The sequence below is a fragment of the Neovison vison genome, chromosome 6 (genome assembly GCF_020171115.1).
Source record: "Neovison vison isolate M4711 chromosome 6, ASM_NN_V1, whole genome shotgun sequence".
NCBI classification, from domain to species: domain Eukaryota; kingdom Metazoa; phylum Chordata; class Mammalia; order Carnivora; family Mustelidae; genus Neogale; species Neogale vison.
In genome coordinates, this window is record NC_058096.1 from 123028112 (window position 1) to 123316469 (window position 288358).

At 42.5% G+C, this 288358-nt stretch overlaps 1 protein-coding gene across 2 annotated transcripts; it reads left to right on the forward strand.

The window, feature by feature from the left end:
* The first annotated feature begins 220 nt into the window (after positions 1–220).
* On the forward strand, positions 221–162804 carry POLQ (DNA polymerase theta). 2 transcript variants are annotated; one of them, XM_044252248.1, is made up of 30 exons: positions 221–494; positions 954–1133; positions 3074–3204; positions 4632–4788; positions 6409–6517; positions 9327–9546; positions 12228–12375; positions 14942–15088; positions 18433–18645; positions 22413–22555; positions 24240–24444; positions 24759–24901; positions 73773–73966; positions 75269–75393; positions 76674–76917; positions 99625–102695; positions 113428–113571; positions 114534–114730; positions 123348–123588; positions 128403–128596; positions 132573–132710; positions 134172–134346; positions 136759–136873; positions 137682–137803; positions 144302–144486; positions 147186–147297; positions 152576–152700; positions 159132–159285; positions 161265–161380; positions 161841–162804. In XM_044252248.1, exons 1-30 carry the CDS (start codon positions 314–316, stop codon positions 161952–161954), a joined length of 7743 nt encoding a protein of 2580 aa, XP_044108183.1. In that variant the 5' UTR covers positions 221–313; the 3' UTR covers positions 161955–162804. The 2 variants fall into 2 exon arrangements, with proteins under 2 accessions (XP_044108183.1, XP_044108184.1); XM_044252249.1 differs by lacking the exons at positions 221–494; positions 113428–113571 and having other exon boundaries at positions 999–1133.
* Positions 162805–288358: the final 125554 nt, after the last annotated feature.

Sequence of the window (288358 nt, forward strand, 5' to 3'; positions counted from 1 at the left end):
ATGCATACAGAGTCGTTCCCTCCGTCCTCAACCCTTTATCTAGGTGCGGCTCGTTTTCTCTAACGCTAACCTCCAAATGTGGTCGAAGGTTGGAGGTCGAAGACACCGGTGGAGCCGCTCTTTCCCCACGATTCTATGATTCTCGGGTTACTCTCACCACTGAAAACTCTATGGTTCCGGGGCGGGCTGGGAGGCCAGAGTTTGAAGGCCGAGGCGGGAAGATGGTGGCTGCACCTGTCACCAGGCACGGTTTCTCCGGAGCGGGAGGACGCTGGCACTGTGGCTTTCCCTGAATCGCAGAGAAGAATTCGCGATGAATCTTCCGCGCTGGAGTGGGAAACGGCGGCGTTCAGCATCAAGCTCGGACTCCTTCTCGGGAAGTGGCGGGGACGGCAGTGACAGCCTCCTGCTTCACTCGGGGCCCGTGTTGAGTCCTCCCCCGGGCCTGGGATGCTGCTTGAAGGACCGCGGCCGCCCGCCGGCCGCAGCTGCAGGTACTCCCAGGCACTCGGGGGTCCGCGGGCGAGGTGGGCGGCCCAGTGTGGGGAGGTGTAGTTTCAGCACAGAGTGTGTGTGTTTGCACAGCCCACTGAACTTCTACTCCCCTTCTCAGTCTGTGACTCTGGCCTAGCGTGGCAGGTCACTTTCTGTTAGGTCATGGACGTGCGGATTGGGCGACAGCCTGGTAGTAATATTCAACTGGTTTGTGAGTCTTTCGACCTTTGCAGAAACAACTTTCTAGTTGGCCAAATCTAATCACCTATCGGAGGCTCACGCCTCATAGTGCCCAGTACGCCATACAGAGCCTTGTACTGGAAGTGCTTTATGTTTGCATATGCTTTATATAGCCTCAGTGCAACACAAGAACTCCAAAACACAGTGGAAGTCTACCGAAGTCATATGTTAGAATTAGGTTCAACTACTAATTTTTTTTTTTTTTTTTTTCCTGAAAGGGGAATGCAAGCAGACAATTCCTGACGATCAAATAGACAAGTTGCTGTTGGCAAACTGGGGACTTCCTGTAGCGGTTCTGGAGAAATATCACAGTTTGGGTGTAAAAAAGATGTTTGAATGGCAGGCAGAGTGCCTTTTGCTGGGACAAGTCCTGGAAGGAAAGAATTTAGTCTATTCAGGTATTCAAATTTGTGCACATTAATTTCTGTACTACTTTATGACATGAATATGAAGGATACCGCTGAGGTAGTTATGAAGTAGTTTAAAAGGTAGTAGTTATGGGGTAGTTAAAAACTGAATGAAACAGTGATTTATAACTAGAGAAAGCCTTAAAATATGAAAAGTGGAGTCTCATCATATGCATATTTAAGTTATGCCAATGCCATTATGGTGAGGGTGGGGAGCAAAAAAGAAGACAGTTTAAAGAGAACTATTCTGCTTGGTTTTCCTCTCAACAAACATGTTCCAGGATGAAAGTGCAAGGGAAGTGTACATCTGTTCTTCCCCTGGTTGATCTCAGTTGCTTTACAGTGTGTGACCATTATACATTACATATTTATAAATTGACCATCTTGTACGGGGATGTATACACAAAACCATATGTAATTTACCAAGTAGAAGACTTACATAGGCTTTCAGGGGCAACTCTGACATTCATACTTTTTAACATTTTTACTCACTGACTTTAGACCTTATCATTTGATAAGATGTGCTTTCTTTGTGTCAGTTTTTTTGAAGTTGTGAGTCATCCAGAGTTTTCATTATGTCTTCGGCAGATAGTTCTTACTACTACTAATAAATTCAGGCTGTAGAGTCAGATTGGTTGGGTTTGAAAACTGTTACAGTTAATGCCTATGATAATTAATAGCTTATTAATAGAAAACATGAGAGAATGCTTAGAAGAGTTGTTGGCATATAGAAAGTACACCATAACTGGTAGTAGTGGTAGAATGGCCTGACCATTTCAACTCCTTAAACCAAAACTCGAGTGTCATTCATATTTCTGGTCACCAGCTTATATCAGTTAATCACTGTGTCCAGTGTGCATCTCAAATACCTTTTTCTTTTTTTTTTTTTTAAGATTTATTTATTTAAGAGAGAGAGAGAGAAAGAGAGAGAGCGCACACACATGAGAGCGTGAGTGTGCAGGGAGGGGCAGAAAGGGGAGAGGAGGAGAGAACAAGACTCCTCCCTGAGTGTGGAGCCAGACAGAGCCTCAGGCTCATGCCCCAAGATCATGCCCTGAGTGGAAATCTAGAGTCAAATACCCCACCGACTGAGCCACCCAAATGTTTTAATTCTGAGTACTCTTTCTTTTTAGGTACACTACCTAGTTCACTATCCTCTTTCTTGTAGACTATGCTCATCTTCTAGGTTATGCAATAGCCTTATAACTAGTTTATATTTTTTCTCAGGTTTTGTTCTGCTCTGCTCGCAAAGTGATCTTTATAAAGTACAAATATGATCTTAACATACTTTTTCCTAGAACTCACTAGTCACTCTATACTGCTTTCAGGATAAATTCTAAATTCCTTACATGGTGGGATTATAAAATTATTTTTCATGTGACTTGTTCATATCTCTTCTCTAACTCTTTCTGGTTTTATTTCAGGCTTACTAAATTACCATCCTTTGAACTTAGCAGGCTTAGCCTTTGCACATGCTGTTTCTTTTGCTTGGCATTCCTTTCCTCTTCCCTTCTCTTCTCCCAAGTTGTATTTCCTTTCCATAAACTTCATTATAGCTCTTCTCTCTCAACTTCTATCATGGTTTTTACCACAATATATTAAACTTGTTTATCTCCTTCCTCAAAGCAGGGCTTTTAATCATTCAGTATTTAAAGGAAAGGATCATTAGATACAAGCTAGGGACTCAGTATTTATCATTTATTGTTCATAAAAGGATTTGTTTAAGAATTCTCTGTTTTCAGTGTGAGGCTCTCTAGAGCACTGGTTTGAAGTCAGGGACATTTAAGTGAATAAAGTTTTCAGTTGCTAGTAGGGGCCTTAATGATAGGTTAGTCTAAGGCTCTGTAGTTACTGAATTTGGTTTAAAACACTTATTAATACACTATGTCAAATATTCTTTTTGTAATAACCTGTGGAATAACATGTTTTAGCTCCTACTAGTGCTGGGAAGACTCTTGTTGCTGAATTACTTATGTTGAAACGAGTTTTGGAAATGCGGAAGAAAGCTTTGTTTATTTTGCCCTTTGTCTCTGTGGCTAAAGAGAAGAAATACTATCTTCAGGTAATGTTCTTATACTAAGAACATTATTGTAATAAGATCTATTACTGGCAGCTGTGTTAACAAAAAAGTTTCTCTCGTTGCATCCCAAAGTAGCTTTAAAAGTTGGCCATTGATGAAGATAAACTTTTAAATTATTTATATAAAAGGAGAAAGGGTCATTAAATCAAAAGAGTAACTGAAAGTTGTGTTAAAATTTATAAACTTTTCTTTAGGAAGTAAACAGAATATTTCAATTAGCATATAAACATATAAATTAAAAAACAGCATTTTAACTGAATAGCAGGATTAGAATGAAGCATGGAAAGGAAAGAGTGTTTAAGGATGCATATCCTATCTTGAGGGCCATTTGGGAGTAGTTGGGGGAAGAAGATCCAGACCCATTGGTGCTTAGATAAAACTTCAGGCCTGTGGTTTGTTCTTCTGCAAAAATGAATAATAACATTTTTCATTAGTATGATACTCCCTGGTTTTTAAGGCATTTTTACAACTACAGTGTTGCATTAAATAAAATACATTTACTGTTGTGATTTCTGCAGTGAAAAAATGTGTTGGAATGGCAAGACTATTAAACTGGTAGTCCAAAAAAGCTGGGTTCTAGTCCCAGTTTTGCCATTAACTATGTCTTCAGGCCAGGCACATAATCTCCTGGACCTTAGTATTTTCATTGGTAAAAAGGACTTTAACCCTAATATTATGGGTTAACTCAATAACGCTCAGAAACATTTTACTGAATGAACAGCTCTAAAGTTCTATGGTTCTATAAATCTTTTTAACAGTTATTTCAGAGGCCAAATAGCCAACAAAGCTGGTCCTACATGGTAACATCCTCTCAACTTAGACCAAAGTAACAAAATGATGAAAGGATCCTTTTTATTGAGAAGGTATGTTAGTTACAAGTAAAACTACAAAAAAAAAAAAAAAAAAAATTAACATCAAGGTCCCACTGCATTTGACTTTTGAAAACTTCTATTGTATAAAAGATTGTGGGATAATAAGAATAATTTTTTCATGAAGTATAAATTTGTTCGTTAAAGTGTTACATTTGTGTTTAAAAACAGAGCTAGTTTCTTACGTGTTTATTAGATTAAAAATTGAGTGCTTTAGTTTTTTTTTCCAGTTTTCATTTCTATAACTCTTGGAAGTGCTTTATAAATGTAATCGTTAAAATGGCATACTTCTATTTGACTCTGTCTTAACAGAAAATCTCTGTTCTGTGTTTTGTCAGTTCTAAACTTCATATTTTTCTCATGTGATTCTAAAAACAAAAACAAAACAAAACAAAAACCAGTGTGTCCTGGCCAGGAACAATCAACAGTAATCTAGTAAATATCTTTTGATACTTATGTCTGTATTCTGGGATAGAACCAATCTATAATTCATGAATTTCAAGTATTTTTACTTGTATTATTCCTTTTTGCTCAATTTAGAGTCTGTTTCAGGAAGTAGGCATAAATGTGGATGGTTATATGGGCAGTGCCTCTCCGACACGGAATTTCTCTTCTTTGGATATTGCTGTCTGCACAATTGAGAGAGCCAATGGTCTGATCAATCGCCTCATAGAGGAAAATAAGATGGATCTTTTAGGTAAGAAAAGTAGGAAATAAGCAAATATTTTCTGCTGCTATTTTTTGAAGGAATGGAATGGCTGTTATGATTTCTATAGGTCCCATTTTTTTCTTATTGAGAATTGGCATCTGTAATGTTAGGAACTCTGTGTTAAAAAAAAAAAAAAAAGTTTTATGTCCTGCTTGCTGCTATTGACTATTTCCCTGTATGTTTGCACTTTACAAAACACAGAGGAATATCCTTGAGCCCTCAAGTCATTTCTCATTGCTTCTTTTCTGCCTAAACTTTACTGGGAATAGAACGAAGCATGCTGGAGCTGGTTCTGCCATATCTGCAGTTAGTGTGTATTCATTATCATATTCTGGTGCAAGATAGCTGGATTTGGTCTTTACTTGGAGGTTACCATTTAGGCCAGAAGTGGTATGAAGCTATAGAAACTGACATTTGTTCCTTTGGAACTCTGTGAAGGCTTTCTACCTTAATGCTTTTTTTTTTTTTTTAAACCACTTAGGAAAGTCTATGTAGAGGTAGCACAGGAATAGAATAGTTGTAGCATCAGCAAAAGCAGCAAGAATATCAGTTAGCTACTCATTGAGATCCTGATGAACTTAAATGGTAAAACTGGGTAGAGTGGGAGTGCGGAATGAAATCAAAACTTAATAAGACATGGCTCTGCTCTATGAAGCTTAGAGAGAGAAATCAAATTCATCAGTTTGTATCAGAATTGTCTTAACACTTGTGACCCCATTGGATTTCAAATATCTCAAAGATTGCAATAGAATCTTATAAAATGTGATATCCAATATACCTAACACAGTGCCTGGCACAGATTGTTTTTGAATGACTGAGTGAATAAACTCAAATAACTTTTCAGATAGCTTACTGATGAGGAAAAGGAGTATCATATGCCATTAGGAAATGGGTTTGAAAGATCTTAATTTAGGTGGGGAGGGTTAGTTGGGGGCGGAGGGATACCGGTGCCTGTGAAAACCATAATCTTACGGCTATGTTTAAAGAAGGCATTGGTTGGTACTAAATTTTCAGTACTTCTTGAGCATTATTCCAAGTGCATAGACTGGTTTGATTCTCCAAGTAGTGGAGAAGAGGATTCTGGTATACAGACATATTTATGTTTTGTAGTGGGGTGATTCACGAGCCTATTATCATCAAACAGAAACATCCTTAAATAATTTCTTTCTTCTTGATCTGATTTTGTTATTCTAAGCAGCTTTCTAACATCAGTATGGTTGGTTGCCCTGGTTGTTTTACCCCGTAGAAAAGTCAATATACTGAATAACTATGGTAGGTGTATTTGATATCTCATTGTACATATATTTATACAATCTTGCCAATATAGAAGTATCTGAGTAATGAGAGGCAGTTTCCTCTGAGTTAGCTAATCCTTGATTTTTAGATCCAAAATACAGTATAGTTGGACCACTTAAGATGTCTGAAATGTCTTGAGAAAGGATTGTCCATTATGTGAAATTTGATTTTTGTTTTATGGTTAGAAATTTGTATCACCTGCAATATATTGTAGTAATGACAGCTACTTACTATAGAAGATGCTGAGTCTTTTAAAATTTTTATTGAAATTGTTAAATTTTGTGAAACTTAGTATCTGGACAATCTCTTTAGGAATGGTGGTTGTGGATGAATTGCATATGCTGGGAGACTCTCACCGAGGGTATCTGCTGGAACTTTTACTCACTAAGATTTGCTATATTACTCACAAGTCAGCATCTTGGTGAGTACCTGAAATAATGGAGTTCCTGAGATTCTAAGCAGTGCTAAGGAATTGTTTGCAAAAGTGCGTAGTAAGTATGAATTAAATAAATTAAAGAAGGGCAATAATACCTATTTAGAACAAACTCAGGTACAGCAGATCATTTTTGTTCCAAAAGAAGTACTTAAGATTGAGAGTGATTTTAGATGATTTTTATAACATTTTAACATTTTGGGTTGTTCATTTTTATGATAAAATTTTTAAAAATCCAGTTTTTGTATTTGCCAGTTATACATCATTCTATTTAAGCAATCAAGACTAATTTTGAAAAATAGCATTTCTTTATCCCCTCCCTCCCAGAGACAACTACTTTCAACTCTAACAGCTTTTAAAACAATTATTTACAATGCTATTTCTAAATGTAGCCACTGTGTTTTTAGTTTTACACATTATGTACTACTTATTATGAAAGATGAAGACCTAGCTCTTCTTTAAAATCTTTACTCACCCAACCCAGTCTCCTCCTACTTGACCCCACAGTCTCTTTTTGTCCTTTCATAATCTTCCCATTCTCCAAATACTGTTATATCATAATTTTTATCAGATCAATATTTAATGTTAGACTGTTATGGCTATATAAATGCCTTTGCCAACTGAAGCATGTGGTATATTATGATTACTTTTATCTTCAAAATAACTTTTGAGAAATTTAATATCTGAAATTAATATCTTTTTTGTTTGATGGTTTGGTTTGCTATGTCCTTTTCACTGATTGATCCCCAGCCTCTTTCCCATTTACATAAATCTCCATCCAGTATATTTCAACACATTTGCTATTCTACCAAATTCATCTTCTTGAAGTTTCTCCAAAAGACTTCTGAGTTATTCCAATCTGGATAGGTGGGTAAACTATATATGTGCTGCATAGTACTTATTTTAGGATCTTTCTTTATCATTCATTCCTATTGCTTTACACTTGGGTCAGTGTCCCCCTTTTTTGGATAACATTTTTTCTTCTTGATTTACTTCCTCATTTTGATGGGGACATCTTCCAGGAATTCTACTTTATTTTAGTGCACAGTCTATTCATGATTTTTTTTTTGAAAGTTTGCATATCTGAAAATGCCTTATGGTTATTTCGTAGATTGCCCAGGTATAGAAGTCAAGATTTTATGATGCTTATCCTTTATCCTTTGTATAAAAATTTTTAATTCACTCTGGGAGATTTTAGGGTCTCCTTTTCTTCCTCAGTGTTGTGAAATTTCACACCGATGTGTCTTGGTGTTTCATTTTTGTTCATTGTGTTGGGTGCACAATAGATTTCTTTCAATCTAGGAGCTCTTATATTTCAGTTTAGGGAGATTTAACACCTCTTTTTCAGTATATGAGAAAACATGGAGTTAATTGTTTATATACCAGATCAGTACAATCTGAGGGGTTTGAAGTGGGGGGGGTGGGAGATTGGGGTACCAGGTGGTGGGTATTATAGAGGGCACGGCTTGCATGGAGCACTGGGTGTGGTGAAAAAATAATGAATAATGTTTTTCTGAAAATAAATAAATTGGAGAAAAAAAAAAAGAATATAAGACTAATGCAAGTAACAAATTTGACCAAATGGATGTATGTAGAAGAATTACCAAATAAAAGCAGAATGTATGTTCTTTTCAGTGTGCATGGTAAAACTTCACTATATCCTGAGCCATAAAACAATACATTTTAAAGGATTTAAGTATTTTATTTTATTTAATTAATTTATTTATTTTTAAAAAATATATTCTCTGACAAATGGAATTACACTAAAAAATAAGTGTAGGAGAGGCATAACTAGAACATGTCCCCTGGAAATTGGGACATACATTTTTACCCATTTGGGGGTCAAAAAATAATCACAGTAGAAATTGGAAGATAGTTTGATTTGAAAGTACATCTTCTAACAAAACTTGTGAAATGCAGCTGAAGTTTAAAGGGGGAGCTGATGTATAAAATGCATGTATTACTGAAGAAGACTGAAAAATTAATGTATTATTCATCTCAAGAACTTAGAGTAGTAAAATAATGCCACAGAAAGTAGAAGGAAAGAAATAATAAAGACAAGAGCAAAAATTAATGAAAGAGGGAAGTCATTATCCAGAACATTCAAGTAATTCAACAAATCAAGAAGAGAAAACCCAATATATCAATGGGCAAACACCTCCAATGGGCACTTTTTAAAAATTAACATATATTATTAGCCCCAGGGGTACAGGTCTGTGAATCGCCAGGTTTACACACTTTACAGCACATATTCTCCCCAATGTCCATAAACCCACCACCCTCTCCCTCCCTCCTTCCCCCCCCAACCCTCAGTTTATTTTGTGAGATTAAGCGTCTCTTATCGTTTGTCTCCCTCCCGATCCCATCTTGTTTCATTTATTCTTTTCCTACCCTCAATAGGCATTTATAAGATGGTATCCAGATGGTCCATAATCATGAAATGATACTTAATCTCATTAGTAATCAAGGCAATATAAGCTACTTCTTCAAAGAGATATTATGACACACTCTCCAAAATAGCTAACATTAAAAAGATGGACAATACTAAGTGGTGACAAGATGTGGAACAATGAAACACATATGGATCATGGAGATACTTTAGTATAGTCTCTTTGGAAAACAGTTCGACATCAATAAAACTGAAGATGATCTATAACCCAGTAATTTTACTTGTAGGTATATATCTTAAAAATGTATGGGTGTATGTACCCAAGGACATGACCAAGAATATGTTAGCAGCACTATTTGAAACTAATACTATGTATCTTTGAACATCATTTTCATTTGTATTCGACAGCCAGGCAAATTTAGCCAGTCCTCTATCTAATGCCGTGCAGATTGTTGGCATGAGTGCTACTCTTCCTAATTTGGAGATTGTAGCTTCCTGGTTGAATGCTGAACTCTACCACACCAACTTTCGTCCTGTACCACTGTTAGAGTCAGTAAAAATTGGAAATTCTATATATGACTCTTCAATGAAGCTTGTGAGGGAATTTCAGCCCAGTCTACAAGTAAAGGTAAGTCAGTATTTTTACATCACTATTCCCAGTACTTTGTGTTTGATTGCATTTTCTAGGAGTTCACATTTTTTTGAGTTATATAAATTAGGGGTTGCAATGCAGTTGAATATGCTTTACATATCCATTAGAAGGATTATTAATGCCAAGCTAATGGTTTCATCTTAAATAATTGGTAGTGATGGTGAGAGAAGAAATTCAGTTGTGCCTTCAATTTATTTATTTATTTTTAAAGGTTTTATTTATTTATTTGACAGAGAGAAAGAGAGAGAAAGAGAGCACAAGCAGGGGGAGAGGCAGGCAGAGGCAGAGGGAGAAGAAGGTTGCCCACTGAGTAGGAAGCTGGAAATGGGGGTTGATCCCAAGACCCTGGGATCATGACCTGAGCAGAAGGCAGATGCTTAACCAACAGAGCCACACAGATGCCCAGTTGTGCCTTCAATTTATATGATTATCTTTTCCAATAAGTATAATAGAAGATAATATAAATAATAAAAAAATACTTAATTTTGTAGATTGTTCTTTTTAACTGGGAGAAGATTTTCTTATGGCTTAGTTTACACTAAGCACTAATGTGGAAAATTTACTTTTGTTAAGTAGTAGACATAATATATAGTGAAAGAGAAAAAACATTTTTGGAGTCAGACCTACCTCTGATACATAATAGAGATACTTGATATTGTGGATACTAGTTGAATCACAAAACCTCTCTGAATATACTATCTTATCTGTACATTGGGGTGTAATACTTATATTAGGAGTGAAGGATGGTGTTAAAAAATTGGCATCTAGGAAGTGCTTAATAAATTATAAATTCCCTCACACACCCATAAACACTTAAGAAATTTTAGTTCACAGTATTTTTTTAAGTCTGATTCTTCAAACCTGAGGTTAAAAAACTGACTCATCATCTGTGGAGTGGGACATTTCTTTCTGTGTAGAGCTGTGCCTCTGAATACGGAAACAGCTGGAGTTGGAAATAGGAATAAGTTCATGTGTTTCAGTCCTGTCCTAGATAGGCATTTGTAGCCTTTATATGTCTGGCATGGAATCTTATTCCAGTTGGTTTGCTCTGTACCCCAAATTTTACCAGACTGTGCCTTAGTTACCTCAGCAAATATGTAAGCGCATTCATTTACTCTCCTGTTAATCTGTTTCTATTGCTATGTCTTTGCCTTCACCCTGTTTGAATCACTTTAAACTCATACCTGGATTATTGAAATAGTCTGCTAATTGAGCTCTCTGCTTCCTACCTTTTCCCTTTTAGTCTATATTTAAATCGGGAGCTAATGATCTATTTAACATGAACATCAGATCACATTACCATTATGTTCCTAGTTTTGAAGTGGTTCCTTGTTTCCTTTAGAATGAAAGCCAGCCTCTTTTTGGTAGTCTGATAAGACATTACATGATCTGTTCCCACCCACTTAGTGCTTTGACCTTACCTACTACTTTCTTATTCCCTCTACAGCCTCTTTGCTATTCTAAAATATGCCAAGAATCTTTCACCTGAGGTTCTTTCTTTATGGAATGCTTTCCCTCTAAGCATTAGTATGGTTTACTCTTTTACCTTTGGACGTTTACTCAAAGTCACTTTCTTAGACCTTCCCTGGCCACCTTATCTAAATTACAGCATCCTCCCCTTCCTGGTCCCTATTTTCCATTTTCTTTTTCTTTTTATCACTTTTCAAAATTCTGTGTTTTACTTATCTTGTTTTTGTTATTATCTGTCCCTTCCTACTGGCATAGTAACACTTTGAGGGCAGAGCTTTTTTTCTACTTTATTCTTTATCCCCAGTGCCTAGGACAATATCTGGTACATAGTAAATGTTTGTTCATTGAGCGAATGGATGGACGAATTAATTAATTCAGTTAAACACCCCTTCCAGTTCTGAGAACTCAATGGGCTACCACATGGGATTTACATATGCTTTATTCTGCCTGAAATTTTTCCACTGACCACCAGTTACCCTTATTGAAATAACACCTCCCCTCCTTCATATATCAGCTAGATAATTTTTCCAGAGAAAACTCTTTGATTTTTTTGTCAAATGTATGTCAAATATGAGGCTTCATAACATCCTAAAATGCTTTTATAGTACATCTAGTAATTGTATTTTACATTTATTTGTTTTGTACTTTAATACCTTTCGCCAACGAACCCTAACCACCTTAAAGACAGGATCTTGACTTTCTTTTGCTTACCATGATATCCCCATTGGCTGAGGGTTCGAAGTCAATAAATACTAGATAAATTAATCAACATATTTCCTTTCACCTTGCATTATAAGGAAGTGTATTTCTTTTTTTCTCTTCTTGTTTTTTCTTTGTTATTGACTTTGTAATTGGTTTTTGTTATGCCTTTCAATAGAAGAAATCTTTTTTTTTTTTTATAAAGATTTTATTTATTTGTTTGACAGAGAGAGAGATCACAAGTAGGCAGAGAGGCAGGCAGAAGAGACGGGGAAGCGGGCTCCCTGCTGAGCAGAAAGCCTGATACAGGGCTTGATCCCAGGACCCTGAGATCATGACCTGAGCTGAAGGTAGAGGCTTAACCCACTGAGCCACCCAGGTGGCCCCAGTAGAAGAAATCTTGAAGCAAAATGAGTGAGTGACTTTAAACTGATATGAAAATGTTTTGAAAGGACCATTAGAGTGACTTATTTCTCTTTCTTCCTTAGGGAGATGAGGACCATGTTGTTAGTTTATGTTATGAGACCATTTGTGATAACCATTCAGTATTGCTTTTCTGTCCATCAAAGAAATGGTGTGAGAAGTTGGCAGATAGCATTGCCCGTGAGTTTTATAATCTACACCATCAAGCTAAGGGTAAGTTACTGATGGAAATGGAAGCTTCTATGCTCAGTACACTTGCTTGAAAGTAATGTAATGAGTATATAAATAAAGCATGGCTCTTTTTGATCATTGTACCACCTGCCCACTGGACACTCCTTTACAAAACAATGCTTTTGTGACTAATCCTCTCCTTATCCTCACGATAGACAACGTATACACACACTCAGGCTAACCTTAAGATTTTTAAAATACTGGATTTATACAGGCACATACTAAGATTCTTCATCTAGGATCCATGAGCTTTGAAATATTGATCTTTGAAACCCTAAATTATATCTGGAACATCATATACACACATTTTTCTGGAGAAATCAGACATATCTTTTTTTATATTTCCAAAGCCTAAAAAAGAATCACACACATATGCATATGTATATATACATATAAACACATATATTTTAAAATCAGCTTTATTGGGGTGCCTGGGTGGCTCAGTCTATTAAGCGTCTGCCTTTGGCTCAGGTCATGGTCCCAGCGTCCTGGGATCAAGTCCTGCATGGGGCTCCCTGCTCAGTGGTGAGCCTGCTTCTCTCTCTTCCTCTGCTGCTTCTTCTGCTTTTGCTCTCTCACACATGCTCTCTCTCTCAAAATAAAATAAAATAAAATAAAATCTTAAAAAAATAAATAAAATCACCTTTATTGAGGTATAATTTATATATAATAAAATGTACCCATTTGAAGTTTATAATTTAATGAATTTTAACAAATGTATACACTTGTTTAACCCCCACCAGTAATGAACCTACAGAACATTCCTATCACCCATTTAAAATGTAATCTTTGCTCTTTAGCTATCAATCTCCTCTCTATTCTGAGCCCCAGGCAAGTGACCTGCTTTTTGTTACTCTAGATTAGTTGTGCCATTCCCAAGAATTTCGTATAAATAGAATCATATATGATGTATGTGTGTTGTATGTTTGGCTTCTTTCAGCATGGTATTTTTAAGATTTTCCAGATTGTTATGTTTATCTATTTGTTTTCTATTGCTGAGTAGTGATTAATGTATGTCTATAACCATTAGTATATATTTTACTGATTCTAGGATGAACACTGTTCCCTCACTACTTTTGCTAGCCTGTGGTCCTTTGGGGTCCCTACACAGATGAGTTTAGGGAAGACAGAAACCAACCAGTTCTGGTCACAGAATATTAGGATATTTTATGATTTCATTGGAATCCTGAGGATAGGTGATGGATACCTCAAGCTTAGCTCCAATAAGAAAGCTTTGCTTGAAGTTTTATTTGATAGGCTCCAGCCCAACATTATAATATCTCTTTTATTTCCCTCCTAATTGATGTTTTCTATACTGTGCCATTTATATTCCTTATGTTGTACCATAATTACTTAAATTCCTTTGATAATCAGAAACATTATTATTATCTTCTTTGCTTGAGATTCTGTTACTTTGATTTACAGCAAGGTTTCCGAAATCCTAGTGCTTGGACTGGAGTCTGAGCTATAATGAAATTTTCACCAGAAAAATAAGGATACGACTGCGTTTTTTTGTAAAGCTGAAGTTTAAATTCTAAAATTACCCTACTAATTTTTTTTAATGTTAAAATGACTTTTCTATTGAAATAAAGGTATTGATCAATGGTAGTTTTTAAAAATTTTAAATTGTGCTTAGTATAATATAACAATAACAACCCCTGTGGGTCCTTAAAAAATTTTTTTAAGGAAGGTTTACCTAAAATATTTTAAAGAATATATATGTTAAAATTTTATCAGAGGCTTACTAGTTCAGAAATCCAAGAGTTTGGGAAATTCTTTTTTTTTTTTCAAAGATTTTATTTATTTATTTGACACACACAGAGAGAAATCACAAGTAGGCAGAGAGGCAGACTGAGAGAGAGGGGGAAGCAGGCTCTCTGCTCAGAAGAGAGCCTGATGTGGGACTCGATCCCAGGACCCTGTGATCATGACCTGAGCCGAAGGCAGAGGCTTAACCCACTGAGCCACCCAGGCTTCCAAGTTTGGGAAATTCTTTAAAGAAACATAGCTCCTGCATCTAAGAAAGTTGATGTCTTACTAGGGGAGCAATTTACAGAGAGACAAAGACAGAAGGTAATGGGTGGCTAACTATCACATGGGTGGCAAAGAGGCTAGAAAAATTGTCACATAGAAATAGGCTCCTAGGTGCTTCTGACACTGCTGGTTTGTGGGACAAACTTTGAGCAAGCATTTTGATTTTTAGGCTATGAATGGTAGTATCTGTAATCCTTTCCTTCCTCAGCTGGGTCCTTTGATCACCTCTTGTGGGCTTGGTCTTACCCTAACACAGTGCTTCCTAAACTTTGGTGCACATTAGAATCAACTGGGGAAATTTTAAAATTTCTATGTTCAGGTTGCATCCTGTTGCATCACAATGTGTAGGAATCAAAGTCAGGCAAAAGTATTTTTAAAAGATGGCTTGCTAATTATTATGTATAGTAGTTTTAGAAACATTGTCCTAATATTTAGCTCTGTCATGACTTAGGCAGATAGCACTTAAAGAGGTCCAGCAAGAAATGAACAGTGTTGATGTTTTTTTCTGTGACAGGATTGGTAAGATCATCTGAACTTCCACCAGTGATACTGGAACAAAAGGGTCTCCTAGAAGTGATGGATCAGTTAAAACGTTCACCTTCAGGACTGGACTCTGTATTACAAAAAACTGTACCATGGGGAGTAGCATTTCATCATGCAGGTATCCATATTTATAATCTGTTATTAAGAAGTCCCCCTAAAAATCTTCATAATTTCTTCATTTTTTATTTCTGTGCATTTGATTTCTTGTAAAACCATGCCACTTTTAGATTTCATTTTAAGAAGTGTGTGATTAAACAAGAATAAAACATATTTAGTATACTTATCTATTGTGTGTGTCTATATATAGACACACACACACACACACATACACACACCAGATAAAGGCAATTTTTATACCATTGGGGAAGTGAATTCTAAAATTGTTACCTTTCTACACTTTGTTTCCTTAAAATTCAGGTTAGACAGGTACTTGCTGCCCTAATTTTATGCTACTCTGAATGTTTCCTCTTATCTCACAGGGGATTGAAATACTCTTATAAATAAATTAAAAATCAAATCAAAATCAAATTAATTTTAGACATTATCATATTGTGTTTGGAGAGGGCTAGAAGTACTTAAAAATATTCTGATTGTCAAAATTGCCAGGATTATGCAGTCACTAAATTAAATAACTTCTTTCAGGGAGTGATCTGTCTGTGACATATGTGCTAAGGATATGGTTAAGAACATATAGTTTCTTCTGGGTCCAGAAGAAGGAAACTGTCTTGCACAATACACAAAAATAAATTCAAAATTCATGAAAGACTAAATGTGAGACAGAATGCCATCAGAATCCTAGAGACCTCTTTGACCTGTACTAGACATTTCTCTGGAGGCAAGGGAAACAAAAGGAAAAATGAATTATTGGGACTTCATCAAGATAAAGAGCTTCTGTACAGTGAAGGAAACAATCAACAAAACTAGAAAGCAACCTTTAGAATGGGAGAAGATACTTGCAAAAGACATATCTCTTTTTTTTTTAAAAGATTTTTTATTTTTTTATTTGACAGAGAGATCACAAGTAGGCAGAGAAGCAGGCAGAGAGAGAGGAAGGGAAGCAGGCTCCCTGCTGAGCAGAGAGCTGGATGCGGGGCTCCATCTCAGGACCCTGAGATCATGACCAGAGCCGAAGGCAGAGGCTTAACCCACTGAGCCACCCAGGCGCCCTGTCGTATCTCTTTTTTTAAAAAAAAAGATTTTATTTATTTATTTGACAGAGAGATAGAACACACAGAATGGCAGGCAGAGGGAGAGGTAGAAGCAGGATCTCCACTGAGCAGGACGCCCCGTGTGGGGCTCAATCCCAGGAACCTGGGTTCATGACTTGAGCCGAAGGCAGCTGCTTAACCAACTGAGCCACCCAGGTGCCCACAAATGACATCTGTTAAAGGATTAGTATCCAAAATCTAAAGAATTTATCCAACTCAACACCCAAAAAAACAAATAATCTAGTTAAGAAATGGGCAGAAGACATGACCAGATATTTTTCCCAAGAAGACATCCAGATGGCTATCAGACACATGAAAAGCTGCTCAACATCACTCATCATCAGGGAAGTACAAATCAAAACTACAGTGAGATACCTATCCGAGTGGCTAAAATTAACAGCACAAGGAAACAACAGATGTTGGCAAGGATTCAGAGAAAGGGGAATGCAAACTATTGATGGGAATGCAAACTGGTACAGCCCTTCTGGAAAACAGTATGGAAGTTCCTAAAAAACTTAAAAATGGAAGTGCCCTGTGACCCAGCAATTGCACTACCAGGTATTTACCTAAGGGATGCAAAATACAGATTTGAATGGGTACATGCACGCTGATGTTTATGGCAGCATTATCAACAAATAACCAAACTATGGAGAGAGCCCAAATGTCCATCAACTGATGAATAGATAAAGAAGGTGCGGTATGTATATACACACACACGTGTGCACGCACACGTACATATATGTATACATGTGTACATATACATATATACGTATGTACACACAATGAAATGTTACTCAGCCATCAAAAAGAATGAAATCTTGCCAGTTACAATGACATGGAAGAAGCTAGATTATATTATGCTAAGCAAAAATAAGGCAGTCAGAGAAAGACAAATACTGTATGGTTTCATTCATATGTGAAATTTAAAAGATAAAACAGATCAACATAGGGCAAGGGGAAAAAAACGAGGGAGGAAAACCATAAGAGACTCTTAGCTATAGAGAACAAACTGAGGGTTGAGACAGAGTTGGGTAGGGGTGGGCTAGATGGGTAATGGGTATTAAGTAGGTATTATAGTGAGCACTAAGTGTAGTATGTGGGTGATGAATCACTAAATTCTACTCCTGAAACCAATATTACACTCTATGTTAATTAGAATTTAAATAAAAATTTGAAAAGAAAAGTATAGTTTTCTAAAATTTTGAATTTAACATTTTCAATTTATTTAAATTTTTATTATGCATACATGAATACATTTTGAAATATATGTATATATGTATATGCATACAAACATATAGAAGAATATTTTTATTGTATATAGCTTATGATGCATACCAATAAAGTGACCCATCACCTAAATTACAAACTCGGTCCTTTTTTTTTTTTTTTTTTTTCCAATTTATTTATTTTCAGAAAAACAGTATTCATTATTTTTTCACCACACCCAGTGCTCCATGCAAGCTGTGCCCTCTATAATACCCACCACCTGGTACCCCAACCTCCCACCCCCCCGCCACTTCAAACCCCTCAGACTGTTTTTCAGAGTCCATAGTCTCTCATGGTTCATCTCCCCTTCCAATTTACCCAAAAGCACATACCCTCCCCAATGTCCATAACCTTCCCCCCTTCTCCCAACCCCCCTCCCCCCAGCAACCCACAGTTTGTTTCGTGAGATTAAGAGTCACTTATGGTTTGATTTTTTAAATAAAATTTAAAAGTAAGCCAGGTAAGTATATATTCTTTACGTTGTTTTTCATTTACTCGTGTATTTATTTTTCAGCACTTTTTTATGCTTAAATGTGATACATAAGCCATATCTCTACTCTCAGTGACTTCATTGTCTAGAACAAGAGTCAACAAATTACAGTCTGCTGGTCAAATCCAGCAGATTTTTGTAGATAAAGTTGTATTGGAACACAATCATGCCTGTTTGTTCTGTGGCTGCTATCATGTGACAGTGGTAGGGTTGAGTAGTTGCAATAGAGACCATCTGTCCTGCAAAGCCTAAAATGCTTACAGAAAAAGTTTGCCAACCCATGGTCTAGGAGATGAGATAAAAGTATTCTAGGGGTGGCAGATTATACTCTTAAAAAGTTAGACCATGGTGACTTCTTTGTTTATAGTCAGAACAATAGCTTGAAAAAAATCTTTAGAGGCTTGTAGTAGATTCCCAGATATATTTGTAAGTGATCAAGTATGATATTTCTGTTATATTCATTAGTAAATATATGTTATTATAACTTCCTTTTGTTAGGTCTTACTTTTGAGGAGAGGGATATCATTGAAGGAGCCTTCCGTCAAGGTCAGATTCGGGTTTTGGCAGCAACTTCTACTCTTTCATCTGGAGTGAATCTACCAGCACGTCGTGTAATTATTCGGACTCCTATTTTCAGTGGTCAACCTCTAGATATTCTTACTTATAAGCAGATGGTTGGTCGTGCTGGCAGGAAAGGGGTAGACACAGTAGGTAAGTGAGTTTGAATTTAATTGTGACAGCATTGCTGAAGGACTGTGTCAGTAGCATTGCTGAGGGACTGTGTCAGTCTGCTTGAAATTTGACTAGTTCCTGGCAACTCATTTCCTATCATGCTGCATTTGTTATCCAAAGCACTAATGTCATGTTTTGCTTTACTTAATATATAATGAATATAAGTTATAATTTTCATATATCAACCATTGATTTTCTACTAATGTAAAATTAAAATTTTCTTTACCTTATATACAGTAAAATGATTCAATATTCTAGTCAAAATGACTTATCACACTAACTAAAAGATGATTTTTAATTTTCAGTATATTCTACTGCTAATGAAGTAAGTAATTTTCATGGGTTTTAGTTCTGCTTGGTCTAAGACTTCAAATAAGGATGCTGAGAGTTGGGAAATACTCTCAGAGTTTGGGAATAGAAATGTTTTCTCTCTAAATTTGTGCTGATTCTGAAAATAACTTTTTTAGTTTCTTGTGTCAAAAAGTAATGATAACCTTACCACAAACCAAACAGAAGTTTTGTCTTAAGCAATGGGGTAAAGGTTTGTTTAATTAAATATCAAGATAGCAGCAAATACTATTTCTAACGTGGTACATTATTTTGGGTGTGGCAAGATTGTTATAAGCCTTATAACATTAAAGAACTTTCAGAGGAACATTCTCTGTCATTCCTTATTTTCTAGGATGTAGTTTATTGACTCCCGTATTATACCATTTGTCAAACAGACAAACAGTTCTGTGGCTGCTAAAGAGAAAATAGGGTATCTAGGAGAAAAGGAAGAGTCTTAATGGGAAAATAAGTGGGATATTCTGGGTACAAAAAGCTGGATAGTATCTGAGGAAGTGACTTTTAGAGTAATTTGACTTTGTCATCACATCATCATTTCAACCATCAGGAAGGATGTAAAGGAAGTAAAGGAAGTAAAGGACACAGCCTACCCCTTAAGGGCACTTCCCAGGAGTTGCACGAAATATTTCTCCTCACATACAATCAGGGAGAACTTATCACACAGTTACTTTCCCCAACTGCAAGGGAGGCCATATGCCCAACTAACATATAGAGATTTTATTAAAGGAAAAACGAGGGGCACCTGGATGGCTTAGTTGGTTTGGCAACTGCCTTCAGCTCAGGTCATGATCCCAGAGTTCTGAGATAGAGTCCTCCATCGGGCTCCTGGCTCAGCAGGGAGCCTGCTTCTCCCTCTGACCCTCTCCCGTCTCATGCTGTTTCTCCCTCTCTCTCTCTTTCTCTCTCTCTCTCAAATAAATAAATAAATAAAACCTAAAAAAAAAAAAAAAAGGTAAAAACAAAAGAGCAGCTGTCTGTTTCAGCCCTAGTAACAAATGATTCATCTACCTGTAATCCCTTCAGGGTCATTGGGCTGCCTCTCTTTTAAAACCTAAAAATTCTAACAATTAAAAAAAATCTTCCAACTCATTGGATTTCCCCAATTAGAGACATCAGAGAAGTTTATCCTGCTTCTGTCTCTTCCTTTATGTGTAAAATATGCAGGTTACATGTGTTTAAAGAAGGCTGGAGAAAGACACTAAAACATTTTCTATTCCTACTTGCTTCCCCCTGTTCTTTCCTCAATTGATTTCTTAGTAGACTTGCAACTCTGGAGAGTGAAGTGTAAGTTCATCTTACACAGCTGCTTTTCTTTTAGGGTTAGAGGGCCTTTAAGGTAATACAGAAGATAAGGAGGTTTTGTTTGCCTTCCTACATTAGCTTGTACTTCTCTTTCTCATGGGGAGGAATAATTGGAAGATTGGTGCCCTGGCCAAATTATCAAGCCTTAAATTAGGCAACATTTAACAAAACTAAAATACACCACAATAACTTTGCTTTTGAGGCCTTGGAAACTTCTGAGATTTTGACTTTGTATAATACTCCATTTCAGGATGCCATATAGCTTGCTCACAGCTTCCAAATGGGGGAGTGTCTGAATTGTGTTTCATATCAATTACAAAGATATGCATACTTGTGATGCTTTTTGGTTTGTGTAGCATCTTTGTAACTTCTTGGCATTTTATAAATGATCTTAATGTCTCCTAGACAGTTAATGGTGTTTTGTTTAGATGATACTTGAATCTTTCTGTGGAATTCCTGGAACCGTCCCATATAAGATGTTGGTGCTTTGTGCAAAAATAGTGATTTGTAAGTTAATAGTAATAATTGATTCTAATTGACTTCTCTATTGTGTTATGGATACAACCTCTTCAGATGGATGGGCGCAGGAACCTGAACTGTATATATTGCCATTAATTTGGACATTTTCATAAATCTTGCTTCATCTTGAAAAAGGGTTGTCCATTTTGTTGAATCAGAACCTGAAAGTGGTTTGTATAGCCCAAAGTGACATTTTTACTTTGCTGCTAATGCTAGTTGATACCTTTTGTAGGTAATTTTTTTGTCTTATGCTGGACTATTTTGTAGTGCTTGCAAGAGCCTTGTGATACATTTTATTCACCTGTTTTTTTTTTTTATTGTTGTTTGTCTGATGGCACCTATCTTTTTGTAATTTTATCTGGGATAAATAGTCAACAAGTTTATAGTCCCTTATCTTTATTTTGTCTTTGTTCTCAATTTGGCAGTCAGTCTTAGGAAAGCAGCATTTTCTTTCTGCCTAGAATGGTTATTATACTCCACCACAATGCCGCTTTTGGCTTTCTCTAATGCAAGTGACCTTCCTTTTGCCCCTTGAACATCTTACTTACTTGTATCTTTTCCCCTACTATTGGATACATTTCTGAAAAAAAATTATGGTTTTCTCTAGTTGTAATTGCTTTAATAGTATTTATGTTTGTATAAGTTGAATATTTGTACATGTTTATAATGTACAAGTGCTATCACATATTTTTATTCCTTTGATTGTCACAATAACCTAAAGTGTTTAGATTAGTGAATGTTATGATTTCTAGGTTTCTGTAAATATTTTTGAATTCATATTGTCATATATAACGAATAGCAATTTGCATTTGCAGTTTTTTTCATTTCCAAAATACTTCTATTATTATTATTATATACTTAATTAACAAGAACTGACAAATGACAGATTAATAGGACAGAAGGCCTACATATTTTATTTGATATTAGTATTTTCATTTTTTGCATACACAGAGGCTTTTATAGAAAAACAGTGAAGATCCAAAGAAGCAGTTAGATGTTAGGGTCTTTTTACCCTTTTAACAAAAGGTGATAGAATTGAGAAGTGACAAGGCAAAGGAAAAGGGATTAGGGCTTTTAGGGGTGGTAAATTGTAGGAAAGTAAATATATACTGGAAACTAATGGAAGTTATAGATTTTTAAAATTTAAATTCAATTAGCCAACAAAGAGTACATCATTAGTTTCAGATGTAATGTTTAACACTTCATCAGTTAAGGATTATTTAGAAAGGATTATGGAGACCCTCCTTGGTGCTCACTTTCTGTTCAGTGGTAAGTGATAAGAGGAACACCTTTACAAAGAGAAATTTTTATCTTGGTTCTAGACAAGCAGGGTGATGGCAAGGAGCTCTTTCTGTTTCCTAAGTGCCTTCAGGTCAAAATAATCCTTATGGCACTTTGGCATATTTGAATTCCCTTCAAAGTTCAGAAAATGAAAGCATCAGCAATAATTCTATGACCATAATAATGGCTATCATCTATTAACTTCTTTTTAAACAAGACAACTGAAATTCTCTTTGACAGGTATCTTAAGGAAATACGTTGCAATATATAATAAATGTATGGTTTTTTGGTTATAGGTGAGAGTATCTTAGTTTGTAAGAACTCTGAAAAATCAAAAGGCATAGCTCTACTTCAGGGATCTCTAAAACCTGTTCGTAGCTGTTTGCAAAGACAAGAAGGAGAAGAAGTAACTGCAAGCATGATAAGAGCTATTCTGGAGGTAATAACGAGTTCACTAAATTACCGTTTGCTCTTTTGTGCTTATAATATGATGGTAGAACTTAAATATGTGAAGAAAAATCTTAGCTTTGTGTTTCTTTATGAGTTCATAGTTTCCCTAAGTTGGAATCTCTTGTATTTAAGTTATTTCCTGGAGTTTAATATAGCTAGTACTATATCAGTATATTTCAAAACAGTGGGTTAAGACCCAAATATCAGATGATTCTTTTTATTTTTTAGGTTTACTTTATTGTCTATGATCTGAGCCAAAATCAAGAGCTTGACACTTAACCAATTGAGCCACCCAGGTGCCCCTATTTTCAGAATATTTAAAAAGATGACAGAAACGGACTGTAGTTCTTCCATCCAGATAATACCTATAACATTAAAATAAAATCAAATTAGGGTGCCTGGATGGCTCAGTCAGTTAAATAGCTGCCTCTGGCTTAGGTCATAATCTCAGGGTATGAGATCCAATCCTGCATGAGGTTCCCTGCCCATTGAGATGACTGCTTCTCCCTCTCCCTCTGCCTGTTGCTTCCTCTGGGGTGACTGCTTCTCCCTCTCCCTCTGCCTGTTGTTTCCTCTGGGGTGACTGCTTCTCTCTCTCCCTCTGCCTGCTGCTTCCTCTGCTTGTGCTCTCTCACTCTCTCTGCCAAATAAATAAATAAATAAATCTTTTTAAAAAATTAAAAAAAAATTACAAATAGACATGCTTAGAAATTTCAAACAACATGGAAAGATCTAAAGTGAAAAATAAAACTTTCTCCTTTACAATCTCAAAGGTAACCAGCCTCCTTATTTTAAGTGTTTTGTGTCCTCCAGAGAAGTTTTCTGTTTATATACCAGCATGCCTTGCTCTGGGCTTCATTGCTGGTACTGGGGGTACTGATACCTGTGCTCATACTTTCTTCCCCCCACTCCCCTTTAGCTCTCCATCTGAAAAAAAAAAAAAAAAAAAAAGGAAAGTAATACCATGGGGTTATTAAGGATATAGAAAGTAGGCATTCTCATATACCGCTGAAACTCTTTTGGGAGGGCTACTTGGACATACCTACTAAGATTAAAAAACAGGCAAGCCCCAGAAAAAAACATATAGCCATTTAGCCAGTAGATTCACAATTAAGAGTTTTATCTAGGGAGGTATATGTGAAATTACATCAGCTTAAATATACAGCAATATTTATTATAGCATTATTGGTATTAAGAAAAAACTGGAAATAATCAAAATAACCAAAATTAATACTAAATAAATCTTAGTAAAACTATGTTTTATAGTCATTAAAAAGTGTAGGATAGCTCTGTTTAGGATGATTTGGTATGTTTCAATATGTATTAAATGGAAGAAGGCAAGGGAAAAATTAGTACATGTAATTAATTTGTGTATTTAATATAGTTGTAGGAAGATAATTTCCATAAGGCACAACTAACTTCACTTTTTCTGTACCCATTCCCATCCTCTTCTTTCTGAGCGGGAAATATTCAATACTAGCATTAAAAATTCTAAGGAAATTTTTGATGTTGTTAGTAGGTGTTACCTACATGTACAATGAGTAATAATGGAAGAATCAGAGTCTGCATTAAAATGCTGAGAATATTTTAAGAGAACAAAATCACTTCTTTTATACCATGAGGGCCTGCATGTCTTATTGAAAAGTTACAAAAAATTTCAAACCTCTTAACAGATAATAGTCGGTGGAGTGGCAAATACATCACAAGAAATGCAGACTTATGCTTCTTGCACATTTTTGGCTGCAAGTATGAAAGAAGGGAAGTTGGGAATTCAGAAGAACCAAGATTCTGTTCAACTTGGAGCAATTGAGGCCTGTGTAAATTGGCTACTGGAAAATGAATTCATCCAAACTACTGAAGCTAGTGATGGAACAGAAGGTAAATGTGACTTCTTAGTTGCAGTTGACTCACTTTTTCATCTTTAGTGACTTAAGACTGTTGAGTAAAAGGAAATTGACTTTTCAAACAGTATAAAAGGAAACTGGTTTTTCAAGTGGTATATGAATCAGTTTTAGTAAGTCAGTGTTGCATTTAGCAACATCAGACAATTAACATAGAATCTGCTCATAAATATACATGCATTGGGCAAAATTGATCAGATACTAAAAGGTTAATTACAGAATACAGAGAAACAGTGTTTTATTTTATTTTTAACATTGGTTCATAATTTCCCTATTTTCACTCCCAACCAGGACAGGTGTATCATCCAACACATCTTGGTTCAGCAACTCTTTCTTCTTCACTTTCTCCAATTGATACTTTAGATATTTTTGCTGACCTCCAAAGAGCAATGAAGGGCTTTGTTTTAGAGAACGATCTGCATATTGTTTACCTGGTAAGTTCTGTTTTCTTCACTATTGTGTTTGTGAAAATGGGGAGAAAATGCTTATATAGAATCCTGAGCACTAAAGATACCCTAAGGGAACATCTTGTTTGTTTTTTATTTTAACTGGGGTAGTAGTGGTGGGATAGAGGATAGGTAAGAAGAAAATTGTTTTAAAATAAGCTAAATGTTACAGTAGCCTTTTAATTTATTTGCCTATTTATCAATTTTCTCTAACCTTTCAAAAAGTATTTGAGGTGCTTTATACTAAAGGACAATTGAGATAACAGGAAGTTGAAGATAAGATCATAATGTAAAACTCAAGCTAATTAATGTAAAAACACATGAATATATAAAACTCACTGGTGAAGGTAAATTTCTAGTGAAATGCAGATTTCTGAATATAATGATATTATGTAAATCACTTCTAACTACAAAAGCTAAAGAGAGACATATTAAAAATAACTATACCTAAGAGTTCTGTAGGAAGACTCTGAACTCACTTTCTCCATGGAACCCACAATATTATACCTATTAATAGGCTAATTCCTCTTGAAGAAATGTGGGCTGACTGAACAGCTACAAAATGACAAAAGACAGAATAGACAGAGAACAACAAGAGAGACAGAGAGATATGGTAATAAAGGGAACCGTGCCCCCCAGTGCTGCAGTGTAGAGGGATAGTATTGAGGGACCTGGAACAGATCCCTCTGTCCTTGTGCACAGAAAATGCATGGTTTAAAAGAGTCACTAGCATATAAAGGAGACAATACTAGAACTCTGCCAAGTGGTGGAGGAAGTGTGGGAAAGCTCTTCAGGTCAGAGAGACTAGGGATCAAATGGTTTATATTCTCCTTGGAAGCCAGGACTGGAGCAATATCCAGACACCATGGCGGGCATGTCTGGTTACCTCAGTGAACTTGTGACTTCAGTGAGTCCAGGGCCCACAGAACCACCCCAGTCCTAGAAGCACTGGCATGCAGAAGAAAAGCCACAGTTTAGAGGGGCTAGGGAATTGCATGAATGCTCCCTTCTCTTCCACCTTGAGGGTCCAGACCAGAGTAGGGTTTGTCCACTGTAAGGGGCAGGTTTGGGTGCCATAATTGGAGGGTTCTGACTCCACAACTGGTGGGTCAGATCATCAGAGAGACTTTGTGACTCCAGTAAGCCCAGGGTTCTGAAGGCCACAGCAGTTCCATTTGCACTGGGGGACAGAAGAAATGCTACATTTTAGAAGGGCTGAGGAACTGTGGGAGCATATTCTTCCCCTCCACCTTATAACTCAGACTGGAACAGGGTCTGGCTCACCATGAACTTGCAACCTCAGTGAGTCCAGGGTCCACAAGCCCATACCAGCTGTCTTGTGGTTCTGGAGCACAGAAGAAAAGTTGCAGTTTTGTATTGTTGTTTTTACTTTTATTTTTTTAATTTTTACTTTTTTTTCCCCTAACTTTAAAAAGTTTGTCTTGTTTTATTTTAAATCTTCCTTTTGGTTTTTTTCTTTTTTAATTTATTTTTTCTTTAATTTTTCTCTGTAAAAAGTCAAAATTTAAAAGAGTAACTAGCATATATATCCACAGCTCCAACTAACCAACAAAGTCATCAAGCATACACAGTCTGTATAGAGGTTACCATACACAGGACAATTCCTTCAACTTTAGGAGAAGTAGAAAGCCATTTCGTCTAAACCATAGAAACAGACGCAGAAAGTCAAGCAAAATGAGAAGATAGAAGTATATGCTTCAAAAGAAAGAGCAAGAAACAAACCTCAGTAAAAGAATTTAATGAAACAGAGATAAGCAATATGTTTGATAAAGATTTTAAAGTAACAATTGTAAAAATACTCACTAGGCTGGAGAAAAGAATGAAAGAATTTAGTGAGAACTTCAATAAAGTGATAGAAAAATATTGAATGAATCAGAACTGAAGAAAGCAATTACTGAAATAAAAAAAACGCACTAGAGGGAATCAACAGTAGATTAGAGGATGCAGAAGAAAATATCAGTGATCTGGAAGACAGGGTAATAGCACACAAGTTGAACAACAAAAAGAGAAGATTTTTTTAAAAGGAGGATAGATGAAGAAATCTTTTGAACAAAAGCAAGCAATTTCTTCTGATAGGGGTCTCAGAAGAAAAAGAAAGAAATGTTTAGAATACTTACTTGAAGAAATAATAACTGAAAAACCTTCCTAACCTAAGGAGGGAAATAGACGTCCAGGTCCCAGAGATTTCCAAACAAGATGAACTCAAGGAGGTCCACACTGTAGCACATACTAATTAAAATATCAAGAGTTAAAGATAAAGAGAGAATCCTAAAAGTTGCAATAGAGTAACAAAGTTACCTCTACGGGAAAACCTATAAGACTACCTGTTGATTTTTCAGCAGAAGCTTTGCAAGCCAGAAGGAAGTGGCATGATATATTCAAAGTACTGAAAGGAGGGATGCCTGGGTGGCTCAGTTGGTTGAGTGGCTGCCTTCGGCTCAGGTCATGATCCTGGTGTCCTGGGATCGAGTCCCACATTGGGCTCCTTGCTCAGCAGGAAGCCTGCTTCTCCCGCTGCCTCTGCCTGCCACACTGACTGCCTGTGCTCACTCTCTCTGACCAAAAAAAAAAAAAAAAGGTACTGAAAGGAAAATCTCACAACCTAGCATATTACACCTGGTAAGATTATCATTCAGATTTGAAGGAGACATAAAGAGTTTCCCAGACAAATAAGAGGTAAAGGAGTTTATCAAAACTAAAGTAGCCTTACAAGAAATAATAAAAGGACTTCTTTAGATGGAAAAGAAATTGGCCATATTTAGATAAGAAAAATATGAATAAAGAGATGTAAAATATAACATATACTATGACATGTACATAAAATGTGGAGAAGGGAGTAGAAAGAGAAGAAGAAAAAAAAAACATGGCCATCAGATTAATATGGACTATTTACTTAGTGTATTATATATGAACATTATGGTAGCCACAAACCCAAAACCTGTGATAGATACACAAAAAATAATGAGAGAGAAAACCAAACAAAACATTATAGATGTTCGTCACTCACAAAGAAAGCAAGAGAAGAACAACAAAGAAGAATCACAAAAACAACTGGAAAACCAATTTTATATATTAAGTACAATTTTCTTAAATGAAGTATATACCTATCAATAATTACTTTAAATGTAAATGGCCTAAAATAATAAATATAAATGGCTTAAATTCTCCAATCAAAAGACATAGAATGGTAGAATGGATTAAACAAAACAAAACAAAACAAGACCAATCTATGTGCTCCTTAAAAGAAACTTACCTCAAACCTAAAGATGCATATAGACTGAAAGTTAAGGGATGGAAAAACATTCGCCATGCAAGTGGGGGTGAGGGGAAGACCAGTGAACCCATACTTATATCCGACAAAATAGACCTTAAAACAAAGACTAATAAGACAAAGAAAGGCATTACATAATGATAAAGGGATCAATCTAACAAGAGGATATAACAATAGTAAATATTTTATTTTCTCTAACTGTATCATAACAATACAGTGTGTGATACATATAGCATAAAATATTTGTTAATCAACTGTTTCTGTTATTGGTAAGGCTTGCTGTCAACAGTAGGCTATGAACAGTTAAGTTTTGGGGGAGTCAGAAGTTATATACAGATTTTCAGCTATACGAGCAGTTGGCACTCCAACCCCATATTGCTTAAGTATCATCTATACTCCATGATCCATGGACTGCAGAATGGATACTCTGTTAGCAGGCAGGAAGACAAATGTCTAGTATAGCCTGTCAGAGCTCATGAGTGATCAGGTGCCTTATCTGCAGTAATTGGAAAGGAGTCTTTTTTTCTGAGTAGGTCTCAACATTGGGTTTAAAATAGTAAGTCATGTTGTGAACAGATTTGCTGTAATCTAGGCTTGCATTTAAAGAGCATGGACAGTAGATTTAGCATAATTCTTAAAGGGCTTAGGATTTTTGGAGTGGTAAATGAGCATTGACGTCAACTTCAAGTCTCCAGTTGCATAATCCCCTAATTAAGAATCATCCTGCTTGACTTCTTTCAGCATAAGGAATAGCATGGTGGACATTAGGAGAAGGAAGGGAAAAATGAAGGGGAGAAATCAGAGTGGGGAGATGAACCATGAGAGACTGTGGACTCTGAGAAACAAACTGAAGGGAGAAGGGTGGAGGGAAATGGGTTGGCCCAGTGATGGGTATTAAGGAGGGTATGTATTGCATGGAGCAATGGTTGTTACATGTAAATAACGAATCTTGGAACACTACATCAAAACTAATGACATACTGTATGGTGACTAACATAACATAATAAAGAATTTAAAAAAAAAAAAGAGTCATCCTGTACTTTGAAATTTTGAAGCCAGGTATTGAGTTCTTTCTAGCTGTGAAACTCCTAAATGGCTTCTACTAGAAAGCTATTTTGTCTACATTGAAAATCTGTTGTTCGGTATATCCACATTTATTAATGATTTTAGCTAGATCTTCTGGGTAACTTGCTGCAGCTTACATCAGCACTTGCTGCTTCACCTTGCACTTTTATGTTATATTTAAACGTGTTCCCTTAAACCTCACGAACCAACATCTGCTAGCTTCCAAGTTCTCTTGGGTAGCTTCCTCACTTCTCTCAGCCTTCATAGAACAGGAGAGTTAGAGACTTGCCCTGGATTAGGCTTTGGCTTAAGGGAGTGTTGTAGCTGTTTTGATCTTCTATCCAGAGCACTGAAACTTTCTCCACATCAGCAATAAGGCTGTTTCACTTTCTTTTCATTTGTGTGTTTAGTGGAGTAGTTCTTTTAATTTAAAGGTTCAGGCACTTTTCCTTTGCTGTCACAGCTGGGCTAACAGAAGAGGACTATCTTTTGGCCTGTCACAGCTTTTGACATGCCTTTTTCTCCTCCTCCTCCTCTTTTTAAGATTTCATTCATTTTATTTGAGAGAGAGAGAGAGAGAGAGAGAGAGAGAGAAAGCAGGAGCAGGAGGGAGAGGGAAAAGCAGACTCCCCAGTGAACAGGGAGCCCAGTGTTGGACTCAGTCCCAGGACCCTGAGATCATGACCTGAGCTGAAGACAGATGCTTAACTGACTGAGCCACACAGGTGTCCCTTGACATGCCTTCTTCCCTAAACTTATTGATTTCTAGCTTTTGATTTAAGAGATGTGGGACTCTTCCTTTCATTTGAACACATGGAGGCCATTAAAGGGTTATTAACTGGCCTAATTTAAATATCATTGTGTCTCAAGGAATAGGGAAACCCTAGGAGATGGAGAGAGAGAGGATAACAGCTGGTCAGTGGAGTAGTCAGATGACACATATTATTTATCAAGTTCACCATTTTATATGGGTGTTGTTAATGATACCTTAAGACAGTTACAGTAGTAACATCAAAGATCACTGAGCATAGATCACCATAACAAATATAATAATGAAAAAATTTGAAAATTTGAAATACTGTGAGAATTACCAAATGTGATCCAGAGACATGAAGTGAGCCAATGCTGTTGGAAAAATGGTGCCAATAAACTTGCTCAAAGCAAGCCTGTCACAAAACTTTAATCTGTAAAAAAGACAATATCTGTGAAGCACAATAAAGTGAAGCACATAAAATAAGATATTCCTGTACCTTTTTTTGTTTTATAAATATTAGCAAGCACATACGTATATTCTTAATCTACCTTCTTTTTATACAGAAGATAGTATCCTATATACCTTTTTTGTACCATCTTTTTTTCTTAACAATATATCTTGGAAATGGCTCCATATCAGTTCATGGAGATTTTTAATTCTTTTAAAAAATATCTGTATAACTCCACTGTTATACAGTGGATACCAGTATTCAATCGATTGAATACCAGTATTCAATCAATTGAATACCAGTATTCAATCAATTCTCTGTTGATGGACATTTGGATTGTTTTCAGTATCTTGTTATGGCAAGTGATGCTACAGCGAATAACTTTGGTGCATATATTGTTTAGTTTTGATGGGGGTGTATCTTTAGGAAAGACCCCCTAAAGTACAATTGCTGGATAAATTAAAAAGGCATATATAATTTTGGTTTTGCACAATTGCCATCTTTAAGATTTCTATCATTTCCCAATTTAACAGCACTATATGAGAGTATTTTTTCCACAACCTGATGAGTATATCATCAAGCTTTATACTTTTTAGTATAGTTTTAATTATATTTTAAAATATGAATGAAATGGAACATTTTTTCCATTTGTTAAAGGACAGTATGCTTCCCCCTCCATGAGTTGTCCATGTCTTTTGTTCATTTTTCTTTTGTGTTTTGATCTTTTTCTTAAGTTTTAAAGGTTATTTTATATATTCAGAAGAGTAGTGCTTCGTGGTATGAGTTGTAAGTATTTTTATCCTAGTTTTTTATGTAGCTTTGACTATTTATTGTGTATTTTACCTCATTTTTAAAAAGATTTTATTTATTTGACAGAGAGAGAGCGAGCAAGCGAGCGGTGTCACAAGTAGGCAGAGATGCAGGCAGAGAGAGAGGGGAAAGTAGGCTTCCTGCCGAACAGAGAGCCTGATGCGGGGCTCAGTCCCAGGACCCTAAGATCATGACCTGGGCCAAAGGCAGAGGGTTAACCCACTGAGCCACCCAGGCACCCTTACCTCATATTTTTTAAAATGTAGTTGAATATGTGAGCTTTTGTATCAGTGAGAATTGCTTTTCTTTCTCTAAGATTATAAAGGCATTCTCTCACATTTCTTCAGGTAATTGAGTATGGTTCCCTTCTTTTGAATTATGTTCCTTTTGGAATTTATTCTAGTATAGTAGTCGCTCCTTATCAGTGGGGAATACATTCCAAGACCACCAGTGGTTGACTGACATTCAGTACCGAACCCTGTTCATATTTTGTTTTTTCCTATACCTATACCTATGATAAAGTTTAATTTATAAATTAGACATAGTAAGAGATTAACAACAATAGAACAATTATAACATAATAAGCTTTATGAATGTGATCTTTCTCTCAAAATATGTTATTTACTGTATTCACCCTTCTTGTGATGATGTAAGATGATTAATTGCCTATGGAATGAGATGAAGTTAGGTGAATGCTATAGGCATTGTGATTTATTATGAAGCTACTACTGACCTTCTGATATTTCATTATCATCTTGACCATGGTTAACTGTGGATAACTAAAACCATGGAAAGTGATGTAAAGCATGTAAGAGTTCTTAAGTTCTTTATATTGCAGAATAATATTCTGCTATATGGGTGTACTGCATGTCTTCATCAGTTAATAGACATTTCGTATATTTTTGATTTTTGGCTATTATAAGTAATGCTGCTGTGAACATTCATGTACAAGTTTTTACATGGATATATGTTTCACATTCTCTTGGGTATATCCCTAGGGGTAGAATTGCTGGATTATATGGTAACTTTATTTTTAACATTTTGAGAGTTTCCAAATTCCTCAAAAGCATCTGGATAATACTACATTTCCACCACCAGTGTACATGGGTTCCTATTCTTCACATCTTCAATGCTTGTTTTTATTTCTCTTTTCGAATATATCCTGATGAGTATGTGGTGCTCCTTCATTATAGTTTGGACTTGCATTTCCTTAATGGGTATGATGTTGAGCATCTTTTCCTGTGTTTATTGATCATATGAATATCTTAGAAAAATATTCAGATCCTCTGCCATTTTAAAATCTTTTTTATTATTGAGATAAGTATTTTTTATATATCATGGATACAGTCTTTTTTCAGATATAAGATTTGGAAATATTTTCTTCCCTTCTGTGGGTTGTCTTTTCATGTTCTTGATAATGATTTTTGAAGCACAGAAGTTGTGAATTTTGGTCAGTTCATCAACTTTTTTTTCTTTTGGTGTTATATCTGGAAATATACTATGTAACTCAGTGTCACAAGGATGCACTCCTTTTTTCTTCTGAGTTTTACAGTTTTATCTTACATTGACACATATGATCCACTTGGACTGTTGTGACTGATGTATGATGAGAATCTAACTTCATTCCTTTGCATATGCATATCCAGGTATCCCTGCTCCATTTGCTGCAAGTCCACTAATTCTCTTGTCATCCTTGTAAAAAATCAATTGACTGTGAATATGAGTGTTTACTGCTGGACTTTCAATTCTATTTCATTGATCTGTATTTATCCTTATGTTTATACTGTGCTTTTTTGATCACTGTAGCATGGTAGTAAGTTTTGGAATCAGGAAATATGAGCCCTTTAATTTTGTATTCTTGGGGGGCACCTGGGTGGCTCAGTGGGTTAAGCCTCTGTCTTCGGCTCGGGTCATGGTCCCAGGGTCCTGGGATCGAGCCCCGCATGGGGTTCTCTGCTCAGCGGGGAGCCTGCTTCTCCCTGTCTCTCTGCCTACTTGTGATCTCTCTCTATGGCAAGTAAATTTTGTATTCTTGGAAAAAAGTTTTATCCATTCTGGGTCACTAGCATTTCCTTATAAATTTTAGGATCATCTTGCCTATTTCTACAAAGAAACCAGCTTAATTTTGAGGGATTGTGCAGAATTGGTAGGTCAAATTGGGAAATATTACTATCTTAACAATATTAAGTCTTCCAGTCCTTGCAGATAGGCTTTCTCTTTGATTTATTTAGGACTTTCAAAAATTTTGTTTTCATAGTACAGGTTTTGTATTTTTTGGTTAAGCTTATTGCTAAGCATTTTATTCTTTTACATGCTATCATAAATGGAACTTATTTCTTGATCACATTTACAGTTTGTTTATTAAATTATACAGAAAAACATTTTTCTATATTGATCTTGTATCCTGTAACCTATTAAACTTGCTCATTAATTTTAATAGTATTTTTGTGCATTCCTTAGGATTTTCTATATACAAGATCATGCTATCTGCAAATAGAGATAGTTTTGCTTCTTCCTTTCCAGTCTGGATGTCTTTTATTTATTTTTCTTTCTCCTAATTTACTTGGTTAGAATCTCCAGTAAAATACGGAATAGGAGTAGCAACAGTAGCAACAGTAGAAACTCTCAAAATGTTAAAAATAAAGTTACCATATAATCCAGCAATTCTACCCCTAGGGATATACCCAAGAGAATGTGAAACATATATCCATGTAAAAACTTGTACATGAATGTTCACAGCAGCATTACTTATAATAGCCAAAAATCTTGTTCCTTATCTTGGGGCAAAAGTACTCAGTTTTTCACCATTAGTCTTGGTGTTACTTATGGGTTTTTTGCAGGTCTTTTATCAGGTTGAGGAAGTTCCTTTCTATTACCAGTTTGTTGAGTGATTTTATCATGAGAGGTTGTTAGATTTTGTCAAGTGTTTTTGCTGCATCTGTTGAGAGCATCATGTGGTTTTGTCCATTTTATTGATATAGTGTATTAATTGATTTTCAGATATTAATCTTAGATTTTCTGGGCTAATCCCATTTGGTTATTTATATAATACTCTTTATTTGTTCCTAGATTTGGTTTGCTAATGTTTTACTAAGGATTGTTTTACCTATATTTATTAGATATACTGTCTGTAGTTCTCTTTTCTCATGACGACTTTGTGTGGTTTTGAGGAAGGATTTGTGAAAGATTGCTGTTTTTTCTAATTTAAACATTTGATAGATTTCACCAGTCAAGCTATTTGGGCCTGCACTTTTCTTTGGAGTAAATTTATTACTAATTCATTTTCTTTACTTCTAATAGATCTGTTCATATCTTGTTTTTTCCTGAATCACTTTTGGAAGTTTGTATGTTTCCAGGAATTTGTTCATCTCATCTGTTGGTATTCAGTTCACATTATTTCCTTATAACCCCCACCCCCAATACTTTTATTTCCCCTCTTTTCATTCACTAGTGGTGTCCCTTCTTTCATTTCTGAATTTAGTAATTTAAGTCTTCTCTCTTCATTTCCGGACCAGTCTAGCTAAAGACTTTTCAATTTTGTTGCTCTTTTTAAAGCACTGTTAAAAGTGTTTAAACAAGAAGGCCATTTGACTGAGGTGATGCCCTGGTAGTTTACATAAGCAAACCAAAACAGTACACTCTAATCCAAGAAATTTAAACTTGAGAAAAACTAATCACAAACAGCTAATGAGGTTTCCCCAAAGAAGGCAAGTGCTTAAGTTCTAACCAATCAAATATTTGCTTTGCTTTGCTTCACTTCAGTATTTTCTCTATAAAAACTTTGCTCTTGGGGTGCCTGGGTGGCTCAGTGGGTTAAAGCCTCTGCCTCCGGCTCGGGTCATGATCCCAGGGTCCTGGGATCAAGCCCCGCATCAGGCTCTCTGCTCAGCGGGGAGCCTGCTTCCTCCTCTCTCTCTGCCTGCCTCTCTGCCTACTTGTGATCTCTGTCTGTCAAATAAATAAATAAAATCTTTAAAAAAAAAACAACTTTGCTCTTCTCTCCTGTTAGTAGAGGGCTTCTGACCAATGACCCATGTTTTGGCACTGTCCAATTCAAATTAATGTATGCTCAAATAAACTCTTGCTAAATTTTATGTGCTTCAGTTTGCCTTTTACCAGAACGAATTTCTTTTACTTGATTTTTCTTTATTTTTTTTTTAACTTTCTACTTCATTGGTTTCTGCTCTTTATTATTGTGTTCCTTCTTCCTTTGGTTTTACTTTGTCCTTCTACTTGCAGGTGTCTTAATGTGGAAGATTAGGTATTGATTTGAAACCTTATTTTTTTTTTTCAAGATTTTATTTATTTGACAGACACAAGTAGGCAGAGAGGCAGGCAGAGAGAGGAGGAAGGAGGCTCCCCGCTGAGCAGACAGCCCTTTGTGGGGCTCGATCCCAGGACCCTGGGATCATGACCCAAGCCGAAGGCAGATACCTGAACCCATTGAGCCACCCAGATGCCCCGAGACCTTATTTTTTTAATATAGACATTTATAGCTATACATTTTCCTGAAGATAATACTTTCTCTGCATCCTGTAATAAATTTTGTATATAATGTTTTCATTTGCTATATTCACTCATTTCAAGGTATTTTGCAATTTCTGTTATGATTTTTCCCTAGCCCATTGTTATTTAATAGTTTCTTAATTCTCACATTATAAATTCCAAATTTTTTTGTCATTTATTTCTAATTTCATTCTGTTGTCAGGAAACACGTGTAATTTTATTTTATTTATTTTTTTAAATTTATTTTTTGTTTATTTTCAGCATAACAGTATTCATTATTTTTGCACCACACCCAGTGCTCCATGCAATCCGTGCCCTCTATAATACCCACCACCTGGTACCCCGACCTCCCACCCCTGCCCCTTCAAAAGCCTCAGATTGTTTTTCAGAGTCCATAGTCTCTCATGGTTTACCTCCCCTTCCAATTTCCCCAAACTCCCCTCTATCTCCCCATGTCCTCCATGCTGTTTGTTATATCAGCCACAGCAACATCTTATTTTATTTTTTAATTTTTAATTTTTTAAAAGACTGATTTTTTTTTAAAGATTTTATTTAATTATTTGACAGAGAGAGATACAGTGAAAGAGGGGACACAGGCAGAGGGAGTGGGAGAGGGAGAAGCAGGCTTCCTGCCGAGCAGGGAGCCTGATGCAGGGCTCAGTCCCCAGGACCCTGGAGTCATGACCTGAGCTGGGCAGGTACTTAATGACTGAGCCACCCCTGTTGTCTAATTTTAATAGAGACACAGACACACCCCCACACACATATATAAGTGTATATTAAGTGTATATTAAGTATATATTAAGTAATCTCTATACCAAATCGGCTTGAACCTACAACCTTGAGATCAAGAGTCACACATTTCATTGATGAGCCAGCCAGGTACCCTTATACTTTTATATACTGAAGCTTGTTTTATTGCCTGAATATGACAATATGCCAGAGAATGTTCTGTGTGTTCAGGAAGAATGTGCACTCTTCTTGGATGGAGTTCTATAGATGTCTGTTACGTCTAGTTGATTTAGAATGTTGTCTTAGAAGACTAAGTTCTGCTTGGTTGTCTTATCTGTTTTTGAAAGTTAGGGTATTTAAATCTTCAACTATTATTTTTGAATTGTCTGTTTTTCTCTTCATTTCTTTCAAGTTTTATTCATGTATTTTGGCATCCTGTATATATTTATAGCTGATTATATATACTTGATGGATTGATCCTTTTATCATTATAGAAGATTCCTCATATTTCTATTAACATTTTTTAACATTCTGTTTATGTGATATTAGTATGGCCACTCTGTGTTTATTATGGTTGTAGTTTGCATGATACTTTCCCTTTTCCATTCCTTCTACTTTTGACCTATTTATATTTTTGTATCTATATTGTGTCTCTTACAGAAAACATAGTTGGATTCTGTTTTTTTATGTAGTCTGTTAATCTACCTTTGGTTATTTAACCCTTTCATATTTGAAGTTATTAGTAACACAAAGTAACATCTGTGTTTTGTCTTTTTATTTTCTATATCTCTTATGTCCTTTTTGTTCTCCTGTACTTTTCTATTTTTTTTTACCAATTTCTTTTGAATTAAGGGAATATTTCTTAATATAGCATTTTAATGTATTTAAGTAATTTTTCTCTATTTTTTGGTTATTCCCAGTTGTTACTCAAGGGGTTACAATACAACTTAAAATTTATACTAACTTAATTCCAGTGAGATATAGAATCATAATTCTTATATAGCACTACTCTTTTTGTGTGCTATTACTGTTATACATGCACACCTGTAGGTGTCACATACTTAATAGTATATTGTTATTATTTATGTAATTTTATGTGTTTAAAGAAGGTAAGAAGAGAGAAAAATGTATATTTGTAGAGTTTGTTACATTAAAATTCTTGATATTTGTGTTTTTCTTTATTTGGCTCCTTGGATTTTGGTTACTATCTCTTGTCATTTCCTTGCTCCAATACAGTTTTGCTCTGTTAACTCTAAAAAGAGCAAAGAGAACATTTATTTAAGTAAAAAATGAATTCATTAAGGAATGGCAGAGGAATTACAGTTTGTTTTTTTTGCATGGTCTCTATTGATATTTCTTTGTATTTGCACATTCTTCTGCCCACCTGCATCTAATGCTGAGCTCTATAGTGATTTCTTAAGTTATTATACTCTTCACCTTCAGGATTTCCATTTTTTAAAAAATCACTTCTTTCCTTTTATTTTTATCCTCTACTTGATGAGACCTTGTCATCATACCTTCCTTTACTTCATTTAACATGTTTTTCTTTTGTTCTTTGACCATATTTGTCTGCTTTGAAGTCTGACATTCTCAACATCTGGAGCCTCTCAAAGGTGTTTCTTTTGTGCTTTTTCCCTTGTGACACACTTTCCCATTTCTTTGTATGTCTCATATTTTTTATTTTTGTTTTTGAACCCTGGGTATTTTAGATAATACAGTGGTTATGAATATTGATTCCTCCTTTCCTTCTCTCCTTTTTCTCTTCTCTTGATTCTTTCTTGGAAATGAGAAAATACTTAAGATTGTACTTAGCTTCAGAATGTTGAGATTAATAAGTCTGATTAAAGTTCTTTGAGTCTGTAGAATCCAGTTTGTACGCTCAGTAGTCTATTTTCTTTTTTTTTAAGATATTATTTATTTATTTGACAGACAGAGATCACAAGTAGGCAGAGAGTGAGAGAGAGGAGGAAGCAGGCTCCCTGCTGAGCAGAGAGCCCAATGCGGGGCTCAATCCCAGCACCCTGCTCTCATGACCTGAGCCAAAGGCAGAGGCTTTAACCCACTGAGCCACCCAGGCGCCCTAAGCTGGCTTTATCTTTACATGCAGCCAGACAGATGAATAGTGGTAGTTTTCATTAGTACATTTAATTTTCTTTTGAGTTGATTATCAAAATAGCAGTGCTTCTCCATTCCTGTAACATATTCAGTGCAGCTAATGCGTAAGATTATTTCTTTAGTATTAATGAATAAGACTTCTGGGCTCAGGACTTCTGAGCATCTGTTGAGGGTTAGATGTATTAGCTATTGTGCCAACATATAACAAACTAAATTCTATCCTCCCTTTCTTGACTCTTTCTCTAGATTTGAACTTGTTTTGTGGCATCTGGAAGGATAACATGTTGTGAAATAGAAATTAAAAAGACAGGGTGAGACAAAGCCTGTCTTCGTATATGGTCAGGAAGGGGATCCAAGTGACTTTGTCAGGACTGATCTCTTCCTCACTTTTATTTTTCTCTGTGGATCTCTTATTTTCCTGTAGATGTGAAAGAGAGATAAATCCTGATAACCTTACTTGGGTTCCTGGATCCAGCCATGCCTGAAGCCATAATAGCCTTTAACTTTGAAGTTATGTGAGCCAATGAATTCCCTTTTATTATTCAAGTTAATAGAAGTTGAATTTAATTTCTCTTGGTTGCAACCAAAAGAGTTTTGAATAAAAAAATTAAAAGCATGAAAGGTATATTGAAGTTCTCTGAAACTTTTGTAAATTGTTTGGACAATTACTCTCTTAGGATAAAAGCATCTCTAATCTTAAAAATATGACCTTGGTTAGAATAAAGGAGATGTATGATACCTTAACCCCAGTCACCAACTTGATTGTATCCCTTACCTAGTTGAAACCCTTCCTCCTCAGACCCAGTCTTTCTTCTTATAGCAGGGAAGAGATGCTAGCAATATTTGATTCAAATTCTTTTGTCTCAGTGACTCAGATTTTAAGCCCTTCCTCCCTTAGCTCTAAATCTAAAAACCCTTAGATGGTAGACTTTGACTCAGTTGCATCACACATCCAGTTTTGAGGCGAGGGAGGCAGAGTAATATGATCTATTAGGATCAAACATTTAAATCTGGGGAGACATTGTTTAGTTATATTTAGGTAGTGATTTTTATTTTTTTTCTTTAATCATTTGCTTACTTGTGCATAAAATATCACTTGTAAAAAAGGGAGCATTTTCACTGAATGAATGAGATGTTCATGTGAGTAAGTGTTGACCCCAATGCCAAAATTTAATAAATTTATGTCCATATTATCATTTGCATGTTGCAGTCTCTTGGGGTGGATAGAGCTAGAGTCATCTCACCTGTTCATTTAAGAGAACTGAAGCTCAGGATAGATTAGGAAGTTAGTCAGTACATTTAAGGAGAACCAAGCAGAAGAGCAAAAGTAATTTAATATATACTCCTTTTATGTCTACTTTTTTGGGGAAAGGGGTTAACATCTTATGGGTAAGAATAAAGTATTAAAATATAAATGCTGGGGTGCCTAGGTGGCTCAGTTTGTTAACTGTTCGATTCTTGGCTTTGGCTCAGGTTATGATCTCATGGGTTGTGGGATAGAGCACTGTGTTAAGCTCCCCACTCAGCAGAGAGTCCTGCTTGAAGATTCTCTCTGCCCTTCCCCCAACTCTTGTGCTCACTCAAACTCTTTCTTTCTTTAAAATAAATACATAAATCTTTAAATAAAGCAAAATAAAATATAAATATTAAAAACAGTTTATAGTCCATAATTTGTAGTCTGTTACCAAAAGCAAAATTTAAAAATGTAAATTAGGCTTCTCCTACTTTTTTTTTCTACTTTCCTTAACTTTTCTAAATTCCACTTTAATCCTTGTGGAATGAGCAAGAGTCAATAGACCAAAAGTATTTATTCAGCCCTTCTCCTTCTTTTTTTTTTTTTTCAATTTATTTATTTTCAGAAAAACATTATTCATTATTTTTTCACCACACCCAGTGCTCCATGCAAGCCGTGCCCTCTATAATACCCACCACCTGGTACCCCAACCTCCCACCCCCCCGCCACTTCAAACCCCTCAGACTGTTTTTCAGAGTCCATAGTCTCTCATGGTTCACCTCCCCTTCCAATTTTCCCAAATTCCCTACTCCTCTCTAACGCCCCTTGTCCTCCATGCTATTTGTTATGCTCCACAAATAAGTGAAACCATATGATAATTGACTCTCTCTGCTTGACTTATTTCACTCAGCATAATCTCTTCCAGTCCCGTCCATGTTGCTACAAAAGTTGGGTATTCATCGTTTCTGATGGAGGCATAATACTCCATAGTGTATATGGACCACATCTTCCTTATCCATTCATCCATTGAAGGGCATCTTGGTTCTTTCCATAGTTTGGCGACTGTGGCCATTGCTGCTATAAACATTGGGGTACAGAAGGCCCTTCTTTTCACGACATCTGTGTCTTTGGGGTAAATACCCAGGAGTGCAATTGCAGGGTCATAGGGAAGCTCTTCTTTAGATTAAAAAGTTCTTAAAAACAAAAGTCTTACATAGTTTCTTTGTTCACCCACAGTGATTAACTCAGAGGCTCACACAGAACAAGAAATAATTGCAGAATGAATGTAAAAATGAATAAGTGAATAAGTGAATGAATGAATAAGTGATTGAACAAGTAAGTGAAGGAAAAAGGCCATGGTCTATCCTGATTTTCTTACTTTAATGGGCTGTGAGTATTAGAAAAACATATGCAGCCATGAGAGCAAAGCAATCTCTTCATGTATTTTCTTTTTAGAGTTGCATTTTGCTATATAACTAATACTTTCCTTTGAAGAAAACTACTGTGGCACTTTCATTATCACTGCATATCTAACCACCCTTAAACATAGTGGTTTAAAACAATGATCATTTATTATTCTTTCCCTATTCTGTGGGTTGACTGGACTCTTCTGGGTTATTCTTCTGCTCCATATGGTGTTGATTGGAGCCAGCGTGATCACGATGTTCTACTGGCCAGGGATTTTCAAGGTGGTTTACACACATAGCTGGCATTTGATGTTGGCCTACCTATTCAGGCTATGAACTGGAATATCTTAGTTTTTTTTTTCCATGTAGTCTCTCATGTGGCTTGGGCTTCTCTGTGACAGAATAGTCCCAAGAATTTTCCAAAGGTGTGATAACAGAAATCTGCAGATCTCCTTAGCCTGAGCCTGGGAAGTGACTTAGGCACTTCTACTATATTCCACTGGTCAAATTAAGTCACAAGGCAAGCCCAGTTTCAGAGAAGAGGAAATGGACTTTATTTCCCAATTTGTAGAGTGACAATTTGCAGCCATCTTTCACCTACAGTGGCATATCTTTAAGAAAAAGAATCATTTAGTGAATGCATACATATCTGAATGAATAAATGAAAGAAACAGCTTGTCTGCATTCTAATCTTGGCTCCATCATTACCTAATGTTTGATCTGGTCGAGTGATTTAAGCTTTTTGATCCTCAGTTTTCTGAACTGTGAGTTGGGTTTTTTGAGGATTAAATGAGGTCCAGTAGATAAAGCACTAAGCCTAGATACTCAGGTCTGTAGTATTTATTCATGGAATTGTTAACTGTTGTTGTTGTTATTGTTATTATTTTCACTGTTATTGTTAAAATATAAAAGCCAACTATATTTTAATTACAGATAGGCATGTGATACTTCCCAGTGTGTACTTTGGTGTAATAATGTTTGGCCTGGAGAACTTCTGATACTGAGTGATTGAGCCTTACCATTTATGTAATTAAATAATTTGTTACCCTCAGTGCTATAGGCTTCACACTGACACAAAACATCAGAATCATTAGTAGGTCATTGTGATCTTTCAGATCCCCAGGAATAGGTAAAACTCTGATAGCTTTGATTTCAAGCATTGATTTGGGTTATTCACTTCTAATAATAAGAGTAAATTAAATATAATTTCAATAAATAATATAAGAGTAAATTAAATATAATTCCATCTGGAGGGCAAATGGTGTGAAAAAACAAACACATCTGTGTACCTTTAAGTTGTTAGAAGCGTCCATGTAATTTGACAAAAATTACGTCATGGATAGAGCTGCAAAATGATACTGGTCAGGAAGCAAGCATTAAAGCACATGATAAATGTGCAATTTATTGTACCATTATATTAATCTCCCTGTGCATAAGGGCTGAAGTTAGTTGATATCCATAGCAGAAAAGAAACAATGATTAAAATGGAGCTCTTCCCACCCAAATCTGTTCCTCTTGCAGTTTTAGAGATGTCTGTATAAATTGCTCAAGCCAAAAACAGAGCCCCTCTCTGTCTTAACCCTAGTCTTACCCAGTCCAAAAGCTGGTAATTTAAGGTTTATCTTCAAATGTATATTCCAATTTGACTACTTCTTTCCATTTTTCACTTTTAATCCTAATCCCAAACTCATCATATCTAACGTAGATTATAATGATAGCTCCTGATACATCCTACTTCCACTTTTGCCTCCCTCCTTTTCCTTCTGTGCACAGCCACCTGAAAGTTCTTTAAAACCTTCCAGGGGTGCCTTGGTGGCACAGTCTGTTAAGCCTCTGATTCTGGGTTTCAGCTCAAGTCCTGATCTTAGGGTTGTAAGATCAAGCCCTGCTTTGGACTCAGCATGGAGTCCAAATGCCCAAATGTCCAAATGGAGTCCCTATGCCCCTCCCCCCATGCACGCATTCTCTCTCTCTAAAATAAATCTTAAAAGCAAAAAACAAAACAAAACTTCCAGTAGCTTTTTCCATTAGTCTTAGGATAGAATTCAAATTTGCCCTCTTGTCTAACTTGTTCTCTGATCTCATCTCCCATTAGTCTCCCTTTTGCTATGTGGGCTCCAGATAGAGCTGCCCTGTTTTTGCACTTCTAATACACCAAGCTAAAGTTTGTATTTGCCAAAACACTTTGATACTTTGTTGTTTCCTCTGTCTGAAATTCTTTGTGTTCAGGTTATCCCCTGGCAGCCTCCTTCTTATCTTTGAGGTCTCAGCTTGGAGAAACTTTCCTGGACCTTCCTTGATGTGGAAGCTAAATTAGTACCCTCCCCCTAATCACAAAATCACTTCTATAGCCTCCTTGCATTTACCATGTTATGCAATTATTTTGGCCATTTATTTGTTTATCATTTGTTTCCTTTTTAAAATCATCAGAGCACCTATTCACTACTATAGACACAGCATCTAGAAGGTGTCTGGGTATATAGTAGGTGTTCAGTAGATATTAGTTGACTATTTCCAGGTGCCTAAGAAGGCAGAAATGATCACTAGCTTCATGAAATATATCCTTCTTTAGTCAATTTTACTTATATACTTATTTTTTTAAAAGTGTTACGGCTTTTTAGATGAGAATATGTGAAAGTAAATTGGTGTTCTCAGGTATTTTATTTAAATTCACATCCCTATTTTCATTGATTGATCTTCCTTCCTGCTGATTTTAGTGATTGTTCTGCTGATAGCCTAGACAACGTGTAGGAATAGTATAAAGGCTATCATATTCAGGTTCAGGGCTGTCATATTTTATTGATGTTGGGTATGTAGATGATACTTAATAGAAAATGAAAAGCTCTATAGTTTCTTCTCTTTTCAAAATTTGCTTTCGGTGAATCAGAGCAAGAGATCAGAAAGATTTTTTTTTAATAATTTTTTATTTTTTTAAATAAACATATATTTTTTATCCCCAGGGGTACAGGTCTGTGAATCACCAGGTTTACACACTTCACAGCACTCACATAGCACATACCCTCCCCAATGTCCATAACCCCACCCCCCTTCTCGCCACCCCCCTCCCCCAAGCAACCCTCAGTTTGTTTTGTGAGATTAAGAGTCACTTATGGTTTGTCTCCCTCCCAATCCCATCTTGTTTCATTTATTCTTCTCCTACCCCCTTAACCCCCCATGTTGCATCTCCACTTCCTCATATCAGGGAGATCATATGATATTTGTCTTTCTCTGCTTGACTTATTTTGCTAAGCATGATACCCTCTAGTTCCATCCACGTCGTCGCAAATGGCAATATTTCATTTCTTTTGATGGCTGCATAGTATTCCATTGTGTATATATACCACATCTTTATCCATTCTTTATCTGTTGATAGACATCTAGGTTCTTTCCAATGGCTATTGTAGACATTGCTGCTATAAACATTTGGGTGCATGTGCCCCTTTGGATCACTACGTTTGTATCTTTAGGGTAAATTCCCAGTAGTGCAATTGCTGGGTCATAGGGCAGTTCTATTTTCAACATTTTGAGGAACCTCCATGCTGTTTTCCAGAGTGGTTGCACCAGCTTGCGTTCCCACCAACAGTGTAGGAGGGTTCCCCTTTCTCCGCATCCTCGCCAGCATCTGTCATTTCCTGACTTGTTAATTTTAGCCATTCTGACTGGTGTGAGGTGGTATCTCATTGTGGTTTTGATTTGTATTTCCCTGATGCCGAGTGATATGGAGCACTTTTTCATGTGTCTGTTGGCCATCTGGATGTCTTCTTTACAGAAATGTCTGTTCATGTCCTCTGCCCATTTCTTTTTCTTTTTTTTTTTTTAAAGATTTTATTTATTTATTTGACAGAGACAGATCACAAGTAGGCAGAGAGGCAGGCAGAGAGAGAGAGAGAGAGGAGGAAGCAGGCTCCCTGCTGAGCAGAGAGCCCGATGCGGGACTCGATCCCAGGACCCTGAGATCATGACCTGAGCCGAAGGCAGCGGCTTAACCCACTGAGCCACCCAGGCACCCCTCTGCCCATTTCTTGATTGGATTATTTGTTCTTTGGGTTTGAGTTTGCTAAGATCAGAAAGATTTTTAAATAAATCTATTAAACTAATAATATGAGAACTGAAAAATGGGCCATTCTATAGTTTTCTTACTAACTTTGAAATGGTGTTTCATTATTCACAAATGATCTTTCTGAATATTTTGATGCCCTTTGTGAAAATAGGTTTTGAAATAGTGCTTACATATTCAGTTTGGGGGTCTTTCAAAAGTGAACAATTTTTGTTTCAACATTAATGAGTGCTCATTACAACAATTTAAAATACATTTCTAGATGTTGTACTTCTTTTATTTTTTTTTTCAATTTATTTATTTTCAGAAAAACAGTATTCATTATTTTTTCACCACACCCAGTGCTCCATGCAAGCTGTGCCCTCTATAATACCCACCACCTGGTACCCCAACCTCCCACCCCCCGCCACTTCAAACCCCTCAGATTGTTTTTCAGAGTCCATAGTCTCTCATGGTTCATCTCCCCTTCCAATTTACCCAAAAGCACATACCCTCCCCAATGTCCATAACCCTACCCCCCTTCTCCCAACCCCCCTCCCCCCAGCAACCCACAGTTTGTTTCGTGAGATTAAGAGTCACTTATGGTTTCTCTCCCTCCCTATCCCATCTTGTTTCATGGATTCTTCTCCTACCCACTTAAGCCCCCATGTTGCATCACCACTCCCTCATATCAGGGAGATCATATGATAGTTGTCTTTCTCCGCTTGACTTATTTCGCTAAGCATGATACGCTCTAGTTCCATCCATGTTGTCGCAAATGGCAAGATTTCGTTTCTTTTGATGGCTGCATAGTATTCCATTGTGTATATATACCACATCTTCTTGATCCATTCATCTGTTGATGGACATCTAGGTTCTTTCCATAGTTTGGCTATTGTGGACATTGCTGCTATAAACATTCGGGTGCACGTGCCCCTTTGGATCACTACGTTTGTATCTTTAGGGTAAATTCCCAGTAGTGCAATTGCTGGGTCATAGGGCAGTTCTATTTTCAACATTTTGAGGAATCTCCATGCTGTTTTCCAGAGTGGTTGCACCAGCTTGCATTCCCACCAACAGTGTAGGAGGGTTCCCCTTTCTCCGCATCCTCGCCAGCATCTGTCATTTCCTGACTTGTTGATTTTAGCCATTCTGACTGGTGTGAGGTGATATCTCATTGTGGTTTTGATTTGTATTTCCCTCATGCCGAGTGATATGGAGCACTTTTTCATGTGTCTGTTGGCCATCTGGATGTCTTCTTTGCAGAAACGTCTGTTCATGTCCTCTGCCCATTTCTTGATTGGATTATTTGTTCTTTGGGTGTTGAGTTTGTTAAGTTCTTTATAGATTTTGGACACTAGTCCTTTATCTGATATGTTGTTTGCAAATATCTTCTCCCATTCTGTCAGTTGTCTTTTGGTTTTGTTAACTGTTTCCTTTGCTGTGCAAAAGCTTTTGATTTTGATGAAATCCCAAAAGTTCATTTTTGCCCTTGCTTCCCTTGCCTTTGGCGATGTTCCTAGGAAGATGTTGCTGCGGCTGAGGTCGAAGAGGTTGCTGCCTGTGTTCTCCTCAAGGATTTTGATGGATTCCTTTCTCACATTGAGGTCCTTAATCCATTTTGAATCTATTTTTGTGTGTGGTGTAAGGAAATGGTCCAATTTCATTTTTCTGCACGTGGCTGTCCAATTTTCCCAACACCATTTATTGAAGAGGCTGTCTTTTTTCCATTGGACATTCTTTCCTGCTTTGTCGAAGATTAGTTGACCATAGAGTTGAGGGTCTATTTCTGGGCTCTCTATTCTATTCCATTGGTCTATGTGTCTGTTTTTGTGCCAGTACCATGCTGTCTTGATGATGACAGCTTTGTAATAAAGCTTGAAGTCCGGAATTGTGATGCCACCAACTTTGGCTTTGTTTTTCAATATCCCTTTGGCTATTCGAGGTCTTTTCTGGTTCCATATAAATTTTAAAATTATTTGTTCCATTTCTTTGAAGAAGATGGATGGTACTTTGATAGGAATTGCATTAAATGTATAGATTGCTCTAGGTAACATAGACATTTTCACAATATTTATTCTTCCAATCCAGGAGCATGGAACATTTTTCCATTTCTTTGTGTCTTCCTCAATTTCTTTCATGAGTACTTTATAGTTTTCTGAGTATAGATTCTTAGCCTCTTTGGTTAGGTTTATTCCTAGGTATCTTATGGTTTGGGGTGCAATTGTAAATGGGATTGACTCCTTAATTTCTCTTTCTTCTGTCTTGTTGTTGGTGTAGAGAAATGCAACTGATTTCTGTGCATTGATCTTATATCCTGACACTTTACTGAATTCCTGTATAAGTTCTAGCAGTTTTGGAGTGGAATCTTTTGGGTTTTCCACATAGAGTATCATATCATCCGCGAAGAGTGATAATTTGACTTCTTCTTTGCCGATTTGGATGCCTTTAATTTCCTTTTGTTGTCTGATTGCTGAGGCTAGGACTTCTAGTACTATGTTGAATAGCAGTGGTGATAATGGACATCCCTGCCGTGTTCCTGACCTTAGTGGAAAAGCTTTCAGTTTTTCTCCATTGAGAATGATATTTGCAGTGGGTTTTTCATAGATGGCTTTGATGATATTGAGGTATGTGCCCTCTATCCCTACACTTTGAAGGGTTTTGATCAGGAAGGGATGCTGTACTTTGTCAAATGCTTTTTCAGCATCTATTGAGAGTATCATATGGTTCTTGTTCTTTCTTTTATTGATGTGTTGTATCACATTGACTGATTTGCGGATGTTGAACCAACCTTGCAGCCCTGGGATAAATCCCACTTGGTCGTGGTGAATAATCCTTTTAATGTACTGTTGAATCCTATTGGCTAGTATTTTGGTGAGAATTTTTGCATCTGTGTTCATCAAGGATATTGGTCTATAGCTCTCTTTTTTGATGGGATCCTTGTCTGGTTTTGGGATCAAGGTGATGCTGGCCTCATAAAATGAGTTTGGGAGTTTTCCTTCCATTTCTATTTTTTGGAACAGTTTCAGGAGAATAGGAATTAGTTCTTCTTTAAATGTTTGGTAGAATACCCCCGGGAAGCCATCTGGCCCTGGGCTTTTGTTTGTTTGGAGATTTTTAATGACTGTTTCAATCTCCTTACTGGTTATGGGTCTGTTCAGGCTTTCTATTTCTTCCTGGTTCAATTTTGGTAGTTTATATGTTTCTAGGAATGCATCCATTTCTTCCAGATTGTCAAATTTGTTGGCGTAGAGTTGCTCATAGTATGTTCTTATAACAGTTTGTATTTCTTTGGTGTTAGTTGTGATCTCTCCTCTTTCATTCATGATTTTATTTATTTGGGTCCTTTCTCTTTTCTTTTTGATAAGTCTGGCCAGGGGTTTATCAATTTTATTAATTCTTTCAAAGAACCAGCTCCTACTTTCGTTGATTTGTTCTACTGTTTTTTTGGTTTCTATTTCATTGATTTCTGCTCTGATCTTTATGATTTCTCTTCTCCTGCTGGGCTTAGGGTTTCTTTCTTGTTCTTTCTCCAGCTCCTTTAGGTGTAGGGTTAGGTTGTGTACCTGAGACCTTTCTTGTTTCTTGAGAAAAGCTTGTACTGCTATATATTTTCCTCTAAGGACTGCCTTTGTTGTGTCCCACAGATTTTGAACCGTTGTATTTTCATTATCATTTGTTTCCATGATTTTTTTCAATTCTTCTTTAATTTCCCGGTTGACCCATTCATTCTTTAGAAGGATGCTGTTTAGTCTCCATGTATTTGTGTTCTTTCCAAACTTCCTCTTGTGGTTGAGTTCTAGCTTCAGAGCATTGTGGTCTGAAAATATGCAGGGAATGATCCCAATCTTTTGATACCGGTTAAGTCCTGATTTAGGACCGAGGATGTGATCTATTCTGGAGAATGTTCCATGTGCACTAGAGAAGAATGTGTATTCTGTTGCTTTGGGATGAAATGTTCTGAATATATCTGTGATGTCCATCTCATCCAGTGTATCATTTAAGGCCTTTATTTCCCTGTTGATCTTTTGCTTGGATGATCCGTCCATTTCAGTGAGGGGAGTGTTAAAGTCCCCTACTATTATTGTATTATTGTTGATGTGTTTCTTTGATTTTGTTATTAATTGGTTTATATAGTTTGCTGCGCCCACGTTGGGGGCATAGATATTTAAAATTGTTAGATCTTCTTGTTGGACAGACCCTTTGAGTATGATATAGTGTCCTTCCTCATCTCTTATTATAGTCTTTGGCTTAAAATCTAATTGATCTGATATAAGGATTGCCACTCCTGCTTTTTTCTGATGTCCATTAGCATGGTAAATTCTTTTCCACCCCCTCACTTTAAGTCTGGAGGTGTCTTCGGGTTTAAAATGAGTTTCTTGGAGGCAACATATAGATGGGTTTTGTTTTTTTATCCATTCTGATACCCTGTGTCTTTTGATTGGGGCATTTAGCCCATTAACATTCAGGGTAACTATTGAGAGATATGATTTTAGTGCCATTGTATTGCCTGTAAGGTGACTGTTACTGTATATTGTCTCTGTTCCTTTCTGATCTACCACTTGTAGGCTCTCTCTTTGCTTAGAGGACCCCTTTCAGCATTTCCTGTAGAGCTGGTTTGGTGTTTGCAAATTCTTTCAGTTTTTGTTTGTCCTGGAAGCTTTTAATCTCTCCTTCTATTTTCAATGATAGCCTAGCTGGATATAGTATTCTTGGCTGCATGTTTTTCTCGTTTAGTGCTCTGAAAATGTCATGCCAGCTCTTTCTGGCCTGCCAGGTCTCTGTGGATAAGTCAGCTGCCAATCTAATACTTTTACCATTGTATGTTACAGACTTCTTTTCCCGGGCTGCTTTCAAGATTTTCTCTTTGTCACTAAGGCTTGTAAGTTTTACTATTAGGTGACGGGGTGTGGGCCTATTCTTATTGATTTTGAGGGGCGTTCTCTGAACCTCCTGAATTTTGATGCTCGTTCCCTTTGCCATATTGGGGAAATTCTCCCCAATAATTCTCTCCAGTATACCTTCTGCTCCCCTCTCTCTTTCTTCTTCTTCTGGAATCCCAATTATTCTAATGTTGTTTCGTCTTATGGTGTCACTTATCTCTCGAATTCTCCCCTCATGGTCCAGTAGCTGTTTGTCCCTCTTTTGCTCAGCTTCTTTATTCTCTGTCATTTGGTCTTCTATATCGCTAATTCTTTCTTCTGCCTCATTTATCCTAGCAGTGAGAGCCTCCATTTTTGATTGAACTTCATTAATAGCCTTTTTGATTTCAACTTGGTTAGATTTTAGTTCTTTTATTTCTCCAGAAAGGGCTTTTATATCTCTGGAGAGGGTTTCTCTAATATCTTCCATGCCTTTTTCAAGCCCGGCTATAACCTTGAGAATTGTCATTTTGAACTCTAGATCTGACATATTACCAATGTCTGTATTGATTAGGTCCCTAGCCTTCGGTACTGCCTCTTGTTCTTTTTTTTGTTGTGAATTTTTCCGCCTTGTCATTTTGTCCAGCTAAGAGTATATGAGGGAGCAAGTAAAATACTAAAAGGGTGGCAACAATCCCAGGAAAATATGCTTTAACCAAATCAGAAGAGATCCCAAATCATGTGGGGGGATTTCTCGCCCCTCACGATTGGGTGAGGGATCTCCTCTGATTGGGATCTCCTTTGATTGCGATCTCCCAATCTCTTCTGATTGGGATCTCCCAATCTCTTCTGTTTGGGATCTCTTCTGATTTGGGGATAAAAAGAGGTTCAAAAAGAAAGAAAGAAAAAAAGAAAAAAAGAATTAAAAAAAAGAGATTGAATTAAAAATTCAATCAAGAATTTAAAAAAGAGTTAAGAAAAAAAAAGATTGAAGAGATTAGGATCTCTTCTGATTTGGGGATAAAAAGAGGTTCAAACAGAAAGAAAGAAAAAAAAAGAATTAAAAAAAAAGAAAATGAATAAAGAAAAGTATAAAAAAGCAAAATATATATATTAGATAATCTAGTTAAAAAACGTTAAAAAAGAAAAGGGTAAAATTATTAAAAATTTTAGCAGAAGAAGAGAAAAAAAATGAAAAAGAAAAAAAAATAAATTAACTGCAAGACTAAAAAATCACCGGCAGAAAGCCATGAGTTCCGTGGTTTGTTTTCTCCTCCTCTGGAATTCTGCTGCTCTCTCCTTGGTATTGAAACTGCACTCCTTGGTAGGTGAACTTGGGTCTTGCCTGGATTTCTTGTTGATCTTCTGGGGGAGGGGCCTGGTGTAGTGATTCTCAAGTGTCTTTGCCCCAGGCGGAATTACACCGCCCTTACCAGGGGCCGGGGCTGAGTGATCTGCTCGGCTTTGCTTTCAGGAGCTTTTGTTCCCTGAGCGCTTTCCGTAGAGTTCCGGAGGACGGGAATACAAATGGCGGCCTCCTGGTCTCCGGCCTGGAGGAGCCGAGAGCCCAGGGCCCCGCTCCCCTGTGCGCCCTCAGCGAACTGCTCCTGGTAACTCGCGTCTGCCTAACCTCTGGCCGGCTCCGAGCTCACCAAGCTTGCAACCGGTTCAAGGCAACTCCGAGCTGCGAGCTTACTGTCGGCTCTGTCTCTGCAGCCGGCTTTCCCGTTCCAATAACCGCAAGCTCTGCGACACTCAGACAACCCCGATCCTTCTGTGACCCCGCGGGACCTGAGGTCACGCCGACCCCGTGTGGGCTTCGCCCCGGTTTAGCCTCCGGAGCGATGTCCCTCAGCGGAACAGACTTTTAAAAGTCCTGATTTTGTGCTCCGTTGCTCCGCCGCTTGCCGGGAGCCGGCCCCTCCCCCCTGGGGTCTCTCTTCCCGTCGCTTTGGATTCACTTCTCCGCCAGTCCTACCTTTCAGAAAGTGGTTGCTTTTCTGTTTCTAGAATTGCTGTTCTTCTTCTCTTCGATCTGCCGATGGATTTGCAGGTGTTTGCAATCTTTAGATAAGCTCTCTAGCTGATCTCCTGCTAGCTGAGGTAGTCTCAGCCTGCTACTTCTCCGCCATCTTGACTCCTCCCCCCCTAGATGTTGTACTTCTTCATAGGTCAAATTGAGGTACATTTCATGTGTTCAATAGTCTTGTCACAATTTGGTGGCAAAGTTAGAGCAAGCATTTTTATAACTCACTGTTTCTATAATTTTTATTTTAAAATACACAGGATTTGGGGGGAAATTTGCTTGAAACACTACCATATTATTTAATCAAAGATGTATTAAACATATCTGGTAGGATTAAAGCTGAATTCTCTTGATTCTTTCAGCTTATTTTGGTCAAGTTATTGAGATAAAGTAACTGTATAACACTGAGTGCCTGACAGATGCATTAATTCAAGTTTTCACATGCTAGCACCTTATTAGCTCATTTCTCAGAAAAGAAAACACATTTTTAAACAGTTGAAATAACTTGTTCAAGATTATGTAACCAATATAGCCGAGTCAGAATTTAATTCAAGTTCTGCCTAGATCCAAAAATTTTTTATTATGCCGCACCATTAAATTGTCTTCCTTAGGGTTGGGATCACCTTATATGTTCTTCGTGATCATTTGCAAGATTAGTGATGAAAACTAGAGGGCACAGGAAGGAAATTTAATGTTAGGCTATTAAGCTCAAAGACAAATTAATGGGAAAATTCCTAATTTGGGATACTATTACTAACTTGGGATACTTGGGCAGCCCTGGAATTTCACAGCAGGATACCTTCAAGAAGATTTACCTCTTCTTCTCTCCCCGCTGCTCTTTCACCTTCTCCTCCTCCTCCTTCTTTTTTCAGTATAGTTGACACACAATGTTACATTAGTTTCTGGTATACAACATAGTGATTCACCACTCTGTTGAACCACAAGTGTAAGTACCATCTGTCACCTACCACTTTTATTCCAACCTCATTTTGCAGATGACAATGTTGAAGCACTGATAGCCAGTCTTATAGCTACGTGTTTTGCAACACTGTCTCTTTTTATTTCATAATAGCTTGTTGGGATGGATGATAAAATCCCCATTTTACTCTAGTTAATACCAGAATTTAAAAAGGCTAAATAACTTACTCTTTCAATGGGTGAATTGGGAGTCCAGCTTAAATACGTTTAACACCAAGCTGTGGTGGTTCCTACTATCCCTCAAGGATCACTTGAGGGATAGTAATCTTTTAGGAAGGAGATATGGGGGAGGGGACTTGAAGGTCCATGGAAAGATCACAAGAATGCTACCAAACTTTTGACTTAGTATTGCCAGTGATTCTTTTCCAAGCGCTGACTCCTTAGAAACTACCTTATTACATGCTCTGCTCATACCAGATACCCAGGATTTTATCCTGTGCCTGATTTTAAGATCCTGTTCTTTTGGTTGTTGTTGATTGTGGCTGTTGTAAAACATATTTTAGGCTATTTGCAGAAAGATGAGTAAATTAATTTTTTGTTGACTTTTTATTTAAATTGAACAGATATGTGATACAATAGATTATTTGTTTTTCTCTGTCTGGCTTATTTTACTTAACATAATGCCCTCAAATTCCATCCATGTTGTTGCAAATAGCAGGATTCCCTTTTTTCTCATAGCTGAATAATATTGTATTACACATATATACTACATCTTCTTTATCCAATCATACATTGACATACATTTAGATTCTTTCCATATTTTGGCTATTGTGAATAACGCTGCAGTGGACACTGGAGTACAGTTATTTCTTTGAGATGTAGTCTTCATTTACTTTAGGGATATACCTAGGGAAAAAAATATACTCAGAAGTGGGATTATTGGATTTTATGGTAGTTCTATTTTTCATTTTTTTGGAGGAGAATCTCCATACCGTTTTCCGTAATGGCTGCAATAGTTTACATTCCAAGCCTTACACAAGAGTTCCCCCTTCTCCACATCTGTACCAATACTCTCTTTTTGATGACTGCCACTCTAACAGGTGTGAGGTGGTTCTGATTTGCATTTCCCTGATAATTAGTTGTGTTAAGTACCTTTGGATGTACCTCTTCATTATTTTCATATCATCTTTTGAAAACTCTTGGTCTTCTGCCTAATTTTTTTAAATCGGATTTGTTACTTGTCTTTTCCTTTTTTTGCTATTGGATAATGTGTATTCTTTATATATTTTTGGATATTAACCCCTTATCAGATATATGATTTACAAATATTTTCTCCTGTTCCGTAGGTTGCCTTTTCATTTCGTTGACAGTTTCCTTCACTGTGCAAAAGCTTTTTAGTTTGATGTAATCCCACTTGTTTATTTTTGCTTTTGTTGCTTTTGCTTTTGATGTCAAATTTAAAAAAATTATCACCAAGACCAATGTAAAGGAGCTTGCCTTCTATATTGTCCTCTAGTTTTATGGTTTAGGTCATAAATTTAAGCTGTAACCCATTTTGAGTAGACTTTTGTGTATGATATAAGATAGGGGTCCAACTAATCTTGAATCTGGAAGTAATCAAGTGGCTTATCAAAAAGGAAGCTGAAGAACAAGTTGTGTTAGCTTTCTAAAAATTTAGCCACTTGAATGATATGTTGGAATTATTCTGTTTCTTTTCCCCCTCTAAGATTTATTTATTAGTGGAAAGAGGGGCAGAGGGGGAGGGAGAGATAAACTTAAGGAAACTTCATGCTGAGTGCAGAGCTTGACATGAGGCTTGATTCCACAAACCTGAGATCGATCACAACCTGAGCCCTGAGCCACAATCAAGAGTCGACGCTTAACCAACGGCACCACCAAGGTGCCCCCATTCCTATCTTTAATTTCCTTTACTTTTTAAAAAAATTGTGCTTGCGATTCTTTCATTCTCTTAGCAATAATTTTATGCTTCTATCACTTTCGGTATCTGTGGCCTCCTTGTGTCCCCCATCTATCAGTGGGCTTTGGATGCCTCCAGGGCTCTACTTCTTTGGATCTGACCCTGACCTGCCTTTTTTGTTATCTCTGGTGTTTCAAACTTCTGGTTTTTACTGTACCTTGTCCTCCCATGTAAAAATAGCTATTTAGAACAAACCATTTCAGCCTACTTACACTATAGTGTCAGCTTATGCTGAAGAAGGTCTATAGTAGAACAAATACAAAATCACTCTACCTTGAATTGAGTAGAGTCAATAAAATAGTGAACTTATAACAAATACCGGTATTAACAACTTTGCATTGGTGACTTTGAGAGGTAAATAAAACCAGTTGATTTAGCTCTCATTTTGTTCTGTTTCTATTGAAAATGCCTTAATGGTTTTGACTGGCACTAACATAGTCCTCTACATATGGACATTTCTCAAAGAGAGTCATAGAATGCATATTTGTACTCGAGGTAGGAATGATGCCCTTGAAATTGATGCTCAAGAAATACCATATTGGAGAGACTGAATTATAAGTTCCACTAGTTTTATTTGGAAATAAAGATTCTGTAGAAAATAATAAGGATGATAAAGGTGATGATGAAAGTGAAAATCATAATGATGGTGGATATAATCATAGTGCCACTGTGCAGAACACTTTCCATTTCTTACTTAGTTCTTGAAATAATTCCATTCAGTAAGTTCTATTATTACTCTTATTATAAGATGAGAAAGTAAGACAGTTTAAGATACTTATTTACCATCAGAAAGTAAGTGGTACGATGAGATTATATTCTAAGTGTTTACGGAGATTGCTTTTTTTTTCTTTTTAGATCAGTTTAAGGTTCACAGCAAAACATAGAGGGAAGTGCAGAGATTTCTTATATACCCTCCGCTACCTTACATGTATAGCTTCCTCTCTTACTAATAACCCCCACCAGAGTGATACATTTGTTACAATTGATGAATCTACATTGACATTTCATGCTTACCTAAAGCCTGTAGTTTACATTAAGATCCACTCTTGCTGTTGTATATTTTGTGGGTTTTAACAAATGTATAATGACATATATCCACCATTATAGTATCATACAGAGTATTTTCACTGCCTTAAAAATGCTCTGTGCTTGGTCTGTTCATCCCTCTTCTGTCCCCAAACCCCTGGCAACTATTGATCTTTTTACTGTTTCCATAGTTTTGCCTTTTCCAGAATGTTATATAGTTGGAATCATATAAGATTTCCTTCTTCCATGTAATAGTATGCACTTACGTTTCCTTCATGTCTTTCCATGGTTTGATTAGATAATTTCTTATTAATACTGAATAATAGTCCTTTGTCTGGGTGCACCACAGTTTATTTATCCATTCACTTACTGAAGTACTTCTTGATTGCTCCTGAGTTTTGCCATTATCAGTAAAGCTACCATAAATAGCTGGTGCATGTTTTTATGTAGACTTAAGTTTTCAACTCTTAGGGTATATACCAAAGGGCATGATTTTTGGATTATATGGTAAGAGTATATTTATATATTCTTATATATAAATATATATATGGAAGTATGTGAGTATGTATATGTGTGTGTGTGTGTATATATATATATATATATATATATATCCTTATATATAAGTAACCACCAAAATATTTTCCAAGCTGGCTGTGTCTTTTACATTCTCACCAGCAGTAAGTGAGAATTTCTGTGCTCCACATCATCACCAGTATTTGGTGCTGTCAGTGTTCCACATTTCTGGTTAGTCTAACAGGTGTGTAGTAATCTTATGGTTATTTTATTTATTTTTAAAATTTTATTATTTATTTATTTATTTATTCCAATTTATTTATTTTCAGAAAAACATTATTCATTATTTTTTCACCACACCCAGTGCTCCATGCAAGCCGTGCCCTCTATAATACCCACCACCTGGTACCCCAACCTCCCACCCTCCCGCCACTTCAGATCCCTCAGATTGTTTTTCAGAGTTCATAGTCCCTCATGGTTCACCTCCCCTTCCAATTTACCCAAATTCCCTACTCCTCTCTAACGCCCCTTGTCCTCCATGCTATTTGTTATGCTCCACAAATAAGTGAAACCATATGATAATTTATTTTAGAACAGAACTATTTTAGAACAGAAACTAAAATAACCTGTTATACAATTAGTCACAAATACAGTCCTCGAGTTTTTTTTGCCCATACACATGAGTATTGTCTAAATAAATAAAATAAATTTATTTTAATTTGCAATTTCCTGATGACATATGTGGAACATCTTTTCATATACTATTTTCCATCTGTTCATCTTTTTTGGTGAGGTGTCAAGGTCTTTAGCCCATTTTTAAATTATACTGTTTTTTTAAAATAGTTGAGTTTTAAGAATTCTTGGTATATTTTAGATACCAATCCTTTACATATATCTTTTCAAATATTTTCTCCCTGTCTGTGGCTTGTCTTATTGTATTAACTATTGTCTTTTACAGAGCATAAATATTTCATTTTAATGAAGTCCAGTTTGTCAGTTCTTTCTCTCATGGATCATGACTTGGGTATTATATAAAAGTCATTGCCATACCCAAGATCATCTAGGTTTTCCACTATGTTATCTACAAGGAGTTTTATTGTTTTACATTTCACATTAGGTCAGTAATCCATTTTCAGTTAATTTTTGTGAAGGGTGTAAGATCTATGTCCAGATTCGTTTTTTAAATATGTGATGCCCAGTTAATGCACCATTTGTTGAAAAGACTTTCTTTTCTCCCTTGTACTACTTTTGCTTTTTTGTTGAGATCAATTGACTATATTTATGTGGGTTTGTTTCTGAGCTTTTGATTCTGGTCCATTGATCTATTTGTTTATTCTTTCATTAATACTACACTGTGTCTTCCATCTATTTGTGTCTTCTTCAATTTCTTTCATGAGTGTTCTGTAGTTCCTCGAGTACAGATCCTTTACCTCTTTGGTTAGGTTTATTCCCAGGTATCTTATGGTTCTTGGTGCTATAGTAAATGGAATCGATTCTCTAATTTCCCTTTCTGTATTTTCATTGTTAGTGTATAAGAAAGCCACTGATTTCTGCACATTGACTTTGTATCCTGCCACGTTGCTGAATTGCTGTATGGGTTCTAGTAGTTTGGGGGTGGAGTCTTTTGGGTTTTCCATATAAAGAATCATGTCATCTGCGAAGAGAGAGAGTTTGACTTCTTCATTACCAATTTGGATACCTTTTATTTCTCTCTGTTGTCTGATTGCTGTTGCTAGGACTTCTAATACTATGTTGAACAAGAGTGGTGAAAGTGGGCATCCTTGTCTTGTTCCTGATCTCAACGGGAAGGCTGCAAGCTTTTTCCCATTGAGGATGATATTTGCTGTGGGTCTTTCATAGATAGATTTGATGAGGTTCAGGAATGTTCCCTCTATCCCTATACTTTGAAGAGTTTTAATCAGGAACGGATGCTGGATTTTGTCAAATGCTTTTTCTGCATCAATTGAGAGGACCATGTGGTTCTTCTCTCTTCTCATATTAATTTGTTGTATCACATTGATTGATTTGCGAATGTTGAACCATCCTGGTAGCCCAGGGATGAATCCCACCTGATCACGGTGGATAATCTTTTTAATGTGCTGTTGGATCCTGTTGGCTAGGATCTTGTTGAGAATCTTAGCATCCCTATCATCAGTGATATTGGTCTGAAATTCTCCTTTTTGGTAGCGTCCTTGCCTGGTTTGGGGATCAGGGTAATGCTGGCTTCATAGAAAGAGTCTGAAGTTTTCCTTCTGCTTCAATTTTTTGAAACAGCTTCAGGAGAACAGGTGTTATTTCTTCTTGGAAGGTTTGGTAGAATTCCCCAGGGAATCCATCAGGTCCTGGGCTCTTGTTTTTTGGAGGTTTTTGATCACTGATTCAATCTCGTTACTAGATATCGGTCTATTCAGGTTGTCAATTTCTTCCTGGTTCAATTTTGGTAGTTTATATTTTTCCAGGAATGCATTCATTTCATCTAGGTTGCTAAGTTTATTGGCATATAACTGTTCGTAATAACTTCTGATGATTGTTTCTACTTCCTTGGTGTTAGTTGTGATCTCTCCCTTTTCATTCATAATTTTATGAATTTGGGCTTTCTCTCCTTTCTTTTGGATTAGTGTAGCCAGTGGCTTATCGATCTTATTGATTCTTTCAAAAAACCAGCTTCGAGTTTCATTGATACGTTCTACTGTATCTCTGGTTTCTACCTCATTGTTCTCAGCTCTAATCTTGATGATTTCCCTTCTTATGTGTGGAGTTGGTTTGATTTGTTATTGATCCTCAATGTTTATAGCAGCAATGGCCACAGTCGCCAAACTATGGAAAGAACCAAGATGCCCTTCAACGGATGAATGGATAAGGAAGATGTGGTCCATATACACTATGGAGTATTATGCCTCCATCAGAAAGGATGAATACCCAACTTTTGTAGCAACATGGACGGGACTGGAAGAGATTATGCTGAGTGAAATAAGTCAAGCAGAGAGAGTCAATCATCATATGGTTTCACTTATTTGTGGAGCATAAAAAATAGCATGGAGGACAAGGGGCGTTAGAGAGGAGTAGGGAATTTGGGAAAATTGGAAGGGGAGGTGAACCATGAGAGACTATGGACTCTGAAAAACAATCTGAGGGGTTTGAAGTGGTGGGGGGGTGAGAGGTTGGGGTACCAGGTGGTGGGTATTATAGAGGGCACAGCTTGCATGGAGCACTGGGTGTGGTGAAAAAATAACGAATAATGTTTTTCTGAAAATAAATAAATTGGAAAAAAAAGAGGAAAAGAAAAAAAAATACTACACTGTGTCTGTTACTATTGCTTTACAGTAAATCTTAAAATTGGATGATATCAGTCCTCCAACTTTGTTATTCTCTTTCAATATTGTATTGGCTATCCTGTGTCTTTTGCCTCTTCATTTAAAGTTTAGAATCAGTTTGCCAATATCCACAAAATAACTTACTGAGATTTTGCTTGGTATTGCAATGAACAATGAAATTGCAATGAAATTAATTTGGGAAGAACTGACACCTTGACAATATTTTCTTCCTATCCATGAACATGGACAGTCTCTCCATTTCTTTAGTTTTTCTTTGATTTCTTTTATCGAAGTTTTATAGTCTTCCTCATAGATCTTATACCTTATGCCATAGATCTTATACCTTATACCAATTTGTACCTGAGTTTTTCATTTTTTGTGTGCTAATATAATTGGTATTGTATTTTTAATTTCAAATTCCACTTGTTCATTGCTGAGATATAGAGCAATAACTGGGCGCCTGGGTGGCTCAATGGGTTAAGGCCTCTGCCTTCAGCTCAGATCATGATCCCAGGGTCCTGGGATCAAGTCCCGCATTGGGCTTTCTGCTAAGCAGGGAACCTGCTTCTCTGTCTCTCTCTGCCTGCCTCTCTGCCTACTTGTGATCTCTCTCTCTGTCAAATAAATAAATAAATAAATAAAAAGAAAAGCATTAACTTCTATATATTAACTTTGTATGCTGCTACTTTGCTATTATCAGTTATTAGCTTTCAGAGTCTTTTTGTTCAGGTTTTCAGATTTTCTTTATTTTTTTTTTTTTTTTTTTTCTCCCAATTTATTTATTTTCAGAAAAACAGTATTCATTATTTTTTCACCACACCCAGTGCTCCATGCAAGCTGTGCCCTCTATAATACCCACCACCTGGTACCCCAACCTCCCACCCCCCCGCCACTTCAAACCCCTCAGACTGTTTTTCAGAGTCCATCGTCTCTCATGGTTCACCTCCCCTTCCAATTTACCCAAATTCCCTACTACTCTCTAATGCCCCTTGTCCTCCATGCTATTGGTTATGCTCCACAAATGAGTGAAACCATATGATAATTGACTCTCTCTGCTTGACTGATTTCACTCAGCATAATCTCTTCCAGTCCCGTCCATGTTGCTACAAAAGTTGGATATTCGTCCTTTCTGATGGAGGCATAATACTCCATAGTGTATATGGACCACATCTTCCTTATCCATTCATCCGTTGAAGGGCATCTTGGTTCTTTCCATAGTTTGGCGACTGTGGCCATTGCTGCTATAAACATTGGGGTACAGATGGCCCTTCTTTTCACGACATCTGTATCTTTGGGGTAAATACCCAGGAGTGCAATTGCAGGGTCGTAGGGAAGCTCTATTTTTAATTTCTTGAGGAATCTCCACACTGTTCTCCAAAGAGGCTGCACCAACTTGCATTCCCACCAACAGTGTAAGAGGGTTCCCCTTTCTCCACATCCTCTCCAACACATGTTGTTTCCTGTTTTGTTAATTTTGGCCATTCTAACTGGTGTAAGGTGATATCTCAATGTGGTTTTAATTTGAATCTCCCTGAGGGCTAATGATGATGAGCATTTTTTCATGTGTCTGATAGCCATTTGTATTTCTTGATTGGAGAAGTGTCTGTTCATATCTTCTGCCCATTTTTTGATGTGTTTGTCTGTTTCGTGTGGGTTGAGTTTGAGGAGTTCATTATAGATCCTGGATATCAACCTTTTGTCTGTACTGTCATTTGCAAATATCTTCTCCCATTCCGTGGGTTGCCTCTTTGTTTTGTTGACTGTTTCCTTTGCTGTGCAGAAGCTTTTGATTTTGATGAAGTCCCAGAAGTCTATTTTCGCTTTTGTTTCCTTTGACTTTGGAGACGTATCTTGAAAGAAGTTGCTGTGGCTGATATCGAAGAGATTACTGCCTATGTTCTCCTCTAAGATTCTGATAGATTCCTGTCTCACGTTGAGGTCTTTTATCCATTTTGAGTTGATCTTTGTGTACGGTGTAAGAGAATGGTCGAGTTTCATTCTTCTACATATAGCTGTCCAGTTTTCCCAGCACCATTTATTGAAGAGACTCTCTTTTTTCCACTGTATATTTTTTCCTGTTTTGTCGAAGATTAATTGACCATAGAGTTGAGGGTCCATATCAGGGCTCTCTACTCTGTTCCACTGGTCTATGTGTCTGTTTTTATGCCAGTACCATGCTGTCTTGGTGATCACAGCTTTGTAATAAAGCTTGAAATCAGGTAAGGTGATGCCGCCAGCTTTATTTTTGTTTTTCAACGTTTCCTTAGCGATTCGGGGTCTCTTCTGATTCCATACAAATTTTTGGATTATTTGCTCCAGCTCTTTGAAGAATGCCGGTGGAATTTTGATCGGAATGGCATTAAAAGTATAGATTGCTCTAGGGAGTATAGACATTTTAACGATGTTTATTCTTCCGATCCAAGAGCATGGAATGGTCTTCCATCTTTTTGTGTCTTCTTCAATTTCTTTCATGAGTGTTCTATAGTTCCTCAAGTATAGATCCTTTACCTCTTTAGTTAGGTTTATTCCCAGGTATCTTATGGTTCTTGGTGCTATAGTAAATGGAATCGATTCTCTAATTTCCCTTTCTGTATTTTCCTTGTTAGTGTATAAGAAAGCCACTGATTTCTGCACATTGACTTTGTATCCTGCCACGCTGCTGAATTGCTGTATGAGTTCTAGTAGTTTGGGGGTGGAGTCTTTTGGGTTTTCCATATAAAGAATCATGTCATCTGCGAAGAGAGAGAGTTTGACTTCTTCATTACCAATTTGGATACCTTTTATTTCTCTCTGTTGTCTGATTGCTGTTGCTAGGACTTCTAATACTATGTTGAACAAGAGTGGTGAAAGTGGGCATCCTTGTCTTGTTCCTGATCTCAACGGGAAGGCTGCAAGCTTTTTCCCATTGAGGATGATATTTGCTGTGGGTCTTTCATAGATAGATTTGATGAGGTTCAGGAATGTTCCCTCTATCCCTATACTTTGAAGCGTTTTAATCAGGAACGGATGTTGGATTTTGTCAAATGCTTTTTCTGCATCAATTGAGAGGACCATGTGGTTCTTCTCTCTTCTCCTATTAATTTGTTGTATCACATTGATTGATTTACGAATGTTGAACCATCCTTGTAGCCCAGGGATGAATCCCACCTGATCATGGTGGATAATCTTTTTAATGTGTTGTTGGATCCTGTTGGCTAGGATCTTGTTGAGAATCTTAGCATCCATATTCATCAGTGATATTGGTCTGAAATTCTCCTTTTTGGTAGGGTCCTTGCCTGGTTTGGGGATCAGGGTAATGCTGGCTTCATAGAAAGAGTCTGGAAGTTTTCCTTCTGCTTCAATTTTTTGAAACAGCTTCAGGAGAATAGGTGTTATTTCTTCTTGGAAGGTTTGGTAGAATTCCCCAGGGAATCCGTCAGGTCCTGGGCTCTTGTTTTTTGGGAGATTTTTGATCACTGCTTCAATCTCGTTATTAGATATCGGTCTATTCAGGTTGTCGATTTCTTCCTGGTTCAATTTTGGTAGTTTATATTTTTCCAGGAATGCATCCATTTCATCAAGGTTGCTAAGCTTATTGGCATATAACTGTTCGTAGTAACTTCTGATGATTGTTTCTACTTCCTTGGTGTTAGTTGTGATCTCTCCCCTTTCATTCATAATTTTATGAATTTGGGATTTCTCTCTTTTCTTTTGGATTAGTGTAGCCAGTGGCTTATCGATCTTATTGATTCTTTCAAAAAACCAGCTTCTAGTTTCATTGATACGTTCTACTGTATCTCTGGTTTCTCCCTCATTGATCTCAGCTCTAATCTTGATGATTTCCCTTCTTATATGTGGAGTTGGTTTGATTTGTTGTTGATCCTCCAGTTCTTTAAGGTGTAGAGACAGCTGGTGTGTTCTGGATTTTTCAATTTTTTTGAGCAAGGCTTGGATGGCTATATATTTTCCCCTTAGGACCGCCTTTGCTGTATCCCATAGGTTTTGGACCGAAGTGTCTTCATTCTCATTGGTTTCCATGAATTGTTTCAGTTCTTCTTTGATCTCCTGGTTGATCCAAGCATTCTTAAGCAAGGTGGTCTTTAGCTTCCAGGTGTTTGAGTTCCTTCGGAACTTTTCCTTGTGATTGAGCTCCAGTTTCAAAGCATTGTGATCTGAGAATATGCAGGGAATAATCTCAGTCTTTTGGTATCGGCTGAGTCCTGATTTGTGACCCAGTATGTGGTCTATTCTGGAGAAGGTTCCGTGTGCACTTGAGAAGAATGAGTATTCTGCTGTTTTAGGGTGGAATGTTCTGTATATATCTATGAGGTCCATCTGGTCCAATGTGTCGTTCAATGCTCTTGTTTCTTTATTGATTTTCTGCTTCGATGATCTGTCTAATTCTGAAAGAGGCGTGTTAAGATCACCTACGATTAGTGTATTCATATCAATATGACTCTTTATCTTGATTAACAGTTTTCTTAAGTAATTGGCTGCTCCCATATTGGGAGCATAGATATTTACAATTGTTAGATCATCTTGGTGGATAGTCCCTTTAAGGATTATGTAGTGTCCTTCTGTATCTCTGACTACGGTCTTTAGTTTGAAGTCTAATTTATCTGATATGAGAATCGCTACCCCAGCCTTCTTTTGAGTCCCATTGGCATGAAAGATGCTTCTCCACCCCTTCACTTTCAGTCTGCGTGTATCTTTAGGTTCAAAATGGGTCTCTTGTAGACAGCATATGGATGGGTCCTGTCGTTTTATCCAATCTGCAACCCTGTGCCGTTTTATGGGTGCATTGAGGCCATTCACATTGAGAGTGATTATTGATAGATACGTTTTTATTGACATCGAGTTACCTTTGAAGTCTTTCTTTCTGTAGACTGTCTCTATATTTCTGTTCAATGCTATTCTTGGGATTTTTCCTCTTTTATAGAACCCCCCTTAATATTTCCTGCAGTATCGGCTTGGTGGTTGCATAGTCTTTTAAGTCTTGCCGGTCTTGGAAACTCTTTATCTCTCCATCCATTTTGAATGTCAGTCTTGCTGGATAAAGTATTCTTGGCTGCATGTTCTTCTCATTTAGTGCCCTGAATATATCTTGCCAGCCTCTTCTGGCTTGCCAGGTCTCTGTGGACAGGTCTGACGTTATTCTGATGGGCTTCCCTCTGTAAGTAAGGAGCCTCTTTGCCCTGGCAGCTTTCAAGAGATTATACCTACAATTATAATTTCTCAATTTGACTATCAGGTGTCGTGATGTTTTTTTGGAGTGTATAATCTTGGGTGGAGACCGTTCAGCCTCTAGTACATGAACGCTGGCTTCATTCGCGAGATTCGGAAAGTTTTCATGAAGGACTTGTTCCACGACATCTTCTAGACTTCTTTCTTTCTCCTCCCCTTCAGGAATTCCAATAATTCTGACGTTGGAACGCTTCATGGCATCACTTATTTCCCTAATTCTGCTTTCGTGGGATCTAAGCTGTTTGTTCCAGGCTTCCTCCTGATCCTTTCTCTCTATCTGTTTGTCTTCCAGATCACTAATTCTATCTTCTGTCTCAGTTACCCTAGCTTTGAGAGAGTTTAGATTGGATTGGAACTCATTGAGAGCATTGTGGACCTCCTCCCTGGTAGCTTTAAGCTCCGCCCTAACATTGTGAACATCCTGTCTGGTCGCTTTCAGTTCGGCCCTAATCAATTCTGTTTGGTCATCCATGGCTTTCTCCAACCTAGCTATTGCCTGGATAATTGTTAGCCTGAATTCTCTTTCCGACATATTGTCTATGTTGATAGCCGTTAGCTCTGTTGCGGAAGGTCCATCCTCTGTATTTTTCTTCTGTTGGGCATTCCTCCTCCTAGTCATTTTGGTGGGAGAAGACTGAACAGATGTAGCTGGATGTATCAACTCTGGTGCAGTCAAGGTGCACCCTGGAACACTTCCTGATCTCCGTCTCAGAAGCCTCAGTCTGGGTGCAGAAGCTGAATAAATTCCCCCTTGGATGCTGGCAGTGCAGGTTCCAAGTTAAAGACCCTGGGGGCGCAGGATCTTTTGCTCGTCCCCAAAGCCAAGGCAGTGGCGGCTGTCTGGGAGCTCCTGACCGCCAGAGAGGTTCCAAGCAGCGATTGCACACTGAGATTTTGCCGCTGGCCGGGGCTGGGAGTGCCCGGCTTGCGCGCACCTCTTTTCAGAGGCGGCTGTGGGTCGGGCGCGCATCTGGGGCACTGAGAACGGGGCGCTGGTCCGTAAGCCGCAGGCTGGGCTTTTGCGCGCCTCTGTCCGGGGAAGAGTTTCGCGGGCCCGAGGCTTAGACTTTGAAACAATGGCCCGGGTCAAGAAGCGCCCCAGGGCCTTAGAAACCCAGGAGAGCTGGAGCGACGTGCACGCGCATCTCAAGCTTTGTGGTAGGGCTAGCGCGCGTTCTGCAGACCGGCTCCCATCCCCTCACAGGAGCCGGAACCCCGCGCTCTGGGGCACGCTGGCGGCTTAGGGACCAGGAGCCGGTTTCTCCGCCGCACTCTCTCTGCCTCATCGCCGGGGAGGCCGTCTGGGACCGGGGACTCAAGCCCCTGTCCCTAGCCGCCCCGATTCCCACAGTTTGCCCCCGCGATCCTTTGCTCTTTTGGAGTGCTTTCAACCAGTCTCCGAGTTAATGCTGGTCCCCAGACGCAGGGCACTCTCGCTCGTATCGGGGTATTACTTTTGCACCGGTCGCCTCTGGTGGCTCCCTCCCCCTTTTGTTTATCTTCCGATATCAGTCCGCTGTTCCCATTCCGCTTTACCTGCTCACTGGCGTCTTCTGCCCCTGTAGAGATCCAGACGTGTATAATTCTGATCTCAGGCTGATTTCATGGGTGATCAGAGTTCTTTGGTAGGTAATCAGCTCACTTTGGGGTACCAGCTGAAAAGACGCCTCTTCCTAGTACCCCGCCATCTTGTCCCCCCCCCTCAGATTTTCTTTATAAATGATCATGTCATCTGCAAACAAAGATAGTTTTAATTCTTCCTTCCCAGTCTATTTATCTTTATGTCCTTTTTGTGTTTTAACATTTTAGTTATAACTTATAGGACAATGTTGAAAAGGAGTCGTGAATGAGACATCCTTGCCTCGTACCTGATCTTAGTTGGAAAACTTCGAATTTCTCACCATTAAGTATGATGTTAGCTGTAGGATTTTAAAGACCTTCTTTATCAAGTTGGGGAAGTTCCTCTCTATTCCTAGTTTACTGAAGGTTTTTATCATGAATGTGTTTTGGATTGTGTGAAATGCTTTTTCTTCATCTGTGGATATGATTGTGTGATTTTTCTTTTTTTAGCTTACTGATACAATAGATTATATTAATTGATTTTTGAGTATTGAATCATTCTTGTCAGAGCTTGTTCTTCTGGCCACCCTGTAATAAGGTTCTGTTGAGCTTATATAAGAGACAATCTACTTTGTAGGAGACTAGTCTATCCTAAATAGAAAGACTTTATCATGATTATGCCTAAAACACCTGATGTTCTTGATGTTGAAAATTTAGAATCTCAGCACACAGCATGTAGATCTCTAGACCTTGACCTTTTGGGTTATTTCAACATAATGTGCCTCATTTTCTTTCTAGCCATAGTACTGAGAGTCATAAAAAATATTTTGGAGGAGAGCCTTACAATATTTTTACCTACATATAGTCAAAATAAGATAGGAAGTGGTGCCTGGGTGACTTAGTCAGGTAAGCATCTGCCTTTGGTGCAGGTCATGGTCCCAGAGTTCTGCGATCAAGCCCTGCATTGGGCTCCCTGATCTGTGGGGAATCTGCTTCTCCCTCTCCCTTCTCCCCACTTGCTCTCTCTTTCTCTCAAAAAAAAAATAAATAAATAAAAATCTTGAAAAAAAAAGTAAGATATGAATATTAGCATATGTCCATCCTTTCTTCCTTCCTTCCCTTCTTTCTTTTTAAAAAGATTTATTAGGGCACTGGGTGACTCAATTGGTTGGGCAACTGCCATTGGCTCAGGTCATGATCCTGGGTTCTGGGATTGAGCCCCGCATCTGGCTCCTTGCTCAGCGGGGAGCCTGCTGCTCCCTCTCCCTCTGCCTGATACTCTATCTGCTTATGCTCTCTCTGTCAAATAATTAAAATCTTTTAAAAAATAATAAAACAATAAAAGGATTTATTAATTTATTTATTTGAGAGAGAACAAGAGAGAGAGCACAAGCAGGTAGGTGAGGGGCAGAGGGTGAGGGAGAAGCAGGCTTCCAGCTGAGCAGGGAGCCCAATGAAAGTTTCAATCCCAGGAACCCAGAACCATGATCTGAGCCAAGGCAGATACTTAAGCAACTGAGCCACCCAGGTATACCTCTTTTTCTCTTTCTTTCTTATCTGTCTCTATCTATCTACCCCCTAATATATACTTCTTTATGTATAGTATAATATGTACTTAGTTTGCCAGGTTTTAATGTTTGCATTCATGTACAACTAATGAACAATATTTTTATTTTGTATCAGGATAATTTAGAATTTTTCTTTTTAGTGATTTTGAAAGTAAAGTATGTAGATTAACATCCAGTTTATAAGTGAACTTCATGGTACGTGTATTGAGTACAAACTTTATTCTTGGTTTCAGTTTGCTTCTGTACACCTATTTTTCTTTTGCTTCTTCCTTGTTTATTTTGTTCTATTTTTGGATCTTTTAAGTTGCTTTAAAAACCTTTTATGATAAAACACAATGTAAATAAATGATAAAATATATTTGCATTATCATCCAGTATTTACTTCATATTATTATTTATGAACTATTGAGAGATACATTTAATACTTTAGCTTGAAAATAGTCACTTGCCCCAAGTAAAACAAAACAATGTTCATTGCATATAAATTTGTTTCTAGCCACAGGGATTGTAAAATGGAGAGGTAAGAATGGAGCTGGCTTTTCATTTTTAAAATAATTTACAAGGCTATAAACTCTGTGGTATATTAATTTTCCTAAACCTGTTAATAGATTATTTAAAATTAAATTTATTTTCATCTTTAAATATTTTGAAGAGGTGGATACAATGTCTGGAAACATTTGTCAGAAAAAACTTTTAGTTTTCCTTACAGATCTAGTAGGCAGCAATGTATAAATACTAAATGTATCATAATTTAGGAAGAGAGCAAAAGGCTATTTTCTGTTTCAATTGGAAGTTATGAAGAGTTGGATTTTTCCCTGAGAAGCTAATTATTTGCTGAGATTACTATGGTAGCAGATTTTACAAGAAGTTCAAGATCTCTGTAAATAGTTATAAAAAAAAACTTATGCTGAGTGAAATAAGTCAAGCAGAGAGAGTCAATTATCATATGGTTTCACTTATTTGTGGAGCATAACAAATAGCATGGAGGACAAGGGGTGTTAGAGAGGAGTAGGGAATTTGGGTAAATTGGAAGGGGAGGTGAACTATGAGAGACTATGGACTCTGAAAAACAATCTGAGGGGTTTGAAGTGGCAGGGCAGGGTGGAGGTTGGGGTACCAGGTGGTGGGTATTATAGAGGGCACGGCTTGCATGGAGCACTGGGTGTGGTGAAAAAATAATGAATACTGTTTTTCTGAAAATAAATAAATGGAAAAGAAAAAAAAAACTATAGATGTCATTTAAATGTAACACTGAAACCATATAAGCCAGTTCATTTTTTAAAATGGCTGATTGCATAAATGATTAACTATGAAGAATTGTTTAATAAAAAAAAAAAAAGTTAGATAGTCCTAGGGCACCTGGATGGCTCAGTCAGGGGAGTGACTGGCTCTTGATTTCGGCTCAGGTCAAGATCTTGGTGTTCTGAGATGGAGCTCTACATTGGGCTCCGGCCTCAGCAGGGAGTCTGCTTGAGGTTCTCTCTCCTTCTCTATCCCTACTTCCTATCCTCTCTTTTTCTCTCTAAAATAAATAAATCTTTAAAGAAGAAAAATTTATACAGTCCTATGAAGTAATAATTGAAATTGTTCTGATTTTCTAGTTCCTGGGATGAAAAGTCAGTAACATTTTATAATTTTCCAATTGGCATATCAAATTCATAGTCTTTCAGAAGATGATCTTTATTTGTAAGGTACTAAAAGTTAGAGTAATGATCATCCATAAGGCAAAGTATGTATCTTTAAATACTATCTTTGGGAATATGCCATCGTATCATATGTGTTTTCATGAGGTACTTATGTTTTTCCTTGAGTATATATCCTGTAATGGACATTTCTATTTCTTGCCTCTGTGACCAGCATCTATTTTCTCTTTAGGTAAGAGAACCAGTTTTTTTGTTTGTTTCTTTGTTTTCAGGAGACAACAACTCCTCCCTTCCAATCAGTCTGTATAGTTTGGGTGTCAGTCTGTATAGTTTGGAAGGGCCTGAGTCTGCCTTGTGACTCTAAAGAGCATAAAAACTCAGATTGGACTAAGGAAAAAACTGATTTGCCATGGTAAGGATGAATATATGATCCAAACCAGGTCATGATGAGGGAACATCAGTCTTGGCACATTTTGGTGGAACTTCTAGGAAGATGTGGTTTCTCTCCACTAGGGTTGCTAAGCTAAAAGGTTGTAAGTGGGAAGTTTCTGTTGTTCATATTTGCCACAGTACGGGAGAGCTTCCCTGAGAACATTATGGTATCAGAAAAATGGAAATGGAAAGAGAGTGTTCTGTTTATCTTTTGTATCCTCTGGATCCAGCTATACCTATAGCTAGATGTACCTCTGATTGCTTAGCCACTTGAGCCACTCTTTTACCTCATTTTGCTTGAGCTAGTTTGAATTACGGTGTTGTCACTTGGCAAGAAAGCTGGAAGGTTTAGGTGGACCACTGTACTGTGGCTTATAGTAAATGATTTAATAATAAGATACAGTTTTACTAAGGTGAAGCCTATGTATCTTAATGGAGATTATTGAGGCAATTATCCTGGCAATTCAAAAAAATCTTTTTAATTACTTACCTGTTTTCCACTGAATTATTTGTATTTTTAAAGTTTTAAATAGCAGAACAATTTAGCCTTGATTAATATTAATCTTCAATGGACAAAAGGAAAAGGACAGCAAGATAAAGCATAAAGAGCACAAGGTTAAGAGTGATAAAATGAATTCTGCTCAGCAGGGAATATTCAAAAAGAATTGGGAAGAGTTCTAATAGGCAATTGGCATAAGACACAGAAGTCTGGGTCAGCAGACATTCCAAGCCTACTTTGGTGTGCTTTTCATTCCTCTCCATTCCCCCTAATATACTTTTACATCTTGATGATGTCCCAATGATTTTTTTAAATCATTAGCATGATTTCCTATACTTTTGTTTGTTTGTTTTAGAACACTTTTAGTCTCCTTTTGTGCATTTAATAATTGTGCATTTAATTTAGATGTGCATTTAATAATTATTTAGAGCTAGAATTCTTTATCACCCCACTCTTGGCTATACAGAATTTATGTAATTTGGGAGTTGCCTATTATTATGTCTTCTAGGACTGTGGAAACCATGTAAGGATCTCAGTGATATCTTTGACCTAGAGAAGCGAGAACTACTTGGATGCATCTGGGAACATTTTCCAGCCCTAAGTAAACAGTGCTATAACAATGTCAATCTTGTATGACAAGATCCTTAGATGTCTGAAAAGAGATATCAGAAGCTTACTTCTTTTGCCTGTCTTGGCAATTGACCCTATTGTGCTTTTTTTTTTTTTTAAGATTTTATTTATTTATTTGACAGAGATCACAAGTAGGCAGAGAGGGAGGCAGAGAGAGAGAGGAGGAAGCAGGCTCCCTGCGGAGCAGAGAGCCCGATGTGGGGCTTTATCCCAGGACCCTGGGATCATGACCTGAGCCGAAGGCAGAGACTTTAACCCACTGAGCCACCCAGGCGCCCAACCCTATTGTGCCTTTTATGAGATGTGTTTTATATATACCTTTATATATATGTACACATACACACATATAGATATATTTATATAGAGATACACATATGGGTGTTTATATATTGGTATATACATATAAACTGGTGTGTGTATATAATGGTATAGGTACATAAATAAAATATTTTATATATAAAGGTATATCTATGCATATGTGTTTATATGTATAAACATACCCTTTTATAGCTTTTTATATGTATAAACATTTTTGTGTGCTACTCCTTTGGATAGGGTTTATTATATGACTTTGCCTGCCTTTATATAATAATACAAAGTATCTTCAGTACTAAATGTGTCTTTCTTTTGTCTATTTGTCTATTGCCTACTGACCACTTAGAGGTCAAACCTACTGAGCAGTGCCCATTAGTTGTAACAGATTCTATTCTTGTTTTTTTCACTTCCTTGCCTATATGACCTTGGGTGAGGCACTTTACTTACCTAGGTATTTGCCACAAAGATATTTTCAACTCTCAATATTTTATTCTCTCAGAATTTTTTAGTTCATTCTAATATTAACACCAGAAATATTTTGGGCTGAAAAATGTGGGTAAAAACTGAGTAATTAATCTACCATTCTGTGGATTTACAAGTAAATACACATTCCAGTGGATCAGAGCCCGTTCTGCAACATTTTGTTTACTTTTGATAGAAGTTTGCCCTTCATATACCTGCCACCTTGAATTCTCTTACCTTGTTAATCTCCCAGTTTGAACAGTAACATGTTCTTTTAATGTTGCCACTTGTTATAGAGATAGACCAGTTCCTGACAATAACTTGTACAGACTGGTGACATGTTTGAAAATAACATAGCATTTCTTAGAAGAGTGCTGTCTTTTGATTGCATCATTGATTTTTTTCCTTCTGCCATTCTCTTTCTTACCAAGTATACTATGAACTTCTTAATCAATAAGTATCAGGGATATATGAGAAACCTAGCATTCCTCGGGGAATATTATTTGTGTTGTTTCTCTCTAAAAACACAATGGAAAAAGAGGCTCTGTGATTTCCATTAAGTCTTTCAGACAGTTAAAATACTAAATTTTAGCACAATTATATGTTCTAGCTGTAAAACAACCACTTGATAATCTTAACATTAATTAATAATCTAAATATTAAAATAAAGAAGAGACACTTTCAAAATTAGTATCACTAAATTGGCATCATAAATTAGTAATTATGCCTTTGAGGTTATGAATGATACATATTTAAGGACAATTAATGAACAAAATCTTTTTGTGTATCCTCTGCAGGAGTTAGTATTAGCTAAAATAATCCAGTTCACTGTAGCAGGAACCTTACCTTTGTCAACATTTGCCTTATACTTAGAATGCTAAGGCTAAATGGGACCTGGTCCAATTTCCGTGTTTTATATATGATGAAACTTAGGGGTAAATGACTTGACTAACGTGAAGTAGTGTTGGAGGTAAGATAATTTCATGGATCTTGTAGTAACCATTTATTTATTAAAAAGTAACTCATCAACAGTGTAGGAGGGTTCCCCTTTCTCCGAATCCTGGCCAGCATCTGTCATTACCTGATTTGTTAATTTTAGCCATTCTGACTGGTGTGAGGTGGTATCTCATTGTGGTTTTGATTTGTATTTCCCTGATGCCGAGTAATACGGAGCAGTTTTTCATGTGTCTGTTGGCCATCTGGATGTCTTCTTTGCAGAAATGTCTGTTCATGTCTTCTGCCCATTTCTTGATTGGATTATTTGTTCTTTGGGTTTTAACCCACTGAGCCACCCAGGTGCCCCAGTAGTCTATTTTCTTTTGGTTATGAATTGTTTGTGGATAAATGAAATTTCCGTATAAGCAGATGTTGTCACATTTAAAAATTTCTCCAAATGCTAAGGCCTTTGTTTTTAATATAAAGTTTATATTTATAGTTTTATTTCTTTTGTAATGCAATAATTTAGCTAATGAATCATGCTTCTTCCCTTTAGGTTACGCCTATGTTTGAGGATTGGACTACTATTGATTGGTATCGGTTTTTCTGTTTATGGGAGAAATTGCCAACTTCTATGAAACGGGTGGCAGAGCTGGTGGGAATTGAAGAAGGGTTCTTGGCTCGCTGTGTGAAAGGAAAAGTTGTAGCCAGAACTGAGAGACAGCATCGCCAGATGGCCATCCATAAAAGGTAAATACCAAGAAGCCTTGACTGTCCAGTATTTAATACAGTTTTAGATATATAGTAGTTGTTGAGTTTATTATAGTCACTTTCATTATTATTAAAATAAAAGTTTTAGGGGTGCCTGGGTGGCTCAGTCAGTAAGTTTCTGCCTTTGGCTCAGGTCATGATCCCAGGGTCCCGGGATGGAGCCCCATATCAGGCTTTCTGCTCAGTGGGGAGTCTGATTCCCCTTCTTCCCCTTCCTCTCCCCCGGTTTGTGCTCTCTCTCATGCACTGTCTCTCAAATAAATAAAATATTTTAAAAAAAGGAAATAAGATCAAAGTTTTGGATGAATAAATTGTCATTTTCTTGTGTTCACTGAATTTATCAATATTTTGGATTCTCCTTTAACATTTGTTTAGAATCCATTATAGATGACCTTTTAAAGTAAAATCTTTAAGGGACTCCTGGGTGTCTCAGTCACTTAGGTGTCTGTCTTCAGCTTAGGTCATTGTCCCAGAATTCTGGGATCATGCCCCACATCTGACTCTGCTCAGTGGGTAGCCTGCTTCTCTCTCTCTCTGTGCCTGCTGCTTCCCCTGCTTGTGCTCTCTTTCTCTCTCTCACTCTGTCAAAATAAATAGAAACAAAATCTTAAAAAAATAAAGTAGAACATTTATTTTATTTACTTAAAGATGTGAATTAGAACTGACAACTTAGAGCAGTTTCATTTGAGGATATGCTCTGTATCATAAATGATTGATTGTTACCACGAAAGAGTGAATTAAAAGATTAAGATGGGGAAATTGAATCATTTACCTTCTTTGAAATATAATAAAATTATTTTTCTTAATGGTAGTCTCTAGTAAATTATTTACTGCATAAGTGTAAATTTTGTAAGGATTTATATACTTGGATTATTTGTGGTACTATTGTCATTCAAGTCATTACTGGTTTTTATTTTCAAATTCTGTCATTTTTTTGATATATGAATAGGTGGTCATATCAAATATTCTTTTAAATTTTTTGTGCCATTCTATTTCTTGAACCAAGTCTTATTTCTTGAAATCAGTTAGCAGTATTAAAATATGGAGATCTTTTTATTATGTAAATATTAGTTCCTTGCTATGCTATAGTACTAATGTATGTCAGAATTTATTCGATAAACGTTGAGCTCAGTCTTTGTCCACTAATCCTATATCCTATTAGGAATCTTCTCAGAGTGTATAAATCCTCTCTTGCCTTTTTGCTTCTTTCTTGTTTCTTAGCATATGTTGTATCTTCATTGTAGACCTCTCTTACCATACTTATGGTGATTCACTTTGCAGGTTTTTTACCAGTCTTGTGCTATTAGATTTAATCAGTGAAGTTCCCTTAAAGGAAATTAACCAGAAATACGGATGCAGTCGTGGACAGATTCAATCTTTACAACAGTCAGCTGCTGTTTATGCAGGTCAGTTAAACAAGGGTTTCCACATTTATTTGAGACTCTGTGGTTTGAGGTCAAATTAAGATTACTTTTTTTTTTCAAATTCCATTTTATTTTAGGCTTCTCTAAAAGTGAGGGGATCATGGGAAGCTGTAATTGTCATCATAATGCCTAAAACTATGTGGCATCCCTGGGTTTAGTTATCCTGCTCCAGAGGATTGGCAGCTAGTGGAGTCGTTGGACCTTTGTCCCCTTCTGTTGCTTAGCAACTGCTGACCATCCTCCTTTCTGGTTTTTTTTTTTTTTTTTTTTTCCGTTTTCCCTGTTACAAGAAGAAATAGACACAAAGTTGTCAACAGTTTCCCTTTTGTCACCAAGTTACTGGTTAATACTTGTTATTGACTAGGAGGATGGCAAATGGAGAGGGATTTCTGGATTTCTCTTGGACTGTTCTAAATATCTCTTCTCTAAGAAAGGACTGGTCTCTCCTTAATAAATCTAAACTCCTATCTCTAAGCAAGGCAAACAGGGAAGTTCTGGGTCTGATTTTGCCAAGAAATCCTTACAGGCCTTTAGGAAGGAAACCGTGGGCTGCTGGAAAAGTATGTGGTGTATATGTATAAAAGGTTTCATTGTGAAAGTGTGTACATATGTGAGCATACTGAGGGAAAGGTGGGAGGAGAAGGTCATAAAAAGGGAGAGATTCTTCAACTCATTGGCATGAAAGATCTCAAATTGCCTGTGGGGCTAATGTTTTCATAGGGAAGTGATTTTCTTAATGACTTGGCATTGGCTTTTCTGGCTTCTGTATTTCATGGGGAATAGCTATTGAGCTGGACAGCCTTTCCTTGATGAAAATATCAATGGGAGCTTCACTTTTTGTACTCCTCTCAGCACTTGAATATTTAAATCAGCTCTATTTTTCTGTAGTTGAAAAGCGTCCCTCATCTATTTTTAAGACTTCTCTCTTCCTTAAAAAGAAAGTAAGGAAGAAAGAATGAGAGGAATGAGAAGTGGGGGCTTTTTGTTTGTTTTGTGTTAACATGCTCTACCTCAGTTGTTTCAAATATAAAGTTCATGATTAAGAATAAATGAGATGACATTTAATGTGTTTAGCTCATCTTTTGACCAGTTAGTTAGGTTTTTAACATGTGTCTACTATCCTGTTACTTACACTTTTTGACTCTTAAACTTTACAATTCTGCACGTAAACAAACAACACAACAAAACAAAAGTAAATCTAAATAAATAGAGAATTATCTATAAAGAATTTTAATTCAATAAATATTCTATGATTATTCTAGGTATGATTACAGTATTTTCCAAGCGCCTAGGCTGGCACAACATGGAACTACTACTTTCTCAATTTCAGAAGCGTCTTACATTTGGCATCCAGAGGGAGTTATGTGACCTGGTCCGGGTGTCCTTACTTAATGCACAGAGAGCCAGGTTCCTCTATGCTTCTGGTTTTCTTACTGTGGCAGATCTTGCCAGAGCAAATATTGCAGAGGTGGAGACTGTTCTGAAAAATGCTGTTCCCTTTAAGAGGTAAGAAATTCCCCCGAGTAGTTATTAAATGAAAGATCATTTTGTAAATAATAGATAGAAAATGTGCTAAAATATTTTTTGTTAGATAGTATCATGACGTACATGGTGTCAGTGGAAGAAAATGAAACTGCTTTTTCTCCCTTCAAATTACTGTCATTTTTTGTGTGTATGTATATTTTTAAAATTGAAGTATAGGTGACCCACAATATTTTATTAGTTACAGCTATACAGTATAGTGATTATGCTCCACTGCTCCACTCAGCACAAGTGTAGCTACTATCTTTCACCCAAAAATGCTATTGAATACCATTGACAATATTCCCCATACTGTACATTTTGTCCCTGTGACTTAATCATTCAATAACTGAAAGCCTCTCTCACTCCCCTTCACTCATTTTATCTATTGTCCCACCCCACCCCTCTGGCAACCAGCAGTGTGTTCTATGTATTTATGGGCCTATTTTGCTTTTAGTTTGTTTTGTTTTTTAGATTCTACATCTAAGCGAAATCCTATGGTATTTGTCTTTCTCAGTCTGACTTACTTCACTTCATAATACTCTCTAGGTTTATCCATGTTGTCCAAAATGGCAAGATCTCATATTTTTTATGGTGGAGTAATATTTCATCATCATAGGAATCATTGATAGATATCATAGACAGATTGATCGATGGATCTTTATATGTTTGTTATCCATCATACATCTATGTATGGTATATATACCATATATATATATATATATATATATATATACATATATATATTATATATGGACACTTGGGTTTTTCCTGTATCTTGGCTGTTGCAAATAATGCTGCAATAAACATTGAGGTGCATACATTTTTTCAAATTAGTGTTTTTGTTTTCTTTAGGTCAATATCCAGTAGTGGGATTACTGGATTGTATGGTATTTTTATTTTAATTAAGAAAAGAAAACCATGCTGTTTTCCATAGTGGCTGGTCCAATTTACATTCCCACCAACAGTGCACAGGGGTTCCTTTTTCTCCACATCTTCACCAACATTTGTTTATTTCTTGTCTTTTTGATTCTAGATGTTCTGAAATGTGTAAAGTGATATCTCATTGTGGTTTTGGTTTGATTTCCTCGATTAGTGATGTCAAGTAACTTTTCCTGTGTCTATTTGCTCTCTATATGTCTTCTTTGGAAAAAATGTCTATTTAGGTCCTCTGTCCATTTTAATTTTTATTATTTATTTATTTATTTTAAAAAATATTTTTAATTTATTTACTTTGACAGAGAGAGATCACAAGTAGACAGAGAGGCAGTCAGAGAGACAGGTGGGGAAGCAGGCTCCCACTGAGCAGGGAGCCCCTTGCGGGGCTCGATCCCAGGACTCTGAGATCATGACCTGAGCTGAAGGTAGAGGCTTTAACCCACTGAGCCATCCAGGCGTCCCCTCTCTGTCCATTTTTAAAAAGATTATTTGTTTTTTTGGTGTTGAGTCATATAAATTCTTTATACTGTTAACCCATTATTGGATATATCATTTGTGGACGTCTTCACCCATTCAATAGGTTACCTTTCCATTTTGTTGAGTCTTTCACTCACTGCGTAAAAGCTTTTTATTTTGGTATAGTCCCAAAAGTTTATTTTTGTTTTTGTTTCTCTTGTGAGAGGCGACATATGTAAAAAAATGTTGCTAAGGCCAATGTTAAAGAAATTACTACCTACATTTTCTTCTAGAAGTTTTATGGTTTTGGGTCTTTAATCCATTTTGAATTTATTTTTATATGGTGTAAGAAGTGATTCATTCTTTTGCACGGAGGTGTCTAATTTCCCCTGCATCATTTATTCATGAGACTGTCATTTCCCATTGCATATTCTTACCTCTTTTGTCATAGATTAATTGACTATATGAGCATGGGTTTATTTTGGGCTCTGTATTCTGTTTCGTTGATTTATATGTCTGTTTTTGTGTCAGTACCATACTATTTTCATTACTACAGCTTTGTAGTTTATCTTGAAATCTAGGATTGTGATACTTCCAGCTTTGTTCTTTCTCAAGATTGCTTTGGGTATTTAGGGTGCTTTGTGGTTTCCTTCAAATTTTAGTAGTATTTACTCTAGTTTTGTGAAAAATGCTATTGATATTTTTTTTTCAATTTATTTATTTTCAGAAAAACATTATTCATTATTTTTTCACCACACCCAGTGCTCCATGCAAGCCATGCCCTCTATAATACCCACCACCTGGTACCCCAACCTCCCACCCCCCCGCCACTTCAAACCCCTCAGATTGTTTTTCAGAGTCCATAGTCTCTCATGGTTCACCTCCCCTTCCAATTTACCCAAATTCCCTACTCCTCTCTAACACCCCTTGTCCTCCATGCTATTTGTTATGCTCCACAAATAAGTGAAACCATATGATAATTGCTATTGTTATTTTGATAGGGATTGCATTGAATCTATAGAGTGTTTGGGTAGTATGGACATTTTAATCAATATTAATTTTTCCAATCCATGATCATGGTAATATCTTTCCATTTGTTTTTGCTGTCTTCAATTTCTTTGATCTGTGTTTTATAGTTTTTGCGTACAAGTTTTTTGGTACAATTATAAATGGTATTGTTTTCCTTATTTCTGTTTCTACTACATTGTTATTAGTATAAAAATGCAACTTTTTTGGTCTTAATTTTGTATTTAACTTTACTGAATTTATTCTAATAACTTTTTGGTGGATCTTTAGGGTTTTCTATGTATAGTAGCATATCACCTACAAATGGTGATAGTTTTACTTCTTCCTTGAGAGTTTAGATGTCTTGTATTCCTTTTTTGGTCTCATTGCTCTGGCTAGGCTTTCTGGCACTGTACTGAATAAAAGTAGGGAGAGCAGACACTCCTGTCTTTTTCCTGATCTCAGCTGAAAATCTCTCAGTTTTTCACCATTGAATATGTTAGCTGTGGATTTTTCACATGTGGCCTATATTATGTTGAGGTATGTTCTCTTTAAACTTACTTTGTTAAGAGTTTTTATCATGAACTCATGCTGAATTTTATCAAATGGTTCTTTTGTGTCTATTGAGATAATCATATTTGTCCTTTGTTGATTTGGCATATCATGTTGATTGATTTGTGAATATTGAATTAACCTTGCTTCCCCAGAGTAAATCCCATTCAGTCATGGTCGATGATCCTTTTAATGTATTGTTGAATGGTGTTTGTTAATATTTTGTTGAGGATTTTTGCATCTATATTTATCAGGAACATTGGCCTGTAAGTTTCTTTCTTTCTTTCTTTCTTTTTTTTTTTTTTAACGTCATTAGTTTTGGTATCAGGGTAATGCTGGCTTTGTAGAATGTATTTGGAAGTTTTCCTTTCACTTCTATTTTCTGGAATAGTTTGAGGAGAATAGGTATTAACTCTTTTTTAAATGTTTGGTAGAACTCATCTGTGAAGTCATTTGGTCGGGGACTTCTGTTTGCTCGAGTTTGATTCCAATTCAATTTCATTACTAGTAATTGATATATTCAGCTGCTGTGCTTCTTTCTGATTCAGTTTGGGAAGATTGTGCGTTTCTAAGAATTTATCCATTTCTTCTAGTTTGTCCGATTTGTTGACAAATAATTTTTTGTAATATTCTTTTATAATTCTTTGTACTTCCGTGTTGGTTATTAATTTCCCTCTTTCATATCTGATCTTATTTGTGTCCTCTTTTTCCTTGATGAGTCTGGCTAAAGGTTTATCAGTTTTGTCTTTTCGAAGAACCAGCCCTTTTATCTTTATTAGTGTTTTTTAAGTCTCTATTTCATTTATTTCCATTCTGATCTTAATTTCCTTCCTTCTACTAACATTTACCTTATTTGCTCTCCTTTTTCTAATTCTTTCAGGTGTACATTTAGATTGTTTATTTGAGATATTTCTTGTTTCTGGAGGTCAGCCTGTATCGCTATGAATTTCTCTCTTAGAATTGTTTTCATTTTGTTCCAGAGGTTCTGGATTGTTGTCTTTTTATTTTCATTTGTCTTCATGTATCTTTTGATTTCCTTTGATTTCTTCAGTGGCCCATTGAGTGTTTAGTAGTATGCTGTTTAGTCTCCACGTGTTTTTTTTTTTTCAGTTTTTTTTTCTTGTGATTGATTTCTAGTTTTATACTGTTATGGTTAGAAGAGATGCTGATATGATTTTAATCTTAAATTTACTGGGACTTGTTTTATGGTCTAATGTGTGATCTGTCCTGGAGAATGCTCCACATGCATTTGAACTGAATGTGTGTTCTTTTGTTCTGTATGGGAGGCTCTACATGTATCTGTTAAGTACATCTGGTCTAATGTGTTATTCAAAGTCACTATTTCCTTCTTTTTCTGTCTGCATGGTCTATCCATTGATGTAAATGGGGTGTTATAGACCTGTACTGTTATTGTATTACTGTCAATTTCTCTTATATATGCCTGTTAATATTTGCTTTATGTATTTGGATGCTCTAATATTGGGTGCATAGATATTTACAAATGTTATATCTTCTTTTTGGATTAACCTTTTTATCATTATATAATGCCCTTCTTTGTGTCTTTTTATAGTCTTTGTTTGAAGCTATTTTGTCTAGTATGAGTATTGCTACCCTGGCTTTTTTTTCCCCTCCTGTTTTTATTTGCATTGCCTGTCTTTCCATGCTTTCACTTTTGGTCTCTGTATTTTTATAGATCTGAAGTGAGTCTTTTTTACGCAGCCTACAACTGGGATTTTGTTGTTGTTGTTTGTGTGCTTGTTTTAAGTAGTCTTCACACCCAGTGTGAAGTCCAGTGCAGAACTTGAACTCACAACCCTAAAATCAAGACCTAAACTGAGATCAAGAGTCAGATGCCTAACTGACTGAGCCACCCAGGTGCTCCATGGGTCTTGGTTTTTTTTTTTTTTTTCCAATTTATTTATTTTCAGAAAAACAGTATTCATTATTTTTTCACCACACCTAGTGCTCCATGCAAACCGTGCCCTCTATAATACCCACCACCTGGTACCCCAACCTCCCACCCCTCCGCCACTTCAAACCCCTCAGATTGTTTTTCAGAGTCCATAGTCTCTCGTGATTCACCTCCCTTCCAATTTACCCCAACTCCCTTCTCCTCTCTAACACCCCTTGTCCTCCATGCTATTTGTTATGCTCCACAAATAAGTGAAACCATATGATGATTGACTCTCTCTGCTTGACTTATTTCACTCAGCATAATCTCTTCCAGTCCCGTCCATGTTGCTACAAAAGTTGGGTATTCATCCTTTCTGATGGAGGCATAATACTCCATAGTGTATATGGACCACATCTTCCTTATCCATTCATCCGTTGAAGGGCATCTTGGTTCTTTCCATAGTTTGGCGACCGTGGCCATTGCTGCTATAAACATTGGGGTACAGATGGCCCTTCTTTTCACGACATCTGTGTCTTTGGGGTAAATACCCAGGAGTGCAATTGCAGGGTCATAGGGAAGCTCTATTTTTAATTTCTTGAGGAATCTCCACACTGTTCTCCAAAGAGGCTACACCAACTTGCATTCTCACCAACAGTGTAAGAGGGTTCCCCTTTCTCCACATCCTCTCCAACACATGTTGTTTCCTGTTCTGTTAATTTTGGCCATTCTAACTGGTGTAAGGTGATATCTCAATGTGGTTTTAATTTGAGTCTGCCTGAGGGCTAATGATGATGAACATTTTTTCATGTGTCTGATAGCCATTTGTATGTCTTGATTGGAGAAGTGTCTGTTCATATCTTCTGCCCATTTTTTGATGTGTTTGCCTGTTTCATGTGTGTTGAGTTTGAGGAGTTCATTATAGATCCTGGATATCAACCTTTTGTCTGTACTGTCATTTACAAATATCAGAAGTTATTATCAACAGTTATATGCCAATAAGCTTAGCAACCTAGATGAAATGGATGCATTCCTGGAAAAATATAAACTACCAACATTGAACCAGGAAGAAATCGACAACTGAATAGACCGATATCTAGTAACGAGATTGAATCAGTGATCAAAAACCTCCCAAAAAACAAGAGCCCAGGACCTGACGGATTCCCTGGGGAATTCTACCAAACCTTCCAAGAAGAAATAACACCTGTTCTCCTGAAGCTGTTTCAAAAAATTGAAGCAGAAGGAAAACTTCAGACTCTTTCTATGAAGCCAGCATTACCCTGATCCCCAAACCAGGCGAAGACCCTACCAAAAAGGAGAATTTTAGACCAATATCACTGATGAATAGGGATGCTAAGATTCTCAACAAGATCCTAGCCAACAGGATCCAACAGCACATTAAAAAGATTATCCACCATGATCAGGTGGGATTCATCCCTGGGCTACCAGGATGGTTCAACATTCGCAAATCAATCAATGTGATACAACAAATTAATATGAGAAGAGAGAAGAACCACATGGTCCTCTCAATTGATGCAGAAAAAGCATTTGACAAAATCCAGCATCCGTTCCTGATTAAAACTCTTCAAAGTATAGGGATAGAGGGAACATTCCTGAACCTCATCAAATCTATCTATGAAAGACCCACAGCAAATATCATCCTCAATGGGAAAAAGCTTGCAGCCTTCCCGTTGAGATCAGGAACAAGACAAGGATGCCCACTTTCACCACTCTTGTTCAACATAGTATTAGAAGTCCTAGCAACAGCAATCAGACAACAAAGGGAAGTAAAAGGTATCCAAATTGGTAATGAAGAAGTCAAACTCTCTCTCTTCGCAGATGACATGATTCTTTATATGGAAAACCCAAAAGACTCCACCCCCAAACTACTAGAACCCATACAGCAATTCAGCAACGTGGCAGGATACAAAGTCAATGTGCAGAAATCAGTGGCTTTCTTATACACTAACAATGAAAATACAGAAAGGGAAATTAGAGAATCGATTCCATTTACTATAGCACCAAGAACCATAAGATACCTGGGAATAAACCTAACCAAAGAGGTAAAGGATCTGTACTCGAGGAACTACAGAACACACATGAAAGAAATTGAAGAAGACACAAATAGATGGAAGACCATTCCATGCTCTTGGATTGGAAGAATAAACATTGTTAAAATGTCTATACTGCCTAGAGCAATCTATACTTTTAATGCCATTCCGATCAAAATTCCATCGGCATTCTTCAAAGAGCTGGAGCAAATAATCCTAAAATTTGTATGGAATCAGAAGAGACCCCAAATCACTAAGGAAATGTTGAAAAACAAAAATAAAGCTGGCGGCATCACCTTACCTGATTTCAAACTTTATTACAAAGCTGTGGTCACCAAGACAGCATGGTACTGGCATAAAAACAGACACATAGACCAGTGGAACAGAGTAGAGAGCCCAGATATGGACCCTCAACTCTATGGTCAATTAATCTTCGACAAAACAGGAAAAAAGATACAGTGGAAAAAAGACAGTCTCTTCAATAAATGGTGCTGGGAAAACTGGACAGCTATATGGAGAAGAATGAAACTCGACCATTCTCTTACACCGTACACAAAGATAAACTCAAAATGGATAAAAGACCTCAACGTGAGACAGGAATCCATCAGAATGCTAGAGGAGAACATAGGCAGTAATCTCTTCAATATCAGCCACAGCAACTTCTTTCAAGATATGTCTCCAAAGGCAAAGGAAACAAAAGCGAAAATAAACTTTTGGGACTTCATCAAAATCAAAAGCTTCTGCACAGCAAAGGAAACAGTCAAAAAAACAAAGAGGCAACCCATGGAATGGAAGAAGATATTTGTTTGTTGATATTTTATTGGAATTGGATTGAAATGAAACTTAGAATCAACATCTTTATATTGTTTTGTCAACCTATCCAAGGATAGGTAACATCTTTGATTTTGATCTAGTTTTGTGATTTTCAAGTTTTCAAACATTTCCTCAAGAAAGTTTTTAGAAGTTTTAGGTTTTGCTCACACAGGTTTTATACATTTCTTGTTAAGGTTGTTACTAAATCTTTAGTGTTATTTTAATTGGTGGCTTTCTTCTATGATGTCTTCTACATAGTTATTATCTGAGTATGTGAAGACTTTTTGTATATTTTTTATCCTATTTTTAGAATTCTTTTATTGTTTGAATTATTTTTATCATTGATTCTCTAGAATATTCCAGGTGTATTATTGTATCATGGCAAATAGCTATTTTACTTCTTCCTTAAGAATTCACGTGCTTGGGGGAGACAAACCATAAGAGACTCTTAATCTCACAAAACAAACTGTGAGTTGCCGGGGGTGGGGTGGGTTATGGACATTGGGGAAGATATGTACTATGGTGAGTGTTGTGAAATGTGTAAACCTGGCAATTCACAGACCTGTAGCTCTGGGGCTAATAATACATTATGTGTTAATTAAAAAAATTTAAAAATTAAGAAAAATAAACTGAAACATAAAAAAATCACATGCTTTTAATTGTTTTCTCTTAATTGCATTAGCTAATACCTCTAATATGTAGTAGTATTAGGGATGGTGGTAATAGTGGGCATTTTTGCTTTGTTTGGGATCTTAGAGGAAATGCCTCTGGTGTTACTTTAGGAGAGTATTGTCTTCAGGACTATGATGTGTGTGTATATATTTAGGTTTATATGTATGTATTATCATTTTAAGAAAATGTCTATTAAATGAAATTTCCTTGAGTACTTCTGTCATGATTGGGTATTGAATTTTGTCAAAGGATTTTTTAGTATCTATGGAGATATTGATAGGGTTTTTCTCCTGTTTCACCTATTAGCACAGTACATTATATTAATAGATTTCCTAACACTGAATCAATCATATGTTCCAAAATAAATTTAATTTGGTCATCTTATTTTATTACATGATATTGGTTTCTGTTTGCTAATGTTTAAAATAGTTACTTTTGCATTGTTATTTATAAATAATATTGGTCTATATTTTTCTTGCATTGTGTGTTTTTTTTGCACTATCTTTTTTTTTCCAATTTATTTATTTTTAGAAAAACAGTATTCATTATTTTTTCACCACACCCAGTGCTCCATGCAAGCCGTGCCCTCTATAATACCCACCACCTGGTACCCCAACCCCCCCCGCCACTTCAAACCCCTCAGATTGTTTTTTTTTTTTCCCAATTTATTTATTTTCAGAAAAACAGTATTCATTATTTTTTCACCACACCCAGTGCTCCATGCAAGCCGTGCCCTCTATAATACCCACCACCTGGTACCCCAACCCCCCCCGCCACTTCAAACCCCTCAGATTGTTTTTTTTTTTCCCCAATTTATTTATTTTCAGAAAAACAGTATTCATTATTTTTTCACCACACCCAGTGCTCCATGCAAGCTGTGCCCTCTATAATACCCACCACCTGGTACCCCAACCTCCCACCCCTCCGCCACTTCAAACCCCTCAGATTGTTTTTCAGAGTCCATAGTCTCTCATGGTTCACCTCCCCTTCCAATTTTCCCAAATTCCCTACTCCTCTCTAACGCCCCTTGTCCTCCATGCTATTTGTTATGCTCCACAAATAAGTGAAACCATATGATGATTGACTCTCTCTGCTTGACTTATTTCACTCAGCATAATCTCTTCCAGTCCCGTCCATGTTGCTACAAAAGTTGGGTATTCATCCTTTCTGATGGAGGCATAATACTCCATAGTGTATATGGACCACATCTTCCTTATCCATTCATCCGTTGAAGGGCATCTTGGTTCTTTCCATAGTTTGGCGACCGTGGCCATTGCTGCTATAAACATTGGGGTACAGATGGCCCTTCTTTTCACAACATCTGTGTCTTTGGGGTAAATACCCAGTAGTGCAATTGCAGGGTCGTAGGGAAGCTCTATTTTTAATTTCTTGAGGAATCTCCACACTGTTCTCCAAAGAGGCTGCACCAACTTGCATTTTTGCACTATCTTTATTCACGTTTTGGTATCAGACTTTCTTCATAGAAAAGAATTATTTTTTTTAATGTTTTTAGTGCTTTGCAGTAATTTATAGAGTCTTGAGACCAGTACAAGGTTTGATATGTTTTCTGTATGAAACTATCTTGGATGGTTAGTTTTCGATCATTTTGTCTGTTTCATTTTTTCAGAAGTTAATCTCTCTAAGCTTTCTATCTCTAGGGTCAATTTTAGTAACCTGTATTTCCCTTGGAAATTATCGTTGCATCTGGATTTTCAAATATATTTTAATAGAGACTTATTTGTAAGTTAGTTTCTTAGGAATTTTAAGTATTTTTTCTTTTTCAATAGTTATTCCTTCTTTGTAATTTTCTGTTTTATGAATTTCTACTTTATGATTTTTCTTAATGAGATTAGCTGGTGGCTTATCTACTTTTGAAATTCTTTAAAAAGCCAGGATTTTGTTTTATTAGGTCTTTTTTTAATGTTAATGATATATTTTATTTAAGCCAATAAATCCAAAATATTGGCATTTCAACTTGTAATCAATACAAAAATTCAATGAGATATTTTATAGTCCTTTTTATACTTAGAAGAAATGGATGTATTTGAAACTTGCAATACCTATCGATTCAGAAGCTCTACCTTAGATTAGAAAAAAGGATATGTATTTAGATTTAATGTAACATATGGTTGAGAAAGTAGATTCACAGAGTCAAATATTTCCAAATAACCTAAAGTTTGACCAAAAATCGAATAGAGCATAAAAATAATTTGTCTTTAAAGTTTGTTTTTATAAAACCTAGTTTTTTAGAATAATTTAGCTTTAAAGCAAACTGTACCAGTTTCAAAATTATATCCATGTTATAATTATATCCACCAACTCATGTCAACTCTCTATTACTAAATTTGAGTTCTAATGAGCACTACATAAATTTGAAAGAATCTTTAAATTTATCAGTATCAACAAAATGTTCTATGAAAATGTTATAGTTTCTGCAGCTCCCTGTTATAAAATACTATCAGTTATAATTAAAGTCTTTTTCATATAGAGTCATATTAGGAAAAAATGTGTAAAATTACTATTGATCTATATTATGAAAAGTTTAAATTTTAATATAAACTCTTGCACTGCATAGCTAAGTAACAAACTTTTCCTCCCTTGTATCTTTAAATTCAATCTTTTATGTGCAGTGGAATATTGGAGAGAAAAAATAAACAACATGACAGTGTTTTTTTGACAAATTTTTTTTTGATTCTTGAATATTTGGCAACCATTCCTTTTTTTTTTAATTAACATATAATGTATTATTAGCCCCAGGGGTACAGGTCTGTGAATTATTAGGCTTACACACTTCAGAGCACTCATTGTAGCACATACGCTCCCTAATGTCCAAAATCCAACCACCCTCTCCCTACCCCCCTCCACCTGGCAACCCTCAGTTTTTTTTGTGAGATTAAGTCTCTTATGGTTTGTCTCCCTCCCAATCCCATCTTGTTTCATTTTTTCCTTCCCTACCTCCCAAGACCCCCACTTTGCCTCTTAAATTCCTCATCTCAGGGAGATCATATGATAGTTGTCTTTCTCCAATTGACTTATTTTGCTCAGCATAATACCCTCTAGTTCCATCCATGTGGTTGCAAATGTCAAGATTTCATTTTTTTTTTTAAGATTTTATTTATTTATTTGACAGAGAGAGATCACAAGTAGGTAGAGAGGCAGGCAGAGAGAGAGGAAGGGAAGCCGGCTCCCTGCCGAGCAGAGAGCCCGATGCGGGACTCGATCCCAGGACCCTGAGATCACAACCTGAGCCGAAGGCAGCGGCTTAACACACTGAGCCACCCAGGCGCCCCAAGATTTCAATTTTTTGATGGCTGCATGGTATTCCTCTGTGTGTATGTGTGTGTGTGTGTGTGTGTATACCACCTCTTCTTTATCTGTTCATCTGTTGATGGACATCTAGGTTCTTTCCATAGTTTGGCTATTGTAGACATTGCTGCTATAAGCATTCAGGTGCATGTGCCCCTTCAGATCACTACATTTGTATCCTTAGGGTAAATACCCAGTAGTGCGATTGCTGGTTCGTAGAGTAGCTCTATTATCAACTTTTGGAGTAACCTCCATGCTGTTTTCAAGAGGAGCTGCACCAGTTTGCATTCCCACCAATAGTGTAAGAGGTTTCCCATTTCTCTGCATCCACACCAACATCTGTCATTTCCTGACTTGTTAATTTTAGCCATTCTGACTGCTATCTCATTGTGGTTTTGGTTTGCATTTCCCTCATGCTGAATGATGTTGAGAACTTTTTCATGTGTCTTTTGGCCATCTAGATGTCTTCTTTACAGAAATGTCTGTTCATGACCTCTGCCCATTTCTTGATTGGATTATTTGTTCTTTGGGTGTTGAGTTTGCTAAGTTCTTTATAGATTTTGGATACTAGCCCTTTATCTGATATGTCATTTGCAAATATCTTCTCCCATTCTGTCGGTTGTCTTTTGGTTCTGTTGACTGTTTTTTTTTGCTATGCCAAAGCTTTTGATCTTGATGAAGTCCCAGTAATTCATTTTCGCCCTTGCTTCCCTTGGCTTTGGCAATGTTTCTAGGAAGAAGTTGCTGAGGTCGTAGAGGTTGCTGCCTGTGTTCTCAAGGATTTTGATGAATTCTTTTCTCACATTGAGGTCTTTTATCCATTTTGAGTCTAATTTTGTGTGTGGTGTAAGGAAATGGTCCATTTTCATTTTTCTGCATGTGGCTGTCCAGTTTTCCCAACACCATTTGTTGAAGAGACTGTCTTTTTTCCATTAGACGTTCTTTCCTGCTTTGTCAAAAATTAGTTGACCATAGAGTTGAGGGCCTATTTCTGGGCTCTCTACTCTGTTTCATTGATGTATATGTATTTTTGTGCCAGTACCATACTGTTTTGATGATGACAGCTTTATAATAGAGCTTGAATTCTGGAATTGTGATGCCACCAACTTTGGCTTTCTTTTTCAACATTCCTCTGGCTATTTGAGGTCTTTTCTGATTCCATATAAATTTTAGGATTATTTGTTCCATTTCTTTGAAAAAAAATGATGGTATTTTGATAGGGATTGCATTAAATGTGTAGATTGCTTTAGGTACCATAGGCATTTTCACAGTATTTGTTCTTCCAATCCATGAGCATGGAACGTTTTTCCATTTCTTTGGGTCTTCCTCAATTTTTTTCATGAGTACTTTATAGTTTTCTGAGTATAGATTCTTTGCCTCTTTGGTTAGGTTTATTCCTAGGTATCTTATGATTTGGGGTACTATTGTAAGTGGAATTGACTCCTTAATTTTTCTCCCCTTCTTCTATCTTGCTGATGGTGTATAGAAACCTAACTGATTTCTGTGCATTGATTTTATATCCTGACACTTTACTGAATTCCTGTACAAGTTCTAGCATATTTCGGGTGGAGTCTTTTGGGTTTTCCACATAAAGTATTATATCAGCTGCAAAGAGTGATAGCTTGACTTCTTTGCTGATTTGGATACCTTTAATTTCTTTTTGTTGTCTGATTGCTGAGAGTAGGACTTCTAGTACTGTGTTGCATAGCAGTGGTGATAATGGACATCCCTGCTGTGTTCCTGACCTTAGCAGAAAAGCTCTCAGTTTTTCTCCATTGAGAATGATATTCACAGTGGGTTTTTCATAGATGGCTTTGATGATATTGAGGTATGTACCCTCTATCCCTACTCTTTGAAGAGTATTGATCAAGAAAGGATGCTGTACTTTGTCAAATGCTTTTTCAACATCTCTTGAGAGTATCATATGGTTCTTCTTCTTTGTTTTATCAATGCATTGTATCACATTGATTGATTTGCTGATGTTGAACCAACCTTGCAGCCCTGGAATAAATCCCACTTGGTCATGGTGAATAATTTTTTTAATGTACTGTTGGATCCTATTGGCTAGTATTTTGGTGAGAATTTTTGCAGCTGTGTTCATCAAGGATATTGTTCTGTAATTCTCTTTTTTGATGGAATCTTTGGTTTTGCGATCAAGGTAATGCTGGCCTCCTAAAGTGAGTTTGGAAGTTTTCCTTCCATTTCTATTTTTTTTTGGAACAGTTTCAGGAGAATAGGTATTAATTCTTCTTTAAATGTTTGCTAGAATTCCCCTGGGAAGGGATCTGGCCCTGGGCTCTTGTTTTTTTGGGAGATTTTGGATGATTGCTTCAATCTCCTGACTGGTTATGGGTCTGTTCAGGTTTTCTATTTCTTCCTGGGTCAGTTGTGGTAGTACATATATGTCCCTAGGAATGCATCCATTTCTTCCAGATTCTCAAGTTTGCTGGCGTATAGTTGCTCATAATATGTTCTTATAATTGTTTGTATTTCTTATAATTGTTTGTATTTCTTTGGTGTTGGTTGTGATCTCTCCTCTTTCCTTAATGATTTTATTATTTGGGTCCTTTCTCTTTTCTTTTTGATAAGTCTGGCCAGGGGTTTATGAACCTTATTAATTATTTCAAAGAACCAGCTCCCAGTTTCATTGATTTGTTCTACTGGTTTTGTTTTTTGTTTTTTGTTTTTTGTTTGTGTGTGTGTGTGTGTGTTTGTTTGTTTGTTTGTTTTTGGTTTCTGTTTCATTGATTTCTTTTTTTTAAATTTTTTTCCAATTTATTTATTTTCAGAAAAACAGTATTCATTATTTTTTCACCACACCCAGTGCTCCATGCAAGCCCTCTATAATACCCACCACCTGGTACCCCAACCTCCCACCCCCCCGCCACTGCTCTGATCTTTATTTTTTCTCTTCTCCTGCTGGGTTTAGACTTTCTTTGTTGTTCTTTCTCCAGCTCCTTTAGGGGTAGGGTTAGGTTGTGTATTTAAGACCTTGTTTCTTGAGAAAGGCTTGTATCACTATATATTTCCCTCTCAGGACTGTCTTTGCTGTGTCCCACAGATTTTGAACCGTTGTGTTTTCATTATCATTTGTTTCCATGAATTTTTTCAGTTCTTCTTTAATTTCCTGGTTGATCCATTCATTCTTTAGTAGGATGCTCTTTAGCCTCCATATATTTGTGTTCTTTCCATCTTTCCTCTTGTGATTGAGTTTTAGCTTCAGAGCGTTGTGGTCTGAAAATATGCAGGGAATGATCCTTTGGTACCGACTGAGACCTGATTTGTAACCTAGGATATGATCTATTCTGGAGAATGTTCCATGTATGCTAGAGAAGAATGTGTATTCTGTTGCATTGGGATGGAAGGTTCGGAATATATCTGTGATGTCCATCTGGTCCAGTGTGTCATAGAAGGCCTTTATTTCCTTGTTGATCTTGGATAATCTGTCCATTTCAGTGAGGGGGTGTTAAAGTCCCCTACTGTTATCGTATTATTGTCGATGTGTTTCTTTGATTTTGTTATTAATTGGTTTATATAGTTGGCTGCTCCTATGTTAGGACATAGATATCTAAAATTGTTAGATCTTGTAGGGAGACACTTTAAGTATGATATGGTGTCCTTCCTCATATCTTATTATAGTCTTTGGCTTAAAATCTAATTTATCCTGGGGCACCTGGGTGGCTCAGTGGGTTAAGGGTCTCAGTGGGTCTCAGGGTCCTGGGATTGAGCCCAGCATCGGGCTCTCTGCTCGGTGGGGAACCTGTTTCTCCCTCTCTCTCTACCTGCCTCTCTGCCTTCTTGTGATCTCTCTGTGTCAAATAAATGAATAAAATCTTTTTTAAAAAATCTAATTTTTCTGGTGTAGGAATTGTCACCCCAGCTTTCTTTTGATGTCAATTAGCATGGACTTTAAATCTGGAGGTGTCTTTGGGTCTGAAATGAGTTTCTTGTAGACAGCATATTGATGGGTTTTGGGTTTTTTTTTATCCATTCTGATACCCTGTGTCTTTTGATTGGGGTGTTTAGCCCATTTACATTCAGGGTAACTATTGACAGATTTGAATTTAGTGCCACTCTATTGCCTGTAAGGTGACTGTTACTGTCTATTGTCTCTGTTCCTTTCTGGTCTACTACTTTTAGGTTCTCTCTTTGTTTAGAGGACCCTTTCAATATTTCCTGTAGGGCTGCTTTGGTGTTTACAAATTCTTTTATATTTTGTTTTTCCTGGAAGCGTTTTATCTCTCCTTCTAAAATGATAGCCTAGCTGGATATAGTATTCTTGGCTGCACGTTTTCTCGTTTAGTGCTCTGCATATATCATTCCAGTTCTTTCTGGCCTGCCAGGTCTCTGTGGATAAGTCTGCTGCTAATCTAATATTTTTACTATTGTATGTTACAGACTTCTTGTCCCAGGCTGCTTTCACAATTTTCTCTTTGTCCCTAAGACTTGTAAGTTTTTACTATTAGATGATGAGGTTGGACTTATTTTTATTGATTTTGAGGGGGGTTCTCTCTGCCTTTTGGATTCTGATGCCTGATCCCTTTGCCATATTAGGGAAATTCTCTACACTAGTTTGCTCCAATATGCCTTCTGTTCCCCTCTCTCTTTCTTCTTCTTCTGGAATCCCAATTATTCTAACGTTGTTTCATCAGATGGTATCACTTATGTCTTAAATTCTCCCCTCGTGGTCCAGTAGTTCTTTGTCTCTCTTTTGCTCAGCTTCTTTATTCTCCATCATTTGATCTTCTATATCACTAATTCTCTCTTCTGCCTCATTTATCCTAGCAGCAACAACCTCCATTTTTTATTGCACTTTATTAATAGCTTTTTTGATTTTCACTTGGTTTGATTTTAGTTCTTTTATTTCTCTAGAAAGGGCCTTTATTTCTCCAGACAAGGTTTCTCCAATATCTTCCATGCCTTTTTCAAACCCAGCTAGCACCTTGAGAATCATCATTCTGACCTCTAGATCTGACATATTACCAATGTCTGTATTGATTAGGTCCCTAGTCTTCAGTACTGCCTCCTGTTCTTTTTTTTTTTATTTTTTGGTACGGTTATCCGTCTTGTCATTTTATCTGGATAAGAATATATGAAAGAGAGAATAAAATTCTATAAGGGCGGCAAAGACCCCAGAAAAATGTACACTAACCAAATCAGAAGAGACCCCAAATTGGGGGGAAAAGAAAGGAGGTAAAAGGAAGTTTAAAAAGGATTTTAAAAAGTTTTTAAAAATAGGGACGCCTGGGTGGCTCAGTTGGTTGGACGACTGCCTTTGGCTCAGGTCATGATCCCGGAGTCCCGGGATCGAGTCCCACATCAGGCTCCCAGCTCCATGGGGAGTCTGCTTCTCCCTCTGACCTTCTCCTCGCTCATGCTCTCTCTCACTGTCTCTCTCTCAAATAAATAAATAAAATCTTTAAAAAAAAGTTTTTAAAAATATATATATATTAGACTGGTGAATAGAACTGAGCCACCGACTTGATTGTGGGTGTATTTTGGACTCTTAGAAGAAATTACCTCCCATAATATTAAAGAAGGACTTATATATTTATATACAAAAATAAGGGTAAACACAATGAAGGGACGGAATATGAAAATTTTTAAAAAATTCTAAAAACGTAATTGATAAGTTGGTTGGAAAAAGAAAGAAAAAGAAAATGGAGAGAAATTTGCTCAGCCTGGAGACTAGAACAAAGCCCTGTGCTAGATTTAGGGTATATTTTGATCTATTAGAAGAAATTGTATCCTAAAATTTTTTTAGAAGAAACAACCCTATATGTATACAAAAAATAAAGTTAGATAAAATAAAGGATAAATATGACTATAATAATGAAATTTAAAAAGATTTTCTTTTTTAGAAAGGTATTATTAAGATAAACTAGTTAAGAAACGTTAAAAGAGGAAAGAGTAAAAGCTGAAAAATTAAAAAAAGAAAAAAATAAACTAATTTGCTTTGCAAGACTAAAGAATCATGGAGAAAAAGCCATGAATTCCATGCTTTGCTTTCCCCTCCTCTGGAATTCTGCTCTTATCCTTGATCAGTGAGCTTGGTCTTGGCTGGATGTTCTTGCTGATCTTCTGTGGGGGAGGGGCCTGTTGTAGTGATTCTCAAATGTCTTTGCCCAAGGCGGAATTGCGCCACCCTTGCCAGGGGCTAGGCTAAATAATCTGCTCAGGTTCGCTCTCTGGAGCTTTTGTCCCCTGAACGCTTTCCGTAGAGCTCTGGAGGACGGGAATGAAAATGGCGGCCTCCCAGTTTCTGGCTTAGAGGAGCCGAGAGCTCGGGGCCCCATTCCTCAGTGTGCCCTCAGAGAAAAGCACTCAATCACTCCCATCTCCCTGGTCCCCAGCTGCACTCAGGCTCATCTGGCCTGTGACTGAGCATTTCTGTCTCCCGCACACAGCCCTGTTTGAAGTCTCCAAACCCAACAGATTCTTGTTGCTCTGCTCTTCTGGCAGATGAAGGTGGGTTTCCCCGGATCTGCCACTTGTGGGGTTCCGACTCAAAAAGCAGTGGCCTGATTGTGCCACAGATCACAGTTTAAAGTAATCCTGAGCTGAAAGCTCACTCTTTGACTCCATCCTTGTAGTTGGCTTTCCCACTCTGTTACCTGTGAGCTCTGCTACACTCAGACACCAATATATGCAGACCCCATGGAACTTGAAACCACACTGTCCCTGTGAGGTTTCCACCCCCACTTAGCTTCTGGAGCGATGTCCCTCAGTGGAGCAGACTTTTAAAAGTTCGAATTTTGTGCTCTGTTGCTTGCTGGGAGACCACCTCTTCCCCTGCATTCTATCTTCCTGTCACCTCAGATTTACTCCTCTGCACATCCTACCTTTCAGAAAGTGGTCGATTTTCTGTTTCTAGAATTGCTGTTCTTCTTCTCTTCGATCTCTTAGGTTTGTAGATGTTTGGAATGGTTTGATAACTAGTTAGCTGAACTCCTGCGACCTGGTGTCACTCAGTCTGCTACTACTCCACCATCTTGGTTCCTCTGGCCTATTGGGGATATTTTTTAAAAATATACCTTATTAATTTCTTCTTTTAATATTACATTTCATTCTTCCTGCTTCTTTTTTATTTTGTTGTAGTTTTTCTAGTATTTTGTTGAACTAGGAATTTGTTGACTTATGTTTTTACTGATAAATACTGTTTTTAGTGTAGTACTATGAATTCAGTACTGTGAATTTTCCTGTGGTCTCTATTTTAAGTATACTTCACAGGCAGTGTGATATATAGAGGTTTTCATTTTATTTGTTAGAAATTATGTAATTTTCACGTTTTCCCTCTCTTGCCCAGGTGGAAGTGCTTTCTGTTTATTTAATTTTGTTAAGTGACTTCTAGTCTTACTGCACTGAAATCTAATAGTGTTGTTTGTAACACATATACTTTATGGAAATCACTGATGTTTTCTTTGTGACCTAATACATGACTAATACAAACTAAATGTGTTTTCTATTATAAAGGTAAAATGTTTGAGGTATATTCATAAAGTCTGCTTTACTGGTTATGTTCATTAGGTCTTCTTTATTTTTATTTATTCCCCTCCTCAACATTTCATCTGTCTTTTAATAAGAATGGTTTACTGAAGTCCTCTAATTGTTAATATATTTCTCTCTGTCTCTTTGTATCTCTTGTCTTTGCTTCATTAAAGTATTGCTTGTTGGGGCGCCTGGGTGGCTCAGTAAGTTAAAGCCTGTGCCTTTGGCTCAGGTCATGATCCCAGGGTCCTGGGATCGAGCCCCACATTGGACTCTCTGCTCAGCAGGGAGCCTGCTTCCTCCTTTCTCTCTCTGCCTGCCTCTCTGCCTACTTGTGATCTCTGCCTGTCAAATAAATAAATAAAATCTTTCTAAAAAAAGTATTGCTTGTTATTTGATGTGTACTTATTCATAGTACATATAACTGATTGTCATGTTATCTTTATTATGATTGGTGTTTTTAGCAGTAAATTTTACCCTTTTTTGTTTAATGCAGTCTGTCCCTCACTGCTTTCTTCTTGCTTCCGTTTGTCTAGAAATTTTTTTGCCCAACCCTTTAGTTTTAGTCTTTTAGAATCAATTTGTTTTAGATAAACCTTTTATGTACCGCACTGAGATGTAATTACCTTTCACTTTCTGATCCAAATTGAAATCTTTCTTTTAATAGATTATTTATCCCTCTTCACATTTTTTTTAAATTTATTTTCAGCATAACAGTATTCATTATTTTTTCACCACACCCAGTGCTCCATGCAAGCCGTGCCCTCTATAATACCCACCACCTGGTACCCCAACCTCCCACCCCCCCTGCCACTTCAAACCCCTCAGATTGTTTTTTAGAGTCCATAGTCTCTCATGGTTCACCTCCCCTTCCAATTTCCCCCAACTCCCTTCTCCTCTAACTCCCTATGTCCTCCATGGTATTTGTTATGCTCCACAAATAAGTGAAACCATATGATAATTGACTCTCTCTGCTTGACTTATTTCACTCAGCATAATCTCTTCCAGTCCCGTCCATGTTGCTACAAATGTTGGGTATTCGTCCTTTCTGATGGAGGCATAATACTCCATAGTGTATATGGACCACATCTTCCTTATCTGTTCGTCCATTGAAGGGCATCTTGGTTCTTCCCAGTTTGGCGACTGTGGCCATTGCTGCTATAAACATTGGGGTACAGATGGCCCTTCTTTTCACTACATCTGTATCTTTGGGGTAAATACCCAGGAATGCAAAACACACACAAAACAGACAATCATATCAAAAAATGGGCAGAAGATATGAACAGAGACTTCTCCAATGAAGACATACAAATGGCTATCAGACACATGAAAAAATGTTCATCATCACTATCCATTTGAGGTCTTTTATCCATTTTGAGTTGATCTTTTATCCATTTGAGGTCTTTTATCCATTTTGAGTTGATCTTTGTGTACGGTGTAAGAGAATGGTCGAGTTTCATTCTTCTCCATATAGCTGTCCAGTTTTCCCAGCACCATTTATTGAAGAGACTGTCTTTTTTCCTGTTTTGTCAAAGATTAATTGACCATAGAGTTGAGGGTCCATATCAGGGCTCTCTACTCTGTTCCACTGGTCTATGTGTCTGTTTTTATGCCAGTACCATGCTGTCTTGGTGATCACAGCTTTGTAATAAAGCTTGAAATCAGGTAAGGTGATGCCGCCAGCTTTATTTTTGTTTTTCAACATTTCCTTAGCGATTCGGGGTCTCTTCTGATTCCATACAAATTTTAGGATTATTTGCTCCAGCTCTTTGAAGAATGCCGGTGGAATTTTGATCGGAATGGCATTAAAAGTATAGATTGCTCTAGGCAGTATAGACATTTTAACAATGTTTATTCTTCTGATCCAAGAGCATGGAATGGTCTTCCATCTTTTTGTGTCTTCTTCAATTTCTTTCATGAGTGTTCTATAGTTCCTCAAGTATAGATCCTTTACCTCTGCACAGCAAAGGAAACAGTCAAAAAAACAAAGAGGCAACCCACGGTATGGGAGAAGATATTTGCAAATGACAGTACAGACAAAAGGTTGATATCCAGGATCTATAATGAACTCCTCAAACTCAACCCACACGAAACAGACAAACACATCAAAAAATGGGCAGAAGATATGAACAGACACTTCTCCAATCAAGAAATACAAATGGCTATCAGACACATGAAAAAATGCTCATCATCATTAGCCCTCAGGGAGATTCAAATTAAAACCACATTGAGATATCACCTTACACCAGTTAGAATGGCCAAAATTAACAAAACAGGAAACAACATGTGTTGGAGAGGATGTGGAGAAAGGGGAACCCTCTTACACTGTTGGTGGGAATGCAAGTTGGTGCAGCCTCTTTGGAGAACAGTGTGGAGATTCCTCAAGAAATTAAAAATAGAGCTTCCCTACGACCCTGCAATTGCACTCCTGGGTATTTACCCCAAAGACACAGATGTCGTGAAAAGAAGGGCCATCTGTACCCCAATGTTTATAGCAGCAATGGCCACGGTCGCCAAACTATGGAAAGAACCAAGATGCCCTTCAACGGATGAATGGATAAGGAAGATGTGGTCCATATACACTATGGAGTATTATGCCTCCATCAGAAAGGACGAATATCCAACTTTTGTAGCAACATGGATGGGACTGGAAGAGATTATGCTGAGTGAAATAAGTCAAGCAGAGAGAGTCAATTATCATATGGTTTCACTCATTTGTGGGACATAACCAATAGCATGGAGGACAAGGGGCGTTAGAGAGTAGTAGGGAATTTGGGTAAATTGGAAGGGGAGGTGAACCATGAGAGACTATGGACTCTGAAAAACAGTCTGAGGGGTTTGAAGTGGCGGGGGTGTGGGAGGTTGGAGTACCAGGTGGTGGGTATTATAGAGGGCACAGCTTGCATGGAGCACTGGGTGTGGTGAAAAAATAATGAATACTGTTTTTCTGAAAATAAATAAATTGGGAAAAAAATTTATATGAAGAATTTGGGGTTCTGCTTCTTTGGATCTCTCAAATCCAGACTTTCTCCGATGGTTTTTTATCTCTTGCAGTTATTCTGAGCTCTTTTTCAAATTTTGCCTATCAGTAAACTCCAGGTTTCAGTTTCTCCTTTTGGTCACTATCCAGTTCCTTCAATTATTTTGTCCAGAGTTCATATTACATAGGATTTGTTTTTAATGAAAGTTTTATGACACTATTTTAAATGGTTTCTGTTTAATGGATCTTGGTGAGGCCTTCTCTAATAATACTATTTAAAAATTACAGAACCACCCATCTCCTGGTGATTTATTTTTGTACATCACTCTTACCAGTTGACATAGAATGTATTTTAATATTTGTTTGTTTTCTGATTTCCACAACAAGAATGTAAGCTCTAAAATAGTAGATATATTTCCCTCTTGTTCAGTGCAATTTCTTTAGTTCCTAGAACAGATTAGGTTAATGCTTAGTAAATATTTTGGTATGCATGAATGAATCAATACATTAATTTATTTCTTTTCCTGCATCCTTTATAGTGCCCGAAAGGCAATGGATGAGGAAGAGGAAGCAGTTGAAGAACGTCGGAATATGCGAACTATTTGGGTGACTGGCAGAAAAGGTTTAACTGAAAGGGAAGCAGCAGCCCTTATTGTGGAAGAAGCCAAAATGATTCTGCAGCAGGACTTAGTTGAAATGGGAGTGCAATGGAATTCATACTTCCTTTTAAATTCTGATACACACTCATTGACCAGCAGTGAATCAGAAGTAAAGGAACAGAAATATATATCCCAAACTAAAAGATCTTGTGAAAGATTAACATCACAGAAAAAAAATAACTCAATGTTTAGTGATTCACCAAATACTGTGCAAGATTTAGAGAAAAGTGGAGAGCATACAAACTCCTTTTATGATAAGTTACAGAATGGAAATCAAGAACGCCAGGTACATTCCATTTCCAGAGCAAGAAAACGGGCTTCTTTGAATATAAGTAAAGAAAAGCTAAGAACCTCTCTGAATGAGGGAAGAGCACGCACTAAGAAAGTTGTTCAGACTCTCTTATTTGAGAAAACAAAAAAAGAAGCTCAGAGTTTCAATTCAAAAACAATGAGTACTGCCTCTGGATCTTGGAAACATAGTAAACTTGTAAAACAGTCTAAACACAGTAGCCCTAAAAAAGACACTGAGATTTGTAGAATTGATTTACAGGAACACACTATGTCTAATCCTATTTATTATGGGGATGAATTTACCTTAGATGAAAAGAATGTGGAATTTAGAAGTCCAGACCCTTTTGCTGAAAATGTGCCATTCTGTGCTGAGGGAAAATATAGCAAAGCATCATTCTCATTAGAAAGAGAACAAAGTTCAAAGAACAAAACAAGAACTAATAATATTCTTGTGGAACATTTTATCACACAATCCCAGAGTAAAAAAGTGACTTGTCAACCCACTAATATGATTAGTGAAAATGGAGGAGAATTTGCTGTTGTTGAGTCAGAAAAAATAAACACAGTCTTGGTGGTAGAAAACAATTCAAAAAACCAGAATGTTTATGTAAAACGTGACACCTACTCAGTTAACCAGTGCCCAGAAAAACAATCTGATAAACAGACGAACACTTATACCAAACAGAAAAAAATAATAGAGAGACAAATGCCCTGTGAGACAGGCAGTAGTTATATGAATAGAGACTCAAATGTTATTATCAAGTGTGGAATTATGAAGTTTAATAGTGAGGAAAATAAATCAAATGATTTTCAGGTATCAGGAGATAATATAAGCAGAACTGAGATACTCCCAACTCGAGAATCAGAAGGCCAGCATGAGAATTTTCCAAATACATCTAGAAAACAAGAAAAAACAGAAGCTTATGCTGCAAACAAAACAAAGAATAATTGTGTTTCTGACTTAGGTTTAGTTCCTTGTGAATTTGAAGATAGTTTCTACCTGGATACTCAGTCAGAGAAAATTATACAACAGATGGCAACTGAAAATGCCAAACCAGAAGCAAAGTATGCTAAGCTGGCAACAGGGAAGATGCAGAAATGCTTAGACAACCAGAGTTCCATACTCTCTTTTCAGAATGAGATTTGTATTACTTTTCCTGGTGAACAGCATTCTCCCAGAGTGACAAATAAAAATCATTTGGAACTTAAGCCTGCAGATAATATCAAACAAGGCACTGATTTGGATGGGATTGATATCCTGACTCCAGAAAGCTCAATTTTTCTTTCTCCAATACTCTTGAGGGAAAATGGCCCTTGTTTTAAAAGGAATGAACTTTCTGTCACTGACTCTCAATTAAATAGTTTTCTTCAAGGTTATCAAACACAAGAAGCTATGAAACCAGTTATACCTCTGGTTCCTCAAAAGAGAACTACCACTGGTATAGAAACAGAATGTCTGCCAGTTCCTGAAACAAGTTTGAATTTGAGTGATAGTTTACTGTTTGACAGTTTCAGTGAAGACTACCTAGTAAAAGAACAACCACCTGATATACAAGTGAAAGAACCCCTCTCTTCTGCTCTAACAGCAAACCATTTCAGTCATTCTTTGTGTCTGCAAGGAGAGGGCATGATAAGAAAATCAAATATGAATGAGAATCAAGACAATCAGCAACAGTACACTTGTTTCAGTGATGAGTCTATTATATTTTCAGAAGTAGATTCTGCTCAGATGGTTGAAGCTTTGGACAATGTAGAAATATGTCCTGTCCAAGAGAAACAGAATACTGCAGTATCTTTTAGAGCAATAGAACTAAGTGATCCAGTGACTGTAGGTAATGATTATCCACAAAGAGAAGTAATTGGAGGAGATAAAAATGAAAGGTCTCAAAAACCCAAATTAACTGAGACAGAGGAAAATAATGCATTCATATGGTCAGGGGCATCATTTGATTTAAGTCCAGGACTGCAGAAAATTTTAGACAAAGTAGCCAGTCCTCTAGAAAATGAAAAGCAAAAATTAACAACTATAAACTTGTCTAATTTGAAAGGAAAAAATACAGAGGTAAATGACAAACAAAAAGTAATTTCAAATTTGGAGCCAAATCAAGTGCAGGGAATCTCATTTGCCCCTAATATTGAAGTAAAAAGCAAGATTGGGACACTGGAGACCAATGCCCTTCATGCTGAAACCTCATCCCACTTGCCTTGTAAAGAGAACTATATAGTTGATGATAATGGACTCATTCCTCCTACACCCACTCCAGTATCTGCTTCTAAACTGGTATTTCCAAGTATTCTTGGAACATCTTCTGTAAAACTTCAGAAAACACATAGTGTTTTACACCTTGGTGAAAGTTATTCATCTTCAAATATTAAAAACCAAGATTTAAGTTCAGAGAGTAGAAATGGTTTAAAAGAGGACAGTCCTATTGGAGACACAACTTTTTCACTGCAGTTATCACAAGATGGATTGCAGTTAACTCCAGCCTCGTTCAGCCCAGGAAGTTTGGCCATAATTGATGTAGCAAGTGACCAAACTCTCTTTCGAACATTCATTAAGGAGTGGCAGAGCAAAAAGCGATTTTCCATCTCATTGGCTTGTGAAAAGATCAGTAGTTTGACATCGAAAAGTGCTGTTATTGGTGGTAGATTTAAGCAAGGTAAGAGTTTTTAAAATTTTTTTTTCATATTTTCATCTTTATATGTAAAATAGTGGTTTGGGATGGGCCTGAGCCTTTTCAGTTTTGGATATTAAATGTAATAAATTTATTCAGAGTTCAATTAAAGTTTCTTCTATGTGGGTTTACCTGTAGAACAGCTTTATTGTTGAGCGCAACTAGATTAATAATAGTTCCCATCTGGTATAAGAGATGGGTGACTCCAGGACATGGGTATGAGAGCCAAGCACTGAGAAAAAAGTTCAAGCTGGACTACTGAACTCATGTAGACCACCAAGGGACTACTCATTTACCTAGCACTGATCCACTGTTGTAGCTGTGGTCTAATCAGGAGTATGTCTGCCTCTTTCTTCATAAGCCACGGATCCCACCTAAAGAGCCTTCCTAGATCAAATCTCCACACTAGGTGGTCCAAAAGGAGTTCCAGACCAGTCTTTTCTCTCAGGACAAAGACATAGAAGCCAAGCTAATTGCTGCTGCAGGCACCACAGTTGTGGCTGGTTTGAGGGCCAGCACTTGATTATTGGGTGTATCAGGAATCCATCTCTCAAATGGTAGCTCTTTCTTCAATGCTAGTCTGGGCTTGGCCCTATGTCAGGCCATGGAGCTCTTCTGTTTGATTATTGACTTCCTTATCCTTTTCACTTTATGAGGCTTCACAGAGGTCCCCTATCTGTCACTTCTTCTTTAACTCCAGGCCATATCTGGTGCTAGAGTATGCTAAAATTTACCATTAAACATGGTGTTTCTTTTTTAAGGAAATCATATATATGTGTATGTGATTATTTATATATAATATATTAATATTAGAATATAAGTTTGTGAAAACTATGTATTTTGAACAAGGATCTCCTTTTTTGGTATTTTAATGACATAGCATCATGATTTTTATTAATCATCAGTGCTTATGAATTATTTTCTATTACTTTGTAATTTCCCTATTCACTTACATAATCACAAAAGTACGTAGAAAAAAGGCATTATATTTTTTTTTCCAATTTATTTATTTTCAGAAAAACAGTATTCATTATTTTTTCACCACACCCAGTGCTCCATGCAAGCTGTGCCCTCTATAATACCCACCACCTGGTACCCCAACCTCACACCCCCCCGCCACTTCAAACCCCTCAGACTGTTTTTCAGAGTCCATAGTCTCTCATGGTTCATCTCCCCTTCCAATTTACCCAAAAGCACATACCCTCCCCAATGTCCATAACCTTCCCCCCTTCTCCCAACCCCCCTCCCCCCAGCAACCCACAGTTTGTTTCGTGAGATTAAGAGTCACTTATGGTTTGTCTCCCTCCCTATCCCATCTTGTTTCATGGATTCTTCTCCTACCCACTTAAGCCCCCATGTTGCATCACCACTCCCTCATATCAGGGAGATCATATGATAGTTGTCTTTCTCCGCTTGACTTATTTCGCTAAGCATGATACGCTCTAGTTCCATCCACGTTGTCGCAAATGGCAAGATTTCGTTTCCTTTGATGGCTGCATAGTATTCCATTGTGTATATATACCACATCTTCTTGATCCATTCATCTGTTGATGGACATCTAGGTTCTTTCCATAGTTTGGCTATTGTGGACATTGCTGCTATAAACATTCGGGTGCACGTGCCCCTTTGGATCACTACGTTTGTATCTTTAGGGTAAATTCCCAGTAGTGCAATTGCTGGGTCATAGGGCAGTTCTATTTTCAACATTTTGAGGAATCTCCATGCTGTTTTCCAGAGTGGTTGCACCAGCTTGCATTCCCACCAACAGTGTAGGAGGGTTCCCCTTTCTCCGCATCCTCGCCAGCATCTGTCATTTCCTGACTTGTTGATTTTAGCCATTCTGACTGGTGTGAGGTGATATCTCATTGTGGTTTTGATTTGTATTTCCCTGATGCCGAGTGATATGGAGCACTTTTTCATGTGTCTGTTGGCCATCTGGATGTCTTCTTTGCAGAAACGTCTGTTCATGTCCTCTGCCCATTTCTTGATTGGATTATTTGTTCTTTGGGTGTTGAGTTTGTTAAGTTCTTTATAGATTTTGGACACTAGTCCTTTATCTGATATGTCGTTTGCAAATATCTTCTCCCATTCTGTCAGTTGTCTTTTGGTTTTGTTAACTGTTTCCTTTGCTGTGCAAAAGCTAAAAAGGCATTATATTTTAAACAATGTATATAACCTATATATTTCAGTACTTATGTCAAGTAGACTTGTACCTCCAACTGATGTTCATGAATTCTGTGCCAAAATGTTGATCCCGAAGGTCATAGAGCCCTTCCAGGTTTTAAGAGACTTGAACCTTTTCTTAGATAATGCCATTTATACATATCCCTGTCTTACTTCATGACAATAAGGATCTTGTATAATTGGTAATAGCTGTAGTCAGCTTGACAACCTTCTGTGGAAAGCAAAGGTTTGATAAGATTTCTTAAATCTGTATTTATGCATGAATTTGTTCATAAAAGTTTGAGTATTTGATCTTCAATTTATAGAGCGTGTATTTTGTTTTTTAATTTTTTTACTTGAGTATAGTTGACACATAATGATACATTAATTTCAGGTGTACAACATAGCAATTTGACAAATTTATACATTACATTGTGTTTACCAGGAGTATAGATACCATCTGTCCCCATACATTGCTATTACAGTATCATTGACTATATTTTTTATGCTGTGTCTTTTATTCCCATTACTTATTCATTACGTAAGCAGAAGCCCATATCTTCCACTCTTTTTCACCCATTTTGCCCAACCCCCTAACCTTCCCTACCCTCTAGCAACTATCAGTTATTCTCTGTATTTATAAGTCTGAGTCTGCTTTTTGTTTATTTGTGTGTGTGTGTGTTTAAAGATTTTATTTATTTATTTGACAGACAGAGATCACAAGTAGGCAGAGAGGCAGGCAGAGACAGGAAGGGAAGCAGGCTCCCTGTTGAGCAGAGAGCCGGATGTGGGACTCGATCCCAGAACCCTGGGATCATGAGCTGAGCCAAAGGCAGAGTCTTTAATCCACTGAGCCACCCAGCTGCCCCTATTTGTGTGTTTTTGTTTTAGATTCTACATATGAAGTGTAATCATATGGTATTTGTCTTTCTCAGTCTAAATTATTTCATTTAGCATAATATCCTCTAAGTCTATGTTGTCTTATATGGCAAGTTCTCATTTTTTTTTGTATATGTGTACCACATCTTCCTTATTCATTTGTCTATCAGTGGACACTTAGGTCATGGGCCACATGTGTTAATGACATGTTTTATGTACTTTTTGTGTTGACTAATACTTTCCATTTTTTATTCAACATACATAAAATTGAGCATATTCTCTATGCTGGGGTTAGCACTTAAATTAAAAAAATATGTGCCATTTATTTTCAAGGTATTAGGGATCTAATTACAAATAAGATAGATTGGTGTTTGACCTATATCTATGAAGTTGGAGATGCCTTATTTTACAAAAACTGTTGAATCTAGATACCAAATCATACCTGATTCTTCACCAAGAAGTAGATGCTTGTAGTGTTCAAATGGTCTTTATTTCTGTTTGAGTTACATCAATTCAAAATGCAGCTTTAAAAAAATTTAGTTAATAACCATTTTACTTATTATTATAGATCTGTTTTAGGAGATCTTTGTTAAATTTTTCATAGTGACAATTATCTTAACAGATGGGAAGCCTAGAAAGATCTTACACATACCTAAAAATGACCATCCAAATAATGCATATTTTAGAGATCTGGAAATTTTTCCAATCAAGTAGTTTTGTATTATTATCATTGTTTTTTTGTTTGTTTGTATGTTTTGTTTTTTAAAATTTATTTTATTTTTTTGATATATAATGTATTATTTGTTTCAGGGGTACAGGTCTGTGATTCACTAGTCTTACACAATTCACAGTGCTCACCATAGCCCATACCCTCTCCAGTGCCCATCACCAAGCCACCCCATCCCTCACACCCCCTTCACTACAGCAATTAGTTAGTTTCCTGAGATGAAGAGTCTCTTCGGTTTATCTTCCTCTCTGGTTTCATCTTGATTCATTTTCCCCTTTATTCCCCAATGATCCTTTGTCTTGTTTCTCAAATTCCACATATCAGTGAGATCATATGATAATTGTTTTTCCCTGATTGACTTATATTGCTTAGCGTAATACCTTTTAGTTCTAGCCATATCATTGCAAATGGCAAGATTTCATTTTTTGATGGCCGCATAATATTCCATTGTAGATACACATCACATCTTCTTTATCCATTCATCTGTTGATGGACATGTAGGCTCTTTCCATAGTTTGGCTATTGTGGACATTGCTGCTATAAACATTCAGGTGCATGTGCCCCTTCAGATCACTACATTTGTGTCTTTGGGGTAAATACCCAGTAGTGTATTTGCTGCATCATAGGGTAGCTCTATTTTCATCATTTTGAGGAACCTACATATTGTTTTTCAGAGTGGCTGCATTTCCACCAACAGTGTAGGAGAGTTCCCCTCTCTCCACATCCTCACCAACATCTGTCATTTCCTGACTTGTTAATTTTAGCCATTGTGACTGCTGTGAGGTGGTATCTCATTGTGCTTTTGGTTTGCATTTCCCTGATCCAAAGTGATGTGGAACACTTTTTCATGTGTTTTTTGGCCATCTGGATGTCTTCTTTGCAGAAATGTCTCTTCAAGTCGTCTGCCCATTTCTTGATTGGATTATTTGTTCTTTGGCTGTTGAGTTTGATGAGTTCTTTATAGATTTTGGATACTAGCCCTTTATCTGATATGTCATTTGCAAATATCTTCTCCCATTCTGTCAGCTGTCTTTTGGTTTTGTTGACTGTTTCTTTTGCTATGCAAAAGCTTTTGATCTTGATGAAGTCCCAATAGTTCATTTTGCCCTTGCTTCCCTTGAATTTGGCAATGTTTCTAGGAAGAAGTTGCTGGGGCTGAAGTCAAAGAGGTTGCTGCCTCTGTTCTCCTCAAGGATTTTGATTGACTCCTGTCTCACATTGAGGTCCTTCATCCATTTTGAGTCTATTTTTGTGTGTGTGGTGTTGGTTTCCCAACAACATTTGTATTTTTTTTTCCATTAGACATTCTTTTTTCCATTAGATATTCTTTCCTGCTTTGTCAAATATTAGTTGACCATAATGTTGAGGGTCTATTTCTGGGCTCTCTATTCTATTCCATTGATCTGTGTGTCTGTTTTGTGCCAGTACCATACTGTTTTGATGATGACAGCTTTATAATAGAGCTTGAATTCTGGAATTGTGATGCCACCAACTTTGGCTTTCTTTTTCAACATTCCTCTGGCTATTTGAGGTCTTTTCTGGTTCCATATAAATTTTAGGATTATTTGTTCCATCTCTTAGGAAAAAAAAATTGATGGTATTGTGTTAAATGTGTAGATTGCTTTAGGTACCATAGACATTTTCACAATATTTGTTCTTCCAATCCACGTGCATGGAACGTTTTTCCATTTCTTTGTGTCTTTCTCAATTTCTTTCATGAATACTTTATAGTTTTCTGAGTATAGATTCTTTGCCTCTTTGGTTAGGTTTATTCCTAGGTATCTTATGATTTTCGTTGCAATTGTAAATGGGATTGACTCCTTAATTTCTCTTTCTTCTGTCTTGCTGTTGGTCTATAGAAAGACAACAGATTTCTGTACTTTGCTTTTATATTTTGACACTTTACTGAATTCCTGTATGTGTTCTAGAAGTTTTGGAGTGTAGTTTTTTGGGTTATCCACATAAAGTATCATATCATCTGCAAAGAGTGAGTGTTTGACTTCTTCTTTGCTGATTCATATGTCTTTTACTTCTTTTAGTAGTCTGATTGCTGAGGCTAGGACGTCCAGTACTATACTGAACAGCAGTGGTGATAGTGGACATCCCTGCTATGTTTCTGACCTTAGGGGGGAAGCTCTCAGTTTTTCCCCATTGAGAATGATACTCACTGTGGGCTTTTCATATATGGCTTTTATGATATTGAGGCATGTTCCCTATATCCCTACACTGCATGTTCCCTATATCCCCCAGTTTTAATCCAGAAAGGATGCTGTACTTTGTCAAATACTTTTTCTGCATCTATTGAGAGTATTACATGGTCCTTGTTCTTTTATTTATGTATGTATCGCATTGATTGATTTGCAGATGTTGAACCAACCTTGCAATCCAGGAATAAATTACACTTGGTCATGGTGAATAATATTTTAATGTACTGTTGGATCCTGTTGGCTAGTATTTTGGTGAGAATTTGTGCATCCATGTTCATCAAGGATATTGGTCTGTAATTCTTTTTGATGGAGTCTTTGTCTGCTTTTGGGATCAAAGTAATGCTGGACTCATGAAATGGGGTTGGAAATTTTCCTTCCATTTCTATTTCTTGGAACTGTTTCAGGAGAATAGGTATCAATTATTCTTTAAATGTTTGGTAGAGATCCCCTGGGAGGGCATCTGGCCCTGGGTTCCTGTTTGTTGGGAGATTTTTGATTATTGCTTCAGTTTCCCTAGTGGTTATGGATCTGTTTGGGTTTTCTATTTCTTCCTGGTTCACAGGTTTGGTAGTTTATAAGTCTCTGGAAATGCATCCATTCCCTCCAGATTGTCTAATTCACTGGCATATAGTTGCTCATCCTATGTTCTTATAATTGTTTGTATTTCTTTGGTGTTTGTTGTGATCTCTCCTCTTTCATTCATGATTTTATGAATTTGGGTCCTTTCTCTTTTCTTTTTGATAAGTCTGGCCAGGGACTTATCAATCTTACTAATTCTTTGAAGGAACAAGCTCCTACTTTCATTGATCTGTTCTACTATTCTTTTGGTTTCTATTTCACTGATTTCTGCTCTTATCTTTATTATTTCTCTTCTCCTGCTGGGGTTAGGCTTTATTTGCTGTGTTTTCTCCAGCTCCTTTAGGTGTAGTGTTAGGTTGTTCTTATTTCTTGAGAAAGGCTTGTATTGCTATATACTTTCCTCTTAGGACTGCCTTTGCCGCATCCCAAAGATTTTGAATAGTTGTGTTATCATTTTCACTTTTTTTCCATGGATTTTTAAAATTCTTCTTTAACTTCCTGGTTGATCCATTCATTCTTTAGTAGGATTCTCTCTAGCTTCCATGTATTTGGTTCTTTCCAACTTTTCTCTTGTGATTGAGTTCTAGTTTCAAAGCAGTGAGCTCAAGAAATATGTAGGGAATGATCCTAATCTTTTGGTACCAATTGAGACCTGATTTGTAACCTAGGATGTGATCTATTCTGGAGAATGTTCCATGTGCACTAGAGAAGAATGTATATTCTGTTGCCTTGGGATGGAATGTTCTGAATATATCTGAAGTCCATCTGGTCCAGTGTGTCATTTAAAGCCTTTACTTCCTTGTTGATCTTTTGCTTAGATGATCTGTCTGTTTCAGTGAGGATGGTGTTAAAGTCCCTTATTATTGTATTATTATCAGTGTGTTTCTTTGATTTTGTTGTTTATTGGCTTATATAATTGGCTGCTCCCATGTTAGGGGCATAAATATTTAAAATTGTTAGATTGTTTTATTGGAAAGACCCTTTAAGTATGATATAGTGTCTTTTTTCATCTCTTATTATAGTCTTTGGTTTAAAATCTGTCTGATACAGGGGCTGCCACCCCACCTCTCTTTTCATGTCCGTTAGCATGGTAAATGGTTTTCTACCCCTTCACTTTAAATCTGGAGGTGTCTTTCAGTCTAAAAGGAGTCTCTGGAAGACAGCATAATGATGGGCCTTGTTTTTTATTTGTTTGTTTGTTTGTTTGTTTTTAATCCCATCTGATATCATGTGTCTTTAGATTAGGACATTTAGCCCATTTACATTTAGCTCTTGAAAGATGTGAATTTAGTGCCACTGTAAGTGGCATCTGTAAGATCACTTTTAGTCATCTGTAAGATGACTGTTACTCTATATTGTCTTTTCCTTTCTGGTCTATGTTACTTTCAGGCTCTCTCTTTGTTTAGAAGACCCCTTTCTGTAATTTCTCTAGGGCTGGTTTGGTGTTCTCAAGTTCTTGTTTATTTGTTTGTTTGTGTGTTTTTCCTAGAAGTTTTTGTCTCTCCTATTTTCAGTGACAGCTTAGCTGAATATAGTATTCTTGGCTGCACATTTTTCTTGTTTAGTGCTCTGAATATATCATGTCAGTCCATTCTGGCCTGCCAGGTTTCTGTGGATACGTTTGCTGCTAATCTAATGTTTCTACCATTGTAGCTTACAGACTTCTTGTCCTGAGCTGCTTTCAGGATTTTCTTTTGTCTCTGAGACTTAACATTAACATTAGATATTGGGGTGTTGACCTATTTTTATTGATTTTGAGAGGGGTTCTCTGTGCCTCCTGAATTTTGATGCCTGTTTCCTTCCCCAAATTAGGGAAGTTCTCTGCTATCATTTGCTCTAATGTACCTTCTGCCCCCTTCTCTGCATCTTCTTCTTCTGGGATCCCAATTATTCTAATATTGTTTTGTCTTATGGTATCACTAAGTCTTGAATTCTCCCCTCATTATCCAGTAATTATTTATCTCTCTTTTTCTGTTTCTTTATTCTCCATAATTTGTTATTCCTTTCTCTCTTCTACCTGATTTATCCTAGCAGTTACAACCTCCATATTTGATTGTACCTCATTAATAGCCTTTTTGATTTTGACTTGGTTAGATTTTAGTTTTTTTATTTTTCTGAAAAGGATTCTCTAGTACTGCCTTTCCTTTTTTCAAGCCCATCTAGCATATATATAATAATCATTATTAACTCTAGTTCTGATGTTTTACTAATGTCCTTAATCCCTGGCAGTTGGTACTGCCTCTTGTACTTTTTTTTTTTCTTTTAAGGCTAGTTATTCTGTTTTGTCATTTTGTCCAGAGAAGAATTGATGAATGAGAGAACAAAATGCTAAAAGGGTAACAAGGACTCCAGGAAAATATACACTAAACAAATCAATAGAGACCCAAAACCAGAGAGAAAAGGAAGGAGGAAAAAAAAAAAAAGGCAAGAAAGAAAGTATATGATTAGGCTAGTGAATAGAATAGAGGCACACACTAGATTTTGAGTGTATTTTGTTCTGTTAGAAGAAACTGCCTCCTAAAATTTTAAAGAAAAATGTATATTACAAAAATAAGGGTAAATACAAAGAAGGGATAGAATATGACTATAAAGATGAAAATTTGAAAAGATTTTTATAAAGGAATTAATAAGATGGTTGAAAAAAGAATGAAAAAACTTTTTTAAAAAGGAGAAAATGTGATCAGGTGGGAGAGTAGAATAAAGCCATTTGCTAGATTTAGGGTCTCTTTTGGTCTCTTAGAAAAAATTGTATCCCAAAACTTTAAAGAAAGAAAAGCATATATATATACAAAAAATAAGGTTAAATACAATGAAGGGATAGAATATGACTATAAAAATGACAAAAAGGATTTAGAAAAGGAATTGATTAGATGAAAAGATAATAAGATAAGCTGAAAATAAGGTAAGTTGAAAAAGGAAAAAAAATTTTTTTAAATAGAAAAATAAAAAATAATGGAAATTAAAAACATTAACTTTGAAAGACTAAAGAACTGTGGGAAAAAAAGTTTTAATTCTATGTGCTCTATTCCCCTAGTGCCAGAGCTTTGTGGTTTTCATTGATTGATTAACTTGGTCTTGGCTGGATGCTCTTGCTGATCTTCTGGGGGATGGGCCTGTTGCAGTGGTTCTCAAATGTCTTTGCCTGAGGCAGATGGAATTGCACCGCCTTTGACAGGGGCCAGGCTAAGTAATCTGCTTGGGTTCACTCTCGGTAGCTTTTGTTCCATGAATGTTTTCCATATGGCTTTGGTGAGAATGAAAATGGCAGCCTTCCAATCTCTGGCCCTGGAGGAGCTGAGAACTCAGGATCCCACTCCTCAATCAGCTCTCAGAGAAAAGCATTCAATCACTTCTCTCTCCCTGATCTCTGGCTGCACTCTACGCTCATTCAGCCTTTGACTGAGTGTTTCTATCTCTGGTTCTCTGACACATGACCCCTTTTGGAGTTTCCAAACTCAGATTCCTGTAGTGTTCTCTGGTGCTGCTCCTCTCTGGGGAGGAAAGGGAGTCTCTCCGGATCTGCCACTTATTGGGTCCTTGCTTGAAGAGTAGTGCCCCAGTTGTGCTGCAGATCATGGTTTATGACAACCCCAAGCTAAGAGGCCACTCCTCAGCTCCGTCTTTGTAGCTGGCTTCCCTGCTCTGATACTTAGGAGCTCTGCCACACTCAGTCACCCCTGGTCTTTTTGTGACCCAAAGGGTCCTGAGACCACACTGTCTCAGAGAGGTTGACCCTCCGCTTAGCCACTGGAATGATGTCCCTCAGCAGAACAGACATCTTAAAAAGTTCTGATTTTGGGCTCCACTGCTGTATCACTTGCCAGTAGCAAGCTGAAAGAGGCTCCCTCCCTGTGGTCTGTCTTCCCAAATATTGCCTCAGATTCACTTGTTGGCATATCCTACTCTCCAGAAAGTGGTCACTTTTCTGTTCATTGAACTGCTGCTATTCTTTTCTTCGATCTCCATTGAGTTTGTAGGTGTTTAGTATGGTTTGATAAATATCTATCTGAATTCCTGGGACCAGATGAAATTTAGGTCTCCTATTCTTCCACCATCTTTCTCTTCCCCCAATCACCTTTTTTTGTTTTTGTTTTTGTTTTTAACATTCAGTTTAATGGTTTTGTTTTGAGATTTTAAATTATTTCACTTTTGATTTACTTAGTTAGCTCACCTCAGGAAACCCCTATTAGAGATGATGGCATTCCTGTTAAAGGTTGTGATGACATCCTGGTTGTTGGTCTGGCAGTATGCTGGGGTGGAAGAGATGCTTATTATTTTTCATTGCAGAAGGAACAAAAGCATCCTGGTAAGTAGTCACTATTGGCTTAATCACCATATAATTTTAATATAACCTCTATTAGGATAATGACCTGTTTGTTGAGAATAACTTCCTAATACTTAACCAGAATTTATTTTTAGGCTTAAAAGTTTTTTTGGGTGAGTGACTATTGTGTACATTAGTTCATTTATTGACTAGAATGTATGTCTTAGGTACTACCTTTATTCCCTTTTACTTATCCCATGGGCTACTGATACTATCTTTTCTTCTTGAAGGCAGTGGAGACTTTGAGACTTCCTGGCCACCTTGAGGGTTTACTTTTGAAGATTGGATCATAACGATTTCTTTCCAGACTTTTTTTACATGTTATTGACTAGGTCTGGAACTTATCTAGAGACAGAGATGAGTTGAACATCTACAAATAGCTGAATCATACAACCTTTGTATATGTCTGTAAAATTGAGAGGATATGATTTTATTACAGTTGTTACATTACCTAGCTGATAGATTGGTTTTAGACAGGAGCAAAATTAATAAATCAACATTTTAAAAAATGCCGTGAAGAATGAAATATTTTTCAGTTGTTTTGAGGGAAAATGTGTTATGTTAAATAGATACTTGAACTTCTGTTTTTTAAATCTAATGTTATATGTTCGTACTAAATCTTTTAAAAAAGGATTTCATTTAAAATTCATTTCAAAATACCTTTTATGTTTTTAACTCCTTATTCTGAGAAGTGTAAATTTATTCCTAGAAATTTAAAAATTTCACCTAATTAAGTAGAGCATTATTAATTACATGGCAAAAGCTATAATATTTAAAATATGAAGCACTTAATCTTTGAAGCCATGTGACCTGAATAAGGTGATGCTGAATTATTGGTTCCATGGAGTTAGACCCTTAGGCTTTTCAGTCTTTTCATTAAAAATTGCTGCTTCAAATGAATGCATGTAATGTTTGTCTTAAGACTTTTTGTTTGTTTTCTAAAGAAATTAGTTCCAGTTTGGTCCCACCTTCTCTGGATCCAAGCCTGACTGTGAAAGAGAGAATGTGGTACCTTCTATCCTGCTTTCAAGAGGAATCTGATAAAGAACGTTCTGTTATCATATATGACTTCATTCAGAGCTATAAAATTCTTCTTCTATCTTGTGGTATCTCCCTGGAACAAAGTTATGAAGATCCTAAGGTTTCATGTCTTATTTAATTTTTATCATACTTAAAAAAATTTTTAATGCATTTGTTAATTCTTTTTTTTTCATTGTGTTAATTCTGAAATGACTTGGTATTTATTTAGCTCTAACAGTGAAGCTTAAATTTTTTAGAGTAGTCACTCTTTTATCTAGTAATCTCATTCACCAAGAACAGAATATGATACACCAACTACCTCTGTGTAGATAAAAACAGAGATTCCACAAATTTGAAGCACTAAAGTCCATACCTTTCCTCAGAGATGTAAAAAATTTTTTATTTTGGTTATGTTTGGTTTTCTCTCTCAGTAAATTAGAAATGAAATGAGAACTGTCAGATTCAAATATAGGATAGGAGGATGTTTCAAATATCAATGAAGACAGAGGCAGAAAATAGGAAAAATGTATAAACCTAAGACATCAAAAAGAATGGTAGTTAGGGCCATTTGGCATAAGACAAATTACCTTACTAGCTTCTGAGAACTTTGCTATTGTAATAACAAAGCATGTTAGACTTTTCATAATGATGATTCTGAGTTAAGGAAAGGGTAACTTATGTTATTGTAACATACACTTTACAGTTAAATAATTTTCATAAGACATTTATTTATAATCTTAACAGCTTTCAAAGGGTATTGTTTTTCCCCCTGTTGATACTGGATACATGAGGCATATGGAATATTAATTTTGAATTGATATATGATTACTTGGTTGTTATTAGCAATATAATCAATAATAGAATAAATTTTGGTTTCTTAGTTTCTTTAGCTTTTTGGGGGAAAGATTTCCAAAGGCAGTATCAGATAATCTGAAGATACTGTCCTTTTCTGTAGTTCAGGCTAGGCTTGGTTTACATGTGATAAATTGTGTAGTTTTTAAATTGGCCTTTCCTGAATATAAAAAGTTGTCACTTAATTTTGATGTTCCATACTACTCGGCCCTCAAAAAAAAAAAAATCTTGCCTTTGCAACGATGTGGATAGAGCAAGAGGATATAAATAAGTTAAATATAAATAAGCTGATCAAAGAAAGAGTTATTATATGATCTCACATGTGTAATTTAAGAAACAAAACAGAGGATCATAGAGAAAGAAAGGGAAAAGTAAAGCAATACAAAATCAGAGAGAGAGACAAACCATAAGATACTCTTAATCATAGGAAACAAACTAAGAATTTCTGGCGGGGGGTTATGGGGTAACTGCATGATAGACATTAAGGAGGGCATGTGATGTAATGAGCACTGGGTATTATATAACACCAATGAATCACTGAACTCTATCTCTGAAACTAATAATACAGTATATGTTAATTACTTGAATTTAAACAAAAAAACTCAAAAAATTTTTGATGTTCCAGAATCCAAAATGAGAATATGGGTCATACAAGTTTCCAAACTCTTCCCTCTAGAGAACAAACTGATGGTTACCAGCAGGGAGGGGATCTGGGATTGGGGAACAGGGTGGGTGGTGAGAAAGGCACCTGCACCGGGCAGGGAAGGGAAGTGTTGAATCACTGTATTGTACACCAGAACTAATACTGTATGGTATGTTGACTTATTGGAATTAAAATTTAAAAACTTAAAAAAAAAAACCCTACTATACCAAAAAAACAAAAGCAACAACAACAAAAACTATACCATCTCAGATTTATTATAGCACTTTTTGCATAAACTACTCGAAACGTTGCATAATTGGTTTTGTCAATTATAATAGTTTTGATGCAAGAAGATAAACTATTAATTTTAAAAATCTCACGTTTATAAGAAACATGTGTGAACTTTACATCAAACTACCTTATTCAATATTCTCTAAAAGGTTTCTGATCACCAATTTCTAACGTGGTGGTGGGGAGGTTCCCACACCTCCAACAATTCCCTGGGTACCAGCTGATTATCCTACAATTGAACTCAATTCTGACACTGCCTATTCAGGTTGTTACCTTTGCTTCTGACTCACCAGCTATAAATCAAAGTTTCCTACCACCCCCTCCTTGGGTTCAATTAATTTGCTAAAGGGGCTCACAGAAATCATGAAACCAGTTTATTCCTTAAATTACTGGTTTTTTGTTTTGTTTTGTTTTTTACAAAAGATATTAAAGGGTTTGGATCAATAGCCAGATGAAGAGGTAAATAGGAAGAGATATGTAAGAAGGGGCATGAAGCTTCTATAACCCTCTCTAAACACACCACTCTCCCTGCATTTCCATTTATTCACCAACCTGGAAGCTCTCCAAACCCTGCTTTTTGGGTTTTTATGGAGACTTCATATGTAGGCATGATTGATTAAATCATTGGCCATTGGTGCAGCCACTAGCTCCTCCCCCATCCTAAGAGTGTGGGACCAAAATTTCCAACCCCCCAATCACAGGGATGGTTCTTCTAGCAACAATCCCCATCCTTTGGTGACCTAGGGACATTCCAAAAGCCACCTAATTAACATAACAAAAGACACATTTTCTTCTTCGTTTTTTTTTTTTTTTTTTTTTTTTTTTTTTTTTTGAGGGTGTCTCTCATTTTAGCAGATTTCAGGGATTTTGGTTCTGTGCTAGAAATGAGGAGGAGGACCAAATACATATTTCTTATAAGTCACAATGTCATAGTCCACCCCTGGTCTTCAAACGATTGTTAGTTAAAAGAAGTTGGCACATTACTAGAACCCCATTTCAGTTATTAACTATCCAGTCCATCATCATATATGAAAATGTATCTCAGGTTTGTAGGCTTCCATTTGATCTTGCCAGGTTCCAAAAGTAAGAGGGGTGTCAGCAATATATGGCTTCACCTTTTCAGGCATCTAACATAATTGAGCTAAGAGACAATATAATCTCTTGCTTAGAGCTTCTTTTGAGGTGTTAATATTGGATTTTCTTCATTATATAATCTACTTACTTATTTCTTTACCCATAGCTACTATTTTTCCTTCTATGCTTTTAACCTTTGTGTTATAATTCTGAAGGGCCTGATGGGTCAGGATGTGCCTTCACCCCATCTGGCATGATTATAGTTTCTTACTTAGGAATCACTTTTTCTATCCCTTATACTTGTAGTCCTGGGCCTGTGACCCCTGCATCAGCTAAGAGGAAAAAAGTTGAGGTGATGTGAAGAAGAGTGTATACCAGCATCTTCCTCATCCTTACTTTCCCAGATCCAATCAGAGAACTATATCCAGTGGGGACACACCTTTAGCTCCATGTTCATGTTCATGTTGAATGGGAGCACAAACTCATGAAGACTTACCTATACACCAGCCTTGCTTCCTTTATCTCCCTCCATTTTAGCTGCCCATTCCAATTCTCTATCAAACTAGTACTGAGGATATCTCTTTGCCCCTCATTGAGCATTATGGGCTATCAAGTGTGTTCTTTGTCTGAAGAAATGTTGGTCAGCCATCAAAACTGGTGCAGTATCTTCTGTTCTGGTTCTTTTATAGCACTCATAACATTTGTATCTACACTCAGGAAAGCAAAGCATGGTCCAGAGTCAATGTCTGTTCCTATCTGGACCCATTTGTACCTCTCCAAGGGTACTAGCATTAGTATCACCTACCAGCTATATTCCTGGCCTTCCTTCTGGGGAATCTGCCGAATAACCATCTGCAGTCTCTGACTCTCTCGTTGACAGAATAGTTTGTTTTAGCCTTCTGTGCCTCAGAGGGTACAAGAGGAATATGTCTAGATTCAGCCCATTTCTGCATTACTGCAGCAAACCCTGTGCTCATTCCCCTCATTCATGGGCCTTCATTCATGGGCCCAGGTAACCATCTCAAAGGGGCATGCAGAGACATCTGCTTAATAATTCTAGTCACCTTCCAAACCTGGAAGGGAGTTCTTGTGAAGGGCATTAATGTGTCCTACTTTAATGCACCCCTTCAAATTTCCATAGGACTGTGTTCTGTAGGAGCATCCGTTTAGCAGGCTAGGTCTCCATTGTCATCCTGACTGACATTTTGGCCATGCTATCAGGCATTATTCATGAGCCAGTGGAAACCCAAATATAGGGCCTTTTCCCAGCTGTTCAATTCTTTCATCACTGCTAGGAAAATAGCATGCAATTCAGTACACCGAGATGATCTGTTTCTATCTTCTTTGAATAGGATGATGACTTTCCAAAACAGGGTATTGTCCATTCACTTTGGAACAAACCTAGCAGCTTTTTGTCAGTCATAAGCTGTTTATAGAGCACTGTCAGTGACAATAGAATCCAGCAGCAACTCCTCACACAATGCCAGAGTCAAGCCTAAGAGAAAAGAGTCTCTCTGCTCTTGAATATCTCTTCTTCGCATTCTCCAGGCAGCATGATCCTGTATAACGTGTTTCCATTTTATTATGGAACTCTACTGGGCGTTACCAACTCTGTTAGAGCATTTCTCAGATATTACCTGTGTTGGGTAGGTATTTCAGGTTTCAAGGTCATGGTATATCCATTAGTCATAAGAATAACTTTAATTAATAATAACAGATAGCAAGGCCGTAAATGCCCTTAAATGGAAATTCTCTTGTTTAAAGTCCCTGTAGTCATTGTTGGCACATGCGCCCAAGCTCTTGCCATTAGCCCCAGTCTCCAGGGCTATTGCACAAAGAATATGTCGCTACCAACACTCAAGCTTCATTCCACACTGTGTGGGCTCAGGCAAACTTACTGGTTTGCACAGAGCATTTAACATTGGTTGAAGGGTGGGACTTAACATGCCTTTTGTGTTTTACAGTACTAATTATGGGACATGTTCCTCTGTTACACATAATATCCATCCCTAAAATTCAATCAGGTAAAGACCCAACCACTTCATCTAAAGCCTATTCAAACATATCAATTCTCCTACAGAACTTTTCTTTCATTCTGCCAACTCTCACATTTCTAACTGTAACCTCCATTAGGACTTCATCAACGTGTTTTGGTTTTATAAAACTAGATAGGTTGAGGAAATGTTCCCCAGGCAGATGTAATACTATTACCATAAAATGTTCAGTTAAAGACAATATCACTTCTTTTTCTTTTTTGTGAAGATTTTATTTGGAGAGAAAGAGGGCACATGTGCTCACCTGAGGACCAGTGTGGGGAGGGGCAAAAGGAGAGGGAGAAGCAGACTCCCTGCTGAGCAGGGAGCCAGGACTTGATCCCAGGACCCCAGGATTATGATCTGAGCCAAAGGCAGATACTTAAATGGATACTTAAGCTATCCATGCACCCCAAGGAGATACAACTTCTTTATATAATACCTGCTTAAACATTCCAGTTTACATAATCCTATCAACCATTAAATTTTTGCAATTCTCTTATTCTACTGTAGCCCAAGCCAAGGCTTTATCAATGGGTTCTAGTACCAAGGTTCCTAGATCTCCCTCCAGGGAGTCCTGGGAACTTCTCTTTTCTACCACCTGATAGTTTTACCCACTGTTCTCTGAAAGGCTTTGGGTTCCCAGGGAGGGGTTGAGCCAAAGGGCCCCAGCTCTTTTATCAGTCTTTAACTTGATTAATCTGTGGGGCTCGATCCCAGGACCCTGAGATCATGACCTGAACTGAAGGCAGAGGCTTAACCCACTGAGCCACCCAGGTGCTCCTGTTTGGGGCCCTTTAATGGGGGTTGATTTAATCCACCCAACCTTTGGTGATACTTTATTAAAACCTCTTTTTTTAATCCATCAATACCCATTTTATTCATCACATTTCTTAATAACCATCTAAAAATTTCCATCCTGCTGGTGTGAGTCCTGAGACTCTTTCCTTTCTGTTTCCTCTTTCCCTTGCTCCTATCAATATTTGCTTCACATTCACCTTATTTCTTAACGTTTTAAAAATTTCCACATTGTTGGGAACTTTCTTGACCTCCCCCTGACTTTTCCCATTCTCTTGTCAATAAACGTAATGTTTTTATTACCATCTGTAAAGCCTATGAGAGGAAGCTGAGAAGGCAAATTTCAAGAGGCTTTCCAAACTGTCCTTCAGTTTTGCAACAATAAGGTTATATGGGGTACCTGTGTGAAATGGGCTGCCTTAAACCAGAGCATTTACTATGACCTGAGTAATGGTTAGATTTCAGCAGGTAAATATCTCAGTTATAAAGCAGTCCCATATGGGACTGCTTTGAAGCATGTGAAGCACATGAAGAATATCAATTGCTTAATCTGGGGTGTTCCAGTTGGCATTTATAAGAGAAGAGGGACAGTCCCCCTTTCAGTGTAAACGGACTTTATAATGGTTTTTATCCAATACACCAGACTAGCTGTTCTCATAGGAATAAACTCCCATGTGTCTGGATCACATACACTCAACTTGAATTGTACCATAGTGAGCTCTGGGTCCTACATCAACCCTCTGCTCTTCCATTCCGCAGCATCCCAAACCAAACACTCCTAAATTACTCTCATAATCCATTTTAGTGGTTCTCTGCATTACTGATGCAGAGTTGATGATACTGATCCACAAAATAAAACAACTCTATCATACTATACCTCCTGGTTTCGATAGTTTCTAGGTATTTCGCTCCCACGTTGATTACCTTACTGGTGACCAGAGGTCTTAGGGTTGTTTCATGTTGCCCCTGAATAGTTGACTTGAGGTTCAGACCAACTTAGATCAGAGTTTGTTCACCAATAATTCCCAGACCTATCACTTTCCTTTACTTTTATTTAGCTACCGCAGATAACAGTAACCAAGAGATTGTATGCTTAGTGTGCTTACTACTTTTCATGTACTTATATATCCAGTGAGCCAACTCTTCAGGAGTTAGGTCTGCCATTTCTAAATTGCATTAGTAAATTTTACCCTTAGTAACTGTAGTGTAGATACAGTTTCATACATGGGTCACTAGGTAGCCATCCAAGGATCAAAAAGCATCATCATCCCCCATCCTTTTATCCTTTCTTTTTATAAACCATGTGTTTCTGTGAGCCAGACCCTTCTAGTAAGACCCACTTCTCTGACACCAAGTAAAATTGTTCTGAGACCAATTCTGATGTGTTTGTAGGGTTTCTCCCATATCATCAAGACATGCTGGAAACACTAGCTGGGTTTCCTACAATTCAGCCCTGGTGATAGCATCAGATTCCACAGGTTAAGGGTCAGTGCCACAGTAGTGCCCGCTATTTTGAGGCCAGCTGCAAGCCCAAGTTAACACTTGTGCTTCTGACCAACTGACTATAGACTAGATATTCCAAGGATTCCCCTCCCTCCAAGGACATCTGACAGGGATGTCAGATGTAAGTTCTAAGTCCAGGTTCTTACCTCTATTTCTGACTGACTATAAATGAGAGGTTCTTGTGACCTCCTCCCCTTTCAGATTCAATTAATCAGATGGAGGGGAGCTTCCATGCTCAGGCTAAGCATACTACTCTTACCAGCACCTCTGTGTTCATCAGCCTCAAAGCTCTCCAAACCCTGTCATTTTGGGATTTTATGGAACCTTCATTACATAGGCACGTTTGATTAAATCATTGGTCATAGGTGATAATTCAACATCCAGGCACCTCCTAGCAGGTCAAGGGGTCAGGCTGAAAGTTCCAACCCTTCAATCACAGGATTGGTTCCTCTGGTAGCCAACTCCCATCCTTAGGTAACCTAGGGGCATTTCTAAAGTCATCTCATTAACATGACAAAAGATACCTTTATCTCACAATTTAGGAAGTTTCCAAGGTTTTAGAAGTTCTGTGATAGAAATGGGGACAAAGGCCAAATTTATATTTCTTATTACAATTCACAATATCACTCTTCTGTATCAAACTACATTCTTAAAGTACAGAAGAAGTAATTGAGTCATGTAATTGCCAGAATTATGAAAAGGGCTTAAGTTTCCTTATTCTAATTGAGTTTTGATCTGCTAGATCACCTAGTGTTAGAAACTACAGGAGATAAACCATAAGAGACTCTTAATCATAGGAAATAACGGGCTTGCTGGGGAGTGGGGAATGGGGTAACTGAGTGATGGATATTAAGGAAGTCACGTGGTGTAATGAGCACTGGTATTATATATATAAGACTGATGAATCACTGAACTCTACCTCTGAAACTAATAATATAGTGTATGTTAATTAACTGAATTTAAATTTTAAGAAAAGGAAATAAAAGTCACGTGCACACGCACACATGAAACTACAGGTCTTCTAATCTGGCAGGGAAGTTAAAATTAGCAGTCAAATGGTTTGTTGGATGGCCCTGTTGGCAGGCCCTCATCCTGAGGGCAAAGCCTAGAGGCTTTCTAAAATTTGGGGTATAAAGTTTTAATGGTATCACTTCTTATGATGTTGAAAGAACTTTTAAAAACCTAAAACTTATATAGGCCCATCTTTATTACAGTAGCTTAGCCAAAATCAGCCTTTTTGGAGAAGATTTCATCTATATTTTCAGAAATATGGCTTTAATTATCTGAGAGGCACTTGGATTTCAAGGCTATTTCAGAACCAGATCAGCAGGAGTGCTGCAATGGAAAAGTCATAAGTTTTCTTTTTTTTGAAAACTGCTCTCACTCGTACCAAAAATGAGTTCCTGTACAATTTACAGTTACACTTTTGTTCTCCTCTCCTGGGAATACCACTGAATTAGTATTAAGTGAAAAGGAGTGAGATTAGAAATGAGCATTTTCTCTTTTTAACTTAAGTGTGTACCAATGTCTTTGAACCCATTTAGGTGGCGTGCTGGTTACTAGATCCAGATTCTAAGGAGCCAACTCTTCACAGCATAGTTTCCAGTTTTCTTCCTCATGAGCTTCCCCTCCTGGAAGGGATAGAGACTGGACAAGGAATTCAGAGTCTGGGGCTGAATGTCAGCACTGAGCATTCTGGGAGATACAGAGCATCTGTAGAGTCCATTCTCACCTTCAATGCTATGAATCAACTCAATTCTTTGTTGAAGAAGGAAAACCTTCAAGGTAAAAACAACCTTTGCTGGCATTTTCATGCTGTTCCAGACTGGTGACAGTTCTGTGTTTAGCCACTTTTGATCACGGGTCTTTATCACTCTTTATCACACTTCTAACGCAAACTTTATTTTTGGGTTTTCTAGGATAGGGTCAACAAACTTTCTGTAGAGGCCCAGGCAGTCTTGATCATAAATATTCAACTCTGCCATAATAGCACAAAAGCAGCCATAGGCAATATGAAAGTAACTGTTCCGATAAAACTTTATTTATATAAACAGGCGTCTGGCCCTGGTTTGGCACTAGTTTGCAGACCTCAGACTCTATTGTAATGAAGAAAATTCATGGCATTTTATAATTTATTGCTAATTTTATATTTGAACTTTATCCAGCGATTTTTATTCACACTTAAAACTTAATCTGTTATGGAGAGAGAGCGCCGAATCCTAACCACTAGACCACCAGGGATTAATCTGTTATGGAATCTAAAAAGTGACGTATTTTCTTTTTAGAACTATAAATCATTATTTCTTTAGCAAAGAATATTCATGTGAATTTTTATGTCATGATAAATAGCATGGGCTTATTGTGCAGTCTCTTGGCCCAGAGTGAGTACCTTGACTTCAGAGAGCATATCGTATGCTTATGGTAGAAATGATGAAGTGGAACAAAGTTGACTTCATTGTGAGAAGATTTAAACTGTGATTTTATTGCCTGATTAATAATAAATACTAGAAATAACAGATTGATGAATTTTCACAGACCAGGTTAAATCTGGGCTGTATTACTTATTAGTGAGAGGCCTTGGGCAAGCTACTGACACTCTTTAAATCTATTTCTTATAATGTTATAGATATTAAATGAGAGAGAACTTAATTCAGTGTTTGCCAGATTGGGTGCTTATTACTGTGTTAGATGATGATGATGGTGATGATGATTTTTTACGACTAGTATAAGGTCTCCCTGCTGTTAGTAATGTTCTCCCCAGCATCACTGGGATAGAATAATATAAAGATCAAACTGACTTGTTTGTTCATAGGAGACTTGCTTAAGCAATGTTAATTAGCAGCTCTTGAACATACACCGAAATGTTTCAAACTCAGCTTCTCTAATGCAGGCAGGCCAAGGAGTTGGAGTATATGGTACATATGCCACAAGACTGCTTCTACATTCATGGGTGATAAAGCTGAACGAACGCAGCTCTCTTTCCCTCAGTCAGCTTTGCCCTTAGAATCTAACATTTGGAATACTGTTAAGCTGAAAAGAAATAAATAATTTAAAAAAAAAGAATCTAACATTTGGTGCTGGTGATATGGATTAATCTGTAACTTTTTATGAACATTTGTTGCCCATTAACAAAATTAAAAGCTTTCAATATCTTTGGGAGGGAACTTTTCCACTCTTAAAGACAATTTTTCATCTATAGGAAAAGGAAAGTATGGTTTTCCTTTCCAGAAAAGTATAAGAAACAATCTAGATTTGGTATTTTTAACTTTTACAATTTCAGTGTGCCTTGAAAGCTCTTTTTTTAATGCAAATAATCAAATAATCAAATCACTTTTTTCATTTTTTTTAAATGAAATGATTCTTATATAAAGATTATATTACTACTACCCTGAGACATTATTTCAAATCCTCTGCTCTTTAGTTTTTATTTAACCAATTATTATAATTATATTAGGTAATTTTACATTGCTTTTTCACTAATAATTTTTCATGTTGCTTTGGTTTATACATATGTAATAGCTGCCACTAACAGCTAAAAGAATTTGCTTAGTAATTCACCAACTAAAAAAATATATTTTTTTTAAACCACATAATTTACCAGCTATTGGACATTTAGGTTTTCTTCCCTTATTAACCTGAAATGGGTAATTCCTAGCTTTTCCTTTTCTTGGATTATCTCCTAAGTATAATTTTCCAAGTAGTAGAATCAATGAAACATTTGTATTGTCCATAACAACAATATCAAATTATTTTCCTGAAGGTCTCTACTTAATGGCATTCCAGCTGAAAGTAGGTATCTTTTCCCTTGTGTGTCTTCAGTTACTTATGAGGTCAAATAGTTTTTCAAGTTTCTTTGTATCTTTTGTATCATAAACAATCTATCTTTTGCCCATAGAGTCACTAAATGAATTCTTTATGTAATATATACTAATCTACTATCCATCATGCTAGACGAACACTTTCCTCACTCTGTTTTCTTTTCAATTTTATACTATATAACAGTTCAAAATTTTGAACTGATTATTAAATGCATTCTGGTACAGTGCAGAGTCTTTCTTATTCAGAGTCCATAGAATAGAAGCACATTGAGATAAAGTTTTTAGAGAGAATGTAAACAACTGTCAAATTTTTTTGAAAATGATTATTTCAGGATGTCCTTGAAGGATCTCTAGAATCTTCATCTTTTTCTTTTCTCATTTCTTGCCTGTTGGGTGGGTATGTTCTGGCAGCTGACTTCTCCCACTCTGAGCTGATTTTTGTTTGGGTGTGACTCAATTTTAATAACAGTGTGACTTTGCTCAATGTGACTTAGGACCAAATATCCTGTTCTCTTCACATGGCTCAGTTAGGTCCTTTCTAGAGTGGTTTGAACATAGATGATTTTCTAGAGAAGGAGTGAGTTGGTTTCTGTCTTTTTTAAAGTGGATCTCAACTATACAGATTTGTATTTGTCATAATCTTTCTTTCATGTACAGTATCATCATTGATCTCCTTATTTTTTTAAAATATGTAATATCTGTTAATTCACACTTTTAGTAATAGACATTTGTGTCTACCTATGTGGTCCTCCTTTCTTGCACATCCCAACTTTTATGTTTATCATTCCCTTATTTTTTATTTTAAATTTTGTTTATTTTTTAATTTAAAAAATTTAGTATATATATGCTAATAAATTTTAGCATATGTGTGTGTGTGTGTATTTGCTAAAATATATCCAAACAATATATTATTATGTATTATTAGTTTTGCTTGTTTCTGAGCTTTATAAAACACATATCACATTGGGACTAGCTCTTCTTACCCAGTATCATGTTAGTAAGATTCAGGCATGTTATTGTAAGAATCTATAATTTATTCATTTTCACTGCTGTGTCATATATCACTGGGTGAGTGTGCCAAAATTCATGTGTCCCTTTTCCTGTTGATGAATATTTGGGTTGTTTCTTTTTTTGTTTTATCTTGTTTTTGTTTTTTTGTTTTGCTATAACAAGTAGTTCTGTATACATATTCTTACACATATACATGTTTCCTAGTACATGTGGGCAAGAATTTCTTTTGAGTGTGGAATTGCTCTTTTGAGTGTGGAATTCTTATGAATTTCCATTCATAAGAATGGAAATATTCAACTTTATAAGATTATGTTAAATTGTTTTCCAAAATAGTCTATACCTTTATTTTCTAAACAACAATGTGAAAGAAATCTTGCTGATTAATATTGTCTCAACTTTGCCAATTCATCAGCTATAAATTGGCTGTAATTTTTCTTTCTTGTGCTTTATTTTTGGTAACAAAGTTATTCTAGTTTCATGGGATGAGTTGATAGATATAATCTCTTTTTTTCCTTTGGAGGAGGAGTTTATATATTGTAGAAATGCTGTGTTTGTTCCTTGAAATTTTGGTACCATTTATCTATAAATTGTTGCTTTGTGGAAATATTTTTAGCTAATACTTTGATTTCTTTAATAAGTGTAAGATTATTCAATTATATCTTTATGTTTTGGTAAACTCTATTTTTATTATATTATTGTTATATAATATATTTTTATTATCATAAACTATATTTTTAAGAATTATCCATTTCATCTAGATTTTCAAATTTATTGTCATTAAGCTATTGCTGATTTTTTAATACATCTATGCTTTATCTGTTACATTGCCTTTTTCTTTCACCATATTTATTGTTTAATCTTACTAGAAGTTTATTCAGTTTTTCAGTCTTTCCAAAGAATCAACTTTTGCCTTTGATTTTTAGTTCTGACTTTATTTTGCAGCCCCTTTTCTAAATTCATAAATATGACACTAAGCATATTAGTTTTCAAATCATTTTTTTCTTTTCTAATTGAGGTATTAAAGGCTATAAATTTCCCTCAAAGCTCTACTTGCATAATATCTTAAAAATTTTGACCTGTAATGTTTTCATTTTATCTTAAATACTTATTAACATTTTTTATTATGACACTTTTGACTCCTAAGTTATTTAGAAGATTGGTTTTCAATTTCAAATATTTGGAAATGTTTTATTTGTATTTTTTAATATTCAAACTTAATTGTGTTGTGGTTAAAAAGCATGGCTACTCTTTTGAGAAGTGTCAGCAGATAGAAAAATACTGTGATTCTTAGTTCAGGAATCTTTATTCTTTGGTAAGAGCATTGGGAAATAAAAAACCTCCATTTTTAGTTCTTTGTGTAAGCATGCATACCATGGAACCAGGAATATTAGAAATAATTTCAGGATGTTAACTCATTGTAGTCAGTTTAGCAAATAAGTTTGGTTCTCATGCTCTTATGAAGAATAGAAGCAGAAACATTATCTTGGGAGAAATGCAGTCTCTTATAGTCCAGACTAGTTACAAGATTGTGTTTTTCTGCTCTCCATATAGACAAGGGTAGTAGTCTAGTGCTGAAGTAGAAAAGTAGGAAATACTTTTATGCCTTTCTTTGTTGACCTGAGAGTGCTGCTCATGAGACTGGATCATGAAGAATAACTTGAGTAGCATCTCTGAATTTGCCTAGAAAAATTCCATCTGTGTTTAGGTGATGATGTTGATCTTGTCACTTTACTGGTGAATTAATGTTTTAGTTTTCTTTTTTTCTTCCAGATATTTTTTGTAAAGTGGAAATGCCCTCTCAGTACTGCTTGGCTTTGCTAGAACTAAATGGAATTGGCTTTAGTACCGCAGAATGTGAAAGTCAGAAACACGTAATGCAAGCCAAGCTGGATGCAATCGAGACTCAGGCCTATCAACTAGCTGGACACAGTTTTTCATTCACCAGTTCAGACGACATAGCTGAGGTTGTATCACGGGAATGGGGAATTTTAGAATTAAAAATTATGTATGTGTGTGTGTGTGTATTTCCTAAATGTGTTTGTGTAAACACCGAAGACACCAAAGAGCACAGTTCAAAAAAATTTTAGTTATCAGAGTGCTCTGGAGATAGAATATTCTAGCTTCTAATTTATAAGTTATATCTGTGTTTACGAGATAAGAAGTTAGTAAAGAAGTCTCCTAGAATGTATGCTTCATGAGATTTGCCTAGAACAGAGGAAGTACTCAGTAAATACTTGTTGAACAAATGATCCATAATGATTGTTACATAACAGTGTAGTTGTTTCTCCATGAAGTTAGTAATTTCATGAACTCTCACCCCTTCCATACCCTAAAATCCCTTTTTGGACAATAAAATTGGGCATTTTGCTCAGTTGTTACTGAAAAAGGAATTTGGGAATTGTTTGCTTTTTAAAATCTAAATAAGATTTTTATAAACTTCACATAAATTTGGACACACTTTATTCTTATTTTTATTTTCAGAGGTTGGAGTTCTGTTCTTTCCTTTGCCCACCACAGTCCACAAAGATTGGGTTGTTGTGGAAGGGTTACAAATATAGGGTGGGTGCTTATACTTGATAGCATTGAAGTTCAGGTGTATTGTTGATGAAATTCAGTAATGTAGCATGTTGTGAAGACCATAGACTTTCAAGCCAGACTTCCTGGGTTTGAATCCCATCTCCTCCACTTATTAACCCTGTAACCTGGAACAATACATCAACTCTTTGTATCTCAATTTCTACATCAGTAAACTGGGTTATGATAGGAATACCTCATAGAATTGTTGTGAGGAATAAATGATGAATATAAAACACTTAGAAAAATGCCCATCTCATAGTAAATGTTCAGTAAATGTTATACAGACTCATAAAAAATGCCCTTTTTATAAAGCCACAATGTTATATGTTTTTAAAAAATGAGGAATTTTGTTTTTCCAAATCACAGGGTACATTTGTATGGAATTCAGTAGTGCTGTTTTTTTGTTTGTTTTGTTTAATTTTTTCTTTTGAGTTCTTTAGCTTGGAGCTCCCCAACCAATACCTAACTGAATGCACATAAAATTACATAGGGACCTTATGAAAAACAGAGGATCTCTGGATTTCAGCACAAGTAGGCTTAGGACAAAGGCAGGAATTCGTCCCCTTGTGATTCAGATACTAATGCCATAGACCAAACTCTGGGCCAGAATAAAAGGCCTTTGATGTTATTGGCTTGTTCTTAGGCCTTCATTTTAAATGGAAGTTATATTTAAGGTAATCTAACAGTTTCACATATTGACTAGTTAATCCTTGGTAATTTTAAGGGGAATCTTTGAACTGGGCAGGATAGTTCTAATCATCTAGAGTTGAGCTGTCCAGTACAGGAACCACTAGCCACTTGTAGCTATTTAAATTTAAATTAATTGGTACACCTGGTGATGCAGTCAGTTAAGCCTCTGTCTTTGATTCAGGTCATGATACCAGGGTCCTGGGATGAGCCCCACATCAAGCTCCTTGCTTGGCAGGGTGTCTGACTCTGACTCTGCTCCCCCTGACTCTGCTGCTGACTCTGACTGCTCCCCATGACTCTGCTGCTCCCCATGCTTGTGCTCTGTCTCTCTCTAATAAAATAAACAAATAAAATCTTTTAAAATAAATAAATTTAACTTAATTAAAATTAATTTAAATATATCAGTTCAGTTCCTTAGTTACGTTAGCCACATTTTAAATGTTCAATAACCACATGTGGTAAGTGGCTACCATAATGGAGAGTGCAAATATAGAACAATTTCATTATTGCAAAAAGTTATTTTGGATGGCACTGGCCTAGAGTGGGGATTGGCAGACTATAGCATGTGGGCCAGATTTGTTCTGCCACCTGTTTTTATAAATAAAATTCATTGGAGCATAATCACACTTGTTCATTTACTTACTGTCTATGGCTCTTTTTGGTCTGTAGTGGCAAAGCTGAGAAGTTGTGACAGACAGTAAAACCTGCAAAGCTGAAAATATCTGTTATCTGGCCCTTTTGGGGAAAACTTTGCTGATCTCTGGTCTAGATGGAAGCATGAATTAGAGAAAAAGAAAAATGACTATTGAGTTAGAGGACTATGGGTTCTAATTCTTAATTTTTCTACATTATGGCCATGTAACTTGAAGCAAGTTTTTCCAACTGGTGTAAACTTTTCAGAAATGTCACAGAATTATTGTACATATGACATGAGATGACACATGTTAAAGCTCCCAGCATGATGGCTGACACATAGTAGGTGCTCAGTAAATATTAGTGCCTCTTACCCTCATCCAGTTCACCCCCCTCATTTCACAGATGTATTCATTGAGACCTGGAGAGGTAATTTATATGAAGTTTTCACAATTAATTCTGAAGGTTTCACCAAAAACAGAAATCTAAGATAAAGAGCTTATAAATATTAAGGTGAGATCTTTGAGTTGTCCTAATTATGGTAGGTCTCTCTTCCTGGATTGTTGATTTATTGTAACTTTAAAAATAATGTTTCTATTTCCTATTCAATTATTTGATTCTCTTTCTTTTCCTGACATTTATATACTCTTTGATATCTGTACTAGAGTTGCCTGATAAAATACAGGACATTCAGCTAAATTTGAATTTCAGATAAACAATGAACAATATTTTAATGTATAAGTATGCCCCATGCAGTTCAAAATTTGCATTACCACACAACCCTGATCCCTACACATGCAGCCCCATATAACACAATTTTGAGGAAAAATAGTTACTAACATCAATAGCAAGCCTCAGTATCATTCATACCTAAGACTCCAGTTATTCCTACTACTTAAAATTAGAACCAGATCTTTGTTTATATCATCACTGTTATTCTAGAGAATAACAAATACAGATACAGGTAACACAGGCCTATCTTTCCTTCTATCCCTTGTCCAACTTGTGGCCAATAAAGATTCTTATATAATGCAAATGTTCTTAATTTTTAGGATTACTAAGTGGGAAAATAATCCAAGGTTCACTAAAGCCCACTCAAGGCATATGAATGAATGAATGGAAGTAGTAGATAGTATTCTGAATCGCCTGAGCTTTAAACCCTATAAATTGAGCTAGTGATTTTAGGTGTACATGGAATATTCCTTCTGCTCCAGTACCTGGATCCTGGATGTCCTGTGTAGGCTTAGTTTCTTTAGTAGGTACTTATTAGCTCCCCTAGCTGTCATTATTGATTCCTACATTGGGTTGGCCACTTTCCCCTGACTTTTTGTGTCCAGGGTTTCATAGGGTCTAGCCTTACTGTGGTGGAAGCAGATGGCTTTTTTGATCCCTTTCTACCTCCGTGTTCTCTGATTTTTGTGATCATATAATAGCAACAAAGCCTCCCATGTTGGCCCTCACTGAGGCTTAAATGACTAAGCAACCATGTTGATTAGTTACCACATCAAAGAGTGTTTAGGAGAGTTCACAGTCTTCAGAGAAACCTAAAGTCTCAAGGTCAATAGCTTATCTATCACTTGTTCAGTGATAAATAAAACTCAGCCTGAGCCCTGCCCTCAACTCAGCATCCCCCCCCACCCCAGTAGCTCACCCCAAAACCCAAAGAGCAGGTCTGCCATACCCTTAGGCCCTAACCCTAACCCTTGGTTGGGTCTTCAGGCATCCGCCCCAGAGGCCTGGTCTTGGTTCCCTCCATATGGGGGGGAACTACACTGTATTACAGTGTATATATTTCTGTGTTCTTTACTGTTTAAAAGCCTCTAATCGATATTAATCTTATTGTGCCTAAATTAGGTTACAGATTGCCTACTTGACATACAAATTTTCATTGTCATTATTTATTAAATGTGGTAATTTATAAAAAGTTCTCCCAACCCATGTTGAATTGTATGGATCTTCTCAAATAACTTTTTTAAATGTTTTGTGAATGACAATGCTTGTGATTTGATTCTTGACTAAAGAAGCATTAATTTCTTGCAGGTTTTATTTTTGGAATTGAAGTTGCCACCAAATGGAGAAATAAAAAATCAAAGCAGCAAGAAAACTCTGGGTTCTACCAGAAGGGGGAATGACAATGGACGCAAGCTAAAGCTGGGAAAACAGTTCAGCACTAGTAAGGTGCTCTTTGGGGCAGTTGCAGGGTAGAATTTTATTTACTTTTAGCATTTAGCATTTTGACTTACTTTTAGAATGAAGATGAAGTCAAGACCCAGCATAGCTCATCATTTGAATGTATCCAGATAAAAACAAATTAGTTTGTGTTTTGGCTTTCTGCAAAAACTGCAGAGACATTCCATCATGGAAAATCTGGACCAAAATCTGATTTAGCAGTTGTGTCCTTCCTATCATTAAAGTGTTAATGGTGTATGAACTCAGACCCATAGTCACTATTTAGTTATTGACATCTGCTATTCTTGGACTTCAAGTATAATATAATTTGAATAGTACAGGAACATGAACAAAGATGTGAAAGAATTTAAAAAGAAAAGAAAGCCATTACAAATAAATATGTTTTTCAATTATAGGGCAAAATTTATATATATTTTTCAGTTATAGGGCAAAATTATAGGGCAAAAGTTAACATGAGTTTAAGAATCTAATCTACTAATTTCTGGGTTGGGCCGCTGCCTTCGGCTCGGGTCATGGTCTCGGGGTCCTGGGATCGAGTCCCGCATTGGGCTCTCTGCTCAGCAGGGAGCCTGCTTCCCTCTCTCTCTCTGCCTGCCTCTCCATCTACTTGTGATTTCTCTCTGTCAAATAAATAAATAAAATCTTTAAAAACAAAACAAAACAAAAAAACTTCTAAAAAAAATAAGAATCTAATCTACTAATTTCAAAGTGAAAGTGTAAATTACAATCCATGGAAACTGTATGCTGCAGGAGACAAGAGAGAAAGTGCTTATTGTTACATTTTTACTGAATGAATTTTCAGAAATAACTAGGGTAGAAAGTATCACCATAACAGTCAAGGAAAGAGCAGTCCAAGTTGCCATTTTGACCCTACTGTCATTAACTATGACTTACCTGACTTGGGAAGTTTCCACAGTTTCATTCTGTAACAGAACTTTTTGTTTTATCTACCCCTCTAACCTCACAAGTTCCTGTTTCTTCAGTTTACCCAAACTCTGTAGCATAGAAAGTTTAGTTTTAGAGAGGAATGTCTTCTGACTTCCTTGATATGGAAATGATCACAGTATTAGGGCAAAAGGGAAAAAAATGAGAAACTTCCAATCACATGAGAATAGAGGAAGAAAATATAGACAAAGGAAGGACGATACAGATTCTTGGGTGGTGTAAGACTGGGCAATTACAGTACCTTGCTAAGTTGACATTGATTTTTTTTTTTAAGGTAGATCTAAGTTGATATTATTTGGCATTAACATGTTTGCGTTTTACCATCTATAGTTACTATAGTTTTATCATTATGGTGATGCAAAAACCCAAACAGTAATTTTGAGTTGTAGATATAGGAGTTAACAAACTTAGTTTTGAGATTATATTATTTACCTAAGAGAGGGTCTAGTTTGCTATGGAATTTGGACAAGAATCTGATCTTACTTCATTATATTTCTTTGGCAGGATGTTTTAAATAAATTAAAGGAATTACATCCTTTACCAGGCTTGATATTAGAGTGGAGAAGAATCACAAATGCGATTACCAAAGTGGTCTTTCCTCTGCAGCGGGAAAAGCGTCTAAATCCTTTTCTTGGAATGGAAAGAATCTATCCTGTATCACAGTCACACACTGCTACAGGTAATGAGAAATCTTAAATATGGATAATATTCGATTTTGAAAGAAAACTTTTCTTATATAATATTTGCTTTGGTGAGCAAAGAATTCAAGTGTTGATCATTGGACTCTGTGAAGTTCCATAAACATTTATGAAACACGTCCTACATCCAGAATATAGATGGATACTATTTGTAGAGATGAGATTTAGTAAGATAGAGTTCCAGCTTTCAAGTACTGTATAGAGTAACTAGAATATCTGAGACTGTGCTTCAGATTAATATTTATTTGAGTCAGTCATCTAATTTCATTCCAAGCCCTCTCCTGAACCTCCCAAGAGTCTCTCTGATGAATCTAGGTAATGCTGGAGGGCATCTGTGTAATAGATTAGTGTCTTATTTTACTTAACCAGAAAACAGCTGTAGAATCTTTTGGGTATCTCATAGCACTTTTGGGATGGGTATGAGTAACCTAACCTAGTAAGGAAGAAAGCATTCTTGTGCTAGGCAGTGCAAAGCTAAGTATCTGCCAAATGCAGTTAGAAGAAAGGACAGCATTAATTCTCATCGGAGAGACTGTTTGGTGGTATAGAATGTGGGCTTTGATATCTGACTTTTACAAGGTTTGAATCTTTATTCAAGGTAGCTTTGTGCCTGAGTGTCCTCCTGTGTAAAACACAATAATAATAGTCTCACTTCACCAGGGCATGCTGAGGATTAAATAGGCTAATACATTTCAAGTGTTTAGAATAGAGCAGAGCACTTTGTGCGGGCTCCTTACCAGCTGTTGCTATTATTATGGAAGGAAGCACCAGGCGGGGTTGCTTCTTTCTGTGCTGTTTATTCCCTGTTCTAAACAAATTCTTTTCCTTCTTCCGTATTTAGCTAAACTCTTAGATCACCATAGCCATTTCTTGCCCTGTTGGTGTTTAAATTTCATTTTGAGATATATGCTAATGATATAAACTTATGTAAAATAAATCCTTGGTGAAAAACCAAAACCAGCCCAGAGTTCCTTTTTTTTAAAATAATTTTTCATTTTTTTTTTAACGTATAATGTGTTATTAGCCCCAGGGGTACAGGTCTGTAAAGCCCAGAGTTTCTAAAGGTGTTGCATTTATCTGTTGCTAATAAAGTAGAAAGAAAGTAATCAATTTTTTTTTCTGATTGTTTTTCACCATACTATGCCTACATTTAAAGAATATTTTGGAAATACAAGCTTACCTAAGCAAAGCATAGCCATTTCATTATTAGAATTCATCTCCATGATGCTACATTCATATTTTATAATTTATTTTTGTCATCTTATTTGTCTGCTAGTGTTAGTCTCATTAATTCAAAAAATGGACCTGAATATTGAATATTATTATAGAAAACAAGACAGTGTGCTGAGTCAGCAAGAGACTTGAATGCCTTCTGCTGTTGGCTAGTTTTATAACATCGAAGAGGGCATTTAATGGCAATAAGTATATTAATACCTACCATTCGTTGAGCACTAATTTTTCTTAAAAGCTAAATAACAAGGACATATATCAGGGGTTTGTTCAGAAAAAGAATATCTGAGGTACCTAAAATGTCTGACTCATCAAAAGAAACTGAAATTATATATACTAGCTGGTAGAGAGCCATTAAAATGAAGAGCATATCATAAAACAGAAGATTTTGCTATATATGTTTTGTAAAACTATAATAACAGAATCAATTACGCAGACTCTTTGAATACTGCTTATGTGTTTCAGAAAAATTCAACCATTAAACCAGCATTAAAACATACAGCGTTTTCTTTCCTAGAAAGTTCATTAATCTCTTGATTCTAGTCTCTAGCTTTGTCAGTGCTACCACTGGTTCTCTTGATGAGGATGGTCATGAAGGAAGGTGGCCAGGTGATGTCTGGCAAGTGATGTTCCAGTCATTAGTTCTCACTACTCCATCTTCTACAGATTAGCTGGCTTCTTGGGCACCGGATTATCCCTTTCCAGTAGCCAATTGCTCTTTTGCTTCACAGCCTCTGTCTGTGTCTTGTGCATTCCTGAGTTTTGAAGGTTCTGACAGTAATTTTTTCTAGGATCCATTTGATTAGTCTTTACTCATTAATACCCCTGCTAACATTCATATAGTACTGACAGCTGGTATTCATTTTAGCACAGAACTAGTTCAACCTATCAAATTACTTCTTATCATGGGCTTATTTTCTAGAGAGCTAGGTTAATGTAAAACATTCTATTGTAGTTGATGCATATATTCATTTTCATTGGGATTGGTCTTGTACTTATTTTATCATTGTTAGATGCATGAACATAATGGAAAATATTTAATTATAAATTTATTTTAGTTTAGCAGGGCGAAAATGCGTAATTCAGAAATGCAATTATTGTGAAAATAAATGTCAGATCCCCTCAAACCTCTCAATTTTCTGTCTTCACTCTGTTGATTTTAGGACGAATAACCTTTACAGAACCAAATATTCAGAATGTGCCAAGAGATTTTGAGATCAAAATGCCAACACTAGTAGGAGAGAGCCCACCTTCCCAAGCCCTACTTCCCATGAACAGGTAGATGCAATTTCTCTGTATTTGTGTTAATATACTTTTGTGAGTATGAAAGGCTCAAAACAAGGCTAGTGGATAAAATAATGAAGTTAGTTTAATTTTCTATTTTGGGCATACACATTTCTAGGTACTATCCATTTAAAATCCCGAGTCTGCCTATAAAGAAGCTAGTTGATGGTGAAAGACTGAAAACCTGGACCACTAATTAAATAATCAGCACAATGTGCTTTTCTAACTCATATGCTACAGAGAAGAGTTTAACTATGTCAAGAACCTCTCCCCCCTTCTACCCTCCCTAAATTCACATGATGGGAAGGAAAAGCATAGATAATTTATGTTAGATATGGCCAAAAAGATTTGTTGATTTGAGCTAAATGTCAATAATTTTTTCAGAAGCAGTTTGTGGCAAAAGCTGTTACAGAAATACATTATTTCATGTTTAAATGAATGTTTGCTAAAAAAGAAAATCTAGTATCTATGTTAAGCTTTAAAGTGAGTTTCAGGGGTGCCTGGGTTGCTCAGTGGGTTAAAGCCTCTGCCTTTGGCTCAGGTCATGATCCTGGGGTCCTAGGATCGAGCCCCGTATCAGGCTTTCTGCTCAGCGGGGAGCCTGCTTCTCCCTCTCTCTCTGCCTCCTTGTCATCTCTGTCTGTCGAATAAATAAATAAATAAATAAATCTTTAAAGTGAGTTTCAAATGATAAAGTTTTTAAGTTTCCTCAATGAAACTGTTGACTTCACTGAAAAATGAGACCTTTCTCATATATTTGAGACTGCTTCATGTCTAGCTGCTGATATTGTTTGCCTGACAGAGGAAGAGATAAAAAGAGCCGTGGCCTGAACTCTGGATACCAGGCACAGATGGAGGAGAGAGCCCCAGACAGAGGAATGCCATTTTCAGTAAGCATGCGGCATGCTTTTGTGCCTTTTCCAGGTAAGGTAGTAGATGGTTTTCTGAGCTTCTCATTGCTATGGAAATGGTTTTCAAAGCACTGATAAAGCCTGCATTATGAATAAGACTAAGAAATACACATTGGTCCCTCCATCTTTCCTCTCTTTGGTGTAGCCTGTTTTTCCCTTTGTGTAGCCAAGTTGTCAGTCAGTCATTGTCTTCATGATCTGCTGTGTGGAAAACTCCTGTGATGTATGCTTGTCAACAACAGTCTACTGAATGTTTTCCAAGGTGATTGTAAACTTTTTTGCAATGTCCAGCAGATTTCATTAATCCTTGTACTCTTTGACAGACCCTTGTACAGACTCTTCTGTACAGTATTTTATACTGTTAATTAATCCTCACTTACCTCAATTTCTGTCCACCCTTGATCTCTAAGGGCACAATTTTCTTGTTTCTCTGATGTGCTTTGCTATTTTGCTTCTCTCCTCTGCACACCACTGTTTCCTATTGCAGGGGTAACCCCCAAGGCTGTCCTTCTCTTGCCTGACCTCTTTAGTACTCTAGTCACAGGCCTTTCATGAAAGGTTGAACTCAATAAACTCTAGTCATGAGACATTTAGAAGTCAAGATCTAACTCCCAAATCATCCCTACTATTTGTATACATTCGATCCTTTATCTTTTGCCAGTTGGCAGGCTGGGTGAGTACAGTTAACCATCTGAATTGGTTTTATTTCTGTCATAAAATATTCTAAGGAGGAATTTAGGTCCATGACAGTGTCACCTGGTTGGTAATTTTCCGTTTTGCTTTTTAAGTGTGAACTATCAGCACTATATCATTATAACCATTTTTAAGTATTCAGTTCTTGGCATTAAGTACCCATCATGGTGGTTTGTGCATCCATCATCACCATCCATCCCCAGAACTTTTTCATCTTCCACAACTGAAACTCTCTATCTATTGAACAGTAACTCTCCCCCCATACTGTCAGCCCCCAGTCCCTGGCAGCTACCATTCTACTGTCTCTGTGAATTTGACTACTTGAGGTATCTCCTATAAGTGGATTATACAGTATTTGTCTTTTTTTGTGTCTGGTTTATTTCTCTTAGCATCATGTCTTCAAGATTCATCCGTGTTGTAGTATTTGTCAGAATTTCTGTTCTTTTTGGGTGCCTGGGTGGCTCAGTGGGTTAAGCCTCTATCTTCGGCTCAGGTCATGATCTCAGGGTTGTGGGACTGAGGCCTGCATCGGGCTCTCTGCTCAGTGCAGAGCCTATTTCCCCCTCTCTCTCTGCCTGCCTCTCTGCCCACTTGCGATCTCTCTCTCCTTCTGTCAAAAAAATAAATAAAATGTTTTAAAATGCGTTAGAGAGTAGTAGGGAATTTGGGTAAATTGGAAGGGGAGGTGAACCATGAGAGACTATGGACTCTGAAAAACAGTCTGAGGGGTTTGAAGTGGCGGGGGGGTGGGAGGTTGGGGTACCAGGTGGTGGGTATTATAGAGGGCACAGCTTGCATGGAGCACTGGGTGTGGTGAAAAAATAATGAATACTGTTTTTCTGAAAATAAATAAATTGGGAAAAAAAAAAAAATGTTTTAAAAAAAAGAATTCCTGTTCTATTTAAGGCTGAATAATATTTGATTATATGTATATATTTTATTTTGTTTATCTGTTCATTCATCAATTTATTCTTACCTAAACAATAAAACTGTATTTAACATGACAATATTTTATACTGCTTTTTAAAATTTTTTGTTTATTGAAATTTAATGTATATGGATTAAATCCAAAAATTTCTGTCATTTAGATGTAGTGTTTAGTCCATTGACATCTAAAGTAATCATTGGCATACAGTTGGTTTAATTCTACTGTCTTGTTATTTGTATTTTATTTATTCTATCTGTTCTTTATTTTTTAAAGCTTTAAGTGACTACTTTTATTGTTCTTTTTATTTCCTCTATTGTATTATTAACTATCTTAGATATTTCAGAATATACAATATGTATATATGTATTCTATCACATACTGTCTTCAAATAATCTTACACCACTTCATCTGTAAAGTTTTTTCCATTTCCCCCTTATATAATAGATTTAATTTCTATGACTTATAAACTCTGCCATAGTTATTATTTTTGCTTTTAAAAGTCTATTATCTTTCAAAGAAATCAAGAAATTAAAAAAGTGTCTTTTCTACCTGTCCACTTTTTACCATTTCTGGCACTTTTCGTTTCTTGGAGTAATTCAAGGAATCTTGAAGTACTTCTTCCAGAGTACTTCCTTTAAGGTTTCTTATAATGCAGTTCTACTGACAGTGATTTATCCCAGAATTCCCATGTCCCTATATTTCTTTATTTTATCCTCACTTTTGAAAGATAATTTTATGTGATGTAGATTTTTAGATTTACAGTCCTTCTCCTTCTGCACTTTAAATATATATTTCCACTAACTTCTGGTTTGTATTATTTCTATTGAGAAGTACACCATCATTTTTCTTGCTCCTCCAAGATAATATAACTAACTTCCCCTGGATACTTTTTAAATTTTTTTATTGAAAATCTTTGGGTAGTTTTTCATGCTTCGCTTCTAAGACTTTTGAGTTTGCTGGATATCCTAAGTTGGCTTAGTCTTTTTCTTAAATATATGTGCTTATATTTTTCAGTAAATTTGAAACTTTTTCTTTTTTTTTTTTCAACCATTATTTCTTGTAATTTTTAAATTTTTTATAGTCTCTTATTTTTTTAAAGATTTTATTGATTTATTTGAGAGAGAGAGAGAAGCAGAGGGAGAGGGAGAAGCAGGCTTCATACCAAACATTGAGCAGGGCTCAATCCCAGGATCCTGGGATCATGACCTGAGCCAAAGGCAGGTGCTTAACCAACTGAACCACCTAGGTACCCCTCTTATAATTTTTTTTTAAGATTTTATTTATTCATTTGACAGAGAGAGCAATCACAAGTAGACAGAGGGGTAGGCAGAGAAAGAGGGAGAAGCAGGCTCCCCGCCAGAGAGCCCGATGTGGGGCTTGATCCCAAGATCCTGAGATCATGACCCGAGCCAAAGGCAGAGGCCTAACCCACTGAGCCACCCAGGTGCCCCCCAACCTTGTAATTTTTTAAGAGATTTATTTATTTGAAAGAGAATAAGAGAGAGGTGTGTGCAAGCATGGGGGTGGGGCAGAGGGAGAGAATCATCAAGCAGACTTCCCAGCTGAGCACAAAGCCCCATGCAGGACTTGATCCATGACCTATGAGATCATGACCTTAGCTGAAACCAAGAGTCAGACACTTAAACAACTGAGCCACCCAGATGTCCCACTTGTAATATTTTTTGTTCATTTCTCTCTCCTCTTTCCTTTCTTGTTGCTCCAAATATACATATGTAATACCACTTGGTATTGCCCCACAGGTCACTAAAACTTTTTTCTTTTTTATTCTCCCTCCTTTTTTTTTTTAAAATCCTGTGCTACAATGTATACTTTCTATTGACTCTTAAATATGTTCATGGATTTGTCTTCTACAGTGTCTAATTGCTGTCACATCCTTCTAGTTAATTTTACATTTCAGATATTGCATTTTTAGCTTTAGAATTTTCATTTGATTTTTTGTCTGGTTTTTATTACCTTACAGAAATTCACCATTTATTACATCATTATATGCATGTTTCTTTAAATTCTGAACATTATCTATGGTAGCTACTTAAAATTCCACTATCTCTTAATTTTGGGGTCCTTTTTCTATTGATTAAATATTCTCCTGCTCAGAGTCACATTTTCCTGGATATTCTTATGTCTAGTTTTTTTTTTTAATTGTGTGCTGGACATTATGGTTGCTACATTATTGATTTGGGATTTTGTAGTCTTTAATAATAACTGTCATAATAAATGTCATTAATAACATTTTCCTCTGGCAGACAATTACTTTCACATTCAGCTTGATCATTTTGTGACTTTTAAAACTTTGTTAGCAAATGTTTAAAGTGGCTTTTTTTCTAGGGCCAGATTAGCCCCGATTGTAAGCTGTGGCCTTGTTGAGGTCTCTACTTGGTGCTCAACATGTTAACAAGGTCTGTCTACTTGGTCAGGTCACAGCTTGAACATCTCTCAACGTTCAAGAGATTGTTGTTCAAGTAGTTGCTCAGCTGACAACTATGTGATGGTGGCTGTTTCTTTGGTAGCAGTTATTTCTTTAGTATGGTTTTTTGGTCTGGTTTCCTGAACTTTTCGCTCCTTCAGTATTTGGTCAAATTACCATAAATTCTAGCCTCCTTGGTAGGCACAAACTCTAGCCTCTGCTTCCTCAGCTCAGATCATAGTGCTTTGTTTCATCTCTCCTTCACTGCAATGTGTTCTGGTAAATTCCACTTTTCAGAAATCTGAGACTATTGCGTGGCTCACCTTGTCCCCTATCTCCTCCCTGCTTCTTAGAGATTGTAGTCCTGCACTGTCTATTCTAACATCTGAGAACAGATTTGTCAGTTTTTCCTTATTTTATGGCAGGAAGGCCATAAAAATTGTGGTCATTTGTTTTAAATATTATATATTTTTAAATTGTTTATTCATTCACATAGTTTCAAAATCAAAATATATAAAAGGTATGTATTAAGAAGTTTGCTTCCTTTCATGTCCTAGCTATCCTATTGCCTATAGCTCTTCTAGATGACCTCCTATATGAGTTTCTTATATATTCTTGTAGTATTTTTTATGCAGTGTATGCAAATATGAATATGTAATATTTTCTCCTCCTATTCTTACACAAAAATAAAGATTCCAGATACACTGTTATGTGCCTTTTTTCATTTTATGTTTTTGTAGTAGAGAGTTTTGATTATCAGTAAATAAATTTGAACGTAAACCAGTTTAATCTCTGTGCAGGTCATCTGTGTAACAAACTGTGGGTTTGCTGAGTCACAGAGTGTAAACCTGATCAATTTTGATAGATATTGTTGAATTGCATTGTAATAGGGGGCAGTAACCATTTAGTTCCCAATAACAGTGTTTTTTTCTCTACCTTGCCACAGAATGTGCCACCTAATTTCTGGATTTTTGCAGTTTAAGTAGAGAAAAATTGTTTCTTGCTATAGTTTTAGTTCACATTTCTTTTATTGTGAATGAAGTTGAGCATTCTTTAGTATGTTTAAGGTTCTTTTGATTGTTTCTGTGAACTCTTCTTTATATTTTCTCTTGTTCTTGATTTGTAGCATGTCTTTTTTATAATATGGCAATGAATGTGTGGTCATATCTGTCACATTTTCCCTCCTGTTTTCTTAGCCACAATCTTTTTAATTTTATTTTTGCCATGTGTATCTAATCCAGTCATTTCCATTACATAGATAAACTCTGAATTCTCTAAGTAATCCTCCACATATCAACCCCTTGACTGTTTCCACTGAATTTTTTTCTTTTTTTAATTTTTAATTTTTTAAATTTAAACTTTATTTTATTTTTTCAGTGTTCCAAGATTCATTGTTTATGCATCACACCCAGTGCTCCATGCAAACGTGCCCTCGTTAACACCCACCACCAGGCTCACCCAACCCCTCCCCTCCCCCAAAACCCTCAGTTTGTTTCTCAGAGTCCACAGTCCACTGAATGTTTTTATTGTCAAAGCAGAGCACATGTTTCTCTCAGGCCCACTTAAAATGTACACACATTGCAAACCAGTTTCTTCATTCATTCAACAACTATTTAAGGAGTTATGAAGTACCAGAACTGTGCAAAGGTTTTTTGGTTTTTTTTTTTTTAATGTTTTATTTATTTATTTGAAGAGAGAGCACAAGTAGGCAGAACGGCAGGCAGAGGGAGAGGCTCCCTGCTGGTCAGGGAGGATGACACGGGGCTCAATCCCAGGATCCTGGGATCATGACCTGAGTTGAGGGCAGATGCTTAACTGACTGAGCCACCCAGGCAAATGTTTTGCATAGAATGCAAAAGAAAATTAAGTATCCCAAGCCTAATGGCTCTGTGCTATGTGGAAGAGGCACAAAAGGACCACTTTAGATTATGTGTCAGATGCTGCGGAAACACTGAGGAAAGCACTAGCATAGTGGTTTAAGGGGCAGAGGTCAGGTGTAACATATCACATATTCTTGAAAGCTGAACAGAAAAAAAATTAAGTTACAGAACTGAATTGCATCACATTAAGAGCAAGATTTTAACTTTTGGGCACATAATGTCTTTTTTTTTTTAATGTTCAGTTAGCCAACATATAGTACATTACTAGTTTTTGATGTAATGTTCAGTGATTTATTAGTTGCTTATAACACCCAGCTCTCATCACCACATGTGCCCTCCTTAATACCCATCACCCGGTTATCCCATCCCCCAGCCCCTCTCCTTCTGTAAACCTGCTTGTTTCGTGGAGTCCAGAGTCTTTTCTGGAAAAGTTTGTCTCCCTCTCTGATTTCCTCCCCTTCAGTTTTCCCTCCCTTCCCCTAATCTTATGGTTCTAAGTTAGAACTAAATTTTTGTCATCCTGCTCAACTGTATAAAATGTGGACTTATCTTTGTATCAGCTTTTCTAAAACATTTCTATTTCAGGTGGCTTAATATTAGCTGCTGATTACTCTCAACTTGAACTGAGGATCTTGGCTCATTTATCCCACGATCGTCGCCTCATTCAAGTATTAAACACTGGAGCTGATGTTTTCAGGAGTATTGCAGCTGAGTGGAAGATGATTGAGCCAGAGTCTGTTGGGGATGATCTGAGGCAACAAGCAAAGCAGGTGAACATGTTTAATGTATATGAGAATTTTAATGATTAAAAAAAAATTTTATTTTTTATTTTTTTTCCAATTTATTTATTTTCAGAAAAACAGTATTCATTATTTTTTCACCACACCCAGTGCTCCATGCAAGCTGTGCCCTCTATAATACCCACCACCTGGTACCCCAACCTCCCACCCCCCCCCCCGCCACTTCAAACCCCTCAGATTGTTTTTCAAAGTCCATAGTCTCTCATGGTTCACCTCCCCTTCCAATTTACCCAAAAGCACATACCCTCCCCAATGTCCATAACCCTACCCCCCTTCTCCCAACCCCCCTCCCCCCAGCAACCCACAGTTTGTTTCGTGAGATTAAGAGTCACTTATGGTTTGTCTCCCTCCCTATCCCATCTTGTTTCATGGATTCTTCTCCTACCCACTTAAGCCCCCATGTTGCATCACCACTTCCTCATATCGGGGAGATCAAATGATAGTTGTCTTTCTCCGCTTGACTTATTTCGCTAAGCATGATACGCTCTAGTTCCATCCTGCCTTGGTTATTTGCAGTTGAGGAATGATGATTTCTCCATCTGTGGATCTTTCAAACCATATTCAGCTGAGCTTGTCTCATGGTATTCATTATACTTTTCTTCATAGAGTCAGTAGAAAGAATCAGATAGATTTTGTCTGAGGCTACCTCACATAAGGAAAGCCATCCACATTAGTGGTAGATATCCTGGTGGTAGTAGTTGTTATTTATGTGTATGTTTGTGTATTTTAAAAAAATGTCTTTCTCATCTGTAAACATTTTCATCTTTTTATTTTTACAGGTGTTCTCTAAATGTTTATTGAAAAAAATCACTGAACTGTGGATTATAATTAATAACTGATAAGCTTTTTCGTTTTTTGAGGTCATTGGTTAGCTAATCCAGATGTCAAACTTTATACTTTGCTTGGACTATTCAAGTGGGTCCATCTTAGTTCCTACTCCTGGATGACTGTCATGCACAGAGAAAGTCAAAGGCCACATTTATACCATTTTCTGGCCTCTATTGACACTGATACTTCTTTCACCACTTGGCCTGTGGGAAATCTGATGCCATTTTTGAGAAAATAGGATTGCTGGCTGCGGCAAAAGACCATCACTCCCACCTTTAAGATCCTGCTGTGTTAGTTTTGCATTTATACTTCTAGTTACTCAGAGCTTTAAGTCTTCACTGGCTCATTAGATATGAAACCCTTCCTCTCACCATTGCCTGTTTAGCACCAGCATGTTTCTTCCATTCTTAGAAAACCAGCTTTGCCCTCTCTGTTTAATAATCTCTGGGTTCCAGCATTCAGCAAGAATCGAACCCTGGATAAAAGAGGTAATGTTCCAGTACTTAACCTTCATAATAAACCCATGAAATAGGTATAATTATTGTTCCCATTTTAAATAGGCATAAAGAGAAGCATCAAAAGTTAGTAATTTGCTTAAGATCATACAGCTATAAGTGGTGGAGTCAGGATGAGCTCAAAATGGCAGAACTTAGACATTCTGACTTTATCACCCAGAGACTCATCCACTGATGATATCTGCCTCTTTTTCATTTCATAAGTTCTTGCATGACTTAATAGTGTTTAGGCTCTGCACTATCTACTCGTTGGGTCTGGCTGAGATCTCAGCCAGTGCTATGTACTACCCAAGTTTAAAAAAAAAAAAAGAAAAGTCACAGTAAAATAAAATGTAGAAACACCTAAAAGGAAAAGATAAAAGGAGGAAAAAAAAATCTTTCTCAATGTATTAAAAAAGACAGGGAAAGGACAAAAACTTCTAGTTTTATCACATTAAAAGTAGCTTGGGACTCTGATAATCATCTTTTACAAGCTATCTTTTAAAATTATATTTAATGACATTTATATGAACTTGCTTTATGCTAGTTTTCTGATCACTTAAGAGGTAATAATTTAGTAATTTCACAATTCCATGATGCAGGTATTACTATCCTCATGGATGAAGAAATTGAGGTACAAGAATTTAGGTAACTTCTGCAAGATAATCTTATAAATTATGGAACTAGGATTTAAACCCAGACAATACTTATTATTAAATTTACAATTTCCTACTGACCTATTTTAACTATTTCTACTACTCCCAAAATTTCCTCAGGAATTTGTTTAGCCCAACTGAATTCTGCAGTTGTGGGATATTAAGAGGTGGTGAGGTGGGAAGCATATTTATTTCCAATGAAGTATTCCCTATTATCCAACCCTGAAGCCTTCTCTTCCTGCTCTGTCCTATGCAAGAGCCTGGAGAGGAATTTTTGTAATGCTTCTCTTTCCTGACTCCTGGGCACTTCTCTAAGCAGAAGTTAGTGTGCTATTATAGGAGTAGAAAGCTGCTCTGAAGACTACTGGATACATGACAAAGAGTCAGAACCAAATCTTCCCTTTTAAATCACTAGGATTAGTTTCTTAAAACACACACACATTCATATTTATTCACGTTCTTTTCTTCCTCCCCCAGCCTCAAAGTATTGTTAAAAGGCAGAAAAGAGAAAAGATGTTCACTGGATATCAGGTTCTATGAGTTTAACCTACCCAAAGCATATATAATCATTTCTTTGACACACTATGAAATAAAAAGCTTACCAAATTTCAATCCTGATCAACTTTTTATATTTGCAGCTTATGTAGTTATGATCTCTAATTTACTTACTGAGTGTGATGATCCTTTTCAGATTTGCTATGGAATCATTTATGGAATGGGTGCTAAATCTTTGGCAGAGCAGATGGGCATTAAAGAAAATGATGCTGCTTGCTATATTGATTCCTTCAAATCCAGATATACAGGTAAAGAAACATTAAATATTGTTTTCTTCTAGATACTAGTCAATTATCTTGCCATATTAATTGGAAAAATAGTGCTAAAAAATTTTCTGTTAACACTTCTATTACTGAGAAGTTTTCACCAGATATTGTTAATTAAATAACATAATCCTTATGATTATTTACTAAGATGGTCTTCTTTCATAAAAATAGGAACAAAAATGGGATTAAAAAAAAACCCAATTTTTGTATATGCTAGTTTGTCATTGTGAATATGCCATAAAATCTTGAAATTGTGCTATGCTTTAGGTTTAATAGCTTCAATTCGAAGCAATAAACCATTGATTAAATGTACCAGAAACTGTGAAAGAACAAGAGCAGTTTGAGTATTATTGTTTTAAATTATCTTGTCTTTTGGCAATTTATTGAGGTATAATTTACATAACAGTAAAATTTACCCTTTTTAGATGTATATTTGTATAAGTTTTGGCAAATGCACAGAGTCCTATAACCTGGATATGGAATCATGACCATATCATCCCAGAAAGTTACTTCAGTCCCCAACTTCATACCCTTTGTAATCAGCCCTGACCTCAGTCCCCAAAGAAAACTTTATTCACATATGACATGATCTTATACATAGAAAATCATTTGAATTCTATGAAACAACTATTAGAACAAATAACTACATTTAGAAATATCCCACTGTACAAGGGTTTTTTTTTTTTTAAGATTTTATTTATTTATTTGAGAGAGAGCACAAGCAGGGGTTGGGGGAGTGGAAGAGGGAGAGGGAAAAGCAGACTCCCTCCTCAGTGTAGAGCCTGATGCAGAGTTGGATCCCAGGATCCTGAGATCATGACCTGATCCAAAGTCAGCCGTTTAGCCCACTGAGCCACCCAGGTGCCCCATCCCCATAAAAGTTAATTTGTAAAAATCATTTGGATTTTTGTATACTAGTAATTAGTGAATGGAGTAAAAATAAAACCATTATGATAACATCAAAATACATGAAATATGTGGGATAAATTCAACAGTATGTGTAAGACTTTACTGAAAACTCTAAAACAATCCTGAAAGAAATTGAAGATACTTAGATAAATGTGAGGTTTACCATGTTATTAGAAGGTACAATATTATTGTGATGACAATTTTCTAAAAATTGTCCTATAGATTCAATTTAATTCAGTCAATAGTCCATTAGATTTCTGTGTCAAATTTGACAAATTGATCTTAAATTTAAATGGAAATTTAAAGGACCTGGAATAACTAGGAAAATTTGGGGGGGGGAAAATACTATGTTGAGTGCTAACACTCCCTGGGTTCAAAACTTAACATAAAACTACAATAATCGAAGTAGGCATAAGAGTAGACATAGGAAAAAATGGATCTCACAATAAATGGTTCAGAAATAGACCTATACGAATATGGTGGCTTTATTTTCAACAGTCACCATGGTAATTCAATGGAGCAAAGATGGTCATGTCAACAATTGGTTCTAGAACAACTGGAGACAAATATGGAAAAAAAAATGAACTTCAACTATTATACTATATTCCAAAGTTAGCTTCATATGGAGCATAGATTCAAAAGTAAAAGCTAAAATTATAAATCTTCCAGAAGAAAATAGGAGAAAAAAACTTTGTGACATTGAGGTAGGCAAAGATTTCTTTGGTGATAATTACACCAAATTAAACATAAAATACAAACATTGGTAAAAGTCACCATTAAGCAAATCTAAGGCAAGCCACAAAAGAGAAGATATTTGCACTTTCTGTTGTCTAATGAACTTGCATCAAGAATATATAAAACACTCTTATAACCCAATGCTGAGAAGGCAAACAATCCAATAAAATTAAGGCCAAAAGATGTGAACTGTTAGGGTCCCTGATCAAAGGAACGAGACTGACACAAAGCGAAAATCAAACAAAGCTTTATTTCGTGCCAAGCACTGAAAATCAAACTGACTGGTAGAGGCCATCTCTTACGAAGAGATGACGACGATGACCCCAACAAGGCCACTCCCCAGAAGGCCGCTCCCAGGACGGGGCCGCTCACTGACGAGGCCACACCCCAGATGAGGCCACTCGAAGAGGCGACAATGACGGACGACCCCCGACAAGGTCACTCCGGACAAGGCCGCTTGCCGGCGAAGCCATTCCCTGGATGGGGCCACTCCCAAGAAGAGGCCACTCTAGACGAGGCCACTCCCAGGACGAGGCCGCTGCTGACGAGGCCGCTCCCCGGACAGGGCCGCTCCCCAGAATGATGCCACTCTGTCGTGGCCACTCGCGGCAGCGCCACGGCTGGGGTGGCGAGGCCGCTGGGTGGCAAGGCTGCTGGCGGCAAGTCTGTTCGCTGTGGCACCGCTGCCTACGACTACGACGACCAGGACGACCACAACGCTCCCAACGACCATGATGACCACGACCTCCGACTCTCCTGAAGACTACCCTAATGGCTATCCCAATGGCTATTCTAATGGCTATTCTAACTCCTCCTACTACTCCTCAGCCTCACAGACTAACCTTTATATAGGTGGTTGAGCCCGGCCCACACACAGGTAGCCAATGGGATTTCAACTCACCACAGTAAATATATGCGCGCCCCACTGATTGGATGTCTCCATCCGGCCTGGCCTGCCCCATATCTGGGGTTTGCAACTAAGTTCCTCTGGCTAACCAGGCCCTTACATGAACAGACAAAAGAAGATATATGAATGACCACGTCAAACGTTATCAATAGTCATCAAGGAAAACCAAATTAAATCACAAAGAGATACCATTACAAAAACACTAGGATGGCTAAAATAAAAAACACTGTATTTTTTTTTACATTGCTGGTTGAGTTGTAAAATGGTACAACCACTTTGGAAAATGCTATGACTCTTTTATATAGAGTGAAGCAATAATGTGATCCTGCAACTTTACTATTGCATATTTATCCAAGAAAAATGAAAACATATCCAAAGAAAGACTTGTATGTAAATGTTATAGCATTTTTATTCCTAACAACCAAATGTCTATGAACAGGATCATGGATAAACAAATTTTGGTGTATCTCCGCTATGGAATATTACTTAGCAAAAGAAAACAAACTCAAATGAGAATGTACAGTATAAGTCAATTTTTATGAATTTTAAGACCATGAAAGACTAAAATATAGTGTTCTAAAGCAGATCAGTGAGAGTCTGAGGCTGATAATGGGGGGCTGACTGTAAAGGTGATAAAAATGTTTCATATCTTGTAGTGTACCTTTATTAAAATGCATCTAACCATTCACCTAAAGTGGGTTACTTCTACTGTATGTAAACTGTATAACAGGATTGATTTTTTGTTTTTATGTAAATTCCAGTTAGTTAACATGCAGTATAATATTAGTTACAGATGTGCAATACAGTGATTCAGCGCTTTCGTACATCCATCACCTGGTGCTCATCACAGTACACTCCTTAATCCCCTTTCCTACTCACCCATCCCTCACCCACCTCCCTTCTGGTAACCATCAATTTGTTCTCTAGAGTTGAGAATCTGTTTCCTGCTTTGCCTCCCGCCACCCTTCCCTTTGTTTCCTTTTTTTTTTTTTTTTTTTTTTTTATTTGACAGACAGATCACAAGTAGGCAGAGAGGCAGGCAGAGAGAGAGGAGGAAGCAGGCTCCCAGCTGAGCAGAGAGCCCGATGCGGGACTCGATCCCAGGACCCTGAGATCATGACCCCAGCCGAAGGCAGAGGCTTTAACCCATTGAGCCACCCAGGCGCCCTGTTTGCTTTTTTTAAAGTAGTTCTTTCAGCCTCTGAATATTTGAGGGCCTCTGACAATCGTAAGGTAAGAGAATTTGTAGAGATGCATTCTCTTCAATCTCATCATTTTCTTTGCTCATCTCTCAATAGTAACACAGTAATTCTTAGATAAAGGTGACAGCCTTATTGCTTTCTAAAATTCTTACGCTGGTGGTTGAATATCACCAACAGCTTCAGTTGGCAAGGTTTTCTCTCCTTCCTTTCACCCACAGTCTCCTCAAATGTCTCTCCTGTGCCAGCCACACACGGAAATCCTCAAATGAGGTGTTTTAGTTAGGAGTTATTAGTGTTTATTATTTAGGATGAGCAGAGCTGTGAGAAAGCAGAGACTGCACATATGAATAAAGATAGATCAGTTAGGGTGCCTGGGTGGCTCAGTGGGTTAAGACTCGGCCTTCAGCTCAGGTCATGATCCCAGGATCCTGGGATCGAGTCCCGCATCGGACTCTCTGCTCAGCAGGGGGCCTGCTTCCCTCTCTCTCTCTCTCTGCCTACCTCTCTGCCTACTTGTGATTTCTCTCTGTCAAATAAATAAGTAAAATCTTAAAAAAAAAAAAGAAAGATCAGTTAGAGAAGACTTCTCTAACTCAGAGACAGGAATGAGCAGCGAAGACATTGGCTGGCCTGGAACAACACACTCACCCTGAAGATCTATAGGACATAATAATGAGCCTATATTGCAAAGGATGAATGCTGGTATAGGGAATATGAATGTGTTTCAATAGTATACTATACATAGTCTTTTTAAACTTTTAAGAAGTGAATTGTATATATTCCTAATGAAGTATTTATTATTTGTGTATTAATTGCAGTAAGGTCCTATTTGGATTGTAGCTTAGATGCTAACAAGGAGCTGTTAATGTTTTCAGCCTGGAAGTGGTAAGACCAAAGAGTAAAAGATTAACACAATCAAAGAATAGAAGTCTGTGAAAAGTACCATGGAATAGTCAGTCTTAAGATCCTAGGTTTTAGTACCTGCTCTGTTGTTCTGGAGTTATTTTAATGTTTTTTGTTTGTGATAGAGTTAGAGTATGTCATTTTTTTTTAAGATTTTATTTATTTATTTGACAGACAGAGATCACAAGTAGAGAGGCAGGCAGAGAGAGAAAGAGAGGGAAGCAGTCTCCCTGCTGAGCAGAGAGCCCGATGCAGGACTCGCTCCCAGGACCCTGAGATCATGACCTGAGCCGAAGGCAGTGGCTTAACCCACTGAGCCACCCAGGTGCCTTAGAGTATGTCATTTCTAAAGTCCCTTTAGTATCTAACTTTCTGAGTCTGCAAAAAGGAAATGAAAGTTTATATGCAAGGTTTTGCATATAAACAAAAAGGGAATGAAAAGTTAATATGCAAAAAGGGAATGAAAGTTTACATGAGAAATTTTGATGATGCAATATAATTTGAAGAATCATGGTAGGGTTTTGGCACATTTCACTATATTGAAGCTAGTGAATGAGCTTAAGAATGGACTTTGGTTATAATTATTTTTGTGTTTTCTTTGTAGGCATTAATCATTTCATGAGAGATACAGTGAAGAATTGTAAAAGAAGTGGGTTTGTTCAGACCATTTTGGGAAGGCGTAGATATTTACCAGGAATCAATGACAACAACCCTTATCATAAAGCTCACGTATGTTGAAATGTCTCTGGATTTTTAACTTAGTATTTTAATGACATATACTTTTTCTGTAGACTAAACACAGATGATTTTCCTCTTAGGGATCAATAGTGTATTAATTGGATCGTCTGTTTCACTAAGGATTTTGAAGTGATGGCTCATTCCTGTATTTGCTGAACACAGTCTTTAGGAGACCAATTTAAATATGGGTTCACTGGGACGCCTGGGTGGCTCAGTTGGTTGAGCAGCTGCCTTCGGCTCAGGTCATGATCCCAGTGTCCTGGGATCGAGTCCCACATCGGGCTCCTTGCTCAGCAGGGAGCCTGCTTCTCCCTCTGCGTCTGCCTGCCATTCTGTCTGCCTGTGCTCGCTCTCTCCCTCTCTCTCTCTGATAAATAAATAAAATCTTTAAAAATAAATAAATAAATAAATAAATAAATATGGGTTCACTTAGTAATACTTCAAATACTTTAAAGATGTTCTTTTTCAGTAAACCAGTTACTTAGTTGTTTTGCTAACAAGTTATAAATTTAATTTTTACATCTGTTAGTTGTTCTTTGTTTCAGTTATCATATCAGTTGTCATACCACACCAAACTGCCAATGTTTTTAGAGATTAGACAATCATTAAATGTGGTTCATTCATTTTTGGTTCATTCTACTTGTGTACTAGTTTTAAAAGCACTGGCTCAACAGAGGTTATTAGGATATCCAAAATATTGAAGAAGGCTGTTTTTTTAGCACCATTTTAAGTATTTATTGATGGCATGTATTCAAATTATTATTAAAAACTCTGAGATCATTGGGATCCACAAAAGTATTCTATGCATCTGAACATTTAAATTTATTATAGCCCACATCTTCCTGTTTAAACTGCTTGTATTTCATCTTCTCCCATACTTTTGCATGTCAGTGACCACTACACATTGCATGTATTGAAAATTCCCAGCTCCATACTGCTGAACTTCTGTCTGGAGCTGAAAACCTTTAGAGCACTAATGCTCTTAGGGACCATGGAGGAATAGTTGGCTTTTTGTTATTTCTTCACTCTGTAGTCTCCCATATAAGTAGATATCAAATATTTATCAGGCTTTTACCATATCTCTAAATCAGTTGTCACTTAGGGGTAGATAATTTTCTGTTGGTCAAATGGAGCCAGCTAGTGGAAGGCTTTTAATGGCAGGCTGAAAATTTAGACTTGATCTAACAGGAGTTATGTTTCTTGGGATTTACATTATGAAAAATGGTAGATAGAGTCATATATGTAAATGAACCCTGTAAGTTTTTTAAAATTAATATTGTTGCACCTAAAGTTGTGAGAGTAAGCCTTTTCTTTTTTTTTTTTCATTTTATTTCTTTTCAGTGTTCCAAAATTCATTGTTTATGCACCACACCCAGTGCTCCATGAAATATGTGCCCTCCATAATACGTGACCACCAGGCTCACCCATCCCCCCACCTACCTGCCCTCCAAAACCCTCAGCTTGTTTCTGAGTCCAGTCTCTCATGGTTTGTCTCCCCCCTCCGATTTCCCCCACCTCACTTCTCCTATCTAACTCCCAATATCCTCAGTGTTATTCTTTATGCTCCACAAGTAAGTGAAACCATATACTTGACTCTCTCTGCTTGATTTATTTCACTCAGCATAATCTCTTCCAGTCCCGTCCATGTCGTTATAAAAGTTGGGTATTCATCATTTCTGATGGAGGCATAATACTCCACTGTATGTATGGACCATATCTTCTTTATCCATTCATCCATTGAAGGGCATTTTGGTTCTTTCCACAGTTTGGCTACTGTGGCCATTGCTGCTATGAACATTGGGGTAACAGGTGGCCCCTCTTTTCACTACATCTATATCTTTGGGGTAAATACCCAGTAGTGCAATTTCAGGGTCATAGGGAAGCTCTATTTTTAATTTCTTGAGGAATCTCCACACTGTTTTCCAAAGTGGCTGCACCAACTTGCGTTCCCACCAACAGTGTAAGAGGGTTCCCCTTTTTCCACATCCTCTCCAATACTTGTTTCTTGTCTTGTTAATTTTGGCCATTCTAACTGGTGTTAGGTGATATCTCAATGTGGTTTTGATTTGAATCTCCCTGATTGCTAATCATGATGAACATTTTTTCATGGGCCTGTTAGCCATTTGTATGTCTTCTTTGGAAAACTGTCTGTTCCTGTCTTCTACCCATTTTTTGACATGGTTTTCTGTTTTGTGTGTGTTGAGTTTGAGGAGTTCTTTATAGATCTTGGGTATCAGCCCTTTGTCTGTAGTGTCATTTGTGAATATCTTCTCCCATTCTGTGGGTTGCCTCTTTGTTTTGTTGACTGTTTCCTTTGCTGTGCAGAAGCTTTTCATCTTGATGAAGTCCCACAAATTCATTTTCTCTTTTGTTTCCTTTGCCTTTGGAGACATATCTTGAAAGAAGTTGCTGTGGCCATGTCGAAGATGTTACTGCCTATGTTCTCCTAGGATTCTGACAGATTGCTGCCTCACGTTGAGGTCTTTTTATCCATTTTGAGTTTATCTTTGTGTATGGCCTAAGAAAATGGTCGAGTTTCATTCTTCTACATATAGCTGTCCAGTTTTCCCAGCACCATTTATTGAAGAGACTGTATTTCTTCCAATGTATATTTTTTCCTTCTTTGTTGAAGATTATTTGACCATAGAATTGAGGGTCCATATCTGGGCTCTCTGAGAGTAAAATTTTCATGCCAAACCTTAGGAGTCAAAGTTTTAACTGATTCATTATGTTGTCACTTAAAAGAAAAGAAAAGAAAAGAAAATTCAAACCCTCTGAATTATGAATAAACATAATCAGAGGTAAATTTTGGTTTTGGTTTTGTTTTACTTTTTTTTTAAAATCATTAATCAAATTTAATATAGATAATCTTTGACTTACCACTGTCAACTTTCCAGGAAAAAAATAGAAAACATATAGAGATAAATGAATAAATACTTTCTTTGGGAAATAATTATATAAGAGAATTTAACAATGACAGTATATATATATTTTTCTTTTTAACATAGGGGGTTTTACTTTTTGTTTAAACCCTTATTATATTGAAAAATACACATCGGGAAAATACAGGAAACAAATGTAAATTTCAGTATATTATCACAGAGCTACACCTGTGTAGCAATACTCAAGTCACATAGAAAGTCCCTTGATGGCTCCCAATCACTACGCACAGCCCTCCCAGGAATAATTGCTATCATTATTTCTAAGCCTATAGTTTTATGTATTTTTGACCTCTTTCTATATCATGTGTATATATTCTTACATCTAGTTTCTTTCACTCAAAATTGCATAGGTAAGTCATTCATGTTTCATTTGGAGTAACTGTTTTATTATAGTGTAATAAATTAATTCTATTATGTGAATATATCACAGTTTATCTATTTTTCTATTGATGGGCATTTAGGTTCCCAGTTTAGAGTTTTTATTATTATTATTATTTTATTTTTTTAATTTTATTTTATTTTTTCAGTGTTCCAGATTCATTGTTTATACACCACACCTAGTGCTCCATGCAATATGTGCCCTCCTTAATGCCCACCTCCAGGTTCACCCATCCCCTCCCCCCTCTCTTCCAAAACCCTTGGTTTGTTTCTCAGAGTTAATCTTGCTGGTTTGAAAATTCTTGTCCAAGGTCCTTGGTGCACATATGTTTCCATTTATGTTTGGTAAAGACCAAGTCATAGAATTTTAGTAGGTAAAGCCAAATGATTTTAGTAGGTAAAGCCAAATGGTTTCTTATGGTGGTTGTAGCAGTCGTCCTCTTATCAGAAGTATGTGCAAGTTCTCATTGCTCTGCATCCTTGCCAACAGTTGCTATTAAGATGATACAATTTTAGCTATTCTGGTGGGTTTAAAGTAGTATCTTGTTAGTTTTACTTTGCATTTCCTTGAATACTAATGAGGTAAAGCAACTTAACGAATCTGTATTAGCCAATAGGTTATTTTTTCTTGGGAAAGTACTTTTTAAAGTTTTCTTGTTCATCTTTTGTTGTTGAGTTTTCTTTTTCCTTTTTATTTTTTTTTTAAGATTTTATTTATTTGAGAGAGAGAGAGAACACACAGCGAGGGTGGGAGGAGAGCTGAGGGAGAGGGAGAAGCAGACTCCCAGGACCCCAAGATCATGACCTGGGCTGAAGGCAGATACTTACCCATTTGTGCCACCCAGGGCCCCCGTCTTTTTCTTATATATAGGAGCTCATTATTGACTACGTTTTTGGAAAATATTCTCTCCCACACTGTGTTTGGCCTTTGCATTCTTATGAGTAACTTCAGATGAGGAGAGGGAGTTAATTGGGTTTATTTTTAAAATTTTTATGGAGAAATAACATCTGCAGTAAAGGGTATAAATCCTTAAGCATAAAGTTGGAAGTCTTAATGTGTATACCCATAAAACCACCATCCCAATCATGATATAGAACTTTTCCAACACCCAGAAGGCTTCTTTATGTTCCCTCGAAATCAATACTATCCACTCCCCACCCCAGCACACACATGAAACTATAGGGTAGTTTTGTATGAACCTGAATTTTATTTAAGTACAATTGTACTGTATATACTCTTGGGTCTTACTTTTTTCACTCAAATATAGGTCTGTGAGATTCATTAGTGTCATATGTAACTCTAGCTCATGTCTTTATTTAACTGACATTGTGGGACCATACCAACAATTTATTTATCTGTTTGAATGATGGCAGAAATTTTCACTATTTCCAGATTTTAGCTATCATTAATAAACCTGCTATGAACATTCTTATATGTGTCTTTTGGTAAACATAAGTGCCCAACTTCATTACCTTTAGAGTGGAATTGTTGAGTCACAGAATAAGCACATTTATACCTGTAGTATATACTGCCTAACAGTTTTAGAGAGTGGTTATCCCAGTTAACATTGCCATCAGCTCTGTTTATCTACATTCTTGCTGTTGCGTGCTGTCATTGGTCTTTTAGCCATTCTGGTAACTGTGTAATGGTACCTCACTGCTTATTTATTTATTTATTTGTTTATTTATTAATTATTGTGTTATGTTAGTCACCCTACAGTATATCATTAGTTTTTGATGTAGTGTTCCCAGATTCATTGTTTACGTATAACACCCAGTGCTCCATGCAATACGTGCCCTCCTTAATATCCATCACCAGGTTCACCCATTTCCCTACCCACCCTCCACTCTGAAACCCTTAGTTTGTTTCTCAGAGTCCACAGTCTATCATGGTTCATCTCCCCCTCCGATTTTTGCCTTTCTCTAATGACTAGTGATGTTGAGCTCCTTTTTCGTTTATTGTCCATTTGGATATATCTTCTTTTGTGGCGGGTCTATTATCTTTAAGTCTTTATCTTTTTTTTTTTGAATTGTCTGTTTTTTAACTGATTTATGACAGTCCTTTATATATTCCAGATATGAACCATTTGCTTCCGTGGATTTATCCATCTTTTGTATTATTGTAGTATTTTCCTTGATCTATTTTAACAAAGTTTTCTCTACCCCAATTTCAAGAAAATGTTCACTAGGAGCTTTTGGTTTTGCCGTATACATTTATACCTATAATCAACCAGGAACTGGTTTTTATGTATTTTGAGAGACTGAGGGTTACCATCTTTCTCCTTCCCACTCAAGGATATACAGTTGTCCCTAACTATTTATTGAAAAGACTGAGCTTTCCCCCTACTACTTTATTGTATCACTTTTGCCACAAATTAATTTTCAAATATGAATGTATCTGTTTTTAGACACATTATTTTTGTCTGTTGTGTTTGTTCATTCTTTAGACAGTGCCACATTGCCTTCGTGATACAGCTTTGTAAGATGTCTTGATATATGTATAAAATAAGTCTTCCTACCTCGTTCTTTTGTTTGGTTTTCAAGAGCATTTGCTTATTCTTGGTTCTTTGCATTTCCATATACATTGTAGAAGCAGCATGTGAATTTCTACACAAACACAAAATCCTGCTGGGATTTTTTTTGAGATTGCCTTGAATTCACAGATCAAAATGGGATTAAGGGACATCTATATGTTTGTGAAATAATTTTGAACTACTAAGTACATTTTAAGTGATGATATATATGTTTGTGAAATATTTTTGAACTACTAAGTACATTTTAAGTGATGATATATATGTTCGTGAAATAATTTTGAACTACTAAGTACATTTTAAGTGTAATGCAGTTTTTGATTACGGAATGTTGAAGATTTCTGAACTGAAGCAATCTGGCCTTCTTCTATTTAGACTGTTTTCATGTGGACGATAGCCCAGAATCTAGAGCCCTAGATCATTCTAGTTGTTAGGGTGAAGCTTAATAGTTGATGTCCTGGGTTACATCTTGGTCCAGGTTACAGATGTGAGCACTGATCTGTGGATACTAAAAGCAGGTATGAAACCATGTAGGTGTATCTGATGGAGCCCTCGTTATTTATTTTCATAGGCTGAGCGTCAGGCTATCAACACAACAGTCCAAGGTTCGGCAGCTGATATTGTTAAAGTAGCCACAGTTAACATTCAGAAGAAGTTAGAGACCTTCCGCTCAACCTTCAAGTCCCATGGTCATCGGGAGAGTATGCTCCAAAGTGATAGAACAGGTTTGTTCATAAATGAGAACCCTGCTATAATGTAGTGAGATTAATTGTATCAGAAAAGAAAAAGGGAAGCATTTTACTCATTATTTTTCAGCAGTTTTCAAATGTTTTGGTCTCATGATGTCTTTATATTCTCAGAATTACTAAGGGTCCCAAAGAACTTTTCTTTATGTAGTTTACATATACTAATATTTACCATATTAGAAATTTAAACAGGAAATTCAAAAACATATATTAACATTTGAAAATAATAATAAACTCACAATATGTCAACATATTTCTAGAAGAGACATACATATACATTGCAGAGAATAATATAGTCAGTCACACAGATATAAAGATGTTCACTTACATACAAAAATACATAGATATAAAGACTTGCCCATCACATGAGGATTATTAATTTTATTGTCTTACCTCCTTCTGTAATATCTAGGGCACTCATTCAACATTTTTTGTATGGCAATCAGTGTGCACACACACACCACACTTACACCACATATAACATTCTCTCTCTTTATAGGGAGAATAAGTGATCAAACTAATTTGAGTGATAATACTATACTGTGTGCTTAAGGGGATTTGGAAATAGAAGTTATCAACCTCTTTTAAGTTTAAAATCGAAGGAGAGAAAGGGAAGATGTGATCTGTGACTGAAATATTTACAGAACTGTTCACAGCAGAGTGATACAGGGCCAGAATGAGGATATGGACAATAACAGCTTTTGGAGTGGGTGGAAGGCAATGTGGATATGTCCCTGAGGATCACTTCCTGGGCTTGTGCTGGGTTAAAGGTAGTGGTAGGTCAGCTGAGCCCGAGGAAGCAGCCCACACAGGAAGCAGGAGAATCATAGCATTTGGGATCAGAAGCCAAAGCACAACAGGTAATCCAGAGGATGAAGGTATGGTGACTGGAAAGCAGAAAAGCGTCCTGATAACCAACGATGTGAGCTAAGTGGGGCCTGGTGGGGCAGAGCAGATTTTAGTCAGCTGGCAAACAGATAGATGCACAGCATTTGCGGCCCTGGGATGGAAGCAGCTTGCCACAGCCTCATCTGTATTTGCTCTCTTACCCTGTAAGAACTACCTGTGAATAAATTTGGGCTGCAGATTATGATAGCTGAAGAACCCTCTCTGAGGGAAGCACAAGTTATAAGGAAGTTCGTATTTGTGCTGCTTGGAACGATCAGTGGGAAATTTGGGTGGCAGAGGGGAAGGACTGCTCTGAGATATGGGGAAATGATTAAGGACAGTTACTCAAAGTAACCTTATCTTAGTGATTAGTGGGGCATAATCTTTATCAGTAGGCCCAGCTTGTTAGGAGATGTAACTAAGTCTGATACAGTGGAGTTATAGGCTCTTTTGAGAATATGCTGAAAGATCACTCCACAGAAACATGTACAGATACAGACTGACACATAACTTGAAGTAGTCTCTGAAGTCCTCATTTGGACCCTGGGTTTATAATTACTTATTTGTTGCATGTGGTCCATTTGGTAAAACCCCAGTTCTACCACAATGACACTTCTGGCCATAAGAAGATATCAGGGAGTGTCCTTATAAACCACCTAAAGACAATACCAGCTCACTTTCCTGGGGCAGAGATCAGGCCCCACACTACTCTGGTGCTATTATTTAGAGAAGTTGGTAGTAAAGGTGCCATGGAAAGTGGAGATGTTGGTTGTTTATAGGAAGTAAGTTAGACGACGTCTTTTGGAGAAGAGTTCTTCAAACTCCATTTACTGACTTCTTTGTTATGTTCCTCCTTTCTGGGAGGAAGCTGGTAGAGTTCTGAGTTTACCTGATAGGTGGAAAGTCAGCAAGTGGATACTTTCCTAATAGTTCTAAATCTTATATATTTTAATCACTTAATTAAAATTCTCCAGAGTTTCCCAAAATCCCTAAAAACAAACAAACAAAAAAAACCTATTCTATAGCACAGTGACATGCTGATCAGTTTTCCTACTTTTTTCATGGGATAGGATTGTTACCAAAGAGAAAACTGCAAGGGATGTTCTCCCCAATCAGAGGAGGCTTCTTCGTCCTTCAACTCCATGATGAGCTCTTATATGAAGTGGCAGAAGAGGATGTTGTTCAGGTATTTTTGCAGGGTTTGCGTCCATTTCATAGAAGACTAAGATGCTGAAGGTCAAGTTAAGGTGCATGAGGTTTCTGGAACCCTTCCCTGGAACCCCGGGATGGCTACATAAATGTTGAGTCCATAAGGGTAGAGAAAGAGCTAAGAGTGCTCTGTTTCATACTCATTTTTAAAGAAACTTTTGATGCAAGACTGTTTTTGTTTGGGAGAAATTAGATGAGAATCTTGCCCTTTCCTGAGGGTTTAAAAACTGAGCGTTTTCACTGAAACTGGCAGAGCTGCTACTCATCAGTGTAGACCAGTTTGGAATGTCTATTTCTTTTCGGATTTTGAGTTTTAAGAACCATGAGGTGAAGGGCTGCAGTCTGGCTTATCACCTCAGTGGTGGGTTGGGAAACATTCTTTGATTGGGAAGAGAGTTTGCTAACCTCTTTTTTTTTTTTTTTTTTTTTTTCTGCAGGTAGCTCAGATTGTCAAGAATGAAATGGAAAGTGCCGTAGAACTTTCTGTGAAACTGAAAGTGAAAGTGAAAATAGGTGTGAGCTGGGGAGAGCTGAAGGACTTTGATGTTTAATTGTATAGATGATGAAGTCCTTGTTGGGAAGCCTGGTGTAGGTACAACCACATGGAAGAGAGATTACCCTTTTACATATTTCAGGAAGACCAACTCTCAAGTCTTGATGGATGTGGAATAGTGATGTTAGTGAGAGTTTCAAAATGTATGTCAGACTTTATTCTTTGTAGTGTAAAGAAACTTTTTTTGAGGCAAAATACCAAGTTTAATGATCATATTCCCTCTCAAAGAGGGACTGAAATCACCTTTTCCAGCTCTTTGTGGCTCTAAACGGGTTCAGAACGCATGATTGAAATATGCACTTAGCACTTTGGGTCTCATCTATGTGAAGCATGAAGACAGTGGAACTGCTGTCTCAGGGCATTTGCAGCCCTGTGCATCACTCTTGTGATGCAGACCCCAGCAGGAACCATAGGCAGATAGAGATTTAGTTTCTCATAGACTACCACGGTTAGACATTGTGTGTGATTTTTTTTGTCCAATATTAAGACTGCCAGAATCGTCTTTGTAAGCAGCACTGGCTAATAAATTCTGAAGTCTGTAAAGTGGTAGGCTTGGTATGGATGTCATCCAGGAATGGATTTTCATGAAATGGTGTTTCTTCTCCTTTTCCCTCCTCAATTCATACAATGAATGTATTTGCAATACTTAGATATTATAAAATAAGCTACACCTCTTCAAGAGGTATCCTGTTCTGTAAGATCAGAAGTTTATACTGCAGTTTAATACAATAATGCCAGAGAAGGAAGACACCTCCATATCCATCTCTTAGTGCCTCTTTCTGTGTTTGTGGTGTGGTGAGAATATCCATGCTAAAGAGATGATATTTTATAATTCCCTCAAAGGTGTATTACTGACTTTCTTTCTGTTGAAATAAAATGAATTTATGAGAAATGTATATCAGTATTTCAGTTTTTTAAATTGTGTTTCATCTAAGAGTGTCCAAAAGCTGAGTTCCTAGTTATTTATTCTAGGGTTTGCATTGTTAAGTAGGTTCAGCAATGTCTGTGCACATAGGAAATGTTTCTTATTTCATAATCAGTTATCAGAAAAGTTCTTTTATGTTTATTAACCAGAAATTTAAAAAAACGCAATTGCTTTATAAACAAAGTATAATACAATATTAGTACTTGCATATTAGTGCACAAAATACTCAGACATGTTTTTTGGGGGGTTAGAGGGAGTAAGCAGAAGATGGCAAAGATAAGAGGGAAGTTATATCATTATTTCTTGAGGTTTTTTTTCCATATTTACCTATACCATGTTTCTCAGAGAAAAAAGCTGTAGTGCAGTCAGTATTGACATCCAGCACAAGAGAAGGCTCTTCTCTTCTTCTCTAAACATGAGTGCAGACATATAGGTCATTTCCACCTGATCTTCTGCAGCAGTGGCTCTGGATGTGTAATCCTATGCATCTTCTCATCATTTTGACTTATCAGCTGGACTTAAACAGGCAGCCCTTGCTATGCATGATTAAGTTATACGCAAATTCCAGTTACTATGGTTTACTTAAATAAGACTAGTGCCTCTAATCACAGAATGCAAATTTCAGTTCTCATGGTATATTATCTGAGTAACTGCAGCAAGTTCACATTTCATTGGTAGCTCTTCAATCCACAAATCATGATGTAAATAACAGATGAGCACTGTGGTAAACAGAATAATTCCCCCCATCCCCATCCTAATCCCCCAGATCTGCAACCATGTTATATTACATGTTAAAAGGGACATTGCTGAGGTGATTAAGGTGGAGATCTTGAGATGGGGAAATTATCTAGGTGGTTCCAATATAAACACATTGGTCCTCATAAGGGGAAGGCAGATGGTCAGAATCAGAGGAGGATGGTGAAGATGTTAGACTGAGATTCGAAGAAGTTGCACTGCTGACTTTAAAGATGGAGGAAGAGGCCATCAGCCAAGGAATGCAGGCAGTCTCTGGAAGCCAGAAAAGGCAATGGAATAGATGTGTATTCTCCCCCTACAACCTCCAGAAGTGATGCAGCCCTGCCAATGCCTTGTCTTCAGCCTAATAAGTTTATATCGGACTTCTGACCTCCCAAACTATAAGATAATAATCAGTGTTGTTTGTTTTTCAGTTTTATTGAGATATAAACACACAGCGCTGTACAAGTTTAAGGTGTATACTATAATGACTTGACATATATATTGTGAAATGATTATCAAAGTAAGTTAACATCCATCACCTCATTTGGATACCAAAAAAAAAAAAAAGAAAGAAAGAATAGTTTTTTCCCTTGTGATGAGAACATTTAGAATTTACTCTCTTGGAAAATTTCAAATATACAATCTAGTAGTGTTAGCTATAGTCATCATGTTGTACATCATATCCCCAGTGTCTATTTCTCTTGTAACTGGAGGTCTGTACCTTTTGAACCATCTTTTCTAACTCTCCCCTTCTCCTACACTTGACCTCTGGTAACCACATATCTGATCTCTTTTTCTATGAGTTTGTTTGTTTTTTTTAAAGATTCCATGTATAAGTGAGATCATACAATATTTGTCATTCTCCATATTATTTATTTCACTTAGCGTTATTCCCTCAAGGGCCATCCATATTGTCTCAAATGGCAGAATTTCCTATTTTTTAATGGCTAAATATTCCATTGAATATATAGTCCACAATTTCTTTATATATTCATCCACCAATGGACCTATAGTGTATTTACATATCTTGGTTATTGAAAGTGATGTTAACAGAGGGGCACAGATACCTCTTTCATAAGTGTTCCCGTTTCCTTCAGGTAAATATTCAGGAGTGGAATTACTAGATCACATGGTAATCCTATTCTTAATTTTTTCAGAAACCTTCCTACCGGTTTCCACAGTGACTGCACCAGTTTGCTTTCCCACTAACAGCACACAAGGGTCCTCCTTTCTCCACATTCTAGCCAACACTAATTTCTTGTCTTTTTTATGATAGCCTTTCTAATGGGTGTGAGGTTTTGATTTATATTTCCCTGATGATTACTGACGTTGTGCACATTTTCTTGTACCTGTTGGCCATTTGTGAATCTTCTTTAGAAAAATGTCAGTGAAGACCTTTGACCCATTTTTTATTTGATTAATTAGGGGGTTTTGTGGTTGCTTTTTTTGTCTTTGTTTTTTGGTTTTTTTTTTGGTTTTGTTTTGTTTTGTTTTTGCTAATGAGTTGTATGAGTTTTAATATGTATTAGATATTGGCTCCTTATCAGATTTGCAGTATTTTTTTTCATTCTACCGGTTATATTTTCATTTTATTGATTCTTTTGATGTGCAGAAGCTTTTTAATTTGATGTCATCTCACTTGTTTTTTATTTTGTCACTTTAGGTGTCATATCAAAAATTCATTGCTAGAACCTATGTCAGGAGCTTTTATTAATGATTTTTTTCAAGGAGTTTCTTGGTTTCAGGTCTTAAATTTAAGTCTTTCATTTCAAATTAATTTTTGCCAATGGTGTAATATAGAGGTTTAGTTTTGTTCTTTTACATGTGAGTATCCAATTTTCCCAACACCATTTGTTGAAGAGACTGTCCTCCACTAAGTATTCTTGGCTTCCTTGTCTAATGTTAGTTGACTTAAACATGCTGGTTTATTTCTGAGTCTCAATTTTGTTCCATTGGTTTGTCTGTCTGTTTTTACGTGAATACCATACTATTTTGATTACTATAGATTTATGATATAGTTTGAAGTCAGGCAGTGTGATGCCTCCTGATTTGTTCTTTTTTTTCTCAGGATTGTGTTGTAAAAAATTATAAAAACAATTTTAGGATTGTTTTGTCTCCTTCTGTAAAAAATGCCATTGGAATCTTGGTAGGGATTGCACTGAATCTATATATAGTTTGGGGTAACATAAACATTTCAACATCACTAATTCTTCCAGTCCATGAACACAGGATGCCTTTCCATTTATTTGTGTCATCTTTGATTCTTTCCTCAACTGTAGTTTTCTTTTTTTTTTTTTAAGATTTTATTTATTTATTTGACAGACAGAGATCACAAATAGGCAGAGAGAGAGAGGGAAGCAGGGTCCCCACTAAGCAGAGAGCCCGATGTGGGGCTCAATCCCAGGACCCTGAGATCATGACCTGAGCTGAAGGCAGAGGCTTAACCCACTGAGCCACCCTGGTGCCCCTCTATTTTTCATTTCTAAAGGAATCTCCACACTGTTTTCCAAAGTGGCTGCACCAACTTGCATTCCCACCAACAGTGTAAGAGGGTTTCCCTTTCTCCATATCCTCTCCCAACACTTGTTGTTTACTGTCTTGTTAATTTTGGCCATTCTAACTGGTGTCAGGTGGTATCTCAATGTGGTTTTGATTTGAATCTCCCTGACGGCTAGTGATGATGAACATTTTTTTCATGTGCCTGTTGGCCATTTGTATGTCTTCATTGGAAAAGTGTCTGTTCATATCTTCTGCCCACTTTTTTTTTTAATTTTCAGCATAACGGTATTCCTTGTTTTTGCACCAGACCCAGTGCTCCATGCAATCCGTGCCCTCTATAATACCCACCACCTGGTACCCCAACCTCCCACCCCCCCGCCACTTCAAACCCCTCAGATTGTTTTTCAGAGTCCATAGTCTCTCATGGTTCACCTCCCCTTCCAATTTCCCCCAACTCCCTTCTCCTCTCTAACTCCCCTTGTCCTCCATGCTATTTGTTATGCTCCACAAATAAGTGAAACCATATGATAATTGACTCTCTCTCCTTACTTTTTGAAATGATTATCTGTTTTGTGTGTGTTGACTTTGAGGAGCTCTTTATAGATCCTGGATATCAGCTCTTTGTCTGTATTGTCATTTGCGAATATCTTCTCCCATTTTGTGGGTTGCCTCATCGTTTTGTTGACTGTTTCCTTTGCTGTGCAGAAACTTTTGATTTTGATGAACTCCCACAAGTTCATTTTCACTTTTATATCCTTTGCCTTTGGAGACATCTTGAAAGAAGTTGCTGTGGCCCATGTCAAAGAGGTTACTGCCTATGTTCTCCTCTAGGATTCTGATGGATTGCTGCCTCACATTGAGGTCTTTTATCCATTTCGAGTTTATCTTTGTGTATGGTATAAGAGAATGGTCAAGTCATTCTTCTATACATAGCTGTCCAATTTTTCCAGCACCATTTATTGAAGAGACTGTCTTTTTTCCACTGTATATTTTTTTCTTCTTTGTCAAGGATTATTTGTCCACAGAGTTGAGGGTCCATATCTGGGCTCTCTACTCTGTTCCACTGGTCTATGTGTCTGTTTTTATGCCAGTACCATGCTGTCTTGCTGATCACAGTTTTGTAGTAAAGCTTGAAATCAGGCAATGTGATGCCCCCAGTTTTTTTCTTTTTCAACATTTCTTTAGCAATTTGGGGTCTCTTCTGATCCATACAAATTTTAGGATTGTTTGCTCCAGTTCTTTAAAAAATTCCAGTGGAATTTTGATCAGAATGGCTTTGAAAGTATAGATTGCTCTAGGCAATCTAGACATTTTAACAATGTTTATTCTTTTGATCCAAGAGCATGGGATGGTCCTCCATCTTTTTGTGTCTTCTTCAATTTCTTTCATGATTGTTCTGTCATTCCTCAAGTACAGATCCTTTACCTCTTTGGTTAGGTTTATTCCCAGGTATCTTATGGTTCTTGGTGCTATAGTAAATGGAATCGATTCTCTAATTTCCCTTTCTGTATTTTCATTGTTAGTGTATAAGAAAGCAACTGATTTCTGTACATTGATTTTGTACCCTGCCACATTAGTGAATTGCTGAATGAGTTCTAGTAGTTTGGGGGTGGAATCTTTTGGGTTTTCCATATAAAGAATCATGTCATCTGTGAAGAGAGAGAGTTTGACTTCCTCATTGCCAATTTGGATACATTTTATTTCTCTTTGTTGTCTGATTGCTGTTGCTAGGACTTCTAATACTATGTTGAACAAGAGTGGTGAGAGTGGGCATCCTTGTCATGTTCCTGATCTCAACGGAAAGGCTGTCAGCTTTTCCCCATTGAGGATGATATTTGCTGTCAGTTTTTCATAGATAGATTTTATCAAGTTGAGGAATGTTCCCTCTATCCCTATTCTTTGAAGTGTTTTAATCAGGAACGGATGCTTTATCTTGTCAAATGCTTTTTCTGCATCAATTGAGAGGACCACGTGGTTCTTATCTCTTCTCTTATGGATTTGTTCTATTACAATGATTGATTTGCAAATGTTGAACCACCCTTGCAACCCAGGGATAAATCCCACCTGGTCATAGTGGATAATCTTTTTAATGAACTGTTGTATCCTATTAGCTAGGATCTTGTTGAGAATCTTAGCCTCCATATTCATCAGATTAGATTTTAAACTAAAGACTGTAGTCAGAGATACAGAAGGACACTACATCATTCTTAAAGGGTCTATCCACCAAGAAGATCTAACAATTGTAAATATTTATGCCCCCAATATGGGAGCAGCCAACTACATAAGATAACTGTTAATAAAGAGTCATACTGATATGAATACATTAATAGTAGGGGATCTTAGCATGCTACTCTCAGTAACAGATCATCCAAGCAGAAAATCAATAAAGAAACAAGAGCATTGACGGGAGGACAAGATGGCGGGGAAGTAGGAGGAGGCGCCTTTTAAACCTGTACCCTAAAGTGAGCTGATTACCTACCAAAGAACTCCGATCACCCATGAAATCAGCCTGAGATCAGAATTATACGCGTCTGGATCTCTACAGGGGCAGAAGACGCCAGTGGGCAGGTAAAGCAGAGTGGGAACGGCGGACTGATATAGGAAGATAAATAAAAGGGCGAAGGAGCCAACAGAGGCGACCGGTTGGAAAGTAATACCCCTAATATGAGTGAGAGTGCCCTGCATCTGGGAGCCAGCATTAACTTGGAGACTGGTTGAAAGCACTCCAAAAGAGCAAAGGATCGCGGGGGAGGAAACTGTGGGAATTGGGGTGGCTAGGGACAGGGGCTTAAGTCCCCAGTCCCAGGACAGCCTCCCCTGGTGCTGAGCAAGAGAGAGTGCAGTGGAGAAACCAAGTCTTGGTCCCTAAGCTGCCAGCGCACCCGAGAACATGTGGGGTCTGGCTCCTGTGAGGAGATGGGAGCCACACCAGATGGCAGAATGCGTGAGCCCTGCTATAGAGCCTGAAATGCGCGCGCCCCACATCCTCCCCTGAGAGAGGTACACAAAGGCCCAGCCGGCACTCTTTGACCCACACCATTGTTTCAGAGCCTTAAGACGTGCACCCCAAACACTCCTCTCGGAGAGGTGCGCAAAAGCCCAGCCTGGTGCTTTCAGACCTGCGCCCTGTTCTCAGAGCCTGAGATGCATGCGTGACCCACAGCCTCCCCTGAAAGAGGTGCACGCATGCTGGGCGCTCTTAGACCCAGAGGGACCAGGCACTCCCAGCCTGGGCCAGCGGGAAAATCTCAGTGTGCAATCACTGCTTGGAACCTCTCTGGAGGTCTAGAGCTGCCCAGACAGCCGCGGCTGCCGTGGTTTTGGGTACAAGCAAAAGATCCTGTGGCCCCAAGGACCATGACTCAAACCTGCTCTGCCAGCGGCCAAGGAGGAACTTATTTGGGCTCTGCAGCCAGACTGAGGCTTCTCTCTGAGAGGGAGGTCAGGGTGCTGTTTGTTTTCCTCTAAAAGTACAAAAACCATCAAAAACGGTCAAGATGAGAGGAAAAAAAAAAAAAGGAAACAAACATAAAAACTGCCAGAGAACAAAAGCCTGGAAAAAACCAGTTTCCTCAGAGCCCACCCCCTTGAGAGGGGCGGGAGGACTTAACTCAGGGAACATCATAGACTGAAAACCCATGTGGCAGGCCCCTCCCCCAGAAAACCAACGAAGAAAGGGAAAAAAAAGTCTACAAGACAACAACCACCACTACTTCATAGGATAACTTTTATTTTTAACTTGTTCCCACTATTCTGGTTCATTTTTTTTTAAATATATAGACAATTTTTTAACCTATTTACTATCACAGTGAGCTGTCCAGTACATCAAATTCCATAATAACCTTCTAACCTGAATTTTTTGATACCTACACCTGTGTTTTTCTTTTGCATTTCTATTTTTTGAATTTTTTAATTTATTTTAGTTTAGTTTAGTCTAGCTTATTCCTTTTTATTTTTATTTTCTAATATTCATATAGAGTTAAACTTCAAAGTAATCCCCTTTCCCCAATCAATACTACTCCTATATAGGTAAACCAACTTTTTTAAAAAAATTTTTTAAAGATTGTATTTATTTATTTGATAGACAGAGATCACAAGTAGGCAGAGAGGCAGGCAGAGAGGAGGAAGCACGCTCCCCGCCTAGCAGAGAGCCTGACTTGGGGCTTGATCCCAGGACCCTGGGATCACAGCCTGAGCTGAAGGCAGAGGCTTCAACCCACTGCCCACCCAGGCGCCCCCGTAAACCAATTTTTAATCCCCCTTTATCTTAGGAAAGTTGAGTCCTTTAACAAAGATATTAAGATACATCCAGGAAGAACCAAAACAACCTTCCTCGCCCACACTGAGAATTTATAACCACTCTCCCATCTTTTTCTTCCACCACTGTTTCTGTGTTTGTCCTGATAGTATATAAATCTTACACTTGGGGTTCTTTTTGATGAGGTTCTTCCTTTATTTGCATATACATGTATTTTTTTTCTCTTGTCATAAACTTTTATCAGTCTTTTTGTTTGTCTGTTTTTGTTTGTATACTTCATAAATCTTACTTTGGGGTCCATTTGGGCTGAACCTTCTCTTTCATCTTCCCTTTCTTTCCTGTCTATCCCTCTCTCTCTCTCTTTTTTTTTTTCTTTCTTTTTCTTTTCTTTTGTCTCTCGTATGGGCGGGGAATCCTGATTGCTCAGAAGTGTTCCAGGGTGTACTTTGACTGCACCATGGTCGATACATCCAGCTACATCTGTTCAGTCATCTCTCACCAAAATGACTAGGAGAAGGAATGCCCAACAGAAGAAAAATACAGAGGATGGACCTTCTGCAACAGAGCTAATGGCTATCAACATAGACAATATGTCAGAAAGAGAATTCAGGCTAACAATTATCTAGGCAATAGCTAGGTTGAAGAAAGCTATGGAAGACCAAATGGAATTGACTAGGGCCAAGCTGAAAGCGACCAGATATGATGTTCACAATGTTAGGGTGGAGCTAAAAGCTACCAGGGCTGAGGTTCACAATGCTCTCAATGAGTTCCAATCTAATTTAAATACTCTCAAATCTAGGATAACTGAGACAGAAGATAGAATTAGTGATCTGGAGGACAAACAGATAGAGAAAGGATCAGGAAGAAGCCTGGAACAAACAGCTTAGAAACCACAAAAACAGAATCAGGGATATAAATGATGCCATGAAACTTTACAACGTCAGAATTATTGGAATCCCTAAAGGGGAGGAGAAGGAAAGAAGTCTAGAAGATGTAGTGGAACAAGTTCTTCATGAAAAATTTCCCAATCTCGCAAATGGAACTAGCATTCATGTACTAGAGGCTGAATGGTCTCCACCCAAGATTATACATTCCAAAAAAACCTCAAGGCAACTGATAGTCAAATTGAGGAATCATAATTGTAGGTATAATCCCTTGAAAGCTGCTAGGACAAAGAGGCTCCTTACTTACAGAGGAAAGCCCATCAGAATAACGTCAGACCTGTCCACAGAGACCTGACAAGCCAGAAAGGGCTGGCAAGATATATTCAGGGCACTAAATGAGAAGAACATGCAGCCAAGAATACTTTATCCAGCAAGACTGACATTCAAAATGGATGGAGAGATAAAGAGTTTTCAAGACCGGCAAGGCTTAAAAGACTATGCAACCACCAAGCCGACACTGCAGGAAATATTAAGGGGGGGTTCTATAAAAGAGGAAAAACCCGAAGAATAGCATTGAACAGAAATATAGAGACAATCTACAGAAAGAAAGACTTCAAAGTTAGCACAATGTCAATAAAAACATATCTATCAATAATCACTCTCAATGTGAATGGCCTAAATGCACCCATAAAATGGCACAGGGTTGCAGATTGGATAAAACAACAGGACCCATCCATATGTTGCCTACAAGAGACCCATTTTGAACCTAAAGATACACCCAGACCAAAAGTGAAGGGATGGAGAAGCATCTTTCATGCCAATGAGCCTCAAAAGTAGGCTGGGGTAGTGATTCTCATATAAGATAAATTAGATTTTAAACTAAAGACTGTAGTCAGAGATACAGAAGGACACTACATCATTCTTAAAGAGACTATCCACCAAGATGATCTAACAATTGTAAATATATATGCCCCCAATATGGGAGCAGCCAATTACTTAAGAAAACTGTTAATCAAGGTAAACAGTCATATTGATATGAATAAATTAATAGTAGGAGATCTTAACATGCCCTCTCAGAAATAGACAGATCATTGAAGGAGAAAATCAATAAAGAAACAAGAGCATTGGAGGGAGGAGTCAAGATGGCGGAGAAGTAGCAGGCTGAAACTACCTCAGCTAGCAGGAGATCAGCTAGAGAGCTTATCTAAAGATTGCAAACACCTGCAAATCCATCGGCAGACCGAAGAGAAGAAGAACAGCAATTCTAGAAACAGAAAAACAACCACTTTCTGAAAGGTAGGACTGGCGGAGAAGTGAATCCAAAGCGACGGGAAGATAGACCCCGGGGGGAGGGACCTGCTCCCGGCAAGCAGCGGAGCAACGGAGCACAAAATCAGGACTTTTAAAAGTCTGTTCCGCTGAGGGACATCGCTCCGGAGGCTAAACTGGGGCGAAGCCCACACGGGGTCGGCGTGACCTCAGGTACCGCAGGGTCACAGAAGGATCGGGGGTGTCTGAGTGTCGCAGAGCTTGTGGATATTGGAGCGGGAAAGCCGGCTACAGAGACAGAGCCGACAGTAAGCTCGCAGCTCGGAGTTGCCTTGAACCGGTCGCAAGCTCGGTGAGCTCGGAGCGCAGCCGGAGGTTAGGCAGACGCAAGTTACTAGGAGCTGTTCGCTGAGGGCGCACTGGGGAGGGGGACCCCGGGCTCTCTGCTCCTCCGGGCCGGAGACCAGGAGGCCGCCATTTGTGTTCCCGTCCTCCGGAACTCTACGGAAAGTGCTCAGGGAACAAAAGCTCCTGAAAGCAAAGCCGAGCAGATCACTCAGCCCGGCCCCTGGTAAGGGTGGTGTAATTCCTCCTGGGGCAAAGACACTTGAGAATCACTACAACAGGCCGCTCCCCCAGAAGATCAACAAGAAATCCAGTCAAGACCAAGTTCACCTACCAAGGAGTGCAGTTTCAATACCAAGGAGAGAGCAGCAGAATTCCAGAGGAGGAGAAAATAAACCACGGAACTCATGGCTTTCTGCCTGTGATTTTTTAGTCTTGCAGTTAATTTTTTTCTTTTCATTTTTTTTTCTCTTCTTCTGCTAAAATTTTTTATAACTTTTACCCTTTTCTTTTTTAACGTTTTTTAACTAGATTATCTAATATATATATATTTTTCTTTTTTATACTTTTCTTTATTCATTTTCTTTTATTTTAATTCTTTTTTTTTCTTTTTTTTCTTTCTTTATTTTTGAACCTCTTTTTATCCCCAAATCAGAAGAGATCCTAATCTCTTCAATCTTTTTTTTCTTAATTCTTTTTTAAATTCTTGATTGAATTTTTAATTCAATCTCATTTTTTTAATTCTTTTTATCTTTTTTTTCTTTCTTTCTTTTTGAACCTCTTTTTATCCCCAAATCAGAAGAGATCCCAATCAGAAGAGATTGGGAGATCCCAATCAAAGGAGATCCCAATCAGAGGAGATCCCTCACCCAATCGTGAGGGGGGAGAAATCCTTCTGATTTGGTTAAAGCATATTTTCCTGGGATTGTTGCCACCCTTTTAGTATTTTACTTGCTCCTTCATATACTCTTAGCTGGACAAAATAACAAGGCGGAAAAATTCACAACAAAAAAAGAACAAGAGGCAGTACCGAAGGCTAGGGACCTAATCAATACAGACATTGGTAATATGTCAGATCTAGAGTTCAAAATGACAATTCTCAAGGTTATAGCCGGGCTTGAAAAAGGCATGGAAGATATTAGAGAAACCCTCTCCAGAGATATAAAAGCTCTTTCTGGAGAAATAAAAGAACTAAAATCTAACCAAGTTGAAATCAAAAAAGCTATTAATGAAGTTCAATCAAAAATGGAGGCTCTCACTGCTAGGATAAATGAGGCAGAAGAAAGAATTAGCGATATAGAAGACCAAATGACAGAGAATAAAGAAGCTGAACAAAAGAGGGACAAACAGCTACTGGACCATGAGGGGAGAATTCGAGAGATAAGTGACACCATAAGATGAAACAACATTAGAATAATTGGGATTCCAGAAGAAGAAGAAAGAGAGAGGGGAGCAGAAGGTGTACTGGAGAGAATTATTGGGGAGAATTTCCCCAATATGGAAAAGGGAACGAGCATCAAAATTCAGGAGGTTCAGAGAACGCCCCTCAAAATCAATAAGAATAGGCCCACACCCCGTCACCTAATAGTAAAATTTACAAGCTTTAGTGACAAAGAGAAAATCCTGAAAGCAGCCCGGGAAAAGAAGTCTGTAACATACAATGGTAAAAGTATTAGATTGGCAGCTGACTTATCCACAGAGACCTGGCAGGCCAGAAAGAGCTGGCATGATATTTTCAGAGCACTAAATGAGAAAAACATGCAGCCAAGAATACTATATCCAGCTAGGCTATCATTGAAAATAGAAGGAGAGATTAAAAGCTTCCAGGACAAACAAAAACTGAAAGAATTTGCAAACACCAAACCAGCTCTACAGGAAATACTGAAAGGGGTCCTCTAAGCAAAGAAAGAGCCTACAAGTGGTAGATCAGAAAGGAACAGAGACAATATACAGTAACAGTCACCTTATAGGCAATACAATGGCACTAAAATCATATCTCTCAATAGTTACCCTGAATGTTAATGGGCTAAATGCCCCAATCAAAAGACACAGGGTATCAGAATGGATAAAAAAACAAAACCCATCTATATGTTGCCTCCAAGAAACTCATTTTAAACCCGAAGACACCTCCAGACTTAAAGTGAGGGGGTGGAAAAGAATTTACCATGCTAATGGACATCAGAAAAAAGCAGGAGTGGCAATCCTTATATCAGATCAATTAGATTTTAAGCCAAAGACTATAATAAGAGATGAGGAAGGACACTATATCATACTCAAAGGGTCTGTCCAACAAGAAGATCTAACAATTTTAAATATCTATACCCCCAACGTGGGCGCAGCAAACTATATAAACCAATTAATAACAAAATCAAAGAAACACATCAACAATAATACAATAATAGTAGGGGACTTTAACACTCCCCTCACTGAAATGGACGGATCATCCAAGCAAAAGATCAACAGGGAAATAAAGGCCTTAAATGATACACTGGATGAGATGGACATCACAGATATATTCAGAACATTTCATCCCAAAGCAACAGAATACACATTCTTCTCTAGTGCACATGGAACATTCTCCAGAATAGATCACATCCTTGGTCCTAAATCAGGACTCAAACAGTATCAAAAGATTGGGATCATTCCCTGCATATTTTCAGACCACAATGCTCTGAAGCTAGAACTCAACCACAAGAGGAAGTTTGGAAAGAACACAAATACATGGAGACTAAACATCATCCTTCTAAAGAATGAATGGGTCAACCGGGAAATTAAAGAAGAATTGAAAAAAATCATGGAAACAAATGATAATGAAAATACAACGGTTCAAAATCTGGGAAACAACAAAGGCAGTCCTGAGAGGAAAATATATAGCGGTACAAGCTTTTCTCAAGAAACAAGAAAGGTCTCAGGTACACAACCTAACCCTACACCTAAAGGAGCTGGAGAAAGAACAAGAAAGAAACCCTAAGCCCAGCAGGAGAAGAGAAATCATAAAGATCAGAGCAGAAATCAATGAAATAGAAACCAAAAAAACAATAGAACAAATCAACCAAACTAGGAGCTGGTTCTTTGAAAGAATTAATAAAATTTATAAACCCTTGGCCAGACTTATCAAAAAGAAAAGAGAAAGGACCCAAATAAATAAAATCATGAATGAAAGAGGAGAGATCACAACTAACACCAAAGAAGTACAAAATATTATAAGAACATACTATGAGCAACTCTACGCCAACAAATTTGACAATCTGGAAGAAATGGATGCATTCCTAGAAACATATAAACTACCAAAATTGAACCAGGAAGAAATAGAAAGCCTGAACAGACCCATAACCAGTAAGGAGATTGAAACAGCCATTAAAAATCTCCAAACAAACAAAAGTCCAGGGCCAGATTGCTTCCTGGGGGAATTCTACCAAACATTTAAAGAAGAACTAATTCCTATTCTCCTGAAACTGTTCCAAAAAATAGAAATGGAAGGAAAACTCCCAAACTCATTTTATGAGGCCAGCATCACCTTGATCCCAAAACCAGACAAGGATCCCATCAAAAAAGAGAGCTATAGACCAATATCCTTGATGAACACAGATGCAAAAATTCTCACCAAAATACTAGCCAATAGGATTCAACAGTACATTAAAAGGATTATTCACCACGACCAAGTGGGATTTATCCCAGGGCTGCAAGGTTGGTTCAACATCCGCAAATCATCAATGTGATACAACATATCAATAAAAGAAAGAACAAGAACCATATGATACTCTCAATAGATGCTGAAAAAGCATTTGACAAAGTACAGCATCCCTTCCTGATCAAAACCCTTCAAAGTGTAGGGATAGAGGGCACATACCTCAATATCATCAAAGCCATCTATGAAAAACCCACTGCAAATATCATTCTCAATGGAGAAAAACTGAAAGCTTTTCCACTAAGGTCAGGAACACGGCAGGGATGTCCATTATCACCACTGCTATTCAACATAGTACTAGAAGTCCTAGCCTCAGCAATCAGACAACAAAAGGAAATTAAAGGCATCCAAATTGGCAAAGAAGAAGTCAAATTATCACTCTTCGCAGATGATATGATACTCTATGTGGAAAACCCAAAAGACTCCACTCCAAAACTGTTAGAACTTATACAGGAATTCAGTAAAGTGTCAGGATATAAGATCAATGCACAGAAATCAGTTGCATTTCTCTACACCAACAACAAGACAGAAGAAAGAGAAATTAAGGAGTCAATCCCATTTACAATTGCACCCCAAACCATAAGATACCTAGGAATAAACCTAACCAAAGAGGCTAAGAATCTATACTCAGAAAACTATAAAGTACTCATGAAAGAAATAGAGGAAGACACAAAGAAATGGAAAAATGTTCCATCCTCCTGGATTGGAAGAATAAATATTGTGAAAACGTCTATGCTACCTAAAGCAATCTACACATTTAATGCAATTCCTATCAAAGTACCATCCATCTTTTTCAAAGAAATGGAACAAATAATTTTAAAATTTATATGGAACCAGAAAAGACCTCGAATAGCCAAAGGGATATTGAAAAACAAAGCCAAAGTTGGTGGCATCACAATTCCGGACTTCAAGCTTTATTACAAAGCTGTCATCATCAAGACAGCATGGTACTGGCACAAAAACAGACACATAGACCAATGGAACAGAATAGAGAGCCCAGAAATAGACCCTCAACTCTATGGTCAACTAATCTTCGACAAAGCAGGAAAGAATGTCCAATGGAAAAAAGACAGCCTCTTCAATAAATGGTGTTGGGAAAATTGGACAGCCACGTGCAGAAAAATGAAATTGGACCATTTCCTTACACCACACACAAAAATAGATTCAAAATGGATTAAGGACCTCAATGTGAGAAAGGAATCCATCAAAATCCTTGAGGAGAACACAGGCAGCAACCTCTTCGACCTCAGCCGCAGTAACATCTTCCTAGGAACATCACCAAAGGCAAGGGAAGCAAAGGCAAAAATGAACTTTTGGGATTTCATCAAGATCAAAAGCTTTTGCACAGCAAAGGAAACAGTTAATAAAATCAAAAGACAACTGACAGAATGGGAGAAGATATTTGCAAACGACATATCAGATAAAGGACTAGTGTCCAAAATCTATAAAGAACTTAGCAAACTCAACACGCAAAGAACAAATAATCCAATCAAGAAATGGGCAGAGGACATGAACAGACGTTTCTGCAAAGAAGACATCCAGATGGCCAACAGACACATGAAAAAGTGCTCCATATCACTCGGCATCAGGGAAATACAAATCAAAACCACAATGAGATATCACCTCACACCAGTCAGAATGGCTAAAATCAACAAGTCAGGAAATGACAGATGCTGGCGAGGATGTGGAGAAAGGGGAACCCTCCTACACTGTTGGTGGGAATGCAAGCTGGTGCAACCACTCTGGAAAACAGCATGGAGATTCCTCAAAATGTTGAAAATAGAACTGCCCTATGACCCAGCAATTGCACTACTGGGAATTTACCCTAAAGATACAAACGTAGTGATCCAAAGGAGCACGTGCACCCGAATGTTTATAGCAGCAATGTCCACAATAGCCAAACTATGGAAAGAACCTAGATGTCCATCAACAGATGAATGGATCAAGAAGATGTGGTATATATACACAATGGAATACTATGCGGCCATCAAAAGAAACGAAATCTTGCCATTTGCGAAAACATGGATGGAACTAGAGCGTATCATGCTTAGCGAAATAAGTCAAGCGGAGAAAGACAAATATCATATGATCTCCCTGATATGAGGAAGTGGAGATGCAACATGGGGGCTTAAGTGGGTAGGAGAAGAATCCATGAAACAAGATGGGATAGGGAGGGAGACAAACCATACTTGACTCTTAATCTCACGAAACAAACTGTGTCTTGCTGGTGGGATGGGGGTTTGGAGAAGGGGGGTAGTGTTATGGACATTGGGGAGGGTATGTGCTTTTGGGTAAATTGGAAGGGGAGATGAACCATGAGAGACTATGGACTCTGAAAAACAATCTGAGGGGTTTGAAGTGGCGGGGGGGTGGGAGGTTGGGGCACCAGGTGGTTGGTATTATAGAGGGCACAGCTTGCATGGAGCACTGGGTGTGGTGAAAAAATAATGAATACTGTTTTTCTGAAAATAAATAAATTGGAAAAAAAAAAAAAAGAAACAAGAGCATTGAATGACACATTGGACCAGATGGACCTCATAGATATATACAGAGCATTCCACCCTAAAACAACAGAATACTCATTCTTCTCAAGTGCACATGGAACCTTCTCAAGAATAGACCACATACGGGGTCACAAATTAGGACTCAACTGATACCAAAAGACTGAGATTATTACCTGCATACTCTCAGATCACAATGCTTTGAAACTGGAGCTCAATCACAAGGAAAAGTTTGGAAGGAACTCAAACACCTGGAAGCTAAAGACCACCTTGTTTAAGAATGCTTGGATCAACCAGTAGATAAAAGAAGAACTGAACAATTAATGGAAACCAATGAGAATGAAGACACTTCAGTCCAAAACCTATGGGATACGGCAAAGGCGGTCCTAAGGGGGAAATACATAACCAACCAAGCCTCCCTCAAAAAAATTGAAAAATCCAGAACACAGCAGCTGTCTTTACACCTTAAAGAACAGGAGAATAAACAACAAATTAAACCAACTCCACACATAAGAAGAGAAACAATCAAGATTAGAGCTGAGATCAATGAGGTAGAAACCAGAGATACGGTAGAACGTATCAATGAAACTAGAAGCTGGTTTTTTGAAAGAATTGATAAGATCGATAAACCATTGGCCACACTAATCCAAAAGAAAAGAGAGAAAGCCCAATTCATAAAATTATGAATGAAATGGGAGAGATCACAACGAACACCAAAGAAGTAGAAACAATCATCAGAAGTTATTATCAACAGTTAATGCCAATAAGCTAAGCAACCTAGATGAAATGGATGCATTCCTGGAAAATTATAACTCCCAAAATTGAACCAGGAAGAAACTGACAACCTGAATAGACCGATATCTAGTAACGAGATTGAAGCAGTAATCAAAAACCTCCCAAAAAACAAGAGCCCAGGACCTGACGGAATCCCTGGGGAATTCTACCAAACTTTCAAAGAAGAAATAACACCTATTCTCCTGAAGCTGTTTCAAAAAATTGAAGCAGAAGGAAAACTTCCAGACTTTTTCTATGAAGCCAGCATTACCCTGATCCCCAAACCAGGCAAAGACCCTACCAAAAAGGAGAATTTCAGACCAATATCACTGATGAATATGGATGCTAAGATTCTCAACAAGATCCTAGCAAACAGGATCCAACAGCCCATTAAAAAGATTATCCACCATAACCAGGTGGGATTCATCCCTGGGCTACAAGGATGGTTCAACATTCACAAATCAATCAATGTGATAGAACAAATTAATATGAAAAGAAAGAAAAACCACATGGTCCTCTCAATCGATGCAGAAAAGGCATTTGACAAAATCCAGCATCTGTTCCTGATTAAAACGCTTCAAAGTATAGGGATAGAGGGAACATTCCTGAACTTCATAAAATCTATCTATGAATGACCCACAGCAAATATCATCCTCAATGGGAAAAAGCTTGCAGCCTTCCTGTTGAGATCAGGAACACGACAAGGATGTCCACTTTCACCACTCTTGTTCAACATATTATTAGAAGACCTAGCAACAGCAATCAGACAACAAAGAGAAATAAAAGGTATCCAAATTGGCAATGAAGAAGTCAAACTCTCTCTCTTCGCAGATGACATGATTCTTTATATGGAAAACCCAAAAGACTCCACCCCCAAACTACTAGAACTCATACAGCAATTCAGCAGCGTGGCAGGATACAAAGTCAATGTACAGAAATCATTGGCTTTCTTATACACTAACAATGAAAATACAGAAAGGGAAATTAGAGAATCAATTCCATTTACTATAGCACCAATAACCATAAGATACCTGAAAAGAAACCTAACCAAAGAAATAAAGGATCTGTATTCGAGGAACTACAGAACACTCATGAAAGAAATTGAAGAAGACACAAAAAGACAGAAGACCATTCCATGCTCTTGCATCAGAAGAATAAACATTGTTAAAATGTCTATACTGTCTAGAGCAATCTATACTTTTAATGCCATTCCGATCAAAATTCCACCGGTATTCTTCAAAGAGCTGGAGCAAACAGTCCTAAAATTTGTATGGAACCAGAAGAGACCCCAAATTGCTAAGGAAATGTTGAAAAACCAAAATAAAATGGGGGCATCACGCTACCTGATTTCAAGCTTTACTACAAAGCTGTGATCACCAAGACAGCATGGTACTGGCATAAAAACAGACACATAGACCAGTGGAACAGAGTAGAGAGCCCAGTTATGGACCCTCAACTCTATGGTCAAATAATCTTCAACAAAACAGGAAAAAATATACATTGGAAAAAAGACAGTCTCTTCAATAAATGGTGCTGGGAAAACTGGGCAGCTATATGTAGAAGAATGAAACTCGACCATCTCTTACACCATACACAAAGATAAACTCAAAATGGATAAAAGACCTCAGGGTGAGACAGGAATCCATCAGAACCCTAGAGGAGAACATAGGCAGTAATCTCTTTGATATCAGCCACAGCAACTTCTTTCAAGATATGTCTCCAAAGGCAAAGGAAACAAAAGCGAAAATGAACTTGTGGGACTTCATCAAAATCAAAAGCTTCTGCACAGCAAAGGAAACAGTCAAGAAAACAAAGCGGCAACCCACGGAATGGGAGAAGATATTTGCAAGTAACAGTACAGACAAAAGGTTGATATCCAGGATCTATGAAGAACTCCACAAACTCAACAAACACAAAACAGATTATCATATCAAAAAAATGGGCAGAAAATATGAACAGACACTTCTCCTCCAATGAAGACATACAAATGGCTATCAGACACCTGAAGAAATGTTCATCATCACTAGGCATCAGGGAGATTCAGATTAAAACCATATTGAGATATCACCTTACACTAGTTAGAATGGCCAAAATTAGCAAGACAGGAAGCAATATGTGTTGGAGGGGATGTGGAGAAAGGGGAACCCTATTCCTCTGTTGGTGGGAATGCAAGTTGGTGCAGCCTCTTTGGAGAACAGTGTGGAGATTCCTCAAGAAATTAAAAATAGAGCTTCCCTATGAGCCTGCAATTGCACTACTGGATATTTACCCCAAAGATACGATGTAGTGAAAAGAAGGGCCATCTGTACCCCAATGTTTATAGCAGCAATGGCCACGGTCGCCAAACTGTGGAAAGAACCAAGATGCCCTTCAACGGACGAATGGATAAGGAAGATGTGGTGCATATACACTATGGAGTATTTTGCCTCCATCAGAAAGGACTAATACCCAACTTTTGTAGCAACATGGATGGGACTGGAAGAGATTATGCTGAGTGAAATAAGTCAAGCAGAGAGAGTCAATTTTCATATGGTTTCACTTATTTGTGGAGCATAACAAATAGCTCATGGGGAGATAGAGAGGATAAGGGAGTTGGGGGAAATTGGAAGGGGAGGTGAACCATGGGAGACTATGGACTTTGAAAAACAATCTGAGGGTTTTGAAGGTGCAGGGGGTGGGAGGTTGGGGTACCAGGTGGTGGGTATTATAGAGGGCACGCATTGCATGGAGCACTGGGTGTGGTGCAAAAATAATGAATACTGTTATGCTGAAAATAAATAAAAAATAAATTAAAAAATAAAAAGAAAAGAAATAAGAGCATTGACTCATTGGACCAGACGGACTTCATAGATGCACTACTGGTAATTTAATCCAAAGATACAAATGTAATGATCTGAAGGGTCACCTGCACCCCAATGTCTATAGCAGTAATGCCCATAAGAGCCAGAGTATGAAAGGAGCCCAGATGTCCATCGACAGATGAGTGGATCTATATGGATATATATAGCATTAAATATTATGAGCCATCAGAAAATGAAATCTTAGCATTTGCAACGACATGGATAGAACTAGAGGGTATTATGCTAAGCGAAATAAATCAATCAGAGAAGGACAATTATCATATGATCTCACGGATATGTCACCAATACCTGTCTTTTCCTGACTTGTTCATTTTAACCATTCTGACTGGTATAAGGTGATATCTCATTATGGATTTGATTTGTATTTTCCTAATATCGAGGGATGCTGAGCACTTCTTAAATCTATGCTGGCCATTTGGATGTCTTCTTTGGAGAAATGTCTGTTCATGTCTTCGGCCTCTTTCTTTCTTTTTCTTTTTTAATTTTATTTATTTATTTGACAGAGTTCACAAGTAGGCAGAGAGGCAGGCAGAGGGAAAGGAATGGAACCAGGCTCCCCACCAAGCAGAGAGCCCAACTGGGGGGCTCGGTCCCAGGACCCTGGGATCATGACCCACGCTGAAGGAAGAGGCTTTAACCCACTGAGACACCTAGGTGCCCATCTTGGCCTATTTATTGATTGGATTATTTGCCTGTGGGTGTTAAGTTTGGTAAGTTCTTTCTACATTTTGGATACGAGCCCTTTATCTGATATGTCATTTGAAAGTATCTTCTCTCGTTCTTTTTGTTGTCTTTTGGTTTTGTTGACTGTTTCCTTTGCTATATAAAAGCTTGCTATCTTCATGAAATCCCAACAGTTCATTTTTGCTTTTGTTTTCCTCGCCTTTGGAGACATTATGTAGCAAGAAGTTGTTGTGGCTGAGGTCAAAGAGGTTGCTGCCTCTGTTCTTCTCAAGGATTTGGATGAATTCCTGTCTCACATTGAGGTCTTTTATCTACTTGGAGTCTATTTTTTGTATAAGGAAATAAGGTATAAGGAAATGGTTCTCCCTTTCGTTCATGACTATAGTATGGTTTTCTGAGTACAAATCCTTTGCCTCTTTGGTTAGATGGAATTCTAAATATCTTATGGTTTGGAGTGCAATTATACATGGGATGGACTCCTTAATTTCTCTTTCTTCTGTCGCATTGTTGCTGCAGACAAATAGAAGAGATTTCTGCATATTGATTTTATATCCTACCACTGTACAGAATTCCTGGGTGAGTTCTAGCAATTTTGGGGTGGAGTCTTTTGCATTTTTCACAGAAAATATCCTATTGTCTGCAAAGGGTAAGAGTTTGACTTTTTTGCTGATTTGGACGCATTTTCTTTCTTTTTGTTCTGATGGCTGAGGCCAAGAATTTAGTACTATGTTGAAAAATAGTGATGAGAATGGGCATCTATGTCATGTTCCTGACCTGAAGGGAAAAGCTCTAAGTTTTTCCCCATGGGAATGATATTTGCCTTGGGTTTCCCATAAACGGTCTTTTTAATGTGGAGGCACTCTCTATCCTTCCATGGTGAGGATTTTTGATCCAGAAGGGATGCATTAGTTTGTCAAATGCTTTTTCTGCATCTGTTGAAAGGATCCTATGGTTCTTGTTCTATTTTCTTTTAAGGTAGTGGATTCCATTGATTGACTTGAAGTTGTCAAGCCATCATTGCAGCCCAGGAATACATTCATTTTGGTTGTGGTGAATCATCCTTTTAATGGGCTGTTGGATCCTATTGGCTAGTATGTTGGTGAGAATTTTTGCATTCATATTTTCAGGGATAATAGTCTGTAAGTCTCCTTTTGGGTGGGGTCTTTGCCTTGTTTTGCGGACCTAGGTAATGCTGGTCTTATTAAAAGGGTTTGGAAGTCTTCCCTCCAGTTCTATTTTTTGGAAAAGTTTCAGAAGAAGAGACATTAAATATTCTTTAAATGTTTGGTAGAGGGGCGCCTGGGTGGCTCAGTGGGTTAAGTCTCTGCCTTCAGCTTGTGTCATGATCTCAGGGTCCTGGGATGGAGCCCTGCATCGGGCTCTCCATTCAGCAGGAGTGCCTCTCTGCCTACTTGCGATCCCTCTTTCTCTGTCAAATAAATAAAATATTGAAAAAATAAATGTTGGTAGAATTCCCCTGGGAAGCCATTTGGTGTTGGGCTCTTGTTTCCTGGAAGATTTTTGATGACTGCTTCAATTTTGTTGCTAATTATGAGTCTCTTCAGGTTTCCTTTTCTTCCTGGTTCAATTTTTTTTATTTCTATGTTTCTGGAAATGCATCAGTTTTTTCAAGACTGCCTGATTGGTTGACACAGAGGTGGCTTATACTTGTTTGTATTTCTTATACTTGTTTGTTCTTGTATGTTGAACTTGTATGTTCTTATACTTGTTTTTATTTCCTTGGTGTTGGGTATGACCTCTCCTTCTTGATTCATGATTTTATTTATGTGGGTCCTTTCTGTGTTCTTTTTGAGAAGTCTGACCAGAGGTGTATAAACCTTATTAATTCTTCAAAAGAAGCAGCTCCTAGTTTCATTGATTTGTTCTACTATTCTTTTGGTTTCTACTTCATTGATTTCTGCTATAATCTTTATTATTTCTCTTCTCCTGGGTTTAGGCTTTCTATGCTCCTCTTTATCCAGATCCTTTAGGTGTAGGGTTAGGTTGTGTATTTGAGAACTTTCTTGGTTCTTGAGAAATGCTTGTAGTGCTATATACTTCCCTCCTAGGACTGCCTTTGCTGCATCCCAAATATATTGAATGGCTGTATTCTCATTCTCTTGTGTTTCCATTAATTTTTAAGATTCATCTTGAATTGACTGGTTGACCCATACTTTCTTTACTAGGATGCTCTCTAGCCTCCATATATTTGAGTTCATTCCATCTTTCCTCTTGTGATTGAGTTTCATTTTCAAAGATTCGTGGTCTGAAAATATGCAGGGAGTAATCCCAATCTTCTGGAAAGATAATGAACATGGATGCCTTCCTATATCTGGCCCTGGAGCTGAGAGCTCAGGGCCACACTCCTCAGTGTGTCCTCACAGAAAAGGGGCCAATCCTTTGTGTCTCCCTGGTCTCTGTCTGCACTCTGTGCTCACTGGATCCGTGACCAAGCATTTCTGTCTCTGGCACACAACCCAGTTTGGAGTCTCCAAACCTAGCAGACTCCAGCAGCATTCTCAGGCACCACTCCTCCTAGGGGAGAGAGGGGGCTCTCCACAGTTGTGCTGCTTCTTGGGCCCCTTGTCAAAGAGCAGTGGCCAGATTGTGCTATGGATCACAGTTTATGGCAACCTCCAGCTTAGAGACCACTCCTAGGCTCACTCTTTGCAGCCAACTTCCCTGCTCCGATGCCTGGGAGCTCTCCTGCCCTCAAGTGCCCTTGGCCTTCCTGGGACCCTGAGGATTCTGAGACCACACTGCCCCATCGAGGGATCCACCCCTTGCCCAGGCACCAGAGCGACATCCCTCACCAGAGTCGACTTCCAGAAGTTACAATTTTGTGTTCTGCTGCCCCTAGCACTTGGCAGTAGCTGGCTGACAGAGGCTCCCTCCCCCCAGGGTTTATTTTCCCACCTATCAGCGTAGACTCCCTTTTCTCTACTTCCGACCTTATGGAATACTTTTCTGCTTGTAGAGTTGCTGCTATTCTTTTCTTGAATCTATGCTTGAGTTTGCAGGTGTGCAGAATGGGTTGATAGTTCTCTAGCTAAATTCATTGTACCAAATGAAATGAAAGTGTCCTACTCCTCTGCCATCTTGGACTGTCTCTCTCTTCTTCTTTCTCCAGATTGCTTTGGGTATGGTGGACATGTAAAGATTATTAACTCTTCCAGTTAGTGTGCATGGCATATGCTTCCATTTATTTGTGTCATCTTCAAAATCTTTGGCCCATACATTCATCCACCAACATGCCCATATTTTTCCTTCCTTTTCCACAATGTGTTCAGTATACCAGGTCTTTCTCATTCTTGGTTACTTTTTTTTTTTCTTGAGATTTTTTTTTATTTATTTGACAGAGATCACAAGTAGGCAGGGAGGCAGGCAGAGTGAGAGCAGGAAGCAGGCTCCCTGCTGAACAGAGAGCCTGATGCGGGGCTCGATCCCAGGACCCTGAGATCATGACACAAGCTGAAGGCAGAGGCTTAACCCACTGAGCCACCCAGGTGCCCCTCTTGGTTAATTTTATTCCTAGATTTTTTTTTGTTTGTTTGATGCAAAATTGTCAATGGCATTGCTTTCTTGATTTCTCTTTGTGAAAGTTGGTCATCAGTATATAGAAATACAAGTTGGGGCACTTGGGTGGCTCAGTCAGTTAAGTGCCTGCCGTCAGGTTTGGTCATGATTCTGGGGTTCTGGGAATGCGTCTGGCATTGGGCTCCCATCTCAGCAGGGAGTCTGATTTTCCCTGACTCTCTGCTGCTCCCCCTGCTTATGCTCTCTCTCTCTCTCTCTATGTCTCTATGTATCAAATACATACATGCTTTAAAAAATGAAATGCAACATTTCTCTGTATATTGACTTTGTATCCTGCAGCTTTACTGAATTTATTTTTTCTACCTTACTCAGATTCATTTATTTGTTAGTAAAACAATTTATTTTTTAGGGGGAATCCTTAGGGATTTCTGCATATAATTTGCCATCTGCAAATAGTGACCATTTTCTTTTCCTATTTAGAGTTTATGTGTGTGTGTGTGTGTGTGTGTGTGTCTAAATCATTTAGCAAAGGCTTTCAAATACTTTGATGAATGGAAGTTGTAAGAGTGGGCCTCTTTATCTTGTTCTTGCTGGTAGTGGGAAAGGGTTCAGCATTTCCCCTCAAGTATAACATCAGCTGTGGGCTGTTCATATAGGGCCTCTGTTTGGTTGAGGCATGTTCCCTCAGTACCGGATGGTTTAGAGTCTTTATCATAAATGGATATCAAATCTTGTCAAGTGTTCTTTCTGTATCTATTATAATAATCCTAAGATTTTTTTAATTAAATTTATTTATTTTCATCAGTATTCATTATTTTTTCAACAGTATTCATTATTTTTCAACAGTATTCATTATTTTTTTCACCACACCCAGTGCTCCATGCAATCCATACCCTCTATAATACCCACCACCTGGTACCCCAACCTCCCATCCCCCTGCCACTTCAAACCCCTCAGATTGTTTTTCAGAGTCCATAGTCTCTCATGATTCACCTCCCCTTCCAATTTCCCCCAACTCTCTTCTCCTCTCTAACTTCCCATGTCCTCCATGCTATTTGTTATGCTCCACAAATAAGTGAAACCGTATAATAATTGCCTAAGATTTTTATCTTTTGTTTTGTTAAGGTGGTGTGTGCTATTGGTAGATGTGCAGATGTGGAAACATTTTTGCATCTCTGGAATAGATCCAACTGGATCATGTTGTGTGATTCTCCTGATGGATTGTTGAATTAATATTGCCTATAATTTGTTGAGGATTTTTACATCTCTGTTCATGAGGGATATTGGCCTTTCCTTTTCTTGTAGTATACTTGTCTTGTTTTGGTAGCAGGGTACTGCTGCCTTCATGAAATGAGTTTGGATGTATGCCCTTCTCTGCTTTTATAAAAATAGTTTGGGAAGGCTTGGTATTAATTCTTTTTCTACCATCTGGTTGAACTCCTCACTGAACTTGTCTGGTCTGGGGCATTTGTTTCCTGGGAGGACTTTATTATTGATTCAATCTTTTTACTAGTGATCAATCTGTTCAGATGTTTTTTCCCTTCATGGTTCATTCTAGGTTGTTGTTAGGAACTTATCCATTTCTTCTAGGTTGTCCAAGGTATTGGCCTCTACTTGCTCATAGTACTCCCCAACAGTCCTTTGTATATTCATGATATTCCTTATAATAGCTCAAGTTTCTTTATATTTTTAAAGTTTTTTACATTTTTAATTTAAATTCAGTTAGCCAAGTTTTAATTTTTGATGTAGTGGTCAATGATTCATTACTTGCATGTAACTCCCAGGGCTCATCACCACATGTCCAGTCCTTAATGCCCATCACCCCACTACCCCGCCCCCAACCTACGTCTCCTCCAGTTTGTTTCCTATGATTAAGAGTCTCTCATGGTTTGTCTCCCTCTCTGATTCCTTCCCATTCAGTTTTCCATCCCTTCCCCTGTGGTCCTCCACACTATTCCTTGTGTTCCACATATGAGTGACACCATATGATCATTGTTGTTCTCTGCTTGACTGATTTCATTTAGCGTAACCCTGTCCAGTTCCATCCATGTCAATGCAAATGGTGGGCATTTGTCCCTTCTGATGGCCTTGTAAAATTCTATGGTATGTATGTACCACATCCTCTTTATCCATTCCTCTGTTGAAAGACATCTCAGCTACTTCCACAGTTTGGCTCCTGTAGACATTGCTGCTGTGAACATTGCAGAGCATGTGTCCCTTCATTTCACTGCATCTGTATCTTTGGAGTAAATACCCAGGAGTGCAATCTCTGGGTCGTAGGGCACCCCTCTTTTAACTTTTTGAGGAACCTGCATGCTGTTTCCAGAGTAACAGCACCAGCTTGCATTCCCACCAACAGTGTAAGAGGGTTCCCCTTTCTCCACATCCTTGCCAACAGTTGTTGTTTTCTCTTCTGTTAGTTTTAGCCTTTCTAACTGCTGGAAGGTGGTATCTCATTGTGGTTTTGAATTCCCTGATGAGAATTGATGTGGAGCATTTTTTCATGGACTGTTGGCCATTTGTGTGTCTTCCTTGGAGAAGTGTCTCTTCCTGTATTCTGCCCATTTCTTGAGTGGTTTCTTTGTTTCTTGGGTGTTGAATTTGAGGAGTTCTTTGTACATCTTGGATACCAGACCTTTATCTGTCATGCCATTTGCAAATATCTTCTCCCATCCCGTAGGTTGACTTTTAGTTTTGTTAATTGTTTCCTTTGTTGTGCAGAAGCTTTTTACTTTGATGGAGTCTCAGTAGTTCATTTTTGCTTTTTTCCCTGGCCTTTAGAGACATGTCTTGCAAGAAGTTGCAGTGCCCAAGGTTGAAGAGGTTGTTGTCTGTGCTCTCCAGGATTTTCATGTGAGTCAGGAATCAATTATCTTTCTTTCCTGATTGTATTTGAATACTCTCTCTTTCTTGGTGAGTCTAGCTAAACATTTGTCAGTTTGGTTAATCTTTCCAAAAAAGGCAGCTCATATTTTCATTGATCTTTTGTCTTTTTAGTGTCTGTTGGATTTATTTCCACTTTCTCTTTTGTTATTCCCTTCTATCTACTGATTTGGGGCTTTGCTCCCCCCCCTTCTTTCCTGTATGTATTAGGTTGGTTATTGGAGAGCTTTTAGATGGATTGATGAGGACCTAAATTTCTATGAACTTCCCCCTTAGAGCTACTTTGGTTACATCCCATAACTTTTCATAGGTTCTCTTTTTCATTTGTCTCAAAATACTTTTTTTTTCAATTTATTTATTTTCAGAAAAACATTATTCATTATTTTTTCACCACATCCAGTGCTCCATGCAAGCCGTGCCCTCTATAGTACCCACCACCTGGTACCCCAACCTCCCACCCCCCCACCACTTCAAAGAGACTATGGACTCTGAAAAACAATCTGAGGGGTTTGAAGTTCAAAATACTTTTATATTTTCTTTTGAATTCTTATTTAACTATTGGTTGTTTACTAGCATGTTGCTGAATTTCCACATATTCGTGAGTGTCCCACTTTCTTCTTCTGACTGATTTCTACTTTCATACTGTTGTGGTTGGACAAGATTTGAACCAGAGCATGAAGGGAGCATTCAGTTTAAAGGTTAGTTTCCCGGGGTATTTTCTGAGGGCAGACCATGACTTCCATGGAGACAGAGGAAGATTTTGTGAGACTGGGGGGGAGGTGTTCAACCCTGTTAGAATTACTGATTACTACCATGCCAGCTATGTACCGCTGTTTACACTGTAGCCCAGATGCACATGTACTTCCTTCTAAATATTTTCCAGGAGGTGCAAGGTGACCTTCTCTAACAGAAAGGTGTCATGTCATTCATGGCATGGCCCCAAGTCATAATCTAAGATGTATGGTAAATTGGGGGATCAGAACCTGACTTTCTGTTGGAATCAACAGGAACAAGGCATGGTGAGTTTTATGACAGTAGCCAAGGTCCTGAGTGACCCACTGGGTGTTAGTTGTGGGTGGGGTAGTGGGGTCTGTGGTCTGTCTCATCAGAACCTGTGGAATTCAGGGACACCCTTCTGTCTGTTGAGTTGTGTGGAGACAAGTAGACATCTGTCTCTGACCAGACATAAGAGTCACAATGGCCCACCACCAGAGGGTCAGTGTGTGGTGGGAGTTAGTGCTCCATTTCCATGAAAACTGATTAGGATCTGGTGACTGTGACTCCTAGCAGCAGCACAGGGAGAGGAGGGCGGTGGTGGTGCACACTTCCTAGGGTTGTGGTCAGCACTAAACTGGAATCCACTGAAGTGAATCATGTCTGGCACAGTAGGCACCCAGTCACTGTAGCTGTGGACACCCTGCCAGGGACACTTTCATGCCATGGGTTCCCATGCTACCACCTCCTATATTTCATCATCTTCATGACCATCTTCATGGTCATGAGCCTCTGCTCTTGCCCCATGGCCCCCAAGGGTATTGCCCTCCCTCCATTTGGCCCTCATCCTCTGCCTTGTGCAAGCCGATGACAGGGTAGCCTTCTCAAGAGGCAGCCTGGTGGAACTGTGGTCCCTGTGAGGTGAGGAAGATGCCCTGCCCTGGAGGGAGGCTTCAGGTTCCCAATCAGGAGAGCTGCAACCTCCTTTTCAGCCTGGCCTGTCCTCCCCCAGCCCCCCTCAGGGAAGCTGTCATACTTCCTCAGGTGACAGCTCTTATCTTAAAAACCAATATTATTTTGTGTTTCTCCATGCCTGAGTTTATCCACAACATGTCTTTAAAAACCTCTCCGTGGGTTTTCAGCAGTCCTGCAGGGCTCTCTGCTCAAAGAGGGGATGACCTCAGAGGGCAGCCTTCCCTGCCACCTTCCTCTGCATGTCCCTGAGCCCTGGAGCCAGCTGCCCCACTGAGTGCTGAGGGACCTGAGCCCACCCATCCTGAGCCCAGGCTGTGTCAGCAGTGTAGACTGATGTGTGCTAGGAGTGGTGGGCAGGTGGCATGGACCAGGGCAGGCAGTTTCTCTTTCTTATTCCTTCCCCACCTCCCTCCCAGAGGTAGCTCAGAGCTGCCTCCACACCCCACATTATGAGATCCCTTGACCTGTGCCTCCAGCATCCAGCTGGTGAGCTTGGCTTCCCGTTGCTTCTATCTCCCATACTCGCACCCATGGTGGTTCTTGGATCAGGGGAGGGATCATACCCTTGTCTGTACTTGACCCTCTTCTTATCCCGCACTGAGCCCACCCACCTTTGTGTCTTCCATGGATGTGCTTGGAAGCAAGCTCTTCTACAGGAAATCTAGTAGCCAAATGCATTCAAGTAATGACCACTGAATTAGTGATCCAGGATAGAGAACAAACCAGCTCTGAAACCTGTCCCACACTCTGTGACCATCTCATACTAAAACAGAAAAAATAATAGCTTTCTGGATTATGACATGGCACCTTTCTCTTCTTTCACAGTTTTGAATGCATAGGTGCTGATCCTGGATGAAAAGGGACATGGCTCCTGTGGGCTAGGATTAACAGGTAAAATATAAGAATTTAGTGAGATTTGAATTCGAGGCATAGAATGAATAAATATTTATGAGAACATACTCCCAAGTAGGGCATATAAACATTGTGCATCAAAGCTTTTTCAAGTAGGTTACTGAAAAATCTTTTTTATTGTTTAATTCCATTCGAGTTTAGCATACTGTGTTATATTAATTTCAGGTGTACAATAGCGTAAGTCAGTAATTCTACATATTACTCACTGCTCATCAAGAAAAGTGTACTCTTAGTCCCCTTCATCTATTTCACTCATCCCTCCATTCACCTCCCCTTTGGTAACCATCAGTTTGTTCTCTGTTGTTAAGAATCTGTATTTTGGTTTGTCTCTTTTTTCTCCTTTATTTATGTATATTTGTTTCTTCAATTCTACACAAGAGTGACATCTTGCGGTATTTTCTTTGACTTACTGATTTCACTTAGGATAATCCTCTCTAGATCCATTCGTGTGCCTGCAAATGGCAATATTTCATTCTTTTTATGGCTGAGTAATATTCCACTGTGCGTGCCTGTGTGTCTGTGTGTGTATACACATCTCTCAGCTCATTTAGCACTTTATCAATGGACACTTGTGTTGCTTCCATATTGTGATCTTGTAAATAATGCTGCAAGAAACATAGGGGTGCATGTATCCTTTTGAGTTATTGTTTTTTCATACGATTTGGGTAAATACCCAGTAGTGTGGTTGCTGGATCTTAAGATAGCTCTATTTGTAACGTCTTGAGGACCCTCCATACTGTTTTCCAGAGTGGCTGCAGCAGGTTGCTTTTCTATCAACAGTGCATGAGAGTTCCCCTTTTCCCACACTCTCCCAGCACCTGCTGTTCCTTGTGCTGTCGATGGAAGCCATTCTGACAGTATATGCTAATATCTTATTATACTTCTGATTTGCATTTTCCTGAGCTTGGGTGATGGTGAACATCTTTTCATGGGACCATTGGCCATCTGTATTTCTTCTTTGGAGAAATGTCTGTTCATGTCTTTGGACTATTTTTTAACTGGACTTTTTGGGTTTTGGTGTTGAGTTGTATTCATTCCACATATTTTGGACACTATCCCTTTACTGCATGGATATTTACAAATATCTTCTCCCTTTTAGTAGGTTGTCTTATTATTATTACTTATTTCTTCCTAGTTCTTCTGCTGGGGGAAAACTTTTTACTTTGGTATAGTCCCAGTTGTTTATTTTTGCTTTTATTTCCTTTGCCTCAGGAGACAGTCTAGAAAAATGCTGCTTTGGTCCATGTCAAGAATTACTGTCTGTGCCCTCTTGTAGGATTTCTATGGTTTCAGGTCTTCCACTGAGGTCTTGTAACTGTTTTGAGTTTATGTGTCTGTATGGTGTAAGGAATTGGAGTAATTGCATTCTTCTGTTAGTAGATGTCCAGTTTTCCCATCACCATTTGTTGTAGAGATGGTCCTTTCTCTTTTCAATATTCTTGCCAGCTTTGTGAAAGACTAATTGGCCACACAATTGCAGGTTTATATCTGAGCTTCTCTCCTGTTCCCTAGGTCGCTGTGTGTATTTTTGTGCCAGTGCCATACTGTTAGGATGACTACAGTTTTGTAATATAACTTGAAATCTGGAATTGTGACTCCTCCAGCTTTGTTTTTCTTTCTCAACATTGCATTGGCTGTTCAGTATCTTTGGTGGCTCCATACAGACTTTTAGGAGTGTTTGCTTGAGTTCTTTTTGTTTAACTGAATGTCAATGAGCCAGCTTATAGTATATCATTAGTTTCAGATGTAGTGTTCAATAATAGATCAGGTGTGTGTTAGGTCCCCCCAAAAATGGGTCCATGATTAAAGGAGCAAGACTGAAACAAATAGCATGGAGGACATGGGGAGATAGAGAGGAGAAGGTAGTTGGGGGAAATTGGAAGGGAAGGTGAATCATGAGAGACTATGGACTCTGAAAAACAATCTGAGGGGTTTGAAGTAGCGGGGGGTGGGTGGGAGGTTGGGGTACCGGGTGGTGGGTATTATAGAGGGCACGGATTGCATGGAGCACTGGGTGTGGTGAAAAAAATAATGAATACTGTTATGCTGAAAATAAATAAATTTATTTTTTTTAAAAAAAGGAGCAAGACTGATATAAAGCCAAGGTCAAGCAAAGCCTTATTCTGCACCAAGCATCAAGAATCAGACCGAACGTTTGGGGACACACCTCTTACAAGAGAGGGTGACCCTTCTCTGTTTCACAGACTAGCTTTTTTTTTTTTTAATTTTTTCAATTTATTTATTTTCAGAAAAACAATATTAATTATTTTTTCACCACACCCAGTGCTCCATGCAATCCATGCCCTCTATAATACAGACTAGCTTTTAAAGGCAAAGGCCATGCAGTTGCGCCTGGCCATGCACAGGTGGCCAATGAAATAATAACACACAGAAAAAGCTGCACAGGGATGCTAGGTGACCAACTGAATTACAATTTACCCTATGGTAGACATTTGACCTAACCTATCATCTGAGTTAGAATTGGTGCCCAAAAGGCTCCCAAAGGGCGGGGCCCATACTCCTTGGTAGCTAGGGAGACAGTATGCAACTCCCCACTGATCAGATGTCTTCACCTGGCCTGACCCACCCTTGTATCTGGGCTTTGTTACCTGGGGCTGGTTTCTGGGACTTGTTTTTAAGTAAGTCCCCTAGGAGAAGGGGAGCAGGGATAGTTTAAGGGTTAAACAACATTATTGTTTTAACCTTGATGGAAGCTTCTAGCTAAATAGGTCCTTACAGTGTGTATAATCCCCAGTGCTCATTGCATCACATGCCCTCCTTAATGCACGAGTTACCTCATCCCCCATCCACCTCCCCTCCAGCACCCCTCAGTTTGTTTCTGTAATGAAGAGTCTCTCATGATTTTTCTCCCTCTTTGATGACTTCCCATGTGGTTTTCCCTCCATTCTCCTCTGATCCTCTGTGATGTTTCTCCTATTTCACATATGAGTGAACCCATGTGCTGATTGTCTTTCTCAGATAGACTTACTTTGCTGAGCATAATACCTCTAACCCTCTAGTTCAAGCCAGGTGGATGTGATGGTAAGTCTTCATCCTCTCTGATGGCTGAATAATATTCCATTGTAGATATGAACTGCATCTTCTTTTTCCATTCATCTGTCCATGGACATCTGAGCTCTTTCCATAGTTTGGCTAGAGTGGATAATTCTGCAATGAACATGGGGGTGGGCAGGTGCCACTACTTCTCACTCAATCTGTATCTTTGGAGTAAATACCTAGGAGTGCGAATGTTGGGTCATAGTGATGAGGGAGCACGAGGATGGCTGAAGACAAAGCAAAAGCTGGCGCCTTGCACCCCCCTCTCCATCGTTCCCCCTCAGTCATATGTATAGCATTCCTCAGGCAGCCCTGACTGCCATGAACAATAAGCAAATAACTTGCAGGGATCACAATCCTGCAGGACAGGAGTCTCCCTTGGTTACAAATGTCCTAAATCTCACTAGCAAAGATGATTGATAGCAGGATTATGACATTCCACCAAAAAGTCTCCCAACTATCTTAATGTTAATGGCTGGTCTAAAGACAACATTGATCAAGCCTCAAGGGCAAGGCTTCATCCTGGCACCTTGTAGGCCCTCTTTAGCATATGAAAACTCCATTGAAACCTTCCTTCCCCTCACCTTCTCCCAACTGCAGGGTACATAACCTGCCATCCCTCACAACCCGGGGCAGCAGCTTTTCCTGCCCATGGGTCCTGTCCCCGTGCTTTAATAAACAACCATTTTGCACCAAAGATGTCTCAAGAATTCTTTCTTGGTCATCGGCTCTGGACCTCAGCCCACCAAACCTCACCTCGGTTCTAAAACTTCATCAATAGGGTAGCTCTATTTTTAAATGTTTTTAAGTTCTGGGTAGTCTCCATGATGGATCCTGTCTCAGGAGGTCTTACTTCATCTCCCTGCTCCTATGGAGTTCCCCCAGTGGACACAATGGCTGTTGAATGGAGATCCCCCAGGGCAACAGTGGACTAGCCAGTATCTTCAGGGTATGACCTCATGCCATCTGATGTGACTTAGGAGCCATGAGCAATTCTGAATCTAAGGCAAGGTTTTGGCTGTGCTGCCATACTTGCACACAAATAGCAGTGCCTGGCTCAGGCCTTCACTGCAACAGCTGAGCCAGCTTAGGACCTTGCCCAGGACACTAGCCCCATGATGCTGTGAGGGCATTTGGAGTCCACAGTGAAGCCATGCAATCCAACGGGATTCTACACCAGGGTAGATGATGCAAAGTAACCTTTCCCACCAAACAATGCAGAAAACATTTAAGTGACAGAATAGTAAGTGGTTCAATGTGCTCTATACAATGGCAGTGATGGGAAAAGTGAATGATGTGGTCAAAAAGTGGAATGGGAGTTCCAAGAAGCAGGCTGGAGTCGTCAAGGGGTAGGGAATGTCTTGTGGAGGAAGGGACCTTTCTCTGACAGGGCAGCATCAGGGTGTGTGCTCTGCCTGAGCCATGACCCCCGGGGGCCCTGGGGGCATTCTAGCTCCAGAGGATCTACAGAAATGCAAATTGGCCTAAGCAGAGCCTTCCTGGTCTGTCTTCTTGGTTCCTTCTCTACTTCCAGAGACTGTTGATTCTCCTTTGTTTTCCTCTGAGCTGCACTGTTTTGTGTGGATTCAGTGATGTTAGTTGACACAACTTCTTCCTTCAAAGAAGTGGAGTAGAAGCGATCCTTGTTTCCTAAGTAGACCTGATACATTCCATAGTCATAGCCCTTTCCCAAGCCCCTGGTCCTTCACTTGCTCTCCAAGCCCAAGATTTTAGAAAACGTCTTCTATTCTTAACAGGTTGAAAGAATTAGTTTGGTTTTTAAAAAATTCAACAAAGTCACACTTTCATCATCTCTACCATGATCTGTAAACGTTGAATGAACAAGGTTTGACAGGATGAAGGAAGAACGGACTTTCCCTTGGGGTTTGGGGCACTGCTTCCTCACTGCTGCCCCCGTGTGGTCACTCTCCAGATAGCACGTGGCCGAACGTGTTCCCATTTACTGGATTCAAGGGAGGATAAGACTGAAGAAGGTTGGTTCCTGACATCCTTAGCTCCTAAAAACCATCCTCTAATTTATGAGCAATATTCTAAATCGAGAACATCCTCACTAGATATTAGGGTCAGGGTCAAGGTCAACTTACATACATTAGCTATGGACAGCTTTTTGTTGGGCAATCTTATTTGCCTCAGGTTTTTAAAAAATACGGTGGGAGAAGATATTATCACCAAGGCACTGAGCACATGACCTGTCCCCGGAAATACATCACTACACATAATGATTGTTTCATCTTAGCTGAAGACCAGGAGCTGGCCTTCTAGGGACTTGGTAGGTAGCCTCTATGGTCAGCTGGCCATCTCCCCCCGACAGCCACATTCAGCTCAGCCCATTATCTGCTCTGCTCAAGGGCAGCAAACAGACACACCAGGTGCAGGTGGGACTACCTCCTGTCAGGCATGGCTTGCTTCTGACAGGTAGAGAAGTTGGCCAGCTCACATGTGCATGATGCATTCCCTTGGTTCGTTGGTTTTGGCCTCCCCTTTCTGCCACCCTGGTCCTGAACCTTTATCTCCTGGGAGAACTTGGGTTTGCAGATTTCTGTTGACCATTTGAAGTGTAGATCTGTGTTGCCTTTGTTCCCTGTCCTGGGGTCAAGATGAAGGCATGGCGGGGGGGAGTCATCCTATTCTGAAAGTAGCAAAAAGAAATACCAAGTATGCTCTGCCCCTGGCACCTCAGATTTGAAAGCAATGGCCAACTACCTACTTCTTGTTATAGCAATCAGCTTTAGGGATCCACAGACACATGTGACATGAAATCACATCGAAAGAAATCTTGTTACTGAGCTTTGGCTTGCAGAAGACAGTTTAGGGACACTTCCCCTTGCCCTTGCTGTCATTTCTGCTTGGTGAATGCCCACACTGACACATCTAGCCACACAAGACCACAGCTGTGACATCCTTCTGGAGCACCTCCGGTCCCCCTGCCCCCCTGTCTGTCTAAACCTGCACGGCCCAAATCCTCCCGAGCATCCCCCATAGTGACACATCTATGATCACCCTCCAGGAGCATTCTCTGTCCCCCTACCCACAGGTCTGGCCAACCCTGCACACCCCCAGCCCTCCTGAGTGTCCCCTGTCATGGCACTTGTCATACAAGGCTGTCATTTGTTGTCTCTCGGGCTGTCCTTTCTGTTTGGAGTAGATCTCTCCCACAGATGCCTGGCTGGATGACAGGCAGATGAATGGTTTTGGGATCTTTTGTCCTGGAACAGTAGGCATCCTTCAAAACCCCAAAGGGCAGGGGAGTATCTATCCCTCTGTGTGCCCCCAGCCACAGTGGAACCTAGTGTCCAGGGCAAGGGACATGGGAGTCCTCCCAGATGAAGGTTGTTCTATAAAGGTGTCTTCTTTCTGAGATCACTATGCAACTACATTGTGTGGACGTTCCTGTGGGACAGAAAGCATGCTGCTGTCTTGTATTCTCCTTGCACACTGTGGCTACCAAAGAGGAAACCCATCCTCACCCTCACAAGCTCACACTTACACTGAAAGGGTCCGTAGACAAAAGGACTAGACTGATACAAAGTGAAGGTCAAGCAAAGCTTTATTGCGCGCCAAGCATCGAGAATCAAATTGACCGGCTAGGGCCGTCTCTTGCAAAGAGGCGACCCCTCCTAGCCTCACAGACTAACTTTTATAGAGTAAAGGCCATGTGGTTGAGCCTGGCCAATTGAATTACATTCTATCCCATGATAGTCATCTAATTCAGCCCATGACCTTGGCTAGAATTGGCGCCTTTGTCTGGTGCCCAAAAGGCGGGGGCTCACACTCCCTGGTGGGTAATATGTGTGCTTTTACTTGATTGGATGTCTCCACCTGGCTGAACAAGTCCTTGGTGGGTAGGGAGGTAATACGTGCGCTTTCACTGATTGGACGTTTCCACCTGGCCGGACATGTCCCTGTATCTGGGCTCCATTATTTTTGCCCAGCCTGACATGTCCTGGTATCTGTGCTCTGCTATTGGGGCTATTTGGCCGTATTTCACCAGTTCTGTTTCTAAGTGTTTTCCTCTTGGGGGGAAGGGGCAGGTTCAATCTCAGTTTACTGCATAAACAACAAAATGGCTCGCTCTGGCTAAGTAGGCCCTTACAACACCTCCGTTTCTGAGCATCACTATCCTGGAAATGACAATGAATTCCCATTGGGCAGGAGACCTGTAGATGTGCCATTTAAAGTGTCAGTAGAGGAAGATGGAGATGGTGTTCTGGCTAAAAGGATGGAGGTCCTTGCTGCTGGGGGTGAAGAAACTAGATTTGATCCAGAAGGTGCTATATTCTACTCAAAGAAGGGACATGATCCTAGGATCTTTGAGATAGGGATAGGCATAGATTTTTCTAGAAAGTCTTCTGTAAAGACCTTCTGTTTGTTGTTGCAGTCCATGTGGTGTCTCTGACAATGACTCAACACTTGCATTGTGGTTACAGACTCATCAGATCAAGGACACATCTCGCATCAGACCGTCCATAACTAATGTTACACAATCAATTGAGAGAATATGGGGGGAGGTCCATTTGCGCCATGGGTGGTAGTTTCCCACATCCCAGATCAGTAACATGACGAATGATGGAGGAGAGGGCTCTTCTTTTCCAGTGGCAGAGAGGGAAGACACTGGCATCTAGCCTGCCTGACCCCAGCCCCACTACTTGAAAGGAAAAAAAAGATGATAGTGAAGTTGGCCAACAATGAAGGCCTCAGGAATTCCCTCCCTCCACTCATGTTTCTGGAGGTCTTGAGCTTCCCACAACACGTTTGTCTGTGGTTGAAATCCATGTAGATATTGTTTGGTTGAGTCAGTCCCCATTACCTGGTGGGCATATCTTGCAGGTTATATACCACATGGATGGTCATCTTGTTCAGGCCAAGACCATGAGCACACTTAGGGTTCTCCTGAGTTAGTGGATGATCTAGCATGTGTGGGCTTCAGGATGAGTCTGACTGAGCCCTCAGCAATGTTATGGAGCACCTGGCTTCCTGGGCCCTCTGTGGCACTGGCATGGGTCTGGTCTAGGCCACAGGTGCAGTCACAATGGAAAAGCCTAGCTTTTCCCATCTTCCTCTACTCTCTGTCAGCATCTGGGTTTCCCACCAACCGTCTCTTTGTGGATAAACTCTGAGTTGGCCTATGGCTTGGGACTCCATTGACATCCCAGAGTCTCATTATAACCAGTTCCAGAAATTTCTGTGGCTCTGACATGACATTTGCTCCCAGAATATGCCCCATGAAGAGTCCCATGAAGTTGGGAGTATAGGAACGATCTGCAGTTACTGAGGCTGGATCGCCAGGGAGGGTAATGAAGGGCTACTGTCAGAAAGGGCATCAGGTTCCGGGTTTGTGGTCAGGGTCCACTGACATTGTTAGTGGCCTCAGGGGGGCATGCTGTTTCTTCCATTCTGAGGGTTCTGCACAGCTCCAAAGGGCATGGTTTCCTCCTTGGGGGCAGGTGGAGTCCTGCCTTATGGCTCAGGGGCCCCCATTCTGGAGGGCTTGAAGGACAGACCTCTGGGGAAGGAAGCCTGAGATCCCAACCCAGGATTAGGGCTCAGGCCTGGGGGCATCTGCTGGTGTGGAGGCGGGCTCCCAGGAGTGCCGAGTAGTGGGCGGGTATGGCTGACATTCCAAGGCAACCCAGGCCACGTGTGCACCCGGTGTTTAGATGCTTTCTCACAGGCCTCAGGCGATATCCTGTGGGACTCCAGACCTGGCCCAGGCAGCTCCTGCAAAGGCCCCCACCATGGAAGGGAGTTTGGTGGGGATTTCTGGCTAGTTCTCATGAGCTTTCTGCCCAAATCGACATTGATTTGGGCAGAAAACTCCTGAGAATTGGCCACCATTGGGGGGCGATTTGGGCCCCACTGTCACCTGTAGTCTAGAGTCCTCTCTCACTCGGTGTGTTTTGAGGCCTCCTGGGAAACAGGCCATGACCACTTGGCTCCCCTGAGGGCTGCAGGGCAGGGGAGCTTTCCCAGGGGAGAGTTGGAGAAGGAGTACTGGCTTATCATTAGCCTCCGAGATATCGGCCCAGTCTCCCACCGATGGTGGTGGATGGCCTGGGGGGGGCAGGCATGCAGGTGTCTCCTGCTCTGAGGATTTTCTGCAGCTCTGAATGGCATGGTTCCCACTTAGGTGGCAGGAGGACTCCTGGGGTGTGTTGCAGGGTTCCTACAGTTGAGGGCTTGAGGGACAGGACCCTTGGTAAGGAAGACTGAAAAACCAGGCAAGGGTTAGTGCCAGGACCTAGGGCTATGTCAGGCCCCATCTGCCAGGGCCTAGGTCAGTACCCCAGGAGGCTGAGTAGCAGGAGGTGTTGGCTGTGCACCCACCTGACTCATTGAGGGCTTTTTCGCCAAGTTGGGGCCATGACAACTCGGGATCCTGGGACAGGCCCAGGCAGAGGCCTTGCAGACCTGCATGGCAGGAGCGAGTTCGCTGGGGATATCCCAGTGAATTCTCATGAGCTTTGTGCCCAAATTGACATTGATGGCCTCCGTTGGGCAGCCATTCAGACCGCACTGTCCCCATGGCCTCGAGCGATTTCTCGCTCAGTGCACGTCGAGACCATATGGGAAAACACACTGAGACGATGCTGCACACCTGAGGGCCCCCTGTGCAGGGGAGCTCTCCTGGAGTAAAGTTGAGGGAGGGGTCATGACTGGGCTTCAGCCTTGGACTTTTTGGCCCGGCATGGCGCCAAAGTTTGGGGATGGCCTCAGAGGGGCATGAAGGTATCTCTCCCTCTGAGGGTTTTCTGCAGATCCGAAAGACACTGTTTCTTCCTGGGTGGCAGATGTACTCATGGGGTGAGACTCAGCGTTCCCCAGTGGGAGGGCTCAGGGACAGGCCCCTGGAGAAGGAACACTGAAAACACATCCGAGAGTTAGGTCCAGCACCTGAAGCCATAGCACAGCCAAACTGCCAGCATTGGGGTGGGAACCACAGAGGGTGAGAAGCAAGGGGACTTGTCCTCCCATGTGTGTGACTCTTTGAGGGCGTTGTCACAGGATTCCGGCCGCGATCATTCTGGTCCCTGGGCCAGGCCCAGGTGGAGGCCCTACAGACATGTGCCACAGGAAGCGAGTTCGCCAGGGGTTTTTGGCAATTCTCGCTAGCTTTCTGCCCAAATCAAAATCCAATTTGGATCGGGATTGATTTGGGCAGAATGCTTTTGAGAATTGGCCAGCATTGGGTGGCCCTGTGGACCACCCTGTCCCCCGTGGCTGAGGGCCCTTTCTCGCTTGGGACATGTCCTGGCCACCTGGAAAATGCACCGAGACAACGTAGCCCACTGGAGGCCCTGGCACATGCGCAGGGGAGCTTTCCCAGAGCAGAGTTGAGGGAGGGGTTGTGGCTGGGCGTCTTTCTCCAACTTTTTGGGTGGCTGGGACACTGAAGGTTGGGGCTGGCCTCAGTGGGGGCATGAAGTTTCTCTCTCTCGGTGTGTGCTTATCCGCAGCTCTGAAAGGCACCATTTCTGCCTGGGGGGAAGGTGGACTCTTGGCACAGGACTCAGGGTTCCCCAACTGAAGGGCCCAAGGGACAGGACCATGGAAACAGAAGGCTGAAAAAGCAGGTGAGGGTGAGGGTCTGGTCGTAGGTTCAGGGCAGGACCCATCTTCCAGCTCCAGGGAGGGGACCCCCAGAGGCTGAGGAGCAGGAGGCTACAACCTCGCCTGCGCCTGACTCACGGAGGGCTTTCTGGGACCTTTCGAGCCATGACCACTTGGGATCCCGGGCCAGGCGCAGGGGGTGGCCCTGCAGACCTGCAGTGCCCAAAGCAAGTTTGCCGGGCGTTTTCCAGCCAATTCTCACCAGATTTCCTCCTGAAGTGATATCGATTTCGCCGAATGCTTGTGAGATATGGCTGGCATTGCACAGTGATTTGCACCGCACTGACTGCTGTGGACTGAAGAGTGTTCTCCTGGGTCCTTGTCGTTGCCATCCAGAATACAGGCTGTGACTATGCTGACCAACCAATGGCCCCTCCACAGTTGTGCTTTTCTGAAGAAGAGTTGAGGTAGGGCTTGTGGCTTGGTGTCAGCCTCCGACTGTTTGGTCCAGTGTAGCGCCAGATGTTGGGGAGGCCTGTTTTGGCATGAATGTTTTTCTCCCTCTGAGGGTTTTACACAGTTCTGAAAGGCTCCGTTGGTTTAGGGTTAGGGCCCAGGGACATGGCAGACCTAATCTGCCGGTGCGCAGGTAGGTTCCCTTATGGCTGAGTTGAGAATGGGGGTCAAGAGGCACTTCAAGCTCTGAGTTTTTTTGTTGCGTGGACCATCTGTGGAGAGGGTGGCCTCAGGAATGCATGCAGGTCTCTCACGGATGGCAGGCGGAGTCCTTAGGTGTGGCCAAGCTGTTCCCAATCTGGAGGGGTCATTGGCCAGATCTCTGGACATGGAAGCCTTGAAAATATAAACTAGGGTTTGGGCTAGGGCTTAGGGGTATCCTGGCCTGTACTGCTGGGGCTGAGACGAGAACCCTGGGGGCCGAGTCGAGGACAGTGGTCAGGAAGCATGTCAGGCTGTGAGTTTGTGACTGGGGTGGGGGGGGGCGTTGAGGTTGGGAGTGTCCTCAAGTGGCATGAGGGTTGTTCCATTCCTAGGCTTCTACATAGCTTCAAATGGCAGTTTCCTTCTGGGTGCGGACTTGTTGGGTGTGGCCCAGAGGTCCCAATCTGGAGGGACAGTGCCAGTGTGGATTTAGACCTGTGGAGGGTTTGAGAGCTGCATTAGGAGTCTATGGAATCCTTGGCAGTGTCGATTCACGCCACTGGAGGGCGTGGTGAGCTGTGGTGTCAGAGAGCATGGTAGGGGTGCAATGCTGCTTGTCACCACTGGAGGCAGCGCCGAGCTGCCATGGGAAACACACCAGAAGAGGAGTCCATGCAGCCCGCTGGCTCTGAGGGCAGTGGGGAGGTGCTGGGTGAGAGACCCTGAAACGTGAGACATTGCAGCTTGTTTTGACAGGATGGTGTTGAGCTGAAGACTCTCTGTTTCCCCAGGCTCAAGAGTGATGGTAAGAACTGCTGGAGCCAGGCCCCCACTCAGTCAACACTGTGCCCCATTTCCCTAGGTTGGATGGGAATGTGCTGTCAGGATGGTTCAGGAGGGTCCTTCCAGTGGGGGTCTGGAGTCGGGAGAACCAAACTCGACCCATGGTGCCTTTGGAACCGAGGAGTTGAGTGTCTGTTTGGAAGAGTCTATTTGCTTCTCCAAAAAGGACAAGGGGATTGGCCGGCTTGAGAAGGAAGTGAATGACCACTTAAGAAACAAGCATGTGTCTCTCCTTTTCCAAGGAATCAGAGCAGGTGTGTAGGTTTTAGGTGGGAGGCACCTATTTATCCGCACCTGACAACCCTTCTTTACTCTGGATCCACAGGACCTGACATTTGGAAATCAGCGTCTGAGTCCGTCATGCAGCTTGTCTCAGGACGTCAGTGTTCAGAGAAAACAGCAGGCCCATGGGGCACAGTGGCACATCCATGCCAGCATGTGAAGTAAAACTTCTCTTTCACTCCAAGCATCCTGGGTTTTCTCTTGTCCCCAGTGGAGACAAGAAGTCACACGACTGCAGCCATCAGCAATGGAGAAGGGGTGCTAGGGTTCCTGAGTTTCCCTGCAGGGAGCACCTGGCAGGGGATCTCATTTTCTCTGCTTATTTCTGGCTCACAAAGTTATTTGGAACATCTCTTTCTGAAGCAATCCCTTGGATTCTAAAGGGAAGATGAGATGGACTCAGTGTGTGTTTGGAACCCAGAATGTGTTCCTTCATCTAACAGTGTGTATTCCATTGGTCCTAGGCTATGGTGGAATGGCTGGCATCTAGAGTGAAGTGGCTCTTTGTGGTCAGAGAGAGGCTTGGATGATGGCTTCTCCTTTGCCCAAGGTGATGTATCCTAATGGATTAGTCTTTTTTATCAAAAGAGTTCCAATGAGGTCAGAGGGAACATTCAAAAGGATCCAAGGAGCCTTGGACGATTGAAAAAGGAAGCTTGACTTTCTAGTTTCACTCAGTAGACCATCTAGAGAGTTGGACATGGCATCCTTTCTCCGAAGTTTCATAGGTGGTGGAGTCAGAGGAGAGTCTTTGGGAATTCCACTGGATAGAGGCATTATGATGGCATCCCAGGGCATAGCGTCAGGAACCCTGGGATGAATTTCTGGGGCTGCTTGTCAGATGCTGTCTGGGTCATGTTATCCCCCAGGTTTTCTGTTTCCTCCTTAGGAAATTGCTGGCAGGGAAGGTTCTTCTTCCAGCAGACCCCTCCTGCACTGTTGGTGGGCATGCGGGTTGTTGTAGCCACTCTGGAAAAGAGCATGGTGGTTACTCTGAAAGCGAAGAACTGAACAACCCTAGGATCCAGCAGTTGCCCTCCTAGGTATTTCCCTAAAGGACACAAAAATGCACATTGAATGGGGTACAAGCACCGATAAGGACACCAGCATTATCAACCATAGCGAAACGATGGAGGGAGTCCCAATGTCCATTCGCTGATGAGTGATGTGTGTGTGTGTGTGTGTTGTATATATATATATATATATATATATATATATATATATATATGAATAGATATCTAATCACCCACATATTCTCAATGGAATAGGAGCCAGGTTCAAAAAGAATGAAATCTTACCATTTGCGAGGATGTGGATGGATCTAGAGTGCATTTAGCTAAGCCATATCAGTAAGAAATGACCAATAGCCTATCATTTGACGTCTATGGAACTTCAGAAAGAAAACATGAACATAGTGAGAGGAGAAAGAGAGGTCAGTGAGGAAAGAGACTCAAACACAGAGCACCAACAGAGAGCAGCTAGAGAGCAGGGGTGTGGAGGGGAAGGGCTCAATGGATGACGGCTCTTAGGGAGGGCACTCGCTGTGATGAGTTCTGGGTGTTCTGTGCAGGCAAGGAATTACGAAATCCTACCCCTGAAGCAAAGGAACGAACACTCCATGGAAAAGAATTGGAATTGAAGTGAAGGAAGGAAAGAAGAAGACCATCTTCTACTTCAGGAAGAGTGAGGTGAAAATGAAGTGATTTTTACTCTCTTGTTCTCTTGGTCATTTGCAAACACACTGTGTTACGATACACTAGATTCCGTTTGCATAAGGAGCCCTCAGAAAGCTGCCAGGAAGATTCAGATGTCAGAGCATGTCCATGTTCCATGGATATGTTCCTTCCAGTTTGCCCAGGTACAAAGGTAAGTGGAGAGAAATAAGGAAGAAGAGGAAAGGAGGTGTTAAGCATTCAGGAGGTAACCTTCCCCCTTTGTCAAGGAAGCCTTGGGCCGATGTCAATCGAGAAGAAGGAGGGGGGATCCCAGAGCTTTTTGGCAGGCAGGGGAGTTCCAGGTCTGTCTAGAGCTGACAGGGGTCCCTGAAGAGAGCTGAGATAGGGGTGTGGCATGCCGGAACTGCTGATCTGGAGGTTGGATCCCCGAGGAACCGAGCTGAGGATGGTGGTCAGGTGGCACTTCATGCGCCGGGGGGAAGCAGAACATGGGGGCTACTCATGGGGACATGCAATTTTTCACAGGCTCTGATGGCCCCATGCAGCTCCAAACAGACTGGTAACCTTCTAGGTGGCAGGTGGACTTCTACGGTGTGACTTCAGGGTTCCCAAGCCAGAGAGATAGCGGGACAGGCCCCTGTAGAAGGAATCCTAAAAGTGGAACTTAGGGTTAGGGTTATGGCCTTTGGGAATGGCTGCTCCGATCTGCCAGCACCAAGAGGGCTCTCCTCGGGGTTGACTTCAGGAAATGGTTCCTGCAGTGTGGGAGAATCTGGGTTTCTGGCCAGGGAGACCAACGAGGTTGGGAGTGGTTTACAAGAAAGACCACATTACTTCCGCTCCAAAATCGGGATCAACATGGAGAGAATGCTCGTGAGAATTGGCTGGAGTTGGGTGGCCCTGAGGACCGCCCATTCCCCCGTGGCCGAGGTCCATTTCAAACTCGGGGCATGTGGCGTCCACCCAGAAAATGAGCCAAGATGATGGAGCAGGGGAGCTTTCCAGGAGCACAGTAGAGGGAGGGGTTGAGGCCAAGTGTCCACTAGGACTTTCCGGGGCAATGGGGCACCCAAGGATGGGGCTGATCTCAGTAAGGTCACGAAAGTTCCTCTCTCTCCGAGACTTTTCCACAGCTCTGAAAGGCACCATTTCCGCTGGGTTGGAAGCGGAAATCATGGCGCAGGACCCAGGGTCCCTTAGTTGGAGGCCCTGAGGGACAGGACCCTGGAAATGGAAGGCTGGTGAGGCAGGTAAGGGTTCGTGCCCGGGCCTCAGGGCCAGCCCAGCCCCAGGGCCAGCGCCAGGGAGGGGACTCCCAGAGGCTGAGGAGCAGGAGGCATCGGCCTCGCCAGAGGCTGCCTCCCAGAGGGCTTTCTGGCGGAGTTCGGACTTGAGCACTCACGATGCTGGGCCAGGCCCAGGGGGTGGCCCTACAGACCTGCGGCGCCCGAATTGAGTTGCTGGGTGTTTTCCGGCCAATTCTCACAAGCGTTCTGCCCAAACCGGGACTGGGGTTTGGGCAGAACGCTAGTGAGAATTGGCCGGCGTTGGGCAGCCCTGCGGACCGCCCTGCTCCCGGTGGCCCAGGTCCCTTTCTCGCTCAGGGCATGTCATGGCCATGCAGAAAATGTGCCGAGATGAAGCGGCCCACCCGGGGTCCCCGGGGCAGGGTAGCTTTTCCAGAGCAGAGTTGAGGCAGGGATTGCGGCTGGGTGTCCGCCTCCGACTTTTCGGGCGGCTGGTGTGCCCAAGGATGTGGCTGACCTCAGTGGGGGCATGAAGGTTTCTCTCGCTCCGAGGATTGTCCGAAGCACTGAAAGGCAATATTTGCATTGGAGTGGTAGGGGGCGTCATGGCACGGGGGTTGGGTTCCCCAGTTGGAGGCTCCGAGGGACAGGACCCTGGAAACGGAAGGCTGAGGAAGCAGGCCAAGGTTCCCGCCAAGGCCTTGGGGCAGGCCAGGGCCCATCGGCCAGTGCCAGGAGGGGACCCCCGGAGGCCAAGGATCAGGAGGCGTCGGCCTCACCTGTGCTGGACTCCCGGATGGCTTTCTGGTGGGGTGTTGGACTCGACCCCTTGCGATCCCAGGCCAGGCCCAGAGGGCGGCCCCGTAGACGTGCAGCGCCCGAAGTGTGTATGCCGGGTGTTTTCCGGCCAATTCTCACCAGCATTCTGCCCAAACTGGGATCAGTTTGGGCAGAATGCTCGTGAGAATTGGCCTGCGTTTGGAAGCCCTGCGGACCGCCCTCCACCATGGCTGAGTGCCCCTTTAGTGGGGCATGCAGATTTCTCCGGCTCTCTGGGTTTTGTGCAGCTCCTAATAGCAGTTTCTTCCTGGGTGGTAGCGATAGTCCTGGGGTGTATCTCCGGTCTCCCTTATCTGGAGGGCTTGCAGGCCAGGTCTCTGGGGACAGAAGCCTGAATACCCAAGGTAGGATTAGTGTTAGGGCCTAGGGGCATGGCAGGCCCAATCTGCCATTGCTTAGGTGGGATCATCCATGGGCTGAGTCAAGGATGGGGGTCAAGCGGTATGTCAATCTATGGCTTTTGTTGCCATGTGGGCCATCAGAGGTGAGGTTGGCCTCTGGAATGCATGTGGGTTTCCCCTGGTCTGAGGGCTCTGGGTAGCTCCGAAGGGCATGGTTTTCTCCTGGATGGTAGGCGGAGTCCTTGGTTGTGGCTCAGGGGTTCCCAATCTGGAGGGATTGTTGGCCATGTCTCTGGGCACAGAAGCCTGGAAAGACAACCTAGGGTTTCGGTTAGGGTTGAGGGGTATCCAGGCCCTACCTCCTGGTGCTGAGGCTGGATCCCCAGGGGCTGAGTTGAACATGGGGGTCAGGAAGCACATCAGATTGTGAGTTTGTGATTGTGGGGACCATCGAAGTTGGGGGTGTCCTCAGGGAGTCGTGTGGGTTTGTTCCATTCTGAGGGTTCTTCTCAGCTTCGAATGGTACAGTTTTCTCCTGGGTGGCAGGTGGACTCCTGGGGTGTGGCCCAGAGGTCACCAATCTGGAGGGGCAGTGCCAAGTGAGGCTTTAGACCTGTGGAGGATTTGAGAGCTGCATTAGGAGTCTGTGGAAGGCCCGGCAGTGCCAGTTCATGCCACTGGAGGGAGTGGTGAACCATGGTGCGAGAGACCCTGGAAGGCATGGCAATGCTGCTTGCCACCACTGGAGGCAGTGGCAAGCAGCCATGGGAAACACACTGGAAGAGGAGTCCATGCAGCCTGCTGGCTCTGAGGGCAGTGGGGAGGTGCTGGGTAGAGACCCTGAAACGTGAGGCACTACAGCTTGTTTTTACAGGACGGAGTGGTGAGTTGTATAGTCTCTGTTTCTCCAAGGTCTAGAGTGGTCATAAGAACCCCTGGAACTGGGCCCCCACTCAGCACTGTGCCCTGTTTCCCCAGGTTTGGCTGGTAATCTGCTGTCAGGATGGTTCAGGAGGGTCCTCCCAGTTGGGCTCTGGAGCCGGGGAAACCAAACCCAACTCATGGTGCATTTGGAACCGAGGGGTTGAGTGTTTGTTTGGAAGGGTATGTTTGTTTCTCCAAAAAGGACGAGGTCATTGGTCAGCTTTAGAAGGAAGTGAATGACCACTTAAGAGACAAGCATGTGTCTCTCCTTTTCCCAGGAATTGGAACAGATGTGCAGACTTTAGGTGGGAGACGCCTGCTTATCTGCACCTGACAACCCTTCTTCACTCTGGCTCCACAAAACCTGAACTTTGAAAACCAGCATCTGAGTCAGTCATGCACCTTGTCCCACCCAGGACGTCAGCATTCAGAGAAAACTGCAGGCCCATGGGACACAATGTCACATCCATGCCAGGATGGGAGGTAAAACTTCTCCTTCACCCCAAACCTCCTGGGCTTTTCTCTTGTCTCCAGTGGAGCTCACAATTGGCACACTGAACCAGCTGTAAGCAGTCTAGTGTGGGTGCCAGAGTTCCTTAGTTTCTCTGCAGGGAGCACCTGGCAAGGATCTCATTTTCTCTGTTTATTTCTGGCTTACAAAGGTATTTGGACCATCTCTTTCCTAGGCAATCCCTTGGATTTGAAAGGGAAGATGAGATGGACTTGGTGTGCGTTTTGAACATAGAAAATATTCCTTTATCTGACAGTGTTTATGCCACTGGGCCTAGGCTGTGGCCGGCATCTAGAGTTAGGTGGCTATTTGTGTTCAGATAGAGACTTGGATGATGGCTTCTCCTTTGTCCAAAGTGATGTATCCTAATGGATTCGTCTTTGCATCCAAAAAGTTCCAATGAGGACAGAGGGAATATTCAAAATTATTCCAAGGAGCCTTGGATGATTTAAAAGGGATGCATGTCTTCCTAGTTTCACTCAAATGGCTATATATGGTTGGACACGCTGTATTTTCTCTGCAGTTTCATGGGTGGTGAAGTCAGAAGGAGAGTCCTTGGGAATTTCCTTGGATAAATGCATTCTGGTGGCTTCAAGGGACTTGGCATCAGGAACAGTGGGGTGACTCTGTGGCTGCTTGCCTGATGCTTGGTGAGTCAGGTTATCCCACAGGTTTTACATTTCCTCCTTTGGAAATTGCTTTCAGGGAATGTTCTGCTTGAAGTGAAACTCTCAGGGGGCACCTGGGTGGCTCAGTGGGTTAAGCAACTCCTTTCAGCTCAAGTCATGATCCCAGGGTCCTGGGATTGAGCCCCGCATTGGACTCTCTGCTCACTGAGGAGACTGCTTCTCTGTTTCTCTCTGCCTGCCTCTCTGCCTACTTCTTATCTCTGTCTGTCAAATAAAAAAATAAAATCTTAAAAAAAAAAAACCTGAACCCTCCTACACTGTTGGTGGGCATGCAGGTCATTGCAGCCACTCTGGAAAAGAATATGGTGTGTCCTCCAAAAGCTAGGAACTGAACAGCACTAGGATCCAGCAATTGCCAAGTCAGCCAGCCAGGTGAAGCGGGGGCCACAGGCCCAGAGGCAGCTGTAGTCTTGGTCTTCGTCCCCCAGTTTTTTTTTTTTTTTTGTCAGGGAGAGAGAGGGAGAGAGAGCAAGCACAGGCAGACAGAGTGGCAGGCAGAGTCAGAGGGAGAAGCAGGCTCCCTGCAGAGCAAGGAGCCCGATGTGGGACTTGATCCCAGGACGCTGGGATCATGACCTGAGCCGAAGGCAGCTGCTTAATACATGTTAATATATGCTTAATATATGTATATATACACACATATATGTATATATATAATATATATGTATATACATATATATTATATATATATATAATTACTCATCAGTGAATGGACATTTGGACTCCCTCCACTGTTTTACTATGGTTGATAATTCTGTTGTAAATATCACAGTGCTTGTACCCCATTAATGTGTACTTATGCCCTTTTGGGAAATACCTAGGAGGGCAATATATATATATATATATATATATATATATATATATATATATAGTGTGTGTGTGTGTATGTATGTATGTATGTGTGTGTGTATTCATTCTCCCATATCTTCATAATGGAATAGGAGCCAGTTTCAAAAAGGATGAAATCTTACCATCTGCAAGGATGTGGATGGATCTACAGTGGATTTAGCTAAGTAAAATCAGTAAGAAAAGAGCAATAGCCTATAACTTGACTTCTCCGGAATTTCAGAAACAAAAGAGATGAATATAGTGAGGGGAGAAAGGCCAATGAGGAAACAGACTCAAACTTAGAGCACAAACTGGGGGTTGCTAGAGGGCAGGGGTGTGGGGGGAAGGGTTAAATGGGTGGCAGCTCTTAGGGAGAGTACTTGCTGTGATGAGCTCTGGGTGTTCTATGCAGGTGAGGAATCACAAAATCCTACCCCTGAAGGAGAGGAATGAACACTGCATGGAAATGAATTGGAACTGAAGTCAATGAAGAAAAGAAGAAGACCATGTTCTACTTCATCAAGACTGAGGTAAAACTGGAATGACTTTTGATCTCCTGCTCTGTAGATGATCATTTTTGAAACACTCTGTGGCAGGATACTATACTTATATACTTATACTATATACTTATACAATACTTATCATATTGCATAAGGAGCCCTCAGAAAGTTTCCATGAAAGATTGAGATCTCAGAGCATGTACATGTTCCATTGACATGTTACTTTCAGTCTGCCCAGGTACAAAGGTAAGTGGAGAGAAATAGGGCAGAAGAGGAAGGGAGGTATTAGCATTCAGAAGGTAGCCTTCCCCTTTCTCATGAATGCCTGGGCCAGTGTAAATTGAGAAGAAGAAGGGGGGTTCCCAGAGCTTTGCCACAAACAGGGGGGTTCTAGTTCTGCCTAGAGCTGACGGGTCCCTGGGGAGAGCTGAGCTAATGGGGTGGCAGGCCCAAACTGTTGGTGCTGAGGTGAGTTCCCCAAGGAGCTGAGTTGAAGATGGGAGTCAGGTGGTGCATCAGGCTCTGGCTTTGTAGCTGGGGGGCTGCAGAACATGGGGGAGTCCTCATGGTGGCATGCACGTTTCTCTGGCTCTGAGGGTTCTGCATAGCTCCAAAGGTGGTGCTGGGTGGCAGGCGGATTCCTACAGTGTGGCTCCAATGTTACCAATCTTGAGGGCTTGGAGGACAGGCCCCTGGGGAAGGAAGCCTGAAAACGCAACATAAGGTTAGAGTAATGGCGTTGGGGCATGGCAGGCCTGATCTGCCAACACTGAGGTGGGATACCCTTGGGATTGAGTTGAGGGAATGTGCCCTGCAATGCAGAAGAGTCAGGGTTTCTGGCCAGAGGGACGGCTGATGGTGGGGGTAGCTTTAGAGGGGCATGCTGGTTTCTCCCTCTCTGAGGGAATTGTGGAGCTCCAAATGACATGGCTTCCACCTGCATGGCAGTCAGGTTTCTGACTTGATACAGAGGGGTCCTGAATCTGAGTTTGTGTCCAGGGGTGCCACAGAAGCTGGGGGTGACCTCAGGGTTGCATGCAGTTTTCTCCCACCCTGAGGGTTCTGCAGTGCTCCACATGGCATGGTCTCCTCCCTGTGGTGGATACAGTCCTTGGGTGTCACTGAGTGTCTTAATCTATACCAGCATGAGTCTCAGAGGTGCCCAGTCTGGTGGGGTTGGGGGACAGGCCTCTGGGCATGAAAGCTTGTACATCCCACCTAGGATTAGGGTTAGGGCCTAAGGGCATGGCGGGCTCCCCTAAGGGCAGAGTTGCAGGCATAGATCTGGCATCACAGCAGAATCTGGTTTTATGGCCATGGGGATGACTCATGGTGGGGGTGTCGTTAGGGGGGCTTGCAGGTTTCTCCCCATCTGAGGGTTTGGCGCAGCTCCAAACCACAAGGTTTCCTCCCATGTGGCAGGTGGAGTCCTGTGGTGTCACTCAGTAGTCCTTAATCTGGGGGACGTGGGGGCCAGGCCCCCTGGGACAGAAGCCTGAAAACCTAAACAGGGGTTATGTTAATAGCCTAGGGGCATGGTGGCCTGATCTGCTGATGTTGAGGTGGGGTCCCCTCAGGGCTGAGTTGAGGGCATGCGTCTGGCAGCTCAGCACAATCTGGTTTTATGGCCGGGGGGGCCGCAGATGGTGGGGGTACCTTTAGAGGGGCAGCTTTCTCCCCCTCTGAGCGTTCAGCACAACTCCAAATAGCACAGATTCCTACTGTGTGGTGAGTGGAGTCCTGGGGTGTATGTCAATGTTCCTTAATCCAGAGGGTTTTGTTGCCTAGACCCTCAGAATGGAAGCCTGAAAAGACAAATTAGGGTTAGGGTTAGGGCCTAATGGCATGGCAGACCCGATCTGCCAGTGCTGAGGCAGGATCCCCTATGGGCTGAGTTGAGGGTATGCATTTGGTGGCGGGATGGAATCCAACTCTATGGCCAGAGGGGCCACTGATGGTTGGGATGGCTTTAGCGTGACATGCAGGTTTCTCCCTCTCTGAGGGTTCATTTCAGCTCCGAACCAGAAGGTTTCCACTTGTGTGACAGGCTGTGTCCTGTAGTATTGCTCGGAAGTCCTTAATCTGGGCAGTGTGGGGGCAGGCCTCTTAGGATGGAAGCCTGAAAATCCAAACTAGGGTTAGGGTTAATGCCTAGGGACATAGCAGGCATGATCTGCTGGAATTGAGCTGGTCTCCTGGGTAGGTTGAATAGAGGGCGGGAATCAGGCAGGAATTGGGGTCTGGGTTTGTGTCTGGGGGAGCAAAGAAACTGGTGGTGACCTCGGGGGGCATTCAGCTTTCTCCAGCTCTGAGGTTCTTGCACAGTTCCAAATGGTACCATTTTGCCCTAGGGGGCCAACAGAGTGCTGGTGAGAGTCTCAGACATCCCAGTCTGATGGGCTTGGGGTACAGGCCTCTGGGCATGGAAAGCTGTACACTCCACCTAGGGTTAGGGTCTAGGGTCATGGCAGGCCCAAATCTGCCAGTGCTGAGATGGGCACCCCTCAGGGCTGAGTTAAGGGCATGTGTCCAGTATCTTGGCAGAAACTGGCTTTATGGCCTGGGGTGCCACCAATGGTGGGGGTAGCTTTACGGAGACTTGAAGGTTTCTTCCCTTCTGAGGGTCAGCAACTCCAAACTGCAAGGTTTCATCACACGTGGCAGAATGACATGAGTCCTGCAATGTCGCTCAAGGGTCCTTAATCTGGGGTGTTGGAGGCTAGGCCTCTTGGGATGGAAACCTGAAAACTCAAACTAGGGTTCAGGTCTTGGGGCACAGCAGGCCCGATCTGCCAGTGCTGAGGCGGGCTCCCTGGTGGGCTGAGTTGAGGGTGGGTGATAAGTGGCTCGTGTGAATTTGGGTTTGTGCTCAGGAGGGGCTCAGATGCTGGGGCTTGCCTTGGCGGGCATGAAGTTATCTCCTGCTCTGAGGTCTGAGTAGCTCCAAATGGCACAGAACACCATAGGCAGCTGGCAGACTGCCAGAGTGAGTCTCAGGTGTACCCAATCTGGTGGGTTTGTGGGTTAGGCCTCTGGGTACAGAAGCCTGTACACCCAACCTAGGGTTAGGGTTAAGGCCTAGGGGCATGGCAGCTCTGATATGCTGGTGTTGAGGCGGGCTCCCTAAGGGCTGAGGTGGACATGTATCTGGTGTTGTGGCAGAATCCGGCATAATGTCTGGGGCACTGCCGATGGTGAGAGTGTGTTGAGGTGCTCATGCACCTTTCTTTCTGGAGGGCAGGCAGAGTCTTGTGGTGTGGCTTTGGAATCCCCAGTCTGGCAGGTTAGGGTTAGGGATAGGGGTTAGGGTAAGGGATAGGTTTATGGTTAGCGAATAGGGGTTAGGGTTAGGGTTATGTCTTAGGGACAAGGGTTAGGGTCAGGGTTAGGGTTATGGTTGGGGTAAGGGATTAGGGTTAGGGGTTAGGGTTAGGGTTATGTGTTAGAGACAAGGCATGTCGGATCTGCAAGCACAGATATCGGCTCTCCTAAGCCTGAGTTGAGGGTGGGACTCAGGATGCTCCTCAGGCCCTGGGGAGGGGCAATGGTGGCAGGAAGGGCCTCGGGGTAGCTTGCTGGTTTCAAAGGTTCTGAGGGTGTCAGAGACCACCAAATGAAAGGGTGTCCTCCTGGCTGAGAGCATGAGTCCTGCTGTCAGTCTGATGCTTCCGTCCGTGAGAGGAATTGGGTGTCAGGCCTCTGGGGTCTAGAGCCTAAACACCCAAGGTAAGGGTTTGGTCCTGGGAGAATGGCAAGCCTGATGTGCCAGTGCAGACTCAGACTCTCCGGAGGTCTGATATGAGGGCATTGCTCTGGCGGCTTGCCAGGCTACGGGATTGTGATGTGGGGGTCCGCAGAAGGTTTGGGTGGCTTTAGGGGGCATGGAGTTTTCTCCCGCCAGGCCAGTTCTGCACAGGACTATGTGGTCCAGTTTCCTTGTGGGTGAAGCAAGAGTCCTGCTTTGTGAATATGGGTTGCCCAGTCTGGAGGTCTAGGGAGCCCGGCCTCTATGGACGGAATCCTGAACACCCAACCTAGGGTTAGGGTTGGGTCATAGTGGCATGGAAGCCCCGATCTGCTGGCGCTGTGGTGACCCATCCCAATCCCTAGGTTGAGGGCACATGTCTGCAGGACCGTGAGACTCCTGGTTTCTGGTCCTTGGGGGCGCCAGAAGTGGGGTGGCCTCCGGGAGGCATGTCTGTTTCTCCTGCTCTGCGGGTTCAGCACATTGCTAAACAGCATGGTTTCCTCCTGGGACCTGGTACAATTATGGGGTGCAGCTAAGGGGTCCCCCATCTGGGGAGTTTGGAGACGCGTCGAAGACCGATGCTTGAAGACACAACATGGGCTACAATTAGTATTAGGGTTAGTATTAGGCTTACAGTTAGGGTTATGTGTTAGGAACAAGGCATGTCGGATCTGTCAGCACAGATATGGGCTCACCCAAGGGCTGAGTTCAGGGCGGTACTCAGGAGGCTCCTCAGGCCCTGGGTTTTTGGCCTGCAGGGCAAAGATGGCGGGAATGGCCTTAGGAAAGCCTGCCGGTTTCGATGGCTCTGAGGGTGTTAGATAGTACCAAATGAAATGGTCTCCTCCTGGATGAGAGGCTAAGTCCTGCCATCAGTCTGATGCTCCCATCCATGGGAGGAGTTGGGTGTCAGGTCTCTGGGGTCAAAAGCCTGAACACTCAACCTAGGGTTTGGTTGAGGTAATAGAGGCATGGCAGCCCTCTCTGCCTGCATTGTAGTTACCCATCCCAATGCCTGAGTTGAGGGCGCGTGTCTGCAGGACTGTGAGACTTCTCATTCATGGTCCTTGGTGTGCTGGAAGTTGGGGGGGGCCTCAGGAAGGCATGCAGGTTTCTCCCGTTCTGGGGGTTCAGCACATTTCTAAATGACAGGGTTTCCTCCTGGGACCAGGGGCAATTATGGGATGCAGCTCAGAGGTTCCCCGTCTGGGATGTTTGGGGACCAGGCTTCGGAGGATGGATGCCTGAACATACAACCTGGTCTAGCTTTAGTATTAGGGTGAGTGTTAGGCTAACTGTTATGGTTATGTGTTAGGGACAAGGCATGTCGGTTCTGCCAGCATGGATATCAGCTCACTCAAGGGCTGAGTTGATGGCGGCACTCAGGAGGCTCCTCAGGCCCTGGGATTTGGCCTGGAGGGGCAAAGATGGCAGAAATGGCCTTGGGGGGGCATTCTGGTTTCTACCACTCTGAGGGTGTTAGGGCTAGGGTTTCGGTTAGGGTTAGGGCTAGGGGTTAGGGTTAGGGTTATGTCTTAGGGTCGAGTCATTTGGATCTGGCAGCAGATATGGGCTCACTCAAGGTCCAAGTTGAAGGCGGGACTCAGGAGACTCCTCAGGCCCTGGATTTGGGGCTGGAGGGACAAAGATGCTAAGAATGGCCTCAGAGGAGCTTGCTAGTTTCTACAGCTCTGAGGGTGTTAGATAGCACCAAATGAAATGGTCTTCTTCTGGCTGAGAGGCTGAGTCCTGCCATCAGTCTGATGCTCCCATCCATGGGAGGAATTGTGTGTCACACCTCTTGGGTCCAGTGCCTGAACACCCACCCTCAGGTTACTGTTTGTTCCTGGGAGAATGTGAGGTGTTGTGTGCCAGTGCGGACTCAGGCTCTGTGGAGGGGTAAGTTGAGGGCATTGCTCTGGCAGCCCGTCAGGTTCTGGGATTGTGGTGTGGGTGTCTTTGCAATATGTGGGTAGCTTTAGGGGGCATGGAGGTTTCTGCCACCATGAGGGTTCTGCACTGGGCCATGTGGACCAGTTTCCTCATGGGTGGCAGCCAGCATCCTGCATTGTGAATATGGGGTCCCCAGTCTGGAGGGCGAGGGAGCCAGACCTCTGGGGACAGAATCCTGAACACACAACCTAGTGTTACGGTTAGGGTTAGGGGTTAGGGTTAGGGTTAGGGTTATGACTTAGGGACAAGTCATTCAGATCTGGCAACAGATATGGGCTCACCCAAGGGTTAGGGTTAGTGTTATTTTTAGGGGTCTATCTTAGAAACAAGTCATTCAGATCCAGCAAGAGATATGGGCTCACCCAAATGCCGAGTTGAGGGCGGGACTCAGGAAGCTCCCCATAACCTTGGTTTTTGGCCTGGAGGGGCAATGATGTGGGGATGGCCTCAGGGGAACCTGCTGATTTCTACAGATCTGAGGGTGTTATATAGCACCAAAAGAAGTGGTCTGATTCTGGCTGAAAGGCTGAGTCCTGCCATCAGTCTGATGTTCCCTTCCATAGGAAGAATTGGTTGTCAGGCCTCTGGGGTCCAGAGTCTGAACACCCAACCTAGGGTTAGGTTTTGGTCCAGGGAGAATGGCAGGCCTGATGTGCCACTGCAGACTCAGGCTCTCCAGAGGGGTAAGTTGAGGGCATTGCTCTGGCGGACCATCAGGCTGCGGGATTGTGGTGTAGGGGTCCTTGAAAGGTGTGGGTGGCTTTATGGGGAATGGAGGTTTCTCCTGCCTATCGGGTTCTGCCCAGGGCCATGTGGTCCAGTTTTCTCATGGGAGGCAGTCAGATTCCTGCAATGTGAATTTGGGGTCCCTGTCTGGAGGGCTACGGAGCCTGGCCTCTAGGGACGGAAGTCTGAACATCCAACCTAGAGTGAGGGTCAGGTCATAGGGTCATGGCAGCCCTCATCTGCCGGCGCTGTGGAGACCCATTCCGACACCTGAATTGAGGCCCTGTGTCTGCATGACCGTGAGACACCTGGCTCCTGGTCCTTGAGGGCGCCAGAAGTGGGGTGGCCTCAGGGAGGCATGCAGGTTTTTCCACTACTCGTTTAGCACATTTCTTGACGGGATGGTTTCCACCTGGGATAGGCTGCAATGATGCGGCTGCACTCTGGGGTCCCCATTCTGAGGGTGTGGGAACCCCGGCCTCAGAGGACGGATGCCTGAACACAACCTGGGCGAGGGTTATATGAGGTTTAGTGTTAGGCTGAGGTTTAGGGTTATGTCATGGAACAAGTAATGTCGGATTTGACAGCACAGATATAGGCCTATCCGAGGGCTGAGTTTAGGGTGGGACTCAGCAGGCTCAAGAATAAAGACCCCATGAATTGGCGAACATTGGGTGAACCTGCGAACCGCCCTATCCCCCATGGCTGAGGGCACTTTCTCACTTGGGGTATGACACGGCCACCTGGAAAATGTGCCAAGAAGATGCGGACCACCCGGGGGCCCTGGCGCAGGGGAGTGTTCCCAGAGCAGAGTTGAGGGATGGATGGCGGCTGGGCGTGCGCCTCTGACTTTTTGGGCGGCTGGGCGCCTCAGGATGGGGCTGACCTCAGTGGGGGCACGCAGGTTTCTCTTGCTCCGAGGCTTGTCTGAACCGCCGAAAGGCACTGTTGGCGCCGGGGTGGGAGGGGGAGGTGTGGTGCGGGACTCAGGGTTCCCCAGATGGAGGCCCCGAGGAACAGGACCCCAGAAGCAGAAGGCTGGGGAAGCAGGCGAGGATTCGAGCCCAGGCCTCGGGGCGGGCCTGGCCCCATGGGACAGCACCAGGGAGGGGACACCTGCAGGCCGAGGAGCAGGAGGCATCGGCTTCGCTGCAGCCTGCATCGCGGAGGGCTTCCTGATGGGGTTAGGGTGCGAGAGCTCGCGATGCCGGGTCAGGCCCGGGGTACGGCCCTACAGACCTGTGGTGCCCAAAGCGAGTTCGCCGGGCGTTTTCCGGCCAATTCTCACGAGCCTTAACCCAAACTGGGATCGGTTTCGGCAAAACACTTGTGAGAATTGGCCGGCGTTGGGCAGCCCTGCGGACCGCCCTGCTCCCCATGGCCCAGGGCCCTTTCTCTCCTGTGGCATGGGGCGGCTTCCCGGAAAATGCGCCAGAGGACCTGGCCCACCAGGGGGCCCCAGCTCAGGGGAGCGTTCCCAGAGCAGAGTTGAGGGACGGGTCACGGCTGGGCGTGGGCATCCGACTTTTTGGGCCGATGGGGTGCGCCCAATGATGGGGCTGACCTCAGTTGGGGCATGCAGATTTCTCTCACTCTGAGGCTTGTCCGAAGCGCTGAAAGGCACTGTTGGCACTGGGGTGGGAGGGGGAGGCGTGGCCGCGGGAGTCAGGGTTCCCCGGATGGAGGCCACGAGGGACAGGACCCTGGAAGCTGAAGGCTGGTGAAGCAGGCGAGGGTTCGAGCCCAGGCATTGGGGCGGGCCCAGCCCCATGGGACAGCGTCGGGGAGAGGACCCCCACAGGCCGAGGTGTAAGAGGCGTCGGCCTTGCCCCAGCCTGCCTCGCGGAGGTCTTCATGGCTGGGTTCAGGCGCGATTGCTCCTAATGCCCGGCCAGGCCCGGGGGCGCGGCCCTGCAACGCGCAACGCGCGAAGCGAGGTCGCCGGCTGTTTTCCGGCAATTCTCACGAGCGTTCTGCCCAAATCGGTTTGGGCAGAACGCTCGTGAGAATTGGCTGGCAATGGGCAGCCCTGTGGACCACCCTGCTCTCCGTGGCCCAGGGTTCCCAATATGGCGGCCAAGAGGGACAGGACCCCGGAAGCGGACGGCTGGGGAAGCAGCCGTGGGTTCGTGCCTGGGCTTTGTGGTGCACCGGGCCCCATGGGACAGCGCCAGGGAGGGGACCCCTGCAGGCCAAGGTTCAGCAGGTGTCCGCCTCGCCGCAGCCTGCCTCGTGGAGGGCTTCCTGGCGGGGTTCGGGCGCGAGCACTCGCAATGCCAGGCCAGGCCCGGGGGGCGGTCCTGCAGACGTGTGGCGCCCGAAGCGAGTTCACCGGGTGTTTTCCGGCCAATTCTCACGAGCGTTCTGCCCAAACCCAGATCGGTTTGGGCAGAACGCTCGTGAGAATTGGCTGGTGTTGGGCAGCCCTGCGTACCAATCTGTTCCCCTTGGCCCAGGGCCCTTTCTTGCCAGGGGCATGGGCGGCCACCCGGAAAACGCGCTGAGACAACGCACCCCACCCAGGGTCACCGGCGCAGGGGAGCGTACCTGGAATAGAGTTGAGGGACGCGTGGCAGCCAGGAGTGCGCCTCCGACTTTTCGGGCGGCTTGGGCGCCCAAGGATGGGGCTGACATTAGTAGGGGCATGCTGTTTTCTCTCACTCGGAGGCTTGTCGAAGCGCCGAAAGGCACCGTTGGCGCCGGGGTGGGAGGGGGAGGCGTGGCCGCGGGCCTCAGGGTTCCCCAGATGGAAGCCCTGACGTACAGACAAGACCGCGGAAGCAGAAGGCTGGGGAAGCAGGCGAGGGTTCGAACCCAGGCCTCGGGTCAAGCCCGGCCCCATGGGACAGCGCCAGGGAGAGGACCCCCACAGGCCGAGGTGCAAGAGGCGTCGGCCTTGCCGCAGCCTGCCTCGCGGAGGGCTTCATGGGGGGGTTCAGGGGCGATTGCTCGTAATGCCCGGCCAGGCCCGGGGGGGCGGCCCTGCGGTGCGCGACGCCCGAAGCGAGGTCGCCGGGCGTTTTCCGGCAATGGGCAGCCCTATGGACCACCCTGCTCTCCATGGCCCAGGGCCCTCTATCGCCCGGCGCATGGGGCGGCCGCCCGGAAAACGCGCGGAATCGGCGCTGCCCATGCGGGGACACCAGCGCTGAGGAGCTTTCCCAGGGCAGAGTTGAAGGACGGGTGGCGGCAGGGCGTGTGTCTCCGTCTTTTGGGGGGATGGGGCGCCCAAGGATGGGGCTGTCCTCAGTTGGGGCATGCAGGTTTCTCTCACTCAGAAGCTTGTGCGAAGCGCTGAAAGGCAACGTTGGCTCCGTCATGGTAGGGAGATGTGTGGCCATGGACTCAGAGTTCCCGATATGGAGGCCACGAGGGACAGGACCCCGGAAGCAGAAGGCTGGGGAAGCAGGTGAGGGTTCGAGCCTGGGCTTTGTGGCGGGCCTGGCCCCATGGTACAGCGCCAGGGATGGGACCCCGCAGGCCGAGGATGAGCAGGCATCGGACTTCCCGCAGCCTGCCTCCAGAGGGCTCCTTGGCAGGGTTCGGGCGCAAGCACTTGCAATGCTGGGTCAGGCTTGGGGGGGGCGGTCCTGCAGACGTGCGACGCCGGACACAAGTTCGCCGGGCATTTTCCGGCCAATTCTCAGGCGCGTTCTCCCAAACTGGTATCGCCTTTGTCTCCTTGGCCCAGGGCCCTTTCTCGCCCAGGGTATGGGGCGGCCGCCCGGAAAATGCGCGGAAACTACGCGGGCAACCCGGGGGCCCAGGCATAGGGGAGCGTTCCTGGAGCAGAGTTGAAGGACGGGTGGCGGCTGGGCGCGCGCCTCCTTCTTTTTGGTCGGATGGGGTGCCCAAGGATGGGGCTGACCTCTTTTGGGGCATGTAGATTTTTCTCGCTCCGAGGTTTGTCCGAATTTCCGAAAGGCTCCGTTGGCGCCGGGGTGAGAGGGGGAGGCGTGGCCGCGGGACTCAGGGTTCCCCAGTTGGAAGCCTTGAGGGACAGGCCCCTTGAGGGAGGAAGTTGGGGAAAAAGAATTGAGGACCCATTACCAGGTCCTGAGTTGAGGAAGAAGGTGAGGGCTCGTGCCCAGGACTCAAGGCAGGCCCCGCTCCATGGGATAGTGCCAGGGAAGGGACCACCAGAAGCTGAGGAGCAGAAGGCCTTGGAATCTCCAGGGCCTGACAGCTTTGTATTAACACTTGTACATACTGGTTGGGTTCGGACATGATCGCTGATGATGCCGGGCCATGCCCAGGAGACAGTCATGCAGATGTGTGGTACCAGAAGCGAGTTCACTGGGTGTTGTCCGGCCAATTCTCAGGAGTGTTCTTCTCAAACTGGGATCGGTTTGGACAGAATGCTCCTGAGAATTGGCCCGCGTTGGGCAGCCCTGCAGAACGTCCTGCTCCCCATGGCCATGTGGTGGACACCTGGAAAATGTGAGAGATGACGCGACCCACCTGGGGGCACCAGTGCAGAGGAAAGTTCCTGGAGCAGAGTTGAGAGATGGGTTCCCCTTTCTCCACATCCTCTTCAACACATGTTGATTCCTTTCTTGCTGATTTGGGCCATTCTAACTGGTGTCAGGTGCTATCTCAATGTGTTTTAATTTGAGTCTCCATGAGGGCTAATGATGACGAACATTTTTTCATGTGTCTGATAGCCATTTGTATGTCTTCATTGGAGAAATGTCTGTTCCTATATTCTGCTCATTTTTTATATGATTGTCTGCTTTGTGTGTGTTGAGTTTGAGGAGTTCTTTATAGATCCTGGATATCAACATTTTGTCTGTACTATCATTTGCAAATATCTTCTCCCATTCCATGGGTTGCCTCTGTGTTTTGTTGACTGTTTCCTTTGCTGTGCAGAAGTTTTTGATTTTGATGAAGTCCCGAAAGTTCATCTTTGCTTTTGTTTGCTTTGTCTTTGGAGACGTATCTTGAAAGAAGTTGCTGTGGCCAGTGTTGAAGAGGTTACTGCCTATGTTCCCCTCTACGATTCTCATGGATTCCTACCTCAAGTTTAGGTCTTTTATCCATTTCGAGTTCTCTTTGTGTTTGGTGTAAGGGAATGGTCCAGTTTCATTCATCTACACATAGCTGTCCCAATTTTCCCAGCACCATTTATTGAAGAGACTGCCTTTTTTCCACTGTATGTTTTTTCCTACTTTGTTGAAGATTATTTGACCGTAGAGTTTATTGCCCATATCTGAGCTTTCTACTCGGTTCCACTGGTCTATGGTTCTGTTTTTATGTGAGTCCCATGCTGTATTGGTGATCACAGCTTTGTATAACATTGGAAATCAGACAACGTGATGCTCCCAGTTTTGTTTTTCTTTTTGGCATTTCCTTAGCAATACAGGGTCTCTCTGATTCTACACAAGTTTTAGGCTTGTTTTTGGCTCCAGCGCTTTAAAACATACTGGTGGAATTTTCATCGGAAAGGCATTAAAAGGATCGATTGCTCTAGGCAGTCACTTAACATTAAATGTCTAGACATTTTAGCAATGTTTATTCTTCTGATCCGTAAGCATGCAATGGGCTTCTGTCACTTTTGTTTTCTTCAATTTCTTTCATGAGTGTTGTGTAGTTCCTCGCTTACAGATTCTTTACCTCTTTGGTTTGGTTTATTCCCAGGTATCTTATCGTTTGGGTGTTGTAGTAAATGGGATGAATTCTCTAATTTCCCTTTCTGTATTTTCATTGGTAATGTATAAGAAAGCCAATGATTCCTGTACAATGATTTTGTATCCTGCCACATTATTGAATTGCTGAATGAGTTCTAGTAGTTTGGGGGTGGAGACTTTTGGGTATTCCATATAAATATGTCAACCGTGAAGAGAGAGATTGACTTTATTGCCAATTTGGATACATTTTATTTCTCTTTATTGTCTGTTTGCTGATGCTAGGACTTCAAATACTATGTTGAACAAGAGTGGTGAGAGTGGGCATCCTTGTCATGTTCCTGATCTCAAAGGGAAGACTGTCAGCTTTTACCCATTGAGGAGGATATTTATTGTGAATTTTTCATATAAACATTTTATGAAGTTGACAAATATTCCCTCTATCCCTATACTTTGAAGCATTTTAATCAGGAATGGATGCTGTCAAATGCTTTTTCTTCATCATTTGAGAGGACCATGTGGTTCCCTCGCCTCTCTTCTTAATTTGTTCTATGACATTGATTTGCGAATATTGATTGCGACCTAGGGATAGACCTCACCCGGTCATGGCAGATAATATTTTTAATGTACTGTTGGATCCTATTAGCGAGGATCTTGTTGAGAATCTTAGCATCCATATTCATCAGTGATATTGGTCTGAAATTCTCCTTTTTGATGAGGTCTTTGGCTGGTTTGTGGATCAGGGTAATGCTGCCTTCATAAAAAGTGTCTGGAAGTTTTCTTTCTGCTTCAATTTTTGGAAAGAGCTTCAGAAGAAGAGGTGTTATTTCTTCTCTGAAGGTTTGGTAGAATTCCCCCAGCAAACCTGTCAGGTCCTGGGCTCTTGTTTTTCTGGGAGGTTTTTGATCACTGCTTCAATCGCATTACTGGATAACAGTCTATGCAGGTTGTGAATTTCTTCCTGGTTCGATGTTGGGATTATATAGCTTTCTAGGAATGCCTCCATTTTACATAGATGGCTTAGATTATTGGCATACAACTGTTCATTTTTAAAATTTCTTTTCAGTGTTACCCTATTCATTGTTTTAGAAGCACACCAGTGCTCCATGCAATCCATGCCCTCTCTAATACCCAAGTATTGATTCCCACAACCCCCAAACCCCCGCCCCTTAAAGTCCTCCCATTCATTTTCAGAGTCCATTGTCTCTCATGGTTCGCCTCCCCTTCCAATTTCCCTCCACTCCCTTCTCCACTCCATCTCCCCTTTTCCGCCATGCTATTTGTTATACTCCACACAGAAGTGAAACCATATGATAATTGACTCTCTCTGCTTGATTTATTTCACACAGCAGAATCTCTTCCAGTCCCGTCCATGTTGCTACCAAAGTTGGGTATTCATCCATTCTGAATGGAGGTATAACACTCCATAGTGTATATGGACCACATCTTCCTTGTCCATTCTTCCATTGAAGGGCATCTTGGTTCTTTCCACAATTTGGCAACCGTGGCCATTTTGCTGCTATAAATTTGGGTTACAGACGGCCCTTCTTTTCACACCAGCTGTATCTTGGTGTAAATACCTAGAAGTGCAATTGCAGGGTTATAAGGAAGTTCTATTTTTAATTTCTTGAGGAATCTCCACACTGTTCTCCAAAGAGGCTGCACCAACTTGCATTCCCACCCACAGTGTAAGAGGATTCCCCTTTCTCCACATCCTCTCCAACACATGCTGTTTCCCGTCTTGCTAATTTAGGCCATCCTAACTGGTGTAAAGTGACATCTTAATATGGTCTTCATTTGAATCTCCCTGATGCTTAGTGATGATGAACATTTTTTTCAGGTGTCTGATAGCCATTTGTATGTCTTCATTGGAGAAGTCTCTGTTCATATCTTCTGCCTATTTTTTGATATAATTATCTGTTTTGTGTGTGTTGAGTTTGAGGAGTTCATTATAGATCCTGGATATCAACCTTTTGTCTGTCCTGTCATTTGCTAATATCTTATCACATTCCGTGGGTTGAACCATTTCTTTCTTTACTGTTACCTATGCAGTGCAGAAGCTTTTGATTTTGATGAGTTCCCAAAGTTATTTTGGCTTTTGTTTCCTTTGGTTTGGAGGCATATCTTGAAAGAAGTCGCTCTGGCTGATATCGAAGAGATTACTGCCTATGTTCCCCTCTAGGATTCTGATGGATTCCTGTCTCACGTTGAGGTCTTTTATCCATTATGAGTTTATCTTTGTGTCTGTTGTAAGAGGATGGTCGATTTTCATTCTTCTATATAGAGCTGTCCAGTTTTCCCTGCACCATTTATTGAAGAGACAGTCTTTTTTCCACTGTATATTTTTTCCTGCTTTCTTGAAGATTAGTTGGCCATAGAGTTGATGGTCCATATCTGAGCTCTCTACTGTGTTCCACTGGTCTATGGGTCTGTTTTTATGCCAGTCCCATGGTGTCTTGGTGATCACAGCTTCATAGTAACCCTTGAAAATGGGCAACGTGTTGCTCTGTGTTTTGTTTCTCTTTTCAGCAATTCTTAGCAATACGGGGTCACTTCTGATTCCACACAAATTTGAGGCGTGTGTTTGTTCCAACTCTTTGAAAGATACCGGTGGAATTTTGATTGCATTGGCATTAAATGGATCGATTTCTCTTGCCAGTATAGACATTTTACAAATGTTTATTCTTCTGATCCATGAGAATGCAATGGTTTTCCATCTATTCAGTTCTTCCATTTCATTCAAGAGTGTGCTCTAGTTCCTTGAGTACAAATCCTTTACCTCTTTGGTTTGGTTTATTCCCAGGTTTCTTATGGTTTGGGGTGCTGTAGTAAATTGAATTGATTCTCTAATTTCCCTTTCTGTATTTTCATTGATAATGTAGGAGATAGTCACTGATTTCAGTACTATGATTTTATATCCTGCCACATTATTGAATTGCAGTATGATAGTTTGAGGGCAGAGTCTTTTGGGTTTTCCATATCAAGTATGTCATCTGTGAGGAGAGAGAGTTTGATTTCTTGGTTGCCAACTTGGATACCTTTTATTTCTCTTTGTTGTTGATTGCTGTTGCTAGGACTTCACATGCTATGTCAAACAAGAGTGGTGAGAGTGGGCATCCATGTCATGTTCCTGATTTCAAAGCAAAGGCTGTCAGCTTTTACCCTTTGAGGATGGTATTCACTGTGGGTTTTTCATAGAAACATTTTATGAAGTTGACGAATATTCCCTCTATCCCTATACTTTGCAGCGTTTTAGTCAGGGCGGTTGCTGGATATTGTCCAATGCTTTTTCTTCACCAATTGAGAGGACCATGTGGTTCTTCTCTCTTCACTTCTTAATTGGTTCTATGACATTGATTGATTTGCGAATGTCGAACCAACCTTGCAACCCAGGGATAGATCCTACTCAGTCTTGGTGGAATGACTGTTTAATGTACTGTAGGTTCCTAGGAGCTAGAATCTTGTTGAGAATCTTAGCATCCATATTCATCAGTGATATTGGTTGGAAATTCTCCTTTTTGCTGAGGTCTTTGCCTGGTTTGTGGATCAGGGTAATGCTGGCTTCATAAAAAGTGTCTGGACGTTTTCCTTCTGCTTCAATTTTTGGAAAGAGCTTCAGGAGAAGAGGTGTTAGTTCTTTTCTTAAAGATTGGTAGAATTCGCTAGGGCATCCTTCTTGTCCTGGGCTTTTGTTTTTTTGGGAGGTTTTTGATCACTGCTTCAATTGCTTTACTGGATAACAGTCTATGCAGGTTGTGAATTTCTTCCTGGTTCAATGTTGGGATTGTATAGTTTTCTAGGAATGCATCCATTTTACATAGGTGGCTTAGATTATTGGCATACAACTGTCATTTTTAAAATTTCTTTTCAGTGTTACCCTATTCATTGTTTTAGAAGCACACCAGTGCTCCATGAAATCCGTGCCCTCTCTAATACCCAAGTATTGGTTCCCACAACCCCCGAACCCCTGCCCCTTAAAGTCCTCCAATTCATTTTCAGAGTCCATTGTCTCTCATGGTTCGCCTCCCCTTCCAATTTCCCTCCACTCCCTTCTCCACTCCATCTCCCCTTGTCCTCCATGCTATTTGTTATACTCCACACAGAAGTGAAACCATATGATAATTGACTCTCTCTGCTTGATTTATTTCACTCAGCAGAATCTCTTCCAGTCCTGTCCATGTTGCTACCAAAGTTGGGTATTCATCCATTCTGAATGGAGGCATAACACTCCATAGTGTATATGGACCACATATTCTTTATCCATTCTTCCACTGAAGGGCATCTTGGTTCTTTCCACAGTTTGGCAACCGTGGCCATTGCTACTCTAAACATTGGGTTACAAATGGCCCTTTTTTTCACTCCTTCTGTATCTTTGGGTTAAATACATATGAGTGCAATTGCAGGGTTTTAGGGAAGTTCTATTTTTAATTTCTTGAGGAATCTCCACACTGTTCTCCAAAGAGGCTGCACCAACTTGCATTCCCACCCACAGTGTAAGAGGATTCCCCTTTCTCCACATCCTCTCCAACACATGCTGTTTCCTGTCTTGCTAATTTAGGCCACCCTAACTGGTGTAAGGTGACATCTTAATGTCATTTTCATTTGAATCTCCCTGATGCCTCGTGATGATGAACATTTTTTCAGGTGTCTGATAGCCCTTTCTATGTCTTCATTGGAGAAGTGTCTGTTCATGTCTTCTTCCCATTTTTTGATATGATTATCTGTTCTGAGTGTGTTGAGTTTGAGGAGTTCTTCATAGATCCTGGATATCGGCCTTTTGTCTGTCCTGTCATTTGCTAATATCTTATCGCATTCCATGGGTTGACTCTTTTCTGTCTTTACTGTTACCTATGCAGTGCAGAAGGGTTTGATTTTGATGAGTTCCCAAAGTTATTTTGGCTTTTGTTTCCTTTGGTTTGGAGGCATATCTTGAAAGAAGTCGCTCTGGCTGATATCGAAGAGATTACTGCCTATGTTCCCCTCTAGGATTCTGATGGATTCCTGTCTCACGTTGAGGTCTTTTATCCATTATGAGTTTATCTTTGTGTCTGTTGTAAGCGGATGGTCGATTTTCATTCTTCTATATAGAGCTGTCCAGTTTTCCCTGCACCATTTATTGAAGAGACAGTCTTTTTTCCACTGTATATTTTTTCCTGCTTTCTTGAAGATTAGTTGGCCATAGAGTTGATGGTCCATTTCTGAGCTCTCTACTGTGTTTCACTGGTCTATGGGTCTGTTTTTATGCCAGTCCCATGCTGTCTTGGTGATCACGGCTTCATAGTGACCCTTGAAATCAGGCAACGTGTTGCTCTGTGTTTTGTTTCTCTTTTCAGCAATTCTTAGCAATACGGGGTCACTTCTGATTCCACACAAATTTGAGGCGTGTATTTGTTCCAACTCTTTGAAAGATACCGGTGGAATTTTGATTGCATTGGCATTAAATGGATCGATTTCTTTAGGCAGTATGGGCATTTTAACAATGTTTATTCTTCTCATCCATGAGAATGCAATGGTTTTCCATCTTTTCAGTTATCTTCCATTTCTTTCATGAGTGTTCTCTAGTTCCTTGAGTACAAATCCTTTAACTCCTTGGTTTGGTTTATTCCCAGGTTTCTTATGGTTTGGGTGCTGTAGTAAGTGGAATTGATTCTCTAATTTCCCTTTCTGTATTTTCATTGATAATGTCGGAGATAGCCAATGATTTTGGTACGATGATTTTATATCCTGCCACATTATTGAATTGCTCTATGAGTTCTGATAGTTTGGGGGCAGAGTCTTTGGGTTTTCCGTATCAAGTATGTCATCTGTGAGGAGAGAGTTTGACTTCTTGGTTGCCAACTTGGATACCTTTTATTTCTCTTTGTTGTCTGATTGCTGTTGCTAGGACTTCACATCCTATGTTGAACAAGAGTGGTGAGAGTGGGCATCCGTGTCATGTTCCTGATTTCAAAGCGAAGGCTGTCAGCTTTTACCCTTTGAGGATGGTATTCACTGTGGGTTTTTCATAGAAACATTTTATGAAGTTGACGAATATTCCCTCTATCCCTATACTTTGCAGCGTTTTAGTCAGGAGTGGATGCTGGATTTTGTCAAATGCTTTTTCTTCACCAGTTGAGAGGACCATGTGGTTCTTCTCTTTCACTTTTTAATTTGTTCAATGACATTGATTGATTTGCGAATATCGAACCAATCTTCCAACCCAGGGATAGATCCTACTCGGTCATGGTGGATAAATGTTTTAATGTACTGTAGTTTCCTAGGAGCTAGAATCCTGTTGAGAATCTTAGCATCCATATTCATCAGTGATATTGGTTTGAAATTCTCCTTTTCGGTGAGGTCTTTGCCTGGTTTGTGGATCAGGTAATGGTGGCTTCATAAAAAGTGTCTGGACATTTTCCTTCTGCTACAAATTTTGGAAAGAGCTTCAGGAGAAGAGGTGTTAATTCTTTTCTTAACGTTTGGTAGAATTTGCTAGGGCATCCTTCAGGTCGCAGGGTCTTGTCTTTTGGGAGGTTTTTGATCACTGTTTTAATCTTGTAACTAAATAACGGTCTATTCAGGTTGTACATTTCTTCCGGGTTCAATTTTGGAATTTTACAGTTTTCTAGGAATGCATCCATTTCACCTAGGTTTTTTAGCTTATTCACATTTAATTTTTTTCCAATTTCTTTTCAGTGAACCGTATTCATTGTTTTAGCACCACACCTAGTGCTCCATGCAATCCGTGCCCTCTCTATTACCCACCACATGTTTCCCCAACCTCCCACCCCTGCTCTTTCAAAGCCCTCAGATTCTTTTTCAGAGTCCATAGTCTCTCATGGTTTCCCTCCCTTCCAATTTCTCTCCACTCCCTTCTCTTCTCCATCTCCCCTTGTCCTCCTTGCTATTTGTTATACTCCACACAGAAGTGAAAACATATGATAATTGACTCTCTCTGCTTGATTTATTTCACTCAGCAGAATCTCTTCCAGTCCTGTCCATGTTGCTACCAAAGTTGGGCATTCATCCTTTCTGAATGGAGGCATAATACTCCATAGTGTATATGGACCTTCCTTATCCATTCTTCCGTTGAAAAGCATCTTGGTTCTTTCCACAGTTTGGCAACCATGTCCAATGCTGCTCTAAACATTGGGTTACAGATGGCCCTTCTTTTCACTCCATCTGTATATTTGGGATAAATACCTAGGAGTGCAATTGCAGGGTTATAGGGAAGTTCTATTTTTAATTTCTTGAGGAATCTCCACACTGTTCTCCAAAGAGGCTGCACCAACTTGCATTCCCACCCACAGTGTAAGAGGATTCCCCTTTCTCCACATCCTCTCCAACACATGCTGTTTCCTGTCTTGCTAATTTAGGCCACCCTAACTGGTGTAAGGTGACATCTTAATGTCATTTTCATTTGAATCTCCCTGATGCCTAGTGATGATGAACATTTCTTCAGGTGTCTGATGTATGTCTTCATTGGAGAAGTGTCTGTTCATGTCTTCTTCCCAATTTTTGATATGATTATCTGTTTTGTGCATGTTGAGTTTGAGGAGTTCTTCCTAGGTCCTGGATATCAACCTTTTGTCTGTCCTGTCTTTTCTAATATCTTATCGCATTCCGTGGGTTGCCTCTTTGCTTTCTTGACTGTTTCCTATGCAGTGCAGAAGCTTTTGATTTTGATGAGTTCCCCAAATTTATTTTGGCTTTTGTTTCCTTTGCCTTTGGAGACATATCTTGAAAGAAGTCGCTGTGGCTGATATTGAAGAGATTACTGTCTATGTTCTCCTCTAGGATTCTGATGGATTCCTGTCTCACATTGAGGTCTTTTATCCATTATGAGTTTATCTTTGTGTATGGTGTAAGAGGATGGTCGAGTTTCATTCTTCTACATAGAGCTTCCCAGTTTTCACTGCACCATTTATTGAAGAAACTGTCTTTTTTCCACTGTATTATTTTTCCTGCTTTCTTGAAAATTATTTGGCCATAGAGTTGATGGTCCATTTCTGAGCTCTCTACTGTGTTCCACTGGTCTATGGGTCTGTTTTTATGCCAGTCCTATGCGGTCTTGGTGATCACAGCTTCATAGTAACCCTTGAAATCAGGCAACGTGGTCCTCCCAGTTTTGTTTCTCTTTTCAGCAATTCTTAGCAATCCGGGGTCGCTTCTGATTCCACAAAAATTTTAGGCATGTGTTTATTCCAGCTCTTTGAGAGATACCAGTGGAATTTTGATTGGAATGGCATTAAATGAATCAATTGCTCTAGGCAGTATAAACATTTTAACAATGTTTATTCTTCTGATCCATGAGAATGCCATGGTTTTCTGTCTTTTCAGTTTTCTTCCATTTCTCTCATGAGTGTTCTCTAGTTCCTCGAGTACAAATCCTTTACCTCTTTGGTTTGGTTTATTCCCAGGTCTCTTATGGTTTAGGTGCTGTAGTAAATGGAATTGATTCTCTAATTTCCCTTTCTGTATTTTCATTGATAATGTAGAATAAAGCCACTGATTTCTGTACCGTGATTTTGTATCCTGCCACATTATTGAATTGCTCTATGAGTTCTGGTAGATTGGGGGTGGAGTCTTTTGGGTTTTCCATATCAAGTATGTCATCTGTGAGGAGAGAGAGTTTGACTTCTTGGTTGCCAATTTGGATACCTTTTATTTCTTTGTTATCTGATTGCTGTTGCTAGGACTTCGCATCCTATGTTGAACAAGAGTGGTGAGAGTGGGCATCCATGTCATGTTCCTGATTTCAAAGCGAAGTCGGTCATCTTTTACCACTTGAGGTTGGTATTCACTGTGGGTTTTTCATAGAAACATTTTATGAAGTTGGCGAATATTCCCTCTATCCCTATACTTTGCAGCGTTTTAGTTAGGAGCGGATGCTGGATTTTGTCAAATGCTTTTTCTCACCAATTGAGAGGACCATGTGGTTCTTCTCTCTTCACTTCTTAATTGGTTCTATGACATTGATTGATTTGTGAATGTCGAACCAACCTTGAAACCCAGGGATAGATCCTACTTGGTCTTGGTGGAATGACTGTTTAATGACTGTAGCTTCCTAGGAGCTAGAATCTTGTTGAGAATCTTAGCATCCATATTCGTCAGTGATATTGGTTGAAATTTTCCTTTTTGGTGAGGTCTTTGCCTGGTTTGTGGATCAGGGTAATGCTGGCTTCATAAAAAGTGTCTGGACATTTTCCTTCTGCTACAAATTTTGGGAAGAGCTTCAGGAGAAGAGGTGTTAGTTCTTTTCTTAAAGATTGGTAGAATTCGCTAGGGCATCTTTCAGGTCACAGGGTCTTGTCTTTTGGGAGGTTTTTGATCATTGCTTTAATCTCATTACTGGATAACGATCCATTCAGGTTGTACATTTCTTCCGGGTTCAATTTTGGAATTGTACAGTGTTCTATGAATGCATCCATTTCACCTAGGTTACTTAGCTTATTGGCATATATTGTTTTTTTTCCCAATTTCTTTTCAGTGTAATCGTATTCATTGTTTTAGAACCACAACCAGTCCTCCATGCAATCCGAGCCCTCTCTATTACCCACCATGTGTTTCCCCAAACTCCCTCCCCCGCTCTTTCAAAGCCCTCAGGTTCTTTTTTAGAGTCCATTGTCTCTCATGGTTTCCCTCCCTTCCAATTTCCCTCCACTCCCTTCTCCTCTCCATCTCCCCTTGTCCTCCATGCTATTTGTTATACTCCACACATAAATGAAACCATATGTTGATTGCTGCTCTCTGCTTGATTTATTTCACTCAGCAGAATCTCTTCCAGTCCCTTCCATGTTGCTACCAAAGTTGGGTATTCATCCTTTCTAAATGGAGGCACAATACTCCATAGTGTATATGGACCACATCTTCCTCATGCATTCTTCCGTCGAAGGCCATCTTGGTTCTTTCCACAGTTTGGCAACCGTGGCCATTGCTCTCTAAACACTGGGTTACAGATGGCCCTTCTTTTCACTCCATCTGTATATTTGGGATAAATACCTGGGAGTGCAATTGCAGTGTTATAGGGAAGTTCTATTTTTAATTTCTTGAGGAATCTCCACACTGTTCTCCAAAGAGGCTGCACCAACTTGCATTCCCACCCACAGTGTAAGAGGATTCCCCTTTCTCCACATCCTCTCCAACACATGCTGTTTCCTGTCTTGCTAATTTAGGCCATTCTAACTGGTGTAAGATGACATCTTAATGTGGTTTTCATTTGAATCTCCCTGATGCCTAGTGATGATAAACATTTCTTCAGGTGTCTGATAGCCATTTGTATGTCTTCATTGGAGAAGTGTCTGTTCACAACTTCTGCCCATTTTTTGATATGATTATGTATTTTGTGTGTGTTGAGTTTGAGGAGTTCTTCCTAGATCCTGGATATCAACCTTTTGTCTGTCCTGTCATTTGGAAATATCTTATCTCATTCTGTGGGTTGCCTCTTTGCTTTCTTGACTGTTTTCTATGCAGTGCAAAAGCTTTTGAATTTGATGAAGTCCCCGAAGTTTATTTTGGCTTTTGTTTCCTTTTCTTTTGGAGACATATCTTGAAAGAAGTCGCTGTGGCTGATATTGAAGAGATTACTGCCTATGTTCTCCACTAGGATTCTGATCAATTCCTGTCTCACATTGAGGTCTTTTACCCATTATGTGTTTATCTTTGTGTATGGTGTAAGAGGATGGTCGAATTTCATTCTTCTAAATATAGCTGCCCAGTTTTCCCTGCAACATTTATTGAAGAGACTGTCTTTTTTCCACTGTATATTTTTTCCTGCTTTCTTTTTTTTTTTGTGTGTGTGTGTGTGTTATTTTTTTATTTTTTTTCCAATTTATTTATTTTCAGAAAAACAGTATTCATTATTTTTTCACCACACCTAGTGCTCCATGCAAGCCGTGCCCTCTATAATACCCACCACCTGGTACCCCAACCTCCCACACCCCCGCCACTTCAAACCGCTCAGACTGTTTTTCAGAGTCCATAGTCTCTCATGGTTCACCTCCCCTTCCAATTTACCCAAATTCCCTACTCCTCTCTAACGCCCCTTGTCCTCCATGCTATTGGTTATGCTCCACAGATAAGTGAAACCATATGATAATTGACTCTCTCTGCTTGACTTATTTCACTCAGCATAATCTCTTCCAGACCCATCCATGTTGCTACAAAAGTTGGGTATTCATCCTTTCTGATGGAGGCATAATACTCCATAGTGTATATGGACCACATCTTCCTTATCCATTCATCCCTTGAAGGGCATCTTGGTTCTTTCCATAGTTTGGCGACTGTGGCCATTGCTGCTATAAACATTGGGGTACAGATGGCCCTTCTTTTCATGACATCTGTATCTTTGGGGTAAATACCCAGGAGTGCAATTGCAGGGTCGTAGGGAAGCTCTATTTTTAATTTCTTGAGGAATCTCCACACTGTTCTCCAAAGAGGCTGCACCAACTTGCATTCCCACCAACAGTGTAAGAGGGTTCCCCTTTCTCCACATCCTCTCCAACACATGTTGTTTCCTGTTTTGTTAATTTTGGCCATTCTAACTGGTGTAAGGTGATATCTCAATGTGGTTTTAATTTGAATCTCCCTGAGGGCTAATGATGATGAGCATTTTTTCATGTGTCTGATAGCCATTTGTATGTCTTGATTGGAGAAGTGTCTGTTCATATCTTCTGCCCATTTTTTGATGTGTTTGTCTGTTTCGTGTGGGTTGAGTTTGAGGAGTTCATTATAGATCCTGGATATCAACCTTTTGTCTGTACTGTCATTTGCAAATATCTTCTCCCATTCCGTGGGTTGCCTCTTTGTTTTTTTGACTGTTTCCTTTGCTGTGCAGAAGCTTTTGATTTTGATGAAGTCCCAGAAGCTTATTTTGGCTTTTGTTTCCTTTGCCTTTGGAGATGTATCTTGAAAGAAGTTGCTGTGGCTGATATCAAAGAGATTACTGCCTATGTTCTCCTCTAAGATTCTGATAGATTCCTGTCTCATGTTGAGGTCTTTTATCCATTTTGAGTTGATCTTTGTGTACGGTGTAAGAGAATGGTCGAGTTTCATTCTTCTACATATAGCTGTCCAGTTTTCCCAGCACCATTTATTGAAGAGACTGTCTTTTTTCCAATGTATATTTTTTCCTGTTTTGTTGAAGATTATTTGACCATAGAGTTGAGGGTCCATATCTGGGCTCTCTACTCTGTTCCACTGGTCTATGTGTCTATTTTTATGCCAGTACCATGCTGTCTTGGTGATCACAGCTTTGTAATAAAGCTTGAAATCAGGTAAGGTGATGCCGCCAGCTTTATTTTTGTTTTTCAACATTTCCTTAGTGATTCGGGGTCTCTTCTGATTCCATACAAATTTTAGGATTATTTGCTCCAGCTCTTTGAAGAATGCCAGTGGAATTTTGATTGGAATGGCATTAAAAGTATAGATTGCTCTAGGCAGTATAGACATTTTAACAATGTTTATTCTTCCGATCCAAGAGCATGGAATGGTCTTCCATCTTTTTGTGTCTTCTTCAATTTCTTTCATGAGTGTTCTGTAGTTCCTCAAGTATAGATCCTTTACCTCTTTAGTTAGGTTTATTCCCAGGTATCTTATGGTTCTTGGTGCTATAGTAAATGGAATCGATTCTCTAATTTCCCTTTCTGTATTTTCATTGTTAGTGTATAAGAAAGCCACTGATTTCTGCACATTGACTTTGTATCCTGCCACGCTGCTGAATTGCTGTATGAGTTCTAGTAGTTTGGGGGTGGAGTCTTTTGGGTTTTCCATATAAAGAATCATGTCATCTGCGAAGAGAGAGAGTTTGACTTCTTCATTACCAATATGGATACCTTTTATTTCTCTCTGTTGTCTGATTGCTGTTGCTAGGACTTCTAATACTATGTTGAACAAGAGTGGTGAAAGTGGGCATCCTTGTCTTGTTCCTGATCTCAGTGGGAAGGCTGCAAGCTTTTTCCCATTGAGGATGATATTTGCTGTGGGTCTTTCATAGATAGATTTGATGAGGTTCAGGAATGTCCCCTCTATCCCTATACTTTGAAGCGTTTTAATCAGGAACGGATGTTGGATTTTGTCAAATGCTTTTTCTGCATCAATTGAGAGGACCATGTGGTTCTTCTCTCTTCTCATATTAATTTGTTGTATCACATTGATTGATTTGCAAATGTTGAACCATCCTTGTAGCCCAGGGATGAATCCCACCTGATCATGGTGGATAATCTTTTTAATGTGCTGTTGGATCCTGTTGGCTAGGATCTTGTTCATAATCTTAGCATCCATGTTCATCAGTGATATTGGTCTGAAATTCTCCTTTTTGGTAGGGTCCTTGCCTGGTTTGGGGATCAGGGTAATGCTGGCTTCATAGAAAGAGTCTGGAAGTTTTCCTTCTGCTTCAATTTTTTGAAACAGCTTCAGGAGAATAGGTGTTATTTCTTCTTTGAAGGTTTGGTAGAATTCCCCAGGGAATCCGTCAGGTCCTGGGCTCTTGTTTTTTGGGAGGTTTTTGATCACTGCTTCAATCTCCTTATTAGATATCGGTCTATTCAGGTTGTCGATTTCTTCCTGGTTCAATTTTGGTAGTTATATTTTTCCAGGAATGCATCCATTTCATCTAGGTTGCTAAGCTTATTGGCATATAACTGTTCGTAATAACTTCTGATGATTGTTTCTACTTCCTTGGCGTTAGTTGTGATCTCTCCCTTTTCATTCATAATTTTATGAATTTGGGATTTCTCTCTTTTCTTTCGGATTAGTGTAGCCAGTGGCTTATCGATCTTATTGGTTCTTTAAAAAAACCAGCTTCTAGTTTCATTGATACGTTCTACTGTATCTCTGGTTTCTCCCTCATTGATCTCAGCTCTAATCTTGATGATTCCCCTTTTTATGGGTGGAGTTGGTTTGATTTGTTGTTGATCCTCCAGTTCTTTAAGGTGTAGAGACAGCTGGTGTGTTCTGGATTTTTCAATTTTTTTGAGCAAGGCTTGGATGGCTATATATTTTCCCCTTAGGACCGCCTTTGCTGTATCCCATAGGTTTTGGACTGAAGTATCTTCATTCTCATTGGTTTCCATGAATTGTTTCAGTTCTTCTTTGATCTCCTGGTTGATCCAAGCATTCTTAAGCAAGGTGGTCTTTAGCTTCCAGGTGTTTGAGTTCCTTCGGAACTTTTCCTTGTGATTGAGCTCCAGTTTCAAAGCATTGTGATCTGAGAATATGCAGGGAATAATCTCAGTCTTTTGGTATCAGTTGAGTCCTGATTTGTGACCCAGTATGTGGTCTATTCTGGAGAAGGTTCCGTGTGCACTTGAGAAGAATGAGTATTCTGCTGTTTTAGGGTGGAATGTTCTGTATATATCTATGAGGTCCATCTGGTCCAATGTGTCATTCAATGCTCTTGTTTCTTTATTGATTTTCTGCTTCGATGATCTAATTCTGAAAGAGGCGTGTTAAGATCTCCTACGATTAGTGTATTCATATCAATATGACTCTTTATCTTGATTAACAGTTTTCTTAAGTAATTGGCTGCTCCCATATTGGGAGCATAGATATTTACAATTGTTAGATCATCTTGGTGGATAGTCCCTTTAAGGATTATGTAGTGTCCTTCTGTATCTCTGACTACAGTCTTTAGTTTGAAGTCTAATTTATCTGATATGAGAATCGCTACCCCAGCCTTCTTTTGAGTCCCATTGGCATGAAAGATGCTTCTCCACCCCTTCACTTTCAGTCTGCGTGTATCTTTAGGTTCAAGATGGGTCTCTTGTAGACAGCATATGGATGGGTCCTGTTGTTTTATCCAATCTGCAACCTTGTGCCGTTTTATGGGTGCATTTAGGCCATTCACATTGAGAGTGATTATTGATAGATACGTTTTTATTGACATCGAGTTACCTTTGATGTCTTTCTTTCTGTAGACTGTCTCTATATTTCTGTTCAATGCTATTCTTGGGATTTTTCCTCTTTTATAGAACCCCCCCTTAATATTTCCTGCAGTATCGGCTTGGTGGTTGCATAGTCTTTTAAGCCTTGCCGGTCTTGGAAACTCTTTATCTCTCCATCCATTTTGAATGTCAGTCTTGCTGGATAAAGTATTCTTGGCTGCATGTTCTTCTCATTTAGTGCCCTGAATATATCTTGCCAGCGTCTTCTGGCTTGCCAGGTCTCTGTGGACAGGTCTGATGTTATTCTGATGGGCTTCCCTCTGTAAGTAAGGAGCCTCTTTGCCCTGGCGGCTTTCAAGAGATTATACCTACAATTATAATTTCTCAATTTGACTATCAGGTGTCGTGATGTTTTTTTGGAGTGTATAATCTTGGGTGGAGACCGTTCAGCCTCTAGTACATGAATGCTGGTTTCATTCGCGAGATTCGGAAAATTTTCATGAAGGACTTGTTCCTCGATATCTTCTAGACTTCTTTCTTTCTCCTCCCCTTCAGGAATTCCAATAATTCTGACGTTGGAACGCTTCATGGCATCATTTATTTCCCTGATTCTGCTTTCGTGGGATCTAAGCTGTTTGTTCCAGGCTTCCTCCTGATCCTTTCTCTCTATCTGTTTGTCTTCCAGATCACTAATTCTATCTTCTGTCTCAGTTACCCTAGCTTTGAGAGAGTTTAGATTGGATTGGAACTCATTGAGAGCATTGTGGACCTCCTCCCTGGTAGCTTTAAGCTCCACTCTAACATTGTGAACATCCTGTCTGGTCGCTTTCAGTTCGGCCCTAATCAATTCTGTTTGGTCATCCATGGCTTTCTCCAACCTAGATATTGCCTGGATAATTGTTAGCCTGAATTCTCTTTCCGACATATTGTCTATGTTGATAGCCATTAGCTCTGTTGCAGAAGGTCCATCCTCTGTATTTTTCTTCTGTTGGGCATTACTCCTCCTAGTCATTTTGGTGGGAGAAGACTGAACAGATGTAGCTGGATGTATCAACTCTGGTGCAGTCAAGGTGCACCCTGGAACACTTCCTGATCTCCGTCTCAGAGAGAAGCCTCAGTCTGGGTGCAGAAGCTGAATAAATTCCCCCTTGGACGCTGGCAGTGCAGGTTCCACGTTGCAGACCCTGGGGGCGCAGGATCTTTTGCTCGTCCCCAAAGCCAAGGCAGTGGCGGCTGTCTGGGAGCTCCTGACCGCCAGAGAGGTTCCAAGCAGCGATCGCACACTGAGATTTTGCCGCCGGCCCGGGCTGGGAGTGCCCGGCTTGCGCACACCTCTTTTCAGAGGCGGCTGTGTGTGGGGCGCGCATCTGGGGCACTGAGAACGGGGCGCTGGTCCGTAAGCCGCAGGCTGGGCTTTTGCGCGCCTCTGTCCGTGGAAGAGTTTCGCGTGCGCGGCTTAGACTTTGAAACAATGGCGAAGGTCAAGAAGCGCCCTCGGGCCTTAGAAACCCAGGAGAGCTGGAGGGACGTGCGCGCATCTCAAGCTTTGTGGTAGGGCTAGCGCGTGTTCTGCAGACCGGCCCAGCTCCCATCCCCTCACAGGAGCCAGAACCCGCGCGCTCTGGGGCGCGCTGGCGGCTTAGGGACCAGGAGGTGGTTTCTCCGCCGCACTCTCTCTGCCTCCACGCCGGGGAGGCCGTCTGGGACCGGGGACTTAAGCCCCTGTCCTTAGCCGCCCCGATTCCCACAATTCCCCCCCCCCCCCGCAATCCTTTGCTCTTTTGGAGTGCTTTCAACCAGTCTCCAAGTTAATGCTGGTCCCCAGACGCAGGGCACTCTCGCTCGTATCGGGGTATTACTTTCGCACTGGTCGCCTCTGGTGGCTCCCTCCCCCTTTTGTTTATCTTCCGATATCAGTCCGCTGTTCCCATTCCGCTTTACCTGCTCACTGGTGTCTTCTGCCCCTGTAGAGATCCAGACGTGTATAATTCTGATCTCAGGCTGATTTCATGGGTGATCGGAGTTCTTTGGTAGGTAATCAGCTCACTTTGGGGTACCAGCTGAAAAGACGCCTCTTCCTAGTACCCCGCCATCTTGTCCCCCCCTTTTTCCTGCTTTCTTGAAGATTATTTGGCCATAGAGTTGATGGTCCATTTCTGAGCTCTCTACTGTGTTCCACTGGTCTATGGGTCTGTTTTTATGCCAGTCCCATGGTGTCTTGGTGATCACAGCTTCATAGTAACCCTTGAAATAAGGCAACATGGTGCTCCCAGTTCTGTTTCTCTTTTCAGCAATTCTTCGCAATCCGGAGTCGCTTCTGATTCCACACAAATTTTAGGTGTGTATTTGTTCCAGCTCTTTGAAAGATACCAGTGAAATTTTGATTGGAATGGCCTTAAATGGATTGATTGCTCTAAACAGTATAGACATTTTCACAATGTTTATTCTTCTCATCCATGAGAATGCAATGGCTTTCCGTGTTTTTCATTTTCTTGCATTTTTTAATGAGTGTTCTCTAGTTCCTCGAGTACAAATCCTTTACCTCTTTGGTTTGGTTTATTCCCAGGTCTCTTATGGTTTGGATGCTGTAGTAAATGAAATTGATTCTCTAATTTCCCTTTTTGTATTTTCATTGATAATGTAGAAGAAAGCCACTGATTTCTCTACCATGATCTTGTATCCTGCCACATTATTGAATTGCTGTATGAATTCTGGTAGTTTGGAGGAGGAGTCTTTTGCGTTTTCCATATCAAGTATGTCATCTGTGAGGAGAGAGGGTTTTACTTCTTCGTTGCCAATTTGGATAACTTTTATTTCTCTTTGTTGTCTGATTGCTGTTGCTAGGAATTCACATGCTATGTTGAACTAGAGTGCTTTAGTGTGCATCCTTTTCATGTTCCTGATTTCAAAGTGAAGGCTGTAAGCTTTTACCTTTTGAGGATATTATGCACTGTGGGTTTTTCATAGAAACATTTTATGAATTTGATGAATATTCCCTCTATCCCTGTACTTTGCAGTTTTTAGTCATTAGCGGATGCTGGATTTTGTCCAAATCTTTTTCTTCACCAATTGAGAGGACCATGTGGTTCTTCTCTCTTCACTTCTTAATTGGTTCTATGACATTGATTATTTTGCAAATGTCGAACCAAACTTCAACCCAGGGATAGATCCTACTCGATCATGGTGGAATGACTGTTTAATGTACTGTAGGTTCCTAGGAGCTAGAATCTTGTTGAGAATCTTAGCATCGATATTCATCAGTGATATTGGTTGGAAATTCTCCTTTTTGGTGAGGTCTTTGCCTGGTTTGTGGATCAGGGTAATGCTGGCTTCATACAAAGTGTCTGGAAGTTTTCCTTATGCTTCATATTTTGGAAAGAGCTTCAGGAGAAGAGGTGTTAGTTCTTCTATTAATGTTAGGTAGAATTCGCTAGGGCATCCTTCAGGTCACGGGATCTTGTCTTTTGGGAGGTTTCTGATCACTGCTTTAATCTCGTTACTAAATAACCGTCTATTGAGGTCGAACATTTCTTCTGGTTCAATTTTGGGATTTTACAGTTTTCTAGGAATGCATCCATTTCACCTAGTTTCTTAGCTTATTGGCATATATTTTTTTTTCCAATTTCTTTTCAGTGTAACCGTATTCATTTTTTAGCACCACACCTAGTGCTCCATGCAATCCTTGCCCTCTCTATTACCCACCACTTGTTTCCCTAACCTCCCACCCCCGCTCTTTCAAAGCCCTCAGATTCTTTTTCAGAGTCCATAGTCTCTCATGGTTTCCCTCCCTTCCAATTTCTCTCCACTCCCTTCTCCTCTCCATCTCCCCTTGTCCTCCATGCTATTTGTTATACTCCACACAGAAGTGAAACCATATGATAATTGACTCTCTCTGCTTGATTTATTTCACTCAGCAGAATCTCTTCCAGTCCCATCCATGTTGCTACCAAAGTTGGGTATTTATCCTTTCTGAATGGAGGCATAATACTCCATAGTGTATATGGACCTTCCTTATCCATTTTTCCGTTGAAAAGCATCTTGGTTCTTTCCACAGTTTGGCAACTGTGGCCATTGCTGCTCTAAACATTAGGTTACAGATGGCCCTTCTTTTCACTCCAACTGAATCTCTGGTGTAAATAACTAGGAGTGTAATTACACGGTTATAGGGAAGTTCTATTTTTAATTTCTTGAGGAATCTCCACACTGTTCTCCAAAGAGGCTGTACCAACTTGCATTCCCACCAATAGTGTAACAGGATTCTCCTTTCTCCACATCCTTTCCAACACATGTTGTTTCCTGTCTTGCAGATTTTGGCTGTTCTAACTGGTGTCTGGTGCTATCTCAAGGTCGTTTTAGTTTGCATCTCCCTAATGGCTAGTGATGGTGAGCATATTTTCATGTGTCTGATAGCCATTTGTATGTCTTGGTTGGAGAAGTGTATTTTCATATCTTCTGCCCATTTTTTGATATGATTATCTGTTTTGTGTGTGTTGAGTTTGAGGTGTTCTTTCTAGATCCTGGATATCAACCTTTGTCCTGTCATTTGCAAATATCTACTCGAATTCCGTGGGTTGCCCCTTTGTTTTGTTGGCTGTTTCCTTTGCTGTTCAGAAGCTTTGGATCTTGAGGAAGTCCCAAAAGTTCATCTTCGCTTTTGTTTCCTTTGCCTTTGGAGACATATCTCGAAAGAAGTTGTTTTGGGCAATGTTGAAGAGGTTACTGAGTATGTTCTCCAAGATTCGGATGGATTCCTGCCTCATGTTGAGGTCTTTTATCCATTATGAGTTTCTCTTTGTGTATCGTGTCAGAGAATGGTCAAGTTTCGTTCATCTACACATAGCTGTCCCAATTTTTGTACCACCATTTATTGAAGAGACTATTTTCCTATGTATACTTTTTTCCTGCTTTGTTGGAAAATTATTTGACTGTAGAGTTGTTGGTCCATATCTGAGCTCTCTACTCTGTTCCACTGGCCTTTGGGTCTGTTTTTATGCCAGTCCCATGCTGTCTTGGTGATCACAGTTTTGTAGTAACCCTTGAAACCAGGCAACGTGATGCTCCCAGTTATGTTTTTCTTTTCGGCATTTCCTTAGCAATACGGGGTCTCTTCTATTCCACACCAATTTTTGGCTTGTGTTTGCTCCAGCTCTTTGAAAGATACCAGTGGAATTTTGATCAGAATGGCATTAAAAGGATAGATTGCTCTAGGCTGGACCGGATCCATGGGACAGGGCCAAGGAGGGGAACACCGCAGGCCTAGGAGATGGAGGCGTCGGCCTTGCCAGTTCCGCCTTTGGTGGCCTACGGATTCGTCGGGTTGCCTAGAAGTCCCAATGTGCAGGAACAGAGTCAATGTGGCTTTAGACCTACAGAGGCTTTTTGGAGCTGCCTTAGGGGTCTGTGGTATGCTCGGCAGTACCGATTCATGCCACTGGACGGCGTGGTGAGTTGTAGTTCCCAGAGCTCATTAGGTTGCAAAGCTGCTTGCCCCCAGCGGGGGCAGCGGCGAGCTGCCGTGGCCAACACACCAGAAGAGCTTACTGTGCAGCCTGCTGGTTCTGAGAGCAGTGGTGAGGGGCTGCAGGAAACATGAGGTACGGCTGCTTGTTGTTCCTGGACAGAGTGTTGAGCTGAAGCCTCTGTTTCCCCATACTCAGGAATGGTGGTAAGAATTGCTGGAGTCAGGCCCCCACTCAGTCAGCACTGTGACCCGTTGCCCCATGTTGATGGGAATGTGCTGTCAGGATGGTTCAGGAGGGCCCTCCCGGTGGGGGACTGGAGACGGGGGATCCCAATTCAACCCATGGTGCCTTTGGAACCGAGGGGTGGAGTGTCTGTTTGGAAGAGTCTATTTGCTTCTCCAAAAAGGACAAGGGCATTGGCCGGCTTGAGAAGGAAGTGGATGGGCACTTAAGAAACAAGCATGTGTCTCTCCTTCTCCCAGGAATCAGAGCAGGTGTGTAGGCTTTAGGTGGGAGGGGCCTCCATATCCGCACCTGACAACCCTTCTTCGCTCTGGCTCCACGAGACCTAAAATCTGGAAATCAGCATCTGAATCCATCCTGCAGCTTGTCCCAGGACGTCGGCATTCAGAGAAAACAGCAGGCCAGTGGGGCACAGTGGCACATCCATGCCAATATGGGAGGTCAAAGTTCTCTTTCACCCCAAACATCCTGGGTCTTCTCTCACCTCCAGTGGAGCCAAAAAGTCCCACGAACGTAGCTGTCATCCATGGAGGTGGGTGCTAGGGTTCCTGAGTTTCCTTGCAGGGAGCACCTGGTAGGGGATCTCATTTTCTCTGCTTCTTTCTGGCTCCCAGAGGTATTTGGAACATCTCTTTCCTAGGCAATCCCTTGGATTCAAAAAGGAAGATGAGATGGACTCGGTGTGTGTTTGGGACGTAGAATGCGTTCCTTTTTCAAACATGGTTGATTCCATGGGTCCATGGGATTCCATGGCTGTGGTGGAATGGCCAGCATCTAGAGGGAGGTGGCTTCTTGTGGTCAGATAGAGGCTTGGAGGATGGCTTCTCCTTTGTCCAATGGGATGGATCCTAATGGATTTTTCTTTTTTATCCAAAGAGTTCCGATGAGGGCAGACAGAACATTCCAAAGGATTCCAAGGAGCCTTGGAGGATTGAAAAGGGCAGCTTGACTTTCTACTTTCACTCAGTGGACCCTCTAGAGAGTTGGCCATGGCATCCTTTCTCTGTAACATGGGTGGTGAAGTCAGAAGGAGAGTCTTTGGGAATTCCCCTGGATAGAGGCATTCTGATGGCTTCCCAGGGCATGGTGTCAGGAACCCTGGGGTGATTTTCTGGGGCTGCTTGCCGGACGCTGTCTGAGTCACGTTATCCCCCAAGTTTTCTGTTTCCTCCTTAGAAAATTGCTGGCAGGGAAGGTTCTGCATCAGGAGGAACGCTCCTGCACTGTCGGTGGGCATGCGGGTTCTTGCAGCTTCTCTGGAAAAGAGCACAGTGGTTCCTCTGAATGCTAAAAACAGAACAACCCTAGGAAACAGCAGGTGCCCTCCTAAGAATTTCCCTCAAGGGCACAAAAATGCACAACCAATGGGGTACAAGCACCGTGATATGGACACCAGCATTATCAACCATAGCAAAACGATGGAGGGCATCCCAATATCCATTCGCTGGTGAGCAATACATATATATATATATATATATATATATATATATGAATGTAGATATCTAATCTCCCACATATTCTCACTGGAATAGGACCAGGTTCAGAAAGAATGTAATCTTACCATTTGCGAGGATGTGGATGGATCTAGATATAGATATACTGATATAGCTAAGCCATATCAGTAAGAAATGACCAATAGCCTATCATTTGCCATCTATGGAATTTCAGAAAGAAAAGATGAACATAGTGGGGGGAGAAAGAGAGGTCAGTGAGGAAAGAGACTCCAACATAGAGCACCAACTGAAGGTAGCTAGAGAGCAGGGGTGTGGAGGGGAAGGATTCAATGGGTGATGGCTCTTAGGGAGGGCAGTCGTTGTGATGAGCTCTGGGTGTTCTGTGCAGGCGAGGAATCCTGAACTCCTACCCCTGAAGCCTTGGAACGAACACTGCATGGAAAGGAATTGGAATGGAAGTGAAGGAAGGAAAGAAGAAGACCATGTTCTACTTCATGAAGACGGAGGTAAAAATGGAGTGATTTTCGCTCTCTTGTTGTCTTGATGATCATTAGCAAACCTACTGTGTTATGATCCACTAGATTCTGTTTGCATAAGGCACCCTCAGAAAGCTTCCAGGAAGTTTCAGATGTCAGAGCATGTCCATGTTCCATGGATATGTTCCTTGCAGTTCGCCCAGGTACAAAGGTAAGTGGAGAGAAATAAGGAAGAAGAGGAAAGGAGGTGTTAAGCAGTCAAGAGATAGCCTTCCCCCTTTGTCAAGGAAGCCTTGGGCTGATGTCCATCGAGAAGAAGGAGAGGGGAACCCAGAGTTTTTGGCAGGCAGGGGAGTTCCAGGTCTGCCTAGAGCTGACAGGGTTCCCTGAAGAGAGCTGAAGTAGGTGTGTTGCATATCCGAACTGCTGATCTGGAGGTTGGATCCACGAGGAGCCGAGATGAGGATGGTAGTCAAGTGGAGCATCATGCTCCGGAGGGCAGCAGAACGTGGGTGTGGACTCATGGGGACACGGCATTTTTCACTGGCTCTAACGGCCCCGTGCAGCTCCAAACAGACTGGTGACCTGTTAGGTGGCTGGCGGACTCCTACGGTGTGACTTCAGGTCTCCCAAGCCAAAGAGTTTGCGAGAGAGGCCCCAGCCAAAGGAAGCTTGAAAACACGACTTAGGGTTAGGGTGATGGACATGGGGAATGGCTACACCGATATGCCAGTGCCGAGAGGGCTCCCTTCGGGGTTGACTTCAGGAAATAGATCCTGCAGTGCGGCAGAATCTGGGTTTGTGGGCACGGAAAACAACGAGGGTAGAGGTGGTTTACAAGAGAGACCAGACTGGTTCTGCTCCAACTCGGGATTAACATGGAGAGGACGCTCGTGGGAATTGCCCGGAATTGAAAGACCTTGAGGACCAACGTGACCACAGTGGCCAAGGTCGCTTAAAAATCAGGACAGTTGGCGTCCAAAAGAAAAAAGAGCCAATACACAAGGGCAGGAGAGCGTTCCTGGAGCAGAGTTGAGGGACGGGTGGCAGCAGGCCATGCGACTCAGTCTATTCAGGCGACAGGGGTACCCAAGTATGGGGCTGACCTCAGTGGGGGCACGCAGGTTTCTCTTGCTCCGAGGCTTGTCTGAAGCCCTGAAAGGCACCGTTGGCGCTCAAGATGCCGGGCCATGCCCGGGGGTGCGGCCCTTCAGACGTGCGGCGCCTGAAGCGAGTTTGCCGGGCGTTTTCCAGTCAAATCTCATGAGCGTTCTGCCCAAATCAGGATCGGTTTGGGCAGAACGCTTGTGAGAATTGGCTGGCGTTGGGCAGCCCTGTGGACCGCCCTGCTCCCCGTGGCCCAGGGCCATTTTTCGCCCGGGGCATGGGGCCGCCGCCCGGAAAATGCGTGGAAATGACACAGCCCACCTGGGGGGCCCGGCGCAGGGGAGCATTCCCAGAGCAGAGTTGGACGGGTGGTGACAGGGCGTGCGCCTCTGTCTTTTCAGGCGGATGGGGCACCCAAGGATGGGACTGATCTCAGTGTGGGCACGCAGGTTTATCTCGCTCCGAGGGTAGTCCGAGGCGCCGAAAGGTATCGTTGGCGCCAGGGTGGTAGGGAGATGAGTGGCCGCGGGACTCAGGGTTCCTGATATGGAGGCCACGAGGGACAGGTCCCGGAAGTGGAAGGCTGGGGATGCAGGCAAGGGTTCGAGCCCGGGCTTCGGGGCATGCCCGGCCCCATGGGACAGCGTCAGGGATCGGGCCCCGCAGGCTGAGGATCAGCAGGTGGCAGCCTTGCCGCAGCCTGCCTCGAGGAGGGCTTCCTGGCGGGGTTCGGGCGCGAGCACTCGCAATGCCGGGCCAGGCCGGGGGGGCGGACTTTAGACGTTAGATGCACGAAGCGAGTTTGCCGGGTGTTTTCCGGCCAATTCTCACGAGCGTTCTGCCCAAACTGGGATCGGTTTGGGCAGAACGCTCGTGAGAATTGGCCGTCGTTGGGCAGCCCTGCGGACCGCCCTGCTCTCCGTGGCCCAGGGCCCTTTCTCGCCCGGGGCATGGGGCGGCCACCCAGAAAACATGCAGAAACGATGAGGCCCACCCTGGGGCCCCAGGGCCGGGGAGCGTTTTTGGAGCAGAGTTGAAGTACGGGTGGCTGCCGGGCGTGCACCTCCGTCTTTCGGGCGGATGGGGCGCCCAAGGATGGGGCTGACTTCAATGTGGGCACTCAGGTTTATCTCGCTCCGAGGGTTGTCCGAAGCATCGTAAGTCACCGCTGGCACCAGGGTGGGAGGGGGAGGCGTGCCGTGGTACTCAGGGTTCTCCAGATATATGCCCCGAGGGACAGGGTCCTGTCCCAGGTCCGAAAGCGGAAGGCTGGTGAAGCAGGTGAGGGTTCGAGTCCGGGCCTTGGGGCGGGCCTGGCCCCATGGGACAGCGCTGAGGAAAAAACCCCCGCAAGCCGAGAATCAGCAGCCATCGGCCTCGACACAGCCTGCCTCATGGAAGGCTTCTTGGCGGGGTTCGTGCGCGAGCGCTCACAATGCTGGGCTAGGCCTGGGGGGCGGACGTGCAGATGTGCGACGCACGAAGGGAGTTAGCCGGGCGTTTTGCGGGCAATTCTCACGAGCGTTCTGCACAAACCGGGATCAGTTTGGGCAGAACGCTCGTGAGAATTGGCCGGCGTTGGGCAGCCGTGCGGACTGACCTGCTCTCTGTGGCCTAGGGCCTTTTATCGCCCAGGGCATGGGGCAGCCGCCCAAAAAACGGAAATGACGCGGTCCACCTGGGGCCCCGGCGCAGGGGAGCGTTCCTGGAGCAGAGTTGAAGGATGAGTTGAGGCAGGGCGTGCGCCTCCAGTTATTCGGGTGGATGGGGCGCTCAAGGATGGGGCTGTCCTCAGTTGGGGCATGCATGTTTCTTTCGCACTGAGGCTTGTCCGAAGCACCGAAGGCACCATTGGCGCTGGGTTGGGAGGGACAGGCGTGGCGCGGGACTCAAGGATCCCCAGATGGAGGCACCGAGGGACAGGTCCCCGGAAGCGGAAGGCTGGGAAGCAGGCAAAATTTCGAGCCCGGGTCTCGGGGCAGCCCGGCCCCATCAACCAGTGCCAAGGAGGGGACCCCCGCAGGCCGAGGAGCAGGAGGCGTCGGCCTCGCCGCAGCCTGTCTCGTGTAGGACTTCCTGGCGAGGTTCCGGCACGATTGCTCACGATGCCGGGCCAGGCCCGGGGGTGGGGGGTGGCCCTGCAGACGTGCAACACCCGAAGCGAGCTCGCCGGGTGTTTTCCGGCCAATTCTCACGAGCGTTCTGCCCAAACCGGGATCGGTTTGGGCAGAACGCTCGTGAGAATTGGCCGGCGTTGGGCAGCTCTGGGGACCACCCTGCTCTCCATGGCCCAGGGCCCTTTCTTGCCTGGAGCATGGGGCGGCCACCCGAAAAAAGTGCTGTAACGAAGCGGCACACCCGGGGGCCCTGGCGAAGTGGAGCGTTCCCGGAGCAGAGTAGAAGGATGGGTGGCTGCCGGGCGTGCTCCTCGGTCTTTCGTGCGGATGGGGCGCTGAAGGATGGGGCTGACCTCAGTGTGGGCACACAGGTTTATCTCGCTCCGTGGGTTGTCTGAAGCGACAAAAGGGACCGTTGGTGCCGGTGTGGTAGGGAGATGCGTGGTGCGGGACTCAGGGTTCCCGATATAGAGGCCACGAGGGCCTCAGGTAGGGAGATGCGTGGTGCGGGACTCAGGGTTCCCAGTATAGAGGCCACGAGGGACAGGACACTGGAAGCGGAAGGCTGGGGAAGCAGGCGAGGGTTCGAGCCCGGGATTCATGGAGGGCCCGGCCTCATGGGACAGCGCTAGGGATGGGACACCTGCAGGCCGAGGATCAGCAAGCGTCAGCCTTGCTGCAGCCTTCCTCCCGGAGGGCTCCTTGGAGGGGTTCAGGCTCGAGCGCTGCAATGCTGGGCCAGGCCCGGGGTGGGGGGGGGCGGCCCTGCAGACGTGCAATACCCGAAGCGAGTTCGCCAGGCGTTTTCCGGCCAATTCTCACGAGCGTTCTGCCCAAACCGGGTTCAGTTTTGGGCAGAATGCTCGTGAGAATTGGCCGGCGCTGGGCAGCCCTGCGGGCCGCCCTGCTCTCCGTGGCCCAGGGCCCTTTCGCCCTCGGGGGATGGGGCGGATGCCCAGAAAAGGCACAGAAACGACACAGCCCACACGGGTCCCCAGCGAAGGGGAGCGTTCCCGGAGCAGAGTTGAGGGACTTGTGGTGGCCGGGCGTGCGCCTCCGACTTTTGGGGCAGCTGGGGCAGCCAAGGATGGGATTGACCTCAGTTGGGGCATGCAGGTTTCTCTCGCTCCAAGGCTTGTCCGAAGCGCCAAAAGTCATCTTTGGTGCCGTGGTAGGAGTGGGAGCCTTGGCCGTGGGACTCAGGGTTCCCCAGATGGTGGCCCTGAGGGATAGGACCCCGGAAGTGGATGGCTGGGAAGCAGGCGATATTTCGAGCCCGAGTCTTGGGGAAGGCCGGGCCCCATGGGACAGCGCCAAGGTGGGGACCCCCATAGGCCAAGGATTACCAGGAGGCGTTGGCCTCGCCACAGCCAGCCTCGCGTAGGGCTTCCTGGCGGGGTTCGGGCTTGATTGCTCGCGATGCCGGGCCAGGCCAGGGGGGTGGCCCTGCTGACGTGCGGCTCCCGATGCGAGTTCGACGGGCGTTTTCCGGCCAATTCTCAGGAGCGTTCTGCCCAAACCGGGATCGGTTTCCGCAGAACGCTCGTGAGAATTGCCCGGCGTTGGGCAGCCCTGTGGACCACCTCTGCTCTCCGTGGCCCAGGGCCCTTTGTCGCCCGGGGCATGGGGCAGCCGCCCGCAAAAGGTGCGGAAATGATGCGGCCCACGCGGGGGCCCCGGCGCAGGGGAGCGTTCCCAGAGGAGAGTTGAAGGACGGGTGGCAGCAGGGCGTGCACCTTTGTCTTTTTGGACGAATGGGGCGCCCAAGGATGGGGCTGTCCTCAGTAGGGGCATGCAGGTTTCTCTCGCTCCGAGGCTTGTCCGAAGCGCCGAAAGGCACCATTGGCATTGGGGTGGGAGTGGGAGGCCTGGCCACGGGACTCAGGTTTCCCCCGATCAAAGCACTGAGGGAAAGGACACTGGAAGCGGAAGGTTGGGAAGCAGGCGAAATTTTGAGCCCGAGTCTCGGGGCAGCCCCAGCCCCATGGGACAGCGCAAAGGAGGGGTGCCCACAGGCCGAGGAGCAGGAGGCATCGGCCTCGCCGCAGACTGCCTTGCTGAGCGCTTCCTGGTGAGGTTCATGCGCGAGCGCTCGCGATGCTGGGCCAGGACGGCGGGGGGGTGGGGGGGGCTGCAGATGTGCGGCACCTGAAGCGAGTTCCCCGGGCTTTTTCCGGCCAATTCTCACGAGCGTTCAGCCCAAACTGGGATTGGTTTTGGCAGAACGCTCGTGAGAATGGGCCGGCGTTGGGCAGCCCTGCGGACCACCCTGCTCTCCGTGGCCCAGGGCCCTTTGTCACCTGGTGTATGGGGCAGCCGCCTGGAAAACGCGCGGAAACGACGCGGCCCACCCAGGGGCCCCGGCGCAGGGGAGCGTTCCTGGAGCAGAGTTGAAGGACAGGTGGCGGCCAGGCGTACACCTCCGTCTTTTGGGCGGATGGGGCGCCCAAGGATGGGGATGACCTCAGTTGGGGCGTGCACGTTTCTCTCGCTCCAAGGCTTGTCCGAAGCTTCGAAAGGCACCATTGGTGCCGGGATAGGAGGGGGAGGTGTGGCCTTGGAACTCAGGGTTCCCTAGATGGAGGCACTGAGGGACAGGACCCCGGAAGCGGAAGGCTGGGAAGCAGGTGAAATTTTGAACCCAGGTTTGTGACGGGCCAGACCCCATGGTACAGCGCCAGGGAGGGGACCCCCACAGGCCGAGGATTAGCAGGAGGCGTCGGCCTCACCGCAGCCTGCCTCACGTAGGGCTTCCTGGCGGGCTTCAGGCGCGATTGCTCGCGATGCCGGGCCAGGCCTGGGGGGCGGCCATGCAGACATGCAGCTCCCGAAGCGAGTTCGCCGGGCGTTTTCCGGCCAATTCTCATGAGCGTTCTGTCCAAACCGGGATTGGTTTGGGCATAACGCTTGTGAGAATTGCCCGGCATTGGGCAGCCCTGCGGACCACCCTGCTCTCTGGGGCCCAGGGCCTTTCTCGATGGAGCATGGGGTGCCCGGCTGGAAAACGCGTGGGAACGATGCGGCCCACCTGGGGGCCCCGGGGCAGGGGAGCATTCCCGGAGCAGAGTTGAAGGACGGGTGGCAGACGGGCATGCGCCACCGTCATTCGGGAAGATGGGGCGCCCAAGGGTGGGGCTGACCTCATTGTGGTCACACAGGTTTATCTCGCTCCGAGAGTTGTCCGAAGCGCCGAAATGCACTGTTGGCGACGGCCTGGTAGGGTGATGCGTGGCCGTGGGACTTGGGGTTCCCAGTATGGAGGCCATGAGGGACAGGACCCCAGAAGCAGAAGGCTGGGGAAGCTGGCAAGGATTCAAGCCCGGGCTTCGTGACGTGCCCGGCCCCATGGGACACCACCAGGGATGGGACCCCCGCCGGCCGTGGAACAGCAGGCGTCGACCTCGCCGCAGCCTGCTTCGTGGAGGGCTCCTTGGTGGGTTTCTGGCGTGAGCGCTCGCGATGCCGGGCCAGGACCGGACGGGCGGCCGTGCAGATGTGTGGCGCCTGAAGCGAGTTCACCGGGCGTTTTCTGTCCAATTCTCATGAGCGTTCTGCCCAAACCGATCCCGGTTTTGGCAGAACGCTCATGAGAATTGGCCGGCATTGGGCAGCCCTGTGGACCGCCCTGCTCTCTGTGGCCCAGCGCTTTTTCTCACCGGGGCATGTGGCGGCTGGCCAGAAAATGCGCGGAAACAACTTGGCCCAACCGGGGGGCCCCGGCGCAGGGGAGTGTTCCCGGAGCAGAGTCGAAGGACACGTGGCGACCGGGCGTGCCCCTATGTCTTTTCAGGCGTATGGGGAGCCCAAGGATGGGGCTGACCTCAGTTGGGGCACGCAGGTTTCTTTCCCTCCAAGGCTTGTCCGAAGCGCCGAAAGTCACCGTTGGCGCCGGGGTGGGAGGGGGAGGCATGGCTGTGGGACCCAGGGTTCCCGATATGGTGGTCACGAGGGACAGGACCCCGGAAGTGGACGGCTGGGGAAGCAAGCGAGCGTTCGAGCCCGGACTTCGTGGCAGGCCCGGCCCGATGGGACAGTGCCAGGGATGGGATCCCCGCAGGCCGAGGATCAGCAAGAGTCGGCCTCGCCGCAGCCTTCCTCCCGGAGGGATCCTTGGCAGGGTTCGGGCGCGATGGATCACAATGCTGGGCCAGGCGCGGGGGGACGGCCGTGCAGACGTGCGACGCCCAAAGCAAGTTCACCAGGCGGTTTCCGGCCAATTCTCACGAGCGTTGTGCCCAAACTGGGATCAGTTTGGGTAGAACGCTCGTGAGAATTGCTGGCGTTGGGCAGCCCTGCGGACCGCCCTGATCTCCGTGGCCCAGGGCCCTTTTTCGCCCGGGGCATGGGGTGGCTGCCCGGAAAAGGCTTGGAAACGACGCGGCCCATGCGGGTGCCCCGCGCAGGGGAGCGTTTCCGGAGCAGAGTTGAAGGACGGGTGCTGCAGGGCGTGCGCCTTCGTCTTTTCCGGTGGATGGGGCGCCCAAGGATGGGGGGGCTGTCCTCAGTTGGGGCATGCAGGTTTCTCTCACTCCGAGGATTGTCCGAAGCACCGAAAGGCACCATTGTCGCCAGGGTGGAAGGGGGAGGCATGGCCGTGGGACTCTGCTTTCCCCAGATGGAGGCACCGAGGGACAGGACACCGGAAGCAGAAGGCTGGGAAGCAGGCGAAATTTCGAGCCCGAGTCTCGGGCAGCTCCGGACCCATGGGACAGCTCCAAGGAGGGGACCCCCGCAGGCCGAGGAGCAGGAGGCGTTGGCCTCGCCACAGCCTGCCTTGCGGAGGGCTTCCTGGCGAGGTTTGAGCGAGAGCGCTCGCGATGTCGGGTCAAAACCAGGTTGGCGGCCCTGCAGACATGCAGCGCCCGAAGCGAGTTCGCCGGCCTTTACCGGCCAGTTCTCACGAAAGTTCTGCCCAAACCAGGATCTGTTTTGGCAGAACGCTCATGAGAATTGGCCGGCGTTGGGCAGCCCTGCAGACCGCCCTGCTCTCCGTGGCCCAGGGCCCTTTCTCACCCGGGGTATGCTGCGGCCAGCCGAAAAATGCGTGGAAACGATGCAGCCCACCTTGGAGCCCTGGCGCAGGGGATCATTCCCAGAGCAGAGTTGAAGGACGGGTGGCGGCCGGGCGTGCGCCTCCATCTTTCGGGCACATGGGGTGCCCAAGGATGAGGCTGACCTCATTGTGGGCACGCAGGTTTATCTTGCTCCGAGGGTTCTCCGAAGCGCCAAAAGGCACCATTGGTGCCGGCGTGGTAGGGAAATGCGTGGCCGCAAGACTCGGGGTTCCGTGTATGGAGGCCTCGAGGGACAGGACCCTGTAAGCAGAAGGCTGGGGAAGCAGGCGTGGTTTCCACCCCGGGCTTCCTGGTGGGCCCAGCCCCACGGTACAGTGCCAGGGATGGGACCCCCGCAGTCCGAGGATCAGCAGGCGTTGGCCTCTCCACAGCCTGCCTCGTGGAGAGCTTCTTGGTGGGTTTCGAGTGTGAGTGCTCGCCCAGTGGGGGCGGCCCTGCGGACGTGCAGCACCTGAAGCGAGTTCGCTGGGCGTTTTCTGGCCAATTCTCACGAGCGTCCTGCCCAAACCGGGATCGATTTTGGCAGAACGCTCGTGATAATTGGCCGGTGTTGGGCAGCCCCGCGGACCGCCCTGCTCCTGTGGCCCAGGGCCCTTTGTCGCCCAGGGCATGCTGCGGCTGACTGGAAAGTGTGCGGAAACGACACGGCCTACCCGGGGCCCCAGCGCAGGGGAGCGTTCCCGGAACAGAGTTGAAGGACGGGTGGCGGCCGGGCGAGCGCCTCCATCTTTCGGGCGGATGGGGCAACCAAGGATGGGGTGACCTCATTGTGGGCACGCAGGTTCATCTTGCTCCCAGGGTTGTCAAAGCACCGAAAGACACCGTTGGCACTGGCGTGGTAGGGAGATGCTTGGCCGTGGGACTCAGGGTTCCCGATATGGAGGCCACGAGGGACAGGACCCTGGAAGCAGAAGGCTGAGTAAGCAGGCGAGGGTTCGAGCCCAGGCTTCGTGGTGGGCCCGGCCCCATGGTGCAGCGCCAGGGATGGGACCCCGCAGGCTGAGGATCACCAGGCTTCAGCCTCGCCGCAGCCTGCCTCTGGAGGGCTCCTTGGCAGGGTTAGGGCGTAAGCGCTCGCAATGCCAGGCCAGGCCCGGGGGGGCAGCTGGGCATTGGTTTGTCGCCCGAAGTGAGTTCGCTGGGCGTTTTCCGGCCACTTCTCACAAGCGTTCTCCCCAAATCGGCATCGGTTTGGGCAGAACGCGCGTGAGAATTGGTCAGCGTTGGGCAGCCCTGTGGACCACACAGCTCTCCATGGCCCAGCACCCTTTCTCACCCGGGGCATGGGGCGGCCGCCCGGAAAACACGCGGAAACGACGTGGCCCACCCGGGGGCCCCAGTGGAGGGGAGCGTTCCTGGAGCAGAGTTGAAGGACGGGTGGCGGCAGGGCGTTCGCCTCAGTCTTTTCTGGCGGATAGGGCGCCCAAGGATGGGGCTGTCCTCAGTAGGGGCATGCAGGTTGCTCTCACTCCGAGGCTTTTCCGAAGTGCTGAAAGGCACCATTAGCCCCGGTGTGGGAGGGGGAGGCGTGGCCGTGGGACTCAGGGTTCCCCAGATGGAGGCACAGAGGGACAGGACCCCAGAAGCGGAAGACTCTGAAGCAGGCGAAATTTCGAGCCCGAGTCTCGGGGCAGCCCCGGCCCCATGGGACAGCACCAAGTAGGGGACCCCCGTAGGCCAAGGAGCAGGAGTCTTTGGCCTCTCCACAGCCTGCCTCGCGGAGGGCTTCCTGTCGAGGTTTGTGCACGAGCGCTCGCAATGCCGGGCCAGGCGTGGGGGGCGGCCGTGCAGATGTGCAGGGCCCGAAGTGAGTTGGCTGGGTGTTTTCTGGCCAATTCTCACGAGTGTCCTGCCCAAACCGGGATCGGTTTGGGCAGGATGCTCGTGAGAATTGGCCAGCGTTGGGCAGCCCTGAGGACCGCCCTGCTCTCCGTGGCCCAGGGCCCTTTCTCGCCTGGGGCATACTGCGGCCGACTGGAAAACGCGCGGAAACGATGTGGCCCTCCTGGGAGCCCCGGCACAGGGGAGCGTTCCCGGAACAGAGTTGAAGTACGGGTGGTGGCCGGGCGTGTGCCTCCGTCTTTTGGGCGGATGGGGCAATCAAGGATGGGGTGATCTCCTTGTGGGCACGCATGTTCATCTCGCTCCGAGGGTTGTCGAAGTGCCGAAAGTCACCATTGGGGCCGGCGTGGTAGGGAGATGCGTAGCCGCGGGACTCGGGGTTCCCAATATGGAGGCCACGAAGGACAGGACCCTCGAATCAGAAGGCTGGGGAAGCAGACGAGGGTTCGAGCCCGGGCTTCGTGGCGGGCCGGCCCCATGGTACGGCGCCAGGGATGGGACCCCGCAGGCCAAGGATCAGCAGGCGTCGGGCTCACTGCAGCCTGCCTCCAGAGGGCACCTTGGTGGGGTTCGGGCGTGAGCACTCGCCATGCTTGGCCAGTCCCGGGGGGGCGGCTGTGCATTGGTACGGCGCTTGAAGCGAGTTCGCCGGGGTTTTCCGGCCATTTCTCATGAGCATTCTGCCCAATGCAGGATCGGTTTTGGCAGAACGCGCGTGAGAATTGGCCGATGTTGGGCAGCCCTGCGGACCACCCTTCTATCCGTAGACAAGGGCCCTTTCTCGCCGGGGCATGGGGCGGCCGGCTGGAAAATGCGTGGAAACGATGCAGCCCACCCAGGGGCCCTGGCACAGGGGAGCGTTCCTGAGCTGAGTTGAAGGACAGGTGGCTGCCAGACGTGCGCCTCTGTCTTTCGGGCGGAAAGGGCGCCCAAGAATGGGGCTGACCTCATTGATGGCACACAGGTTTATCTCTCTCCGAGGGTAGTCTGAAGTGCCAAAAGGTATCGTCAGCGCAGCTGTGGTAGGGAGATGCGTGACCGCGGGACTCAGGTTTCCTGATATGGAGGCCACGAGGGCAGGACCCTGGAAGTGGAAGGCTGGGGAAGCAGGTGAGTGTTCGAGCCCGGGCTTCGTGCCGGGCCTGCACCATGGGACAGTGCCAGGGAGGGGACCCCGCAGGCTGAGGATCACCACGCTTCAGCCTCGCCGCAGCCTGCCTCTCAGAGGGCTTCTTGGTGGGGTTCGGGCACGAGCGCTTGCAATGCCGGGCCAGGCCCGGGGGGATGGCCATGCAGACCATTGGGGCCAGTGTGGGAGGGGGAGGCATGGCCAGGTAACTCAGGGATCCCCAGATGGAGGCACCGAGGGACAGGACCCAGGATGCAGAAGGCTGGGAAGCAGGCGAAATTTCGTGCCCGGGTCTCGGGGTAGGCCCAGCCCCTTGGGACAGCGCCAAGGCGGGGACCCCCGCAGGCCGAGGAGCAGGAGGCGTCGACCTCGCCGCAGCTTGCCTCGCAGAGGGCTTCCTGGCGTGGTTCATGCACGAGCGCTTGCGATGCTGGGCCTGGCCCGGGGAGGGGGCGGCCATGCAGATGTGCGGCGCCTGAAGCGAGTTCACCCAGCGTTTTCCGGCCATTTCTCACGAGCATTCTGCCCAATCCAGGTTTGGTTTGGGCAGAACGCTCGTGAGAATTGGCCGGCATTGGGCATCCCTGGGGACCGCCCTGCTCTCCGTGGCCCAGGGCCCTTTCTCGCTGGGGTATGGGGCCGCCGGGTGGAAAACGCACGGAAACGACACGGCCCCCCCGGGGGCCCCTGGCGCAGGGGAGCGTTCCCGGAGCAGAGTTGAAGGACACGTGGCCGCCGGACGTGCGCCTCTGACTTTTTGGGCGGTTCGGGCACCCAGGATGGGGCTGACTTCAGTGTGGGCACACAGGTTTATCTCACTCCGAGGCTTGTACGAAGCGCCGAAAGTGACCGTTGGCACCGGTGTGGGAGGGGGAGGCGTGGCCACAGGACTCAGGGTACCCGATATGGAGGCCACGAGGGACAGGACCTCGAAAGCGGAAGGCTGGGGAAACAGGCAAGTGTTCGAGCCCGGGCTTCATGGCGGGCCCGGCCCTATGGGACAGCGCCACGAATGTGACCCCAGAAAGACGAGTATTAGCAGGCGTCGGCCTCGCCTCAGCCTGCCTCATGGAGGGCTTCCTGGCAGGGTTCAGGCACAAGTGCTTGTAATGCCAGGCCAGGCACGGGGGGGTGGCTGTGCATTGGTGCGGCGCTCTAAGCGAGTTCGCCGGGTGTTGGCCGGCATTGGGCAGCCCTGCAGACCGCCCTGCTCTCCATCGCCCAGGGCCCTTTCTCGCCCGGGGCATGGCGCGGCCGCCCGGAAAACGCGCGGAAACGACGCGGCCCAGCCGGAGGCCCCGGTGCAGGGGAGCGTTCCCGGAGCAGAGTTGAAGGACGGCTGGCGATCTGGCGTATGCCTCCGTCTATTGGGCGGATGGGGTGCCCAAGGATGGGGCTGAACTCAGTTGGGACATGCAGGTTTCTCTTGCTCCGAGGCTTGTCTGAAGGGCCGAAAGGCACTATTGGTGCAGGGGTGGGAGGGGGAGGCGTGGACGCGGGACTCAGGGTTCCCCGGTGGAAGCACCAACCTACAGGACCCCGGAAGCGGATGGCTCGGAATCAGGCGAAATTTTGAGCCTGGGCTTCGTGGCAGGTCTGGCTCCATGGGACAGCACCAGGGAGGGGACCCCCACAGGCCAAGGATTAGCAGGAGGTGTCGGCCTCACTGCAACCTGCCTCGCGTAGGGCTTCCTGGCGGGGTTTGGACGGGATTGCTCGCAATGCCAGGCCAGGCCCGTGGGGGGGCGGCTGTGCATTGGTGGGGCGCCCGAAGCGAGTTCGCCGGGCGTTTTCCGGCCAATTCTCACGAGCGTTCTGCCCAAACCGGGATCGTTTTGGTCAGAATGCTCGTGAGAATTGGCTGGCGTTGGGCAGCCCTCTGGTCTGCCCTGTTCTCCGTGGCCCAGGGCCCTTGCTCGCCCGGGGCATGCAGCGCCTGCCCGGAGAACGCCTGGAAACGACACGGCCCACCCAGGGGCCCCTGTGCAGGGGAGCGTTCCCGGAGCAGAGTTGAAGGACGGGTGGCGGACGGGCGTGCGCCACCGGTTTTCGGGCAGATAGGGCGCCCAAGGATGGGGCTGACCTCATTGTGGTCACGCAGGTTTATCTCGCTCCGAGGGTTCTCCGAAGCACCGAAAGGCACCGTTGGCGCCGGCGTTGTAGGGAGATGCATGGCCGTGGGACTCAGGGCTCCCGATATGGAGGCCACGAGGGACAGGAACGCGGAAGCGGATGGCTGTAGAAGAAGGCGAGTGTTAGAGCCTGGGCTTCATGGTGGGCCCAGCCCGATGGGACAGAGCCAGTTAGGGGACCCCCGCAGGACGAGGATTAGCAGGAGGTGTCGGCCTCGGCACCACCAGCCTCGCGTAGGGCTTCCTGGCGGGGTTTGGGCACGATTGCTTGAAATGCCGGGCCAGGCCCGGGGTGGGGGGGCGGCACTGCGGATGTGCGACGCAACAAGCGAGTTTGCCGGGCGTTTTCCAGCCAATTCTCACGAGCGTTCTGCCCAAACCGGGATCAGTTTGGGCAGAACGCTCATGAGAATTGGCGGGCATTGGGTAGCCCTGCGGACCATCCTGCTCTCCATGGCCCACGGCCCTTTCTCAGCTGGCGCATGGGTGGCCGCCCTGAAAACGTGCCGAGACGATGCGGCCCATCTGGTGGTTCCGACACAGGGAAGCGTTCCCGGAGCCGAGTTAAGGGCTGGGTGGTGGGCGGGCATTCGCCTCCGACTTTTGGGGTGGCTGGGGCAACCAAGGATGGGGCTGACCTCAGTTGGGACATGCAGGTTTCTCTCGCTCCGAGGCTTGTCCGAAGCACCAAAAGTCACCTTTGGTGCCGTGGTGGGAGGGGGAGCCGTGGCTGCGGGACTCAGGGTTCCCCAGATGGAAGGCCTGCGGGACAGGACCCCGGAAGTGGAAGGCTGGGAAACAGGTGAAATTTCGAGCCCGGGTCTCGGGGCAGGACAGACCCCATAGGACAGTGCCAAGATGGGGACCCATGCAGGCCGAGGAGAAGGAGGCGTCGGCCTCGCTGCAGTCTGCCTAGCGGAGGGCTTCCTGACGTGGTTCGTGTGCGAGCACTGGCGATGCCGGGCCAGGCAAAGGGGGGCGGCTGTGCAGTCGTGCAGCGCCTGAAGCGAGTTTGTTGGACGTTTTCCAGCCATATCGGGATCAGTTTGGGCAGAACGCTCGTGAGGATTGGCCGGCGTTGGATAGCCCTTCGGACCGCTCTGCTCCCCATGGCCCAGGGCCGTTTCTCGCCAGGGGCATGGGGCGGCCGCCCAGCAAATGCGCCGAGACTACGCGGCCCACTCGTGGGCCTGGCGCAGGGGAGCGTTCCCTTTCCAGAGTAGAGGGACGGGTGGCGAACGGGCATGCACCTCTGACTTTTCAGGTGGATCGGGTGCCCAAAGATGGGTCTGACATCATTTGGGGCACGCAGGTTTATCTCACTCTGAGGGTTGTCCGAAGCGCCGAAAGGCACCGTTGGTGCCGGGGTGGTAGGGAGATGCGTGGACACGGGACTCAGGGTTCCCACGTTGGAGGCCCCGAGGGACAGGACACCGGAAACGGAAGGGTGGGGAAGCAGACGAGGGTTTGAGTCCGGGCCTCGGGGCGGGTCTGGCCCGATGGGACAGCGCCAGGTAGGGGCCCCTTGCAGGTCGAGGATTGGCAGGAGGCATCGGCCTTGCCACAGCCTGCCTTGCATAGGGCTTCCTGGCAGGGTTCGGGCGCGATGGCTCGCAATGCCGGGCCAGGCCCGGTGGGCGGCCGTGCAGACGTGCGGTGCCCGAAGCGAGTTCGCCGGGCATTTTCCGGCCAATTCTCATGAGCGTTGTGCCCAAACGAGGATTGGTATGGGCAGAATGCTCGTGAGAATTGGCCGGCGTTGGGCAGCCCTGAGGACCGCCCTGCTCTCCGTGGCCCAGGGCCCTTTGTTGCCCGGGGCATGGGGTGGCCACCCGGAAAAGGCGAGGAAACAATGCAGCCCACGCGGGTCCCCCGGCGCAGGGGAGCATTTCTGGAGCAGAGTTGAAGGACGGGTGCCGCAGGGCATGCACCTTCGTCTTTTCGGGCGGATGGGGCGCCCAAGGATGGAGCTGTCCTCAGTTGGGGCATGCAGGTTTCTCTCGCTCCAAGGAGTGTCCAAAGCGCCAAAAGGCACCGTTGGCGCCAGGGTGGGAGGGGGAGGCATGGCCGTGGGACTCATGTTTCCCCCGATGGAGGCACCGAGGGACAGGACCCCGGAAGCGGAAGGCTGGGAAGCAGGCGAAATTTTGAGCCCGGGTCTCGGGGTAGCCCTGGCCCCATGAGACAGCGCCAAGGAGGGGACCCCCAAAGCTTAGGAGCAGAAGGTGTCGGCCTCGCCGAAGCCTGACTTGTGGAGGGCTTCCTGGCGAGGTTCATGCAGGAGTGCTCACAATGCGGGCCAGGCCCCGGGGGGCGGCCCAGCAGACGTGCGGCGCCTGAAGCGAGTTCGCCGGGCATTTTCCGGCCAATTCTCACGAGCGTTCTGCCCAAACCGGGATCGGTTTGGGCAGAACGCTCGTGAGAATTGGCCGGCATTGGGTGGCCCTGCAGACCGCCCTGCTCTCCGTGGCCCAGGGCCCTTTCTTGCCCGGGGCATGCTGCGGCCGACCGGAAAATGCGCGGAAACGACGCGGCCCACCCGGGGGTCCCGGCGCAGGGGAGCATTCCCAGAACAGAGTTGAAGGACGTGTTGTGGCAGGGCGTACACTTCCATCATTTGGGGCAGATGGTGCGCCCAAGGATTGAGCTGACCTCAGTTGGGGCATGCAGGTTTCTCTCACTCTGAAGCTTGTCAGAGCGCCGAATGGCACCATTGGCGCTGGTGTGGGATGGGGAGGCATGGTCGCGGGACTCAGGGATCCCCAGATGGAGGCACCGAAGGACAGGACCCCAGAAGCGGAAGGTTGGGAAGCAGGCGAAATTTCGAGCCCGAGTCTCGGGGCAGCTCCAGCCCCATGGGACAGCGCCAAGGAGGGGTGCCCACAGGCCGAGGAGCAGGAGCCGTTGGCCTCGCCGCAGCCTGCCTTGCTGAGCGCTTCCTGGTGAGGTTCGTGCTTGAGCGCTCGCGATGCCGGGCCAGGCCCGACAGGGTGGCCGTGCAGAGGTGCGGCGCACCAAGCGAGTTCGCCGAGCGTTTTCTGGCCAATTCTCATGAGCATTCTGCCGAAACCGGGATTGGTTTGGGCAGAACGCTCGTGAGAATGGCCGGCGTTGGGCAGCCTTGTGGACGGCCCTGCTCTCCGTGTCCCAGGGCCCTTGCTCGCCCGGGGTATGGGGCGGCCGCCCGGAAAATGAGCGGAAATGATGCAGTCCACCCAGGGGCCCCGGCACAGGGGAGCATTCCCGGAGTAGAGTTGAAGGACGGGTGGCAGACGGGCGTGTGCCTCCGGTTTTCGGGCAGATAGCGTGCCCAAGAATGGGGCTGACCTCATTGTGGTCACGCAGGTTTATCTCGCTCCGATGGTTTTCCGAAGTGCTGAAAGGCACCGTTGGCGCCGGCTTGGTAGGGAGATGCGTGACCGCGGGACTCAGGGTTCCCGATATGGAGGCCACGAGGGACAGGACCCCAGAAACGGAAGGCTGGGGAAGCAGGCGAGGGTTCGAGCCCAGGCTTCGTGGCGTGCCTGGCCCCATGGGACACCACCAGGGATGGGACCCCCACAGGCTGTGAATCAGCAGGCGTCGACCTCGCTGCAGCCTGCCTTGCGGAGGGTTCCTTGGTGGGTTTCTGGCGCAAGCACTCGCGATGCTGGGCCAGGACTGGACGGGCGGCCGTGCAGACATGGGGCGCCCGAAGCGAGTTCACCAGGCGTTTTCCGGCCAATTCTCACGAGCGTTCTGCCCAAACTGTGATCGGTTTGAGCAGAACGCTCATGAGAATTGGCTGGCATTGGGCAGCCCTGCGGACCGCCCTGCTCTCCGTGGCCCACGGCCTTTCTCGTGGGAGCATGGGGGTCCGGCCAGAAAACGTGCGGAAACGACGTGGCCCACTCGGGGGCCCCGGCTCAGGGGAGCGTTCCCGGAGCAGAGTTGAAGGACAGGTGGCAGACGGGCGTGCGCCTCCGGTTTTGGGGCAGATAGGGTGCCCAAGGATGGGGCTGACCTCATTGTGGTCACGCAGGTTTATCTCGCTCCGAGGGTTGTTCGAAGCGCCGAAAGGTATTGTTGGCGCCGGCGTGGTAGCGAGATGCATGGCCGCGGGACTCAGGGTTCCCGATATGGAGGCCACGAGGGACAGGACCCCGGAAGCGGAAGGTTAGGAAGCAGGCGAGGGTTTGAGCCTGGGCTTCGTGGCGTGCCCAGCCCCATGGGACACCACCAGGGATGGGACCCCCGCAGGCTGTTGGTCAGCAGGCGTCGACCTCGCTGCAGCCTGCCTCGCAAAGGGTTCCTTGGCGGGTTTCTGGCATGAGCGCTCGCGATGCTGGGCCAGGACCAGACGGGAGGCTGTGCAGACGTGTGGCGCCCGAAGCGAGTTTGCCGGGCGTTTTCCGGCCATTTCTCACGAGCGTTCTGCCCAAACTGAGATCGGTTTGGGCAGAACGCTCGTGAGAATTGGCTGGCATTGGGTAGCCCTGAGGACCGCCCTGCTAACCGTGGACAAGGGCTCTTTCTCTCCAGGGCATGGGGCGTCTGGCCGGAAAACGCGCGGAAACAACTCGGCCTACCCGGTGGCCCCGGCGCAGGGGAGCATTCCCAGAGCCGAGTTGAAGGATGGGTAGCTGCTGGGTGTGCATCTCCGTCTTTCGGGTGGAAAAGGCGCCCAAGGATGGGGCTGACCTCATTGTGGGCACGCAGTTTATCTCGCTCTGAGGGTAGTCCGAAGCGCCGAAAGGTATTGTTGGCGCCGGGTTGGTAGGGAGATGCATGGCCGCGGGACGCAGGGCTCCCAATATGTAGGCCACGAGGGCAGGACCCCAGAAGCGGAAGGCTGGGGAAGCAGGTGAATGTTTGAGCCCGTGCTTTGTGGTGGGCCTGGCACCATGGGACAGCACCAGGGAGGGGACCCCCTTAGGCCAAGGATCAGCAGGCATCAGCCTTGCCGCAGCCTGCCTCTCGGAGGGCTTCTTGGCGGTGTTCGGGCGTGAGCACTCCCAATGCTGGGCCAGGCCCAGGCGGATGGCCCTGCAGACTGTTGGCGCCAGTGTGGGAGGGGGAGGCGTGGCTGGGTAACTCAGGGATTCCAGATGGAGGCTCCAAGTGACAGGACCCCAGATGCGGAAGGCTGCGAAGCATGCGAAATTTCGTGCCCAGGTCTCAAGGCAGGTCCGGCCCCTTGGGACAGCACCAGGGAGGAGACCCCTGCAGGCCGAAGAGCAGGAGGTGTTGGCCTCACTGCAGCCTGCCTCCCGGAGGGCTTCCTGGCATGGTTCGTGCGGAAGCGCTCGCGATGCCGGGCCAGGCCCGGGGGGACGGCCATGTAGACATGCGGCGCCTGAAGCGAGTTCGCCGGGCGTTTTCCGGCCGTTTCTCATGAGTGTTCTGCCCAATCTGGGTTCGGTTTGGGCAGAACACTCGTGAGAATTGGCCGGCATTGGGCATCCCTGCCGACCGCCCTGTTCTCCTTGGCCCAGGGCCCTTTCTCGCTGGGGCATGGGGTGGCCAGGCGGAAAATGTGTGGAAACGACGTGGCCCACCCAGGGGCCCCGGCGCAGGGGAGCGTTCCTGGAGCAGAGTTGAAGGATGGGTGGTGGCCGGGCAAACGCCTCCGACTTATCGGGCGGATCGAGGGCCCAAGGATGGGGCTGACCTCAGTGTGGGCACACAGGTTTATCTCGCTCCGAGGCTTGTCCAAAGCGCCTAAAGGCACAGTTGGCGCCGATGTGGGAGGGGAGGCGTGGCCTCGGGACTCCAGGTTCCCAATATCATGTCCCTGAGGGACAGGACCCCGGAAGCGAAAGCTGGGGAAACAGGCGAGTGTTCGAACCCAGGCTTCGTGGCGGGCCTGGCCCAATAGGACAGCGCCAGGGAGGGGACCCCCGCTGGCCGAGGATCAACAGACATCAGCCTCGCCGCAGCCTGCCTCGCGGAGGGCTTCCAGGCGGGGTTCGGGCCCGAGCGCTCGCAATGCCTGTCTAGGCCTGGGGGAGCAACCCTGCAGACGTGCGGCACCCTAAGCGACTTCGCTGGGCGTTTGCTGGCCAATTCTCACGAGCGTTCTGCCCAAACTGGGATCGGTTTGGGCAGAACGCTCGTGAGAATTGGCCGTCGTTGGGCAGCCCTGCGAACCGCCCTGATCTCCGTGGCCCAGGGCCCTTTCTTGCCCGGGGCATGGGGCGGCCGCCCGGAAAACATGCGGAAATGACGCGGCCTGCCCAGAAGCCCCGGCGCAGGGGAGCATTCCTGGAGCAGAGTTGAAGTACGGGTGGCTGCCGGGCGTGCACCTCCGTATTTTCGGGCGGATGGGGCGCCCAAGGATGGGGCTGTCCTCAGTTGGGGCATGCAGGTTTGTCTCACTCCGAGGCTTGTCCGAAGGTCCGAAAGGCACTGTGGGCGCCGGGGTGGGAGGGGGAGGCATGGCACGGGACTTAGCGTTCCCCAGTTGGAGGCCCCAAGGGACAGGATCCCCAAAGCTGAAGGAAGGGAAGCAGGCGAGGGTTCGAGCCCGGGGCCTCGGGGGCAGTCCCGGCCCCATGGGACAGTGCTAGGGAGGGGACCCCTGAAGCCTGAGGGGCTGGTGGCGTCGGCCTCGCCGGTTTTGCTTTGGTGGCCTATGCATTCATCGGGTGCCAGAAGTCCCAATCTTCAGGAACAGAGTCAGTGTGGCTTTAGACCTACAGAGGGTTTTCGGAGCTGCCTTAGGCATTGTGGTATGCTCGGCAGTATCGATTTTTGCCCCTCGAATGCGTGGTGAGTTGTGGTTCCCGAGATCATGGTAGGGTGAAATGCTGCTTGCCCCCAGCGGGGGCAGTGGCGAGCTGCCATGGCCAACACACCAGAAGAGTTGTCTGTGCAGCCTGCTGGTTCTGAGAGCAGTGGTGAGGGGCTGCAAGAAACGTGAGGTACTGCTGCTTATTGTTCCTGGACAGAGTGTTGAGCTGAAGCCTCTGTTTCCCCATGCTCAGGAATGGTGGTAAGAATTGCTGGAGTCAGGCCCCCACTCAGCACTGTGACCCATTGCCCCACGTTGATGGGAATGTGCTGTCAGGATGGTTCAGGAGGGCCCTCCCCGTGGGGTTCTGGAGACGGGGGAACCCAATTCAACCCATGGTGCCTTTGGAACTGAGGGGTGGAGTGTCTGTTTGGAAGAGTCTACTTGCTTCTCCAAAAAGGACAAGGGCATTGGCCGGCTTGAGAAGGAAGTGGATGGGCACTTAAGAAACAAGCATGTGTCTCTCCTCCCAGGAATTGGAGCAGGTATGTAGGCTTTAGGTGGGAGGGGCCTCCATATCCACACCTGACAACCCTTCTTCGCTCCGGCTCCATGAGACCTGAAGTCTGGAAATCAGCGTTGAATCCATCCTGCAGCTTATCCCAGGATGTCGGCATTCAGAGAAAACAGCAGGCCAGTGGGGCACAGTGGTACATCCATGCCAACATGGGAGGTCAAAGTTCTCTTCCACCCCAAACATCCTGGGTATTCTCTCATCTCCAGTGGAGCCAAAATGTCCCATGAACCCAGCTGTCAGCAATGGAGCGTGAGTGCTAGGGTTCCTGAGTTTCCTTGCAGGGAGCACCTGGTAGGGGATCTCATTTTCTCTGCTTCTTTCTGGCTCCCAGAAGTATTTGGAACATCTCTTTCCTAGGCAATCCCTTGGATTCAAAAAAGAAGATGAGATGGACTCGGTGTTTGGGACATAGAATGCATTCCTTTTTCGAACATGGTTGGTTCCATGGATCCTAGGCTGTGGTGGAATGGCCGGCATCTAGAGGGAGGTGGCTGTTTGTGGTCAGATAGAGGCTTGGAGGATGGCTTCTCCTTTGTCCAATGGGATGGATCCTAATGGATTTTTCTTTTTTATCCAAAGAGTTCCGATGAGGGCAGACAGAACATTCCAAAGGATTCCAAGGAGCCTTGGAAGATTGAAAAGGGCAGCTTGACTTTCTCCTTTCACTCAGTGGACCCTCTAGAGAGTTGGCCATGGCATCCTTTCTCTGTAGTAACATGGGTGGTGAATCAGAAGGAGAGTCTTTGGGAATTCCCCTGGATAGAGGCATTCTGATGGCTTCCCAGGGCATGGCGTCAGGAACCCTGGGGTGATTTTTCTGGGGCTGCTTGCCAGATGCTGTCTGAGTCACTTTATCCCCCAGGTTTTGTTTCCTCCTTAGAAAATTGCTGGCAGGGAACATTCTGCATCAGGAGGAACCCTCCTGCACTGTCAGTGGGCATGCGGCTTCTTGCAGCCACTCTGGAAAAGAGCACAGTGGTTCCTCCGAATGCTAAAAACAGAACAACCCTAGGAAACAGCAGGTGCCCTCCTATAAATTTCCCTCAAGGGCACAAAAATGCACATTCAGTGGGGTACAAGCACCGTGATATGGACACCAGCATTATCAACCATAGCGAAACAATGGAGGGGGTCCCAATGTCCATTCACTGATGAGCTATATATATATATATATATATATATATATGAATGTAGACATCTAATCTCCCACATATTCTCAATGGAATAGGAGCCATGTTCAGAAAGAATGAAATCTTACCATTTGCGAGGATGTGGATGGATCTAGAGTGGATTTAGCTAAGCCATATCAGTAAGAAATGACCAAAAGCCTATCATTTGATGTCTATGGAATTTCAGAAAGAAAAGATGAACATAGTGGGGGGAGAAAGAGAGGTCAGTGAGGAATGAGACTCCAACAAAGAGCACCAACCGAAGGTAGCTAGAGAGCAGGGGTGTGGAGGGGAAGGATTCAGTGGGTGATGGCTCTTAGAGAGGGCACTCGTTGTGATGAGCACTGGGTGTTCTGTGCAGGTGAGGAATCCTGAACTCCTACCCCTGAAGCCTCGGAACGAGCACTGCATGGAAAGGAATTGGAATGGAAGTGAAGGAAGGAAAGAAGAAGACTGTGTTCTACTTCATGAAGACGGAGGTAAAAATGGAGTGATTTTCGCTCTCTTGTTGTCTTGATGATCATTAGCAAACCTACTGTGTTATGATCCACTAGATTCTGTTTGCATAAGGAGCCCTCAGAAAGCTTCCAGGAAGTTTCAGATGTCAGAGCATGTCCATGTTCCTTGGATATGTTCCTTGCAGTTCGCCCCGGTACAATGGTAAGTGAAGAGAAATAAGGAAGAAGAGGAAAGGAGGTGTGAAGCAGTCAAGAGGTAGCCTTCCCCCTTTGTCAAGGAAGCCTTGGGCTGATGTCCATCGAGAAGAAGGAGAGGGGAACCCAGAGTTTTTGGCAGGCAGGGGAGTTCCAGGTCTGCCTAGAGCTGACAGGGGTCTCTGAAGAGAGCTGAGGTAGGGGTGTTGCATATCTGAACTGCTGATCTGGAGGTTGGATTCCTGAGGAGCCAAGTTGAGGATGGTGGTCAGGTGGCATATCATGCTCTGGGGGGCAGCAGAACGTGGGTGTGGACTCATGGGGTCATGCCATTTTTCACTGGCTCTGTATTCCCCGAGGAGCTCCAAACACAATGGTGACCTGCTAGGGGGATGGCGGACTCCTACAGTGTGACTTCAGGTTTCCCAAGCCAGAGGGTTTGCGAGACAGGCCCCTGTAGAAGGAAGCTTGAAAACACGACTTAGGGCTAGGGTGATGGACATGGGGATTGCCTGCTCCGATCTGCCAGCACTGAGAGGGATCCCCTCGGGGTTGACTTCAGGAAATGCGTACTGCAGTGCGGCAGAATCTGGGTTCCTGGGCAGGGAGATCAACGAGGGTACGGGTGGTTTACAAGAAAGACCAGGCCGGTTCTGCTCCAAAATCAGGATCAACATGGAGAGGACGCTCGTGTGAATTGGCTGGAATTGAGGGGCCCTGAGGACCACCCTGTTCCCCATTGCCAAGGTTGCTTACAAAATCGGGGCAGGTGGCGTCAATGGGGAAATCGCGCCGATATGCAGGGACAGGGGAGCGTTCCCAGAGCAGAGTTGAGGGACCGGTGGCAGCCGGGCGTCCGCCTCCAGCTATTTGGGCGGCTGGGGCGCCCAAGGACGGGGCTGACCTCAGTGAGGGCACAAAGGTGTCTCTCTCTCCGAGGCTCGACCAAAGAGCCGAAAGGCATCTTGGCGCCAGGGTGGGAGGGGGAGGCATGGCGTGGGACTCAGAGTTCCCCAGTAGGAGGCCTCGAGGGACAGGACCCCGGAAGCGGAAGGCTGGGGAAGCAGGTGAGGTTTCTAGCCTGGGCCTTGGCACAAGCCCGGCCCCATGGGACAGCTCCAGGGAGGGGACCCCCGGAGGCTGAGGAGCAGGAGGCATCAGCCTCGCCGGAGTCTACCTACCAGAGGGCATTCTGGTGGAGTTCGGACGCGAGCTCTCGCAATGCCGGGTCAGGCCCAGGGGGCGGCCATGCAGAGGTGTGGCATCCGAAGCGAGTTCGCTGGGCATTTTCTGGCCAATTCTCACGAACATTCAGCCCAAACCAGGATGGGTTTGGGCTGAACGCTCGTGAGAATTGGCTGGCGTTGGGCAGCCCTGCGGACCTCCCTGCTCCCCATGGCCCAGGGCCCTTTCTCGCCTGGGGCACGTCACGGCCACCAGGAAAACTCAATGATACTACACAGCCCAGCGGGAGGCCATGGTGCAGGGGAGTGTTCCTAGAGCAGAGTTGTGGGACAGATGGTGCCGGGTGTCTGCCTCTGATTTTTCGGGCGGCTGGGGCGACAAAGGATGGGGCTGACCTCAGTGGGGGCACGCAGGTTTCTCTTGCTCCGAGGCTTGTCCAAAGCACCGAAAGGCAGCGTTGGCACCGGGGTGGGAGGGGGAGGCGTGGAGCGGGACTTAGTGTTCCCCAGGTGGAGGCCCCAAGGGACAGGACCGGGATAGGTTTGGGTAGAATGCTCGTGAGAATTGGCCGGTGTCGGGCAGCCCTGCTGACCACTCTGTTCCCCGTGTTCCTGGGCCCTTTCTCACCCAGGGCATGTCGCGGCCACCTGGAAAGCGCGTCAAGACGACACAGCCCTCCTGGCGTCCCCGGCGCAGGGGAGCGTTCCCAGAGCATATTTGAGGGACGGGTGTCGGCCGAGCATCTGCCTCCGACTATTCGGGCGGTTGGGCCGCCAGCAGATGAGGCTGACCTCAGTGGGGGCATGAATGTTTCTCTCGCTCTGAGGCTTGTTCGAAGCACTAAAAACACCATTGGTGCAGGGGTGGGAGGGGATGGCATGGCGCGGGACTCAGGGTTCCCCAGTTCGGGGCCCTGAGGGACAGGACCCCAGAAGCGGAAGGCTGGGGAAGCAGGCGAGGGTTTGAGCCCGGGCCTCGGGGCAGGCCCGGCCCCATGGGACAGCACCAGAGAGGGGACTCCCAGAGTCTGAGGAGCAGTAGGCACCTGCCTCGCCAGAGCCCGACTCCCGGTGGTCTTTCTGAGGGGTTTGGATGCAACCTCTCGTAACCCGGGCCAGGACCAGGAGGCAGCCCTGCAGACCTGCAGCACCCAATGCGAGATTGCCAGGCATTTTCCAGCCAATTCTCACAAGCGTTCTGCCCAAAGTGGCATTGGTTTGGGCAGAACGGTCTTGAGAATTGGCTCACATTGGGCAGCCTGTGGACCACCCTGTCCTCCGTAGCCGAGGGACCTTTCTCGCTCGGTGCATGTCACGGCCACCTGGAATACACTCCAAGACGATGCAGCTGACCCCGGGTCCTGGCACAGAGAAGCTTTCCCAGAGCAGAGTTGAGGGAGGGCTTGTGGCCAGGTGTCCGTCTCCAATTTTTTAGACCACTGGGATGCTCATGGCTGGGGCTGGCCTCAGTGTGTCACGAAAGTTTCTCTCGCTGCGATGTTTTTCCCAGCTCTGAAAGGTACCATTTGCGCCAGGGTGGTAGGGGGAGTCTTGGTGAGGGACTCATGTTTCCCCAGTTGGAGGCCCCATGGGACAGCACCCTGGCAACGGAAGGCTCTGTAGGCCGGCGAGAGTTTATGCCCTGACCTTGGGGCAGGCCGGGACCCATCAGCCAGTGCCATTTAGGGAACCCCCAGAGGCTGAAGAGCAGGATGCGTTGGCCTCGCCTGCACCTGACTAAGGGAGGGCGCTCTGGTGGGGTTTGGATTCAACCACTCCTGATCAGGGGCCAGGCCCAGGGGCTGCCCTGCAGATGTGCCACGCCCAAAGTGAGTTCGCTGGGTGTTTTCCTGCCAATTCTCACGAGCATTCTGCCCAAATCAGGATCAATTTGGGCAGTACGATTGTGAGAATTGGCTGGCGTTGGGCAGCCTTGTGGACTGCCCTGTCCCCCGTGGCTGAGGGCCCTCTCTCGCTCGGGGCATATCGCAGCCATTCAGAAAACACACGGAGATGACATGGCCCACCTGGGGGCCTCAGCGCCGGGGAGTTTCCTGGATCAGAGTTGAGTGAGGGCTTGTGGCTGGGCATCCATCTCCAATTTTTTAGACCGTTGGGGTGCTCAAGGCTGGGTCTGGCCTCAATGGGGGCACAAAAGTTTCTCTCGCTCCAAGACTTCCACCGCAGTGAAAGGCACCGCATGTGCCTGGTTGGTAAGGGGAGTCATGACCCGGGACTCAGAGTTCCCCAGCTGGAGGTCCTGAGGGACAGGACCTTGGAAACGGAAGGCTGAGAAAGCAGGCGAGGGTTCGGGCCTGGGCCGAGGGGCAAGGTAGGCCCCATCTGCCAGAGCCAGGGAGGGGAACCTCTGGAGGCCACACAGCAGGAGGCATCGGCCTTGCCTGTGCCTGCCTCATGGAGTGCTTTCCGGCAGCGTTCAAACCGCAACCACTCGGGATTTCAGGCCAGGCCCAAGGGGCGGCCCTGCAGACCTGCAGTGCCTGAAGCGAGTTCGCTGGGCATTTTCCGGCCAATTCCCACGAGTGTTCTGCCCTAATCATCATCTATTTGGACAGAACACTTATGGGAATTGTCCGGATTTGGGTGACCCTTCGGACCACCCTTTCCCCCATGACCATGGGCCCCTGCTCGTTCGGGGCATGTTGCAGCCACCCGCAAATCGCGCTGAGATGACATGTCCACCCGGGTGCGCTGGCGCAGGGGAGCTTTCCCAGAGCAGAATTGAGGGAAGAGTTGTGGCCGGACATCCGCCTCCAACTTTTTGGGCCACTGGGGCGCCCAAAGTTGGGTCTGGCCTCAGAGGGGGCACTAAGGTTTCTCTTCCCTCTAGACTTTTTCAAGGCTCTGAAAGGCATCGTTTCCACCAGGGTTGCAGGTGGAGTCATGGTGCAGGATCAGATTCCCCAATTGAAGGGCTGGAGGGAACAGACCCTGGAAACGGAAGGCTGAGAAGCTGGTGAGTGTTCAGGCCCAGGCCAAGGGGCAGGGCAGGCCCATTCTGCCAGTGCCCATGAGAGGAACCTCTGGAGGCCAAGCAGCAGGAGACCTCTGCCTCGCCTGTGCCTGATTCTCAGAGGGCTTTCTGGCAGAGTTCAAGCCGCGACCACTCACGATCCTGGGCCAGGCCCAGGTGGCGGCCCTGGAGACCTGCAGTTCCCAAAGCGAGTTCGCCAGATGTTTTCCGGCCAATTCTCATGAGCGTTCTGCCCAAGTTGGCATCGATTTGGACAGAACGCTCATGAGAATTGGCTGGCGTTGGGCGGCCCTGTAGACCGTCCTTTTCCCTGTGGCGGCGGGCCCATACTTGTTCGGGGCATGTGTGGCCACCTGGAAAAAGCACTGAGAGGACATGGCCCACCCAGGGGCCCTGGCACAGGGAAGCTTTCCTGCAGCAGAGTTGAGGGAGCGGTTGTGGCCGGGCTTGCCTCTGACTTTTCGGGCCACTGGGGCGCCGACGGTTGAGGCTTTCCTCAGTGGGGGCACAAAGGTTTCTCTCACCCCGAGGCTTTTTTGTGGCTCCGAAAGTCACCATTTCCACCTGAATGGCAGGTGGAGTCATGGCGTGGGACTCAGGGTTCCCCAGTTGGAGGGCCCGAGGGAGGGGACCCTCAAACGGGTGGCTGAGAAAGCAGGCGAGGATTCGGGCCCAAGGGCAGGACAGGCCCCATCTGACAGCACCAGGGATGGGAACCCCTGGAGGCTGAAGAGCAGAAGGCGTTGGCCTCACCTGCACCTGACTCATGGAGGGCTTTCTAGCAACATTCGAGCTGTGCCCACTCACGATCCCGGAAAGGTCCAGGGGGCGGCCCTGCAGACCTGTGGCTCCCAAAGCAAGTTTGCCAGGCATTTTCTGGCCAATTCTCATGAGCATTCTGTCCAAATCAGCATCGATTTGGGCAGAACACTCGTGAGAATTGGCCGGCGTTAGACGTCCCTGCAGACCACCCTGTCCCCTGTGGCCGCGGGTCCTTTCTTGCTTGGAGCATGTTGCAGCCACCTAGAGAATGCTCCGAGATGAAGCAGCCCACTCTGGGGCCCCAGGGCAGGGGAGCTTTCCCAGAGCAGAATTGAGGGAGGGGTTGTGGCTGGGTGTCAGCCTCCAACTTTTTGGGCCACTGGGGCACTGAATATTGGGGATGGCCTCAGTGGGGGCCTGAAGGGTTCTCTTGCTCTGAGGTTTTTCCACAGCTCCGAATTGCACTATTTCCGCTTGGGTGGCAGGTGGACTTGTAATGCAGGACACAAGTTTCTCCAACTGGAGGGCCCTATATATAGGACCCTGACAATGGAAGGCCATAAAAGCAGAAGACGATGAGGGCCCATGCCTAGGGCAGGACAGGCCCCATCTGCCAGCTCCAGGGAGGGCACCTACGGTGGCTGAAAAATAGGAGATGTTGGCCTCACCTTCGCCTGACTCACAGAAGGCTTTTGGTCAGGGTTCAAGCCGCAACACCTCGGGATCCAGGCCAGGTCCAGGGGGCCGAACTGCACAAGGTGTCATTTGAAACAATTTCGCCGGGGTTGTTCTGGCCAATTCTCACGAGGTTTCTGCTCAAAACTGGATTGATTTGGGCAGAAAGCTTGTGAGCATTGGCAGGCATTGGGCGTCCCTTTGGACTGCCCTGTCCCCCATGGCCTAGAGCGTTTTCTCACTTGGGGCATGTGACGGCCATCCAGAAAAGGCGCCAAGACCTCAGGGCCCACCCAGGCGCCCCAGCATAGGGGAGCTTTCCTGGAACGGTGTTGAGGGAGGGGTATGTCCAGGCATCCTCCCCCTTCTTTTGGGGCCACTGTGGTGCCGATGGTTGTGGATGTCAACAGTGGGGGCACAAAGCTTGCTCTGGCTTGGCATTGTTTCCACAACTCCGAAAGGAATCATTTCCACCTGGTTGGCAGGTGGACCCTTGGGGTAGGACTCAGGGGTCCCCAGTTGGAGAGCTCGAGGAACAGGACCCCAGAAAAGAAGACTGAAAAACAGGCTAGGTTTAGGGCCCGGGCCTAGGGGCATGGCAGGCCCCATTTGTCAGCTCCAGTATGTGTATCCCCAGAGGCTGAATAGCAGGAGGCTTTGACCTCGCCTGTGCCTGACAACCGGAGGGCTTCCTTCAGGGTTTGAATCAGGACATCTGGATCCCGGGCCAGGCCCAGGGGGTGGCCGTGCAGAGGCGTGGTGCATGAAGCACATCTGCTGGCGTTTTTCCAGCCATTGTCACGAGCTTTCTTCCCAAATAGGTATGGAGTTTGCAGAAAGCTTGTGAGAATTGACCGGCATTTGACTACGATTCAGACTGCACTTTTTGCCATTTATTAGAGTGATTTCTCCTGGGTTCCTGTCATGGAAATCCTGAAAACTTAATGAAGCTATGCTGACCAACCAAGGGCCCCTGCCCAGTTGAGATTTCCTGAAGCAGAGTTGAGGTAGTACTTGTGGCTGGGCTTCAGCCTCTGATTTTTTGGCCTGGCATAGCACCAAATGTTGGTGAGGCCTCAGTTTGGGCATGAATATTTCTCTCTCTCTCTGAGGGTTTTTCGCAGCTCTGAAAGGCATGGTATGGTTAGGGTTAGGGCTTAGCTGCATGGCATACCCTATCTGCCAGTGCTGAGTTGGGTTCCCTGATGGGCTGAGTGGAGAATAGGGTCAAGCAGCACTTCAAACACTGGGTTTTATTGTCCTGTGGGCCATCTGCAGTGAGGGTGGCCTCAGGAATACATGTGGGTCTCTCACGGTCTGAGGGTTCTGGGCATCTCAGAACTGAAGGGTTTCCTTCTGGATGGCAGATGGATCCTTAGGTGTGGTTCAAGGGTTCCAATCTGGAGGGCTTGTTGTCAAGATCTCTGGGTGCGGAAACCTGAAATCACAAACTAGTGTTTGGGCTAGGGCTTGGGGGTATCCAGGCCCGATCTGCTGGCACTGAGGCAAGAACCCTGGGGGCTGAGTTGAGCACAGGGGTCAGGAAGCAGGTCAGGCTGTGAGTTTGTGACTGGGGGGCCATTGAGGTTGGGGGTGTCCTCAGGGAGGCATGCAGGTTGTTCCATTCCTAGGTTTCTACATAGCTTCAAATGGCACAGTTTCATCCTGGGTGGCAGGTGGACTCATGGGGTGTGGCCTAGAGGTCCCAGTCTGGAGGGACAATGCCAGTGTGGCTTTAGACCGGTGGAGTATTTGTGAACTTCATTAGGAGTCTATGGAAGGCCCGGCAGTGCAGATTCACACCACTGGAGGGAGTGGTGTGCTGTGGTGCAAGAGAACATAGTAGGCATGGCAATGCTGCTTTCCACCACTGGAAGCAGTGAGAGTTGCCATGGGAAACACACCGGAAGACGAGTCCTTGCAGCCTGCTGTCTCTGAGGGCAGTGGTGAGGCGCTGGGTGAGAGACCCTGAAACACGAGGTACTACAGCTTGTTTTTACAGGATGGAGTGTTGAGCTGAAGACTCTCTGTTTCTCCAGGCTCAAGAGTGGTGGTAAGAACCGCTGGAGCCAGGCCCCCACTCAGCACTGTGCCCCGTTGCCCCAGGTTTGATGGTAATGTACTGTCAGAATGGTTCAAAAAGGTCCTCCCAGTGGGGGTCTGGAGCCGGGGGGAACCAAACCTGACACATGGTGCCTTCGGAACCGAGGAGTTTAGTGTTTTGAAGAGTCTACTTGCTTCTCCAAAAAGGACAAGGGTATTGGCCGGCTTTAGAAGGAAGTGAATGACCACTTAAGAAACAAGCATGTGTCTCTCCTTCTCCCAGGAATTGGAGCAGGTGTGCAGGCTTTAGGTGGGAGGTGCCTGCTTATGCCCACCTGACAACCCTTCTTTGCTCTGGCTGCACGAGACCTGAAGTTTTGAAATCTGCATCTGAGTCAGTCATTCAGCTTGTCCCAGGACATCAGCGTTCAGAGAAAACAGCAGGCCAGTGGGGCACAATGGCACATCCATGCCAGCATGGAAGGTAAAGCTTCTCTTTCACCCCAAACATCCTGGGTTTTCTCTTGTCTCCAGTGGAACCAAAAAGTCACACTAACACAGCTGTCAGCAACGGTGAGTGGGTGTTAGAATTCCTGAGTTTTCCTGCAGGGAGCACCTGGCAGGGGATCTCATTTTCTCTGTTTATTTCTGGGCTCACAAAGGTATTTGGAACACCTCTTTCCTAGGCAATTCCTTGGATTCAAAAGGGAAGATGAGATGGACTCGGTGTGTGTTTGGAACCTAAAATGCATTCCTTCATCGAACAGTGTTGATTCCATGGGTCCTAGACTGTGGTGGAATGGCTGGCATCTAGAGTGAGGTAGCTGTTTGTGGTCAGATAGAGGTTTGGATGATAGCTTCTCCTTTGTCCAATGGGATGGATCCTAATGGATTCGTCTTTTTCATCCTAAGAGTTCCAATGAGGGCAGAGGGAAAATTTAAAAGGATTCCAAGGAGCTTGGATGATTGAAAAGGGAAGCTTGACTTTCTAGTTTCACTCACTGGACCATTTAGAGAGTTGGACATGGCATCCTTTCTCTGCAGTTTCATGGGTGGTGAAGTCAGAAGGAGAGTCTTTGGGAATTCTCCTGGATAAAGGCATTCTGGTGGCTTCAAGGGGCTTGGTGTCAGGAACCCTGGGGTGAATTTCTGGGGCTCCTTTCCTACTTGCCGAATGCTGGGTAAGTCATGTTATCCCCCAGGTTTTCACTTTCCTTTGTTAGGGCTGATTTAATGTTAAAACCTGTTTAACTATTAGGGCCTGCTTAGCCAGAGTGACTCCATATTGCCTTGGTAGTCATATTGTTGGTTACATCCATGGACTTCATTCTGGGAATAAATGCCCCAGTAGCTCCTGGCATCAGTTCTGGGTATCGATTCTGGGAGTAAATGCCCTAACAATAGAAACCACCTACCTTGATGTCTGCAGTTATGCTCTATAAAACCATCCTGTGACATTGGGACAGGGTCACTCTCTTCGGAGGCAGTCTCAGCCGGTCAGTCTGACTTCTAATGCTTGGTATAGCATAAAGCTTTGCATAACTTTCACTTTGTCTCAGTCTCATTCCCCTGGCCAGTCAGTCTGACTTCTAATGCTTGGCATAGAATAAAGATTTAAATAACTTTCATTTTATCTCAGTCTTGTTCCTTTGATAACGGACCCCAACATCTTCCTTAGGAAATTGCTGGCAGGGAATGTTCTGTTTCCAGCAGAACCCCCCTGCACTGTCAGTGGGCATGTGGGTTGTTGCAGCCACTCTGGAAAAGAGCATGGTGGTTCCTCCAAATCTAAGAACTGAACAACCCTAGGATCCAGCAGTTGCCCTCCTAGGTATTTCCCTAAAGGGCACAAAAATGCACATTCAGTGGGGTACAAGCACCATGATATGGACACCAGCATGATCAACCATAACGAAGCGATTAGGAAGTCCCAACGTCCATTCACTGATGAGTGGTGTGTGTGTGTGTGTGTGTGTGTGTGTGTAAACGTAGATATATAATCTCCCACATATTCTTAATGGAATAGGAGCCCGGTTCAGAAAGAATGAAATCTTACCATTTGCAAGGATGTGGATGGATCTAGAGTGGAGTTAGTTAAACAAAATCAGTAAGAAAAGACCAATAGCCTATTATTTGACTTCTATGGAATTTCAGAAAGAAAACAGATAAACATCGTGAGGGGCATAGAGGTCAATGAGGAAACAGACTCAAACTTAGAGCACAAACTGAGAGTGGCTAGAGAGCCGGGGTGTGGGTGACGGCTATTAGGGAGGGTAGTTGTTGTGATGAACTCTGGGTGTTCTGTGCAGGTGAGGAATCATGAAATCCTACCCCTCAAGCAAAGGAATGAACACTGCATGGGAACAAATTGGAACTGAAGTCAAGGAAGAAAAGAAGACCATGTTCTACTTCATGAGGAGTAAGGTAAAAATGGAGGGATTTTTACTCTCTTGTTCTGTCGATGATCATTTTCAAACACACTGTGGTAGGACACACTAGTTTCTGTTTGCATAAGGAACCCTCAGAAAGCAGCCAGGAAAGATTCAGATCTCAGAACATGTCCATGTTCCATTGATATGTTCCTTCCAGTTTGCAGAGGTACAAAGGTAAGTGGAGAGAAATGGCAGAAGAGGAAAGGAGGTGTTAAGCATTGAGGAGGTAGCCTTCCCCCTTTCTCATGAAATCCTTGGACTGGTGTAAATTGAGAAGGAGAGGGGATCCCAGAGCTTTGTGGCAGGCAGCAGAGTTCCAGGTCTGCACATTGGGCCTGCCATGCTAGGCCTAGAGCTGACAGGGGTCCCTGAGGAGAGCTGAGCTAAGGGTGTGGCAGGCCCAAACTGCTGGTGCAGAGGTGGGTTCCCCGAGGAGCTGAGTTGAGGATGGGGGTCAGTCAGTGCATCAGGCTCCAGAGGGCTGCAGAACATGGGGGAATATTCATGGGGACATGCAGATTTCTCCGACTCTGAGGATTCCATGCAGCTCCAAATGGACTGGTTTCCTGCTGGGTGGCAGGTGGACTCCTACGGTGTGACTCCCGGGTTCCCAAGACAGAGGGCTTGCGGGACAGGCCCCTGTAGAAGGAAGCCTGAAAACGCAACTTAGGGTTAGGGTTATGGCCTTGGGGAATGGCAGCTCCGATCTGCCGACACTGATGCGGTCTCCCTCTGGGTTAAGTTGAGGGAATGCATCCTGCAGTGCGGCAGAATCAGGGTTTCTGGCCGGGGGACCGTTGATGTTGGCAGTGGTTTAGAAGGGTGTTCAGGGGGGCGTCTGGGTGGCTCAGTGGGTTAAAGCCTCTGCTTTTGGCTCAGGTCATGGTCTCAGGGTCCTGGGATCGAGCCCCGCATTGGGCTCTCTGCTCAGCAGGGAGCCTGCTTCCCTCTCTCTCTGCCTGCCTCTCTGCCTACTTGTGATCTCTGTCTGTCAAATAAATAAATAAAATCTTAATAAAAAAAAAAAAAGAAGGGTGTGCAGGTTTTTTCCTGTCTGAGGGCACTGCAGAGCTCCAAACAGCATGGTTTCCCCTCTGCATGGCAGTCAGATTCTTGGGTTGTCACAGAGGGGTCCTTAATCTGGGGACTTTGGGGACCAGGCCTCTTGGGATGGGAGCCTGGAAACAGAAACTAGAGTTGTGGTAAGGGCCTCCGGGCATGGCAGGCTCAATCTGCTGGTACTGAGGCGGGCTCCCCAGTGGGCTGATGTCAGGATGAGCATCAGGCAGCACATCAGACTCCAAGTTTGTGTCCAGGGAGGCTACAGAACCTGGGGGTGTCCTCAGAGTGGCATGCAGTTTTCTCTCAGTCTGAGGGTTCTGCAGAGCTCCAAAGGCATGGTTTCCTCATGTGTGGGGGGCACAATCCTGGGGTGTCACTGAGGTGTCTTTAATCTATGCTGGCGTGAGTCTTAGAGGTGCCCATCAGCAGGCTTGGGGAACAGCCATCTGGGCAAGGAAGCCTGTACACCTCACCTAGGGTTAGTGTTAGGGCCGAAGGGCATGGCAGGCCCAGTGTGCTGGTGCTGATGTGGGCTCTCCTCAGGGCTGAGTCCAGGACATGTGTCCGGATGCACAGCCGAATCCAGTTTTATGGCCATGGGGGCCTCTCTTGGTGGGGTGGCTTTGGGGGGCTTGCAGATTTCTCCCCGTCTGAGTGTTCAGCGCAGCCCCAAACCACAAAATGTCCTCCCACGTGGTGGGTGGAGTCCTGTGGTAGTTCTCAGTAGTTCCCCCATGGGGGATGTGGGGGCTAGGTCTCTTTGGATGGAAGCCTGAAAACACAAACTAGGGTTATGGTAGGAGCCTAGGGGCATGGCAGGCCTGATCTGCTGGTGCTGAGGTGGGCTCCCTTGTGGGCTGAGTTGAGGGTGGACACCAGGCGGGGAGTCAGATTCTGGGTTTGAGTCCAGGGGGTCAAAGATCCTGGGGGTGGCCTCAGGGGGCATCCAGGTTTCCCTGCTCTGAGGAATCTTCCCAGCTCCCAATGGCACCACTTTGCCCTAAGAGGCCGGGGCATGCCAGCGTGAGTATCAATCTGGTGGGTTTGGGGGCCAGGCCTCAGGGTATGGAAACCAGTATACCCCTAGGGTTAGGGTTAGGGCCTAGGGGCATGGCAGGCCCGATTTGACAGCACTGAAGTCAGCTCCCCTCAGGGCCAAGTTTAAGACATTTATCTGGTCACCCTGAAGAATCAGGGTTTGTCCCCGGGGGCCGCCGATGGTAGGGGTAGCTTAGGGGGACATACAGGTTTCTCCCCCTCTGAGGGATCACTGCAGCTCCAAATGGCACAGTTTCCATCCGTATGGATGGCGGATGCCTGGGGTGTTGCTCAGGGGTCCTTAATCCTGGGAGCCTGGGGGCCAGGCCCCTCGGAATGAAAGCCTGAAAACCCAAAGTAGGGTTAGGGCCTTGGGTCATTGCAGACAATATCTGCTGAATCTGAGGTAGGCTGTCCTCAGGGCTGAATTGGGGGCATATCTCCAGCATCACAAGATATGGTTTTATGGCCAGGGTGGCCGCGATGGTCAGGATAGCTTTATGGGTGCAAGCAGGTTTCACCCCCTTTGAGGGCTCGACAGCTCCAATCAGCACGAATTCCTACCACATGGCATGTGGAGTCCTAGGGTGTCACTCTTATCTCCTTTATCTGTGGGGATTTGGGGCCAGGAGCCTTGGAATGGAAGCCTGTAAACCAAATCTAGGGTTTATTTAAAGCCTAGGGGCATGGTAGGCCAGATCTGCTGGGACTGAGGCAGTCACCCAGGGGCTCAGTAGCAGGAGCTGATGGACTCCTATCACCTGGCTCAAAGAGAGCTTTCTCACAGAGTTCCAGCTGTGACCACTCAGGTCCTGACTCTAGATTAAGGCAGTGTCAATGCAGATATGTGCTGCAGGAAGCCAGTTCACCAGGGGATTTCCCACCAATACTCACCAGCTTTCTGCCCAAATCAATATAATGAGAATTGGCTTGGCATTGGGTGGCGATTTGGACCACTCTGTCCACCATGGGCTACAGCAATTTCCTGATCAGTGCATGTCGCAGCCATCCAGAAAACAGGCCAAGATGATGCTATTCACCCGAGGGCCCCAGCACAGGGGAACTTTCCTGGAGCAGAGTTGAGGGAATTGTTATGGCTGGGCATCAGCCTCCAACTTTTTGGTTTGTTGTTGACACCGAATTTTGGGGATGGCCTCAGCGGGGGCATGAAGGCTTCTCTTGCTCTAAAGCTTTTCCAAAGCTCTGAAAGTCACTGTTTCCTCCTGGATGGCAGATGGACTAATGGCATGGGACTCAGGGTTCCCCAATTGGAGGGCTCAAAGGACAGGACTCTAGAAAGACTGAAAAAGCAGGTGAGGGTTAGGGCCCGGGCCTAGGGTCATGGCAGGCCCCATATTCCAGCACCAGGGAGGGTACACCCAGAGGCTGAGGAGCAGGAGGCTTTGGCTTTGCCTGTGCCTGACTCATGGAGGGATTTTGGCAGGATTTGAGCAGGGACAACTCAGGATCCCAGGCCAGGCCCAGGGGGCAGCTCCACATACATGCAGAGTGCAAAGCAATTTCACTGGGGGTTTTCCCGTCAATTCTCAGAATCTTTCTGCCCAAATCAATATCAATTTGGGCAGAGAGCTGGCTGAGAATTGGCTGGCATTGGGCAGCCATTCAGACCGCACAGTCCTCAGTGGCCTAGAGTGATTTCTCACTCGGGGCATGTTGTGGCCATCTGGAAAACGCGACAAGATGATGCTGCCCACCCAAGGGCCCTGGTGCAGGGGAGCTTTCCTGGAGCAGAGTTGAGGGAGGGGTTGTGGCTGGGCATTAGCCCCCGACTTTTCTGCCCGCTTTGTTGCCAATGGTTGGGGATGGCCTCAGTGGAGGCATCAATGTTTCTCTCACTCTGAGCCTTTTCTGCAGCTCCGAATGGCACCGTTTACACCTGGGTGGCAGATGGACTCATGGCATATGACTCAGGGTTCCCCAATTGGAGGGCTGGAGGGACAGGACCCTGGAAAAGGAAGTCTGAATAACCAGGAGAAGGTTAGGGCCCAGGCCTTGGGGCATGACAGGCCCCATCTGCCAGTGCCAGGGAGGGTAGCCCCAGAGGCTGAGTAGCGGGAAGCATTGGCTTTGCCTGCTCCTGACTCATGGAGGGCTTTCTGGTAGGGTTCAAGCCTGGACAATTCCGGATCCTGGGCCAGGCCCACAGGGTGGCCCTACAGTCATGCAGCTCATTAAGTATGTTCGCCTGGGGTTTCCCAGCCAATTCTCATGAGTTTTCTGCCCAAACTGATATCAGTTTGGGCAGAAAACTCATGAGAATTGGCAGGCATTGGGCAGACAATCAGACTGCACTGTCCCCCGAGTCCTAAGTGCTTTCTTACTCTGGGCATGTTGTGGACATCCAGAAAATGCACCTAGACGATGCTGCCCACCCAAGGGCCCCTGCGCAGGGGAGCATTCCCGGAGCAGAGTTGAGGGAGGGGTCTTGGCTGGGCGTCAGGCTTGGACTTTTTGGCCCAGCATGGTGCCGATGGCTGGGGATGGCCTCAGTGGAGGCATGAAGTTTTCTGTTGCTCAGAGGGTTTTCTGCATCTCTGAAAGGCACCGTTTCTTCCTGGGTGGCAGGTAGACTCATGGGGTGGACTCAGGGTTCCCCAGTGGGAGGGCTCGAGGGACAGGCCCCTGTGGAAGGAACACTGAAGACATATCAGAGGGTTAGGTACAGCTCCTGGGGGCATATTATGGCCGAACTGCCAGCACTAGGGTGGGAAGCCTAGAGGATGAGAAGCAAGAGGCCTTGTCTTCACGCATGCATGACTCATCGAGGGTATTGTCGCAGTATTCCGGCAAGACCACTCTGGTCCCTGGGCCAGGCCCAGGTGGAGGCCCTGCAGACATGTGCTACAGGAAGCGAGTTTGCCAGGGATTAGGCAGCATTGGGAGGTGACTCGGGCTGCCCTGTCAGCTGTGGTCTAGAGCCCTTTTTTGTTCGGTGTGTATCGATGGCCCCTGGGAAATGGGCTGTGACCACGTGGCTTCCCCGAGGGCCCCAGCGCAGGTGAGCTTTCTGAGGGGAGAGTTGAGGGAGGGGTTGTGGCTGGGCATCAGCCTCCGAGTTTTTGGCCCAATGTGGCACTGATTGTGGGGGATGGCTTCGTGGGGAGGGCCAGCAGGTGTCTCTTGCTCTGAGGGTTTTCTGCAGCTCCAAGAGGCAAGGTTTCCACTTAGGTGGCAGGAGGACTCATGGGGTGCATTTTAGGGTTCCCCCAGTTGAGGGCTCGAGGGACAGGACCCTGGGAAAGGAAGACTGAAAAACCAGGCGAGGGTTAGGGCCTGGTCTAGGGGCATGGCAGACCCCATCTGCCAGCACCAGGGAAGGTACCTAGGGGACTGAGTAGCAGGAGGCATTGGCCTCGCCTGTGCTTGACTCACTGAGGGCTTTCTGGCAGGGCTCAAGCCCGGACAACTCAGGATCCCTGGCCAGACCCCAGTGGAAGCCCTGCAGACAAGATGCAAGTTCGCTGGGGTTTTCCAGCCAATTCTCACGAGCTTTCTGCCCAAATCGATATGTCAGGGCACTTTCTCACTAGTTGTGTGTCACAGCCATTTGGGAACACAGCTGGGCCCTTGTGGTCCCCCCACGGGGGGGGGGGGTTCTGTTCCTTTGAGGGTTTTGCGCTGCTCTGAATGGCATGTTTTCCTCCTGGGTGGCAGGCAGGCCCCAGGGGTGTGGCTCAGATGTCCCCAATCTAGAGGGCTTGGGGACCTGGTCTCTGGGGATGGAAGCCTGAAAACCCAGCCTGGAGATACGGTTAGCGCCTATGGGCATGGCAGGCCTGATTTGCCTGGCACTGAAGCAGGATTACGGGTGGACGGGGGTCAGGAGGTGCATCAGGGTGTGAGTTTGTGACCGGGGATCCATCAAAAGTGGGGATGGCCTCAGGGAATCATGCAGGTTTCTTCTGTTCTGAGGGTTCTGCGCATCTCCAAATGGCATCGCCTCCTCTTGGGTAGCAGGCGGAATCCTGGGGTGTGGCTCAGAGGTCCCTGACCTGGAGGGACAGTGTCAGTGTGGCTTTAGACCTGTGGAGGCACTGTTGGCTGTATTAGGAGATGCTAGAAAGCCCGTTAATGCCAGTTCATGCCACTGAAAGGAGTGGTAAGCTGTGGTGCTAGTCCCGGGAAAGCATGGTAATGCTTCTTGTCACCGCTGGAGGCAGTGCTGAGCTGAAGTGGGAAACACACTAGAAGAAGCGTTTATGCAGTCTGTTGGCTCTGAGGGCAGTGGTGAGGAGCTGGGTGAGAGATCCTGAAACATGAGGTACTGCAGCTTGTTTTTACAGGAGGGAGTGGTGAACTAAAGAGTCCCTGTATCCCCAGGCTCAAGAGTGGTGGTAACAAACCCTGGAGCCGACCCCCCACTCAGCATTGTGCCCCATTGCCCCAGGTTTGATGGTAATGTTCTATGAGGATGGTTCAGGAGGGTACTCCCAATAGGGATCTGGAGCCGGGGAGAAATCAAAGCTGACTCATGGTGCATTTGGAACCGATGATTTGAGTTTGTTTGGAAGAGTGTATTCACATCTCCAAAAAGGACAAGGGCATTGGTTGGCTTTAGAAGGAAGTGAATGACCACTTAAGAAACAAGCATGTGTCTCTCCTTCTCCCAGGAATTGGAGCAGGTGTGCAGGCTTTAGGTGGGAGGTGCCTGCTTATGCCCACCTGACAACCCTTCTTCACTCTGGCTCCACAAGACCTGACGTTTTGAAATCAGCATCTGAGTCAGTCATGCAGCTTGTCCCAGGACGTCAGCGTTCAGAGAAAACAGCAGGTCCATTGGGCGCAATGTCACATCCATACCAGGATGGGAGGTAAAAGTTCTTTTTCACCCCAAACCTCCTGGGCTTTTCTCTTGTCTCCAGTGGAGCCACAAAGTCAAACTGAAGCAACTATCAACAATCTAAAGTGGGTGTCAGAGTTCTTGAGTTTCCCTGCAGGGAGCACCTGGCAGGGGATCTCATTTTCTCTGTTTATTTCTGGATTACAATGGTATTTGGAACTTCTCTTTCTTAGGCAATCCCTTGGATTCAAAAGGGAAGATGAGATGGACTTGGTGTGTTTTTTAAACAAGAATGTGCTTCTTCATCTAACAGTGTTTATTCCACTGAGCCTAGGCTGTGGTGGAATGGCCGGCATCTAGAGTGAGGTGGCTGTTTGTGGTCAGAGAGAGGCTTGGGTGATGGCTTCTTCTTTGTCCAAGGTGATGTATCCTAATGGATTCGTCTTTTTATCCAAAGAGTTCAAATGAGGGCAGAGGGAAAATTCAAAATGATTCCAAGGATCTTGGATGATTGAAAAGGGAATCTTGACTTTCTAGTTTCACTCAATGGACCATCTAGAGAGGACATGACATCCTTTCTCTGCAGTTTCATGGGTGGTGAAGTCAGAAGGAGAGTCTTTGGGAATTCCCCTGGATAGAGGCACTCTGGTGGCTTCAGGAACCCTGGTGTGAATTTCTGGGGCTGGAACCAGGAACCCTGGGGTGAATTTCTGGGGCTGCTCACCTGATGCTGTGTGAGTCAGGTTATCCCACAGGTTTTCCATTTCCTCCTTAGGAAATTGCTGGCAGGGAATGTTCTGCTTAAAGTGTAACACTCCTGCCCTGTTGGTGGGCATGCAGGCTGTTGCAGCCACTCTGCAAAAGAGCATGGTGGTTTCTCCAAAAGCTAAAAACTGAACAGTCCTAGGATCCAGCAATTGCTCTCCTAGGTATTTCCCCAAAGGGCACAAAAATGCACATTCAATGGGGTACAAGCACCGTGTTATTTACAACAGCATTATTAACCATAGTGAAACTATGGTGGGAGTCCCAATATCCAATCACTGATGAGTGATTATATGTATGTATCTGTATATATATATATTACATATATATGTATATATATGTATATCTATGTATGTATATATATAATCTCCCACATCTTCTTAATCTCCCACATCTTCTCTCCCACAGCTTCAAGAGGAATGAACTTGTACCATCTGCAAAGATATGGATGGATCTAGAGTACATTTAGCTAAGCAAAATTAGTAAGTAAAGACAAATAGCATATAATTTGACTTCTATGGAATTTCAGAAAGAAATGACTTGACTCCTATGGAATTTCAGAAAGAAAACAGATGAACATAGTGAGGAGAGAAAGATTGGCCAATGAGGAAACAGATTCCACCTTAGAGCACAAACCAAGGGTTGCTAAAGGGAAGGGGTATGGGGGGGAAGGGTTAAATGGGTGATGGCTATTAGGGAGGGCACTTGTTGTGAGGAGCTCTGGGTGTTCTATGCAGGTGAGGAATCACAAAATTTTATCTCTGAAGCAAAGGAATTAACACTACATGGAAATGAATTGAAATTGAAGTCAATGAAGAAAAGAAGACCATGTTCTGCTTCATGAAGAGTGAGGTAAAAATAGAGGGATTTTCACTCTCTTGTTCTGTCAATGATCATTTTCAAACACTGTGGTAGGATACACTAGTTTCTGTTTGCATAAGGAGACCTCAGAAAGCTTCAATGAAAGATTCAGATCTCAGAGCATGTACATGTTCCATTGGATATTTTCCTTCTAGTTTGCCCAGGTACAAAGGTAAGTGGAGAGAAATATAGCAGAAGAGGAAAGGTGTTAAGCATTCGAGGTAGCCTTTTCCCTTTCTCATGAAAGCCTTGGGCCAGTGTTAATTTAGAAGAGGGAGGAGGGATCCCAGAGCTTTGGGGAAGACAGGAG

Bases quoted from the DNA above. Each gene is read 5' to 3' on its own strand.
- POLQ (XM_044252248.1), top strand. From the start codon at position 314: ATGAATCTTCCGCGCTGGAGTGGGAAACGGCGGCGTTCAGCATCAAGC. The intron at 22,556-24,239 runs GTAATAACGAGT...ACCTCTTAACAG, and splicing joins TGATAAGAGCTATTCTGGAG to ATAATAGTCGGTGGAGTGGC. The intron at 152,701-159,131 runs GTATGTTGAAAT...TTATTTTCATAG, and splicing joins ACCCTTATCATAAAGCTCAC to GCTGAGCGTCAGGCTATCAA.